This window comes from Camarhynchus parvulus, chromosome 3 (assembly GCF_901933205.1).
Source record: "Camarhynchus parvulus chromosome 3, STF_HiC, whole genome shotgun sequence".
Lineage (NCBI taxonomy): Eukaryota > Metazoa > Chordata > Aves > Passeriformes > Thraupidae > Camarhynchus > Camarhynchus parvulus.
The window spans coordinates 100,802,548-101,090,905 of record NC_044573.1 but is presented as its reverse complement, the minus strand read 5'-3'; the positions used below and the strand labels follow the sequence as shown (position 1 = coordinate 101,090,905).

General features: G+C 36.8%; 1 protein-coding gene across 5 annotated transcripts; it reads left to right on the top strand.

The window, feature by feature from the left end:
• Nucleotides 1–64,156: 64,156 nt before the first annotated feature.
• EPHA7 (EPH receptor A7) lies at nt 64,157–229,811 on the top strand. Of its 5 annotated transcripts, none has more exons than XM_030944409.1 (17): nt 64,157–64,475; nt 68,462–68,526; nt 72,743–73,412; nt 118,809–118,964; nt 119,825–120,160; nt 183,072–183,196; nt 186,774–186,942; nt 194,325–194,433; nt 195,130–195,185; nt 198,993–199,106; nt 203,217–203,402; nt 203,962–204,023; nt 205,036–205,245; nt 206,314–206,463; nt 211,045–211,238; nt 212,342–212,497; nt 226,045–229,811. In XM_030944409.1, the coding sequence occupies exons 1-17, from the start codon at nt 64,379–64,381 to the stop codon at nt 226,238–226,240; spliced, it is 3,051 nt and encodes a 1,016-aa protein (XP_030800269.1). In that variant the 5' UTR covers nt 64,157–64,378; the 3' UTR covers nt 226,241–229,811. The 5 variants fall into 5 exon arrangements, with proteins under 5 accessions (XP_030800269.1, XP_030800268.1, XP_030800271.1 ...); XM_030944408.1 differs by having other exon boundaries at nt 198,981–199,106; XM_030944411.1 differs by lacking the exon at nt 226,045–229,811 and adding an exon at nt 213,678–215,789.
• Nucleotides 229,812–288,358: the final 58,547 nt, after the last annotated feature.

Genomic DNA, 288,358 nt, shown 5'->3' with positions numbered 1-288,358 from the left:
GAGTTTCCAGAAGCTGCTAACTACCTAAGAATAGAAAGTAAAGAATGATCAACAAACCTTGCTCTCTCGGACTGTGTCCGAGAGAGCTCAGTTCTGGATTGGCCATTATTTCCAAACACTCAATCTGGGCCAATCCAGAACTGACCTGTTGCATTCCACAGAAGCAGATAACCTATTGTTTATGTGTGGTTGCCGAACTGCTCAGCTTCAGCAGGAAAATCCTAAGAGAGGATTTTTCATAAAAGAAATGTCTGTGACAGTGGACAAAGTAAGAAAAAGGAATAAAATTTGCAATTTTTTTTAGGTTTCCAGAAATATCTGTTCTGGGAAAAGGTGTATTTCATACATGTTTCTGAAGCACCTTATCTAACTTCACCACTGTGCAAATAATAAAGTAGAGAAAAAGTAATTTGAAAACCAAATAACTCCTCAAGTCAAAAGGAGGAGAGAGAGGCAGTGTGTGCGAGCCTGCACATTGTGCTTGTGCGAGTTGTGCTTAAAATATCGGCTTTTTGATTTTAGAAAATGAGTTTGGAAGAATACTTGATGATTACTGATTTTTGGTATGATTTTAAGATCGATGAAAGTATATTTGTCACATGCTTCTGATGCATGTATCGCAGAATAATTTTGCAGTCTTTGACATAACAGGCAATCAAATTTATATTCTAAGCCTGATAAACACTTCTGGCCTCTCTCTTCCAAATACCATCCTTTCTTTGTGACTTTATTTTCAATTTGACAACTTGAAATGGTTGGTGGAATGCATCAGTGACAGGAAAGAAGTGTCTTCCAAATTTATTTTTTATATTTTTGATCATTTTCAAAGATGATTTTCCAAATTAATAAATTTAAAAGTCCTAAAAAAGTAGGCCAATTTGTTTCACATTGACAATAAATGTGATATTTTGCAATAATAAAAATACTAAGAAAAGAACACACAGTTGCGTGTAAGTTTGGGTTCTGAATCATGCTAAAATGATGGAGCTTAGATGCTTAAATCAGTGTGATTCTTTTTTCCACTTTGAATCTATATTTCCATTAACTTCCTCAAAGAAGTAAAATGACTAACTTAGATTTTTAAAATTATCACAGATTTAAAAAGAGGCGCAACTCTGTCAAAAATTGTACCTTTAATAGGGGATGATTGAGAAAATTCTTATATTGCTACATTCTTTTAAGTACTGTCATTGTTAGTGTGTGAAACCTGGGAATATACTACAGAGAATCTGAAGAACTCTGAAATTGTGACACATGCCTGAGCCATGATTCTTAGGTTGACCTTTGCAATACTCACTCAATTCCTGATCTTCTATTCCCAGAATAATTTTTTTTCCTAAAGTTGGAAAGCACTTATTTAGATACTTTATGAAATTTCAGTCAGAGGCATGAAGGTGGGCACATTTTTACAGTGTCTATGTTGCACTAACACAACAAACTAGAAGGCAAAGTCACAACTTCACTGTTCTCTGTTGCTTTCACTGTTGAATGGATCATTTACTGAAAGCCAAACATGAGCTATTCATTTCACTTGGAGCAAATAGATGATATTAATGGCCTCTTAATATGCAGGTGAATATAAAATGTGCAAACTGGGAACCCCAAGGGACAATGAATATATCGAAGTAGTCCATGAAAAAATAACTAAGAAAAAAAAGTTTCTTTCCCAGAGGCTTACATTGATTATGCAAAAAGTGTGAAAAATCTGGAAGGTGAAACAGAAAGTTAAGGATATGTTTTATAACAGCAAATAAAATATACATGTAGTTATACATTGGAAGTGGAAAGAAAAATGTGTTCTAAAGTGAATTCAGACCAACACAAAAAACTAACACCAACTTTGATGGCCTTTATGCTGGATATATAATGGATGGATACAATGAGGATAGAAAGAGATCTAAAACCAAAACAATTTCATATTTCCCTCTGATAAGAATTATCTTTTCCAGAGTTGTAACTTTACCCTGTCTAGTTTATAAAGGAGTGTTTTGGTCCCTCAAGCCGTGATTTCTTTATTAAATTCTACTGTTTGTAGTTACAATTTTCTAATTTTTCAAAGCATAACCCAATAGGAACCAATATAATTTGAAGTAATTTCTAGGAAAGTGACACTCTTTTACTTATTGCCAATTTTCAATACCTATAAAAATGGAATTGAAAGAATTGTAAATTGAACCATTGCATATGGGGGAAATTGTATCAGTGCTTGAGTTTGTAAGCGAATACTTTCTGGGTGTTACAGTTATTCACAAGTTTAAAAGACTGAGAACCTTGAAACACTGTGTGTATGATACTAGTATCTTCTTCTAAATATTCTCTATCAATAATTTTTATATTCTTTTTGCTTTATTTACTTGGCATGAAAAAGAAAGCTGAAGCCTAAATGGTCAACCCTAGAAATTACTCAACTATATTTGATAACTGAAGTACTACCTATTAAACTGTTCTGAACTAGTGGCCAGGATAGATGAAACTTCTGATAAATGTCTGGACTTTCTGCTTTTTAAGGCTTTCCAGGATAAAATTTTCAAAATTCTTTTAACTGAGGTAATTAATATTTAAACCATCCAAACGGAGAAGGACACATTCAGAACATACTACGTCATTGTCATGGCTTCAGAGGAAGATAGGTCTGCGTTTACTCATTGCCAGATTTTCAAGCTCTCCAAGGAGGTTAGAGGATCTGTGCAAAATATGTAAGAAACAGTTCTTTACATTTGAGTTGTCTTGTTGCTCTGAAAGCTATAGGACAATCCATACCCTAAGGCAAACAATTAGAAACTCAAAATGTTTTGGTCTTGGCACAAGTTATTTGCCATTTGTTTTCTTGACTCCTATATTCTTAATCAGAACTCTGCCCTCAGAAACCTGTTACTGGATTTCACCAAGGGCTTAATTATAAGTGTAACTTTTCTCTCTTCTGTCTTCAGACTCTTTTCTTTCAGATTTAGGGCACTTCTTCACATAAAAACATGTAAACACCCCTGCAGGTGTATTATTAGTTTATTCCTAACAATTATGCATTTACACAAACTTTCCAAGAAACCCAAATTAATAAAATAACCTAGCAGCCATCCCAACTTCTAGTCCCTATGTATTATTTAAGCTATCAATAAAAGAAAATGCATGTATTTTTCCCTTACCTGGTGTGAATGGAAAGCTGCCAGTTTGTTTATTTTCAGACACTCACACTGAAAGCTATTAGAATGTAAGGAATCACAGTTTTAGATATAATTTACATAAATATGTGACTACATTTAGAGGTATTTGTTTTTAATAAAATTTAGGGTTTTTTCTTTATTTGCCATTGTTTTAATTTAAAGGAAAAAAATAATAAAATTGTTATTAAAAGAGCTTGGGGACAGAAAACATTTGAAGCCTTTAATCATGTTCTGACCAAATTAAATTCTGCTGCTGCCCTGAACAAAACTCTCAAGTCTGTTTGTAAGAAAGCAACTATTTAAATATTTCATTGCAAATTGACTTTACTGTAATTGTGCCTGCTGAGGCTCCCCCTTCTGGAATCAGGTGTCCATGCGGGAATTTCGGCTTCAATCAAAAACCACTCAGAGCTCTGTCTGAGAGCACGACCCAGGCTGACCTTACAGGCTTAAAAGCACCAGGTGAGGAGAATGGCCATTTGTTTTTGATCATCTTTACTTAAAAATCAGTCTCCCTGCTCCTGTTACATGACTGGTTTACAAGTTTTACACGCTTACTGGCTTTGGCAGTATCAAAATATGATTATTTGCAGGAGGTATAAATTCAGAGCTATATGCTGTCTGCAGTGCAGGGGCCACAACACCCACTGACGTCAGTAGAGAGCTGGTGTAGTGATACCAGACAGACTTTTATTTAATTGTCCTAATGTTTTCTTGTCACATTTACTACTCTCTGAAAAAAAAAAAAAAAGAATCTCCTCTGCCCACTGCTGTTTTAAATCTTTGCTTCTTTTTTGTCTCTAACCTTTTTTTATAATTTCCTTTGCCCTTTTCACACTTCAAGTCCTTCATTTCCAACCTAAAGAGGTTTAAATCCCATTTTTGGCCCTTATTCCCTGAACAGTGTCTAAATAGTAAATGCCAACAGCAACATGCCATCGCTGGGCTTCAAAGCTGATATTCCAGTCAGCTAAATAGAAACAGGGAAGTTCACATCTCATTAAATACTTCAGGGTGCATGAACAGTCAGGCAAATATTTCTGCATCCACTACTATTTAAAAATGCCACTCCAACCACATTAACTTGTTATCCAGTCTGTGAAAACACACGTTTTCAAGATCTTTTATCTTCTCCTAAACTGAAGGCTGAGGAATTAAGCATTTTCAGCCTTGCCACATACAATTCCCTGTTGTTCCATGACTTCACGTGATTCCTGCCACTGGCCCACCCATATCCCAGCAATGGTCAAGACACAACTCTCAGCGGGCTGAGGTGCTTAATGAGATACGGTCAACAATGAGCTGTCAGTAGGGTAACTAATGTGGGCAATTATGAGGAAGGATCATATCCTAGGATACAAAGAAGAGAGATTACAGTTTACTGTGAAAACTGTGATTACAGTTTACTGAGAAAAGTGAGATATCTGCATGTGTGTGAAACCACTGGCACAGGGCACTAGAAGAAATTGAAAAACTGCCAGGAACTCCTTTATAACAAGAGAGAAGCAGTGAACATTTATATTTGATACTCTCCATGTTACATTCTCATTAGCAAAATCGAGGCACATGCACTGTATGGAATGAAATTAAAATTTGTACCAAAATATCCAGGTTATCCTGCTTGAAGAGCAGCTATAAACTCACTTTTAAATCGAAGAATATATTGAGTGAGGCTGTGCAGGTTTTGTCCCTCAAAAATGTGACAGCCTAATGCCAATCAATGGTTTCCTTAATATTTGATCATATTTTCAGGTGATGTTAACAGGATAATGCTTTGGAGGGAAAGATTAGGTTTCAAAATGTTGATGACAAGTAGAGGAAAAAATAAGGAGCGTAAGGGAGGAGCTGTATGAACAGGTGCATAAGACAGCAAATAGGACACTGGTAATCAGCGCTGGAAATAAAGAGTAAAACAAAATTGTCAGTAACTGAACAGTTAATAATAGTTAATAGTAGAAATAGGATAGATAATAGGAAAGAATAGAAGGCTATATGGAATCCTGACTGGAACATGTGCCGAAAGTATCAGTTTGTGGCAAAAAATGCAGACATCATTTGAGAATGTGACGAGCTAGTAAAAGTACAAAACAGTCCTGTTTGGAGTTTGCAAACTCCAGATGGAATGCTGAGCAGAGTATTGGGTGTTTATGTCAAGCAAAATATTGGACAACACAGACAAACAAAAGCAATCATAAATTAAAAATCAGAACTATTTTGAAAGGAAATATTGAATGACCTGGCTTATCTTGAGCCAAGAGGAAGGCTTATGAGGTGAATGAAGAAGGGAGGAGGGAAGCATATATGCATATTTATATACACTTATAGTTATTTATTTATTTATGAGCATACTTGTGTACATATGTGCAGATACAGGACACTGCAAAGAGAAATGAAAAATACATCTTCTGTCTTCACAGCCCAAAGGACCAAAAGTCATGTAGCAGGAAAAAAATGAAGTAATAACTAGAGTAAAAAAATTCTCATGCTGTTAATATAAAAAATAGACTGTCTGGTGATATTATTAAGTCTCCATTAGTGGCCATTAAAAAAAAAGTAGGGCAAACATATGCCAGATTGACATAGGCTTAATCATTTAAGTCTTGGGGAGGAAATTAAATAGAGTTTCTTAAGGCTCCTACTTCTATTGAGCATAGAAACCTCCTTACGCCTGGAGTTAGATGTGCCCTCTATTTTTCTATTGCTACCAGATGTGTGGCTGTTCCTACGCAATTTTTTTTCTGAAGCAATATTAATCACTTCTTAGGATTAAATTTTCATTTCAGAAATGAAAAATTATTGGTTTGCTGTTATCTGAAAATTAAAAAACAAACCCAACAAAGTACGTATTGTTAGAGTGTCCTGTACATCTCTCCATCAAAAATATTTTAAAAATTATTTGGAATAGAAAAATTAACAAGTTCAGAAATAAAAGAAATTCTGTGTAAAAAATACAATTCAGTTTATCAAATCTAAAGTTAAGTTTTGAGCTTTAAAAAAGGCTTCAATAAAAATTATAAACGTAAGTAAGTTAACAAATTTTTAATACACTATACACACTACAAAAGAGGGAGTGAGAACAAGGTGCAAGGATATTACATTTCTACAAATATGATTATGTAGGTTTAAAGTTTAGATACTTCAAGTTGGAAAGTTGCAAAATTCTGGTTGTCATCTGATTCTTCAGCAGTCGATAAAATCAGGAATTTTTTTCCTTTTTCCTTAAAGCTTGAATTTTTCCATATTTTGCTTCATCCCCTACATATTTTTTCTCCTTTCTGCTTCTTACTTTTAGCTGTAAATTTAATGTTTCTGAGACTCTAGTCTCATCTCAAATTAAGTTGACATTTCAACTGATACTATGATTTCCAACTGACAGCTGGACTTTTCATTAAATGTTTCTGGAAAGAGACAAAAAGATATGCACAATGCAACAGGTTCCTGAAGTATCCTTCCAGTAAAAAGGCCAGCTAAAAACACATCTGGCCTCTCAAGATTTCAGTTGAAGAAATTTTTACGTTCTACGTATATTATTTTGTGACATAAAATAGTTAATAGTATGAAATTCAGACAGTCACAAAATTAGAATGCAATTACTTATATTTATTTAAAGGATGAGTATAGAATACATCAGCTTTTGCATATATCAAGTTTAATGAACCTTTTCAGTAAAAGATGTTTGTGCATACCACGTGGTTTTTCATGCAATCCTTTGCACTGACTAAGAAGTTATTCCTCTTCCCTCTGTACTCTGGTGTCTCAGCCATCCGATGAGGCTTAGCACAGGTTTACATTTTTTTCATGGATGGATTCATGTGAGTTAGTAGAGATTAGGCATTTTCTTTTAGATGTCTTCGCCAGAGGAGAGCAAAGGGAAGGCTGTTGGGTGTATTCATCTGACTTTTGTTTCTCTAATTAGGGACATTTTACATCACCTAAATGCTACATCTGTGATTCTTTTGAATTCCCATTGGCTGTGTAGATCTTAAGGAGATGATCTCACTCCAGAAGCAAAGCATTTTGCCATTTATTTGGGAGAAAGGTTCTTCTCCCAGATACCACTAGCAGATGAAGCTCTAAAATTTACAACGTATAAATTACAGTGCAGGCACTGTCACTAATTTTTTTCACTATTATGAAATGTTTTTCTTTAGTCATAGAAATGCTGAAAACTAAAGCTTCAAAAATACAGAAATGGATAATGGAAGCTGGAAGCTGATCTCCTGCCTTCACTGCTATTTATCAAATACTCCTCCTTCCCATTTCAAACCAAAATCCAGAGCTTTCATGTCTCATGCATTAAAATAAATAAAATAACATTGAAGAGGAGACAATTTTTCACAGCATTTTGAAATAAAATTTTAAAGTGAAAGCAAGAAGAGAACAAAAAATTCCTTTGGTGCTATAAAGCAAAAAGTTTCCTAATTTCATAGGTTATGTTAAAATGAGTCTACCTTTTACTTTTCTTTTCTCATGGTTGTAATCAGATTTTGATGTGCCAGTATTACTTATGAGCCTTAGGGAACCAAAAGGAGGGTTAAGCAAGTGAATTTTTCCATGCAAAGTCACATAAGAGCCAAAACTAAAATATCAAAGTTAGAAATTCAGCTGCAAATATATTAGTTAACAAAATGTCCAAGGTCTATTTCCTGTCTCTAAGCAGGAGCTCCAGGAACAGCATACATCTCCACAGCTAAGATGTCTTATCAGCCAGTCTCTATGACCTGTGGGGAAAGATCCACAGACCAGGCTATTTCCTGGACAGTGGTCAAACATTGCCAGTGTTTGTTGGTGTGTAGCAGAAAGTGATCCAAGGAGCATGCCATGTTTTTAAGCAGAACTGATGTTCCCAGGATAGCACTGAAGTGCCTGGGTCTGTTAATTTATTGACATAGTTGAAGCCCTTGCATCCTCTGCTGAAGCATTTGACATTAGGTTACCTCATCTCAAAAGTAAACCTATGAAGTAATATAAATACCTAGTTCATACATCATACTCTGCAAATAGAATTTACAGTTATATAAGTATTACCTGAATTTAGATATTTCTCCATCTCAAGAAAGTTTCTCTGAACCTGACTTTTATTTTGGACATAATGAAATAGATGGGAATCTTTTCACTGGATGTTTTTCACTGGATGTTTCTCACTGGATGTTTCTTATGTGACATATGCATTCTATTCCTACGAATCAAAAGTAGCAATGTGTTGGGATTTGCTTGGTTTTTTTATAGAAAGAATTTTTTTTATTACTTCTGATAAAAGAAATTAACAAATACACAACAGTGCAGGTTTATATGAGCTTTTATTCAATATGTAGTAAAACTGATTCACAATAATTACTATCTAATTTGATTTTTATTTGTGTTAGTTCAATTGCAGAAATCATGAAAAAATCCCCCAAATCAGATTGTGAAGCACATTTTCTAGCATCTTTTAAGACAACTTAATTCTTTGAGCAAATTTCTCAGGAAGAAGAATGTGTCACTTACTGAGCAGAGGGACTGTTCATCCTCAGATTTCCTCAGACTTTCGCTATTTACACTAAAGAAGTCTTACTGGAGTGTTTGTTTGGTGACCAACACCCTATGAGGATAGTTACAGAAGCAGCAACCTTTGAACTTAGGTTGGTTGATGAACTTGTAAAAACAGCTTGATCTCCTCCACAGCATTTGCTCCATTAATCTTTTTTTTTTTTTTGTGATTCTTCTGCCTTGTAATGTCCTTTTCTTGCGTGTGTTGTTGAGTTTGTATTTTTTTTCTTTGACTAATTTTATGCATGGTGTTTGGCAAGGGAGACAAGATAGAGACCACATAAAGCATGGGAGGATTGAGCAATAGCAATGCTCTGTTGGATTACTGCTTTGAGTTGGATCAACTTTTTTATCAGTCACAGTTTTCAGTACACTGGTCCACTAAATAAACACTTTCTATGACATTATTGAATTTTGGTTCAACAGAAGCAAAATCTGAAGAATAACATTGAAAACAGAACCACCATGGAAAACTATAGTTTTGCAGGAACCAATACGAGAGCTCTACATGGGAGATGATAGCCTGAACAAGAACTTTTGGACTGAGGGAACATGAAACAAAATATCAGACTTAGAAATATTAACACAAAATGCATGTCAGTATCAAATTTGCTAGTAAATACATAACAGTAATACTATTCTGACAAGGCTATCCAGACAACACAGACCAGAACTTTGGTTCACTTCATAGTCACTTTGGCTATTTTACCCATCTTATGAATATATGAACAGTACAGTTTTGTGAGGTCTGCCATTTTTTCCACATATTTTGTAATGATACAGCTGGCAAAACCCACAAGCATGGATTGTGGTTAAGAGAGAGACAAGAGACCAAACAGTCCTGCTGTTGTAGGTACCAGCTGCGGAGTGATAATGCTGATGTCAATGAGAACAGGAAACTGCTAAAGCAGAAGAACATAGATTTAGAAATTAAATCCATATTATTAATTCCATGCAATCTTGAACAGCAGATGAGACACAAGAAGCCAAAAATGTGAACTACATATATTTGGGGTAAAAATGGGAAGTCCTCTCTTAACATTACCATTACTTGAGATTACCCTGCCCCCCATCCCCAAAAAAACCAAAAAAACCTGGCAATGCGTAGGAGATTTGGAGAATGTAATGCATAATGAAGAAAGTAGTCTGCAGAAACAAATAATAAAGAAATGTTTATAGACATTCAGCTGAAAGACAAATGAGTTAAAAATATGGACAGGACATCCAGTGTAAGAAAAGACTAAGCAAGAATGTTGAAAACTAGGAGGGAGGACAAAGTGAAAAAAGGAGTATGAGTTGCAAGATGCCATTACAGGCACTTCAGACAGCAGCATCAGTGCATGAAAATGACAGGAACTTGTTTGGAAGTAGTCCAGATCAATTTGGCAAAAAATATTTTAAGACAACAGCTATAATCAGAATGTTGAGTGAGCTTACAACTAAAATGCAGGGCATTCCTAGGGCACCCTAAAAGGGGAAAGCTCAGGGGAAAACTGAATGCTAAAGGCCAAGAAACAGAAAGAAGATCCAAATGAACAGGATGTACTTTCAGACTGAACTCTGCAAGAGGAGAGAAATGAAGAGGTCATAGGAAAAATTAAATATACCTTTCTGACTTAGTGTAAGTATGGAAGATTATGAACTGATTTACATTAATAATTGCTCTGTAACGTGAATGATTCATGAAGTTAAAAAGTCCTTTTTTAACATATTGGAAGAAAAGAAGTTCTGGCATTACAGTGCAGTATGAGGGGTACCAAGCTCTTTCCAGGACAGAGACTAAAGTAGCTGTTGTGTGACTCTAAGTTGACCTCCTCTGAGACAGCACTAATTTAAAGTACCCAATGATTGCTTATTAATAAATGTATGTTCTTTTCTTTTCATCTGGGTAAGCTTATTTTTTTCTATTTGAATATCATCACTGTTTCTAGACAAAATATGCTATGTCTATTAATAAAAATAGCACACTGTCTTTAAGGGAGGAGAACCATTTTCACTGTGATTTGCCTACTTCTATTTGAATTTCTCTATGTTATTTCAATAGCTTTAATGAAATTAGTCAAAAGCTCTTTCTACTGCATTGCTTGGAGGGAAATGTAGGAACAGAGAAGGAAGCAGTGAGGCCCTGAGAACAGCAGGAATAGGAACAGAGCTTACATAGCAGGTTACAAGGCCCCAGGAGCGTCTCCTCATGAATGCAGCATGGCTGGTACTAAGCAGGTTGAGAGGCTGTCAGGATGAAGGAGGTGAGCCGAGGGAGAGTCACTCAAGTTAAATGCTGGAGAAGCCATTAGCAGCAAAACTCTTGAGTTTCTCCTGCCAGGAGTAAAGGGAGGATGGGAACTAATCCTTTCACAGATATCCCACAATCAGGACTTGATTTCCCATAGATCTTTCACATTTAGCAGGCACTGTTCCCTTGGTTTATCCAGAAATATCCTGTCCCTCCTTATTTCCCCCGCTCACTTGCATTCTTCTCTTGACCTTCACCCCAGCACAAAATGTCTGTTTTGGAGCCATTTGAGATCACACTCCCTGAGATTTAGAGGAGGAAAAATATATTTGTTGAAATGAACTGCATTTCCAACCCCAACCCCCAAAAAGAAAATACATGTGCTACATTTTGTTCAACAAATATCCTTGTGGTTGTCATTAAAAGAGGATTTGAAGGGAGAGGGGGTAAACAGATATCCGGCTGAGAAAATTTTTTCTGAGACACATTTTCTATTCAGTTAGCCAGTACAAAAAGAAAAAGGTATTCATCTGCATGCACATTACTGAAAAACACAGAGAACTGTTTTACTGTACTACACAGTGTTATGGGTCATCTTCCAACTTCAAATACACACCTCCACATTTCTTGAAAATTTCCAACACAACCACAGAGCCATATGTTTAGAGATTCACAGAAATACTCAGCTGGAATTACAATATGATCCTATGCCTCAAGTACGTCAAACAGACTTTTCATTGTGCTAAATGCCATCTGAAAATAATTCTGTACTGAGGTAAGATTGCACGAGGATTTCCATATATTGGCATATGATGAATCTCACACCAAGGGTATGCTTATAGCACAAGTTTACCCTGTGCCCCTGTCTTCTGATTGCAAAATAATGAGTTTTCACAAGCAATTCTCTGATGCAGTGAGAGTGAAAACTCTGTGATCATTCATGTGAGTAATGGCTCACATGCATGAGGGTGAGGTTTACAAATTGGCTTATCTTCTCTCCGTTAATTTCTGCTCTGTTAGCAAGAGCTATATGTGCAAAGTATCACCAGCTTAAAATACCTATATTGTCATCCTAAATACATTTGCAATAGTATAATTTCCTTCAGCAAATAGTCTGAAGGCTGCATAGCATTCTAGGTATGTGCAAAAATCTCATATTAACAGAAAATAAATAGGAATCAATAATTGCTAAGCTGGTCAAATGAGAAGGGTATATAACTCAGAAAGCTGTTTCAAGTAATGCCCAGTAATCAGTGATGTGGGAAAGAGCATGAGAATTAGGCAGGCTCAGAGTGGCTATTTCCTGATATAGCATTTTATCTTCTACCTAGACACAAAATAGTCTATTTTGTTTGTTCAATTACAAAACCAGAAGTCCTAATTAAAAATAATAATAGGGAAATATTTTTCTTTTTTAGAGTTAGGGGTTTCTTTTTTATTTGGTTTTGGTTTGTTGGTTTTGGGTTTTTTTTTTTTGTTTTTGTTTTTTTTAATAAACTATATTACCAAAATATAGAATTAACTAATTATAAAAGTTTTACATTTGCTCTCAATGGAAGTGGAAAAATTTTCATCTTTTGAAATTCTGTTTCATTTTTAAATCATTCTGACACAAACAGACATATTGACAATGAAATGGAAGAGTGTTATTCACTGTGCTCTGCTTACTGTCATTCAACTGGGAAAATGTATGCAACCCAGCAATGTTCTCCAACTCAATTTGAGAAAAATCTCAAATTGGGCTAGAACGGGGAAAGAGGAAGAGGTGATATTTCTAATGTAAATATAAAATCTTACCAGTCAGATGAAAACTTGAGAAAATTGCTAATAATTTTAATTGTGTTTCTGATAATTTAAGTATTTTAACTATTGTAATGAATTTGCTAATGAATAAAAGGGCATACATCTTAAATGTTCTAGTTTCCTTTCCAGCATATTATACAGAAGATGCCAATCACTCACAAAAAAACCAAAAATTGTTCCAAAGGACTTGGTCTTCTAAAATGGGCTCTGATAGCACATCTTCACCACTCTTTTCAGTCTCTGGTCTCAATGAGGCATAAGCAACAATAAGTATGCATTTGCAGGAATGAGGCTGCCACTATTTCCAAAAAAACTAATGCCAGAAATCTCAGAACACATGAGGAAGCACCATGAGTTCAGAGATATTATTGAATGGTTAGGAAAGGATTCCTTTACCCAGGAAAGAAGATGGTCTGAAGTGTTCTCCAAATCTCCCTTACTGACTCAGCCATTCTGTGTTTCTGCCAAAGGGACTGGGGGCAACAGTTAAGGACTTGGGGGTATTTTAGAAGTTTAACTTGTTTTCAGTGTGCCAAATGACTCAGAGTCAAATTTTGCTGCAGATACCTGGCTACACATTCTCAGCTTGCCTAGCTTGGGGAACTTCCCTCGTTCTGTCACACTTGAGTATGCTGTTACAAAAAGAGAACTGGACTTAACAGCTAATGCAGAAGTTCTAAAGAGGAATGTGAAGGCACCAGAGTCTCTAGATAATGACAATGTTTTGTGGCTTAGCACCTGCCAGCAATTGCATTCCGTGCAAACACTTGCTCACACTTTCCCCTTTCCCCACCTAGTGGGGGGAGAATCAGAAGAAAAGTTAAACTCATGGGTTTAGATAAGAACAGTTAAAATGCTGAAACAAAGTCAAATATAAACTACTAATTATAACATCATCATCATGATGACGATGATGATGATGATGATGACGATGATGATGAAGATGATGAAGTATTAACCCAAGTCAGGAAAATGATGATGACACAATTGTTCACCAACCACTGACCAATACCCTGTCCTTGCCTGAGCAGCAATTGATCCCTCCCAGCCACCTCTACACAGTTTATACACTGGGCATGACTTTCTGTGGTACAGGATATCCCTTTGGCCAATTTGGGTCAGATGTCCTGGTCATGTTCTCTTCAGCTTCTTGTGCAGCTCCTCACTGGCAAAGCATGAGATGCTGGAAAGTCCTTGATTTAGAGTAAGCAATACTTAGCAAAAAGTAAAATATCAGAGTATTATCATAACCTTATTTTCATATTAAATTCCAAACATGGCACTGCACCAGCTCTTAGGAAGAAGAAAAATTTTATTTCAGTCAAAACCTGGACAAAGTTCTTTTAGCACTCAATTGCCAAATCAGAAGACATGCTGGATCAGAAGGAAGATCATTACAGTTCATTAACAGAAAATACCTTCTCTTAACCCCCCTTCTGCTGGATTTAGCCTGCCATATTTCCACTGAGTGCATCGCAAGGTACACTAAGTGATTCTCCCAAGTAGAAAGCAAAACTCATTGGGTAAGAGTTGCTGTAGGACAGCCACGATGCTCAGTAACAGTTCTTATATGTGACAAGTCTTACGCAGCTTTCACAATTTTTAGACATCAGGAAAGAAATTATCAAGTTTAAATGTAAAGCTATATCAATATTTTTAGCATCTCCTAACAGATCTTTACTCAATTATAGTTCATCTTTTAGTGAAGGCACTATATTTCTACTTAATTATTTCAGGTTCTGGCAGACTTACAAGCAGAGGATACTTGTTCCAAGAAAACTGTATCAGCTCTTTTAGCAGTCAATATTTCAGGTGGTTCAGGTTTCACACAATTTTTCATCAACAGTTAATTATCAAAATGCTGCAAAGGACAATAAGTATTATTTAAATTTAATGATCTTTCAGTCTAGAAAGATCATCTAAACAAAGCATAATTCTGATTTCACGTAATGTAGGCTTCACCTCTGTATCCCTTTATATTTGTGAGTGAAGAATGAATTACCAGAATATATGTATTTTTAGTAAAAGTCCAATTTTCTAGAAGCAAAAAGTGATTATTTTCATACTGTCATTAATTCAGAAATAACATTCACAATAAATGTTGATATTTTGTATAAGCATAGTTTAATACTAAGTACAGAGAATTACCTTTTATGTAGCTTCAGATTGAAATTTTAGAAGTGGATACAAAATTACTAATTAAATAACAGGATATCTTTGGGAAGAGAAATATAATTTGTAAAATAAGGGCATAAGCATACAAATAGGAAGCTATGGAGAAATCCCAGATAATTTAAAGAAGCAGTTCCAGTTACATAATGAAGACTAAAGAGCTGAGAAAAATCTGCCTTAAAACAAGAAACTTTATTTCATTCCTCTGCAAGGGAATTCAGTTCAGAGACAAACTAATCTCCTTGCAGAATAGTCCTTCATTTGTGCATTGTTGCCTTGAGGCTTTATCTACAATCTTCTTCCTTGAGATTTCCTACTTTGAGTTACTTCACTGGGGTACACCTACCCTCAGTCACAGCTTACAGAAATAAAAATATGAGAAATACAGAAATATTATTTAAAAACAGACTAAATAGTGATTGATAGAGTGCAAGATTGGACACTGACAAGCTGTAAACTCAATTATTTCACAGATCCAACATTATGGAACCTTAGGAGAAGGCCAGTGATTCCCATTTCCCATTTTACATTGAGTTAATACCTCAGATAATTCCATGAGAAATAGCTAGAGAGTGTGGTAGCGACTGTCAACTATTTCATTCCTCACTTTTTTACCCTGAATTTTCTATAAATACTACAGTTCCAATTTTTCCAAGAGTTTAAAGCAGAGAAAAGAAAATTCACCAAGGTCTTCCTGATTTTTCTTTTTGAAGTATTTTATTTTCCTTTTTTTTTCCTTTGCAATGTAACACATAGGCAGAAAGCTGTCTGAGTCCAAGGTTTATGCTGCTGTACACACAGCTGAAAGCCATTTTTGACTTGTGGGATGGAGTGACAAAGGACTATTAAATACTTATGGTTTTTATCATACCACACTCAAAACCTCACAACATGACAGCTGGCTGTAGAAATGGGCACTGTAGGTTCTGCCATAACAAAAACCACAATGGTTTCAGAACCCTCGCTCTTTACAAGAAAGACACTATTTTTAAAAGACAGTGAATGATGTAAAAATATCTAAAATTATAAAGAATTTTTAATTACATATAGCACTTGACAGTTAAATTTTGTTTATCATCAAGTTCCCAGTTTCCTTTGACTTCTCAAGCAACTAGGTTGTCCATTACCTAAGTGAAATGATTCAGCTGAATCCCTAGTCATTCTCCAGTTTTTATATCTGGCTTACTAGTGCGGACACCTGGAAGTTAATTCTCTCACCTCAGCCAAACTGAGTGACTTTTTCCTGTAGAGCTTAGCTAATTTGCAGACAAGGCCCTGAAGTGGTTGTGATTTCAAGCATCCTTGTAATATATTTCTTTTTTGGGGGAGAAAGGGCAGCTGGGTTTTTTTTGTTGTTGTTGCTTTGTTGGTTTGGGTGTGGTTTTGGGTTTTTTAATTTTCTTTTCTTTCTCATTTTAAAACAATTAATTGGTTTTTTCTCCACTATTACCTGCCCATGTTCAGTAGAAAGTATTATATCCCAGTGCATCAAAACACTGAAATTCATGAGTTTTGTCAGTTTATGAAATAGTATGCATCAGGAGCCTTTTACAAACAAACTCCTATCTTGTTTGACAGATATCTCATTCACAGGTCTTGGCAGAATATTTGTGCACTTCAAGCCAGATGCAGGCATAATTTTTCCTGCCATGTGGTCCACTGTGATATGAATCCTACAGTGTCTGTTCCATTCTCAACATCTCTTGCTGCTGGAAAAGCCTAGATATGGCCTGAACAGTAGCATGACCAAAAGCCCTTAGTGTAGGCAATTTCCAAAAAAACACTTTCTGAACTGTCTCCATCTTCCAGCTCACCAGACCACCTCCCCTGCTGTTCTTTAGGCTTGTCAGCATTATCTGCCCACCTCTCCAGCAGCTCTCTACTCTCAGCACAGCTAATTGGCTGTCTTGTGCTTGTCCCAGCCAGAAGTAGGGTGAATTCACATGTAGGTGTGAAAACTGGTGACTTTTACCTATGAGGATGATCCATCCAGGAACTAGTTTTGGAGCCCAGACTTCATGGTTTTATACTACAACCAGAAGACTAATCTGCCAATTTTCACCTTCACAGTAAGTATTTATGCATTTCATAGCTGTCTATGTGACAGATGCTGTGATTTCCCTGACTCCATCTGTTTCTGCTGCTGAGTTAGACGCCCACTAGTGATAAGAGGTGTCAGCTTTCTCATCAGAGAAGTTGTCTTTACTGTAGTAGTATGCAGAAGTCAAATGGGAAGAAATCATCTGAAAACGTTATTACTCTGGTGTGCAGAGCAATTGTTCCAGATATGTAACTGCCTTTCCTGAAGGCAAAATTCAAAATTCATTCCTTCCTGCAGATCAGGCAAGCGGGTAGTTATGCATTTTTTTTCTCCTGTAGCCTTACTATAGAAAGGAACTGCATGTAATGTCATGTCAAGGTAATTGAGTTATTCATTGCAGATCAGATTATCTGATGAACTTCACAATTTTTTGCAAAATAAATTATTGAAGGATGCATTAGATGAACAGATCTAATTTCAGGTACAAGCGTTCTATACATTTTATTCTTTTCCTCTTTTTGAGGAGCTCACAGTCTAATAACTCTGTACTTCAAAGGTAAGAGTAGATCTATGACTCACATCTTAAACATCACGACTTAAAGTACATCTCTATACCTCCAAGTGAGGCAAAGGACTCCTGTAAAAAAAGAAGTACCTAAACCACTTAAACCTGTCTAAATCTTTGGACAGCTTAAGCCTTCTGCAGGCCTTCTGTGTGCAAGACAATATATTATTTTATAAATCATTAACATTCACATGGGATTAGATCCAGAAAAGCTCGGAGGCACAAAATCTTGCCTAATTGGCCCCTCTTCATAAGATGAAGAAAAAATGTGTTTAAATAGGCAAGGTGTTACAACTAGTTGTGACAGAAACCATCATTTAGCTTAATAATTGTAAAAAAATCCCCCATACAGAAATGAATGGAAATTTTTCTGAAGGAGGTAGAAGTACGAGGCAAAGATTACAAATGTGGAAATTATTTGCATTCTGAATTAACAGCCCATGTTAAGAGTGTGCTTGCAGTTTGTTCAAGGAGGTTTAATCAGAAAAGTAAACTGTAAGCAAACTAACAAGGAATTTATTGCCAAGTTCCCTCTAAGAATCAAATCCTTCTGTTTATTAAACAGATTTTTTAAAAGAAAAAGGGGGAATCTACTTTTCAATGAAAAGAGGGATATCTGAAAGGTTGCATCTTGAGGAACAAGTAATAACAGAGGTGTAAAAAGGACCTGAATTATTTTCAATTTACAAGGAAGGTAATTCAGTCATGTGGTCTCTCCCTAAAATTGAAGTTACATTAATTTATCACTTAGCTTGGGAATATCATACAAATTCAGATATTTAATATTTCACTTACAGTTTGATTCAAATCAGACACTCTTTGGCAGTAAAAATTAATAGATTGAATTTTTTTTATTTTACTGGGCCATAGTAAAACTGTGTTGTAAAATTTTCAGTATTTAAAACAATTAAGGTAATCAATATATTCTAAAATGTATAAACTTTAAAGACCATTCATTCATTCATTCATTAAAAACAAGTTGCAATATTTATTCAATTTTTAATCAAAGTGTTGTACATATGAAGTTTTACACGTTTAAAGTTTGACTCATTTTAAAGGAAGAATGATAACAGGAATTAGCATTTTTGCATATGCTCATTTTTTATTTCAGTCTAAAAAGCAGGTCTTCTTAATGGAATTTTTGGTTGAAACTTATTTAAGAAGAAGAAAATATAAACTTTATTATCAAGGGGTAAATAATGCCCATTACAAGACTCTTTTTTCGACAATAAGATAGACATTATTTCTTCATGTAAAAAATATATAACTAAACTTTCAATTTGAGGTATTAAAGTTTTCATACACACAAATAAAACTAAGAGAAAATAATAAAATTGGTAAGTGAAAATTTATTGGGTTCAATGACTTTAAATGGAAAGATGTAACTAAAGTATTGTAAAATAATTTTAATTTTACTGTGTGGAATAAGATTTCTGATCGATATTTATTATAAAGTCATACATTTCTGTCTACTATCTCTCCTTTGTTGCTTACCTGCAATGTGCCAGGAGCTAAAGATACTGTATTTCCTTCAAAAATACTATAATTGATGGAGAAAAAGATAGACTTAAATATTAAGTGAAAGTACATTTAAGCATCTAGGAGATGGTCAAAGTATGCAAACTGAAATACAGCAAATGCCACTTACAAAGCAAACAAAACATTTTCATTCTGCAGGCGACCAGACAAGAGAACAGGATATCCAGAGATGAGGTTTTGGACTTTCTATCCTTGTAGACACATGAGCTAAAATCCTCTTGCTACTTAAATAAGTTTTTCACCTTTCAATCCCTATGGGAAAGACAACCGGAGATTTGCTTAGACAATTTTATGCTTATTTGTCTGTTGCAAGATTTATAATCTATTCCTTACTCTATCATGTCTTTTCTAAGCTTCTGATCATTTTCACAGTTTTCTGCATCATGTCTAATTAAGACCATTTGGGACATGGAAAGGATTATTTTATTTTATATACCTGAGTTGCCCATTTCTGTAGAGAAGTAACAAAATTTCTAAATCCCAACATTTTTCTGTCAGAATAATACTGGGGTTTACAAATATGTGACACTATTGACAGATGATCAGTTAAAGAATTAAATTATCTCCCAGACTGTATTCTGTAGAACTATGTGGACAATCATTCCACATGTTTGCAGGTGCAGATTATTCTTACTAAATGTAGTACCTTATTCTCTTTCTTAATAAGTTTTTTCCTATTTTTCAAACATTTATGAAGCTTGTTTTGGTCATTTTTAATTATATCCCTGCTCTCCAAAGTACTTGTATTTTTTTCAGCTTGTTATCATTAAATAGATGTACTCCCAATTATTGTTAAAAAAGAAGTGGTATTAGACTCAGAACAGGTACTTACCCAAACTATTTTCTTGAATTATTTGATAGGAAACTGCACAAAACTATACTTTCTTTTCTAGTATTCTGTCCATCCAATGTAAATAATTTTATCTATACCATATTTAGGCTACTTTGATTATGGTTATGATGGCACCCAAAACTGTTTAACAATCAAGAAAAACTACATCTTTCACTTATGTTTTTCCCCAAGGAATAGCTGGAAATTGTATTGATTCAGCATGATTGTTCTTAACAAATCTGTGTTGGCTGTTACTTACTGCCTTATTATCTTCTAAATGCTTACAAATAGATTCTTTGATTTTTATTCTAAAGCCTGAAGTTCAGTATATACCTTTCATCTTACCACCTGAAATTAGTCACTACTAATCGTGTGGTCACTACTACACAATCCAGTTTCATGATGTTCATGATGATTCAGTCATTCTTCCTTTACTGAACATAACTATTAACTAGTCTGAAATTATTTCAGCTAATTCCGTAAAGGCAAAGTCAATTAAATCTCTAGTTTATCTAAGATATTAAAGATTTAAAATTCTTCCTAATATAAATTGAATTTTGACTTGATTGGTGCCAATTGTAAGTCATATCCAGCAGTTTAACGTAAAAGTAGAGAGTACAAATGACAATGACATTTCTGGTATTCTCAGTGGTGTCTTTCATAGTAGCTTTCTAACCTGATGGCTAACTGATCAATTCCTCTTATGCTAATGTACTGATTCAAAGAATTTTTATCTTCCTTTAAGTCTCTGTTTAGCTGTAACTGGCAATTTCCAAGTGAATTTAAATTTTTCATTTAAACTTTTTCTCCTTCTATATGAAATCCTTGGATTCTACAGTTCTGTGATGCTCCATTAAAATCACTCTCAAGATGTAAATTTAGACCATAGCATCATATTCTCTCGCCTAACACTAGCTATTGAGAAATTCAGGCTACTCTAAGATATTTTCATATATTATTCCTACAATAAATGATAAGAAGTAGGTTGAAATGAAGAGGTAATCTTATGACACATGCTGTCCTAAATTTGGTCTCTGAGATAGGGAGGATAAATTGTCCTTTGGAAATGCTCATCGCTGTTGCTAGTCACAAACTGTGCTCATCACACCCACCACATTGTTCTGAACTTCAGCAAATGTGATGGATCCAGATCCAGTGTTATTTCTGTGCTAGCTATGTAACTCTGCTGAAATTATCCTATACTGCCTTAGAAATATTAGTTATGTTAGGTCACAATGCCTCAGTGAAAGAAGGAAGTGAAGACTGAAGAACCCATCTGTTCTCTGTCATAAAACAATACTGCTCGGAAGTTTAGGACAAGAAATATTTTTCACCTATCTAAATATGTAAACAGAATACAGAATTAGGAGAAATGGTCAGAAAATGACCATAAATAAAATTATAAAGTACTGACAAAACAATAATTTTGATTTAAACCTGAACTACTTTGTTCTAAAGAATGTAATCTGTAATTTCTAATACAAAACAACTTCTGGGATTTTGTTTTCCTGTTGCTTCTTCAGTTAGAAGTTTCTAGCACTGCACAATCACTTGATGTGATTCTTTAAAAGAGTTTTTCTTTATAGTCTGAATTTTCTTAGTTACTTGCCCAATTTCACTAACAAAGTAGTTAGAAATTACTAGCTGTGGTGAACCTGTTTTCTCAGTACATACAAATTATACCACCAGTATAAATATTTGTCATGCTGGAATAATCTTCAGAGAACCTTTATGCTTCAAACATTGTTTTCCTTTTCAGAATAAAACAAAACAAAACAACAACAAAAACATAAAATTAAAAGACTATATGTCTTTTCCTACCATTTCTTAATGCTCACTAGTAAAGAAACATGGCACACGATTCCCTAAACAAGTAAATTAAAATATGTTTCAGAGTACAAAATCAATGGTGCCAAAGTATAGGACAACACACTTGCTACTGAGTATTATGATGAAACTCCTGATCTGAAGACCTAGCAGTTGTGGTCATCATTGTCCTAGAATCTAAGTTAATTATTCAAATATGCTACTTTTGTCTGTTTCAGGTAAATGCAACTGAAATTTGTATTGTCCTCAGGAAGATGGTGTGATCAAGGAATAGAAAAATGATCTTCATATAATTTGGATTTACCCCAGAGTTGGGAGAATGAGATAGAATTTTTTGTACTGACATCCTGGGGCACAATTAAGTGGGGTGGGTATCTTACATGATATGAAACACAGTCCCAGTACTTCAATTCTCCATTAGAGGTAATCTACTGGAGGTTCCTCTAGCTTCCCCCAGCCCTCACCCACGTGCACCCGTGTGTTTCTGCTGCTGCCATTTCCTGCAGGCATCAGGCAGAAGCAGAGGCATCAATCCCATGGTCAGCAGCACTCGTTGTTTGTATTCACTTCTGATTGTGTCCCAGGACAAATCACTGGTGAGCATCCCAAGCTACTGCATTTAAATGCTCAGCTCATGAGTCAACAACTGCCCATCTTCATATCTGTAAAATGAGATGGTAAATTGCAAATTTCTGATATGCTCTACAAGGCTTAATTGGCATTTGTAAAGTGCTTTGAGTTACTATAATTTATAAAAAGATTCATATGCATAACCTATGTATTATTATATCAGTGAAGTTTCTTTTATTTATGTATGGGAATATTTTCTTACAATTCTGGCACAAAATACATAGAAAACCACAAATAAAATATAATAATCTTTTAAAAATATAAATTATAGTGGGTATTCAGAACATCAAACGATGGCAGGATTTAGACTCTTCAGCTTGAAGCTGATAAACATATGTACATATTTTTAGAAGGAGGCTTCATATTTCAGAAAGAAATGCTGAGATCTCAAACCCAAACAAATGGAAAACATAGTTAACTGATCTGCATGATGTAATGGTGGATCTGAAATGGTGTGTGTCTGTCCACCCACTGTTGTACAGGCACTCAGATACTAGTCATGAAACTATTTTTATCATCATGAGCTTGGTCTTGTAACCACCCACATTTGTCTTTTAGGTTCTCATCTGTCAACAATGTCATTCACACCTTCACTTATAACCCTGACCTGAAGCCAAAAATAAGAAACTAACAATATTTTTAAAAATTTCATTACTTCTCCTAAGGTTTATTTTTCTCTCTATTTTTTGGAGAATATTTAGGTGAAATTATTCCTACAACAGCATTCTTAAAAAAACTCCACAAGATCTCTGAGAACAAAAAAGTGATAACATTTAAAATATTCCTTAGGAAGCAAACAGAGTTTGAGCTGCAGACTGAAAAAAACGAGAGAATTTTTATTCCTATTTACAGCATGGCTACTTTGCACTGATTCTGCATGGGAACTCTTCAAGAATGAAAGTAGCTCCTTCACCCTAAAGAATGTCCATCTAATTTTCCATACATTGTGACCATCAGGATCCTCCGTTCACTTGTCTAAATTAATTTGCTTTCCAGGTGATCCATTTTCAAAGTCTCTAGAGAGTCTTTTATTTTCTGTATGTTCAGACATCCTCTTCATAGCTGTCCATCTATCTTTCAAGTGGATCAAATCCATTAGCTCAGAGATAAGAAATTTTGTTAATATTTATACAGAGGTATCATTAATTAGGATCGAGTTTTCTTGGAAAGAAGGCTATTTGACAACTGGTCTCTGAATATGCTCTTGAACTTTATTTTAATCTTCCTGTCCTCAACACTGATATTCCCAGATTATGATATCATAAAGAATAATTGAGATTATCCAAACTGGCCTTAAGACAGGCATCTTCTATGAATTAATTTTAGAGCTAAAACAGCAGGTAGTAACTGTAGTCTAAAAAGTGCTAGCAGTCAGCAAGGCTTAATCAGGCTGTTTAAAGATGATTTTCAGGCCATATATAGTATTTGCAGAAACATAAATCTATACATAGCAACCTACAGAAAAATACAAGAAACCTGTTATTTGGCTATAAAAGCTCAGTAACTTCTGAATCATGGTTAAAAAAAAAAAAGCCTTGCTTTGAAAATTCAGTCATGAAGCATCTACTAGAAAATTGAGAAGTTCGTGCAGCACTCAGTAACTCCATTGATTTATTATTCTGCCACTGTCACTGTTTAAAAACTGTCTACTTTCTAGTGTAAATGCACATGGTGTGCATTTGCTTCCAAGCATTGGTTAAAAGCCCTAGTAATTCATAATTATGTTAAATGCATCAATCAGCTATGAACGAGTCCTTATAGCTCTAAGGAGTTAATTCAGGCGTTCCAAAAGAGTATCTGCCATCTTCTTTTCTGCTGAGTACATGGATAGTTTGTGTAGAACTCCTACACTTCCTAATTTTTCTTACTATGAAACATTGTTAAAGGACTGCAGATTCTTTTCAGCTCCTATGAAGATACAGTATTGTGACTGCTACAGACTCCTTCAGATAAGTATCTTGTGGAAGAAGTTGCCTCTTGGATTAATAGCGTGCACTGTGGGTTCGCAGCCTTCAGAGCAGGCTGAAGGCTCCTTTTCTCAGTTAAATACATGGATATCAAGCATTGTACATTTTTGGACTCCTATCCAAGGTGCACGAGTACTGTGGTGAATCCAAGACATTATGATCACTTTCCACATGGTGCAAGATGTCCTCTTGCTGCCCTTAGCTCGTGGTTGAGTGATATTTATGAGGAACAACTCTTAACTGTATTGTTTGGGGAGGAAAGAGCTCAGTTGCCATCCTGCCACTGTCAGGCACATCACAGCTTTAAGAGAGGACAGCAATATGTCAGGGAATTAATGCATTTCTGATAGTACCTGTGCAGCCATTGAGGGGCTACATTTACTAATAGCAGCACAAGCACTTTGTCAATCACTGCACACAGACTCATCCACAAATCTTGATGGTTCCATGTCAACAACGCTCCTTCAGGAAGGACACATAAAGATTTGCTGTCACCACAAAGACGCTTTTGCTTGAATTACAAGCTGTATGCTTACATAGCAGTCATTCACTGTTGTCAGGTGATTTGAGAAGTCTGTCCTTTAAGTCTGACATATGAAATATGGATACAGAAAGGAATAGCCCTAGAGAAAGTGTACAAAGAATAGGAATCACATGTGGTGGGAGTCCTCTGGATGAGGGCTTGTGGTGTTGGAGTCATGGATATATTAAAGATAATGTAGTACAGATGAAATTGATCTGTTTGGTTCAGTTCCTCAGTTGTCTGATATTTAGGGTATTTAAAAGTAAGAAGTAAGTTCAATATCCCATCAGAAAAATTAACATTTCCACCTTTTACAGTCACACAACTGTCCACTTCAAACACCGCAAAATGACAAGAGACTGAAATGATTTTACTTTTTAAAAAGCTATACCTCACCTAGCGCATTCATGTCTAAAAACAGTGCAAGTGATTTGCTGGTAAAACCTCATAAAAATATGCCCAAATAATATTTTAAATAGACTACTTAGTCTGTAAGAGAGTGCCCTAATAATGTACAATTATCTACACATATATAGCTACTTATTTTTATTTCTTCAAAGCCTGTTTATTATCTCTCAGATTTCGAACACCTCACAGCCTCCCATGAAACCTTGCAGTCTCTCTGCAGCACACTATAGCATGAATGCCTTTAGCCCTTTTTTCACATTCATTCTGCAGTTTCTAGGCTGCTGCTACTGAGATTTCAGCTGGAAAATGCTCTTCCTTCACAGTTGCCTCCATGAGGGATTCAGCCTAAGATTTAGCTCACTGAGCTTTGACTGAGGTAACATCTGTTCTAACTTAATCAATACAGAGATCCTTCTGAAGTGCATGGGTAATGTAATCATTCTAATTAAGATATTAAGTCAGTTTGAACCTACTGGCAATGCCTATGTCTTTCTATAGAGATGAGAGAGGCACTGGGTGAGGAGGTTAAGACTACATGCATATTATTAAAAAAAAGACAAGGACTTTTTCGTGGCCTGAGCCAAATCAGCAGGGCATGGTTTTGAGTCCTCTATTCAATAACATACAACAACTTGTCTGCCAAAGCAGGGGAGCTACACCTAAACTTTTATTGGAATGATACCTGCCTTAGGCTGTCCCCCAGCAGTGCATGGATATTGTCTGGGACCCCGGTACATAAGCCTGAGATCAGCTCAGTTGGTTGGAGCATGATGCTAACAACACCAAGGTTGTGAGTTTGATCCCTGGACATGCTCTTCATTTATGAGTTGGACTGGATGATCCTTGTGGCTTCCTTCCAACCCAAACCCTTCTGTGATCCTGCGAGTGCATGCCAGTGGTAAGACCCACCTTCCATCTTCTGTAGTTTCCCAGTAAAAGTGGTTTAGTACATGTATCTAGCTTCTGTACAGCTAAAAATAAATCAAATTAATATACATTCTAGTCTTGAATGTATTCCATACTAAAAGACCAAATTGTGGTAAAGGAAAAAATTTTTTAATGTGTAAAAAAAGGAATTATTGAAACATCACAACCAATTCACCCACTGTGCTAAAGACACCACTTACAGAACATTTATCCAAAAGCTACATATCTGAGTACTGTCTATACCAGAACAGCCTCTGCTGCTGTAATAGTGCCAGTTATCAAATCTGGCTGTGCAATCATGCCAGATACAAAGATTGTCAGTGGTGCCACAGTAACTTTTTAACATAGACCTAGTTTTACTAACAGGCAAGAACTGAAAATAATTTCTACATCCTGGAAGAAATTAAGAGAGTTCCTCTCATAGTTTATTAAACAGAAGTAGACTGTTTGAATCTGATTATGAATTCTTTTTTCAAAAATAAAAATAAATTCTAAGGTAGATTTGCATGTGAAGGACAAATGGCATACACCAGAGTTTATTTATAGACTGTAATATAATAAATGTTTTTATTATGTGATTGCAATTTTTCTCATACATACCTTCCATTTCAATATTCTTTCATTCCCTCTTGACATGGCTATAGATCCCTTTTCTGAATAACTATTATGAAAATTATATTGTCTGATTAACAGCTGTGTAGCTTCCCAATAACCTAAGAGCTCATTCTGTAATCACAGAAATGGTCTTTCTGAGTGCAATGGGGCTATTTGCATGAATAAAGACTTGCAGCCTCAGTCCCTAAATTTGTATTTATAGTATCTTTAAGTATAATAAAATTAAATTACAAATGAGTCTCTGATTAAATGTCCTTTCAAGCGCTATAAAATCTTACTTTGAGCCAGAACTCCCTACTGTTCCTGTGATAAATAAGTCTTCAGAAAGATAACACTGGAGGGTTTAGTAGGATGTGGATCATGTGACCATCTTTATCTGAGTTTTTGACAGAAAACAACTTTTCCTATTTACATATAATATGAAAAGGTATCCAAGAGCTTCAAGCCTCACTCTAGTTCCTTTTGCATTGTGACTACAGCTTCAGAAATGAGATCTGTAAAGCTTTGAGGCAATCAGTTCTTCTCTGGCACGAAATAGAGGACAGCTGGCCAAGCTACAAGTCCTTCAGAAGCAACTCTTATCAGAACACCTTAGTTACAAATAGTTACAAAGCAATCAGGTGAGAATAGATAACTCCAACGAGATTTGGACGCTGTTGTGAAAAGATCCCAACAGAAAAATAAGGTGGGCAGTGAAGACTATGAATCTCTGCTGGAAAGACTGATGTCAGTAGCCACCTTGTTAAAACTCAGGTACTCTTTTGTTGTCTCTCTCCTATCAACCTTATCCCTTCAAATATCTCTGTATTTCTGCTCTGGAAAGGGTTACCCATATATCCCATGTCTGAGACTGCATGTTTCTCATTTCTTTTGTCCCATTCTGAAAAGATTTTTCTTTTCCCTCTCACCTAGAAGAAGTACAGAGAGATGGTTTTCCCAGCTACACCCCAGCTGACACCCAGGTTTTTGCCCTGGCCCCCAGCTGAAGCAGACTTTGGAGAGGAAGCATGCTTCAAGACAAAAAGGAATGACATGTGTTTCATTCTTCTTACCCCCTCCCTTCTCCTGCTGGCTGAATATCTGTCCCACATGACCTGGACAGTTCCCAGCTGAGAAAACATTGGTCAGTTGTTTAAGTGTGGTGTTTTAATATGTGTGTGTGTGTGTGTGTGTGTGTGTGTGTGTGTGTGTGTGTGTGTGTGTGTGTGTGTGTGTTTAACCCAAATCTGAAGAGTTCTAGATTTTAAAACCTTAAGCTATGGATCTGGTTGGATCTTATGTTCATGATCTATCATGTTTTATGTATAGAAAGTATAGAAAGTGCATGTGTAGGAATCAAGTAGAAATCAAGCTAGAATCTTCCCCTCTGTTTGGACTCATACAGCTTTAAGAGTGTAATACTAACCTGAAATCTGACTGAGATCTTGAGCATCTCCTCCTCCTCCCTTTTCGCTGACCTTGGCGTCTGCAGAGCTGTTTCTCTCACATAGCCTCACTTCTCTCTTTGGCTGAGATTTGCTCTTCCACAGTAACTTTTTCCCCTTTTTAAATAGGTTATCCCAGTGGTGCTACCATCTCTGAGGGCTCAGCCTTACTTGACAGCTTGCCCATCTTGGAGCCAGATGCCATTGGCTCTGTCAGACATAAGGAAAGCTTCTGTCATCTTCTCAGAAAAGCCACTCCTGTAGACCCCTACTACCAAAACATTGCCAAGTAAACAACTAACACTGCTAGACAAATATATATAAACATCTTATCTCAGAAAGAATTGTGTAAATGAATATTCATTGCTTGCTGAAGAAGTCCCACTGCCTCAGAAATTACTTCTGTGATAGAAGAACTCTGAGATGTGAAGAGGTTTGTCCCTACAGCTAGCAGGACCTAGCACTTTGTAATATTTTAACTGGAAAAGTTAAGCAGGGGAGATTAAAAAAAGAATTTTTTGTGCTTAAGTGGCTTCCACTCTCAAAATTCAAGTGAAGTAAAATCTAGAGTGAAAGTTGTTCAACATTTCACCTTAAATTTTACCTTGACTCTCACCTCACTCCATCTTGGCACTGACATGTAAGCACAAGTAGATTGAACTTGTTTGGCTGAAGCAGCTATTTCCTGCCATTATTCACCTTGCTTCTTGCTGACGTGGCCACTTGCAGCTGGGAAGACTGGACCAACTTGAAGGCTATTTCTTGAACAGCTTACCACTGCCACAGTAAGGCAAAAGGCCAGCTCCAAAATGATGCCATCTACAAGCTGCCTCACACAGAGCCAGCTGTCCTATCCATGGGGAATGTACCCCAGGAAAAAGGGTAAGGCACAGAGCACCAGGACAGCACAGTAACCTTAATTTAATCATCCTGAGAGTCAATATCCTTGGTCACCCTGAATATTCTTTGGACCTTTTCCTCTTATTCCTTCATTTACATACTAAGCCATTTTCTATGTCCTGCTCTGAAACCCCTTGAACATGCAATTTCTCTAGTGTTTCCAGTTCCAAGCTTAGCAGAGACCACAAAATTTACTCTTTGTTAGCACCTCAAGCTAGACAGCAACTTGGCTGTAGAAAGGAACATTCAGTGTTTTATTCATCATTTAACACAGACATCTTTTAAACCATTCATAGTGCATTTTTATTAAACAAAAGGCACATTATTGGCTTGGAGCCATTTGACATAAATATTTCATGGTCAAGATCCAATAATGTATAACATCCTGAAAAACATTAAAAGAATCATATAACAAGATTTGTATGTCACATCACATAAAACTGAGAAATTTAAGGTTGAATAATTGGAAATTATTGAACTGTATGAACTGAATTTTGCTGAAATCTATAAAAATACAAGAAGAGTATATAAGCAGAAGTTCTGATATCTATTCCAGATGTATCATTTTAGTCTGGTTTCTTGTTGCAGGAAGGCTTGTGCTACTATGCTGTCTATCTTACAAATAACTTCTGAAGTCACTCCCCAGTTTCAAACAATTTAATAAAGAATTTAACTTTTTCAAAGTTCATATGATAATTGGAATCAGGATACAGAAAAGACCCCAAAATTATTGTCTCTCCTGAGAGAAAAGCAAATACAATTTATCCCTTTACCTCCTTTGAGAGGAATCAGACATCTGGTCATTCAGCAATTGTATATTGGCAAGAAATCATCACAAAAAAACCATAAAAGTACCTCGAGCAAGTATTAATAAAACATCTAAATTATGTTGAGGAGGGCAACAGTGTCTGTGGCAAGAAGAAAGGATAAAAGTTATGGACCAAAGCTCAAATGAAATAAAGCTTGACTGCTTCCATTATTTGTTGAATATCCTTTTCCTTCAAAACTCTTTTTTTTTGTTAAATCCCATCTTCATCTTTCATCTTTCCTTTTTTTTTTCTTTTTTTTTTGTAAGGAGAAGGACTCTGCTACTAAAGAACAACCATCAAATAAGATATGCAAGATAAGGAGCTTTTTTTTTTTTGTGTGTGTGTGTGTGTGTGTGTGTGTGTGTGTTTTGTGTGTGTGTGTGTGAATTTTGCTTCATTTTGTTTCATTTGCTTCATTGCATTTCCATAACTCATTGCTATGAGTTCTTAAAACATTAAATTGCACAGTATTAAAGATGCAAACTAGACTGAAGTTCAAGATGGCATGCATGGATGGAGACACTGAAATATGATTTTAACATGTTTGAATCTGTCATAGTTTATAGGATGAAAACACCAGGTTGACCAAGTTAAAATATGAAATACCATGAAAATTAAGAAGGAATCAGCCTTTTCCAATATTGTGAGGATAAACACTGATGTTACAGGTTTGGACACTCATGAAACACTAACAGCACTCTCTGCCTCTAGTGCAAGAGATGTGTAATTGCTTTGAAGATTCAGCAGAAAATATTGGTTATTTACTAGGTTTTTCTACACTTTTAACAGTGGCTGGCTGCCTTCACCTCCAGTCCTAGTAAAAGACCTCAACAGAAAAGGCAACAAAATGTATTGAAAAGCAGGGAGTCATTCACTACTGAATGATCTGATTTTCCTCAAGGAATAAGATTCAAGGTAAAACCAGTGCTGAAAGTCGTGCTGGGAAACAGTTCCAAGTAGTTACTACATGTATCTACACAGAGACAGAGAATATAAGAGAAATAATTAACAGCACAATGGGATATGAATTTAAAACAGATCAACCTGCCACACAAACCTTCAGTATAGACTTTTAAACTGTACCTCTCACATTAAATTTGGTCATGTCTGGGAATGTTTCCAGACGCTGGAACACAACTGTCTATGTGAATAAATACTTAAATGTTCCTTGGCACTAACCTGGCTCATGCCAACTAGCACGGTCCAGACCATGCCTGGAGATAGAGCTTGCACATACTAGCTCATTACCAATAAACATCTTACATGCTATACCCTGAAGTGGAGCTAGGAGAGTTGGCTACCAGAGAGGTGAGCAGCATCATGCCAGTTGGCATCAGCACCTAAAAAGTGCTCTAATGCACGTAAAATCCACTAGTACAAACAGTATTAGTGAGAACTTTGAAAAATGCTGTCTGTAGTAGCTACACCATTTTGAACAGGGAGTAGCTGGTCCCTGGCAGAGAAATCATTGTGTACATCCATAATAGGAATTAATGAAGAGCAAATATTATTTCCATGCTTGATTCTTGCTCTGTGACTCTTCTGTGTGTAGAGATCCTAAATGGTGATATCACTGTATGCAGTTTAAAGCATACATTGCCATGCAATTTCTTGTATTTCAAGAGAAAAGTGGTAATCACAGATTTGTATAGTAGGTTTTTAGTGAAAACTAGATTTTTCATTTCAATTAATTTTTACTGTTTGCTAGCGAGAAGAACATGAAAAAATAAGGCTCATCCAATAAATTAGTCAGGATGAATTATTCTTCCATTCTAATATTAATGACTCAACATCAGCTTGGCAGAAGATATTAAGTTGGGTCTCTCAGGGATCCATTCTGGCTTCAGTATTCATTCAATATTTTCAATAATGACTTGGAGACTAAAGTTGGGAATATGTTAATTGTATTTGTGGATGAATACAGGGCTGAAAGTATTTAAAATATCATGGTGGTACAAGACAGATGTAAAAGGCTGAGCCTATGTCTGCCTCATCTTTCTCTTTTTTTTTTTTTTTTTTTATTGTAGAGCTCGGGTAACCATGACCAGGGATTATAGATATGTTTGTCCTGCCAATAATAAAAAAATAACTTTAAAAATGATAAATAAGTTATAATTCCTGAAAAGGAATACAGAATACAATGAGATTGGGCAAACTGTTCCTGATAAGAAGCAATTAAATGCATACATATAAAATATAAGAATCAGTAACTTTGCAGATAGAGAAAAAGATCTAGGTACTTTAGGAGATGATGAATTAAATGAGTCAACAACATGACATATTTCAAATACCATAAATGCTATCTGGGTTGCATTATTAGGAATGTCGTGTTAAACAAGCTAGGCAATTATGCTGCACTGCTTAGCAGTACATCAGTGCAGTTTAGAGTACTATTTTCAGTTCCAGCGACTCCTCAAAAAAGTACAGAAAAAAAGGAGAATAATTGAAGCCCTTTTCCTAAGCAACAATTTAATCAAATTTGCAAGAAACTCTCAAGTGGATGAGTTTTCAAAACAGTAAAATATGCAGATTTAATAAACATTAAATAAATTAATTCTGTAAATACTACATGACTCAACTATCCTTGCATATTAACCAGAAATAAACATAATGTTATAGGATTAAATTTGAGGATTAAAATAGAAACCTGATCATGGATATTTTGTAAAGTTTTGACTTCAAGTTGGCAATGAAAATAGCTTCCAGTTGAATCAAGGAAACACCAATCAGTGTAACAAAATAGGCACATTATGTTGGGTTAATAGGAAGATTATTCTTTTTCTACATAGTTTGGAAATGTCCTGGGACCATAAGCCAGATGTCTTTTGTGAAGAAGCCACAGCCGTTCCTGGCAGAAAGGCTAGAAACAGAACTAACCATGAATCTCATTGCTACTGGAAGTATCTCTGGAGGAAGTGCATTAACTGGTGTTCTGTAAGTGCTTTTGAGCCACAAGGTATAAAGAAAGGCTTTACATCAACAGGGTAAAAGGTGTAACAGAGGCAGAGCAATCCAGAGCATTGCAAAATAATAATAATATTAATAAAAAACAAAGAAGAAGATGAAGAAGAAGAAGAAGAAGAAGAAGTTGTTGTTGTTGTTGTTGTTTTTTTCAGGAAATGTAATCCACAGTATTGAAGCAAATTAGTGCTTCGTGTAGGATCAGTAGAAAGGGTAGATGATAAATATGGATAAGGGACAGTTTGAGAGAAGTGCCTGAGTACACCAAGTCCTGGGAGAAGTCCAACAGACGTGAGTTTTGGGAAGGGGAACTATGGGCAAGGGAAGAGACAATGTCGCAGAGGAGGAGTGCCGACAATGCCTAATATGCAAAAATATTTTTCCATAAGAAAGCTGAGTCCAATGTTGTCAGCTGACAAAGATACTTTGAGTCAGGATGTGGGGAAGGATTCAAACAGTGTGCATGTGTCTTATCTTTCTACAGGGCTATGTGGCCCATTGCAAATTCACATCTCTTTATCTCACTATAGAGAACAAGCAGTTCCAGAACAAATGGTCATGTGGTCTATTGAAATACAAAATAATTTATGTAAGGTCACTTCTTTTATCTTACATCTGGTTTGAAGACTATTTGACCAAGACTGAAACTTTTCTCTTGTTTTCTTTTAGCTGTCTACCAATTAGTTATCTATAACTAATCAATTGCTTCGATCCCTCTATGGTCAGCAAAGGAAATTATATTCTGAGTGGTCATTCCTTCCCTTTCACAATCTCTTTTTTTCTCTCTCTTTTCCCCCTTCTTTTACTGCTTTTCTCTGTGTTTGTTTGTTTTCTTTCATTGTACCTTTCTGCATTTCTTATTCGGGATCATTTTCTGCAGACTTTGTGTACTAGATCTGGCTCTAGAAAAATCTGGTGAATTCCACAGCTGGGTGCAGTTGCTGAGTGAGAAGTGAAAAGAAATGGGTATTTATCTGTCAGTAGTGTGGAGCTGTCAAGGGTTCACTGATAGCTACCCAGCAGAAACTAATGACACTATGAATCAAAAGTCATTATTGTTGTCTTTAAATGCTTAGTGAATACTTCCCAAAACCATGACATACCCCACTATACTTTCTCCTCTTTAACTAGAAAAGCTCACTCACTTTTTTTCCTAATAGCTTCATTAGATTTTCTCTTATTTTGGGTTTTTTTCCATGCTGTCCTCTGCATACAACATTCTCCCTAGACTGGAAACTTGCTATCAGAGAGAATTCACCAGGTGGCACATGGGAAAATCCTGCACACATAATTATGTGTTTTAATTAGTACTAAAGGGAATTGCATGTATAAATACCACATACTTTTGGAAGTCTGTTTCATGCAAGGCAGGAAGGTAACTGAACTTCTATTAAAACAAATGAACTATTTCAAGAACAAAAGGAATGGATGTTTTCCTTCAATGTTAGCAAATTTTCTCTCTTGGTTATAGTCCCTAATCCAATGTGGTAATGTAGTGATTCTATGAGGAGGAAAGGGATTCCATTTCTTTCAAGACAGGTTTTATTTTTGAATTTCTTAGAAAATGAAGAATGATTTTTTTTTTAAGGTCCATTTTTAAAAGCCATGGAAAAGCTCAATTTACTAAGTGAATAAACATGTACATGAAAAATCCTTGTACTCCATTAGAATTTTTTATGACTCTTGTTTATTGTAATCAGAAACCATCAATAGCTTATAGTACTTAAAGGCCATGATATAGGAGAAGGAGACAAAAGGAAGTTGACAGAAATATTAGCATAGACTGAATACAATGGCAGTCTTGCATAACACAGACTAACATATAGGAGTAATTAGTTCTACCACACGATTTGAAATCTAGTTTGCCCTATGTAGAAAAGCAAAATAATAATGGAAAGAAAAATATAATTATAAGCAACATAAGAGATTAATTGTAAGGAGCAGTTTAGCTCTTCAGTGATACATGGTCATTTAGAAATTTACAAATCTTCTCCTAGAGATTTATGAAAGGAAAAAAGTCCTCTCATCACTGATTATAACTTGAGATCATTTAATGACCAGCAACTGAAAGCAATTGATTTTACAAACTATCCTTTTTTATTTTATGGATCCCTTAATCGACAAAAGGAAATGTTAGGATAAATCACAAAAAGATCCACTTTACCAAGCTGTAGATGAATTGTTAACCTTAGCTGTAGTACTCATATACACAAATATTTGCATGATCAACACTCAGTTAAGTATTCAAAATGACAAGAATTGAAGCCATATGATTTTCAAATGCTAATTACTTTTCTATTTAGAACTGTGCAATCCACAAGCTATGTTTTCTCAATTAATGTGGAAAGCTTATTTCACTGGAAAAAATATTTGAAATTACTTTTTCTTGTTAAAAAATATGAAGAATTCAGCCCTGGAATATCACTGAACTTAATAGATAAGTGACATGCGTAAATCACACCTGTCATTTTACAGATAAAAGGGTTTGACAGGACGTGAATTGCAACTATAAATCTTCTATATATGAATAGGATAGTAGACAGCCAGAGGTTCAGTTTTCTAAGTCATGGTTTGTTGACAGTAATGGCCCTGATAATTATCAGCAAGTTTTTTATAATATTTAAGGAGTAAACTTCAAGGGTCACTGATTTTAAATCAAACCTTGGAGCAATTTGAGTTACCTTGCATTGAGGAATCAGAAGGCTGTCACCTCATAAATCCCCTTGTATTTTTAACTGGTATTGACAGGGCTCTGTTGCAGCATTATATGACTTCTGATTTATTTTGTATGGGAAATGAAGCACTTGCTGTGGAAGCGTTTCAATACTGGAAATTCTCACAGGGTGGCTTTATTGTATTAATAGAGCAGTACAAATAAAGTTTAAATTGTTTATTGTTCCATATCCTCCAAAAAAATGAGCCTGAAAGGGTTCTAAATGTTTCTTTATACCAAATGCTGAAGAAAACTTTTTTTTATGGTTACAACTGACAGCTAGATCTGACATTATGAAAGCTATCCACCTTTATATCAGATCAGCACCAAGTCAGGCAACAAGAATTTTTTTCCCTCAATATTCAATATATATGAATTGCTTCCTGCTACACAATATTTTTCCAGACATCTAGGTTAATCACCCTAACATGAGAGAAAGCCTTTTCCAGAATTAAATAAATCGCTATTTGAAGGTGTCTCTCTTTACACTGGCTATAAAGGTAGTTGGACTTATTGTATAAAAAGATGAGAACTTCAAGCAAAAATAAGGATTGCCAGGCTTAGACTAAACCTTTGTCTAATCAACATTATAATTTCCAACAAAATATGCCAATAGGACCCCTAGGTTTTGTGTAGTTACCCTGCTGTCTGTTGCTATCAGAAAAGGAGAATCTTGCTGAGCCCTTCACTACAGGTATGTAGGTGATAGAGATCCTCTTGGTGTATGGAGGAGGGATGTCAGCAATTTCTTCATTTCTTTTTCTTTCTATCTGTGATGCTTGAGGATCCACCATGCCATAGCAACTCATTGCCTTCCTAATGGGCCTGGTCATTCCTGGAATGAGGAAAATGTGCACGGGAACAGGGGGCAACTGCAGACACTATAACTTGTCCTATCACATTTCCATGCATCACAGCAGCAGGCAGTGCCCACCTGTCCTTGGATGATACTTTCAAGAAATTATGAGTGCTTTTGGGGCACTCTGCTTGGTGTCTCCTGCTGTTTCCCTGCTCTTATGTTTGTGACCATTAAATGGTTACCCTCTTCCCTTTCCTGTTAATTATTTCTCCCACAATCCTTCTGCTTGCTCCAGAGTGGTTTTCTCTCCCTATTTGTCTTCCTCAGGTCAGGTTCCAGGGAAAGACATTTTAGCAAGGCATGAATTTGTTCACAAGAAAAAAAAAAACAAGAGGAGCACCAGAAGCTAATATATGTTAAGGGAAGAATGCAATAATAGGATTCCTCCTTTACCTGTTACCCGGATTCTAGAAGTCACTGAAGTTAGACATTTTCAGACTTAACCTCTGTGCTAACAGCATTGAAATTACCCGTTGTCTTCTTCTTCATTTTGACCAACCTTATGCTTCAGCTCTACAACTGCATGTATCAAAATTAATGGAATGTAAAAATATTTTGTGTGAAAAACAATTTATCTTCATTTACTTTGTTTTATACTTGCTAATTGTTAATTTCATTGTGTTGCTCCTAACTTGTGCATGGTGAGACTTGGTGTATAACAGTTCCTATTTTGTTTTTGCTATACAGTATGTGATTTTATAGTCCTCCTTTACATAATTTTCTTTATATGTCATCCTCAGTTCCCATTATTAGTCTTCCAAATGAGGAATTCAAAAATATTTACATTATTGCATCTGACACTGATAGCACAAATTATACCTTTTTTTTTTTCCAAATGAGATAATGTTAAAATTTTTTGAAGTTTTCATTTTGGAGTCTCATTATTAATTTTTTCAATACATGATATTTCCTGTGTATTTTCTTCCTTCCTCTGAACAACTACCCCCTTCTTATTCTAGGATTTTCTTGAATGATCTCAATCAATGTTAACTCCTTGATTAATGTGAAGAGAGATGACCTTTGCATATAATAGCTGCCCTATTGGTAGGTTATCTCTCCTATGCAATTATGATAAAATTATAAATTAAATAATTCTGTGTCACCATTATACAGTTATTTGTCTTTCAAGGCATTAGAAAACATATTTTTACCTTCTTATTGCTATTTCCCTTTCTCTGGTTCACTTCTCTGTTCTCTTGTTTTATATATTATTTGTCTCTATTTACTCATGGTAATATTTTGCTACATTTGTTCACAATGAATACTTAAGTAAAATTTTACTTCTTAATCCTACTGATTTACATCACTGGAGCACACATGTGAGCATTCAAATAATGATGTAATTTGGTTCCTATACTGTAAGCTCTTGGACTGAAACAAACCTTGTTTGAGTCTTGTTTTATTTTTGTTAAGTATCATATCAGTTTTCAGAACTGTAGGAAACAGTAGACAATATCATTTTTTAAAACTACAACATATTATAAATAGAAATTAAGACCTGTAGTATCATTAGTCCTTATCTTGATTGTTTAAGGAACACAGCCTAAACTAAAACCATGATTTCTTTCTCTCACAAGCCTAAAATTCATGAAGCAGTATTCTGCATCTCCTGCAAGAGTTTAGGAATGGTTGCTTTCCTCTGGGGTATTGCAACTTCATACCACTTTCTTCCTCCAAGCTGTGCCTAAGTGGAATAATTGAACCCATAATTTGCAGTTACACTAGTGGGAATACAATTATAAAGAGTCTCACTCCTAAAACACATCTTTTTTTCATTTGATTTAGGCACTTAGAAGTCTAATTCCTATTGACTTTCAAATGTGATTTAGCCTCTTGTGCCAGATTTGTAAAGGTATTTAGGTTCCTAATTCCTGTAATCAATGGAAGATAGTAGCCTTTAAAAATCTGGCCCTGAGGTGCATAATTTCTATTGACTTTCCTAAGTGTCTAAGCCACTTTCAAACTCCTGAGTCATGCAGGTGTTTTTGAAAAGTCACTAAATAGTGTCTACCAGAAAACCCTCTCCAGTCAGTGGGTGAGAGTAGTAGTTGTAGTTACAGTGTGAATACTCTCAGCCTTTTATGGAGAGAGCTGACACTGCCTGCAGTTGGAGAGATGCACAGAAGTCAGTGATTAATTGATTGGATGTAATTACTATATAAGGCACGACTCCCAGTCTTATCTTGCTCACATACCACAATCACTATTGTTACTATTGCAGATCATGGTATTCTTGTAAGGCTGCAGCTTTTACTCTATACAGGTAACAGAGGTAGATTTTTAAGGCATCAGTCATATTTTGATCTGATAAATTTAGCTCTTTATCTATGCAATTTATTCTATGCAAAACATTACTTATTAGTCTTGCTAAATGCTCAGCTAAAACACAACTTAATCTTTTTGAATAGATACAGACCAAAATAAAGAATATAAAAAATTATTTGATAATGATATATATTCCATTTTGCAGTGAAAGTACAACACACGAGCTTTATGTGTGTGTCTTTTAAGAAAGTTGTGAAACCAGAACATTTGTTTTCCACAAACTGTTGACCATATGCTAGTTTTAGATCATGTACTTCCACTGATGCCAACTGGATTTTCTGATTCATATCTGAAGATGTCTGTGGCTTTTTATATGCAAATAAGGATGGGCATTGTCCATTTTTTAATATAAATTATGCCCAGATTAAGTCAATATGCTTTGAAGCCATATGTGTCTTTAGGCATTGATGCACTGGTGCATCCTCCTTAGCAACATGTTGGTGAGTACCCATACACGGAGATGGTGTGGATGGAAGCTTAAGCACTAAGGCCCAATAGGCTTAAACTGATTCTGTGTTAAACATTTATTATAAATCTTGCCCTGAACACAGAAAAAAGATTTCTTTCAGACACATATTTCTCTTTTCTCAAATGAATAAACCCAACCAAACGAACAAAATCCCATGCACACATGCACAAGGAAACATCTGTGATTTTTATAATGAAATTTTGCAGGCAATTAGCCTGGAATGTAGAATAATCAGTTTAAGTAATTTAAATTGGGCAATATGTTGTAGTTTAAAAGCAACTATTGCACATCCTCAGTAGTTACTTGCCGTTGGGATATTTGCTTTGCACTGAGTACTGCGTGTTCATAATGTGCAATCTGTGCTATTGGTACAACCCAGTGTTTCCATGTTTAAAGCAGTCATTACCTTAATGCTGCAAAGTAACAAAAGTAGTGACTGTGTTTTACACATGTAAAGGTGTTGAAAAAGTGTTCAGTGAGTTTGCTTTGTGACTGCAGTAGGAGCTGCAGATCCCCTGTAGCTATTTTGAATTATTGTGGATACACATTCATACTACATGTGATAGTGATTCTTGGGAAGAACAGGAAAAATATAACCTCATGCTATAGAAAATACAGACATTGAATAAGACTGCAAACCCAATGGACTATAGAAGATGTGTCCTTTTGTTTTCCTAATTTTCATGATAAAAGAGATAAAAAATAAAGAATCACCCTAAAATCACATTGACGGGCATGTAACATTTTCAGCACAAGGCAGAGAACACAGAATACACAATTTATTTTATTTGACTGCTTTCTTAGTTAACAATTCTGATTGTACTAGGGCTGCCATATGTCCAGGTTTTTCCTGATATGTCCTCTTTTTCCTCCCAGAAATGGTGTCCAGGTGGAATTTGAGTATGTTTGAGATTTTTTTTTTTTGTTTTTTGAGAATTCCAGATGCCTGGCAGCTCAGTTGGAGGAGCAGCAGGGACATGAAGGCTACATATGGGCAGGTCAATCCATCTGATTTTATGTGTACACGCAGACCATCTGTACAGCTCAGGTGCAGCAAGCCCAGTGTTTTGTGGATGTATTTCTCCTGGGAAATCCTGCAGAAAAGGAAGGTAAACCCACAAATTACTCAGACCAAAAGAATACCTGCATTTTTTACTAAGTTAGAGAACTTTAGAATGAAGGACTCAGTACAGCAATGCTCTGTACTGTTGCCACACTACGGAACTCTGCACCAAGTGAAATTGAAATTGTCATCTCCTACTCTTTTGTCTCTGTTGTCTCAGCAGTCCTGTTGAGCTGCTTACAAAAAGATGAAGAGAGTAGTGCTGGGCCAAAAAAGCTGACCTTTGTAAAGCAATGGATGGCCTTTTAAAGCCATCACATCGTGAGGACACAGATCAGATAGCACCATATATCAGACACAGCTGAGAGCATACCCTTAACTGGTGATTCAGTGTTCAGCTGCTTCATGGTATTACAGCAAAGACTGATTACAATATATTACTATTCAAGACCATGTCAGTACTCAGTCACCACAGTGTAAAACAATTCTTTACAAAATAGATCATCTTCTGCCCCAAAGAAATCCAGGTCAGGTGGTATGTATGGTTAGGAATCTAGTCATCAGCGACATTCTGCCCCAAATCTAGGCATTAACACTAACATTTCTAACTGTATGGGGTTAACACCAGTTATACTCAACTTTTTAAACTCAGTGATTTAAGAATGCATGGGGTCTTCAGCTCCAAAATTAGTAAAAGATGGTGAGGCAGGATTCATTGCCAGTTCTGAGGAGCACTTTGCCTTACTTTCCTTACTCCAAAAGTGATTGAGAATGCAGCCCAGAAATATAGGTGTGCAGATTGCTTGTCATGGGGAATGCCTGGTTGGTAAAAATCCCTTGAACCATTGCTGTGCCTGACTGTTTTCTGTTATGTAAATCTAAACTTGGTGAAGTCATGGTTGAAAATTAAAGAGATGATTTTAAGAAATGTTGTGTACTCTAATATTTCTAACTACTTCTGTGTCACTACATTCTCAGTGCCATCATAGCATGCTGAGAAATGTTTAAGCCCTTTGTTATTCATAGATCTTTTTCTTAAGAAGTACATTATTATGTGTTATATATAATGAGTGAGAAGTAAAACCTGATTTGTTTAGGCTTTTTAACTTTTGTAGAATTTCTCAAAAATAATTCATGGCACCATACAAGAAAATTGTTACAATCCACTAGAGTATTTTAAGATAATCTGAGTTTGAAGAAAATGTATATATCATTTTGAACCAATATTAATACAAAATATCATTTGATAATAAACATGATTTTCTACCCTACCCTTCATTCTACTATCCTGTCTCAGAATAAACCCTTTTCTTCTTTCTCCTTTTGAATCTTATGTACCCTCTAATCCCATAAATCTATTGTTCATTTTTATTTCTTTATATTATCCACAAGCTCTCAATGCCTGCTTTTTTCCTCCCAATGACACAAACATTAACCTTACCCCTGAAAAAAACCTCACATCTTTCTACTTTAGAGCTAATTGATCATTGTTTATAAAATTTTCCTTATTTTTTTCTCTAACCTGAGCTATTTTCCAACATATCTTCGTATGTACAATGAAACTACTCTTAATACAGTTTCTAATTACTCTTTTTCGCCAGACACTATTTCATCTTCATCTATCAGCTGTGTTTGATATTACTGACCTCTTCTTACCTCTTGTCTCAGTTAGTTTCTGTGATACTTTCCTGGATCATCTCTTGCTTCTAACATCCGACCTTTCAGGGCATTCATCAAAAGAGAAACCTCAGAGTGCTGGAACTACAAACTGTGTTCTAGATTACTGTCTTCTTTTTCTTTCTCTACAGGTAATTTTATCTTCAGATGCAAACTGATTTTATTCTTCCCCTGGTATGACTAATCATACTTCTACTTTGTCCAAATCTGTTTTCTCCTGTACAAATCAAAATACTGTTTCATCTCTCATACATTCCTGAATATATCTAGTTGTTGGCTCAGATTCCGCGCAGCTAAAATAGAATCTTTTTCTTAAAGACTTCCTCCATTTTTTTCCTTTTTGCTGAAAAAAGCAAAGACCTATCTGTCAATCACATCTATCACCTAGCCATCACAGAAATCACTATGAACAATTAAAGCTAAACAGTCATTTAAACTTGCTTAATGGTTAATGAAGATTAATAGTTTTAGGCCTTTTTAGACTTTTCCCTAGATCTTTATTTCCAGAATGTGTCTAAATATTGTGAAATATCTCTTGGTTGAAACCTTTTCTATCCTTTCTGTCTGTTTCAGCTGGTTCCTGTCATTGGTCATTTCATAGCGTAGCATCCCTCTCACAGGACCTGAGACAGTTAATTTTTCTCTTTCAATACATTCAAAATGGTTCTGTAAAGATCTTTTTTATAGTTTGGCACTTTGACCAATTCAATCCATCCCTCTCTGTGTTTCTCCTGAATTTTCTTTCCCTCTTTCTGAACCCTGACTCCTGCTTTCACATTCAAGGAAGAGCCTTTCATGGCTTCTCTTAGCCAATTTATTCCGTTAAATGCAGTTCTTTAATTTTTATGTCAAGCCCTTATGTTCTTTTTCTTTTTGTGGTTTTTATTTTTTTACTCACATTTGGAAAGGTATCCTACTAAACATCTGCAATCCTAACTCATTGTCTTCCTTTCAACCTTTTTCCTGATGCCTTCAAAATACTTCCCAACTGTCTGGCTGCAGGTGCTGAGCCACCTGCCTGCAAGGCTGACCAATATGTCTTATTGTTTCATTATTTTCCTATTGGAAAACTCTGACCTTGAAAATTTTGCCTAATGCTGAATTCAGTTGTTCAAAGTAGTCAAAAATTCATAAACAATACACCCACTGTTTAAAGAAAGCAGTATGAAAATGGGAAAAAAAAATAACTCATTCACATTACAAGAATTGTAATAAAGCTCAACACCTATGTGAAGACTGGGCTAGACTGAAAAAAAAAATGAACCAAAATCAATATTACAGAAAAGGAGCTAAATTTTGAATGAAATAGTCTTGGATATTATATTCCATTTGTAGCTTCACTTCTCAAAGCTTTAAAAGAAATTTTCCTCTCGAATGGCCTCAGTAGTGAGTCTGAGGAAAAAAGGAAAAAAAAAAAAAACCAAAACAAAAAGGTGCTGTTACTGTTTATGCTATTGTTATCACCACTGTCATCAAAACACTTCCATTAAGCCCTCATGATTAGCAGGATGTACCCACAAAGGACACCTGATCATTACCTCACAGAGTTACAAACACAGAAAAAGAGATCTTTATCCTCTTTCATTCCTTCAGCACATTTCTGTGTTTTCCTCAGATTCTTGTTGTTGTCACTCCTTTTCTTGCTCTCTTCCTTTCTGTTTTTCAACCCTGAGAAGAATCAGAATGGCAGCAAAAGCAGAACAGCCCAGATGCTTCAGCCTAGCCTCAGCAAGAGCAGTGAAGGAGATGGACCTGGTCAGATCAGTCACACAACATCCCAGAGTATGTAGTGAGAACACAGAACAGAAACTGTGGTATTAGAACTGTCTGGTTCTCCTGAAAACCTGTAGAAGATCTATTTCACCCAACCTTCACCCTTTCATTTTTATTTTCACTTGTGTATTTTTAAAATGGGAAAATAAGACTAAGCACACTGATTATCTCAACATTCACCAGCAGAGGTAGCGCTGTGTTCTGCACCATGAGAGAATGAGGCTACAACGAACTTGCTGAAGATACCTCAGAGAGCAACTGGTGACCTGCAAGCCAAGTCATGCCAGGTGCCTCATGTCCACCAGCTCAAAGGTAGCTTCCTCTAGAGTGGACTGGTCTTGTTCACAGAACAGAACACTCAGCCTGAATTTCCTGCAGGTCCTATTCGTTATACCTTGGAGCTAAGCAGTGAAAAAGGCAATTATATTCTTCTTTTCTTTTGTGGGAGGTTGGGTTATTTTTCATTATATGAATGTTTTGGTTTCATTTTGTGTTATTTTCTGTCTCAGAGAGCAAGAAGATAAAATGGCCTTATTGAGCTGATATTCCTAAAATGTGAATCAAGATGGTTTTAGGTGTTTTCTAAACATTACCTGCTCACTAGTGACTGGATTATGTTAACATTCCTGATTTTCTGAGCCCATCTATTCCTTTAAAGTTATACCAGTGGATATTATTTGCCATTCCATGGTCCTAGTCTATAGATTACAGGTCTTTGAGGCACAGATTTTCACTTATGATCATAATTGCCTTACCATGGAGGCCCTGCACCACAGCACTGATGGCTGTTGCAAATAACAGTTAATGTATCTGGGTTTTTTTATTCTGCTGGCACTGGGAACAAGTTTCAATTACAACCAGGGCCTGTGTGTTTTGTTCTTCACAAACAGCCCCAAACCTCACCACAGAGAGCGAATGCCTTCTTCCCTGATGGAAAGGTCCCTCCATCCCTACCCAGCAGGCAAAGGTGTATATATACAAAGCCAAGACTACAAAGGAACCAGCTGAAGTAACTCTCTAGAGCTAGGAAGCCCCAGGTTAAGGAACAGGTGTTCCCAAAAATTAGGAATCTGGGAATGGAAGAAGAGGTGAGCTCATTTCCATGAAGACAGCTTGCCCCAGGCAGTCCTGTAACTCACTGTAGTAGGCTTTCTCAGGGACTAGCCATCTGTCTAAGGCTGACCTATACACTGAATAAGCCACAGAGCCATTTCTGTAGCTGTTGAGGGCTTGCTTTTAAAATCCCAAATATTTGCTGCATCTAACTGATCTGACTTCTTTTCTATAGGAGAAATTTTAGTTTCCAGATCACTTTGAGGCCAAATAATAGAAATGACCTCATTATTTTATGTTACCAAACAGAGATACGTCTCTTGAACACATTATTATCTTGGTATGTTTATTATATAACCTCATTTTATAGCATTGGGGATAATGATAGATCGCTTGTACAGATAATTCAATGAAAATAAAATCAAATTTCAGAGACAAATTAACACCTAGTTTCTTCTAGAAAAACAAATATTTCCTTCAGGGTATTTGGTAGTCTTTTCTTCTTAACATCTCCATTTTCCTAGTAAATTCTGTAAGTTCATTCTCCTATGTAAGTTCTTAATTTAGAGCTATGTTTTTCTATGGCTTTTTAAAAATTATTGCCAATTTTATAAATAAATAACTATTCACTAGGTCACAGAATAAAAATGAAAGTAAGTCTAGGAATTTCTAGAAGAGCAGATGCCCCATCAGGGATTCATATCAACCAACCTTGGCCCACTTCCATAAAGACACAAAGATTAAGTAATAATCTTAATTCCCTTTACCAAAAGCAGAGAAAGATTCAGAGCTCAAACTAATCCTTAGATAGGTCTTAAGACTCTTTTGCTGACCTGACATTAACTATAGATGGATTCTAAAAGATGGTTTAAACAAAATTACTATCATTTAGTGGTATAAATCTAAGCCAGATAAAACTGCCTCTAAAATTTTAGATTGTACCCCAATGATAATCTCAGCACTATACAAAAACCAGAAAAACTGTAATATGGGAGATTGCAGAAAGAGCAATTGGCTGCCAACATTCACAAAATTGTGTTTCTGTTTCAATTCAAAAAGAAAATAAGTAAAAAATTTGGTGTCCACAGTCCCAGAGAAGGCTTCAGCAGCAGAGTTTCCAGAAGAAAGTATCCTTACTTCTGCTGTAAGGGAACTTACTTGATTTTTTCAGTGATGCTCACATCAAAAGAAAAGATTGTTAGGGATGCTGAACCAGAATATTACAGTATTTCTTATTCTCTTTTTTCTTTTTTGATTTGTCTTGCTTTACCAAAAGATATTTAATAAACTTAATCCAAGATCAAATATTTTCCAGTTCCCTAAGGCTTTACATTTAGTTATAAAAATTGATCCACTAAAATACTTTCACACAGCCCTGAAAATGTGTGCCAAGTACAGCTGAAAGAGGACCAAGAATATGTTCTGTCTCAAAGCCTTTGCACTGTCCTAGTGAAAGTGTGGAGAGTCTATCTAAGATTGTATCTCTCTCTCCCTACCTTGAGGAAAAACTATTTCCTCTTGGTCTGATGTAAAACAGTTGAATTTTGGTGGTTTGTATTTTTTCTTACCTTTTGAACCAAAGAAGCTTTTAAACCATTTTATTCCCTTCTGTCTTGTCCATGAAAGAGCTTGAATTATTCTATATTATTACTTCTGAGGCCAGTCCCGCTGAGTAGGACTAGGGGGGTTGGTGGATGAGGGGATGGGCATGACCCAGCAATCTGCATTTTGCATCCCAGGAAGCCAAATGTGTCCTGGGCTGCATCAAAAGCAGCGTGGCCAGCAGGGTGAGGGAGGGGATCCTGCCCCTCTGCTCTGCTCTTGTGAGAATCCACCCACAGGGCTGCGATCAGCTCTGGGATCCACAATACAAGAAGGACCTGGACCTGCTGGGGTGAGTCCAGAGGAAGGCCACAAAGATGATCAGAGGGCTGAAGCACCTCTCTCTCCTGTGAAGACCAAGAGAAAGGGTTGGTTTGGAGTTATTTAGCATGGAGAAAAGACACTAGAGAGACCTTCCAGTAAGTAAAGGGGACCTTCAAGTAAGTAAAGGGGACCTTCAAGCAAGCTGGAGAGGCACTTTTTAATAACATCTTTTAAATAGTGATGGGACAAGTAGGGAATGGCTTTAAACTGAAAGAGGGTAGATTTAGATCAGATATCTGAAAGAAATTCTTCACTGTGAGGATGAATAAACAGTTGCACAGGTTTCTCAGGGAAGTTGTGGATGCCCCATCATTGGAAGTGTTCCAGGCCAGGTTTGAAGGGGCTATGAGCAAAATTATTCAATGGCAGGTTCCCCTGTTCTTGGGAAGAGGGTTGTAACTAGGTGATTTTTAAGGTCCCCTCCACCCCAAACCATGATTCAGTGACTCCTTAGGCTAAAGACTTACTGGTAGCATATCTGATGGATGCACTAAAACCCTGGACAGGACAGGAGAGGTAATCTGAATATGAGTTTAACAATCCTTGGAAGAAGCAGACCATGCTTTTAGCCCTGCTGAGAGACTATCAGCTCAGCAATCCCAAAGCTGAAATAGCTTCTAAACTGCAGGCCTCCATCCTAATATTCTCATGATCTTAGTATAATTCATCACAGCTAATTATATTAACTTTCTCAATTTCATGCCATATGCTTCATTATCTCTGCAAGAGAAGTCAAGATTTCCAAAGGACAGTCTCTTCTTTAAATTTGAATATATTTTTTTCAATTTATTTTATCATTGTATCCTACTTATCTTATGCATTTAGTGATGTAGTCACATTATCATCATCAGATAACAAGAAAATTGGCTTTTTCTTTGTCTTCCTTTTGTAAAACTCAGTTAAACAATGTTTCCCCTTTCACAGCTGAGAACCCTGCCCAATGACACAGTAGAAGTTAAAATTAGTTGAAAGGGAGAGAGAGCTTTTGTTGGGATCTGGCTGAAAATCACTGCTTAGTGGAAGGCAAAAGTGCTCCTACGTTTTCCACAAACACTTTACAAGGCAAGGAGGAACTTTAAAGAGGAATGACAGCAAAAACTATTGGAAGATTAATGAGGATCCCCACAGCCTGGTCTTTTATGGATCACCAGCTTTTCTTTCATCAGCTATATTTACTCAGCAAGTAAATCTACTGCTAAAAAATATGAAAAGCTCTTCCACAAGCCTGTTTAAAGGTAAGAGGCCCTAAACAAAAGAGTTAACGGCATTCTAACAACAAAGAAAGCCTTGAGGGCGGGGAGGAAGAAAAAAAACCCTTAGGAAAACCTTCATCTTGTCTGTCAATTAGTCATTTTGCTATTCACTGCATTACAGCTCCTGAACTATCTTTTCTCACAAATGGAAAGAATGCAACACAGAATGGTTAATCATATTACTGCATTGATCTTTTATTAAGCAATATGCTGAACCTCTTTGATTGTTATTAAAACTAAAATGTGTTTATGGCATACAGCATGTATATCTAGCCTTCTGGATCAAAGTGTGTTCTGGCACTGTCACATACTAATGAGGCGAGTTGAGCTCAGAAACTTCACATTCATCAGGAGAAACAAAATTTTGCATATTATGCATTTTTAACGACTTGTCTCAGTCCTGATTTTAACTTGTAATAAATTACATTTGTAACTTATTACAGCAAATGCAATTTGTAATCATACAAAATATACCATGGAAATAGCATTCTATTGACAGACTTTTCTCATGCATTTCCGCTATATTCTTGATGACATGGTAGTGATTCACATTGTATTAAAAATTATCATCTAGAATAGACCACTCTTAATTCAGGCCAAAAGCTTCTCCTTGTGCTCTGCTCATCTGTGGTGAGGCTCTCCCACATGAGAAAAGCTCTGTAGACCCAGAGGATCAAGTCCAGCTGGTAAACCAAATTGCTGCCAAAATTTTTGCAGAAAATTACTCTCTTTGTTACATTTTCACTAAGAAACTAATCAGGAGCAGGACACGGCTCTAAACAGGGACCTGTGACTATCTATGGCTTATCCCCCCACACTTGTAATTGCAAGCAGACACTCAGAGATGGAACTGCCTGGAGTGGCCAGCACTAGCTCAGGTGGGGGACAAGGCAGCAGGAGTGGCTACAGGAGCAGTACCTCCTTTAGGAGGGAGGAGATGCAAACAGGAGTAAAGAGGAGAACATGGTCTCTTATTTATTTATGTGCATATAGTTTTGCGTGCTTTCTGTCACATCTAAAAGCTTCGTTTATATTTCGTGATGTTGTTTCACTTTTTAAATCACCTTTATACGTATTTAGCAGATTTTTGCAGTATATACTTCATAATAATGCTCAATATATAATTACAGTTGTTTAGGGAGTTTTTTTTTTAAACAAACCATTTTTATTAAAATTAATGAATAAGCACATAAACATTTTCTACCTAAGGTATTTCTCTGAAAAGAAAAATCTGATTTAATTTTTCTAATTTCTCTTTGAAAGCAAACAAAATTCCACCACGACAAAAACCTTCAAATAGAAAAATATTTTCATTTTTCTTTTGGGATTTCCTAGAGGAAAACAAAAAATACAGATTTTTCAGCACAATCTACAGCTTCATTTTTATGCAAAAATATTAGTCAGGTTCCTTTGGACACAGAAAATCTTGCAGACTACCAGGTTCTCTACAAATATACCACCATACATATGCCAAATACATGTTTTTGCTTAGGTCTCATGATCTGTTACAGAGGAGAGGCTATAATTTTAGTAGAAAGGAACAGATTGTGTGAGACAACCAAACAGGCAGAATTTATACCATAACATTTCCAGGTGCATCACTTGGCTGGTGAAATTCACCTAAAAGCTGTGGTGATTTCAACATGCTTGTTAAAAATGTGCAACAGAAGACTCAACTGGAGAATATTCCATATTTTCCTGAAAGGCACACCAGAGCTTCTCTCTTCACTAAACTTCAGCCTGCCTGGTACAGCACTGTACCCACAGAAGGCACAAGTGTGCATATGGGAGAAGGGTGGCAAGTCACACACTGCCTGTTGGCTGTGCATCAAAATCAGCTGACACCACACAGTCTCATAAGCTGATATGCTTTCCAATCATCCCAAAGTATCCTATAGGGCTGTTTCTATTCCAGTTCTTCTCCTAAATTCAGTCCTATTCATAGCAAGAAATCCTTAAACATGCATACATGGAGGCTTTGAGTTTTAGGCAGTGAGCATGAGAAATAATACAGGTAAAGATTTAAAAAAACTCAGCGGCTACTCAAACAAGCAGGCTGGGGACAGCACAGTCCCTCAGTCTCCAGGGTTGTGTAATTTCTTCTGTATGTCCATAAGAAAGAAGGAATTTCTCCAGCAGTATTTTTTTTGTGCTCATGCTCCTGACCCCAAAGACTTCCTATTGCATACACCAAGCACTCTGGGCCAGCCCTGACCACTCACACACTACCACTGTGTAATACACACCTTCAGCCAAGCTAGGCTAATCAAAGGAGAATAATTCAAATGCAGCATATTCAAATGAACTCTGCAGTGAAAGAGAGAGCTAAAGGACCTTTTTGATAACATTTGCATGTGAGTCATTAAGCAGATGCAATGCTTAGAATGAACATTGCTCAGTAACTCCTCTTCATTTTTTGTTGATTAGGCTATTAGTTAACAATAGTCTGCAAATATTTAGATATGTTTTAAGTAATGAATCACTGACTGCTTTTGTTAAAGTTTGGATAGATCAATAATTTTTAGGCCAGAAGTGATGTGCTTCATCCTCACCCAGGCTATGAATGTCCAGCTGTGGCTATTGCCAGTAAGTGGCTGATTTTTTAAGTTCTGCAATGGAGATTCTAGTCCATAACAGACACAGATATAATAGAATAAAGGAAAATAATCCTCTTTTTAGAAATATGTGTTGCAAGATATGGAACTTTTTAAAATAGTAATTATCTTCACAAATAACCTTTACATTTTTTACATATCACATCTTTCAGTCTCAAAAATCATCAGCAATCACAAGTTAACATACACTTATTTATGAATGTCTATGAAAATTTACTGCTTGGCCACAGTAATTCTGGTTATACCACACTAAAATGCAGAAGAGACCCACTGCATACTGCAGAGAGGTCTGTACCACATTTTAACTTTTACAGATGTTCAGTAAGTTTAAAATATAATACCACTGTTTAAATACCTGGAAAAGAGAATATTTTTGAAAGAAAATTTCATTAAAAACTTATTTGTCTGTTCATTCAACTCACTTCCCTTTATTACCATTTACTTTGGTTTCACTCCTTTTAGAATTTGTTTTTATATTCTTAGAAGATAACATCATATTTTGTAAAGTTTTACTGTCCTCAGCACGGCCAACATTGTATAAAGACAAACAAGAAATGGGTAAAAAGTGACACAACATAACTACTCTCCACCTGAAATATTAGGTGACTTATTCTCAAATAAAGTAGAAAGATTTTTTTCTCCACAATACCTTAAGCATCAACTGTCTAAATTAATCAAGCTATCAGCCAAGATTTTAACTATCTTAAATACTGTTTTCTAAATAGAGTAAAACACAAGATCATGCATTTTGTTCTTCATAAATTGTCTTCCACGCAAACAACAGGTTTGTTATTTTCAGCACAATAACCATGTCATCAATAAACTTGCCATTGTACATTGAATATCTTCCTTCCATGAACTTTGTTCCCTTTTTTCAATCTACTTATTCAAATCTAGTGTCTTGGTAATTCAGCTTGAGTTTTGGCTCTAGGGTACTACCTCTCCTCAGTCAGTCAAATTTGCCATCTAAGATGAAATGAGAGATGTAGTTAATGGAGATTCTGTCTGGTTGTACACATGGATCACACATGCCAGCCTCTTGTTCAGTCACTTCAAGGCTCACTTGTGGTAATTGGTAGGTTCATTTGCAGCTTGATTTGCCAGGTAGCAGGCTGTGATCTTTAGTGCATGCCTATTCCAAGGCTACTATTAAGAAAATAACTTTTCAGCAATAGTGGATAAAAAGAGTATCTTATTTTTCTCTTCTTAAAGTGCACATCCAGGACAGCCAGCTAAATACTGTGTCTCTTCAGGAACACAGCCTATGCCCCCTTATAAACCAGGAGTTTTTTTAGATATGTGATGTGCAGGTATCAGTGTACATCTATACACTGGTCATCCAAGGCTACCAGCTCTAGAGGTAAAACAGTCTTTGTCAGCTTGAAGGTCTGGCCCTCTGAAGCTGGATTTCCCCATTTCGAACTGGCAAACTTCATCTTGATTACATATTTCAGTTGTGTCCAAACCAACCTCTAGCTGTCTTGTCAGTTTGAATAACCTCAAAATCTCTATCTGCACTAGTAAATAAAAGAACAGTGTGGAATGTTGCCAAACATCAACTATTTGTGCTGTTAGAGCAGAATGTGGCCAGATCAGCTAGTACTTTCCTAAATTATTCCTGAGCATGGGCAGATGAAATTCCCCATGGGGAGCCTGGAACTGGGTAACTGATTTGGTGGCTCAAACAGTTGAGGAGTGGGGTACTGAAACTCCTCTACCAGGCCACCAGTGTGAGACAACATGCACAGACATGGCTTACCAAGACAGATTTAGCCAAAGTAGGTAAAAAAACCCCATGGCCAGATGCCAGGAAACAGGATGTCCTTATCATCGTCTCAATATCATACAATTGTACAAGTTTGGGTTGGAAGGGACATTTAAAGGTCATCTAGCCCAACGCCATGCTATAAGCAGAAGCATTTTGTAACTAAACCAGGTTGCTCAGAGCCTTATCCAACAAGGAATTGAATGTTTCTAGGAATGGGGCACTTACCACCTCTCTGTACATATGTATGTGGGTAGTCCTGTCTTCCGAGTACGGAACAATACAAAAGGACAACTGCATCACCTCTAACATCCTTGAGTACAGAGAACGTACTTAGAAATCTCAAAACATGGTTCTGGTCCTCTTCAAAATGCCCTTAAGGAATTCTCCCCATCTCTGTCAGAGGCTTCAAAAGCCTGACAGGACATCTACCCTCCTGAGCCATAATACTGAAGAGCCACAGCACTACTGACCTTTACACTGGTTGGACTTTCTAGCAATACTTATTTTTGCACCCTAGAGAATCAGTTCTACAAAAATAGTAGTCTCTGTTTCAAAGTCCTATAAGATCCCCATGGTCAAACATGTTTTGGATTAGCACACATTTGGATGAGCTGGAAAACAGGTCTCAAATCCTTGATTAGTAATGAAATTGAAAGACATAACCTAAAAGGATTAGAAGACTGAGTAAAGAATTTCAGCAGTCCTATTGCAACCCTACTGCAAGCTGAACTCACACTAAAATAGGTCATCCTTTCAGGGACAGAAAGGAAAAAAAGGCAAGTTTGATCCTTTATGCCATAGAATCGCAGTTCTCCTGATCTATTAAACTGTTCCTTTTTAAAAATTATACATACAAAAAAGTAATCAACATAACTTCTCATTTCTGTTTCTTTTGAAGCCTACCAACTGAAAAAGGTAAAACAGATTTTCTTAAAGTTTTGTGAGGAAAGTATAATCCGATAGTGAAGAGTGTGAACAGCAAATTTCATCCCAGAGTTAATTTCTGTAGCCCATTTATAAATCTTTGAAATACAGGTTTGTAATGGAAATACTGACAGACCCTTAACAATAGTGCTGCTATAATGAGATTTGTCATTTATGATTAATTGAGGATAGTCTTAAAACATCTTTTCTAAAAGCATCTTCTTTCCATTGAATTTATTCCCCATAAAGCTATATCATAAAAATCAGTTCCCCAAGTTTGTCAAGTGCCAGAGACATTCTGCTTATTTACCCTTAATAATAATCCAAGTTTCTGACAACTAATAATTTCATCTGTGTCACTTCAATCAAACTGACTTTACTGAAGGCCTATAAAAGCAAGGTTTAGGAATCTGCAGGGGTTTTAATGATGTATTTCTAATTGCAATATTGTTTTAAAATCTGTGAAACAGAAATGGATTTAAAACAAATGTATGCCTAATGATATGAATAAATTAAGAATGAAAAAAAAGTATGGTTAGCTGAAGACTATCTAAAAAAAATGTTTCATTCTAAATGTTTCATTTAGTACATTAATACCACTTTGTGAATGCAGTTCGTTTACTCTAGTGTAATTGAATTTGCTTGTTAATCTGTTTCCAAAAGGTGTTCAAAAATACAGCTGTGCAAAGCAAATGGAATTTTACAAAAATGAATATTTATGAAGATCCAGATTTCCTTATTCCCAAAGGAATGCTCAAATTTTACTCTAAATCTTCAAAAAGATTTTTTATCTTGCCTCTTGCTTATATTAGTGATGTGGGCTGCTTATTAATCAATGTTTAACAATGTAATTACAGCTGGTTTTAGTCTTACCAGATAACACAGATTAATAAATGACCTGCAACTAGTGAAGTGTGTAGAAAGGGTAATGAATTCCTTCCATCACCACAATAATTTATTAGTAATAAACAAAGAGTATGATAAATTAGAAGAATTTGTAGAGTTTCTGAATATTGCACCAAAATTTCCAGATGAAAGCATTTAATCATGCAGTTTTCATTCATTATTTCTTTTGTAGCAAATCTGTGAGCTATACTGTGCTGGGATTTGCTTTTCTGAGCTAAGACATCCATTGAAAGCCAGGTTCCAGAGTTTTATATCAGCTCACACTGCTACACACCAATCTTACCTGTCACTGAAGTTAGTGTAACTTTGATGCGAACTAATTTCAAAACAAAATGTAGCCAAGGAAAGCTGTCTCCTCACTGGTCAGAAGTATGTGGAAATCCTTTGGACAACAATATGCAGCTGCAGGTGAAAAGAAGCAGCCTGATTAATGTGACCTAACCGTCAGCGAAGTGGGGTTATCACACATATCTCCATGCTAGGCAGATGTTGCTGCAAAAAACATAAGCAAATGTAGTTTTAAAACAATCTTATTATTTTTGCCTCCTTATCAACTCTTCTGGCTTTGCACCATTTGGATACAGACAAACACCTTTTGAAATCACAGCTACACATTTTTGAGGATCCTATAATTCCCTATGAACAGCAAAATTGAAGGTGAGAAAAAAAAGGTAAGGTATATATATAAAAAAGTAAGGTATATATAAAAAAGTAAGGTATATATATACAGCATACCCGATGGCATCATCAGTAATTGCACCAAACAGCAACAAAACTGTAAAGTGACTATGACACTACCCACAGTGATAACCCAGTACACCTCCTGCACAGCACAGCAGCCTCCCCTTTTTGTGTCTTTACTCCTAGAAACTACTCTGCTTCCCCGAGCTGCCCCTCTCCCTAGATCAGCAGGGCAGAGGAGGCAGGCTGTACACTCAATCTTCCCTCACTCCCCTCGTTCCTCCAACACAGTCTTGAAACAGAACCAAAACAGTGAGAGAGCAGTCATGTAGATCTGTTGTGCCCTCAGGAGAGAGAGGATGCTTCCCAGGACAGGCATAGCACAGTGAGGATGTGCAGAAGACAGTTCAAACATCTCCTACCTGACTGTAGGTTACTGTCTCAACTGTAAGTCAAACTTCCTCAGGAACAACTGCCAGCCCCCTAGAAAATTCAGGTGGAAAGCTAATGGGGGAAGAGGTGGAAAAAGACCTCTCCATCCTCACAAAAGAATGCAGAATTTTTGTTCCTTTAAAAAAACTAATATTATCCAGATACTTGATAATTGTTTTTTAATATCCAGATAAACAACTTTTGAAAGCTTTAAGTGGTGTAACTCATCATAAGTTTGATATCTTAGCAGGTGCATAAAAACACCAGCTCCAGGGGTTCACATCAGGTAAGGCTCAGGCTCACAGCACTTGGTAATTGGAAGCGTGTGTGAAGGACTGTTAAGAGACCTCAGGACCTACTGTGCTTTGACCAGTGTCCAGCCCTATTACATATGTGCATCTAAACACTGCACTGACTTCTATGAGAATTGTATAGGTGGAAGAATTGCAACAGCGACTCTCAAAGTGACACAGTAACAGAAGTATACCTGGGGGAACCTGAGGGCACATCAACAGGGAATTCAGAGCAGAAATCAGTGACAATATACAAGCTATGCCTAAAAATATGCATCGATTTCAGTAGGTTAGAATAGGCTGTAATGAATTATGTAACTCTCACGAATTCTTGCCAAAAAGCCCCAACTAGCATAATATTGTTGCAATTATGTCAATTCACAGGAGATAAGAGACTGGCCCTCTGTAAACAGTGTTTTGTGCATGAAGCTGTATTATCTCTACATTCCATTTATCTAAGACTACTGGATTTATGAGGAAATTATGTATGTAGACACATACATATGCATATTTGACAAATAAATATACTGAAAATTCTCAGTATGAACAGATATGGTACAGTACTTGTTTTGAAAGAAAAGTATCTTAAATAACCTCCTAGTGAATCCAAATTCAGATGAAGCTCTTGCCAGCTGCCAGCAGTTACTAACAGGTACAGTAGAGGCAGTGCAGACTTAAAGCTATGTTCTGATTTCAGCAGGAAGGAATGTGACAAACTGGGGTATTTTGCTGAGCCTGATTAAGCACCAAAAATCTAGCTTAATTATACTACAGCTGGCTATCTGCAAGGCACGTTATATGGCAGGACAAAGAGGCAGGAATACCAGTAAAGCCTCCCTGTTTCTCTCTGAGAGAGGAAAGTCTTTGCATAGGCATGCCACAAGAAAACCTTCAGAGCACTGACATGCAAATCACAGGGCAAAGCTAAGGCCAGGCTGGGGGAAGGAAGAGTGAATTGGGGCAGGGCTCCAGACAGCAAAGGCTGAAACTGGTCCTGCAGTGCACCAGCCAGCTTTAGAAGTGTGCTATAATTTTACAGGACCTCCAAGCATTTCAGAATACAATGAGGGCATTTTCAGCTTACTAAATGAGAAGGTGACTTAGTTTTCTTTCAGCCTGCCATGTCCTTTGACTGCAAATTTTAAGAGGCACACAATGGCAAACTTTTGTGTGGTTTTGTTTTGGTATTTCTGTTTGTTTGTTTGTTTGTTTGCTTGTTGTGTAGCAACATTCATTGACAAGCCTGTGACCATTTGGGGGAAAAACAAACTCCCACTACCCATATGGGATGATTATAAAGATATATGTTAACAATGAAGGGAAAAGATTTTCTCCTGGAATTCAGGAGGTAGATTTCTTCTAAAATATCCTTGGCAGATGCCCTGGGTCTGGTAGACTACCTTTTTTTTTTTTTTGTAACACTGGAATTTCACTTAGGTAGGTGGATTTCTTACTGTGAGGTTTACTACAGTAATGCAGCAGGTATAGAAATTTTTCTGGTAGTGCACAAATTAAATAAGTGAAAGAAATACAAAATCATACTACCTCACAGAGAGCATAAATCTGAATTCTTTGGTTTTAAGGTTCAATCTGCCAGATATATTTACTCATTTCCATTCCCGTAACATTATTTATATATTTGGTTATATTTGAAAATGTGTAAGATTAAGATGTAAAATGTAATAAAGAAAAAACTTTGCAAGTGAAGGGAAATAGAACATGTTAATTCATGTTTCACAACAGAAGATGTTGTTAATTCATGTATTACAGATGATACATTAATGTTTTGAATTGTACTATTAGAAGGGAAAAAATAAAGTTTCAAATAAATTGGTACCAGATAGTCTTTTTAGTCCACCCAAAGAAGACTGTTAAGACCAAAATAATTACAGAGTGCAAGGCAGACACCTGTCTAAAATTGCAATCTAGCTTTGAGATAGAAAACAAAGTGTATTAGAAAATAAATGGTTAATTTAATCATAAACCCAAGGAAATTATAGGATGCTCCAAGATATGTACTATAAGTAGAAAATATATTTGTTACCTATCAGATAAATTGTACACAACAATGTAGCAAAAGATTATTCACGGTAGCCAGAATTAAGAAAGGCTATGCACTGGATTAGAAATCCTAATTCTAAGCAACTGGGCAACACAATGACAGATGAGTTACTGTAGACAGCTGCCACATTATTCACGAGAAAGCATGAACACAAAAAAAATTGATGTGTAAGAAACCACACCCCACTGTACTACTTAGCTCTTTTTATCACTACAGCTCAAATGACCTTCTCATGAAAAACATGTGCAAAAGGACAAATAAAGTATTTCTTGAAAATAAGTGCTTTTCACCTGAAATAGCATAAAAGATACTCAGTGTTAAGAGTGTCACTCTCATTCAGTTGGAGTATCACCTAGCTCTCATCTAGATCCATGGAACCACTTACATGAGGAAAACATTATCTGAACTGAGGCCTTAGGTGGGAAACAACTAAGAGTTTGCTTGGCAAATGCATGTGAAATGATATTAATTAAAAGAAAAATAAACTATTCAGTGGTGTAGGGGGTGAGATTATCCATTTGTGGTGCATGTTTTCATGGGGATAGAGATAGCTAATCTGGTTGCATGAAGGAAAGAAGGGGACCAGAGGCAATACTGCAATACTGTGATTTATATTTGTCACATTTACTGAGCCAGGCAGGGGTTATCTTGCCCTTTAGGGTCTACTACAGCAAAGCCTCTTTTCTTCCTTATACAGTCATGTAGCCTAATTTTATAGGGGATTTGCATTATGCCTGCATTTGTATGAAAAGATGATTACTCTACACAAACCAGAATTGGCTGTAGAAAGACAGTTTGTTAGGTACTTCTATTAACCTTCGTCACACTACAGTAAATACTAAAGAAATCACATCCTGAAACTACAGTTGGCAAATTCAAGCCAAAAGGAAATGCATTCTAAATAAAGCATTATTTACACATGAAACACACTATCACGTGCACTTTCATATTTAAAGGGGATAAAATAAGCAAGGTCTTGTGATTAAATGTATCTGGCAAGCATCAAGTATCTGAGGACAAAACAAGCTTCAACAAATTAGTATGTGTATTACTTGCCAGAAATCTGGTTTACTTGCAGTGGATAATGAAAGAGCAGTTTTGGGGAGAGGTAAATCCACAGAACGGGGCAGAAGTGGCAGTACATCTGCATGGGAACCTGACAAGAGTATGAGAATATGTGAAAGATGACAAAGAGGGAAATCTGCAGAGAGTTGTACTCCTGAGAGATGCAATTCTTAAATTATTCCACTTCAAGGAACACCTTCTCCCATACACTTTGGCAGCTTTCCTGTCAGTAGTGATGCTCCACATCACTACACTTCCTGGATCTAGAGGTGAAAGCACTGGAACTCCTGCCATTGCAATCTGTAGTTTCTCTTTCAGAACTAAATAAGGGTTATTGCATCTGTTCTTTTATCCTTTCCCCTCCTACCTCCTAACACAGAAGGAAGATTGAGAGAAGAGATGCTTTCATGCTCTTTCACAGAAGGAAATTGAGAGATTGAGACTGACTGTAAGAGGAGGTAATATATGGAAACAGGAAATCTACAGGGTCTGATTTTTCACCTCAGCTGGGCTGAAAGAAGAATCTAGGATCGTCACAGATGGAAGTGATCAGATGTCACTTGTGCTGAATAAGAACAGGAAGATACTAACCTCACTGGAGCACATTGCTAGAGTTTATCCGTCACTTACAACTAATTAACTAAAATACAAATTAGCTGCCCTTATGGTCAGGCTCTTCTGTGCACAATTTTTAGTATGACAAACATCTCAGGAAAATTTGAAGCTTTAAATCTTACAAAGAATTGAAGTCAACAAGGAGCTTATATGTGCAGATACTCCTTGTTGCCTCCAAACACAAAGACACTCTTTTAATTCATAGGGGAGAAAGGCAAATTATCTCCTTTCAGAATATCTCCAGATGCTATCACAGGATGATGGCACTGGCTTGTCCTGCTCAAGCTTCCCAGGGGAAGGTCTGCAGCACAATGTGATATACTAAAAGACTCTGAAGAATGATCAACAAAGAGACAGTATGTTCTCCAAAGGCTCTTGTTGCTCAGTAAAGCAGTTTCCAAATTCAGGTTTAGCAGGGGAAGCAGTCTCACAGGATCCAAATGCAGCATGCTTTTGGACCCTCTACAACTCTGCTCTTGTTCCTCGGGAAAGGCAAAGGTTTTTTTTGTTCATGTTTAATGTGAATTTAATTTGTGCTGTTCTATAGAATGTATTTCATTTCCATTAAATGGCAAGATGACACACCATCCTACCTCTATTTCTGTACTGTTTCTCAAAGTGTATTGAAAATTCATAGATTTGGAAAACATGATCTATGTATCTATTTAGCACAGTACAACATTAAATCTCTCAAGAGAAAATTTGACAGTGAATTTTTATTATCATTCTGATATAAGTAAAGATTTTAAAGTGTGAAGCTTAACGGCACTATTTTTGATTAGCCTTAACTAAAATAGTTTTTAAAAACCCAAAACCAAACTGGCATTTTAACTAGAAAAAGAACTTTTTATATGAGCATGCTTTTCAAACAAGCCAGTCCCTATTCTCTACAATTTCTTTATGAACCAATAATATTTATTTAATACATTGTCTTCTTTACTATAATAGAGTGACTTATAAATCCATCAGATTATCTGAAATTGACAGTGTATGAAAAATCCATCTCTGGTCTAGATTTGGAATGTAAGTGCCATTACATCTGTAAAACTAAATGCATAGTCTGATATAATGATTTATTATACATAGACAACTTACAAGTGAAGTGTCACAAAGACACTGAATTTTATATTAAAAAGTATACAAAAAATTGACAAAAATGGCACAAAAAAGTGTACTATGTATTTAATAGAAAATCTTGTGCATGGATAAAAACAGCTCAGGAATTACTTAGATTAAGACCAAAAAATCAGAGTTTAGAAGATCTTCCTTTATTATTTAAAACTAATTTCTTCTTTTGCTACTGTAAAACAGAGTTCAAGGGTTTTCTTTTTTTTCAAAACCAGTCTTAAGGATCACTGTTCTGTGGACTGAACCAAGACTCAACCTGATTTACAGAAATGGTGTCTGAGGCTAACTTTCAACAGCTTTTTGAAACTATTGAAATTTCACTTCAGCGCTGCACAAAGTCGAAAAGAAAGAATGAATGAATCCTGCAAGAAGAAAATTAGTGAAAACAGAACTTTGTAACAACTTTCAAATTATGCTCATTTCCTTACATACGCTTGTGTAGCCCTTTCATCCCATATTTCTTGTGCCACAATTTCAGACCAATTTTTGGTGAAGATAGAGTTAAGGAGGGGGAAATTATTTAAGTATTTTTCCAAAATCTGGTTAGAGCTTTGCAATTCAGCATAGAGAAGCTCAGGTAGCATGAAGTTAGTACCAGCATAGGGGAGCTTGGTAATGTCAAGAAAATCATTCTAACTACAAGTCAAAATAAAAGACAGAATCTGGCCTACAGGAGAAAAAGGACAAAACAGAATAAAGAGACAATCTTGGATCACATTGCTCTTTTCCCATTAACCATTTATTTTGGTGGTACCTGAATAGTAACACATTGAATTGAATGAAATTCCCTGTTCCTTTTTTTCCCACCTTTTTCTTCCTTCTTCTCTTAGAGGTTTTGTTACCAAATCTGAGGATTGTAGTTCATTTAGCCTGAGTATTTTTGTTCAGTTGTATTATATCTCTTTTCTGTTTTTCTTTGCAGATCTAACACAGCTGGACGAGATGCAATACAGGATGTGCATCCTACAGAATACAATGAAGTATTAGACAACACTACAAATACACAGAGAAAATGGAATAATCAAATTCACTAAAAAAATGTTTGAATTCTTCATCAATTTCACAAAGATTTAATGTGTGAGAAGCACAAAACAACAACCCCAACACTAACAGACACTCTTGATGTATATGGAATGTTTTGGTGTAACAGTGAATACATCCATGACTGTTTTAACAAAGCAGTACATATAACAAGTCATCTTTATCTTCATTTACAGTTATCAGGAAGACAGGGAATTTAAAATGGGTTGATCAGGAAGAAGAATATACACTTCTTTTTTTTTATCTTTTATTTAATTTTGTTGTACGCTCACTCATGTACACACACATCCTTTGTGTGGTTAATACATTTACATAACTTTGAGAATCCTTGTATATGTGCATGATCTGATGCATATATCATACACATACAATATTAGATTGTATAAAATAGTACAGTATAATCTGTATAAATGCAGGTGACGTTAAAAATAATTGTCTGGCCTAATACTATATGTAGGACAGGAAGACACCTCGTTACCATTCAAGCCTTTCTCCTTTAAATATTTCCATTTAGCAAGTTTCTACATTTTTACAAACATAGTCATTCAAAACCTCAGTGCAATTTTTTTAGTATGTTCTTTGGGGTGAAAATTGTCTTTTTGGCTTAGTGACACAATAAATGCTAGCACTTCATATTAGGAAACTGTGGAAGACTAACTAGGTTAAAGACTTCCTACATCTTCGTTAATCACTGTTACAATATATGCAACGTGAAAACTAACTTCACCCGTGAAAATTTGCCAAGAAGTCACAAAATCCCTGCTTGTATTTAAAACAGCCTTTTAGAAAGAAGATAAGCCTACTCACTGTTCTGCACAGCTCCCCTTTCTAAGTACACATTCATGAGGATGGGTATGACAGACGGCAGAGGATGAGAAAACCAAGAGTCTGCACTATGCCTACACTTATCATGGTATCCGAAGTATCAACAGAGCATTCTGAATGAAACACAAAAACTGTCATATTCTAAGCCATATTAATCATTCAGCAAGTGAAAGAAATACTGTGTATTTTGGAACCTCTCTCTACACCCTTCTCGGAAGTCACAAGGAGCCCGCAGGGAGAGTGCTCAAAGCCCGGAGTATGGTGGCTGCTTATCCGTCAATGCTGAGCATTACAATATTGTTATTATTTGTAGTAGTAATTCTAATTTTGTCTTATCTACCTAAAGATTCCACAAACAAACCTCCGCCCCAATTTAAATTTCCATTTATGGCATAACATTTTCTATATGAGGCTCCGCATCTACGCAAGGCATGTTTCAGATTCTCGCACAATCTTGCCACCGAATTGCAGTTACACCCCTGGCTCTTCGCTGCCTTCGCTTGCTTCCGAGACGACAGTCACTTATTCTGTTTACATCGCAGTGTCTATCCTTCGAAAGGACACGACCATGCACCTTTAGCGGAGCAGTACAAATCCCGGTCCATGCCGCTGGGCACCGGCCCCGGGAAGGTTGCGCGGGACAGAGGTGGAGGAGGCAGGGGCCGAGCAGGGGATGCGGAGCGGGGAGCGCAGCCGGGGCCGCCGCCTTTCGCCTCTCGCCGCGGGGGCTGCGCGGCCCCGGCCCCGGCGCGGCCCGGGAGAGGCGCCGCGCCCCGCGCTCCGCTCCGCGGCCGCGTTCGGAGAGCGGTAAGTTTTTGTGTCTGTCCCGCAGTTGTTTCACTCCGAAGGAGCGAGGCGTGGGTTTGGAGAAAAGAAAGCGGAGGGGTGGGGGCGTGATGGATCCCAGGGAAAAGCTCTCCCGGTCCGCAAGATGAGCGCTGACAAGAGAGATTTGGCAAGTTCCTCTCCCCCTCGAGTTTCACTTTTTTTCCCTCCCCCTCCTATTTGTCTCATTGTTAGAGGATTACACGCGCTTCAGGTTACACCCGGAGAGGGCAGGGGGGAAGCAGCCTCTCCTTTCCCTCCCCACACAATATCTATATTGCCATTAACCTGTTCTTCATATTTGGGGCAAGCCGGAGACGCGGGGCGGAAAACACGAACGCAACAGAGGGAAGGGATCCCCAGTGATGTCAGCCCCGAGGAACTTGGCTGTTGTGGGAGGGCTGTCTCAGGGAACCATCCCGCAGCTTCTGCCCAAGTTTCCCTTTCTGTGGCAGCGACCCAAATGCGCGCTCAGCCCGGCCACGGGCGGGCACCGCGCGGGGGCAGCGCGGGGACCCGACGGCGGCTGCTCGGCTTCGGACAGAGGCCGGACTTGGCCGGGACCCCTCTCCCTCGCTAGCCCGGCGGCTGCGACGCGGGGAGAGCACAGGGAACGCTGGGGAGGGAAGCACGGACGTCCCCTCGCTCGCAGGACGATCCGGGCAGTCTCCCCCAGGCGTGCGGGACAGCGCCGGGAGCCGCCCGAGCTCGGCGCCCCGCTCGCGCCTCAGCCCCTCCGTCCCGGCGCTGCAGCCCGCGGCTCCCCGGCACCGGCAGACACCCGACACCGCCGCGCTCTCATTGGCCAGCGCCGCCGGCCCCGCCCCCCTGGCCGCGGCGACTCAGGGGGCGGCTCGGCCCGCCGGCCGCCGATAGCTGCTGCTGATTTGTCAAGACACGCTGCCAGTCACGTTGAGGGACGGGTCGCTCCACGGCTGAGGCCCCGCCCCCTCGCCCTCATTGATATTATCGGCGCGCGGCGCGGGCGGCCGGGCTGCAGTCGGGGCTGGCGGGCGGCCGGCCCGGTGCGGGAGTCGGGCAGCGGCGCGGAGGCGGAGGAGAAGGAGGCGAAAGAGAGAAAGGCAGCCTGGAGGGAGGGAGCGCCGAGCCACAGACTAGCACAGCAAATTCTCCACCGTCCTCTAGCACCCACCAAGCGGCGGCAGTGGCAGTGTCTAGGAATAGAGAGCTAGAAATATAAAATCACCCCGCTCCTGCACCATGGCTTTCCAAAGTAGGCTCCCTTCTTGGATTATTTTGTGCTCCGTCTGGCTGTTCCGCTTTGCACACACGGGGGAGGCACAGGCTGCAAAAGAAGGTAAGGTGATGCGGAAAACAAAAAGTTTGAGCTTATTTATTGTTTTTGACCACGAAGTCTGTTTGGTGGCTCAGTAGGGCACCTTCCTGCCCCTGCCAGCTGCTTATCAGCCCCCCCTCAGGAAAAAAAAAAAAGAAAAAAAAGAAAGACTTTTTAGTTGAGGTGGGAGGGAGGAAAAAGCACGGCATTCACTGGGGGCTGTGCGTGTGTATGTGTGAGGGACCGGGACAACTGCCTTTGCTCCCAGGAATCAGATTTGCGAGGCATTCGCACGTGATGGGGAGGAATGGGGCTGGGAGAGCCCCCGGCCCGGGCATCCGTGCCGGGGAGCGTCGCTCTCCCGTGCCAGCCCTGCTCCTCCCGAGGAGGTGCGGGGAGGGCGGCTTACCTCGCTGCTCCATGGGCAGGGGCTGAGGGCCGAGTTTCAGGGCTCGGGACGCTCGGTGGGAGGCAAGGCAGAGCGCGGGGCTGGGGCTGCGGGGCGCTCCCCGCCGGGGGCCTGCAGCTCTCCGGCTCAGCGGGGCCGGGCACAGACCGCGGGAAGGAGCATCGGGGTGTAGTTTGGCACGTCCCAGCCGTGCAGGCTGGACATGTATTTAGAGGATACATACGGCCCGGCTTAGTGTGCCTGCAATGTCTGTGCTCTCCCCCGGCATCGCTGGAGAGAGGTTTAGGGTTCTTACACCATCTGCGTAGCACAACGGAGCTTCCCCGTTCTCGTCAGTCCAATACTGGTATCTGTGTAAGGCGCACCCGGCACATTTGTTTCCCCCGCGCACGGAGGCAAATCAGTCAGTTTTGTATCAGAGGCTGATGGAGGTGTTTAAAATCAATTCACAAAGCTCATCTGGGAGTCTCTTTTTTCACGCTGAGAAAATCCGAAATGATTTAAAGGAGCACCCTGCTCGCGCTTGACAGCCGAAGGCGAAGGTCCGTCTCCATCTTCGGGGGCGGGGGGATGAAGACACACACGACATGACATGGGAAGGGGAAGGCAGGGCATTTTCGGTGCCTCTGCATATGTATGGGTTTGGGGTTCCCCTCCACCCCCCGCCTCAGCTGGATGCGTCAGTATTTTTCATTAAACCTCTGGCATGCAATAAAATATCATTTGGAGCTTTAAAAAATGCCTCAATTAAAATGTACTCTGCCCTTAAAAGACGAAGTCTGTGGCGAGATTAGAGAGGGAAAGAAGAAGGAGCCTTTCCGTAGCAGCCTTTCGAAAGTTGATTTGGAGGGGCTGTAAAGCACAGAAACCCTCCCGCGGGGAGCACTAACCAGGAGCCGTGGGGTGGGGAGAGGAGAAGGGCTGGGCAGTCGGACGGGGAGGGTGCGGGCTGCCTGCCCCGCTCTGCCCTTCGGCTTGCTCCGTGATCGGAGCTACGCCGGTGCTTCCCACCGGTAGCCTGTCCCGGTTTTTTTCTGTGTTATACGTGTGTGGGTGGTTATATATGCATCTATACCTAGGCGTGTGCGTGTATAATGTCTGTATATTCGGGGAAAATCACCTAGCCAAAGGAGGGTCAGGAGGGGGCGAGCGGCAGACAGGGATTGATAGCGGCTACCTGCTGCAAGCGCAGAAAACTCTTGCGGAAGAAAGAGCGAGTTAAAAAAGAAACAAACAACAAACCCAAAACAAAACAACAACAATAAAAAAGCAACTTTGCATCTTCACCGCCGGCCCTGCCGAAGGGCCGGTGGCGGCAGCAGCCCCGCGTGGTTTCCTACCCCTCCCCGCTGGGTACGGAAAAGGGATGGGAGGGGTGGTAAAAGGCTGAAAAGTTTTCCGAGTTTCCTTTCTGTAGCTCAGTACAAGCCACGGTGAGATGCTAGAGAGGAACGGGCCAGGGTCCATCTGTCTCTCTAAGCGAGAAAGTGACCGCGTTACCTGCGGAGCCCTCTGCCAGCGGCCAGCACCCTCGGGTCCAGCGCGGACACGGGGAGCGGGCTGTCTGTCCCTTCGCTCCGTGGCTGCGGGAGCTCGGGGCTCCGTTCTGGGGCCGCTGTCCCGGGCGCTTCCTCCAAAGCCGCGGCTGTCGGGGGTGTGGCGGGGGCGGCCGCGGGACCGGCTTGCGGCTCGGCCGCCAAGCCCCGCTCTTCGGCGCGGGGGCGCGGCCGCCTGCGCGCAGCTCCGCGCGGCGCCCGGAGCGCGGCTGCGGCTCCCCGCGGAGGCGAGAGGCCGCTGCTCCCCGCCTGCGCGGAGCCCCGCTGAGCCCATTGCCCGCGGCCGCGCTTCGCCCGCCGCCTCTCCGCCTCCTTTGGCGCTCCGCAGCTCCCCGCGGAGGGAGTGCGCAGGAGCCCCGGCGCGGGAGGCTGCGGACCCCGTGCGGGGGGCGCGGGGCGCGGCGCCGTCCCCCCGCATCACTTCCCCGCGCTGCTGAACGAGCCGTGACAGCCGCGGGTCTCCCCGCGCTGGGAGCAGGGCAGCAGCCGCTGGCTTGGAAAGCTCTTCCCCGGTAACTTTGGATGCCAGAAGGAACGCCACGATTTCTTTACAAGGGGTCTTTGCTGAGCAGGGGTTTCTGTGTTGGGGTTTCTTTTTGTTTGTTTCTTTGTGGGTTTTCTTTTTGTTTGTTTTGTTTGCTTGTTATCTTTTCTTTCTCTGACGTGCTCACCCGTTGCTACGTGATGGAGAATTACTGCCAAATAAAAAGTATAATGAATTGCAGCCGTAGCGTGCTGGTGCTGAAACGGTTAAATGTTTGGTGGTACCTTTTTTTTCCAGGACCATTATAAATGTTCTTGTTTAACAAGCTGCCGCATACACCACCTGCTTTTCTATAGAAAGTGTTACAAAGTAAAGCCCCTTGAATCCAACCTTAATGACATAAGCAGGTAATCTTTCTAGAGGGAGACTATCAAACTTCCTTAATGAGTAGTTCCACTTCATTACTGAAATACAGGCCTGGAAGCTACCTTTTTGTGTTCAGCTAACATTCCATGTATTGCTGAATGAATTTTTAGGCATCTTTTTAGTAATTCACGGTAATTTTGTGTTAAATTCTCCTTGGAGAAAAGGCCAAAGCTAGAATTAGAACTGTTTTTTTAGACCTGCAAAAGTTGCTTCAAGTTCCAGCCTTAAGTCGCACATCTAAATATCTTAGACAGCACAGAAATGCTGTGTATGAAGTTATAAATAGCTTTATAACTAAAGGTATATGGAATAGCTTCAAATTAGGAATGCTACTAAAGAGCTGGTTTATTAGGCTGTGATTAACCACTTTTGGAGGTAGGGTTACATTTAGCTGAAAATAGTTGTGGTGCTGCTAGAACTGATGTCTTTCTGTATATAAATGTCACCATGATGTGAAGATTTTAGGAAGCTATTACCATAAAGTGGATTAGTCTGATTTTGTGTATGCAAGGTGTGAGGTAATTGCAGAGTCTTTTATTTTCTGTATTCCTGTTGTCATTTATTTGCAGAATTATTGCTATTACTTGTGAAATAAAAATACTTGTGAAAGTACTTTTCATTTTGACACTCAAAAAAGATCATTGCTTTTTCAATGTGACTCTCGGCGAGGTATAGACCTGTCCTGTATAAATCAGTTTGGAAATGTGTTGAAACGTCTGTGTGCTTTAAGCTGATTGTAATGACCAGCATATGGAAAATGTCCTTATGAAAAGGGAGAGGGAGGGAGCATGCATCTTAATGACTGATTAATAGCCCTTCAGAGCACTAAAAATCCTTCACTTTGTTTTAAGCAATAAAATTGTAAAGATTTATGTATTTACTCTCATGTATAAGCAGATATGTGTATCTGCTTATATGTGAATGGTACAGAATCATTTGTCTGTTTACGAATAAATAGCTAGTTGGGGTTGCAGATAATTTTTTTTAACAATAGGAAGAAGAACTATTAATCTGTACAAAAATTATGTTAATTCCATCACCTTTTAAAATTTGTGTTTTGTTCCTTAGTTTTAAATCCCCCCTTTGTATGTTTAACAAGCTGTGGAATTTCATTTTTCTCCCTTTTTTTTAGTAATACTGCTGGACTCTAAAGCACAACAGACAGAGTTGGAATGGATTTCCTCTCCTCCCAATGGGGTAAGTACTGCAGGCAAAACTTAAGTTCCTTAAGATGAGTAGTCAGTTTATTGAAGCAGTTGAAAGACCTGCTTTAAACTAGTTCCCCCTCATAATTCTCTCAGTAATCATACCAAGTGTTTATGGCTTCTTCATTCTTAGAATGAAACTTCAGGTTACACTGTACAAATGTACAGTCCAATTACAAGCAAGTGGCTCTTTGGAAACTTTTGTTACTTTTATATTTTGTAGTGTATTTCTTTGTGCTGTACAAAAGATTACACTGTATATTTATAACGCAGTATTTTAAATCACTTTTTTTTCTTCCCTTAGTAACAACAGATCTGCTTCTGTGTGGAAACTTTCTAAAAATATGTTTTTCATTTTCTGTAGAATGGGTGATCATAAATTTGTTTACGATGTTTTCTTTGTAATTGAATAGCACAGATTGAAGTGCTCTAAAATAAAAACATTTATACTGCAGATGTGTTTGAAATGACATTCCAAACTTGAAACATCCCCAAGCCTTGAGGAGCCTGATATCTGGAACTAGGCATGAATTATGTGGTTAAGGCCTCCTCCAGCTTGCGTACAAATTAATCTTATGGCATTCTATGAAATGTACCATTGTAAATTACACCATTATAAAAATGAGATGTTTAGAAACATCAGTTTTACTGTCTTATTTATTATATATGTAAAGTTGGGAAATGCTGCTTTCAGTCTGAAATAAAAATGTTATAAAACCTCCTCTTCCTCGCCTTGAGGAAGAACATTTTCAAAAAAATATAATGGATATGTTGTCCTATCTTCCTTCAGTCCTACATGAATTTAGTCTGGCAAATCATAAATTACATGGACAGTTCTTGCTCATGGAAACAGTCTTGCTGAATCTATTGTGATGCCTTACACGAACAAGAACTTGGGGGATCAGTCCCTTAATCTTCAGTTCATTAAGAAATCTGGAGCCAGAAGAGCGTGAAGTGTGAGTAGGGATATAAAAGTGTAACAAATCCTTTAAATAAGAAGAATGAAAATGTGGAAGTGTCTTTATTTAAAAGCAAGATTGTAGTATCAATACAAGCATAAACTGGGAACTAATCTAAGGACTTCAGAGGGAATGTAATGCGGGCTCAGTGTGTATGATGGCCAATAACCTCAGCATTAGCGTTTTGCGCTGATTGAAGCCTTTGCCAGAGGTGTGTGGAAGATTACCTTGGTGGCACTTATATTAAGTTAACCTGTAGATAATGAAAGACGTGTCAGCACATGTTGCACATCATCATACTGAAAGATGAAAGTAGAGTCCAATTCAGCAAATAGTGAAAAGCAAGTTTCAGAGGTAGAAGTGAATTTCAATCACAAATTAAAAGTGAATCGAAACTAATGGCTAGATTTGCATGTGTGGAAGTGTTTAGAAAAAGTTGTCTGTAAATTAACATAAAAGTACCATTTTAATAATGTAATTTTGAAAATAAATGTTTTTCTAATTTTAATTACTGAATTATTTACTATGCAATAAAGACTTCGTGGGAATGAGCACAGAAAATTTTGAGAGAAACTACTGCATAATCACAGTAGAGAATATATCAGTCAGACACTCGTTAAATGCCTCATTCAACTGCAAATGCTACATTTAATGCTGTTAAGATAACTAAGAAGTTAAAATACCATAAATTGAAACCAATAGAACAGGGCATATTCAAACAGATTTGCATGTATAGCACCATATTTTGCAGCAAGACAAAGAAAAGTGGAGTTTTCTTTCTGTGAAATTGTTCACTATAAGAAAACTTCAATGAATGGTGACTTCACCTGCCATAGGTGAAAATATCTGGAAGTACTGATTTTTTTTTTCTGCAGACACTCTGATTACATAATTACATCATAAATCACATTTCCCTAATTTCTTTGCTTTGGCAAAATATGGAAAAATAGTTCCAGTGCTTAATGCTAGGGATCACAAAAAGTAGTGCTTCTTGTGTGAATTGTATTTTCCTTGATTGTAACATCTCTTTGATGCCAGCTAGTCTCATGTAGTAGGATTTTGACTCTGAGAAAACTCATTTGTGTTGTTTTATAAAGAGTAGGTTGATTTTGTAAAATGTATTTTGTTTGTTGCTTTTTTTTGTTTGTTTCAGTTTGTTGGCTTTTTTGAGGAGGAATGGTGATTTGTTTTGGTGGAGCAATCCACATCAAAACTCAAAGAGACAGATTCTGTTGTGTGGTGCATGAGAGTCACTTTCATGTCAAAGATGGAATGCACTGTCTTACTGAATATCTCCTTTTAGAATCTGGCTTGGTGTTTTAAGGGAAGAATGCTTGCACAATATAAAATATAAAACAAAAAAAAACCCCTGAAACCATCTCAAAGAAACCTCAAAGGACATAGCATTACCTGGCAAAATTTTAGGCTTTATGCCTTTTTGGTCATCTAAATGGGATTTTTTTTTTAATGGGGAGATGTTTTTTATTATCATAGTATAGCCAAAACCCTCTCAGTCCAGAGCGCCGTTTTTTCTAGCTCTTATAGAGGTGAAAAAAATTACTCATTCAGCTCTAATAAATCTGTTATGAAGATAGACATTCTTTTGTTCAGAGGTTAATGCTGTTCCATATGCAATCACTTCAGTTAACCCCATGAGCATTTAATAATCTAGTTCAATCATTTAATTCCATATGCATATAATACATAATGCTGTATATATCTCATCTATATTAACTGTAGGTCCTTGAAATGCGCTTTGATATTTACAACTTCTGTGCATTTCAGGATCTGCAGCTGTGATATATTTTGTGGTGATAACTTCCAGCATCAATTCAGCCACATCTGTTTTTTCCTGAAGCAGACAACAACACTAAAATGGTCTCATTTTCTGTCAAATAGGCTTGCAGAGTAATGTACACTGTGTGGCTCCTGATCTGGGAAGCCAAAGCCTTGCATGCTTGGTTGCTGGCATGAGGAATGTCAGTGGATGCTCTCTCCTGCAGAGGTGCCGACTATACGAGTCCCACAAAGCACTTAAGCATGTGCTTACTATTAAGCTCATAAGTACAGTCACTGATCTTAAGCGTGAGCTTAAGTGCATTATTGACACAGGGCCAGAGGGCTGAGTGCCATCCAGAGAAGTCATGGTTGCCTGTATCCTGGGGTGACGATAGCTCACCCCCCTCCGCTAATTAACTACAGCTGCAGCTTCTGCAGGCACTGAAATGTTACAAGAAATGTGAAAAAAGGTGAGAGACGAGGATTGTTTTGGTTACACCTGGGCAGATCTGCCTGGTTGATTTCAGTGTAAGGTTTGCCATTGCTGGAGGTGCAAATTCCCACGCTACCAAAGGCTGTTAAAGACTCTGGGATTGTTAAAGGCTTACCAGCTCGTTATACAGTTGGTAACCTAAAGAGAGAGAATCAACAAAACTCAGGCTTTGAACCAGAGAGCTTTCAGTCCTACAGGTTGTTTTTAATTCTGTATGTAGTCTCATGGTTCATTTAAACGCCCAGCTAAATGAAGTTTGCCCCTTCTAATAGGGGCGCAGCCACTGGACAAACAGTGAGGTGAGGAGGAGCTCCCACTTACCCTTTCAGTTTGTAGATGAAACAGAAGGTACACTGAAAGAAAGGGAGACAACTAAAGTGTTTTCTTTCAGATTCTTAATTCTGTCAATTTTCTCTTGCCCTCTCTCTATGCCATTTTGATCACATAGGGGTGGAAATCATCTGACTCATGAGTTTCAGGACCTGATCCCATGCTTTCTATACAACTGCAAGTTTCACTAGAAGCTGTATATGCATGGGTTTTATGTACTCTAATGCGAAGCAATTTCAATTTCTAAGACTTCACTGACATTAGGTTTCTTTGAAAAATAAGTTACCTCCCTCCTTTTGGTCTTTGTTCGCTCAAAAACCATTGTGACATTAAAGAAATGTGTGTGAGCTTAGGGTGAAATCAGAAGCTGGTATGCTAAACAGCCTTTTCTGAAGCTGCCCCATTTCAACTGTGCCCATGATATGACAATGATTTTTAGAAGTTGTATGTGGGAAAGACATGAAGGGAGAGAGAACCTACTCCTGCATTAAAATATATTTTCTTCATTTAGGTGCTTAACAGTATTTTTAACAACTTACTGTTAAAAAGAAGGGAAATGTGAGTTGTGCGAAACTTTTTAAAATACTCAGTAGTTACAACTGGTGACATACTTCTTGTTTACTACTAACTGTTTGTTATCATTTTAGTGGGAAGAAATTAGCGGACTGGATGAAAACTACACTCCTATACGAACATACCAGGTATGCCAGGTGATGGAATCAAACCAAAACAACTGGCTTCGGACTAACTGGATTGCAAAAAGCAATGCACAAAGGATTTTTGTAGAACTGAAATTCACTCTGAGGGATTGTAACAGTCTTCCTGGAGTTCTGGGGACTTGTAAAGAAACTTTTAACTTGTATTATTATGAAACAGACTACGACACTGGCAGGAGTATCCGAGAAAACCAGTATGTAAAAATAGACACTATTGCAGCAGATGAAAGTTTTACCCAGGGTGATCTTGGGGAGAGAAAGATGAAACTTAACACAGAGGTGAGAGAAATTGGACCTTTGTCCAAAAAAGGATTCTATCTTGCGTTTCAGGACGTAGGGGCCTGCATTGCTTTGGTCTCTGTCAAAGTCTACTACAAGAAGTGCTGGTCCATCATTGAGAACTTAGCTATTTTTCCTGACACAGTGACTGGCTCAGAGTTTTCCTCTTTAGTTGAAGTGCGAGGAACTTGTGTCAGCAGCGCGGAGGAGGAGGCAGAGAACTCGCCGAAGATGCACTGTAGCGCGGAGGGAGAATGGTTAGTGCCCATTGGAAAATGTATCTGCAAAGCAGGATACCAGCAGAAAGGAGACACATGTGAACGTAAGTAAACACACAACTTGCTGTAAATTGTAGGTCATATTCTACCAGATTTTTCTGTTTTTTTTTTTTTCTTGTTTTCGCTTTTTGAAAGAGAAATGCATCATCAGTCTGCTTTTAAAGTTTTCAGATAGCCAGTCTGTGAAGTTCACACTGGTTAATCTAAATCAGTCAGTCTGTCTGATTATGAAAATCAGTGGAATGCAGTTTTAAATTTAAAGAAAAAGATTGAAGTCGTAAGTATAAAGATAGGTTCAGGACTAAAATTATTAACTGATTAATGCGTTTCTTGTACCTTTTGGTAAGGCTGAGTAAGTCATACCTATCACAGAACATTGTAGCAATCACCTCAGGTAGAGTAGATAAAGCAGTTTGTTCTTTCACATGATCCCTGACATAATTATAAGGAAGCTAAAATAGATGTAGTAGACGGAATGGGTGTGGTTAGTAAGGGGAAGAATATACCCAAAATCAAAACCGAGCTAGAGGTTTGTGTCAAGTGTGTAAAATTTAAATGCAAGACAGATTTTTCAAATAGGATATCAAATTTTCTGAATAAAGTATGATATCCTTTCTATAATTTTTTTTCACAAAACTAACTCTAAATTTTTGGCTTTCAGTTGAATCATTGTGATTATTTTAAAATACTAGCAGATCAGAGACTATTGAGTTGTACTTCCTGATTCAAGACTAATTCAGTTAACCATGTTCCTAGAATTATACTTACCCTTAGCCTTGCTGTTACTGGGGCTACAGGCATAAGATATTTCTGCTTAGCATGAGAAAAAATATTTTATTGTCTTTGCTTCCAGTAAGAACAAGAGAATCTGCAGTTTGTTTTGAGATGGGTATTTTCATGTACATTTAATACAAGGTCTATCATTTTTATCACAAGATAATACAAGGAGTTCTATCACCATATGTTTATTGCAAGATAGGCAGATGTTTGTTGATGAGAAATATTGTAAGTGAAAAAGTGGAAGAGCCTCCACAAATCTATGAAGAGGAGAAATTTACATCATCTCAAAAACAAAGCTGACAGTGCTCACTGTGTCTGAGGTGCCTCAGTCTGATGAGGACTTAAAAAACTGTAGAGGATTTGGGACATCCTAAAAAAAAGTAAATGAGCCTCTTTATTAATAGTTTGTCCACATGAAAAAACGCAGTTCAGCATTTAATGAGTTTCTGTGAGGAAATTCGGGAGAAGGTGAAGTGAGTGGAGTTGATCTGAGGTCTTTGTAGCTCCACACAAATCTTTCATTGTTCTGTTGGGAAGGGATGAAGTCTTAAACACCGCAGAGGGTGATCTCATTAGGAGTAATTGTAATGTGAAAAACTGCCCCGGCAAAAGTGTTCAGTAGACTGTATTAGAGGTCTGTTAAAAATATTAAGTGCTGTGTCCTGTAGAAGTCTGTGTAGAGGTTTTAGATTTTTTTTCTGAGTGACTGATTTTTTTTCCTTTTTTTTTGTTAACTTGCTCTTGATTACAGACCTAGTTATCTTTGATGTAATTAATATACTAATTTTATTTGACTTCCAATAAGGGAGAGAAAATATCCCAAAAACCCCCAGTGCATGTTAGGAAGGGGGTGAGTGACATGAGCTGAGTGAGCATGGCAGGGATGGATAGAGAAGAAATTGATGTTTGGTGACTGGAATTCAAATAACCTGTTTTTTGAATAGGCTTCTTAATTTCTAACCGCGCTGATGTTGACAAAAGAATTAAATGATAACTTGTACTTGAGCCTGGTGGCGTGCTCATTTGCAAGAACATTTCCCATTTTTGGCTTGCTTCCAAAGCAATCGTTAGGAGAACACGCTACTCTGGAAGCAGTCCAGAGGATCATTTATGGTATTTTTCCTCTTTTCTTTCAGTGATCCTGTTAAGAGTTTCAAAACAAACTCTGGCCCCATATTGAGGCAAGCTAATGTGTTGGAGAGGGAAAAGGTGGTGGGCAGGCATTCGTCGAGTGCGTGCCGAGTCGGCAGCTCCAAGTCAGACCGATCTGGGTGACGGTGGCACACGCTTGTAATTGCTGTCTGCGTGTCCTGTCTGGGCTTGAGGATGTTATTAAGTATGATCAGCTATGTAGTGACCGATAATGCAGCTGGCACAGTGATAACTGCGTCTGCTTTTTGTAACAGATATTGAGAGAAACTTATCTGTACGTTGACACTAATGCAACTGGCTATCTGTTACTGTCAAGCTGTGTAACAGATCAAGTGGAAGCAAGTTGGTGTGTGCTTCCTTAACCCAGAGCTTTTGTAGCCCTGTCTGAGGGCTCACTTCTTGCAAATACTTTGTACCTGGCATGCTGTGTGACTTCTTTGCGACTACTCAGGGCAGAAAGTATTGTGCTCTGTCAGGATGGGCTGATGTCTGTGATTCTTCTCTCACACTTGCTAAAGCTCTGCTGAATTAGCGCAGTAGGATTGTCTTTTAAAGATACAGAATAATACCTTATCTGTTGTAGCAAAGGTAGAAGTAGATGACCACATTGTAGTTCCAAATATCTCTTCAGCCTGTAACTCAGCAGGGATTTTCATTTGTGTTACGCTAGCTTGATTGGCTGTCTGTGATTGAATTATGTGTTCCTTTTGCATACAGCTCCTCTCCTGTTTGTGAAATTTATTGAGTTCAGATACTAAAACAATTGAATTTTGATTTATACACAACTCTGCACTGGATGCATTTATTTTTTTTTTTTAATGAATGTAAGTAACTTGTAGTGCTGGGAAGGATAAGGAAGAAAACAATCATGAGTGGTGAAACACGTAACCTGGAAAATAAGGTTCCCTGTGTTCCCTCTTCATTGCTTGAACTTTCAAACTGAGTTTTTGTTGGTTTTTTTTTTCCTTTTGGATGTACACTGATTACTTCTCACTGTACAAGTGCCAAAGTATCCTTGTGACCTCAGTGGTCTAAAACATATGTAAGAGAGCCAAATTTCAGAGAGCTCACAAATGCAGTTTAAAACAAAATTATAAAGCTGTGTGAAACAAACATGAAGAAACCGGGTGAGCCTCTGAACTTTCAGCTGCAGATTGTTTTGCTTATGTACAAGGAGACTCTTTCCTGAATGTTGATCTTAGATCTGATGGTGTGTAGCACTAGACTTAGATCTGAAAATCGTACATTTTAAAGGATTATCTTGAAGGGTACCTAGCAGCAGTACCAGAAAGATACTTAGACATATCTAGTTCTTCTAACAGTATGTATTACATCTGTTATGGAAAAAAATCCCCATCCAATCAACCAAAAAGCTTTCATCCAACCAACCAAAAAATCCCCAACCACAAAAACCCAATGGACTTCTTGGTAACTGTGGTGGACTCCCAATAGGTCTAACTTGGACTTTTCTCGCAGTGGAGTTCATTTGATACGTTATGCATGTAAAGGAATACACTGTGATCAATCATTGATATTTGAAGGTGAAAATAATTCTATGAGAGCTTCTACTATAAGGTATTTTCCATCTGTTTCATGATAATTGGGGGTGGAGAGGGAGAGAATTAAATTTATTCAATCATAGCAGTAGAGCGATATTTCAGAAGGTATGAAGCTTCTCTTAAATATTACTGAACTGAGAAATTGCATAGATCACTGGGCACCAAGTCCAAAAAATCAAATTCCTAGGGAAAGCCAAATGGATGCATTTTACTGTTAAACCTATTATAATACCGTATGCATTAACAGTTGTTTTATTGGCCTCCAAATGAGGAGGGGATTATAGCTATTTGCACATTTTGTCTTGGTGAGGTAAAAGGGAGCTACAGGCTTTTCTTTCCAAACTTTGTCAAGTGCTATACCCTGTGCCAAAGAGCAAGCTGCATCTGTTCCTTCTCTTTTTTCTTCTTGGGACAAACGTTTTATCTCTTCACTTTGTGCGATATTGCTTGATAACAGATCCAGAAACTGAATTTGCCTTATGTGCAACATATTTGTGGTAAAGTATGTGTGGTTGTGGTTTTTTTTTCTTTGTTTTTTTTTTCTTTGTTTCTTGTGTGTTTTCTTTTTTAATGTTACTCCATTTCTCCATTTAGGAGCTTACGTGCCACACGTTTATTAATAGAGGACGATGAATTAAGATGGGAATGTGAATAAGTTGTAATTAAAACAAATATTACTATGCTTCCCAAAAGCCCAGGTTGCACATATTGTGAATTGGGTGTAGAGTTCAGCTCAGGGTGTGTGTCATAGAAGATGTGGGTGACCTGCAACTTAAGTAACCTATGCTGACATTCCTGCATTTTCAAGTTGAAAATTTTTTGCTTTGTGAAGATGGAGAAGATGGTAGAAAACTTTTCAATGGCATTTATATCATCAGGACTTTAAATGTTTCCCTCTTTTGAAGAAGAGTTACCTTTCTTCCATTTGCTTCCAAAATTACTCTAGGGAAGAGAATGTAATTAGTTTCAGCTAATTGAACCTGAGCAGAGAATGAGGGTATCTCTGTGTCACTGAGTCTTGTCATTTTCTCAGAAGCCCATGGAAGTTCAACAGCAGAGCATCTATCTCCTTCTCTTTTTATTCCCTAACATATTAAATAACTTTTCTGTTCCTTTTTAAAGAGAGACCAGTGGGATCTGATATCAGGCACCACATACAGATGAATATTAACTATTTGATAAAAAAAAAAGTTTAAAAGGTAGGTATCTTTGCAAAGGATCCTAGCAGGGTTCAGGAAAATAAACTAGATACTTTAAAGTGAAAGTAAGACCTTTTAGCTAGATGGTCAAGAATTACTGAAGGTGTTTCTAGCATGAAATAGAGAGCTTTAATTTCTGCTTCAAGCCCTCTTTTATAATCTGTAGAAAGGTGAATGTTTTGGCTATCATTCACCCTATAGTCTTTTGACTTCCCTTCTTGTCAGGGAAGTGTGGTACAAATATATATTTTCTTGCTATATCTTCTTTTCAAAACAGTCTAGTGTTCATAAAGAGGAGGAGTTTTACAAATTTATTTGGATTTCTTTGACCTACTTTGTTCATGCTCTTCAGCTGCTTTCTGGATGTGAAAGCACAGGGTATAGAAAGGGAAAGGAGCTATGTCCACTGTTAAACATGACCTCTTTGGAAGTATTTTCCAAATTAAGTAAAACAAAATGGCTGGTGTTCTCACTGGTCAGGGCTGGCCATTTTCTGAAACAAACTGGTGCCTTTATGCTTCAAAAAATCTGTTTCAGGTCTCTTCTGTGTTGTCTTTTGGCCCTAAGATACAATTGATTTTTTGTAGCATTGCTTTGCCTGAAGTATCTCAATTAGTTTGATAAGTCTGATTATAGGATGTCATAGTTTTGGTGATACAGCATTCTCTCCCAAATGTGACAAAGAGATGGGAGAAGTAAAATGATAAGAAGTGAAAGTGATAAGTAATGAAGGCAGTCAAAACCATCTAGTTTTCATTGATAATGCCATCTGAGTGATCCTTAAAATGAATTAACTGCAGAGCTACTGACAGGTTTAGTTCCCAATAAACTAGTAGTTTTGCTCCAGAAGAGCTGAAAGAGGTGAAATTGCACATGCAAATGGGCAATCAGGAGCCCACATCCTAGAAGTGGGGTTGGTAGATAATGCAATTGAATGTAGAGCTCTTTGTCCCTCCAGCCTCTTCTCCTCTGCCCTCTGGCCTGCCCCTCTTCCCAGCTTCAGCTGTCTTCAGGAATTAATTTTAGTTTTGCGTTTTACTTGAGGTTTGATGAATAAGAATTTCTTCAACTAATTTGCTGTGTGGTTGTTACTTGGTTGTTTTTTTGGTCAGATCAACTGCTGTGCACAGATTTTGAAATGAAAACAAAACCAGCAATGAAATCTAAGAGAATTTTAGTAATATCTCCTTTAGTTACAGGAGAAGCACTAAAACTGTCTGTTTTACGGGTCTGGGATGCCACTACTGAATTAGCTACGGTTGCTCAACAGCTGGGCCATTAACTCCTTAGCCATAAAGTGTATCTGCTGTTTGTTCTAAATGAAGCTTTAGTTGGTATTTAGAAGTGGAATCTCATCCTGTCAAGTCTGTTGCCCAAAACCTTACGTTTTGCTTCTGAAACAAACTTTCCTGACCAGAAATCTTTTGTGAAGGGTGCAATAGGCATCTAATGGCTTTCCTATCGTTTTCTAAGTTTGCTATGTTTCTAAGTATAAACAAATTTTGCTACATGAAAAAGAAGCTGCTTGCTTGGAAATTCTGAGAGTGTTTTTTATTTGTTTGTTTTGGTGTGGGTTTTTTGGTTTTGTCCAGAGTTTCTGTTAACCTCTCAGAATTAGCCACCAAAAATAAATCTAAGTATTTTTTAAATTTCTGAGTACAAATGGGAGAAGTCACATACAATCCTCATTAGGAGTATCATAAGTGTACATGCATTCCATTAAATATGACTATTAGCTTTTTAAGAAAAAGTGAAACACCATCCATCCAGAAAACAAGGTTTCAGGAACTGAGAAAAGAGAATTAGTAGGTTACAGAGAAACTGAAAGTAGGGATCAATTAATGGAGAACTGATCACAGAAAAGAGAAGAACATGTTAATAACTACTTACCTAATTGCTTCATGTATCTGTAAAACATCTATTATGTCTGTGGTGAAATGCTGTTGAAAGTTGTTCAAAAAAGCTGTAGTTCAAAGTATAAATTTTTCTTTGAAAATAAGGAAATTTAAGGGCTGAATTTGTGGTTTTTATTTAAGAAGTGAGACAACCATATGGCAAGATCTATGTTTGGTACTGAAGCTGAAAAAAAAAGGAGATTATGTGGGCAAAATGTTTGGTTAACTAGATTAGGTTTTGAATTTTGATGCATCCCAAACTTCCTCTGTTATTGTGAAAATATTTGCTCCTCAGCAACAGTTCCTATATATTAAGCAGTATTAAATCCTTAAGAATATCTTTCTGTTTTTACTTGAGAAACTGTGGAGATAGTTTTAGTGTAGGTTTTCAGTTAATATGCTTGTACTGTAGAGTAAAAGTTAATTCCTGCTTCTTGACTTCTCAGCTGGCTTGCCGTATACTGTGGGAGCTCTGTCTGTGATGCCAATTTAGTTACTAAAAACAATAAGTTGTACACAGTTTATCACAATAAACTGTATGTATTCACACTTTTTAGATTGAAAACAAAACATTCAAATTAATATCTTTAAAGTCAAAATGGTTTCTTTGAAGTTTTATAATAAGCTATATGTTACATACATATAACTTAATTGTGTTATTTTTTGCTTCTCCTAGAGGTAATGTAAGTATTACTTCTATAAAAAAACTTAAAACTGCAACCAAATTGAGAGTAAAACAGTTTGTAGGAGTTTCCTTTTTGAAGAATTAGAAAAGTATATTCAGGGAACTTACTAAAAGCCAAGCACTTGAAAGGAAAAAAATGTAGATGATTTCTACTGTAATCCTTCACAGAGTGTTGTGGCATCAAAGAGAATCAAAAGAAGGGCAGGTTCACTATTTAGATTGGCATTACCTGTCTTTAATTTCATAAAAAGAAACCCCTCTTTACAGAATGTTGTGTCTAATTTCTTCTATAGCACAGCATTATTGTGCAAACAGCAGCAGTAGCAAATGCATTTAAGACATTTTTATTTAAGACATTTCTTAGAGAAGCTTTTATCCCTGTGCACTTCCTAATCTTTGTGCTGCTACTGTCTGTCACAGTGCGTTCTCTTGTCCCTAATATTAATGAAAAATACACGTTATATGTGGAAGTGAATAGTATCCAGTTAATAGTTCACAGCAGAAACTGCGCTAATCTCGTGTTTCATTTCTTGCTCTCAGACACATCAGCAATGTGTGCCTGGTGGCTCTGGTGAAAGTATTTTTGTATACTTTTCCATTCATGACTGCTTCTGACTTCACAGTCTCCCTAAAAAACACAACACACCAACAAAAAGGAGATTGTTTGTTAAATATTTAACACTTTTTCCCTTCTATTTTTCTTCGTTAAGAAGAGATTTTCTATTTAGGAAAAATTATCTCCTTGACTGTATACGCTCTTTGGAAAATTTTGCTTAATATCAAGCTAATTTATAAGTCTAATTCAGAGTAGCAAAGGCAACCAAGTATAAAACTTGCATGCAGTAAGAATTGGGCTCAAATACTGTATTTCTAGAGTTTATATCCTATCCGGGCATGTATTTGTACATTTTTATTTAGCTGGGTGGCCCCGCTGCTTGTCTTAAAGAGGATAAAGTTGCCCAGATCTCTAACAAACATCAGGGTTTTTTACGCAGGGTAATTTGATACTTTAATCTCTTAATTTTCATGATTTGGGTTTGTTACATGTGTCTCTTGGTAAGACATGGCTCTCCTGCAATAATAGTACCAAGCATTTTTCCAGTAAAAGTCTAATTAACTACAATTGTTAATATCATCTGATACCAGTGCATACCTCAAATGTGTGTGATTGCTGGGAAAAAGAAGGAAGTACATGATTGAGAAACATAATAACTGTTAATATTTTGCAATGCATTTAGCATACATAAATGCAAAAGTTATTTCTTGTTGTAATTGTGAAGTACACTAAGGCTTTAGAGAGGCTGGACTAAGTCTATAGCAGGCTGGCTTCTGCTATTATTTTTTATAAAAAAAATTCTGATACTATGTATTACCATAAATAAATATACTGAGAAAGTGGAAAAATGAGGTTTCTACTTTTCACTAACCAAGTATTTTAAGGAGGTAATGCCAAATGCAGGAAACTATCTGTAGAATTGCAGGCTGAGGCACCATCCCCAGAATTTAATGGAAAGAATCCCATTAACTTAATGAGAGTAACATCATATGTTGATGTTTTCCAACTGAGGAAAGTGCTAAAGTTTTAGGTAAGTGTAAGCATATACTTAAGCTTGAAACTTCTGCATTGATGAAACATATTTAAATGAGGGCTTTATTAGAATTTTAAGAATTGCAATATTGTGCTGCTATAAATGTATACAGAGAAGTGAATATAAACAGGACCCTAAAATTCCACTGATGGTATATTTCCCACTGGTGAAATATATAATCTCTAGCATAACTAGTGGCTATAACTTGTTGTTATTCTTTCCTTGCATGTAGTGAGTATGATATATCATAGAGTGTGAGCACCAGATGACTGATGTTCATTTTGCAGTGGATGGAACACAGTGGATTAAACTCATGTGAGGGGATCAGGTGGTGTTTGGAAGTCTTCTGGCGGATGACTAAAGTGGTGTCCTCATGTGGCCTCATATGGCTATATGCATGCGACCTGCTGTACATTCCCTTTCTCTGTCTCACTGCATGTGTCCTCAGAATGGGACTGAACTGCAAGTGTCCCCTGAGAGTTGCTAGAGCTAATTTTTTCTCAAATGACCATGTATATGCTTTATTTCCAGTCTTATAACATATTGTACACAACATATTACGCACATATTGTACATATTTTCCTATGGAAGTCTAAACCCATTTGTAAGAGAGGGCAGGATGTCCTTTATCCACTTCTGATGGACCATCAAAACAAAACTCAGGAGTTGTATGGAGCTTGTATTAATGACCTGATCTGCTTGACCTGAAAAGTTAAAATGGCATGGGGCCTCCAATCCTCCAAATCCCTCAGTTTACCAGCTAATGTTAATTTGTGGGTAGTAAACATAGTATTTTTTTAACTTCCTGACTGTACCAGTTGTTTTTTTTTTCAATGAACTATATAAATTATTATATGGTTAGATTTTGAGAAAAAATGATACATTTAATGAAAATGTGTGTGGTGCCTATTTGAATCAATCAGTTTGTGTCCACAGAGGGATATAGTTGGTGTTGAGAAACTCATTAAATTTCTAATATAAAATATTGGAGCCCTTGCTTAGCTACCATGAAAACTCTTAGAGAATGTTGGCAACTGAGGCTTTGTAAGTGAAGTTTATTGTATTCCTAAAAGTTTGGCAGTTTGTGTGCCAAACGGCTCAGCTCTGTTAATGCTGGAACAAATTACATGTTCAAAAATTTGTCTGTGGGACATGGTCTGAGTGGGCAACATGTGGCTGTGGTCACTGGCCATATTTACATGATCTCACTCAACTCGTTATCCAGGCTTAGGTCAATTATTTTTCTTGCTGAGAGGAGTTTGAGCTTGCATCTCTTGCTTCAAATAGGGCATGTCTCTTAACCAACATGCAGTCACTGTTAGAAGGTTTTATTAGCTACTGCTGAAACTTGTTCTTCTCATAATGTGGCAGTTAGAACCATTCATATGGAGCGACAGATTCCAATGCCTTAGGTTATGAGCTTTCTTTTTCATATATTTATATATATATATATAAAACACACAGACATGCATATAAAATATAAACCATTTAATCTTTAATATTTCTGCTCTACTGTTTCCAATGTTGACATAAATTTGTTTGATTAATTATTTGCATTGTGTATATATGTATGTATTTATTAGGTGAATGGTAGAACTGGAGAAAAAGTTCTACTGATTTGTTTTTTTTTTGCTTATAAGAGTGATGTGTTTGTATGTCAAAGCAAATGGAGATGTATTGATTGTTTCCCTTGTTTCTGTTAGAATGTATAGCTTTGTTTGAAGTCTTAAAACATCAAGTAAGAAAATGTAACTAGAAAGAAAAAGATGATATGGAACAGGTTTTTTAAAAAGATAGTATTTGGTATTTTGTTTTTAATTTCTACATAGAGATAGTTTTGGGATGTGACTGGAATACTTTCAAAGAGAGGGTATTCTTACTTGATTTTATTTTCTTGAATCAGGCCAATGATACAGCCTCTTAGCTGATATCAAGCATTGAATCTTAGATATTTGATTTCTCATGTTTCAAAATGTCAACGTATTTTTTCTTGATCGATTTATTTGCACAGTAAAGACATTAAATAACTCTCCATTTTATTTTTTTGTTCAATTTATTGAAAAGGTTTTTTCCATATCAGTAGCTCTTCAGGAAAAAATAACATTCATTATATTATTGACTGAGCATATTATAATTGTGACATTGTTCTGTGCTGATTATGCAAGAGCACATTTGTCTGTTATACAGAGAAATTGACATCTTTCAAAGTGTGGTCAGTTTTATTGGCTCTAACTAGAAGAAAAGAGTAGTGATAAAGTCCTTCCAAATGATAACTACAGGAAATGGATATTTTTTTAACTGTTAGCAAATCCCAAAGCTTCACATTGTCACCTAATTATCTCACCTATGGACATCTCAGCTGGATTTCATCTGCAGTCTGATGCTGGGAAGTGTGAAAGTATCATGTGCTTAAGATCATAATCAGGGTTGAAAATCATGTCCCCTTGTGCAGATGGAATAGAATTCTCAATCTGTGATCTCTGACTGTCTCTTCTCTTTACTTAACACTTACAATTAGTTGCATACCACCAAATTTTCTGATTAAAAGGCATAATTTTTTTGTCTTTTTCATGTATATGCTTGTCTGTCTGCTTTTGTTTGTCAGTTAAAATAAGTCTCTACTTGTCCTATTATTGAAAAAGTCTTGTCAGTGGAATTGCTAGTGAATAATACTGGTAAACAAGGGAGAGAAATGACATCTTTTTAAAACAGTTTTGCTTTTCCCCGGGCAAATGCAACATAGGAGGAGACAATGACATGCCTACTTTTGATCTTTTATCTTAAAGATTTTCTGTCATATTTAGAGCTACAGTCATTGTGTATTGTGTATTATTGTTGTAAAAAATCATGTATCCAAGAAGATAAGATTCAAAATTCCATGACAAGTAGAGATGAATGATTTTTAGAAAATAAAGCACAGGCTGATAGCATAAATGATGTGCAGTATCTGAGTAAGGGATTTTATATCTCTCCTTAATACAAGGACTAAATGAAAATGCAATACCAGTTCTCACAAAACAAGCCCCACTTTTATAATTCTGCCATTTAAAGACATTTTGTGTGTTTAAGCAGTGACAAGGGTATTCATTATTAATTAACATTCAGGAGATAACTGACTGTCAGTTGCCAGTCAGAGTGGAGCTTGGAAGAATGTTGACATTGATTGATGGACATTATTCTGGGACTATGCACAAACAACCTGCTCAGGTCATCTGAATACATAGAAACATTACAGATCAGCTCCCCATACACAAAAGCTCGAGCTGTCCTTTCTGAAGGGAGGATATCCTTCCAGGTGTCCTAGACTCACTTGATTTTCAAGTTAAGCCTTCACTTTCCTGCACTGTGGTCCTGCACAGTTAAGAAAAGTTCAGTTTAGTGTGGTAAATATAGATAAAAAAGGTCACTGTTCTGTTTCTAGCTGTTTGTGGTTGAGGTACTTAAGCATTCAGCTTGAAGCAATATTTTTTATGTTGCTTTTTGGAGTGCTATATGTACTTACCTAATGGATATATACTAATGCAATTTTTTCTATGGGCAGAAGAAAATCCTCAACCCCTAATTTATATTATTTTGGAATACAGAGATGGAAGAGGCATTTCAATCTTGCTATCTCTATGATCTCTTCAGAAGTGAGTTTTAAATACCTGCAGTGATACCAGTTGTGTGCATCTCCTGGAATCAGTAGCGTATTTAGATTCAGTGAAGTGGAGACACCCTTATGGCACCCTCACACCTCCTTTTAAAGGAGGGTATAAGCAAGCTCTTAAGTGTGTCACATGCCAATTCCACGTACCCTAAGCTGAGTATCCTGTGTGTCTGAACTCCTCCTGCTTCTTGTGGTGGGCACTTGCTCGTACAATGGTGATAGTACTTAGCTAAAGAAACAGAGTATGGTGGTTTATGGCTGTAGAGACTTTCAGGGAGGTGACACTTTCCTGTGTAAGTGAACAGCCTGGTCATCAACATATGATAAGCACCTACTTCACAGATACTTACTTTTCATCATTTTTCTCAATTTTAATTTTTTGAATATGCTTCCAAATATATCGCAGTTATTAACTAAGAGGATGGCTCATGAATATGATTGAAAAGGAGAGCACATGAATGGAGCCCTTTTCCTGGGTAGAGAATCCTTTTCCTGTGATTATCCATGGGGGCAAAACTCCTGTGCTCTATTACATGACTCTGTAGGTTAAAAATTGGATCTCTCTTGTCTTCTTTAAAATCCCCATAACTTCCAGCTTTGGGAGACATCGCAGTTCCACCCACTCCAGATGGAAGAAGCGTGCTGCTGGGAATCCCTTGCCAATCTCTGTCCCTGATAGCAGTTTCTGAAGCATATTGGGGAAATCTGTTGAGAGCTGTTATAATTTCATACTTGTGTGCCAGTTTTCTTTCTCTGTTTCTTCCAAGTATCTGCTACTGGGGTTCCTTAATGCTTCTTTGGGGCTGGCAGGGTATTCCTGCAATGAGGCAGAGCTCCCTGCTTTTACCCAGTGGAAAAGGACATCACAAACGTTTCTGTTGCAAAACTGCTTATTTTCCCTTGGGTAAGATCTTGCTTGCTTTATTCATAAAAAAAAAATAAAATAATAATGAGTCCCTTGGGACTGCTTGTGAAAGTAAGAAAAACAGGAATTGGCCCCATGTCATAACCATCTGTTATTAACACAAAGAGCAAGGGCCCAGTCTTGCAGTCCTTGCTAAAAGCAGTTTGTTTAATAGGAATTACTACAAATATGAAAAATGTGTGTTTTCCTCATTACTGTGACAATATTCCCTTCCAGTAGTGAAAAAAAAGTCATCATGAATCTTGGTGTACAATCACACAATTACATTATTTTATATTGCAGTAGGCTGTATGCAATAAACATCTCATTCTAAGAAATATATGTATTGCAGTATTTTCAAAAATCACTTCAGCTACTTTGACGCATATTTTTTTCATAGTACATCTTTTTATTTTATGACTGAATTATGACTGGGCTTTCTTTTTTACTGTTTTTATGACTGAGGTAAACATTTTTTATATTTTTTTGTTTTTTATAGCAGCTAGTTTGAAAATGGTGCCATTTTCCCCTCTCCTCCAGAAGAGAATGTTTGATTTTTTTGCTTGATGGATTCCCACACACTCTCCAATCCCCTCCCTCAATTATAAAAACAAGTGTTACTGGAGAACTGAAATAATTTGATCCATCTTGCCATGCCACATCATGGCAGAGAGGTAGTTTTGGTGGCTGTTACTTCCATTCACCTGTAGGATGAACTGCTAGGTTGGATTGCATTTTTTTCCCCCAACTTTGTGACCTCCCCTGTATGTTGTATTTCTATCTTCATATTTAAGAGGATTATTCCATACTATTTAATATGAACCCCATATCTCTGTAAAGGATCAACTTGATGTCTTCCTGCCCATTTTTTTTCCATCAGTTCATCACTAGTCCTGAGAAATTATGCCCAGTCCCTGCAAGGTAACTTGAGCCATGAGTGTTAATAGGAGCATTTAATCCATGCTCCTTCACTTCTGGCTATAAATCTGTTAGGCAGAACACGGGTTGCTGTAATCCTGTTGATTGCACCTCAGTGGCAGGCCAGTCCCGTGGCAGTCTGTGGTGCCTTTAAGGGTGCCTTTGAACAATCAGTCTGGCAGAGAGCACATGCAGCACAGCTCAGAATCTGGGAAAATATATAAATTATGATAGGAGGCTGCATGTTTCTATGGTGTATGCAGAAAGATGGGAATTGCGGTATTGGATCAAACAAGTGGCTTGTCAAATCCATTACTCTTTTGCCAGCAAATGTCCAGTAGCAGATGTTTGGAAAAAAAAATATGAAGGAACATCAGTTTTGCTTTTCTTCAACCCAAAAGCATTCTCTACAGCTCTGTTATGTCTCCTTTATGTCCTTTCTCCATTTATTTTGTCATTCAAATGTTAGAATAATTGTTTTCATTTCATGTAATGGATATGTTCCATATAAGCTCCTAGTGTATTTTTGTGATATTTCTTAAGTTTGTGCCTTCAGATTGAAATAGACTGGAAATTCTACAGATGTTTGCATTATTAACTATTCAAGCCTTAAATTTATACTTTGAACTTGACTGAAAAGGCCCTTGAGGATCTGATGTAGAAGCATATACAGTAACAACACTAAATTGATTTCTGTGCATCTAGGGATGTAGACTTTTAACAGTTTGATTGGGAAAACTAAATTCATAATTTGTAAATGATGTGTAGGACAAATACAGTAGAATTTTATTTTTTTCTAGAACATTACAGAAACTTCTTTTTCTAGATTTATAATCACTTTGGGTCATTGAAGGGTTAACCCCCACCCCCATGGGCAAACAGGGTATCACTTTCCTTAAAATGCCATTGGGAAACTGAGATAAATGGTGAAGCATTTTCTGTGTTGACATGATGTTCGCCTGTCCGATTGCATCCTTCCCAACAGACAGCAGAGAAGCAATTACAAAAAAAGACATCTGTGCCAAGGTTTGGCTAGCCAGGGAGGGCAAGCTCTTGTGTTTAAGAGGTAGAGAATCCAATCGATGAAAATGTCTGGGCCTGTTAGCACCAATAAAGCTGAAGGCCACTGGGAAGCTCGGGAAGGGTCTTTTGTTGCGAAGATAGAAAAGAGGCCGAAGCTGTGACACTTGGGGAGGAATAGGGTCAGCCAGTACGATCATCCATCTTCCTCAATGGCAGCTTTCTGTCAGTTTTTAACCCTGCTCAGCAGAGGATCTAAACCCCTATTGTTGGCACCAGCCAATTCTCAGCCAAGTGTAAATGAAGTTAATATTCACTGACCTTATGCATAGCCAATGAAGGCCCTTGATGTCATCCTGGAAATAATGTTATCTGACACTTCAAAAAGCAGATGTTGGCAGGTTGTTTGTGGTTTTTTGCTGAGCCAGTAGGCAAAGACGCATTGTTTAGGCACCTCGCATTTAAACTGATTTCCATAATAACCACAAATAGGCCTTTTTGACCTTAAATTGACATAGTTATGGTTTTAGTTTGCATATCATTATATGCTGCTCACAAAGCCTGGCTAACTTGCACTAAGTGGTCAGGGGGAAGTAGCTTGGTTCACTTAGATAAGAAATATATGGGTCAGTGAGCAAAATTTATTTATGCTGATAAAACAGTGAGTTATTAAAATAGTTTAAATAATTCATAATTCAAAGCAGACATTTTTAGAGCAAAATGAAGAATAGCATTTTATTTTGCAACATACCTCCATGAAAGGGAAATATGTAACAGAAGTAAAAAGGAAAAAAAATAGCACTTTCAGAGGTACAGACGGCTTTTATTTTGAAAGGCCTGTTGTAAGCAATTGTTAATGCCTTCCTTTGTCTCCAGTAATATTTTTCATGGTGAAACATGATTATTTTAATGTTTTAATTGCAGAAAGTCAAATAATTTTTACAGGTTCCACTTTGCCAGAAATTTGTCTAAGACAGAAGCATACTGGTGATATCTGCGTATTTGTACAGTGCATTTCATCCAGACAGATCTTCAAACCTTCTGCAGACTTCTAGATACAGAACACATCCTCTTCTGTAAAAGCCAGTGTCAAACATATGTTGTAACTCTAGGGTGAAACATTATGGTTCTTTTTAAAGCACAGTGCTATTTCTCAGCAGCCTGTGGTTCTGATTCGAGGAAAGTTATAAACATGTACCACACATGGGAGGTGAAAAGTATTTGATTTGGTTTATTTTTCTTGTAAATTAGCTATAACTCTGGCTCGTGTGCTTATCTTATGTGAGATGAGCATAATAACATAGGGTAATAAAGTACAGATGCAGGATGAGTAGTCATTATTAATATAAATATTCAGCTGTATCAACCAATGAACTTGGCACAACCATGTTTTTCCCCTCTGTGTACAAAATGCAGCAGCAGGTAACAGAAACCTAGAAAATTCTCTATTATGCCATGGTATTGGTGTTAAAAATATGTTTGCATAATAGTACAGTTAGCACCTTTCAGGCTGTGATGCATTCCTGTCCTTTTGAAATAGAACTCAAAATATCATGACTTTTTTTTTTTTGGTCAAAGAATGGGTTAATAGTTGAACTGAGAAAACCTGATAATCACAGTTGCTTGGGAGGCAATTATCTGACAAGCTGGCAAAGATGAGAAATAACAGAACAGATCTGCATCTAATTGAAATCACTCAAATCTGATCTTAAGATAAACAGTCCTAGTATTTTTGGAAACTGTGTTATTGATTGTGTTCTTCCCATCAGTTATGTTTGTTTGTAACTGTTAGAGAAGTGAACATGTTTCCTGTACGAACAGATTTCCTTAGAAACTCATCAGCTAGAGATTTCTTGCTGTCTTTGCTCAATATTAACTCACATCAGATGGGATTTAGCAAAAAAAAAAAAAAAAAAGAAGAGAAATAAATTCACTAGGTTCCTGGATGAAATTTTAAGGAATTGGTGATTGATTTTGTTTGAAGTAAAACATTGTATTTCATTAGCTTCTGGTTATTTGTGTGATGTCTGTGACATATGACGGCTCAGTCATATAGCTCAGATGATTAAAAGGCTAATTTTAGTTTAGAACTGATTTTAATGGGGTATCTGATAGGACTAATTTGTCCAGATAGATTAAATCAGATTCCCCCTCCCTGCCTGCCCCAATCTTATATTTAGTTTATTCTACAATTATTCTGAAAATGCATGAAGTTAGCTGAAAATTTCTGAAATACAGAATTACAGCCAGCTACTGAACAGTGTGGAAAGAGCAATGAGCCAGAGAGCACTGAAAGCAATGAGGCACCTTAGTGAGCCTTTAACAAGCCCTAAGTCTGCTAAGCAAGCAAATTAATTTGTTTAAGACTTTACAAAGACCCATTTCTTCTGTAAGTTATATTGAGTAATAACCAGATTGAGTCCCATTTTCGTTTTACTACTCTCCTGTAAATCGGTTCATTTCTGGCTCAGTTTTGTTAGTTTGTCCCTTTGTCAGGCTTTATCCTATGAAAAGTGTAGAATGCCAAAAGAAACATCAAACTGACCCAATTCTGCCCTCTTCTCCAGCAGAAATGGATACTGAACTACAGAAGTGTATTTCCTATTTCTGGAAGGAGACTGTGAAAGACAAATTTGCCTTTGTGAATTAACCCATGGACAGATTGATTCATTTCATCCTGTTGGTATTGAATATTGTTCTTATTTTAGTTGAAAGTTTGCAAAATGCTAGCTTTCCATGGGCAGGCCACTGAGGAAGTGATCCAAAAATAATATAAATTGAAAGTGTTTGGTTTAATGTACTTTTCTGTTTGTTTGTGGTTTGGTTTTTTGTTTTTTATTTTTCCTTAAACAAAACAGAACAAAACAAGAAATGCTTTGGAGTAAATGTCAGCAGAAGATTCATTAGGGAATAGGGACACAGGTAGCTGGGGGTGTGGGGAGGTGCTTGGGGTCCCTCCTGCTGATTGAAGGCACTACCAGCTGTGGGTTTGCTGCTGACATTGGGGCTGTGTCTGGGACTCTGATGGAGGAAACCTGTCAGGGTGTGTGGATCTGAAGTTCTGGCTTGGAACTAGGTTGTTTTTGCTCCTGGTTAATTTCATCTGTAAGAGGGGAGGTCTTCAACAGCGGATTTTTTTGGCTGTTTCTCTTGTTTAGGATAATATATAATTTTCTGGACTCTGGGTCTCTGAAGAAACAGTCTGTATGGATCTGAGTTCATTTGTATTACATTGTTAGCATGACTGTGATTTTCTTTGACAGTTACATCAGCTGCGAAGAGAAGAATGGAATTAGATATGAAAAATTGTTTTGTTCTTCAGAGTTTCTAAAAAATGTCTTTGAAGCTGTGCTGTGAAATCTCTAGCATGTCTGCAGATGATTTGTACTAATAAAAAATAGTCAGCAAAACTCTGTTGGAGAAAATAATATTGGAAGAAAAAAACCCACAGGAAAATCAATTGCATGAGGAGATAGAATATTTAGTACTGACTCATCTTCCCTAATCAGTAGAAAAATGGATTTTATGACTAATAATCACCTCAAAGAGAACAGTTAAACCATGTACCATTTTGTTGAACAGATCAAAAATACTGTAAATAACCTACCAATAATGAAATACATGATTTTACAACAAAGAAAATATGCCATATGGGGAAAAAAAGATCAAATGAATAGCGTATAGCACCTGCTGTCAGATTGAAGCCTGGGAATACATCACTAGGGAGAGGAAAGGATAGGGTAACTCAGTTATGAGGAACTGTGGACAGTGAGGAGATGCAATCTAAAGATAAGATTTTGGTCAGGGGCTGAGCTTGAGGAGGATGGTGGTGTTTCTCAGCTGCTACCCTATACTTCAGCGTGTCAAGAGGTGGATGAGCACAAATGCAAAGCAGGAGCTGTCCTTGCCATGGAAGGCATTCCATCTGAGGGCTGGCATAGCATGGCAAAGCGGTGTCTGAATGCCGTGCACAGCATTCGTTACTTGCACATAACCAACGCCTCAGCCAGCGTGGGGTGCACCGGGAGCCGCTGTCACTGATGTCACAGCACCACACAGCCACCCTTGCTCTGCTCCACCAGTTCTTTACTTGGAGCTCTGCCTTGGTTTTGTAATGTCAATAATGCAAATGTACAAGAATAAAGGTGAGGTCTGACCTTGCTCCTTTGAAATGACTGGGAGATTGTCTTTACCTTTCGTAAGCACTAAAGTCTATTTGCTGCCTCTCTTGTTTTTTGGGTTTTTTTCTTTTTTTAATGGCAACAGTTTTCAAAGTGCCTTTCACACACAGAGAAAAAATAATTTTTAATAGATGAAATATCTGTTTTAATAGATGAAATATCAATGGTAAATACTATGGAAATAGCTTTCAGAAGTAATAAAAAAAGAAGGGCTCATTTGTAAGCACAGCCATGTTCTTACTTAGTGAAGGAGAATAAGGTACATTCTTCCCCTTCCCTGCTGCTCCTCTTTCTCCTCAAATGGCAGAGGGTGTGACAAAAGTTACCCATGCAAAAGACCTCACTGTGTTTTATCCACACGGCAAAAGAAAAAGGAAAAATCCAATTAAAAAAAAAAAAAGATGCAATTTGAATTTGTGATCTCAGCCTAAGGTGATTGGGCTCTGTGCTTTTCATTAAGCAAGCTGGAATGTCTCTTTTCTTTATGCACCATCCCCAAGTGCCTGCAAAATTGGAAATTAAAGATGAGCTGACTAAAAGAAGAATGGTTCTGAAGCTGAGAATTTATTGTTTGGTTTTTTTTTTTAACTTCTTTAGCTTTAGACAGACACACATAGCTCATGTAGCTGAAATTAATTGGGTCCCCACAATATCAGTAATGTCTGAAATAAAAATTATTCTTTAATCCCTCTGTATGCATCTGTTCAGTCTCTGAATGTAATTGGGTCATCTTTTCAAAATATTTTCTACAACTGGAAGCATAAGAAGCCATTTCTTTCTTCAAGCTAGAGTTTAGATGGTCATTCAGAAACAATACCAATAACAAAGCCATATGATTCTTGGCACTGGAATATAAAATAGATTACCAATTGCTTTAGAATTATGATTTAAAAAAAAAAAGTAGAAATTAGAAACTTCATATGCTCAAGCATACTTAGATTTTGAAGCCCATTTTAAAACCCTCATTTAAGATAACTGCAAAGTTTTTTTTTGTTTTTTTTTATATATTTGGTTGGTTTGAGATTCTTTTTCTGGGTTGTTTTTTTTTTTTTAATATTCTTTTATTTATGATGAACCAGTGTATCTTGAAGGACTAAACCTGGGATCTTAATTCATGTCATACACCAGTGACAGGACTGCTTAGGAAGTGACAGTCTAATCATAATAAATTTGAGCAGCTTTTACCTGTATAAAATCATCATGGGCAAAATGTCTCCAAGCGTGGGAGAACGTTTATTTGTTGCATAGGTGTAAAGGAGGATGTAATTTAACTTGTGGAAATACTCTTACCACTGATGAGGAATGGGGAGGAGAGAAACCCCTTGGGGGCTTTGAAAGATCCAAAGTAAAAACTGGTTTTGAATTGCTGATGAATAGCAAAACCATCCTTTTTTCTTGCAAAATAAGCATATTTTCTGCAGAATTCACCAAGCAGACCATAAGCACGAATGGTTGTCTCTCTCCCATATGACTGTGGGGGCCCTTGTGGAGTGAAATCTTTGCTACAGCCTGCGTGTGAAAAATACTCTCTATAGCCAGACTGCAGAGGACTTTGAGCACATGAGATCTGGCTCTGTCACACCTCTCCCATGCAGCCCATCAGGGAGCACGGGATTACATTCCAATGTCTGTGTAATTAGAGTCTCCCTATGGGTAAAATTTAGGTTAAAAGTGAGGAAATATCCTTCTACACTGAGCAGCAGAAGGTTTCTAGTCAGGGCACACCTGTTCCTTCGCGCTGAAGAGCGCAGGATAAAACAGGAATTGTTGGTGCAGAACAAGCGTGTCAAGGGGAATCCAGGTTTCAAAGTGGTTTAAACTGAGCAAGTCTTACTCTGTTTGCATGGTTATAATCAGGAACAACTGGCTGTGGAGACTTCAGTGAACCTCAGCTTGCAAATCAGATGTTTAGCCATGAGTTCCAGTGTCTAGTTTCTTTAACACTGAATGTTAAATGGGGATAAACTACTGGATATGCAATACCAGTCTGATTATTTCAGAACTGTATTCCTCTGCATTTTTCTACTTTGCATGTGTATTTTACTTCCACTGAAGTAATGCACAGTTCTCTTGGTATGCACCCCTAGAAGTTTACAGCCTTGCTGCTGCCCATTTATGTTATGACATCTGCATTCCTGAAAGGATCAACTCCTGCTCTGCTGAATTAACTGAAATACCCCATCATTCACTCAGTTTCTTTGCAGCACTGAGAGGTAACACTTAATCCTATGCTAAAAATAAAGTGCAGGAATTTGGTAAATTTATGCTGGACAATAAAATAAGTTTCAATTTGCCTCACTGCATGAAGTGCCTCTTGCCAGCTTTTGTAGTGTTGTCATGAGCTTTATGGCTATTTGCTGCTGTACAGTTTCAGCTCCTGCAGAAACATATTTCAGTTTCTGTTCCTTAATTTTTTAAGGGTCAGCTGTCAGGCATTTCTGATGTTTGACAAATGTTTTGTAGTTAAGGATATCAAAAGGAGATAATAAGTGATAAGGGGTAATCAAAAAAGAAAAATGGAAATGCTCATATTTTAAAGTCTCCAATGCAAATGAGTAGAGGTGACCCTCCTGCAGTTAGCACTTCTGTACGCATATCATTCATTAGCCAGGGAGTTTAAAGTTTTTTGTTGAGATGTGTTTTCCAGTTATGGGCTATTTAGGGCTGTGTGAAAATCCAAAATAATCTGTTTGCTTCAAAGGAAGAAAGTAATGCCTTCTAGGCAGTATTATTTTAGGACTAAGAGAAGTCTTTCTATTTTTGTCACAAAGCTCTCACCTATGGTGCACCTGAGGCCCGAAGGGGATCATCTCAAAGGAGTTAAAAATGGTTGTTCTTTTATTAATAAAAACCCATGTATTATGTTTATGCCTGTCTTGGCTGCTTTCACAGACGCATCTCATTTAAGGTCATTAAGAACGTATTGATACATTTATTTTCACCACAGTGTGCTAATAACATTCAAAGGCATTAGTGTCTAGCTACTGTGCATTTGCAGAAAGTTACAGTGCCAGGTCAGCACACATCCTTCTTTTCTATGAGAAATGAAGAATATTAACATATTAGGGTAGAAACAGAATTAAAGTATTTCTACTGTCAGCTTTCTGTCTTACATTTCACTTTTTTTTTCATGTTCCTACAGTACTGAGGTAGGTAATTAGTGTAACATATGGATAATTTTACATTATCGTTTTCAGTTTGAAACGATGATTAAAAATTGTTTGAGAAACTTGCAAAATGATGTAGTAAAAGATAATTGTCTAATATGACCAGGAGTCTCATTCTCTCCCTTGCTGCCTCAGTAAACACAAAGAGTTAATAGAATCTCACAGTACTCTGGTAGAAATTCAGAACAAAACAAAATTATATGTACATCATGGACACACAAAATAATTTTCTTCCTATTTGTAAAATGATCTCTTTTAATTTGGCCACTGGAGCAACTAATAAGTTCCTAAAATCATAAGCTTTGTGTGGAAAATATCACTTTCTACAAAATGCTCCAATTTATGCATGTTTTTCTGCCATGACATCTTATTTGCATGAGATAGGTTCATCCATGTTTTCATGAAAACAAACGGTAAACCTCCTGCTGAATTTATTCATCAAGCCTTACATAAAAACTGGATGCCATTCTCTGTTTAGCTATTTCCACTGGGTTTTCACTGGTGGAAGTTAGAAGGTGTAATTTTGTCCTTGGTGATGTGAATGGTGTGAGTCTTAGTTTAATTGGACCAGGAATTGACCCAAAGTATTCTGCTTGTTATCTTATATTAATTTTCATGACAGCTAGTTGTGATGTTATAAAGCAGAGACATCATGGCTAAAACAAACATCTAAAGGAGGTACATTTCTAGGCCTCACAGACAATGATTTATTTTAAATTACCTGTAGTAAGAGAAAGTAAATGGTGTAAAATCAGTGATGTTTAAAGATATTTCACACCTTGCTGTTAGAAGGAGTTAATGTTTTTATTGTGTAATGGTGAAAATGAAAAGGAAGGTTAAAACCTCTGATTTTTAACATAGTTGTAATAACTATCTACATGCACTGCTTCCTATACTAAATTTTGATCTGTACAGGACACTGAACAATACAGGATCAAGGTTTCTCTTTCTATTTTGATTCCAAAAGTGTTGTCCACTGTCCCAGGAGAAGCGAACTTCATCAGACGTGACTTGACTTTACATCTGCGCAGGAGGTTATCCCTTGTAAAAGAGTAGAGTTGTGAATGAAACCTTTGTCTTCAGCTTCCTTGTAATCCTGCAGTACAGTTGAGCATGTTAGCTCAGTTGGAATAATGTGCTGGTTTTCTAAAGATGGAAAAAAAAATATATAAATAAGCCCTTTCCTCATTTTACGTTCCCAGTTCTGTACTTTCTTAGATTTCACACTACCTGCTTTGGTTTTAGCAACTCTGATTTCAGTCTGTCACCTTCCCTGGCTAAATATAAAAAATGATATGCTTTTCTCCTTGAAGGAGAATATTCAAGAAATGTGATCCCGGTGAGAATGCTGTTTTGAAGCAGCAGGGATTCTTTTTTCCTGTCATTTTCTTAATTTGATCTCTGTTTCAAATCTTTATCAGCACCTGTCCTTTTAAGGAAACAGATTAAAATGTCTAGGGGTAAACAGAGGATTGATTTGGTGTGAATGTACAGCTTCTGTTCCTTTACCATACATGCAGTTATGAACAGGGATACCACATGCTTTAATGTCCTTATGGACTCTTAGCTGCTTTCCTTCCTTGCCTTTGTGCATGCTGATTTTAGTTCTTCTTTCACTATATTAGGCATAAATTAAATGTATATTTGAAAATAATTTCTTTTTTTAATAACAAGGAGCACGTTGTATAAAATGCTGGATAATGCAGTCAGGGCTGGAGAGGGGTTATCCGTTAAAGAACGGTGGAGATGAAGAAAATACTAAAGATACTTGGGTTAATAAAATGATAACAATATTCTGAAATATTACAGAATATATTGCAGTAGCTCAAATATATTGATGACTGTCTGACTGGGTTAGAGATAAAAGCAGTAGACATGCATTTGCTCTGCTTGCTCTCATTTAATTTCATCATAGTGAGTCACATAGGCATCAAGATTTATATGTGTCTGATAAGTAGTCAGGATAGAGAGTGCTAATGATGGTTGTAATGCTTTCTAGAATTCTATTTCTTCTGACTTTGGTTGACATTGTGACTCTAAATACTGAAGATTCTGTAAATTACGATGTGGGAGACAGAGGAGGGGACAACCCGCCTCAGAATTCATGCCATATTCATCAATATTTAGTCATCCATAGGTTGATTTTTCTTAATTCTACCCTTTCCCCCAATGTCTGGACAGCAGAATGCATGGTGCTCCTTAGGGAATATTTATGAGATTGGAGTGTGCATTTATTGGAAGAAATTCAGGGAAAGTAAGTCGTAAAACATGCTCAGGGATTTTTGGTTTGGTGGTTATTTGTGAGTTTCTTTTTTTTTTGTGTTTGTGGGTTTTTTTGTTTGGTTTTGTTTGGTTTTGGTGGTTTTTTTTTTTTTTTTTTTTTTTGTGTGTGTTTGTTTTTTGGTTTGTTTTTCTTTTGCAAGGAACTTATCCTTCAGTTCATAGAAAATCTTTTTCATCAGTGATCAGTATGGAATGGAGGGACTTGGCTGAATCTTGCTGGTTCACATGGGACAACTGTCTCTTGCACAATCTGTTTCTGCTGATGGCCCCAGCACCGACGTGACAGATGCTTGGAAAGCTGCTGTCCCTACTGCCACTGTTGTTGACACCATTGCAAATTCTTAAAGGAAAGTTGCAAAGAGTCTTACTCTAGTTGAAAAATAAGACCCATAGTTAAAAAAAAGGTAGCCTTTTACAGCCTGATCCTCTGGGGTCTCTCTTGCCATCGAGTGCTTTTGGATGGTCTTAACTGTAGGTGGTGCGTTGAGGGTCTTCACCTCTTTAAATGACTGTGGTATTAATAGAAGAATTTGGAATATTGTGAGGTGTTTGCACATCTCTTACTGTCTTCATTTATATGACTTAGGTGTTTGCTGCTGTTGTAGCAGTGGTCCTTAGAGGAACTACTTTTCCAGGACATGAACAAAGAGAGGAGTGACAGTATTGCAGCTAGAAAAAACATGGGAAAAGATAGCTATGGGCAATTTCCACAGCTCTTAATAAGTAGCAAGAGCAAGTATAGCAGAGAAAATCAATAAAAGCCCCTTGTCTACCTTCTTACCTCCACAGCCCTTTCCTGAAACCCAGAAGAAAAAAAGATGCAGGAATAAAGCATTTATCTTCAATGTGCCTGTCTGTTAGGTACATCCTATGGCTGACAGCAAGGCTCTTTTCCACTTTATCATTTCATGCTTGTTTTGGTGAAGAGAGTCAGTTATTCTATTTAATTCTATCAGCTGTTATAAAGTACTTTCTATTATAGTGATATTTTCCTTTGAGCAGTTTAAATTCTTCTGAAATGGCACAGATTTTACTGAAGGCTGTTGCTGTTTACTGTGTTAATGCCTATGTGTTTCAGCCAGACTCAAGAAGAGGAATCAGTTGATTCTGGGGTACTCATCTCCATGTACTTAATGGGAATATATTCCTTCTTTGCACCTATTTTTCATTATTTAACTGGAGAAGATAGAGAAGTTAAGTTGGGTCTGGTAACAAAATTCTAAAGTGCCAGTGTGGGGAATGGATCCCAAACACAAATTTTGACTTATTACTCTTGTTACTCAGCATCCTTCTACATAATTTTCTCCAATGAAGAAAACTGTTTAGCCTGAAAAACTGGACAAATACCTATTGTAGGTAATAGAGAAGTAGGATGAAATCTCAAAGTAAAACCAGGTGTGGGTTTGTTCCACTTCTACTTTATACTTCTGCTTAAAACAGAATAGAGGCCATAAACCCTAAATTTTCAGGTTGTACTATAGCTTATCATGGCTAATGAAATTTGAAACAGAGCAGGGTAACAATCTTTCTGAAGCTCTTAATATGAAATCTAGTTTAATGGCTATTATCACAAAGAGAAGGGTACAAAAATGTACATTAGGCTTAGAGGTACTTGAATAAAATAATTCTGAAGAAAAAACAGTATTTTGCATTTTGCTCTACTGAAACCAAGTGGAACAATGGCTAAAACAATGACTAAACTTCTCATTTTAAACATTTCTCATCATGTGACAAAAGGATATTGTGCATATATTGTTGACTTGGTCACTTCAGAATGAGGATCTATGAAGACAGACCCAGTGAAAAAGTAAATTGAGTTCCCTAATGAGGGAATAGGAATTCAAAATTGACAGACAGGTTTGGTGTACTCAGTGTCAGGAATTCAAGCTGAAGAAGACAAAGCAATAATACGTTAGCATGCCTGGAAGAATAGTATGCACATTCTCTGATAGAAAAATGGCAAACTAGAAGAGCTGAGTTGCCATGATGATGAGTTACTGGGCTCATCTTCTTCTAGGCACCGTATCTATTGCCCAGAGAAGGTGTGGATTCCCCATCCCTGGATGTGTTCAAGACCAGGATGGATGGGGCACTGAGCAACCTAGTCTAGGCGGAGGGTGGGGATGGGAGTTCGGAGCTGGATGATCTTTAAGGTCCCTTCCAACCCAAACCATTCTAGAATTCCATTATTCTTTCAAGAAATAGGTACTTCAAGGGAATATTTGCCCAAGTTCGTTGAAATGTAAAATCATTTTATTTAAAGAAATTGAGACTAGAGAAAATGACTGCAGTTTTAAAATGCTTTTGATGCAGAAAGAAAATTAAGGAGATAATGCAGATGTATGGATTGCCAAATGTTATGTTATTCTTTTATACAGAAAAATTGCCTTTTCCCGCTTCACTGACATACTTAAGCATAGCTACAGCCTTAATAAAGTGAACCTAAGCCCTACACAGTTAAGGTAACTCTACAGAAAATTAGGAACTAAAAGGAGCAGAAGTTTGCATTGCCTGTTTGACCTTCATGAGAACAGCAGTGCTATCAATCTTTTAAGTTTAACAGAAGTGGTATAAAATTTGAGGAGGAGACATAAATTTTGCTGTGTATGCAAAAAGCTGCATGTAAATGGGCTATATACCTGTCAAATTTTTAGCTGGACAATACAGGCTGAGATAATACCACAAGTCAATCTCTTCCTCAAATTTTGTATTATTCCATTTGATTTACTAGTAAAAGCACATAAACCCCACCTAATCTTCTTGAATTCTGGGTCTGTCTGAGGTTTTGCTTTGTCCCCTCTTCTCTTATGACATTCTTACCTGAAAGATCTGTTTTATGTGGAACCTACTCATCTACCAGTATGGCTTGGTATTTGTTCTCATCATTTGTAAGATTGTGATATTTTTTTCTGGATTTTTTTGGGCTTTGTTTATTTGGATTATTTTTAAGCAGATCAGTGCACAGAAATTCTTCTATTTCTGTGTAAAATCTTAAGTCTGCCAACAAATACAAATACTACAAAGAAAAAAGTAGTATTTTATTTTGATATGCCAGTGGACATAAATAAAAGTACTATGTGCTTATGCAGTGTCAGGAATAATTTATATTAATTTTTAGGACAATTACTATACGATTGATTAGACTGTGAGCCTTGCTGCCAAAGGATGTTGTAGAAACATAATCACAGAAAAGGTCAAGTATCTGTATTTCTAAACCATACAGCAGAAACCCTTAGTTCTGCAGACCAGTTACAGCTGATGGAAAATTTTATAGCAGCTTCACTGCAAACACAAAGCAGATGCTGTAAGTGAATGCAGTTAAAAAAAAAAAAGAAAGAAGAAAAGCAATCAGTACAGCAACCCTAGCAATACCTATTTTCACATTAAATTCAATTTCTTTTTCACAAACTCCTATTATCAGACTTTGATGAAACAGGTTTTTTTGACTTCTAATCCACAATACATGCTGTGTTCAGGACTGAAGGAGGATGAGTGAAAATCCAGCACAAAGTAGGGGCTGTTTGAAATCTCTGGTACTACTGGAAAAATATAAGTGGAGAGCACAGATTGGTGGATGTATTGGCTTGGGTCCATCCAGAGGTTCTTGTTGGGAATGTTACTACTTGAAAACCAGTATTCCTGCAGTGCTGATGTACATTTGGGCTCATTCTTGCAAATATGTCCAGTAAAGTCATTCTTACATCAAATGTGTTGGCATACACAGTTAAAACCTCTCACTGCATTTGAAACAGATTCCAGCAAGCTTTGCATTCCTTTTTGCATCTTATAACTCCTTATTCTGAATGACATTTTGTTTTCACAAAATTCCCAGTAATTATAGCATGTCTTAAAAGCTGTGGCTTAAATGCAGACTAGAGTTTCAAGCACTTACGGGCCTTATAGGACATGGAAACCAAAAGGGCACAAAAGTGCACAGAGGTGCTTTATTAATTCAACATGAGAATTAGTAGTTAGGCAAAGGGGTTGGCACACTTTGTAGTGCAGGAAGTAGCATGTTATCAAGGATTCCCAGATCCCTCAGAAAAGTCCATAATTAATAATTGTAGCTTTATGCATATATTGGCAAAAAGCCTAAAAAATGGCTTCTGCATCTGCTATTTCAGTGATGTCATAGGTTAGTTTGTTCCAAAGAAGGAGGAACAATGAGACATGTAAAGAAAAATAGAGGGTTTTTTTCATTTTTCTTCATAACAAATGTGTACTTGATAAAGTCTTTAACAGTGCAACCTTCTGAAGTCACCAATAACTGTACATTTACTTGTTCTTTGGTTCACCCCAACTATTTGCTACTCATGCCATTCATCTTTGGCCGAATGATAGGCCAGTAAAGAAGGTTGTATCACTGAAATATGAATGATCATGAAACATGCACATGTGTACACACATGCCCACAAATTAAGAGTCTTCAAATGTGTGTCCTATCTGTACTGCTGCTGTAGAGCAGGAAATTGCCAGCTAGCGTTTGTATTCATAGCAAATTAGTTTTCATCACCATCCAGGTAAATGTCATAATAACCCAATACAGTCATAAACAACTTGACTGCGCCAGTATTTTATTTTGAATTTAGAGTACTAGTTACAGTGCACCAGTTATTTTCTCAAAAGCTCAAATATGCCAACCTCAGCTTGATATCTCATTCCTTGTAGGCATACATTACTCATTTTGGCTCAGTCACCAAGATTTTTTGTGACAAGCTATAAAAAGCTCTGTGATGCTATGTGTATGGATCTAGGTGGATCCAGCTATTATTAAAGAATTTTGGACAATCCGCTGTTCTAATTTCTCATCAGTACCCAGCCTCATAGGAGGCTAGATGCATATGAAAACAGGAGATATTTTGTGAGGCTATGAAGCTGGGAGCCATTTGAGGGTTACTGGTAATTCCAATGACTGGATGCTTTATGTAGGCATGCCAGGACAGGTAAGCAAGAGAAGGATTTATTTGAAGCTGCTGCCTGGAGCGCAGTTCCACTGACCATTTGCAAGAGGCTTGGGTTGGGTTTGTAAACATTGTTTGTCTGGTCTTGTTTAAAGTGGGGTACAGTGTGTAGTATGTAGGTTGACAGATGTGATACAGGAGTCACAGAAGACCCATATTCTTTTGGACCATTAGCTTGAGGACCTGGCAGGACAGCCTTTGGCAACTGGGCACTGAGTCCTGGGTCTCCATAGACTGTAGTGAGGACTGAGCTGCACATAACATGTGTAAGCACTAACTGAAATTTATGTGTTGTAAAATCTTGGGAGAAATCACATCCCAAAGGTTTAATTTGTGGCCTGTTGTCAGCTGGGCAGTAGAGATCAAGGAACAACTTCTCTAAAAATATTCACACTCTATCACATTGCTGCAGTTTCTGTTGATTTTTCCCTCCCAACAGCCCTTTTTTTTCATGCAGAAGCCCTCAGGGCAGACTCAGGATACCCAGGTCCCAGTCTGACTTTGTATTTAAATCCAGTGTCAGAACTGGCCAACCTTTATCCTTTGTGTAGCTTTCCTGTCACTGTCTCAGAGGAGACCCATTTGAGATCAGTGGGTCTGCTGGACTGGTGTGCTTGCTGGTGATAAGGAGGTGGGTTGTGTAATGGAAATGTGTCTGGCTGTGTGATTAGAAAAAGTTGGGAAGGGGAGGAACTGAGCACCCCACATGAGGTCTGCATGCCTGTTTTGTTTCCCCTTGCTCAGCCCTATTCCTTGGTTTCTAGTGGACCTCTACAGCCACTCTATTCTCTGAATTTGTTCCATCTTTGTAATTCTTATTAAATTAACTTAAATTAAAGTTTATGTGTATCTTTTATCATCCAGAAAAAAACCCCACTATTTAGGTATTTAATGCAGAAAATTGCAGAACTGGGGAAGAAGGAGAGCAATACTAGGGAGCCAGTATGTTTTAGGGTAGTGTAGCAGAAATTAAGATGGAAATGCATTAGAGGCCAGGGAGATACCAGGGAATGCTTTTTATCAGTGACAGTATCTGCTGTCCCCTGGGCCATTGCCATGACTTTCACGCCTTTGTGGGATATGTTTTATTTCTTACTTGGCAGTCCATCCTTTTGAGAATGAATGAATGAATGATTTTTGAATAGAGCTGCCTAATTAAAAACCCTAAAATCCACCTTTAGTGGAAAACTGAGTTTTGCCATGGGCTGTGAGAGCACTTCTGTAACATGGACAGTTCCTACTGGCGAGGATGAACTGGGCCTCCTTGCCTCTTATTGAACTTTATAAAAATTTACTTTTTCTCCCCCCTCACTTACATAAATCAGCTTTTGTTTTCTTTTTCTGTTTTCTTTCTGTTCATGGCTATAACTTGCTTCCTTCATTATTTTTCTTTCAGTGTCTTGCTCTTTTTTTCAAGGAATTGTACAATTTCTTGAGCACTAAAGAACCAACTTTTAGACGTTTGTCTTTCTAACAAACGACACAGAGATATTTGAAGAATTACTTGCACAAAAAATCATTTGAGATACAAATTGTTCACAGTTAGGATGCTGAGTCACCTCTACATCTATTAGATATTTTAAGTAGTGATTTGTCAATCAAAGCCAACAGCTAAAGCTTATCTAAATAAAGAATTCATGTTTACCCCTCATGATGGTGTCACTAGCAAGGAGAATAGAGCAATAGGAGTGAACATAGAGCAAAACAGTTTGTCCTGAGGACTTGATGTTGACACTAAATAAATTTCAGAAAGGTGTTATTTGTAGTAGGTCTACTCTGATCCAACTGCAGTTGGAACACATAAGTTTCACTCTTGGAGCACATCTTCTGGTTAATTTTCTCTGAAAACAAACCTGTTCACTTGCTCTGAGATTATGTGGTGGGAACCAAAACACAGTAAACATGGATGACTGGGAAATCCCTTCAAAAGTTCACTCTGCATCCAGACAAAAATGTAAATGTGGATGCATTAGTGTTATATTGGCATTCTTTCTATTCCTTTTTTGTTTTCACAAGTGGAAACCCAAGACAGAAATGTAAAAAAATTATAAAAAATCCTAAAAATAGAAATTCTGTGTTTCCAAACCCTTAAAAGTTTAGCAAATGTTTTAGAATATTGGTATCCTTGAAAATATACCTGGCAGCTGGACAGATGCAATGGATATTGTTAATGTGTCTATACTGCAGTCTTTGCTATGAAATACCAGTGGTCTCAGTGGACCTATGATCTTCCTTGTTTGCCTTGTCTTTATTGCATGATTCAGGTCATCCATTGTCCAAGACACCTATTACTTTAGTGGGCTTGTTTCAAGCCCTCAGGGTATGTAATTACTCAGCTGACTAATGCCAGTAAGTTTTTGGAAATTTGCAGAAAACTATGATTGCACAATTCCAGAAAACCTGGGCCTTACATGTACACAGAGCTGTTCTGTTAGGGGTTTTAAAGGATTAAATGTAATAGTAGCATAGACTGAAACAGAAAGTGTGATAATCTTAGTTAGCTTGCTTACTGGGCAGGAACAGCTTGGAAGTGCGCAGCATTTTCAGTGAAAAAATCTTTTGTCTGGTTAGATAAATATCCTCTTGTTCTTTAACAAAAATAAAGTTCATGTTTTGAGATTGCATCGTGCTGGTTCCATAAAGCTTCCTTGAATATCTAACTCCTTTGTTTTGCAGTGGTGTTTAATCACTTGCAGTATCATACACTCTTCAGCCATGCACATTATCCCTTAATTATATACGACTAAGCCCCTCTTGACTGTAAGACGTGTTGTTTGTTCAAATGCACTTACAAATCCATTTTCTTATCAGTTCTTTGCCGAACATTTACACAACGGGGTACTGTTTAAATATGAAAATAAACCTTTTATTAAAAAAATTGTTTGACCCACCCACCTGGCCTCCATCTGTGATTGTTCTGTCTCTGCAATCTGTTGTCTGCTTTTCCTCAGCGTGTTCTTTATCTTTTTGGATGGCTGCTATCTTCGAGCGACTTTATTGCCCCTCCCTGTTTTCTCTGTGCTTAGCAGAAAGTGACATTTTCAAATCATAAGGATCAACCAGGCAGATTTGATAAGCTCTCTGCTATAAGACACACTTCTGTTCAGAGTATGCAATTAGTAAAGACAACTTCATTTCACAGTATCGCAACTCATGCTGTACTATTTGGAATTAAAGCATTGTGTGAATCCAAGGAGTTTTATCATAAAAACTAGTACAGATAAATCTGTCAGAATTAGCAATGCTTTTCTTACCACATGCTTACTGAAACGCAGAAGTTTCTTCATGTTTAGTTCCAGTTCAGTTTCATGTCAGTGAATTACTATAGTAATGCTTTTCCTTTATATTTTTTTCATTAAAGGGGAGTTGTGTGTTTGTAATCCCTTAATAAACTGACACTCTAATCTTTAGATAAAGAGGTTAAATCCATTTTTATTTTAAAGGATTATAGTTAAATTCTTACAAAGACAGTTAAATTTCCAGTCTATGCACTGATAATTTTCTTATTGTCTTCTGTGAACCTGGATGGGAATTCTTTCTTAAAGAAATCAGAGTGTATTTTTTGTTTCCTTTCTGGCAGCATTTCTGGTTTTTCCCATTCCAAACCAAATGTAACTGTGGAGAACAGTTTATTTTTTGCATTAAAGTTCCTTCAAAAGCACCACAATGGATTCAAGGGCATGAGCATACTTTTTCTGAGTAAGTAGGACAATCAGCATTAGATGTAGAAATATCTGAGACCAGGATATGCAAGTAAAGTTATTTTTAGATTCTATAGCACTGTTGTGCTGAAGTGGAGTAATTTCTCTCTTGTGGGTTCTTAGAAGCTGGTCTTTTGTTTGGTTGGATTTGACTGTTGTATAATGATGGCCTTGAGGAATGCGTTACAGAAACCTGTGAAAAAATTTTTCTGGATTGAGGCCTGGAATGGTAATAGTAGGTCATTGTCCAAAGGAAACAAAAATGTGTTATTAAGTTATTTTAGCTTCATTTCAATCGGAAAGCTTATAGAGATGCCTGCTTCTATTCTATTTCACAAGAAAGCCCTCCAGATTTATTTCTTGCCAGCCAATTATTAAGCACCATTACAGCTAAATTAAATTAAACATCCACAACAAGTTGACTGTCTCAAAGCTTCAGGAAGAAACAGAACAGATTCATTTGCAACACTTGCTTTACAGAGAACTTTATCCTTGAACCATGGGATCTGAGAGAGATCTGAGACTCCATGAAAAGACCTTCATTATTTCATTAATCCTAAAATGATTTCATGAAAAGATTTCAGGTTATCTGAAGCTTTCATAGGAAACTCTTAGATTTTATTTTTATCTGGAGAGCTGTAGGGCAGGATTTTTGGGGTTTTTGGAGGGAATCATCTGTGGGAAGAGGGAGTCTGGCATAAAGATAGAATGATTAAGCTTATTGCTGTTGTCTCCACAGAAGTACAAGAAGATACTCAGATTATATTTTTACTACCTTTACATTTTATTAATGCATTGATTAAACATTGTTGCTGTAAGGGGTGTTTCTACTCCTTTTCCACTTTCTGCTCCATTTTGCAACCCTTTGCCCCTGTGTTAGTGACTTCATAGACATTTAATGGCTGTAGAGTAAACTGGATTGAGGAACCAATAAAACAGCACAAAAGTTAGTTTTACAGTAGAATATCACAAGGCTTTATACATAAGGCTTTAGTGACATATTAACTATCTTGCCCATATAATAAATTCTTATGTTTTGCAGAAGTAGGTTGCTGTTGGGAAACTCCTTTGTCAGCATAGGTGTGTCTACATTGTATTTTGGACATCAGTGTTGAGCATTTGAGCAAAACAGACTGTCTGAGTGTTCAGGCTTTTAGAGGCAAGGTGAACTTCATGACATCCTGGTAAAGAAAACTTAGAAAACTTGGCCTAGTATCCTCCACCTGGCTTGAGCCAATCCTGTCCCACCCATACCTGTCCATGAATGGGGTCAGGCAGGCAAATCAAGGTATGGATTCTCCTGGAAGATTGCAAAGGGACAGATCCAGTCTGAGACAGCCTGAGAAATACCCACCTGAAGGCATCTGCAGTTCCTGGGACAGCATAAGCCATCTGTCCCCTGCAGCCACCACACTTGTTGATTGAGGAACATCCTCCGAAGGATGAAAAGCGAGTTGTAAACCTTGATACTGCACACTTAGATCTCCTTGGGTGGTAGATGTAGCTGACATATTTCAATGATAGACCAAAACTTACCCCTCTTTTTGTTATGCCTCTGGTGGTAATTTCGAAGTAACTGTCAGTAAAGCTTTCATCGAGTCTTCCCTTCACCAGTGCATGTTTCTTCTTCTAGAGGTTTCTCACTGCTGCTCACAGGAATGAAGAATAGGGGTAGCCAGCGAGTCAGAGGGCTTTTCAGATATTTGCAAACAATTTTTGTAAGATTTAGTGAAAAAAACATGGTGAGACTCTGATTAGAAGATTCTGACAGCTGTGCTGGCAAGACTATGGATGTTCATTTGGCAAGGGAAATGAGAGCCTTTGGGGGGCTCACGAGGCATTAGAGATGCTCATGTCAGGGGACGTGTTCACTGCTCTGTATAAAAGGTTGTCATATCGTAGTTGTGGTGGAGTGGTGCTGTGTAATAAGGTTGCTATTTAGAGTGTGACCGTCGCTCTTTGTTTGTTTGATTTGAGGTAATGAGGCTAAAAGATTCTAAAATAATGGAGTTTCTTAAAAAAATCAATAATAGAGTGAAAAAAACCCAGTTCTACCTAGTACTCAGTACTTTTGCATCCCACTGTACATTTTTACCTTTAATATCCAGGAATCACATCATTATTTAGGTTGGAAAAGACCCTTGAGATCATCATCTCTAACTGGTACCACAACACAGCCAAATCTACTGCTTAACCATGTTCATGAGTGCCACATCTACACATCTTTTAAATACCTCAGGGGACGATGACTCAACTCCTTCCCTGGGATGTCTATTCCAATGCTTGCTTTCAGAGAAGACATTTTTTCTTACAGCCAAATTAAACCTCCTCTAGCACACCTTGAGGACATTTCCTCTTGTCCTGTTGATTGTTATTTAGGAGAAGAGGCTGACCCACGCCTCCATATAACCTCCTTTCAGGCAGTTGTAGAGAGTGATAAGATCTTCCCTGAACCTCCTTTTCTCCAGGGTAAACAACTGCAGTTCCCTCAGCTGCTTCTTATAAGACTTGTGCTCCTGACCCTTCACCAACTCTGTTGCTTTTCTCTGGACTTGCTTCAGCACCTCAGTGTTCTTGTAGTGAGGGACCCAGGATTGAACACAGTAATAGAGGTTAAAGATTTTCTTGTTAAATCCAAAGGCCTTTGCTACATTGGAAAGTCAGGTAAGAAGACCCAGAATACCATGGAAATCTTGTTGGCTTGAAATTCAAAGACTTGTTTTAAAATTATTTAAAAATTATTTTCCAAATTATTTGTCAGTGATCAGATTTTACTGTATTTTTATTTAGGAAACAAGCAAACCCAAAATACTTGCCCCTCCTCTTCCCAAAATCAATTATTTTCATTACTGTTTTGATGTTTTTCGTTCTCTTTACAAAACAACAGGAAACCTTACCTAAGGCACACTGGCAATACCAAATCCCAAGTGTGCATTGGACACTTGGAAATGTTAATTTGTGTATGGGCAGACAAGGTATGGCTGTACAGAACCTGTGTGAAATCAGAGGAGTTTAGTCACAGAATCTCCCCTGTCAAAAGTCCCTGATGAACTCAGTGAGTTTTTCATTATTTAGGTGGCAATATTGTACGAGCTTCATTGTTTGAGCTATGCCCTAGAATAGGGAAGCAAATAAATTAAGGAAAAATCTCATGAAAACAATCTATTGTATTCATTTCATCATCACCACCAGGTTGGGGTGGGTGGTTTTTTTGTTTGTTTAGTTTTGGTTTTATTTTATTTTCTTTCAGCTGTTTGAATTGAATTTTATATGAGTAGAAAAAAAAACAAAACCAAAACAAAAACCCAACCAAAAAATCATTACAGGAATGTGACAAATTTAGCATCATTTTTTCATATATTTGTAGAGAAAAAAAAGCACCACTTATATCCAAGTTTGCACAGCCAGTTTCTTTTTTCTTTTTGTTACAGCAGTTCTCTGTTGCCTGCTGATGCATCCAGAGATGTGTTATTCTGCTCAGTTAGATAATCATACAAATTTCCTATCAGACCATCATAGCTTTCACAACATAAGTTGGTTTGTAGTTTTAGATTTGCTGAATTCTTAGTCACTATAGTTTTAACAGATTCTTTTTTTAGTAAAAATTTCAAAAATTTTTTAACAGAATATTACCATTTTAATAGAAGAGGAAGGAACAATAGCCAAAACCTAAAGATGCAGAAGCTATCTGCATATTTGTCATTAATTTTCTGACTGGTTGAGAACCTTCTGTGGAAGACGGATAAAATTTATACTGCTGACGATACTTCAAGCATGTATTCTTTTTTTTTGTGATGAACCTATACCACGTCCTGCAAAGTGTGGGGCATTTGCTGCCAAACTGGCTAATGAGTTGAGCTGTCACTCAATTCTGAGCAGAAGCTACTCAAGCACCTTGCAAACCTAATCTTGAGGGAAGGGCATGGTTGAACAAAAGGGGAGAAAAAGGAAAAGAATGAACGGGAAACCCAGAATATCTCTTCTCCTTTAATTTTCTAACCCACCTTTCAGTTTTGAACTCTGTAGCAGAGTAACAGAGTTACATATCTCTGCATTTTTAGTGTGTTTGTATCTCTCACATGTTCATTTCCCCCAATTTTCATGGCTTTATATTTGTCATTTCCAGGAAAGTTAATGACAGGCACATGCCTTATCCTTGTATAGTGAAAATTTAGAGAAACATTATGTCATAGCCTCAATGCACAACTTTTAACTCACCCAGTTAATTAATTCTCCTCAGAATATTATAGCATGTCTTTAATTGCCATTTAGATGTAGTCTTTTATGTGCTGATTCGGAATGATTAGATTCAAGGTAATTTTGCTGTTACAGTATAGTGACATTGGGTATTCTTTGATTTGTGGGATATGTTCTTCAATCTGATTACCTTGTCCTTGTCTATAAATTAGCCAGGAAAACAGCAGAGTACTGCTTGGTGCCTATGTTTCTTTGCAGCTAGATAAATTAAAAAGACACATATGCTGTCAGGCTTACTTTTGGGTCTCCGTTTTGTTTGGTTTTGGTTTTTTTTTTAGCAGATTTATAGAGAGGTGAAGCTTTCACTTCATTCAGTGTAAAAATCAGAGCAAGTTACTATTACCTAGCAAGCAGCTATTACCTAGCAAGCATTCTCTTTCTGGATCTCTGTTTTTGTGACCAGCAGTATGTGAACATCTCTCAAAAGACATTAGCAGGATTTTGGAAGACAAGAGCATTGTAGGCTTGGAAAATGAATATTAGGTCTGAGAAATTCCTGACAGGCAACAACAAACATTCAGTGAATGATGGTATGAAGCCTTGGGACAACCCTATTTAGATATGTCATTCACACTGTAGCTTAGGCACCATTAAAAGTCCTGAGTTTACTCTGAATAAAACATACCACATAGTTCCTTAGTTGAAACATGAATAATCTTCAGATGTTATTGCAGTTTAAAAATCAAGCTAAAATAAACTTCTTTTTCAGTTAGACATTTAGCATTGCATAGTAGTTAGACAAAATACTATAGTCTAAGCTCCTTATAAAACAATATATATTAGGTGCCAGAGAAGGCATAACAGATGCCATCTCTCACCATAAAAGTAATTTACAGTTTCAAACATAGCCGTGACTGGAACATACACAAATTATTGGAAAAGGGGATCAGAGGTTATGAAGTCTCTTTTTGTTACTAGATTTCTTGTGTCTAATATTTCACATTGAAATCTGCAGTTGGGAATTTTTTATAATGGTTTGCTTTCAGTTTATCTAAACTTTTTAGAGACTTCAGCTACAAAGTGCCTTTGGCCAATGTGATCTACCAGCCAAGTATCCCGTAAGAGAACAATGCCCCCCCAAATGTTTTAATTTTGTTTTTTTTTTCTTGACACTGTGAAAGGTTAAACCTTTTGCATTTCTGATGTCTCCTGTGCCAAATTGTCATGTGTTTGTAGCAGGTTAATACAGAAGGGGGTTGACAAATCTTTCTATAATCACTACCCCATGTTGCTTTTTATCCTTGTCTGCTGCTCATTTTGGTTGTGAAAAACCCTAATATATCAGTGACAGGAGGTCTGGATTTGTGGCTTACTGTTATAATTACTCCCACTGAGGCACTGTCAATAGGATTAAAATAAAGATTCTAGACCTGTCCATCGTAGATGAGGTCAGCAACACTAGCAGTGGGAGTACTGTTTCTGCAAGCTGTGCTTTTAGTCCTGAGTTATGGAACCATAGACATTATTATGAAGCAAATATTTGAAAGCTCCAGTGGAGAAAGACCAGCTTTTTTTTTTTTTTTTCCCTGCATTAGCTAAAATATCCATCTGTAATAAATAATCTAACAGCATCCATCTATGTCCTGGCCATACATATATGTATGTTAATTTTCAAATGTATCTGAGCCCCAGAGAGTTTCAATTACAGAACAATCCATTTTGCATTTTATAATTAATAAAGTCTTTGCAGCTGCATAACTTCATCCAGGAAACATCTGCATGCACTCTTTATGTATACATAATTTCTGTGAAAAGAGGGTTGGCTGAATTCTCTTTAATTTTCTCAGGCTTGGAGAAGGTAGAAAGGTAGGGAGTTGATTAAGATAATGGAAACAAATCATAAAAATGGCAAGTCATGCCCACACAGATATTAAACAAATTCTACTCACTGCTTGCAGGAAAAAATACAATGCATAGGATCACTTATAGTCAACTTATTCAAGTGAGAAGAGAAAGGGAAAGGAAAACCTGAGCCCTTCCAAGATGGGCAATTTCCCACAGTTCTCAGTGGGACCAGCCTGGTATCCCAAGTTAATAGGTAATACTGATGTTGTTGAAAATCTGTGATTACTCCTTTGTCATCCTTTGACACTGGCTCTGAAAAGTGTTATTTTTTAAACATTACTTTCATCTTAGCTTGCATAAAACTGTCACACCACCAAGGCTTACTAGTGATGGCAAACTCAGGGAATGATGCGCAAACCAGGGTAAATAGACAAGCTCTCTTGCTCTGCTAGCACAGTATGTCATCTTTATTCTTATCCTCTTACACCAGTCTACTTTTTTATAATGGGATTAAACAGTAATTAGTGCATTCACCTCTTTAATTATTTTCGTATAAACTCAAAAGTTAATTATCAAAAGCCATGTTCAATCAAGTGTCTGACATGCTGAAACAATTGTGGGGCCTTTAAGTCTTAAGCTGATGTGCCACCTGGAAGCCTTGCACTTTGAAAAATGGAGATTTTTAAAAAATTGTTCATTGTTGTAGCAAATAATTTTCTTGATTAATGTGTCAGTGCCCTGTAACTGTTTATTCTTTCTCGTTTGCTTATATAAGCATTAATTGTTACATATGTCACTCATAGCCCTCGCCATATTTCCATCATTGCTCGCAATTTAAGTTCCCTAGCTATCCTAGACACAAAATGAATCTCATAGTGTTTTATAGTAAAAAGGCTACATAAAAATGAGTAGTACTTAACACATCCTTGTTTTCCTTTCTTCCGTCGCACAAATGGGACTCCAGACTGCTGTTTGTTGCCATCTACATCTGCTTTCATTCCCTTTTCCAGAGGTCCTTGGACATTTTTTATAAATGTGAAAAGAAACATATACATTATTTGATCTCTAGCAGGCCACTAAAGCATGTGATGAGCTCACAGCAGAGAAGCTGCTATTTTTCTCCATTAGGTGCAGTCAGCAGCTTATGCCACAGATGTGGCATCATAGTTCTTGTTAGAGTGCATTAATTCCTCAGTATTTACTTTTGGCTTTGCAAAATTCCATTCTTTACAGTATTTGTGTAGGCTCTTAAGGGATCCCAAACATACTGGCTAAAAATTGTTTGCAAATGCCCTGACTTCAGCATATGCTAAGCATGTTTCCAAGTGGGCACTGTGCCCTGATGCCCCAGCCGTGCCAGCCCCCGCTGCCACCATACATCCTTGTTATGGCTGAGTGCTACTGGATGTGCCAGAAGAAAGCAACTTAGTCCAAGCCCAGAAGGACTGCTGGTATGATTTTCTGGAGGGTCTTTCATAGTATAGTGTACTGCTTTATCTAGGGCTTCCTCAGTCTCAAACCCCAACTCCAGGAAAGCTCTGTTGTCCGAGAGATTTTGTTCATATTGTCTTTGTAGTTCACATTGAAACTCTGCCAGCTTCCCAATGAGAAAAATCTCAGTTTCATGGAGGAGTTGAGAAGATTTGCTCGAAGGAGCAGCTATTGCAGATAAGTGAACAAGTCCATGGAGCTGGTCAGCCCTGGGAGGGTCAGTGATGGACAGTCCCTAAAAGTTTTGAGGCTAAGATACTAAGCAAAGAATTGTGCCTTGACTGGAACAACATTTTCTTCTGTATTTATTGTTGATTTTATAGTATATGGGGAAAGAATTAAAACCTAATTGTTGTGTTGTTTTAAGCTGATTGAGGTCAGGCAGGTAGGTGCTATTCTGTGTCTTTGTGCTGTCAGTAACTTGTAAGACTTTGGAGCAGCTGTTAGAACAAAATGGGAGCTTCATCTGGGAAGAGCTGTTCTAATAAATTAGCAGCCATAAATGACACAACAAAATGAATGGAAGAGAGTTGTATTTTGTGCTGCGTTTCTTGCCTTTCTCCCCACCCCTGTACTGCCATTTGTCATACCCCAGAAGCCCTTCAGTTGCAAAACTACTGCTGGATCTGAACTTGCTTGAGGAACCTCAAATGAGTGCACATTTTAATCAGATCAGCAATGATAAGGATTAGAACTACAACATCTGAGTGCCATCTGACCAGTAATATCCCCCTGCATATCTTCTGTCATTGCTTGAGTTCTGTGCCTTGACTTATAATTTAGGCTCCCTTTATGGCGAAGAAGTGCAGCTAATGAGTGCTTTTCTGTACTAATGAAATGAAATATTAAAATGGATGTGATCAAATGTCATTTGAGTTGCCTGAAGCTTTGCCACAAGATACTTTTGTGAAAGAGTAGCTGTATTTATCACCTTTAGATTTGCATGTGCGGAGCTCTGAGTGTTGTTTGGCTACTGTGTTTGTTTTTGGTTTTTTGCAATTAACATTTTTAGTGTTCCTTATGGAGGTAGCAGCAGTGGGGATTTTATGCCACCTGTCCCTGTAATCTTAAAAATATTACATGAAGAACTAAATTGAATCAAAATATGTAGAACTAAAATAGTGTAGAGCAAAACAATCTATCTAAATTACTCATAAAATAAAAAAAAAATCCACCATGGCAATTTGGCAAGGGAGGACAAAAAGGAATGGAAAAAAGAATCAAACCAGTATTTTTGAATTATTCTTTCCCATCTGTTATCTGTGTAGCTGACTGGCAAGTTCTCACACCTTCATAAGTGCTCTGTGCAACACCATGTTAGTAGAGTTTTCAGTTGTAATTTTCTTTGCAAGGACAATAGTATGTTTTAAGAACAGATAAGGACCCATAGGCCCCCAGTTTTTAAGCAATAGAAGTATTCTACTGTTAGCCTAAAAAAAAAAGTGAGAAATTTAATTTTATGAAGAAAGATAGGAGGATAATTTAGTTGTATTCCTCCAATGAGTACCTTTAATTATAGTGTACAGTCCTGCATATCCTCCTTTCTGAAGAACTACGAAGTTTTTAAAAATCCTATTTAAAAGTACTGTTTTCATACTGTTGAAAAATTCAGTTCTAGAATATTCTTCCCATTATATCTCTAAGATTTATAAGTTAAAGGGGTGGTTATTAAATGTGGTCACAAGCCTCTTAGTGGACAAAAAGCTAATGGAATGGTAGCATGATATGAATGCCTGAACCTGCCGCCTGCGTTATGCTGTGCGGGAGAATAATTGGCTTTCAGTCATGTAAACTAGTCACAGACACTCAGATCCTTTGAACTCTAATAAGAAATGAAATGCACACTTACTTTAAATAGTGAGTGACTAAACATATAAATGTCTTGATCAAGTCATCAGCAAAAAAAAAAAAAAACAACACAAAACCAAACCCAAAACTGAAAAGGGGTCTTCTGTTTACATTTTTTTATTTCTGTCTGAAATCTTTATTTTACTCTCTGCATCTTTGCCATGTGATGTTCCCTGCTGAGAAGGACAGACTGGAAACACAGTAGGGAACTTTGCCTTTTAAGTTGCTCTTTGCTTTGCAGAGGACTACATGTTGGAAGTTCCGGTTTATTTGTCCAGTGTTTTGTTTGGTATAAGAGGAGCATGACAATTTAAGAAAGGCAGGAAATCATTATTTGGTAATTTTAGCTACATTTCTATTGCAAGTACTAAAAAAGTGGACAGAAGTTTAAATGCATTTCTTAAGGTACGTGTATACAAATCCGTTCAGCTTTTGTGCGCTTCAGTCAGAAAATTCTGAAACAACCTTGGATGAAGGTATAAAAGGATAATTTTGAGTTGAATTTGCCACAACTATGAATTCACAGGTCATGTTTATCTAAAGTGCTTCTCTAAAATTCTTTTTGTTGTCTTTTCTAAAGAGCATATATAACAGCTCCTGTGGCAAAATCAAGCTATAGCACATTTTGCAAGCAGGACTAGTTTTTCTTCTAATGCAAACTTGTGCCCCTTTGTCAAAATCAAAGGCTACAAGCTTTGCATGCTAATTGGCTCTGCCAAATAATTTAGCTTCCATCCACTGGGGTATTTTTTACACAACAAGCTCTAAATGTTATGGCTATTTTAGGCATATTTTTCTTAAAAGTCTTAGTATATTGATAGAGTAATAGCCCGAATTTCCTACTGTTGTGATCCACTGTTGATCTACATAATTCATCAGCTTTTATCTATTGTTGTCTCAATTATTGCTGCATTTATTTTTTTTCTCTGTTGCATAAAATTAATCAGACTAATATGACTCATGTTGCTTTAGCAACACTATGGGTCCAGTCCAAAGGCTATTAAAGTCAAAGGTACTCCTCATTGACTTAGTGAGCTTTGGATAAAGTTCATTGTTTTCATGCTCTTTCCATCACTGCAGTACCAGACAACTGAAATAACTGTTCCAAATATCAGTGTCTTTTGATACTTTGCATTTCTGTTCTGAGAAAATATCCAAGCAAATATGAATGTAACCAAAGTAAATTCTCTCACTCTGAATACAGAATGACTATTTAACTAGATTTAATATTTTGATACCCAGTACAAAGTTTCACCCCTGTCCCTTTCCTTTGCATATAGGTGATGGCTTAAGAAGGTTATACTGTCTGTTATGGTTGGAAGAAAAAAAGAAAAGAGTTAAATAGTCTGGTTGAAAATACTTCTGCTTTATGAGAAGATTCTGGAGGACTTTTAGTTTTGTTTTGCATGTTGTAAGCTTGCCTGTAACCTTGGTGCTGAAACTGAGTCTTAATTTTTCAGTTTTAGTGTTGTCTGATCCCCACTTCCCTCTTCCTCATTCCCTACAGTTCTCGTAGTTTATACATTCTTAAACTGTCTAGGTTGCAGTGCACTGCTTGCAAGTCTAATGGCTGATGTGTTTCATGTGTGTTTCTGACTTGGGAGCTGTGTCAGTACCTGCTAGAAGTATTTCTAAACATCAGCATTGTAACACAACACATTTTTTAATTTCATGGGTTCACAGTGAGCAAACCAAAGCAAGTAGTTCTCTTATATTTCCTATTATCTAACTTTTGTCTTTTCCTATTGTCTACCTTTTGTCTTTTCCTTGAGAGTTTTAATAAGTTCATTTCAACGTACTTGTGTCTTTCTGTGAAACTGGGAAAACCAATTGAGAAGTTTGTGCTGTCTGCTCTCCTCCTCTTTCTTAATGTTCTTACCAGAGTCGTCTTTTAAGCAAGTGTTCATGCCTCATTCTTTCCTCAGGATCAGGTTTTTCTGGTGGGTTACAGATTCTTTGGATTTCTGAGATCAGGGAAGAATAAGGACGAAGAATTTTGCTCCAAAACAACTAGTTCAGATACTGTAAATACTTCAGTGGCCTTACAGCAGATCTCTAGAGTGTCTTCCTTTTGTTTAGGCCTATTGCAGGCACCCAGATATTTCACACCATTATTGTACTTTTCTTTGGTACAAAAAACAGATGCTTCTTGTATTTATGTGGCCCTGTGTTTTAAAATATTGTACTGCCAGCTGTTGTGGTACATATAGTATATACTTGAACTTATAAAATGCCACAAAATCATTAACAGCATCATCTAAAGAAAAAGAAATTGTGACCATATCTTGCTTGAGCCAACATAAGAGTGGTCAGTTTAGGTGTTTACAGAAATGTGTACCTCATGTGACAGAAACAAAAAAAGACAGGATAGAAGTCCCTGCAAATCTAAGTCTTAATTTGTTTTGTTCTGCTTTAGCTTGTGGCCGTGGGTTCTACAAATCCTCCTCACAAGATCTGCAGTGCTCCCGCTGCCCTACTCACAGCTTCTCTGACAAGGAAGGATCTTCCAGATGCGACTGTGAAGATAGCTATTATAGAGCACCTTCTGATCCACCATATGTCGCATGCACAAGTGAGTGAGTCATGAATTTAATAGTAAAGGACGTTGCTTAACCAACCAGGTGCAGCCACTTGCAGTGAGTAGTTTTGTCTGGCTTTTCCTGGGTTTGAAAAGTACATTTGCAATGGTAAAAGAATCTGAAAGGCAGAAAAAGAGTTGACAGTGAATCAGCATAAATATAATTTTCAAATTTGCTTGGTACAGCTTTGGAAAACATTGCATGTTGTGTAAGTGCATAACTCACTGTAATAGATGCAATACAGGCCCAGTTCTCCCTAAATTGTTGCAAACAATATGCGTTATGTGATATAATACCAAAATTAGTAATGTGAAAAATGAAAAGTAGCCTCTGTGGAGCTGCACTTTGATTGAACTGTAATTGGATCTGACTTAACCTTCTAACTGGAAATAGATTGGCCGACACAGATTGGTGGTTCAAATAGTGGAAGTCTCTTAAATCCAAAATATCACTAAATATCTCAGTAAATCACATCAGAGCTGATAACAAAAGACTAGGTGCAGCTTGTGCAGCATGTTTAGAAGAGATGAACAAATCCCCTATGTGGAAAACCTGTAAAAGAGGACTTATAGGTATTTTAACTATTCCTTTTAATTACACAGAAGAGAAACAACTAAAAATCAGTTGCAGTAAATATAAAGACAATTGTTATTCTGATGTCTTAATGGAAAATAAATAAAGCTCTTACCAAATGAGTTTGAGATAGCTTTTATGCAGCCTGTACTAAAAATAATGAAATGTTTATGTGAAGAAAAATGCTTCAAGTGTTTTCTATCTCAGTAATTAAAATGCTACCTGTGTGTCCCACTGTGGTTTTGTGTAATTACCCTGGACTTCTTTGTGTATTATGTAGGACCTCCATCTGCACCACAGAACCTAATTTTCAATATCAACCAGACTACCGTGAGTTTGGAGTGGAGTCCTCCCGCTGACAACGGGGGAAGAAGTGATGTGACCTACCGCATTTTGTGCAAGAGGTGCAGCTGGGAGCAGGGCGAGTGTGTTCCCTGTGGGAGTAACATTGGATATATGCCCCAGCAAACTGGATTAGTAGATAACTATGTCACTGTCATGGACCTGCTAGCTCACGCTAACTACACGTTTGAAGTTGAAGCTGTGAATGGGGTTTCTGACTTGAGCCGTTCCCAGAGGCTTTTTGCAGCTGTCAGTATTACCACCGGCCAAGCAGGTAAGTTTTCATCACTTATGAATCTCAGCACTGTGAGACTGAGAGAAATTTGGAACATGCAAACTATAGATGCAGTAAATCAGGAGCATGTTTAGTGTGCTCTGGCTCATTAATCTTTTCGTCTTGCCAGCTATTTAATTTGAGCTTACACTATTTCAGGATAACCTGTCCTGTTTCTTGGCCTCAGGATTGCTTTCAGAAAGCATTCAAAGGAAGAGTTAAAGAAGACGTGCAGCTTTGTTATTAAATAGAGTTTCTAAACTTAGGAACTTTTTATTTTGTTCTCACTTCATTATAGTTAATTCCCTAGTATTTGAAGATAAAAAAATATATGTGACAGTTCTACGCAGACTTCCTTTTTGAGTTTTTAAAACATGTATCGGACTCCTAGGTCACTGGAAGATGATTTGGATTTCTGATAGTGTTTTCAATGTTAATGTTTTCCCTCAGGACAATATTTCTGATTTATCTTATATTTCCAGATATTTGATTATGAGATGCAATGAGAATGTGATGATTATTCTTTGTTTCTTCTATTTATCATAATCTGACAGGTGAAATGTCAGGGGAAATAAAATCAAACCAGCATATCACCCCAGGGAAAAAAGGGGCTTTAGTTGTCTGCAGCTGAACAAAAAAAAAAAGTATTCTCAGATTTAGGTTTCTGAACTGGCCAGTTGCTTGTTGACAAAATTACAGACAGTAGTATGCTATGGTCTTAAAGAGAAGATGGTAAAGCTAACCTTTTGTAATTTTAACAATCTTAAACCAAATATGATTTGCAAGATCTGGCTTTCAAAGAAATATGAAATAGTATTTTTACAATTACTTTTAATATAAAAGAAAATATAAAGTGAATAACTAATGTGATTCTTCCTGTAAGAACAGCTGACTAATATTTTAAAGGATACTTCATACTTATGTCTTGGAGGAAATTTCAATGACTGTGAATTATGGGTTTGTTTTTTTTAGTGAGTAGAAATGATCCCCTAAAGTAATGTTTTGAACTAAGAACAAACTCACTGAACAGGGTAAACAAACAAACAAACAGGAAAAAAACTGTAGTTATTTTGTACTTCAAAGATAATAATCTCAAAACAATAAAATAAGGGACAAGAGATTTAGTTCAAAACCTTCCTTCCTTTCCCCCAAATTTAGGATAGTTGATATGGTTTTTAAAGTTAGGCTGGAGTGTTTAATCTCCCTATAGTGCTTTTATGGATTCCAAGAGCTCGTTTTTACATTATTTTGGAGCCATCTCTGTGGCTGAAAGGATTGGTCTCTGTGTTCATTCAGTTCTTGAAGTTTATGAGGAGATTTTCAGCACAGAAAACTTACTCTGAGACTATTTTTGTACCACAGATGATATTATTTTGGCACCATGATTTTTCATCTTCAAAATAATTCTCCAAACATGCACAGGTGGACAGTGTTCTGCTCTCTGTAGATGACTGTACAGAACTATCACATGAAGAAGAGGATTTGGACTTTTTCCTATTTAGCTGAATCAAATCGGCTTTACTTTATGTGCTTTGATGGTTCAGTGGCACACAGGGTAAAGGAAGAACCAGTGCAATTTAGTGGCTAGTACCACATCTCAAGAAGATGAAAAAGCCTTTATCAAAAGTTTGTTGTGTTTTCTCCAAGACAGCTCATTATTGTTCATCATTTTGTGTTGTCATAGTCAAGGATTTAGAGGGCTTTTATTAGGCCAGAAGATATAATATGGTTATCTTGTTCTATCTTATATGTAACACAAGCTATATGATTTTATGAAATGATCCTCACATCCAGCCCAGAGATGTTAGTGAAACTATAGCTTGCATATATATTAGAGGCAGCATCTAGACTTTACTAAAGATGTAATCAAAAATCTTCAACATCCTAGATAAGCTTTGTAAGACCATGAAGCAGGAGATCTGACTCTGTTCCTTCCCTGCTCTCTAGTTTCCTGTGGGATTACACACAGACCAGAATTTCCCAGAATTTGACACTGTTTAGAGAAAGGAGATGACTGAAGCTTTGCCTGTTTAGCACTTCTGAATATAAAGATTTAAAAGCTTCCAATTTGGCATCAAAAAGGAATATTCATGGGGGAAGGGTTTTGGAAGAAAAAAATGGCTTTAAGCTCTTTTTGTTGCAGTTTTCTATGTAAAATGAAGGTAACCTTCATTTTTCCTTACCAGGCTTTTCAAGATTTTCTGATTAGAAGTGCCACATAAATGCAGCTTTTTTTTTTCACAGAATCACAAAATTTGTGTTAAAGAAAATACAGACGTTCAGAACAAATGCATTTAGCAAAAGACCTCTTCTACATTATTTTTGCAACAGCATGTTTTGGATCCTAATACTGATTTCTTTGGCTTCTCAAGGAGGAAAATATTTTAGGTGGGACAGATTGATGACTGTAATTGAACAGAAAGAGACTGGTTGCTCAAAGGAAACTGTTATGCTTCTGTGTTTCTCTTTTATTTTACTATAGAGAGAAAGAAAATGTTGGATTTATTTATAGCCAAGTAAACTAGGATTCATGCAGCTCTCATTTGTTCCTGTGTGACTGTTCTATACTTCTGGAAAAACTGACTTTTTTCTGTGCCCATATTGCTTTTTATGTGTGTAAATGCGTCTAACTAAACCTTCTTCACATGTTATTATGCGAACACAATAGGTGGCTATATATAATTACTGGGTTCACCAGTTGCACAGAGGATTGCAATGAGATTTTCCCTTTGTAGTTTTGGTTTAATTGAATTGCTCCTTTGTGTCCATAGTCCCAAAATTCAAATAATTGTGTAATGATAGCAGGAAATTATTGATAAAAGAATGGGGTTATAGAATACATTCAGTGTTTCTTCGCCCACATATAACAAGCTTCTGATGAGACAAAGAGAGCATGCCACATAAAAGAACCAGGTGGTGGATAAAAACCTATTTATATTTGTGGAAATAACACAATAAAATGACTGCAAGTGGGTAGGTATCATTTCACATCACTTATATATATACACGTATGACACATTGCTGTTCATTCCTTGTTTTAAAAAGACTTTGTGACTAGGCTATCAATTGTCATGTGGCTTATTTTTGTGCTTCAGCCAGCCAAGAACCATGAGGCTTTTGGTTTTGCTTTGTTTTCTTTTTTTTTTGAAAAGATTAAGTACACAAAGTCCCCCAGGAGTAAACCATCTTGTTTCATATCTTGCCTATCCCATATCATAAAGAATACAGGATGTCATCCCAGTACTGCAAGCTGATCTATGAGAACCTCTGCATCCTTGTAGAATTCAGATTTGAATGTGGTTAAGCTCTAGTTACAACGAACAAAGAGCTGCACCTGGCAAACAGCTGACAAGCCCTACCTTTGCAAGAATGGGTTTTTACCAAAGATAAAATTGACCACTTCCCTGATAAGATACTCCCTTTTCAATTGCGCTGGTAGCTCCTTTGGATCCATCAAATTCCTTACCAAATTTTACATTTTTTCCATACAACACCAGAAGGTGAATGGAAATTGGTTGGGTTTCACTGCAGATGAATATTTGTTGTATTTTGGCACTCACACATTTTCATTTTACAAAATACGCTTCAATAATAATTTTATAATTTTTCTGTTGACATTTTTGCAAAAGATAGCGTGTTTTTAAAACTGTCTTCCTGCATCCTTTCTTCTAGGATCTTTCTGAATAACAATGGCCTCATCTCTGGTGAAGAGTTATATACACCCAACCTACCCTGGCCTTGATAAAATTTAGGTTATTTTGAATGAATACCAAAATTTATCAGGGTTTGAGAAAATTTAAGTATGTGTCCTGAGCCAGTTGAAATTGTCTTTATAGTCATCGAAAAGATCACATCCAAGGGGACCCTCATCATGCCTTATTACCGTAACTAACTGAGACAAACAGAAGTTAAAATGTAATGCCAGTAACTGTCCCTAAATGTACTCATTGCTCTTGGGCAGGGAGCACTTGCTAATGCTTGCTGCTTCTTCACAGCAAGAGAAAGGTGCCCCATAGCACTCTTAGGTCATACTGTGCCTTCAGATGCACTTAATGCTGACAACTTCAGGTGGTTAAAAAACCCTGATCCAGTTCCATAATCAAGGCTTACTCTTGAAAAACATTGTTTTTTAGTAACAATTTCCTTTGTATATGTTGATTTGCTGCAATTCCATTTTTACATCGTGGAGTTCAGTTTTAAGACCCTTTCCTACAAAAAAAGCGGATTCCAAATTTCACAGTTAAAGTTAAAAAAAAGGGAGCTGAATTTGTCAAATTGGCATTAACCCAGCAACTTGAACTGAAAAAAATACTGCATGCTATAAAATCATGACTATTATCAGCAGCACCGTTGATTTGCATGACAAGAAGAAATGGCTGAATGCATAAATGTAAATATATGGGATGGATTCTGCCTTTCTTAGGTAATTCAGAAGTCTCTCGATATAAGAGAGACACTTCACATTCTGTCATGTTACATTCTCCTTTCATGCTTGCTGCTTATAATTTCTCTTTTCTTTGTTTCTTTACTCCTTTTCCCAGCTCTCAATTATCCCTACTCATTTTTGAAAGTCTCTTCTTTCATAGCCTCTGCACTACTGACCATATATTTGTTTCCTGTTCCTGTCAGTCTCACTTAAGCCTGACTTTTCTTCAGCGATGAACTGTCCCCCAGCAGAGGCAGTGATCAAGAAGATTGATGCCTGCAGCTTTCCCAGTCACTATGACCTCAGTGTTCTAGTCCTTCCTTTCACCAGGCCATTTTGGTTTCTTCCCATAGTGCCACCAAGTTGTTTTAATCTACCTTCATCTACATCTTCCATCCAATGTTCACTTCTGGTGCTACATGACAGCTTATTACAAATAGCTTCAGTGTTCAACTTAACATTTCTTCAATGTTTTCCCATTTCAGTGGACTTCATTTAGCTAAAGGTTCCCTTGGCTATTTCCTGCTAATGACTTTACTTTTCGAGCTATGCTTCATCTCCTAACGTCCAACTGTAGATAAGTTTTCACACATTGATATGGCTACATCATCAGTATATATATTTTTAAAAGCAATTTCTCATGTAAAAAGAATTCAGATTATAAAAAATAATGGTTTTTTTTACCAAAAGTGTTTCACTTGTTGAGCTGTGGGAATTATTTTACAAAAAGTCACTTTTTGAATGTAATATTCACTAAATGCTTTCATTAAACTGAGGTTTTTAGAAACATATATGTGATGATGACTGCATTTGGGTTACCTTTTTGCTTATTTTTTTAATGGGAGCTATATGGATGTCTGTGCTTATTCTTAATAATATTTAAGATATATTTTAATATTTTAAAAAATTTTCCTACACCAGTAGGCAGAAAACATAGCAGTGTAAGTGTTCTGCATTTCATGGTCATCAACTAAAAAGGGAAAAAAAGAGTAGAAGTTAGTTGCATATGATAGTTATTATTCCTTTGCTTTTTTAGATGTCTTTTCAGTACATTAAAAGAATCGATGAGGTTATTTCTGTCGAGCTAAGACTGCCTATTGATCTGCAATCACATTACCCTGAACTAATATCACAGATTTTTTTACAGGAGGCGATAACTGAGTTTATACCTGAATTAAACTGATGGATAAAAACTTGATAAGAATCCAGTCTCTATATAGCAAATACCATCAGATCAAGGAAAGCAGTTTGTTCATTCACTGATTGTATCAGGTCATATTTAATATTGTGACATCCACAAGGTTATAGAGATACCACAGAATTGCAAGTTTGGGGCATTATTACTACATTATTAAAAGTTAGAATTTTTTTTCAGGAGTTTCACAAAGAAGGAAACATCTGTCTAGTATATAATGTGGTATGGCACATATATTTGGGAGTTTCGATAATACCTTATATACATACACAGAACATGTATATTCACAAAAAAATTACAATGACAAGCAGTGCATTTTATGAGAAAATTAATTGATATCATTTTTTTTTCCTACTATTTAGTTCTAATTTGTTCCAATATTTTTTACTGAAAGATAAGAGAGATAAAAAAGCAAGCAGATGCTAGCTGTGTTGCTTAGGGTCTGATCCTGCACCACTGAACTCAATGGAAGCTTTGTCATTGACTTCAATAGGAGCAGGATTTGAACCTTATGCTCTATCAGAACACACAGGAACAAAAGCAATGGGCTCTCTGTCATCCCGAAAGGAAACTTTAACTTCATATCACATTTTGAGTCTGACTACGTCAGGTTTTTCTACATCAGTTTGTGACTCAATGTAATTGGATTTTTTTGTATAGCATACTAAAAATATGTTGTTGGTGGGTTTTTTTGTTTTGTTTTTTTTTTTTTTCTTGTTTGTTTTTTTTTAATGGATATCAGGACTCTTGCCTGTCCAGCTCTATCATAAAAGTTTTTTTGGAAGAGATGTAATAATTTTTGCTAAGAAACTAATTTTTTTCTGTAAGGTTTACGTGAATTTTACAATAGTTAGAAGTGAAAAGAATGGGAAGCTACACTGTAGTGTAACTACACAAAGATAAAGTAAAGCTTCAGCTTCACAGAAACAGAGCTCCAAATTAGAAATGGTCTGATTAAGCTATGTATGTTGAATGTTTGGTGGCAACCTGCTCAGAGAAGCATGACAGCCGCAGGGCTATTGACTTTCCCGTGCACTGAGCTATTGAAACTAGCTGCACAATAAAAAACTATGCACTTGAGGAAGAAAATGAACAACATAAAGTACAATTTTGCTGTGGAAAGGAGGGATTACTTTACTGATGTCGCACAAAGGACTAAAAGCCCCTTTTTTCTTTTAAAAACATGGAACAGCTATCTCCTCAATATTTATGAGTTCAACCAATTGTGTTCATAAAAACAGTGATGAAAAATTAACCCTATTCTGAAAAAGCAAGTATTAATATCACACTGTCTATGACCAAAGGTCTTTGAAAGGTCTCTAAGATTAGAGAGCTCTACTTGTGACACCTGCTGGGTGAATTTTTAAACCCTCAAAAATCCCTTCTTCTTTCCCTTCATCTGTAGTTAGTTTTTTTTCTCATGTCAACAAGTTCTTTTCAATAGTGTAGAAACTCTTTGCACTTTTTTATACTTTTTGGGAACTTCAGTACATAGTTCTGTGACAACCCAGCTAGTGTCAAAGACTTCCAGGATAACTGCACTACAAAGACTAGAAATTGCTTGATATATTTATGCTTGGTGATACACATTCTAGAGCAGCTAATTAACTTATGTGTGAAGAATGTGCAACTTCACAGACCTTTGATTTTCACAACAGAACAACATCCCCCGATCTTCCTTTTAGTGCTTCTTGTGAGCAGTAGTATGGTAACTGGATTAGGATATAAATAAGTGCAGGGCATCATCAGTAGGAACTCAGTGTTGTTTATTTGTTTCAGACCTTTTGAAGAATTAAAGTGCCATTGTCATTAGAACGAACAAAACCTTTTAAGTGCTCAGACGCTTTTTCAATGAGAAATGAACATCACTGTTGAAAGGCACTGTTGCAAGTGTATAAGTGCTACCAAATGTGAAATCCTAATTAAGGTTGAATGTAGTGAATTAAAAAATTCTTAGACTATAACATCTCTATATAGTGAAGCATTTGATGACAGCATGGCATGGAGCCAACCTAATGTAATGACTCCTGTGCAAATCTTTAGAAGAGAGAAGGTAGCTTGTATAGGGAGAGCTAAAGAAGTTTCTGCATTAAGCTTAAATGATGCCATGGTGAATTTTCCAGAAATTTAAAACAGTATATTTCCAGTTTCCTTTTTTTTATATGTATTTCTTTTAGAAATATAGTCAGAGATTGTTCTGCTTCTCTTTTGGAGCACATCATATTTTATTCAGTTATATATTTTATATTTGTTGCATGTGCCAATAAACCTCTTTTTTTAGAAGGAAAACCAGATTTGGCTAAATGAGCCCTCAGTGGAAAAATACAAGTCTTCCTCTTCTGGCTCATGGCCTCCTGGCAGTTTAGGGAGTATTAATGGCCCAAAAATAAATGGTTCACCTCTGGCAGGAAAGGGTGAAGATAGATAGATTCTGTTAAGAGATGGGTATGATCTTTCTAATGGTAGTGGGGTAATAGGAAAGGGAGACATCTCCCTTAATACTCCATTGCTGACTTGCCCATTATGACAACCCATGGATGTCAGCAGATTTTTCAGGTGCTGGAATAGTCTCAATAATTAATAGCCTGGACAATTTTTGCCAACTTTGACACGTCGCTGTCCTATGTAGTTTCTTCTGCTTTGTATGTGATACAACCAGCCCTGACTCCATAGGGCACGTTCCTAAGTGAACAGTTTTATCTACTACTCTTGAGTGTATGTATTGTTTTGTACAGTTAAGCATTTCTGTAGCCTTTCCCTGTGACAGTCGAAATATCTAATTGGTTCTATTTCTAGAGAGAACTCTCAGGGCAATTTACTGAGGAAGCCATGGTTGAAGGCTGGAAATTGACAACAATAAAAGTGTTATCCCAAGTTCAGTAGTTAATGTTAAGATAGGAGATGCTGATTGTCTTTTTCTTTGCTTAGTTAGTGATGAATGGAAGCAAATTTGATGCAGACAGCAATCTGGTGGAATGATGCAGAGCTATCTATGAAAACATCTGTACTAATCCACCAATGCAGTAAATTATAGCTACAAGCAAACGACATTGATCCAAGAGGATCATTAACAGCTTTAACCAACTGATCCAAGTAATAGGGTAAATGAGAGAACATTATCAAGATCTGATTTTTACAGCTGTCAGCTACAATTGCTAAAACAGGATTGCCACTTCCTCTCAACTTCAACTATTTTATGACTTAAATTTAGTGTATCCTATTGTGGTCAGCCAACAAGGATCAATTCAGTGGTAAAATACGCAGGAAAAAATTGCCCAGTGATCATGCACTCCATTTACCAGGAGGGTCAGTCACAAAGGGAGAGATAATTGCTGCAAGCCAGCAAAATTAATCGGGGATGAGCCAGAAAGGATGATGTATGTTCTGTGACAAAGTACGTGACAGAGATGTACGTATAAACCTGTAGCTACTTGCCTTGTTGAGGACACAAGGACAAGAGAAGGAGACATGTGAAAAACAATTAGCATGGCTTCAGAGTGAGCAATTCTTAATTATCCATAACATGTCGACATCAGATAATTAGTGTCCCAATTTTTAACAATATTTGGTCATTAACTACAGTAGAATAAGAAAGATCAAGAACAGAGCCATTTGTCTGAGCTAAGTGTTACATAATGCTGTCTACATGTGAACATAATACAACTAAATCATGCTCATGGTAATGACACAGAAATCTTCTTACTGTGGGACCAGTATAAATGTCCTCAATTCGAGCTTATAACAAGCTGCTTTTTATGTTTCCATAAGGTAGTTTATTTGTGTTGGCAGCCTACAAAATAGTTAAGACTGTAGTGATAGCTGTAGTTCCAAACTCCCTGACTTGCTGCTTTTCATTTGTACATTTAAATTTTCACAACAAGTGTCAAAAGTGTGACTCAGGCCATTTTAATATTAATGCTAATTGAGATGAGGTAATTTTTAGCTCAGTTTTCTAAACATCCAAGGCTCTGTGAACATGCTAAATGCACATCTCTTTGGAAATTTTTCCTTCAGCTCCTTTATCCTCTGTCAGTGGTTTTTTGACCATTTTTAACTATGTTTGACAGAGAGGTAGACATCTTCAGATCTTACCTGTCATCAATGGGCCAATAAAGACCTCATTCCTTACTGAATGAGGTAAATGGTGTCAGACACAAGAGAATCCACCTGTGCGAAAACACAGAAAACCTTAAGAAAAAATATTCACAGAACTGCTCCAATTTTTGTAGTGTTAATGCAGGAAATCTTAGAAGTGCAGAATGGGATGTTTCATATCTTACTTCCATCTTGTTTCTGCTATATAAGAAAAGGAGAGTGAGAGACAGATACACACATGTGTACATGCACACACACACACACATGTAGCTCAATCTCCTTTTAATCACTCTTTCTTCTATCTTGTTAGTATATTTTTCAGAATTTTTCAGACAGATCTCGCTTCCTCTTAAGTAGGTTTAAGATTAGGGATGAGGTCCTGTCACTGTGGTTCTTAGCTTTGGCTTTGCATGACCCCTCCTAAACTCCTACCTGCGTTTCAACTGCTTGTACAAAATTATCCACTGAATCTGGTGTTTTCTCTCATATATGTGTATTTGCAGCAGCAGGCCCTTCACTTTCTGTATCTGCCATCTCATGTCTGCTGATGGATCTATTTGCCATCTCTCCTTTTGACCTTTTCTGTCTGTCTGCCACATAAACGTTTCTTTTTTTTGTAGAATCTCATTTCCTAATGCATCATGGAGAGCTCATAGTTTCCCATAATACCCAAACTCCTATCAGGCAGTAGTGGCTGAGTCAGCATAGCAGATTCAAAGCTAGCAAACCCTGATGCTTATGTGGAGAAATGCCATTTATTTCGCTAAAGAGTCTATTTAAGTTCATACAGCCTCTAATCATGGCTGTGAAATGAGGAATTGGATGCTAATATTTCAGAGCCAATACAGTAATGATGTGTCTCTGTGGACCTCCTGTGGAATTGTTCCAAATATTCCCTTGTGTAGCTGAGATCAAAATTTCACCCTTAGTTCTAATTTTTTGTATTGCAGCTTAACTGGTAATGAAGAGGGAAAAGTGTCATTGCACTTTATATTGTGTAGAGTTAATCACATGAAGTATTTTAGGGCTAAGCGTTCTGCTCTTTGATGTTGGCATTAAACATTAGCATTTAAATCTTTGGTGGATATTTACATTGTTGTAGTCAGTGGAGATTGATAGGTTTCTTTAGGGAGTGATTTGGAACAGGTGCCAAGTTTAGGAATTGTGCATCGACTCGTCCTTAATTACAGAGGAAGCGTTAGATTACCTTCCCTATTTAGCCACCTAAATTAACTGGCAAAAGTTGATGACTTCAATGCCCTCTTCCTCCCACACCCCACATACACAAATGTTAATTTCTGCCACAATGTTAGCATTAAATATTTACATGATTTTATTTATTTTCAAGAGAATACTAAGCAAGCAAGCTAATTTTAAAATAGTTTGTCTGTGGGATTTTAAAACTCTTAGAAAGTAATTTGCTTTTCTTATTAGTAATTCATGTTATTATGACTCTTTGAAGCTGTTTACCAAGGATTGAATTAACCAAGGTGTTTAGTGAGGATATTCATATACAGGTGTGTCCTGAAAATAGGGATATTTCACTTGATTGCAGTTTATAGCTTTAATGTTAAAATGTTTTGAAAATGTAAAATACTTGTTCTATGATTTATTTTTATTGTAATGCTAGTTAAGAGTCCCCATTAGGATGGCAGCAGGTGCCGTTCAGCTTATTTTGCCTACAATAATGCAGTGATGGCCACCCATCAGTGTTACAGCCTTCCATATAAAAATGAATTTGATCAACCATGCAGTGGCACAGAACAATTACAGTCAGATAACCTTCAATGAGCAGTAAGTAGAGAAAGTGAACTCCTTCACCAAACTCTTGGGAGCTGTTTCTCAATGTTTTCCTTAGTATGTACCCCAGGCTCTCAGAGTGTTGTCCCATTCACAAAGCTTTCGAGGGTAAATTCTGTACGCCAAAGAGACTGCCTTTCAGACCTATACTGAGAGGTTGGTGGTGATCTCTCAGGCAGACATGTCCCATCTCATTTAGCAATCTGTAGATCTAAATTGATAGCTCAAACTCCTCTGGAATACCAGCAGACAGGCAGTGGGACTCTTAAGGAAACTAATGGGTGTTCCCTGTTTACCAAAGCTAAGCCTGCTAGAAAGAGATCAGGATTCACTCTCTGTTCCTGGCATGTCAGGGCTCATACTTGCAAAGTTAACTTATTATGTCTCTCAAAACAGTGTTCCCATGTTGAGATTGCCAGAATTATGCCCAACTAGCTAAGCATGCTAACAAAGTAACAGTATGAACAAGCATGTGTTCATACTCCATTCTCACCTCTGGTGCCATTTACTTTACTAGATTAAGTTTACCAAGTCTCCTGAGGTAAATTTATAGATCAGGAGGTCTATAAAATTTGACTTTTTGCAAAATATTGTAATGAGCCAATCTCAAAGTGATAAACCTATTCATAAAATCAGCACAGCTCCTTTTCTGGAGGAAGTACCACAGCTGCCAGCTGCAGTGAAGTTGGTAAACTTGGTACCATGCCTGTCTTGGTCACACAGTCATATAAATTTCTGTGAATGTAGAACACTCCTGGGAACAATCATAACTTGTTTCATAAATTCTGTTTTGAAAAAGGGTTATGCTTTCTACTGGACCCACAGAAAGTACTTCAGTTTGTAGTTCCTATTTTTAAAGTTTGCATAAAGTTTCAATACTGACTTAAATCTTCCTTTCCTTTACTCACTATGAAGCCTAGGGAAGGTAAAAATATTCAGGGAATGTGTAAAACAATTTTGAAGCTATTGATAAAACACACAGAACTGTTGTTTGAAAATGTGGGAAAACCTCAGGTATATTTTTGATAAAAGAAATTTAGTAAAGAATTTCTAAAAAATGTTCTCTTACCTATTTATGCTTTGATTCAGAGTCAGTGGTAAGATTCTCTTTAACTCTTATAGGTATCTAAGCCATTTAAAATGAGTACTAAGGACAAATAGGGTGGCACAAAATTGCTTTCTATTGAACTACCTCTGAACAGCCAGTATTATTCAGTATCACAACCTAAAGAGATAGCACACCTTAAAAAAAACCAACCAACCAACCAAACAAACAAACAAAACCCCATAAAGAGAAGGTGGTCATTATTGAACTTTTTTCATGCATTGGTCCTTTTTCATATATTTTAATAAGCTCAGATATTACATCTAATATAAGGTTTTTAGAAATTTTCTGTAAAAATCTGGGATTTGGAAAATCCTTACCCCTGTAAACACTCAATTTTCTTCAAATATGGAATAAATACTCAGGAATTTGCATATACTAGCTGTAAAAAATACTCAGTGTGTCTAAACTGTAGGCAACGAAATGAAAGATTTGTTCCGTGCAATTATTTATTTTTAACCAGTGAGGCTTTTTTTTTTCTGTTTTCTAAATACCTTAGCTCTTCACCAGTTTTTTAATGAGACAGACATAAGAAAAAAGAACAGCGCCACCTATAAATTTATGGCCATGCTATTTAATCTTCTGTTTTAATAGTACATTTTTAAAGGTTTCTTTTACCCACAGAGCAATGAAACAGAAATCTGAACACAATTTGAAATCCTTCATCTGATATTGAGAGGGGGACTATCTAATTTATCCTGCAAATGCATCAGTTCTACAAAGTATCTCTTTGGCAGACAGAGCTCATACTGTGATAGTTGTACATTATTCAAGAGAAAAAAAAAGCTTATTTTTGGTACCTAGTTTCACAACCTGGTAACTATTTCTTAGAGAGTGATTGACTTTTATGATCTGTGTTTTTAATTATTTTTTTATCAGCCACCATTTTCTACCATTGCCCTTTCCTGCTTTACATTATGCAAATCTCAAGTATGTCAACAAAAGCAACTAGACCACAACATCTGTACAAACCCATTAAGCTAAGAGGAAAAAAAAAAAGACAAAAAAAAAAGAAAGGACCCAAAATTTGTTTCATGGCCTATTTGGTTTAAGTACAGACCCAATGCCCATTCAAGCACATATAATTCAGAAGGCCTGCCTGCCAGCAATAAAGACTGAAATTGGATACTTTGTGAGATTAATTACCTAGATAGGGCACGATAATGCTAGTCAAATGGGAAGGTAATTAAAGTGCACCTTCCATGAAAATTATTCATTGCTGATGGATCAGGTGACAGATAAATCAAAAGGCACTTAAAAAAGCTACAGGTTAACTTTGTGGAAGGCTGTTCCTCCCTGGAAGTCCCTGCAACCATGCTCCCATTGTAAGACAAAAGGAGGGTAAGGTGGCCTCCGAGAAAGAGGAGCCCAGGGAAAAGTTACCAGCATTGTGCCTGCACACAAAGGGGCAGCTAGAGTGGAACCAGCCGGCCGGCAGCCTTCAGATTCCTGGAATCTCTGCTTGTATGCTGTAAAGGGCTATTGCACCATGAAAGGCAGCAAGTGATGAATTAATAAGTTGACTGGTCCCCCGGGTGCAATCCTTACAGGCGGAGGACATGCCGTGGTAATCAAACGGGGCTATAAATTGTGTACATTGAATGGCACAAAACGCATCTCACTTCATCACCGCTAAGTCAAGACTTCCTGAATTTGTCATTAACTCTTTGGCTTCAATATATTTATTTAAACAGTAAAAGTAAGAGAAAGAGCTTACAATAACAAAAGGGCAACTGATACTACCCAGCGGGATATACAGTCTAATGGAGATCACTGACTTTTACTTTCTACAGCTACATGGGTCAAAATCCACTCCTTTTACACCAAAGCTCCCCCTGAGATGCACCAATTGAGTTCAAAACATTACACTACATGCACTTCTGAACACAGAAAAAAATCCCCAAAACCACAGTTTGGAAATTCCTGTCTAATTTTTATGAAAGTTGTTTTTTCCTTCTCTGTTTCCTCTCAGTTTCTTTCCTATTCCCTAATGAAAAAAAAAAGTTGTTTTTTTTTTAAGGTTTTGACAGAAAAAAATCTTCAGATGCAGCTGAGAATTCCTTGAGAATTTTCACAAGTCCATTTCCTGGAAATAAATTTATTCACTTTATCACTGAAGCTGAAAAAGTAGTATTAGTTAAGTTGCATGTTTTAAGTACAGAACAGAACTGGATGGATAGATTAGGAAAAAAAAAAGAATTAATAAAAATATGAGGATTTGTGAGGGAAATTATTAAATATTCAAATCATAGGATTTTTTTTTGTTTTTATAATTTTTAAGTTAGCTGAAGCAATCTGTATGATGCTTATAACTAAAAGCCCTTGAAAGGAGCAGACAGCTTTACAAAGGCACAATTGAACTTTTAATAGTTTTTTTTCATATCAGGACTTCTTAAATATCATAATTTTGTTATGTGGCAGATTATTTTCGTATTTAATGGAGGTTCTTTTTTTTTTAATCAAAAGTTCTTCATACACTAGAAAATTCAGTATAATTGTGGTTTATGCTTAGAATTATTTTAAGGGAAAAAAAATCTCAAAATATTGAAGTGGTTCTAAAGTGGAGACAACTGTGTTTAACCATGTAACTCTCACTTCTACCACTTTGAACTTCAGAAAATTGGAACAATAAACAGCATGGAGATTGATACTGGAATGCAGAATCTTTCACCTTTAGGTCACCAATTCAAATTCTGGAAACCAGTGACCAAAAATTGTTACCATATGAAAGTTGTTTGTGATCTGTGTGGAATTTAAATTATGATCTCAGTTCATTTTCTTCTTCATAAACTTCATCATAAGCAGAGGTTTTGGCAGTCACTCAAAAGCGACGGTAAGATTAAAGGAGCATGACCCAGTAAACTTTTCACTCCTGGTCATGATCCCTTCAGGTGAACATAGTGCCTGGAGAATTTTAGATTGCTGATGTGAATTGTAGTTGTTCTTCGGATAAAGTCAAAACTTTAGTATTTTTTTTCTTTAAATAGCATATTTTAATTAGTTTGTGTCTTCAGAGGCAGATACTGACCCAGTGTTTTCGACTACCAGTCTCATGGGTGCTCCTGTAGTTTGAATTACATTCAAACCGAAACCATTTGTTGAATATAAAGAGAAAACAATTGACTGCCTTTTCTTTTTAAGCAGCTTTACCAAATGATAAACAGAGCTCTTCAGTGCACTGGGAAAGAACATATTTTGGTAGTTACCCAATGGCTCCTGCCGTATATTCAGACATATATTGCGAGTATAAGTAGTTCTTTTCAGTCACAGGAATATAAAAAGCCTTGGAAAAAACCTTTAAAAGACTTGCATAAAGTATGGTCATTTGCAGAGCATGAAGGATCTTTTCAGCTGCCAAGCTGCTGAGCTTTAACTTTGCTGCTGACTTCCAAGAGATCTGTAATATTTGCTCTGAAAGTATATGTGTTCCCAAGTTTCACAGCTGGTGTTGAGACAAGATACAGGGTGCTTAATTAAGCTCTCTCAAAGTGTGTTGCTTTAACAGCTTTCTTCAGAATGGTGATAGAGCAAAAGCCATGCACAAAATAGCCTTTTTGAAAGGTCATTTAAGGTACTGTACAACAGCTCTTGTCTGTTAAGAAGAGAATGGTCTACTGGTTCAGGCGGTGGACTGCGGCTCTTGAGATCCGTGATAAATTACATAGTCATTCCCATAGGCATCTTGTGTTATTTTGGATAAATGACTTAATCTCTCCATGACACTGTTCTTCACGAGAAGAATAAGGATAATAGAACTTCTTTGCATCAAAGAAGCATTGTGAGGAAAAATCCATTAATGACTGTGAGGCGTTCAGATACTGTTTTGCTAGTAGCTTTATAAATACGAAGATAGGTTAAAGTTGTCTATCTTCCATGATTTGGTTTTTTTTGGGGGTTTTATGCTTTTCTTGTTAAAATGAAAAATAGAATTAAGCCCTTGTTTTCATGTTATCTAGAGGTGTTGGTGTTTTTTGTTCAGTAATGGCCAAATTCTTTTTGGCTGGAATTCTTCTAAACCTCCCTAAACAGACTCTTTCATGCCTCTATATCTAAATCCTTGTACATTTTAAAGAGAAATTTAAAACAGGACTAGTCCAGTGTGTCACCAGCTTTTTGAGAAAGCTTGCAACTCCTGCAGCTCTGTTGGATGGACTGGGTAGCTATGAGTTGTGCATAACAAAGAAACAAATCTCACAGGGAATCTTGAAGCTTTTAGACAGAGCAGGTAGCAGAGTAAACCCTTAAGGATATTTTAATAATACATTTACTTATTAAAAAAAAAAAGTCCTGAGATTGTGAGCTTTCTGAAAGAGTTTATTTCTGGAACTTTGCTTTTAATAACTAATAATTGTGACTTTTCTTGGCAACCTGACCCTTGTGAATCTTTCTGCAGTGTTCAAGGAAAGACTTCCATTGGATAAAACCAGGTCTTTAATACAGCAGTTTTTAATCTGTAGCACTGCTGCATTCCTTCATTCCCTAATTGCACCTGGGAAGATCTGGACCTTGTTGCATTTGATAGGCTGTTCACCCAGTACTCTAAAATAACAAGATTGGTCGCCTTAAACTGCATTTTCATGGCTGATGTTTTTTCTCACCCCGCTACTCCAAATAACAGGAATAATTTTATGGAGACAGCACCATTGCTCTTGTATCTTTCATGTGGAAAGATCTTCGGTTTGTTTTAAATTGGAAGTGTTATAAAGCTTAGGCGTCACCTTTCTGCCACATTGTAACACCCTTAAAGCTCAAGAATTTGTTCAGCTTATGGGTATGAGCTTCTATTCCAATGGCTGCAGGACAGGCAATTTTAAACCTGGTTGTCTCTATGATCACACAAAAGTAGGTGGAAAGAACAGCAGAGGATACTAAACTTTGGGGATCAATTTTGTTATTTTTGTGTTTTTTTTGAGATATAGATAAAGTCATGAATATTCAGCAAATCCAAACCACTAATATTAGGAGGTAATCACAGAGTAAATTTTAGGTACAAACACAGAGGACAATTTCCCACATCCCCAACTGAGGGGTGAGCAAAGGCAGAAGCATGAAGCTTCGGCCTCCTGGTTCCTCTTTCAGCACATTCTCAAAGCCACCATTCTTCCTCACACATTTGCTGTGTGAAGCTGTGATTGTTTTGCCACCTTCTTGCTCCAAATTGCATTTTGTTGACTCAGCTATAAGGGGAAGAAAGAAACACAAATACTCAGCTGAAGCTTTGGGATTTCTACCTTTTTGGGTCCTGTGATGGAAGCACTCCCACCCAGTGGTAAATTCCCCTCTTCTAGCCATGCACAAACACTTTGCTTTTCTTAATGATCAACTAAATTATGATTCTCACTAGGGATAACAGGGATCTTCTGAAAGTTGTTTCTTTCTTAATCTTGATTTTGAAAACTTTGGGTAAAAGACTGAAAGGGAGGTAAAGTCCATACTGCTGAAGGAAGAAAGTCAACTTATAAATTGTTTTTAAAGCATTCTCTAGATTCTTGTTGAGGTAACTTTTTGCATTTGAGTAGTGGGCTAATAACATTTATGATATAGCTGGATTTGTAGTGGTACAACCCAAAATACCTGAAGGATAGATAAATGTCTTTAATGCCTTGTCTACATTACAGGGTATTGTAGACAACTTAGCACTCTCCTGTAACGTGGGAATAAGGTGTCCTTGCACATATCTGCTTTAACCTGAAGTTTAACATGGTTTTCTAGTCCTCTTTTCTTTCCCTTCTTTCTTATGACAGTGACAGCATTGTTTAGTGAAATAACAGTGCATCGCCAGCGTTTCTGGAATTTCAGAACTAAGGAAGTCATGAATATATAGCTCAGAAGATGAAACATCACAGTCCATTTGCAGGGTGAATTCCAAAGGTTTTCAGAATTACTGTCACAGCAGTTGTAAATGGGGGTTTTAGCTGACATCTCTGTCAATTAATGGTTTGCGTTCTTGTAAAAAAATTAGTATTTATACAAAACAAAGGGTTATCCTCATGGTTTTTGAGACACAAGAGAGTAGAATTTAGCAGTCCACTAAATACCACATTTTCTAAAATTTTCACTACAGTAGTGAGAAAAGCCATTATTCTTGAAAAAGAAGACAGGAATTGTGGCCTCTTTATCTTTTCCTGTGCAGCACAAAAATGTATTCAGTTTAATGGAATGCCATAATGCACTCCTAAACTGTCAGATTTCTAAATATAAGCCATACATCATGACAGTGCAGAACAATGTATTTTGTACCAAAGCAGTTCTATTAGAGAAGGTGAAAATATGTTAATCCTACCTTGATCATCAGGGACCCATATGAATTTGCATTATCCTGTTAACCTTGAAATGAGTAGGTGATACAATTTTTTAATTTTTTAAAGAAAAGTCTCTTCAACTACAAGCAGTATTTTTCTTTGACAATATTATTAATGACTTCATAGACATCAGTAATTATTATTTGCACATACACGAAATATTAAAAATCTCAGAGAAGCTTGTGTTACACATTATTATTTCTCTTTTGCCCCAGGGAATTCTGTGAGGATTTTGGGTTTTTGTTGTTTTTAATTTTTTTGTTGTTGCTGTTGCTTGTTACTTGCATCCATTTTGAGTTAGAATACTAATTTTTTATTGTATTCTATAGCTCTCAGTTTCTGTTGCCTACAGATTTCACTGAAATGCAAGCCAGTGTTGGAAAATATGGCCACGGAACTGTTACACTGATTTATAGATTATTGCATTGAATTGTCCCAAGTGTAATTTCATACTAGGAACAGCTAAAAATGTAGTTCTAAAATACATTTTAACCTTTTGGGAAATTAACCTTTTAGGTGTTCAACACTAATTGTATTATTAATTCCATTTCGGGGGAGGGATATGAAGGGAAAAAAGAAAGTAGTATTGTAACAAGTGTTACAGTGGGTAAAATGATTAATTTTTTTTGTTGGAGTTTATAAATTAAAATATAACCAGGTAGATCTAATGCTGCTAAACCTAGGAATAGTTAGGTTTTGATAACTAGTTATGAATTAAAAGAAATCTCTTCACATATCCTCTTCACATGAGACATCTTGAGGGATTTGATTTGGGGTCTTTTTGGTTTGTTTTTGTCATGAACATACACGTAACAGAAGAACTGAAGATATATGTGGCTGTGGTACAGATTTAATATAGTGTAATATCTGTAGAGATTAACTGTGATGAAAAATGAAGCAGATGAGGCTTAGACTCCTATAAGAGTTGAAAGCAAATTCTTCACTTTTGTGACATTAGGTGCTGCATTGTTGTTATTGCTTTCTTGTCTTCAGCTGATCTTAAAAAAAATCACTTTGAAAGCAGAAGCTTGGTAATGTCTGTATGATTAATGACAATGAACTTCAGATCAGTTTTTAAAAATGAAACCATCTATAGTTTAGATTTAGTTAAAAATATATATTTTTTTTCTTTCTAACAAGTGTGAAGTCATTTATATTTTGGGGTTTGACAAATTTATTTCCTTCTGAAAAGTCCAGGAGTGACCACTTGTAAAACATAACTTATTCTTCAGTATGAATTCAACATGGACTTCATCAGACCTGACCCTCTTTTTATTGTATCTGCACTGTGATCATCTCTTTGACCATGGAGAAACAGGTAGTTCAACACTACATTAAAGAGTGATAATCAGCTTTGAAAAAGAAACAAAGTGCTCGAAGATGCCTGTGTGCTGAGTGCTGGGTCCTGAAGTAGTACTCATGACTCCAATGGGAAGGAGGCAAGAGAACAGTTTCCTCTTACTCTCAGGTCTTGTTCCAAAGATCTTATGTAAAGGAAATGATGGAGTAGCGTGGTTTTGAGCAGTGAGGAGAACCAGAATATTTTATCAGTAGCCCCTTATTAGGAGGGGATCAATGAAATGTCACCCTTCTGCTTCTAGAAAATCAGGTGATTCAGAAGGTTTGAGGAGAAACATGCTGGAAGAAAAGCTGTTGGACCTGCTTAGCTGAAAACATAGCTCCTTTCATCTGCCTTTAATTTGGCACTGGAGTGTATGTGGGTTTGAGAGCCAGAAAACCTGTCCTGAGGTGAGTGTGCCAGTGCTCAGGGTTTTTCTGATTTTTTTTTTTTGAGAAAAGAACAAGCTAAGCCTTCTGTTAAAATAGGGTGCTGTGACTCAGAAATGCTGTTCCAGCACTATACCATAAACTGTGAAGTAGGAGAGTCAAGTCCCTTCTTTAAATGTTGAATTTACTGTGCTCCTTCCATGTCTTTAGGAATATCCTTTTCCTTAGTCCACAGAGCTATGTTTATGTATACTGCCTAATTTTCTTCTTCTGTTGCCTTTATTTCACCTGGTAGAGATTCAACAGGAACTACAGAGAGAGTCTGCACTGCCTCATATTTCACTAGTGTTCAGAAATACACTGGGATTGAATGTTGGGTAATAATCAGGAGTGACATTCCAACTTAATGAAATGACTGATACAGATGTGAAAACAAATGGTTGGCTTTGTACCATGAGATATTTAGGCTGGAAATTTTAACTTTTCTATCCATCAGACCAGTGAGATTCTGAATCAGTCTTTTGATGGAAGTAGTGGGAGACATAATCTGATTTAAGATAGTGTGTGGATATTCTTTTGGAAGGAATGACATCACATGGTTGCCTTAGATGGCAGGTGACTGGACACAGTGATCCCAAAGTACCCTTCCACTCCTACCTTCTTAATTAGGAAAATATATTTTTTTATGTTCTCTGGTTTCTCAGAAACATTTCACCTGTAATTTGATGGTGGTATTTTTTTATTACTTGAGAGAGGCTGGACATAGAAAAGAAGAAAATTTGTTTGGATTGCACAAGTCTGGTAATTGATATGTGAGCTGGAGATGATGAAATCACTGTGTGTAGGGTAGAGAAACAAGGAGGACACTGTTCACATTGAAATGGCTGGAAGGTATGTATAAACAATTATGGCACTTTGTAATATCTGTTTTAATATCAATGTCAAGACTGATAAAGCATAGAGTAAGTGTTGTTTCATTGGACAGTGTAAATTTAGAAGGTGAGCAAAGACTTATCCCTGGTTTGTTTACTTTTAAATGAATGTTGCATTTGTTAACGTTTTAGAATCTGTAAGTTCTGCTTAACTGGTGCTAGAAACCCATTTGACTGTATTCTGACTTCACCATTTTTTCAACAAAACACTTCTTTGCAATTTGTGGGAGGACAAATCGTGTTGTAGTCAGTAAAATGAGAACTTGGAAAATGCTTTACATTGGTACTGCAGTTAAATGAGTTCAAAGTAGATTTTTTTTTTGATAGTATGCCATCAGTGGTTCAAACCCAGAAGACAAATTTATGATCCTCAATAGTAACTGGTCTTATAATGCATTTTACACAAGTTTTGCCTTTGTGTTGCACAAAAACTAGTTGCTCAAAGATTTTTCTGCTACAGATAATGGTAGTATAGCCTTACGTAGTGTTGAAGTTCAAGGAACTCTTTGGAAGATGATGTTTATCCTGGCTTAATTAGTGTTAAAACTTCTGCTCTCATATCCTGTGCTGCTAATGACTCAGCACGTTCCTGGAGGTGGAACAAGAAGATACCAGTCATAATCAAGGTGTGAAAATGAAGTTTGGAATTGTATTATAAGGAGGTGCTTTGCAATGGGTCATTAACTTGCTCTATGGAATGAAACCCCTGGAGGAGGGTCTTTAAGATTACAGATTGTAAGTAATGACATAATTGCCTGCTTATGTAGAAATGATCAGGGTTCTAAAATATGCTTTCTCTGAATGCTTCAGGCGGTGGATGCCCACTGATTGATGCCCATGGTCTGATTTTCAGCAGTGATTATTGTGAGGAGCTGTTTCCTTCAATAGGTCAGGAAAGAAGTTGTGGTGATAGGACACAAGTTCATGTTGCACCAAGTTGCTCAGTCAGGCTTCAGGGACGCAATGAAACAAACACCTACCAGACTTCTTGTCAAAATTATTTTATTGCATAACTGAAATGCCACTGGACTTGTAGGCAGTTGACATCTCTGAAAGTCATTCATGTGAAAATCAATTACAAAACCCAAGTAATTGAAAATTAGAGGCTACTTCTAAAAATTTGAGCATTGACATAAATTGCTTATATGCATTCTTTTTATTATTATTATTATATATCATTACTTGAAGCTTTGATAGAAAGGAAAAAGGATTTCTTCATTGCTGATCACAGTTAATTTATCAAAAAGGTAGAGCTCTGAAAGGAATTGCCTTTAAAACATTGTGGGTTTTGAATCCATTTTTCTTCCTTTAACAAATTGATGTGTCATTCTTGAAAGATCAGCAAAATCCCACAAAGACGTAGTAGTTTTTGTACAGCTTTGAACATCATGAAATTGATTCTTTTATATGTGTGAGTGCACACATGTATAGATGTGGTTTAATAACCTTGATTCACCTACTTCCTAGTACACCTACTCTTATTTAAATTGAAAGTAACGACCTAAAAATTTTCCAGTATACAAATTCTCCAGTGTTTAGATTGCTATGTGTTGTTACTTTGTTTGTTAGTTAGTTGGCAATGTTAAATTACACAAGTGTTTGACTCATGGTCACTGTAGCTACACTTCTTTATACTGTTTCTTTTCACCTATCATACTGAGTTATAATGGGGAGTATTATTACTGGAAATGGATACCTGCAGTGTGAATCCAAATGTTGAAAGAAGTGCTAAGGATGATTCAGAAGATAGCTCTTTCTCACTCTATTATGCCAAATCCTTTGTCCCTTGTGGGAAAAAAAGAATTTTGCAATTGAATTTGTTGCTTTTCAAATGAACTGAAGTCCTGTTAGCTGTAGCCTTGACACAATTTTTTAGAGGAGAGGCGTTAACCTTAGTGTCCTAAGCAAATTCCATTTTGAATAATTATGTCACATCCATGTCACTCCCCCTGTAGCTTCAGTTGGATTAGCTATTCATTTCCTGGCCCAAGTCTTTGTGTAGCATTTCCATGTGCTCTATAAGAGGTTCCACATTTCACCCTAGAGCAAACTGTAATCGTCTTTCTTTGTCTGTCCCCACATACAGATACAGAATAATTGTGAAACTCTGCAGGCTCATAGAGAAGCTAGCCAAAGGCCAACTGCATTAACTAAATTAAGATAAAATTCTAGATCCAGCACAATCTGAATTTAAAGCAGGACTTGAAATGGTTTTAGTGGCATATGTAATCTGCTCCTGTCAGTGGAGACAGTACAGACATCTATTCTCATCACTTTAGACATATCTGAATCATTTAACACAGTTGATCATGAGATAGTACTTTCTTGCTTGAGAGAGGTAGCAGGATCCAAAGTAATACACTAAAATGGTTGGCATTATTCCCAGACAAGCACATCCAACCAGCAGTCAGGGCAGACTGCCTTTCTGTTCTTCATTCCAGTGTCTCTCAAGAATCAGTTTTATTGCTAACTCTTTTTGGCATCTATATTCAGCTACTGTGTGAGCAGGTCGGATGGTATGCTTGAGAAATATGCAGATCACATACATTTCCTTTTGTCCTTTGAGGCCTGTAATCATTCCAGTTTCACTGTAGTGGCAACTGATTGCAAAAACCAGCACAGAAATAAAGAATAGTTGTTTTGAAACTGAACCTAAATGAGGCAGACAGAATAAAGCGACAAGGCCTTCTTGAAGTAGGAGCTTCTGGTGAAAGTTATATATTGTTTTTTCATCAATGCATTCCATAATTTAGGAGTACTTCTGTATTCTCTGTTGACAGTAAAGCTGCTACTGAGAGTCATCTGGTAAATAAAACTCCATCTCGGAATTTGACCTCATCCTGCTGGATGTGGCGCTGTATGTAGTTATTCTTGCATTTCTTCTTCTCCCTTGGATGACAGGAGCACAGTATACCTGAGCATAAAGCTCTTGCCAGCTAGGGAGAGTTATCTGGTACAAAAGGTTGCAGCAGCTCAGACCACCAGGAACGCATGAGACTGGCTTACATTGGCTTTTCAGAGAATTAGGCTTAACTGCAGTCTCCACTCTTATCTTCAAGACTCTCTGGCCTGGGCCCAGATATCTAAAAGGCTATCTGAAGTCTCAGTGCTTGATAGTTTCACTGCTGGAAGTTCTTCAGTAGATTTCTTTACAGAAAATATAAGGCTTATCTGTAGAAGAGAGCATACAGCAGTACAGTTTGCATCAAAGTCTCTGAGTTAATTCCCAAGGAATCTGATGACTATCGAAATATTGCTTTATTTCTCTGTGTCATGCAAATTTCTTGGACTTGCTTCTATCTTGATAGTTGCACAGAAACAGCCATAAGCAGAACAAAAAAAGCACTTTGAAGCTTAGGTGTTCAGTTACTCATTCCCCTCCTCCTTAAGAAAGGATGAGGGATGTATATTATAATTATATGCTTCTGTGTTTGTAAATATCCCTGACTTATAAACTAGTAGAGCTCAAAGAACTCCAGTGAATATAGGCCGAATTATAACAAATTACATGTACAGGGGAAACCATTATTATGAGAACATGCTATATCATAGGCTTTACTTCTAAAGAAGCTGCTAGATTAGTTTTTTTCCTAAGTCATGTAGATAATAGTGCAATATCTACATCATAGTCAAATACTAATATTATAAAACAAATGTTATTAATTTTTTTAAAGTATTATTCCTCACTTTTAGCCAGCAGGCAGAGATGCTGGCTACTAAACAACAGAAAACCCAATTTATTTGTGTACAGTGCTGGATATTGATCTTGGTTTTAAAATTCTTCATAATTGTTTTTGTTTGTTTTGTTTTATAAAGACATGTTTCTTCATTATTCTTCGACTGCTGGTGCTAGTGTTACTTCTTTCAGAAAAATTGAAATCACAGAAGGTAGCAAAGTGGTTTATGTATATGTGCCTCTGCACAGAACTTCATAATACTCAGTTTATTTCTGGCACTCATGTACCACTAATAAACAATTAGTTTTATTACTGAGATTTTTTGTAATGTTTCTTCAGTCAAAAATGTGAAAGGAAAGAAAGTTATTTTTCACAGTTTAATTGCAGTAACTTGTTAGATAAAGCAACAGTAAGTACTAGATTGCAGTGTGTAATCTCTAGTAAGAACTGTTAGGTGGTTATGTGAGTTGATTAATTTAGCTGATAGATATATTTTCCACTGATGTTTGTATTCTTGCAGATTGACAAGTCATTGCTAAGTGGAACAGAAAAATAAAATATACAAACCTACATCATTCTGTAGAAACTGGATACTTTTCTCATTATTGTTTTGATTTGTGTTTTTTAATTTCACCAGCTGAACAAACTTTCTGACTTTCCTATGTACTCGGCTTTAATAGTAAGAATCAACTCAGAACAAAATCATGAGAAAGCTGTATGAAAAAAGCTCACAAGTCTCTGATGTAGTGTTTAAGCTGTTAATTGCTTGCCACCTTTACTTAAAGCACATTCCTGGGTGACATTCTTTTTAATTAGTAGAAATTATTAGACGTAGCAGGTTTTTTTTTTTTTTTTTGGTTTCTGTAAGGAATATATGTAACAGAAAAGAAGAAGGTGTAATATCAAAAATAAAATTTAACTTTCTTGAGCAGAAAGATATTTAGTTGTCAAGGATTACTTTGCAACTAAATAGATCTGATGTCTCTTTAGTATGAAAATTTTTGCATTACCCCATTCACTTCAATAAAATTACTCTTGGGATTTCAACAAAAAATAAGAGAATCATCATACCTTTTCATCCTTCTTGAGTTTCCACTAGGATTTCTTGAATTTGAAACCACATTCTATTATTTGATTATTTTGCTGTTTTCTGACTTTTATTACTACAACTGTTTAAAAGCCTTAACTGGGGTGGGGAGTTTTTCTGGTCTTGCCTTTAAAATGACAGTGTACAAACCAGCTGATGGACTGAATTAGCTGGTCTTTCAAGTTAAATAGACTTGTAAACCATTATTTTGAAACTGTTGTTCCTGAAGGTGTAAGATTACCTCAGAACTTTGGCATGTGCAGTTGAGGACTCTCAGGAGGAGCAGCGTACAGGCCCTAGCAGGTATAGCAGGAAACACGTACTTGAACTTCTTGTGGCTAGGGTTTTTCTTCTCCTCTGGCTCAGCCATTGTGCTACCCATGTTTCACAACAGCCATTCAAGATTTCATGGTGACAGAACTGGACTGCCCCACACTTCTGTCCTGTTCCCAGTGGAGGAGGGGAAAGTGATAAGCACTGGCTTTATGCAGTTCAAACCTTGTTCCTATTTCAGACTTGGTACATTATATTGCTTATTGCACAGTGGCTGGTGCTGTTCCCAGTGCCTTCTCATTACCACGTGAACTTTCTAACATGATTTTGACAGTTCAAACAAGAGCCACATTCACAGTGTTGTCCTGCCATTTCTTGAGGGCTTTTATTTCTTTGCTTAAGAAGATCTGACTGTTCAAAGGCAAGAAGAGTTTAACAGATTGGGAGCTAGATCTCCCAATACAAAGGGATATACACAGCTAAAGTCAGTGCAGACTGGTGGCACATCCAAGATTCTAGTAGCATGTTGTCTGAACTGATCCTACAGGTATTCTTCCTCACCAGAAAAAAAAATAAAAAAAAAAAGGGAATAAAAGGGAATCTTTCGTTTTCATGAAGGGTTCTCAAAAACTACAGCTGTCATCCCAATGTACTGAAGTACTGAAGTGACAATTGCCACTTTGGGTTTGCAAAGCAGTGCTTTGGGAGCAGCCTGACAAAGACACCAGCCCTGCCTGCCTCCAGGCTGGGGCAGAGGGACCAGGAGCTATTTATAGGTGCTGCTGTGCATTGGTCAGGTCATGCAGTCACAGAGGCATTTGCAAGGGCTCTGCAAAAGGCAATGTGAAGGTTTATCAGCTCTGGATTTACATTTTATTTATCTATGCTTTTTGCACCAAGTTCATTCCATTGGATTTTGTGGGTTTGAGGCAGACTATAAATAGATAGTTGTGTTTCTTCTAAATATATTCGTCAGAGGAAATAGAAAAGTGAGGGGCCACCTGGAGTTAAGATTTTAATATTTCAGTTGTTACAAACCAACTCCAAAACCAATATTTTTTCCCCAGCAGATTTGGTGTGAAAATGTTTAGTTGAGCAGATGGAGCCGCAGCTGGTAGTGTACATGTTTATCGGGATAGTTGGCATTTAGCTGCATCCAAAACTGATGTCAGGCTTGAAGATGCAAAAAGTAGGAATGACTGGAAATTGAGAGGGTGCTTCATCAGATCATCTAGCAGCAAATTTCTTTAATTTTTATTACTTCGGCCTTGTAAGAATAAATTCAATCCAGCAGGAAGTTAAAGGTTTAAAAATAAATCTAAAAGTAAATATGTCAAAACAGGTAAACATTTGCTATTACTATGCTTTAATAAATAGCCTGAGGAGTGCAGAACATAGCCCAGAACGTATTGATGTTTAAGACCTAGTTAGCAAATAACACGCATCTGCTGATGTTTAATTACCATGTATGCTTTGCTGGCAGATTTCAGAATCTGTATAGTCCATATTTACCACTGTAGTCTCTTGTTTCACACATGAGAACATTCAGCTGGAGGCTTGAGAGAGGAGAGGGCACATGAGTAGTAGTGAGGAGCCAAGATGGAACAGATATGTGTAGACAGTAATGATTTTACAGTTGTGTCTAATGCACACAATGAGGTTTGATGTCCCTTTGTGCAAGGCACTGTGCAAACAGTGGGAGAGAATCCCACTGCCAGGGAGTCTTAAAGGAAGAATATGGATTCAGAGACCAAAATCTTCATTTCAAACAAGCATTTCAGATTAAATCTCCTTAGAACAAGCTTAATATGAACGAGGGACAGAAGTACACTGTTTCTATGGTCCTGGCCATGCAGCAGTCTGATGACAGTGGGGGATATTATTCTCTTTAGATTAACAGTATGCCATACATTTATACCAGGGATTAATTTGAGTTCAGTGTTATTTCTAGAACTAGATGTTTAAAGGATAAAGAGTTTCATAATTTTTTTTGGTATATTATTATTTTTCCCAGAACAATTGTTCTCCCTGTGCAAGTTTTTTCCAAATGTTGTAGAAGCACCTTGGGCTGTAAAGAAAAGTGGAACATGTCTTTTTTTTTTCTATAATACACAACATTTGATAACACTGGTGTGGCAGAGATCTGTTCCAGTGGCATTCCCATACAAATGGGGTAACATAGAGGCAAGTGAGATTTATTCATGCGCATTACCATCCTGTAGGCAGCCTCTTTTGTTTGTTGTCATTGAACAGGTAGCAGAGAAAAGTATCTCTCCAGGCATATAAACTGGCTGCATTATAAATGACAGTCTGAGGGGAACAGAACTCCTCTGCTAGATGACCAGTGACTCCTGTCGCCTCTTTGCCGGTGGGTTCTGAGTGTACAGTGTACCAAATTGTAATGGTGCCTTCAATAACAGAATAACAGCATGTGGCATTGTGCAAACTCTGAGCAATTCTGCTTACCTTAGGGCATCCTTGGAGTTTGCTATAATACAGACCCCCCCCCAGCTGTCATCTTCTGGGGACTGTTCCAATTTCCATCATAATCCAGCCTAGGAAACATGAAAAAGTGCCAGAAAGGCATCCTAATCCTGCATTTCACTGAACTAGGCTTCCTGAAAATACAAGCTTGTACAGAATTCTAGTGCCATGTTTCTTCCTTGTAGGAAAGTTGCATAAGAAAATTTTTATGTAGCAGCATTTAAAGATGTTTCAATCATAGGCTGTACCTGTAAATAAAAACTACGTGAACATTCAAATTGTTGATGTGCCTTTTTATATCATGGCCATGTCCATTTTTAAACCACATGTGCATTTATGCACTCCAGTGCACTCCCTCTCGGGGGGCATAATTATGCAAACTTAATGATGGTGAAACAATGGAGAAACATGAGAGATAAAGAGCCATGATGTTTTATAAGGCAGTGGGTTTGTTACACATATTTCCATCGTGCCAATTCCACTGGACGGAAGACACAGTTTCTGTAGTAGGTGTGAGGGACATGGGAACCTTTTACAAATGGGATTATCTCCTATTATCTGTGTCCAGATTCCTTTGGGGACCTGTGAGGCAGTAAGTTTATTCTCATTTTACCTTTTATATTTTAGGGCTGTCTCAGGTCTTTACTAATTGTGCTGGACCATACTGCCTCCAGAGCACTAAGTTTTGTTACCACTAATTTAGAACTTTTGGTCAAAAAATATTTTTACACTGGCATTTATGTAGTTTAGTATATTATAGATAAACCTGATAACCTGAAAGAATATGCCATATTTTTTTTCATTATTTTTCAATTTGACCTCTATGTTGATTTTTCAAGAAAATGTGGCCATTTTATCACCTAATTATGAAAATTATATTCCATGACATCTAATTAGAATGAAAATTTAGAGGATATGTTCTTACTTTGTGCAATGAACTTTGACAAAAATGCTTTGTACACTAATGGCTGCACTCCTTTTAAAAAAGCTAATATAACTTCTTCCTTGGGGTATTGCAAAGAAATATAAAGCTCATCTTTTAGAGCTCCTTTTTCAGTGGAGAAAATTATAACATACATACATTTGCTCTAAAATTAATATGTAATTTTACTAAAATTTCATGATATTAAAGTCACACTGTGTCTTAATTTCTAGTGAAACCCAGCATTTAATAAAGGAGTACTTTTTAAGAGCAGGTGTGAAAAGTAGAGAATTGTCTGATCTCAGCTGCATTTCTTTATTTTCATGGCATATGTAAAACTAAAATTTAGCGGGTGGACTTTGTGCTAAATCCAGGTACAGTTCTTACCAACAACTGGTGGTGAATATTAAAGTATAAATAGATAAGATAGTATATATATATATGGCTTCACACCATATCTTTCTTCACACAAGTTTTTCTATAAAGTGTGCCAGAAGGATTTAGGCTTTTCAGAAAGATATTGAAATCAGAAGTGTATTCCAAAATAGTTGATAACAGAGACAATAGGAATTATCTCAATTAGGAAAATGGTCATATTAAGCTGTGTTCTGTAAAGAGGCAGAAATATTGGATGGTGGTTCAGCTGCTATAAACAGAGAAAGAATAAAAGTCCTTGCATAATCTGTTTGTTACCATTAGGAGCTGAAAATTAAAATTTAATACAGCAATCCATAAGGAAATTAGTATGGATATGTTCTGAGCAAAAAAGTGCTTTACATAAAGAATACTATTGGGCAGGGTGTCGTAGCCCTAGCAAAGACACCAATTTATTTTAATTTTCCAAACATATCCTAATACATTTTACTTACCTTTGGTATGGGGACATTAATGCTACAACAGTGGGCTATACCTGGAAAAAAACAATCGAAGGCAGTGGATAAAGTAAACCAGCCTGCTGCATGAGAGTCTTAATGTATATTTGAACATGTTGTAACTGAGACAGAAATTGCACATTTTTCTCCTGTTGCTTGACCCTTGAGACGATTATCTCCTTATTGTTCGCTTTCTTGAAGGCAACAAGAGTTGGAATGTACTTCTTTTGAAAGCAGGAGATAGAGTGCTGATTTAGACTTGCTATGTACTGCTGGCTTCACATTTTGACTCACTTAAAAAGTCGAGGCTGTGTGTTTCCTTGTGTTTCAGGAAGCCAAACTCATGGATAGTTTTAGTTAATATACAGCTGATCTTTCATATTACTGCTCTGTAGAATAGAGGGCTTTTTTTCATTCCTCATCTTTCCCTCTGCTTGCCAAATCAAATCAACTTGTTTATCTCATTTTATGTATTTTGAAGAAGAAATAGGCATAAATAACTTAAAAATTGAAAGCCTTTGCTGTGTTTGTTTTTCTTGTATGTGTCAGCACACTCAGTTGTAAAGTATAACTATTTACATAAAAAAAAAACTTAATAGTTTGAGTAAGTTGTGACAAAATTGAAGGAAGTTTCATCTTCACCCTGATTAGCATAATTTGCTTTGTTTTGATAACCAAGTATTTTTATAGTACTAAACAGGCTTTTCACAACCTACCAATTGTGGCTTGAAGGATTCATTCATTTTCAGATTCTAGAACCCGCTGCTCCTATGTGCTGCTGCAATTAGCAAATCAGTCTGTAAAGATATAATGAACTTAATAAATCTCATGTTTTCAGTTTTGTTTTTATTCTCTACTAGTCATAGTAGAACCTATAGCTAATTCATTTTTTCAAAGACATAGGAATAATAGTAGTAGTAATAATAATAATAATAATAATAATAAAAACTTGAATAAGGAAGATGCTGTTGCTAAATACAAATAGTAGTAATGGTCTTGTCTTTCAGAAATGTTCTCATTAAATGCATACAGCGGGGTCAGTCAATGACCTTTTTGTTTAATGCAGTAATTACATTATGTTTTTACAAAGGTATGCCTTGTAGGGTTCATGTCCTAAGTGTAGGAAAATCCCTAGCAAAGTGTGATGTACTGATTATTTTCCAATCCCTATATCCATCACAAATAAGGGTAAGAATTTTTATCCAATGTTGCACTGGAAACTTCTGATGGAGAGATATCAAGTGTTGCTGAAGATATGAAAGGAAATCATTGTCAGAGTGTAGTAAAGAATCCAAGCATCTCGACTCCAAGTTTTGTTCTTTAATCATTTAAGCAGACTGATTACTTGATGTGAGCTTTTTTTGGTAATTTATAATGTAATTTTTTTTTCTTATAAAATGGTCTGGTTAAGAGACACATGTAGACTGTGTTCACCTGAGGAATTAGAATTTGAAGACAATCTGGGTGCTGTATGGTTCATATTTTGGATAGACAAGTGGAAATGCCATACATTATCTTGCAGCAAAATTCCCTCCATCTCAATTCCTGTTTTCTCTTTTAATTTTTTCCTCTCTCTTTTTATCACCTGATTAAATAGTCTATATATTTTATCCTTCAAAAAGTACATAAAAAATCATGTAGCAGCCAAGACCATGTCAAAACCAGAGGGAAAAAATTACATGCAAAGCCAAAGCAGCATTGTCCCCTCTCTTACTGCATTGATGTTGGCAGATGTTAGTTCTTCTCATAGGTCAAGTTCTCCAAGCGGAACTCTCAGGGCCTGAACAAACTTCAGGAGCATCCTGGCCCTTCTGCTCTGCAGCTGGCAGGCTGTGCAGAAAAAGGGAATCATAACTTGCCTGGATATATTCCACCTCTCTGCACCCTTTGAAAAGCCTGGGCTGCAATAATCCAAAGCAGTAAGAAGACAAAAGGAGTGAGACCTAATTCACTTCTTTGTGATGTACTACTCTAAACTTGTTTTCAGCAGAACTGTATCTATCAGTGGGCTGTCCAGAAAGCCCCTATGAGAACCCTTCTGTTTGGGTTTTATCACTTACCACAGGAGTTTGAGTCTAGTAAGGGAGAGAGAGAGAGATTGGAGTTTGTATTTTACTGCTTCCTTCCCTTCTTACTGTCACTTCTACCTCCTACCCCTTCACCACAGCTCTCTTGGCATCAGGCTTCCTAGGCAACAGTTGTGTCCCACTCAAATTTCTCTTCTACCTCAGAGATTGTTTAGTGACTCCTCCCAAGCACTTTAGCAGAGTTAGATGTATGCATTTTGCCTCCCCTAAGTGAGAGGACATTAAAGTGTACCTAGCTTGTTTAGCAAGAGAAAGGCAGATAGGAAATGGTCCTTAAGTTAAAAATGCATGCATCTTATTCTAGAAAAATCTTCCAGCCAAAAAAGTAGCAATCCCACAGTATTTTTAATCTTCATATGCTGACCACATAATGTCTGCAATGTTAACAGAGAATTAAATTTTCTGACACAGATATCTCTTTCCAGTCATAGAAGTATGATGATTTGTCAGGATTTATATACCGATTCCAAGAAATTTCAGAAATTAAACAATGTATTGCCAAATAGAGGAAGTATCTAAAAAGTGTGTCAGCCAAGCAGACATGTCTCCAGATTATTTTAGCCTGTTCCGTTAGAGATGGAGAACTTCCCAAATCGGAATATGTGAATCAAGCTGTCACTTAATAGAAGTGGCATTTCTTAAAATGTTTATTCATTCTGTTCAGAAATGTCAATATTCCCTTGATTTTAGAAGACTAAAACCAAACAAAATAAAAAAGAAGAGTAAAATAAATCTATTTTAAATCAGATTTTCAGCATTGCGAAGGAAATAGCTTATGATTTAAAAACTAAGCAAAGATTGATACTCATGTTATTAGTCAGGCTATGTGAACTTGATAGCAAGGAAGGCAAACTCATGCTTTCTGTCAAAAAGTTAAATACTCACTACATAGAAATTATATGGTTACAGGGGAAGTTTCTGAAGCTTCTTTTTGAACACTGATCTAAAAGATGGTTTCTCAAGAAGTGAAAGAGAGGGTAGAGAAGCTCAAAGCCCCTGGGTGTTAAAGTTTTGTAACAGCAGCAATCAGGAGACAATACACTTTTGGCTGTTTTGAAGCAGTATCTGGTTCATCATTTTTTTGAGCCAGCATCACAGAACCATTTAGGTTGGAAAAGACTTCCAGCTCCTCAAGTCCAACCTTTTTGACTGATCTCCACCTTGCCAAATGAACCCTAGCACTAACTGACATGTCCAGTTGTTTCTTGAATGCTTCCGCGGGTGGTCACTCTACCACCACCCTGGGCAGCCCATTACAATGCTTAACAAACCTTTCCATGAAGAAATTCTTCCTGATGTCCAGCCTGAACCTCCCTTGGGCACAGCTTGAGGATGTGTCCTCTCATCCTGTCACTGGCTCTCCACTGAGCCTGCATTCCTCCAGGCTAAACAACCCCAGCTCCCTCAGCCATTCCTTATATGACCCAGTCTCTAGACCCTTTACCAGCTTCATTGTCCTTCATGCCATGTGTTTCAAGGGGGTCACTTTCACACAGATTTAAGCTCTGAATGACACCATCAGTTTACATTTGGTATGACTTAATAGCAAATACAAGTTTAAGGAATAGCTCTGTGAAAGTATTCTATTTCATCTAATCCCAGACTAAAATAAGCTTAGTATATCTATGTTCTTACAAGGAGGATCCTAAATGTTCCTTGTTTTTAGTGTTTTTTTTTCCTTTTTCTGGCATCAGCATAGTATATTTAATAGTAATCTTTGTGCCTTCATTGTCTTCATTTGAAGTCAGTTTAATCCACAGATAATTTTTATTGGCCATCACAGCAAAATAACTTCATTCCAAATAACATCCTGAGAACATTATTCTCAGATATCAGAAGGTTCCAGTCACAGTAATGGCATTGTTTTTCTGATATGCAATCATCCATTCTTCCTATACAAATATAGCAATTTAAGGGATGGAGCAACATTATTGCTTCTTAAAATGTTTGCATTGTATGCAGCTTTTTGAGCTAATAGTGTAGAAATTTTTAACAGTTTTGGGTTTGGTATAGTGTCTGGGCCTGCATAATGAGAAGGGAGGCTGAGTGTAGAAAAGCTTGGTGGAGGAAGACAAGGAACATGCAGATTCAGCTGCAAAGGAGTTGTATGTTTCATGGAGTGCCACAGGAGCTGACATATGAGTGTCACTTTCCCTCTTCACTAATATGAATTTTTTAAATGTGTCTGTGTCTCTTCTTTGTCCCATTTACACTTCTTGCAGTGCAGAAGTTTTGTCTAGGATATCGCAGCTATGACCAGTCTCTTTTTCCTGAAACTAAAGAGGGATTGATAATCAAGAGAACTTTAGCAAATTTTTATTTCATTCTTCATAATATTCTGGGGACATTGAGGAGGAGGGATGAAGAACAGTTAATTCGAAGTTGATAACCAAATATGTGTAAGTGTTTAGCTGGTTAGTTTATGACTCATCTCTTCTGTGTGCAAACAACTGAAGACTCATCTTGTGAGAGGCAACCTGGTATTTTAATAGTTGAGCTTTTTCCTTTGAAAAGCACAGAAGAAAGGATTTTAACAATTGAATTCCTTCTTGAATATCTTTTATTCCCCTCAAGAAGAAGGATGAGAGAATTTAAAGATTGGTTTGAATCTTCCAATGAATTCAGTCAAGCAGTTCTCAGGGGCGGTAGCCCTGTTATCTCTAGGCAAGGTCTTATTGTATGGCACGTATAATGAACTAATCAAATGATAGCCTGCTGCTTCAGGAATGTTCCAGTGTCTATACCTACTCGCTTCTGAGTCTGAATGTCAGTTATGACTTTTGGTCAGGTTATTCAGAATAAAAAACCCATAAGATGATGACTCCTGAAGAGCAATTTCACATTATAAAAATTTGTATTTTTACGAATGTTGATTTAGTAAAATATTGACTTAATAAAACTGTCTGGGTGCAATATTCTAACTGTTGAATTATTCTTGAAATATTGCTGGCAGTAACAATCATGGGGGCCTTGTTAGGGTCTCGGGACTTTGTTTCATGTCTGGTTGGAGGCTTCCTGTCATGCTGCTAGAGTCTACTGGCTGTATGACAGGAGAGAAGTCAGCCTCTCCAGGTTTGATTAGAGCTTAAAAAAAGCTAAAACCCTCAAGCATTTCAGCCATATTGTACCAAAATGTGGAATATGTAAAATTTTCTCAAGAAAGATGTTCTTTAGTGTTTGACCGTTGTATACTTTCAAGCCTAATTAACAAGGAGGAAGATTTAATCTGTTGAATAGCAGCTAACAAGCTGTAAGTGATGTCCAGGTGCTAGAAAAACTAATTATTTGTTGGTAGAATTCCCTTGTTAAGGTTTAGGGCTTGATGTGTTCAATGATCTCAGACCTAGGGGGAGGTTAAAAAAGCTTGGGAAGAAGGATGCCCACTGATAGTGGACACAACGCAGAATTTACAGGCCACAAGGACATCTGGCAGAACTCCCAAGATAAGAAGGAAACTAACAAGGCCAGCTCAGCAACTGTGCTGGAATCAGCTCCAACTGGGGAAAAGGTAATTCTGGCAGGGGGAGATTATGACCACTGAGTCATGGATCACTGACCCAAGAAACCCACTGACTCAAAAGGAGAGAAAGACTGCACATATGGACTATAATTAGCATGAGAAATGAGAGAATCATTAACCAGTAGAATATAGAATACTAATTAATAAGAAAACTATGTAAATTGTAGCCAGTGAATACTAATTCTTTTGTTTGCTGAAGTTATGAGTAGTAAAAAGTTTTGATAGTGGATGTGCTCGATTTGGGGAATACCACTGAGGAGCCAGGCTTGTGCAACTCTGAAATAATTGATGTCTCTCTTGAGTGTCTAAGTTTTGGCTTGTTGCACACTGGGTAATGAATCCAGTTTTTGTGGACAACAATATCCTCTGTGAGTTTGTCATTAGAACTTAAACAATGTATTCCACATTTTCTTAAAGTATTCTGCCTGATGCAGTTTCACATCAGAAAAGTGTGCGTAGTAGAGGAAAAGGATAAAGAGATAAAGAAGAGCATTTGACCAGACATTTCTGGAGTGTAAACGTGGAAATGCCAAAAGTGTGCTTAAGTTACAGCACTAACTGTAAGATTTTCATGAGGTGGTTTCATTTTGCTGATAGGTATTTATCTGCCTTTATATCCCTTTGTGGCTATTACAAAAGGAACTTTCTTAGTCTAAATTCAACTGAATGGAAGTCAAACAGGTTTAATTTACATTGAAACAACTCTTTATAAGTGTTTTTAATATAGCACCAGTTTTAGGTTGTTTTTCTTTTCTAGTGGTGGTGATTTTTTGTCTTTAAATATTTTGAGACACCTTGAGAACATGTACAGATTAAGTTTTCCAAATAATTTAAAATCCAACTGAAAAAAAAGAACAGTCCACTAACTTGATAGATATAATTTGAAGCATCTGGGACCTCAGACAGATACTAGGACCTGAAATGGATTAATGTGTATCTTATCTGTGGATCCTTGATAACATATGTAAGTCTTGTAGAATAGATTGCTTTTGTCTACAGAATAGATCTTGCCAAAAGAAGAGTAGTATGCCCAGGCTATATAAAAAGTTACACATAGTATCTCATTTTTTAGGTAGGATTTATAAATGTGAAACTATTTAATGAAAAGTTAATAACCATGTTTGTAGGATTTCTGCTTTGGCCTAATCCTTTCTTCCTAAGAATTTGTATGTAAACATACAAAGGCTTATGCCTTCAAGGCTTCACTCTTTTTCTGTCCAAAGCCAGAGGTTTGAAAGGAAGAGCTAAGGAAGGACAAGCCGTAATAAAATTCACCTTGAAGTTAATGTGCAACAGATGTATTAATTTCTAGATGGATTCCCTCTATACTGTTCCCTCTGCAGCGTGTATGAGATTGATGAGACATGAAGCAAACTGCAAGAAGGGGACTCTGAAAGAAAGAATGAAGCAGAATGTAGAAATTCTTGGCAGAGATCTTTCCACCAAGTGCACTGGCATCCATGAGTAAACCTAGAGTAACTTAGCTTATTATTTCCCTGAGCAAAGTTTGCCTAAAATTTATTACAAATAGTTACATGGGGGTTTTAATCCATTGCCTGCAATGTTTCAAATATAGAGGGCAAAAATATCTACTTTGTGTGCCTCTTAAATATAGTTAGAGTATGGGAATGTATTGGTTAAAGGAGGCAGTTGGCTATAGATGGGTTAATTAATTTGAACTTGATCCCAAAAACCAATAATTTTTAATAAAATAAGTAACCAAAAGTCAGAACATTCTTAAATATCATTGACTTCATTTGACTGAAAGTTTAAGCACAGGTTTTCAGAATTTACAGAGCTGAATTTATTTACTCGTAATTAAAAATATGTTTACCTCTCAATTTTCTTGCATCAGATTAAACAATTTCAGAATCAGAAAATGAAATTACTTGTTTAGAATGGCAAATGGCATAAATTCTAAATATATGATTTATTTTCTATCAGTGCTATCTTTCAGGAAGAAAATGACAAGGAAAAAAATCAAAAGCAGAAAACTCTTTCTGTGGCTTTGTGACTCATTTCAGGTAAATGATTGATTCAGGGTAGCTGAGAATCTAATCTAATGTGACCCAGTTGTATCAGGGTGAATTTGGCTTTAAAGTATCACCCATTCCTGGAAGCATGAGTAAAAAAGCATTGATTCAACAAACAGTCTCTCTGATAGTTTGTATTAGAATCAGCCTTTCAGCAAAGTAACAGGGCTTAGAGAAAAAAGAAGTGTTTTGGTGTTTATTTATTTGTTTGGTTTGTTTTTTTTTTTTTTACCCACACTAATCTGTGAGAGACAGTGAGTGGAAATCATCTTTCTCTGTGTGTATTCAGTCTCAATTCATTTGTTGAAATACAGAGCTAAAGCTGCTTTTTAGAGAAGGCCATACTTTAGCATATTGAAGGCTTTCAGAAATTAAAGATTTTTAAAATGTAATCTCTTCCAGGGGACAGTGAGGGAAAGGATCTCGCCAGAAGCTCATCTTATTAAAAAATGACTGAATGATTTATAAAGTAGCATTCAGATTGATTTAATTGTTTAAGCTGGAGCAAATAATGTTCTGAATTTATTGCAGATTGGGCTAATCTGCAGACCAGGATTTCACAGCTATGAATTTGTTGATTCCACCTCTCTCTTCTTTCATCTCTTTCACATCTTCCGTTGCCCCTCTTCACTTCCTCTTTCCCCCCATATGTGCTTGGTTTTTTTTCCTCTTCAGCTTCAAAACAAATTAGATTAATTCTGATTTGGTTTGAAGGGGTAGTGGAAGTCACATTGTTCTTTCTAAAACTTTCTGCTAATGAAGGGCAGTGCTTGGATAGCTCTGTCTTTGGGTTTATTCAAAGCTCTCCCACTTGCCAGAGCAGAGTGTATGTGAGTTCAGTTCAGTGAGCCATTGAGAAATAGGTTGTAGTTTCCAGCAGTAATAAAGGTTTGGTGTGGGTAGATCCTGAGATGGAGCTTTGAGTTATCATATGGCACATCACTCGTTAATGATTAAGCCTCAAAGGCTTCAAAACAGTGACCATTTCATGGAAGATAAAGAATATATTGTATGCTTGCATCCCTTCCACTTTCAATTTGCTTCAATCCTGGTTTTTTGCCTCTTTTAAAAAATATCTTTAGAAAGCTTCTCTCACACTTTGTCTATTTATGCTGTCTGAAATGAGATCCTACTTCTCCCACAAATCCTCTTCAATTTTCATGAGGAAATATGCTGAAATTTAAGAGCTGCAAACAGGTTTTCAACATTTTCATATGAATACAAAGAATTTTTATCCTCTTAAAAAAAAAAAAGAATTTTTATCCATCCCATCTGTCAAAGTACATAAACCTGCTTTCCAGAAAGCATATCCCTGATTGTAGGCACCAGAAAACTAGTAAGAAACTATGCTTATCTCTTAATAGCAATAATTTTACAGTGTTTGGTAGAGCTGACTAACATGACATTTTATTTGCACTGAAAATCCAGACATGCCTAGAAAAATTTAATAAAGTTTAAACATCTAATGTTACTGCAGTTGTTTTAATTTTGATACCTTGGAACATACAGATTTCCTTCTTTTAGTGTCTTGCTTGCAATATTGAAAGCTCAGATAAATCCTGGTAATTCATCATACCTGAAGTGTTTGAGTGAAGTGAGGATGCAATACTGCATTTTTATTGTGAAAAGCTCTTCAGGTTTTTTCCTCCCCCCTCTTTTGTGCTTTACCCTAGATGTCATCCTGAGATAAGGAGTAGTGCTGTCATTTAATCTCCTCTGTGCTCCCATGCAAACAACTGTATATTGCTTTAAGGGTGCAGATCTTCAATAAGAGCTTTAGCAGATGATTGTGTGGCCCACTTGGCAGCCCAGGATCTGGGCTCCTGTTCTTGCCTCTCTGTCTACATGTGGATGCAATCAGATCATTGAGCTGCAGCATGCTCCAAAAGGCCCATTAAACATTCTGCTTCTACACTGTGCTCCTCTTTTTCACCCATCTATGCTACAGAATCAAGAAAAAATATTTATGCAGAAGTCTTGGAGGTATAAAATCAAAATCTTTCACCCCAGCCTTAAAGCCTGGAAGGAGAAAGTGAGCTGTTGATGCACAGAGACATATCTGAGCCACAGCACTCCTGAGGAGGGCTGCTGGGGAGCCTCCAGATTTCTCTTTGTTTAAAACTATGTCACCATTTGAAATCTAGCTAATGTGGAGAGAATTCATAAGCTGATTGCATGCAGCGCTTCCCTTGTTAAGGGTTAATTATTATGCGTCTTTCCTTACACCATATGGTGGACTTTTCTTTGCTCTGAAATGCCTCTCCTTTCAACAGCTCTGCAGATTAAAAAGTAAAGCTCATTAGCTAACAAACGCTATCCCTTTTACTTCAGATTTACATGGTTTTATCTAGTTTTACATACACTTGACTCGTTGTCAAGTATAGCTAGATACGGCTTATGAAAATTGCTGCCTATTTTTAATATTTAAATAAGTTATGGTAATGTTTTGTTTTATTTTTACTATCTTCTCTGTACTAAGAATAAAAGTTTTCTTTCTGTACCTCAATACTGTATTTACAATAAGTTATGACCACAGACGTGTATAGTCCTCAAATGGCAAAAGTTTAAACTACTCATTGCTGCAAGATCAATGCCAAACTTCTAAAACTGGTTGTATGAAGTCAAAGCTTCCTTAAATGAATTTACTTTTCTGATAATCCTAGCCTAAATGTGGTTACAGATAGAACCAAGCTCTTAATTTTTGGCTAAAATTTTTCAGACTGGTGGGTTTTGTGTTTTTCTGCTTAGTAGTTTGCGGAAAAAGAATACTGGGCTTTTGAAATAAAATACTCATCTTTTGTGTTTAGTGAGAAGGGGTGGAATGTGGGGGATTTTATGACTTATTCATTTGAGCCACACTTGCAGCAAAATAACTGAGTTGAAATTCTGGCAAGGAAATAGCAATTATTGATTATTACTTTGCCTTTTTAATATTTTTTTATGGAATTCATTTTTGATCTGACATAATTGCCCATCTTTGAACAGTACACATTTTGAATGCACCTTTTGTGGACTTATGCCTTATTCAGTGTTATGGAGATGCTCATAAACATTCATTTTGATGAATTCTGGCAAATATGGGATAATGGAAAGTTTTAAATTTTGCACATATGTTACCATTCTCTTTATATTTTTATATAATACTAAACACACTTTAGGAGCCACTGGAAACAATCATTACTGTAATATTAAAAGATTTATTCCTTCACTATTGCCATTACCATGCCCAACTGGTATTATTGCTGTCTGGATGTACCACTAGCATTATAGATTATTAATGGTGGAAGAAGAAAGAGAATTCTGCCAGTGCATTATAAATATTCAGAGACATGGAATATGCATTCTCATTGCATATTTGTGGTACACAGTTTGGGAAAACAGGTCTTTACTGAAACTAGCTTTAAATAATTCTTTGTCCCATTTGATGCTCCATTTTTATATTTTTCCAGATATTTTTAAGCTTTTTCTGCTGATGACCTATCTTTTTCTGATTTATTGTTCAAAGACTCTTTACTCCAAAATCTGATAAGAACTGATATAGGGAACATTATTTGTGATGTCACAAATCAACTTTATGGTTTTTCTGCAGGACTGAGCCCTGCTAACCAAGATAGAAATAGAGGTACCCTATCTTGTTTCTTGCAGGTATTTCTGATAAAGGAAGAGGATGGCAGTGAGTTATGTCTAAGGCAGGGGAAAATAGACATAATTCAGTTACTTTTCTGCTATGAATATGTCTTATTAATTCCATGAAATCACTGTACTTTTTTGCCTTTTTTTTTGAAGTGTACTTAATACTGTCTCTCATCTGCAGAGCCGTATAAACTCTGCAACCAAATTAGCTGAAAGACAGCATCATTATCAGGGTTGGTTTGTTGTTTTTTGTCTTTTTTTTTTTTTTCCTACTGTTTTTCGTTTCTTTTGGAATAGCATTAAAAAGCTCCCATCAGACTTCAGGCTGACTACATTAGTCATTAGATCCACATATAAAAATGCATTCTCTAACCATAAAAGCTTTTTACTCTAAGTAACAATGGCATGCTATGCCAAGGCCAAGGTGAAATGCTAATGTCCTGTTTACCTCCTTCCAACGGTCTGCATGGTGGAATAGACAAAAGTCCTTTACTCTGAAGGACAGCTTTATGATTCTAATTTCAGGAACTTCCTGAGTAATTAAGACATGCTCATTTATTATGCCAATTCACAATGGTTCTGTCTAGATAACAATGCAGATTCCTCAGATTTCTTTCCACCATTTTAGATGAAAATCTTTATCTGCTGGTTCAACAAACATTTCCCATGTCTTCTTTCCTAACTCTCTGACATGGACTTCTTTTTTTTTTATTAGACATGACAGAAAGAACATTGCATAGCTTTTGAACCTCAGAGTAGGAAATTAAGTCAAAAGTTAGTGGGAGTTTGCATTAAGTCAGAAGTTGGTGAGAGTCTGCAAATTCTGGGACTTGGAAAAGTTCGTGTTCCGGAGTATTAAAAATGTCACTTCTCTTTAAGACTAGTGAAATACACATTTAACCAGACTTCAGGTTAAAAAAACTCACAGTAAAGCCCAGAAAAAAATTATATTTGTGCTTTTTAAAATGAATAATTATGCTAGTCATTTTTGATTGTTGTAGGTTTTTTTAAAGAAAGTTCTAATATTAGAAATTCTTTTAAAAGAATATAAATAATTACCAGGGAAGATTCTTTTGACAGTGAGAACTTTGCTGAATTTAGATATTACAAAGTTTTGAATCTTATTGATGCTTTTGTTTGTATTTGTGTTTGGTATTATTTTGACAGAGGAGCTAAATCAAAATAAATGAGTAAATAAACCCTTATTTATCTAATTAGATCTAATAGATATTTTGTCAAAGTATTTGTAACTAGGTTATTCATTCCTCTATTCTAAAGATTTTTTATTGATTACATATATATGTATTATCTATTACAAGTTATATTACATTGAGAAAACACCATATATCAGAATAGATAATCATTGCTGTATAATCATTTTCTGTAGTGCTAATTTTTTAATCTTAGTATTATGAGCCATGTGACTTACATTAGTGCAGAATTTTCGTGTCAATGATTACCCTAATATTTCAATGTGTACATATGTAACAGATATGTGTCTTATGAACCAAACACTAAGTTACTTCTAGATGGGTATAAGCTATATTACTCTATTAATAACAGAAACACACACAAGGAAAAAAAAAAACAAAAACAAAATCCAAACCAACCAAATAAAAAGATGTTGTAATTGAGAAAAATCTTACGTGTAATATCAAAACTTAAATTTGGTCAGAATTGTTAGGTTGAATAACAGTGAGTTTAATTTTGTTCACTATGCACAAAACAAAACCAATTTACATATGTAATACATAAAGAAGTTAAATTATAAGCATTCTCTGGTGCTCTACTGATTTGTTTCAGCTAAAAACCTAACCTCATATCCCCATGGAAATGTCTCTATTTTAAAAATAAAAAAAATTTAGAAGAGCAGCACAAAAAGTATCCCTTAAGCCATCATTCTTAAAATAAAATTATGGCACCTGCTTTTTCTTCTGCCTTTGAAAGCCTCTTCTCAGGTGGCCAGATCTTAAGAGCAAAATTCATTTTTGGTGAATAAGAAGGATTGTAATAACTGTAGTTAAGGGAAAATATTTCATACACATCTGTGATACAGATGTATCAGGGCATCTCACCCATGCACTCACTCATTCCTGAGATACTCCAGCTCCTTACACTCCTTACACTCAGTTCTTTTCCAGAGTAGTTCTCACAGGCAATATGAGTAGTTACAAAAATATGTCCTAAATTTTCTTTGCAATGCAAGACTTGTAGTGACTTTTCTATAAATTGACTTTAACCTGTAAAAAGAAAGAGCAAGAATACATGGGTGTAATCAATAAGTAAAAGCTGAGTGTTTAATATTCAGCATTGGGTAATCTAAAGTGGTACAAGCAACAAATGTTTGAACGGCATTTCTGAGACAACTTCCTTTGAGTGGCAGGAAGTTTTCTCCTTGAGCTGTGGCCAAGTCCTAGATATACACAGGGAAACCCTGTTTGAAGAGAGATACAGTGAGCTCATGATTTTGTTTTCCTGCATTTTGTTAGCGCAGAACACTAGATTGATGTTTGCACTTGAACAGACGGCGCTTTTAAAGCAGGAATTTCACTGTGAACTGAGTGCCCTGAATTCTCCTCTTAGCTCACTTTAGAAAGTGATGCCACCTTTTCCACAAGTAGGAACAAAGGAGGAAGAAAATTTAAAAAAATAATGTGGTAGTAAACACTGTTAATTTCAGTTGTAACATCATTTTGTTAGGCTGTTTAGTGTTTTGTCATGCTCTGTGCTTTGCTGACCGTCTGGGCAAGCTTTGGCCAACTGAGATTGAATTTGCACAGTGGATCATATTTTGACAAAGAAACTGTTTTTCCAGACTCCCCTGGGACAATAGATCTGTGTAAGTTCAGTCACATACACTTTCAAGATGAGGACACAGGCCTAATTTTAATCCTTTTCAAGTTTAGCACCTACCCAGAAAACTGTATTTTAATGATAAAGTTGGAGGGTTTTTTTAAGACTCTCATGAATCCAGCAGCAAGACATAGGGATGTTAAATCAGAAGGTGACTTTTCTCTGAGTCTTGGAGATTTTATTTTTAGCTTTGATGTGCCGCTTAGTGCCTAAAGCTGCATGATGGTGAACCTGGGTTTTCTGGTCTGAAATCACCATTAGAGCATGAGCCATCCAGACACCTTCCAGTCACTGCGCCAGGTGCTGATGGTTGAAGTACTTCAGTTCCCCAACTTCATTTTAGATGAAAATTTCCAACACCCAAGGCAGCTGTACCTCTGTTAGTAATGAAATTCCTCATTTTCTGTACTTTAAATCAACATCCTTTAAAAGTGGTTTCCCCAGTGTTTATGTAAATGCTAATAAACAATACATGTTTCAGTTGAAATGAGAGAACTTCCTAAAAATAAATAAATACTTGCTATGGTAGTGCTTGGTTGCTATAAAATCTGTCTTGCAAAAATCAGGATTGCATTTGCATGAGCATACTACCTTTTTTTTTCTTCTTTTTTTTTTCTTCTTTTTTTTTTATCAGGGAAATGTGATTTATTTTATTATCATCACCACTTTGGTGGATTTGTTTTGGTTTATTTTATGATATTTATTGTTGGTTGGTTTGAGCATGATAATTATCCCAGCAAATTCGGTTAGCTGTTTTTCACAAATAAAATACCATTAAAATGAAAAATTACAGTGTTTTCCCAAGAACATCTCTGTGTAATCAGAGATCTGTATCTAGCACAAGAAAGAACAGTATTCTTTCAGGACAGAGAGAGTTGCCACATCAGTTGGCAAAAATCAATGTCCTGGTAATACAAAAGTCCAACAGCATTTATAAATATGTAGACAATACCACAATAAAGATGTAATAATTAGAAGTTGATCAGTTTAGCACTTTTTTTGTTTATTTTATGTCATTAATGCACAAGTCATTTGTAGTATTGATAGTTTCTGGTGAGCAGACTTAACTTGTGAGCAGTGAAAACTAAGCAGATGTATTAGCATCTATTCACAGCTGATGCTCCAACGGATCAGGTAGACCAGAAGATGCATAAACCATACAAACAAAAAAGGTGCCAGGGGATACATCTTGACTGAAAGATCATAGTGCAGCCTTCATTGTGCAGAGAGGAGTTAAAGAGCCGTATCCTGATATACACAGGTAACTTTGTTGTTTCTCTCAAAGCTGTAAAAAATGCAAGTAATAAAATAAACTTAGAAAGTTAGAAAGAAAGATGGAAGCACTAAGTTAGTACATAAAATTATATGTCTAAGAGAGAAGTAGTTTTATAAAGTGCATTAAATAAAGCATTTTTAAGACTGAAATTTCAAAATAGCTACTTGAAAAAATAAATCTTTTGAGAATTTGAAAAAGGACACATTAATTTTATTTAGTGGAAAACTGTGTTTGAGTACCATGACAAAAGAGTCAGGAAGAAAGAAGACAAAAATTAATTTCATTAAGATTGCTTCTTTATTCTGCTCACATAATTTTCTTTTTTTTTAAATTATATCTGTGATCTAACACAAGGCTGAATGATTCCAGTGATGCAAAGACATAATTTGTTTTTCCAGCCCTTAGCAGCATTTTACTCTTGGGGCCTCTTTCTCAAGTGGTACACACTGCATCATATCCCTTCCAGTCCCTTGGGGGATGCAGGCGAGTAGTATGGATGCTTTCTACTGTCTAGATTTAGATCATTGTTCCAAAACGAAGAGGAATGGAAAGGGGTGCCATATCCTGTTTATTATTTTGAAGAGAATTTGCCATTTCCAATTAAAAGGCTGGAAGGTAATTGTAGGATGTACAAAAGAGCCCAATTTTAACAATCTCTGTTCAAACATAATTGTCTCTTAAACAAACCACTCAACACTAGTACATCCCTGATTTACATGTATAACTTTTAATCCTCCTTTTCATGTGCCATGGGCAAACACCACAGCAAACATCATAGTCTGCTGTAGTGAGATTTCCTGTTTTAAGTAAAAGTTTAAGTTATATAAGTTTCAGTTCAATTACAGTTAAGGTTTTCTGTAATAATATTAGAGGAGACCTAGAAGTAGCCTGAAGCAACCCTGAGGTTGCTCTAAATTATGTGTAAATTTGGTCACCTCTCTTACCCATCCTTTTGATGACTGGGTGTAGCCTTCCTTACAATAACTATATTTTGCTCTTTTTAAGAAGTTTGTCTTTTCCTTTCTCTTTGGTTCTTCTACCATAGAGATGCTTAAAGTCTTCATTAGGCTTTACCATTTTGTTATTTAAACATCACAACTTCATTTGAAAACTCTTGAGTGCATTTAAATGCATGAAACAGCATAAATCATAGTTGAGTCAAGAACGAGAAGGACTTCAGTTTTACATTTTATTACAAACAAAATGAGAATGTGGAAGGAAGGTAGGAATTCTGTAGAGGAAAAAAGTTCAAATCAGTCTCATTATACATTTATAAGAAGGAAATAATAGGGTAACAGATATATAGAAAGAAAGTTGACCTTTCTTCTCTTGTCTGCTTTATTCTGGGAGGAGAAACAGTTTTGCCCATATCAGCATCTATTCAGAAGCGTGTGGCTCTGTTCAGGAAAAGCTGATACAGTCTAGAGGACATTTCTGGATTGTCTTCCTACATCCTGATTCCTGACAAAGAGACTTTGCTGTGGCAACAAAGGAAATAAGGGAGATTTGCTTTCAGTCCTAGAATGACTGGGGCAAAGGATGCTGTTTAAGCAAAACAACCATTCCAGCAAAACTTCCACTGTCTGGATAACCGGTGGCAATCTGGAAGTCTGTATCTTGAGGAAATGGCAACAGTGTCGATCCACCTTTCACTCTGCTGATTAATAGCCTAATTAAGAGCATAGTGTGTTCCATTTGTTATAACCTGAGTGTTACAGTGCCATGTTATAAAGTGCTAGTGGTTAGATTGTTCTTCATTTCACCATAAAATAATACCACTGGATTTTTACAAAACATGAGGTACTCCTGTCATCCTATTATATTTATTTGTATTTTATGCCTTTAAGCTTTATTCTTTTAGGTTTACCATTGAAAATTAGTCACCTGTTAATGTTCTGAAGGCTTTGGGTACCTAGATTATTCTTTGGAAAGAACTAAAGAACACCTGCAATGTCTTAAGGTAATAACTGTCAAACTGTCAGAGGCAAAAGTAACAAGCAAAAATATTTGCAACAAAAGAAAGGAGAAGACAACCGTTGGAAAGGGAAGCAAACTATATTTCAAAAGCTGGTTGTAAAAGCAGTTAATGCTAAACATGTGATGTTTATGCCAATAGAATGAGTCAGATGTGCTTCAAGTGAAATACTGTATTTTGAGCTGCCTAATGTCACCAGCGCCTGCAGGGACAGTTCGCTAACTTCGCCATGAATACACAGCCAGCTCTTCAAAGTAATCTTCATTGTGCAACAGTGGAGCTTTAAAGGCATCCTCCCTTATTGATCTTGTTTTTGCATGATTCAACTTGTTAAGAACAAGATAAAGCTCCTCTGATAAACATTGATATTCTATAGGTAAGGAGAATTTCTTTTGTCTAACGTTTTTATTGTCATTGTTTGTATCTATTCAGACAGCTTAACCATCTGTAAGCCTCTGGTAAGTCATTAAAATGGCTTTCTCCCACAACACTTAAGTTTCCTTTAAACTCTAGCCAGCTGCTTGCATTCCTGACCTTCTGAAACTTCCGAGCATTATTTGAGACCAGTCATGGCACCTCACCTACTGTTACACAGTCTGGAGTGGGCCAAATTTTTTTCCAGATTTTACTTTCTTCATGTTAAATTTAGTGAAAGAGATGCAGGCATCTGATTTTTCAGAAAGAATAAACTGATTGAAAAAGCCACCTTTCCCTTTCCCTTTCCCTTTCCCTTTCCCTTTCCCTTTCTCCCTTTCCCTTTCCCTTTCCCTTTCCCTTCTTGGGACCATATTCCTTTCTTGAACCATATGGCCTGATCTATGGACTAGTAAGAAAACAAAAGGAAAGAATCAAATGGGATAATTTCACAATAATCTAATCCATCTTCTTCAAAAGTATTGTAGATTTGGAATTTTTTTCCCATTTTGTTTTTTTTGGGGGGAGGCAGTGAGGGGGAGTGGGGTAGTTTGAGACCTACCTTGGTATGTAATATATATATTAACAAAATGAAAATATAAAAATACATTCTAAGTATTTTAAAAACCAAACTGATGATCTCTTTTATTCTTTTAAATTCTTTGGCAAGCAGTTAACCACAGAGTTGAAAAGGGGAGAAGCCATACATAACACTAGAGTATGTAATCCGGGTGGCCTGGCTGTACAGTAAATGTAGAGTTCAAACAGAATTTGGGGTGATCCTGTAACTTCAGGCCATGCTGAGTCACTTAACACAAACGCATATGGCTGTTGTGCTCTAGGACAGTTGGCCAGCTGTTCACCTGTTAAACCTCACAAATCTGCATTAGTCACAAACCTAACTTATCGTGTATTTTTTAACATGTGTTTCATAGAATACAATCTTGTGGAAATTGTTTGCAAAAACTCAAAAGTCTGTTTGTATCTAGAGGGTGAGAGTGGTTTCTAAGCACTCTGGAGAAAAGTTAATGACTGCAGCAGAAAGGTGGGTAGGTGGTAGACTCCGTCTGCCAAACTTGGTTGTGTGTTGCATATCGACACAAATTTTAAACTCTGAGTAAGCCAGACTCTTTGCAGGATATGCCTCATTTACCTCTTGAAGAGTGGCAGATGTTTCCACCATCCCTCAGAGGGGAGTCCAGCCTCCGTAGCTGGGTGCCTGAGCTGTACCAGAGAGGATGCTTCTCTGTAGGCCTTTTAGGGCAGCCCCTTTCCTTGATTAGATTTCTTATTCGGAAAGTTTTTAGGCATTTACTAAATAGACTCAGAGGTTTAAATTAGGAAGGCTAGTTCCTAGCTGTGGGTAATAAATTGAGACAAATACCAGAAATTAGCATCTCTGTATTTCTATCAGAGAAAACAAATATTAGATGAATGATTTAAATTTTAATAATGATAATGAAATTCTAAAAAAACCCCACAAACCTTATGAAAGATGTAGAATGAGAAAACAGTCCTACCAGTCAAGTGATGTAGGTTCCATCTTAGGACACACCTGAAATAATCTCGCTTAAAGGCAAACCTAAGCCTTGCTTACTTGGGATCTGAATGACCAGAAGGATCTCCTTCTCCACTAACTCAAAGGATCTTAAAGATGCTGGATTTGTATTTTAGTATGTCTGTGAAAAATTAGATGGGATCAGTCCAGGTGAGTATTGCACACTGGGGTGTGAAATTTTGAGTCCAGATAAGGAGAATTATATTTAATGGGGAATTGTACATTACCTTAAAGACTGTAATATATGCAGTAATATTTATTTTAATAAAGATAAACCAGTTGTGTGTTTCATTTTAAAATAAGTTTTCAGTCATGTCTTTTTGAAGATAGTTACTCTATTTAATCTGGACACATATAGCATGTATAAAGATCTGATTGGTTCCTGTGGATGCAGATGTTATTAAAAAAAGTTCCACGAGTCTCTGTATTATCTGATATGTGTATTTCATAAACCTTTCATTTGGATTAGAGAAATGACAAGGTTTAAAAAAAAAAAGCTTTCAAGTGAAGATTTAAAATAAAACTTGGGCATATCATTGCCATTTTATTTTTTTAATGACTAATTCAACCACTGTTGGCTAGACAGAAAAAGGAGGATTTTTTTTTTTTTTGCTGTTTTTATTATGCTTGGGCATGTGTGCAGTACAGCTTTGATTAGTTAAGTAATCTGTACGTTAAGTAATCTCTAGTATTTTCCCTTTACTAGCAGTGCTCACATGAAGATCTTCAAAACTCATAGCTAGGTAATGAGTAGATTGACTACTTTTATCATTGAATGTTTATAGAAGTGTTTCTAAGTGGTTTAGCACAGCTATTTTTTAAGTCGGGGCTTTTACTTGCACGTATAAGGGAGAGTAATGAACATTCAATATATTTATTATCATGGGAAATTCCAGTACCAATAATTTATTTTTTTCATTTCATACCGTAAGCAGTGCTGAGACCATATTCATTAAGAAAACCAGCTATTGATGTTTATGATTCTGATATATATCCATCTTAATATGTGTATTATAATGGATTCATGAGTATAAATAATTACACTGGAGCTTTTTCAAATGAATAAGATATTAGACTGTTTTTCAGAGGATGTAGTTCTGTTTCTGTTTACATGTTGTGCAACCTTGCACATTCTGTTATTTAATACATTGTTGGTCTAAGTTATGTTGTATTGTTTGACTGATCTAAATATGACCCATATTGTACATTGTGCTCACTCATGTCAGCTCAGTTGCTGTGCTAGTAATGGGCCTTGGAATCACTAAATTTGAGTCTCTTGCTGTTGGTGGCAAGTGCAGCTTTTGTGCTATACATACATGTAGGTAGCAATAATTTCTACTGTAGACCTGGAGGCTCTCAGAGGGAAATAGTAATTGAAAAATTATCTGCACAGTCTGTGTAGGAAAACAGTATTTTTTTGGTAAAACACAGGATTGTGCAGTTGTTAAGACTCAAGTTTAATTGCTTTTGTGGCATTCCAGTTTTATGGCCTTTTTGCTGTCTCCTTTACAATCTGGAAGGACTTGTTAGATGTGTAGACACCATTTTCCAGACTTCAATTTAGCAGAACAGCTTATGTTAGATGCAGTCTGAAAGACAGACCAACCCTACTCTCTCCCAATACCCTAACTGAGTGAGGGAATGGAGAATCAGATCTAAAATTTATTATTTGAGATAAATAGAACCATAATAAACTATTCAAGATATTTATTCAATTTTGCTTACTTTTCTAATATATTGAGTAAATAAGCAATAAAAAAGAGCCAGCTTTGTGTGGTTGGGTTTTTTTTTTTTAAGTATATCCTTTCTGACGTCTTTTGCATGGTTTTGGGTTGCTGCAAAGAGCTCTGTTTGCATCTCCATCATCCTGAATATTGATTGAAGTTCAACATTCAGGATGAAAGGAGTCAATGCAGTCACTACTTGTTCACACCATTAAAAATTGAAATAGCATCCAACCCAGAAGCTATTCTGGTCTTGTTTAGTGGATTTTTTTTCCTTATAAAATATTACTTCAGACTTCAATCCTACATAGGAGTATTTTCATCATTAAATTGATTCTCTGCACTTGTGAAGCTGGAGTTATATAAGTAGTCAAAGTATTAAATAGCAGTTTGCTAAAATACCTCTTGCTCACCAGGAATTAGACTTATACTATTGTATGTAGAAACCTGGATCCTACAAGATTTGCATGAGAGGTGAATCTGAGCAAACTCCTAGCTAATTACCTTCAAGAGCTTTCAGGATAATGGAATAACTCCTTAAATACAATGGAAAATTTAGGAGGAAGGAGAAAATTATAGATAGTGTGTGAGAAAGATGGGGTCTACCTCGCCTAAAAAGTACATAAATGTTATGTGTCAGTTTTAGTTGCTTTACTAGGTTACCTGCTGCTTCTGAAATCAATGCCTAAATTCACTGTGTAGCCAGTGGAAAAAGTTTTCCAAAGGTCTTTAAGTGATGTTTTAAAATTCATGGATCTCAGTTTAAACAGGCAGGCTCTCTTTTTAGATCTTGTCAGTGCACTTACCTTCCTGTTACAGGGAGCAAACCTTTTGGGTGAACTTAAGCACTTAATTTATGTGTGCTGTAGTTGCCTAAAGGGGAGATGCACCCAGGTGCCTGAGTTAGATTGCCTGTATCTCATATGGAATTACTTCTGAAATAAAGACCAATCTCTGTGAAATTGGCAAAGTAATTGTAATCTTTCTGTTAAAAAGTATAATAAAAATTGTAGCCAATTATTGATGTAGCTATGTTGCATAATCAGTTGTGGTAATTACATTTTTAATTACTGTACCCTTAGGACCTGATTCTGATCTTGTTTCCATTGGTATAAAGCAAGGATAACTTAGATAAAATCAATGCAGCTAAGCTAAAATATAATTGATGAGAGGTCAGAATTGAGCCCTAAATGGTATGCTAAAAGTGGAACTAATCAGAAAGCTAAATGGGTTTATAATTTGTGCAATTGACATTTTCGTATTCTAAATCTCCAAGAAGTTAACCTTTGGATACAGAACTTCACTTTCCTTTAGAGTCTCATAGTATTCAAGGAAGTGAAGGCACTAGAAAGCATGTAAAAAAAAAAGAAAAAAGAAAAGATGATTATGTGATTCTGTACAGCTTTTCAAACCATGTAGTAAATTCTTTCATTAAATGATTGATGTGTTTCCAGCTTAATACATTTCTGCAGACAAGTCTTTGAGCAAAGTTTTCTGGTGAGCAGAATCTGGAGAAGCATTAAACCATAGCATGTTCTCAAATAACAACAATGAAAAAAATTCTCCCAAATCCAAAGTTACTATAAGCAGTAGGGAATGTTAGGAACTAATGTCTTCTCAAATGGAAGAATATTCAAGATATTTTTGAAATTATGTACAGAGTTTACTCTTTCTGTATTAGATAGTAGTGATAAATTTTATAAAAATCATTTTTAATCAAATGTAGTTGCATAAGCCCTATAAATATATTAAAAGTTTTAATATTTTTGGTGTAAAAAATAAAATAAAAATATTAAATATATTTTCATACAAAATTTGCTCGCTTTATTTTTAAGTAAATATGCACATTATGTCTAAATTAGTTTTTGCTGTTGAATAGTGAGATGTTAATTTTTGTTGTACAGTCAAATCAATCAAATAGCTTTGCTTTGCAAAATACATTCCCTTGAAGATAAGGGGTTTTCCTTCTGCTTTTGCACAAGAGTATTTTTCAAACAGCTTGTGCAAATATCCCTAGTTACTTCATTTGGAGCAATCAATGTTGTATCAAATGGATTTTTTTCTCAGCTGACAGAATGTAGGTGAATTTTTGTACATCAGGAGAAATTTTGAATATTGTGTTAATGTCAGTGGCAGTTCTCCACGGCAGTGACCTCACTCTGGCCAGTGAAACTGCTTCCTCTACAAATCCTGACCTGGGGGTCAGGGGCTGTCTGCTGGGACTGGCCTTCTCCTCATGGACATGACTTTCCCTCCTGTGCATAGTCAGTAACTTCAGCCTTACTGCTTCTGGTATTTATCACTGTAGCAGAGATTCCCAGGCGGATGTTTATCCATCTTCTTAAATTCTAGAGATTTATTGCTCTTTGGGAAAAAACAGCTCATAACATGAGAGAAAATGAAAACTGTTCTTGCATGGAGTTCTTCCTGTATTCCCTGTGAATACTTCCCATGCTGCTTTCAGAAACATGCCCATTTTTAGCAGTGCCATTATGATGCATTTCACAGGAATTTGGAAGGCTGGAACAGAAGTTGTTACATATTTGAGGAATGTTAGTAGAGTAATATTTTTTTCCCCAAAGAACAATTACATCTTTGGAAGCATCAATTTGGTCAAACCTCTGGCATATAATTATTGTTTTGTGCTGGCATCTTTATAGAATATTTATATGATTTTTGTTAATATTTGATCAACTGTTTTTAATTTTTTTGGCATGGCACTTTGTTTCCAGATTTTGTTTGGCTGTGTCTGAAACAGAATGCTTTGTTATGGGGCTGGAATTCACTCAGTTGTGTCTTGGGCATCTTACACTAAATAAGCATAAACTACTCCATAGGCCTCCAAAGCCACTATTGTAAGTCACCTCACAGTCTTCTCTAAAAGTAAAAATTTCTTTTGCTGAAGTCAAACTGGAGTGGCAAACTTAGCTATGCAGTAGCAATAAGAATGTATTAAGGGGGTTTTGTTGGTTTTTTCCCCCCATGTGTAGCATCCTTGAAGCTGACATTTATTTGTGACTGAATAGATGACAGCATGAAATTCAATTACAGCAAACAGTCTCAGTCTTTACACCTGTCTGCTTCCAGAGAAAAGTATTTGTAAATTGGTTTTTATCCTTCTGTTCCCTAAAACCTATGTCTGTAATTGACACTTGCCAGCAGAGATGACTGGAGACAGAAGGAGAACATTATGTGTCTGAGTATCCCACCAGGGAAAAGAGTATCCTCATCTTTGGAGAGTTTTGTGGTGTTTTGTTTTCTTTAATGAAGAATGATATCTGTGTGCCAAGGATTTACTGCAAGGCTGGTGGCAGATGTTTCTCTAAAAAAAAATACATAGAAAAAGTTATGAAAGATGAATCACAAAAAAACACAGGACAAAAGAAAAAGCTAATTAACATAGAAATATTTCTTCTGCAAAGGAAAACAAATGCTTCAGGAGAACAAATGCCCCTCTCTGTTATTTGTAAGGCTGGTTTGTTACTCTAACACATTTGTAAGAATCAGGTTTGTGCCTGACATGTCAAAACTTATTCACAAAACAAGACTTGTGGATATCTTGGGAGACAGCGTTGTCACTTGTTACGCAACTCAGCATCCGTTCAGCACTGATTGATGCCCAAGTTGCCAGTTTTCAAAGAAATGAGATGCAGACATAACAGTAATATTTGTACCAAATGTCAGGCAGAAGAAACAGGGGAGTTCATAGAGTGGGTCTAGATGTAGACTGTGACCAGGAAAAAAATCAAAACATGATAGACAAGCTGTCAGCCCAATCTTTCCTAACTGTTTCATTTCTTTCTTGTAGATTCTTTTTCTTTCTTCCCTCCCCAGAATTTTGCCAGAACAGACAGCATACAGAACTGATCCGGCTGCTGAGTTTTGAGTTTGATGAAGGAATTACCAAACCATTATGTATTTCAAATGCATCAGATGTTTAAAAGGTTTGGACAATTAGCAAATCACTACATATTTGGTAATAATGTTATTGGAGCATAAGCATTCTTAGAAATTTGCTAGTGATATTAGGGGAAATCAGAATGTATTTATTGTTTTTTTCCTCATGGGTCCCTTCCCAATCAGCATATTTTATCATGCTATTTTTTAATTGATATTTGACAGTTTGGGCAACTACTGCTTCTGTTCCTCTCTGTAAATCAACAAGTATTTTGAGAGTTTCTCAGCCATAAAAGTAATGGCAAAACATGTGATGGAGTAATGCAGTCAAGTATTACTTGACTACCTTGCCTGTTCCCATGCACTCATGACATCCCCAGGTGGCTCAGGGCAACTGTGTGTGCCTCTGCTGGTGGCTTACCCAGCACTGTAAGCACACTGTGTTATATTTATGAGCTGGAAAGTAAAGTGTGTCAGCAAGGAAGTTAAAATGGTTTCTCTGTAGGATATTGTTAGTGTAAAATATCTGATTTATTTGGGTCTTTTTTTGAATGCTGCAGCTTGTAAACACAGTGGGGAATTTCTCTGCCATTGATCCAAAGCAATGGGTACTAATGGCATAATACAGTGGTACTCAATAACCTTTTATCATGGGTTGCTTTGTCATGTGGAGGCTTAACTGAGGGAGAGAGAAATACACCATAACAAAACAGAAAATCTTGTGAATGTCTATCAGTACATCTAATAATTTTCAGTATAGAGCTATCATGATTGTTTCTGTTATCTTTTTGCATTAATTATGATCTAGAATAACATGAAAATTGTTGTGCATATTCGTGTAAACATGAAGTAGAATGCATTTTTTTTCAAAGCATTGCAAGGACAAGCTGTGGCAGTTTTCTATCATGGCTTTAGTAGCACTCAAGTGAGTGCTATATTACAGTGCTTTGAAATGTTTAATAATTTTAATAATTAAATTTTTTTTTACTTATTGTAAAAAAGCTTTTGTATCTTTCTAAGAAACAGAATATGGAAGCAAGGGAAATAGCTACACAGTGAAGTGTTAAAATTTGTCCAGTACCAGAGATCTGGTCAAGGCTCTTTTCGCATCAGTTCCATAGAAGTGAGCAAAGGCATGTGTCTTGAAGCAAGGGCGGGCATGTATCCTGAGGTATCCTGTTTCAGACCAGCACAAAAAACAGTGTGGTGCCACATGCTGACCCCCAGATCCCTGACAGCAGCAGCTGCAATTCTTCAAGGTGTATAATCTGTTTGCCTTCCACTCTTATTTAGTAATTTTGGCAATTCTGATGCCTGTTTCCCTTGAGAGCAAACCAGAACATGGTTGGAGGCCAGGTTATGACTTCACTTTCAGGTTTTCTCCCGGGAGCAAATCAGTGCAGAAAGGTGCCCTTTGGGTAATCTGGGTACAGGACTATATTGGAGTATGGGGATTTTTGTATTCTCTTCCTGAGCAACCATTTAAGAGCTAACAACAGTATAATTTTCTGCTACTATTTTCATATGCATATATATGTGTATATATGTGTGTATATATATATACACACATATATATATATAGAGAGAGCATATATATCGGCAATCAGCATATATATATATACACACACATGTTCATTTTTCATTTGTTATTGATAAAATGCCAGATTACAGTCTCACTTAAAATAGATGTGGAGGAAAACAACTTTGTTATCCAAAGATTTCTGCTAAAAAAGGACACAGCAAAGACATGTTAAAAAAGAAATAACAGAGTAGGTTATAACCATTGGGATGTCAATATCCCTGTTTTTCTATGTTTTGCATCTGTTAGCAATGTCCCCTTCAGGCTCAATACTCAAAACACCCTACCACTGCTATAGAACACTGTTGGAGAAAAATGGTTTATGTCATGTAAAACTTTTATTGGGCCCTAAGATACAGTTTACAGGGATGTAAAATTGATCTCATTGCTGCTGTAGGAAAAGCCAATGGTTTTGAATGATTGTTGCATATCTTCATGGTATGAAAATAAAAGATGCCAAAATCCAAGTTGTCCTTTACGAAGTGCAGTAAGGGTGCTATCAAAGTGCCAGTGTTATTGTTTGACTTCAGCAAGTACAAGAGGAAGCAGAGATTGACTTCAGCACATTATTGCTGTTGTAAGATAGGAAATAATAATAAAAAAAAAATCTGATAGCCCATTCATTCTTTAGAATTTGTATGACAAGTCGTGGAACTGGAGTTGCAAACATAGGTTTGGTAGAATTTGCTAATACAGGGTTTAGTCCTGGAGCATGTACTCCTGTTCATTTATGAAATTTTCTGTATGAAATGTGACTGCAGGATTGTAAATCCTTATTTCTAAGAATTTTCAGTATTTCCTTACACAAGATGCTGCTTCTAGAGACATTATTTAAAAAGTATCAAATTAAAAGTCTCCATGACTGATGCTGTTGATGGAATTGAGACACTCAGTATTCAGGACTTCAGGAAATCACTGATATATTGATAGGTATGTTCCTTTTGCTGACTTATCTTTCTTCAGTAAAAAGATGTTTACAGCAGATTCTGTGCTAGCAATTGTTACATTATGCCTAATTCCTCTTATATGTTAAGGTCCAGCTTCATATATTTTAATATTTCAGTTTCTGTTGGGTTTTTTTTTTTTTTTTTTGTTATTTGCTAAGCATTTTTGTTTGATTGGTTTTGGGGTTTTTTTTGTTTGGGAGTTTTTTGCTTTGCTTTGTTTTTTTGGTGGTGATGTGTTTGGATACACCTCTCTTTGCCTTCTGGAAAGCACACTATGGATCAAGGAAAATGAGAACTGGAGAATAGCTAAAGATAGGGATTAAAGGCATGAGCAGTATTATAATTTAAAAATTTCAAATGACTCTGGACTAAAAGTAGGGATTTCCAAAACAATTGCTACAGTTTTCTATGCCTTAATATCTGCGCATATTAATAATGTACCATATGATTGGTTTAGGAGTACGGATGGAACACATCAGTCTACCAGATGCAATATTCTCTCTGAAAGAGAATATATCCTTGGAATATCCTGCTCTTTTTGTCACCTCAGTTTTAACTTTTTCCATAACTTGATCTGAAAATGATGACCAGCTTGAAATCTATATAACTTAAAGGCTTTATCTGTAAAACCCAGCACAGTTATATTTCTCAGTGGCTGTGATGTTGAAACCTGGGGAAAATCAATTTTTTCTTTTGCTGAATGGTATAGTTGAAGCATTTAAAAAAGGTGGATGAGTGTGCTGAGGGCCTGTCATTCTCAAAGTACTTTCTTATGCTGCGTGTGTAGGTACATCTGCCTGTTAGCTCTGAGAGGCTGTGTGTGTTTGATGCATTGGATGTTGTGTCAGCAGGAAGGAGAAAAAGAAGAGATGAGGTATATCAGAAAGAAAGTTGATAGCAAATGGTGCTTTTTACAATGTGTATCCCCCTGTGTAATATATTACGGAAATAATGATTCTGTCAAGTGCTGCTTCTTTGTAACCTGGAGTGATACAGTAGGGATTATGCATGCTCAAGTCATTCAGGTCTGGGTAGATAGTTGTCTAGAAATGCTGTAAGAAGTGTCTTTGCCATGAAAGACTTCGTTAGAGATGCAGTGGCAAGAAGTAGATTACTAGAAGAAAAACACCCTGAAGTAGTTTTTATTATCATTGTTATTATCATTATTGGGTTAGCTAGAAATGGGAACAAATATGTTATTTTTAATCCTGTTGTTATGGAGTTATCTTTTTTTTTTCAATTTAATTCCCTAATTTATCTTGTATTTAATGATCAGTTGTATTCTTTAACTCATTCTCAAGCTTGCTCAAATATAGTTGTTGCAAAACCATAAAAAGTTGTTAATTAATTAGCATAGATAGGCAATGAGAAGTTGGCTGAAGGTTTAAAAGGAGATGTCAGGAAGCTATAACAAATAAAACATGAATGTAAAACCATCTGTAAGAAAGCCACCGAGAGAAGCCAGAGGAAGTTATTATAGTAGAATAAAGAACAAAATGCTTCTGACCTGTATACTCTCATTAAGTAGAGATGAAGAAATGCAGCCCAAAAGGCAGGATAAAGTTAGCCTACCCTCTCAATGAATTGGCTTATGTGGCTGCTCTAGTTTGAAAGATTTCTGTGAAATCAGTGAAAACAAACTGGTGCTCATTGCCAGAGGAGGATACTCTGGCTTCAGTCAATTTGATGATTCCCTTCTACCCCTGAAAAACATGGGGACTCAAATAAGGTTAAATAGCATGCTGTGTTTTAGGAATCTCATGTGGTATGGGTATGCAACATAATTGTCTTCAGAGCTGCCAGCATATGCAAGGTTGGACTGTAGGTTTGGACTTTCTCTTTTTCCTCATGTGATTCTTCTAGCAATGAAAGGCAGCACAACTTTTTTAGTTTTGGGTGCAAAAACCCCCCCAAAAATAACAAATTACCAAAAAGCTCTACACACAAACCCCAAACCAAACCAAACCAAACCAAACCAATTTGAATGCTGTCTTTCAATGTTGATAAATCTCTGGGATTTTAGTTTGAATGGAAATTCTTTAAGAATGGAATATGCCTGGTTTTTACGTACTTTGTACAGGTGTTAAGCAGGAATATCGCACAGTGTATTTCATTTCCTCGATTAAAATCTTTCACCTCTCTTGGTTCCTCCTCCTTCACATTCCTGTTTCTTTCCCACATACACAGAGTTAACTAATATCAAGTTTATTTTGCTTCACTGCTTTAAGAAAAATGAATGCTGTGGCCAACAGAATGAAAAAATTTGATAAGCAAAAACAAAAAGCAGAAAACATGGAAAACAAATTCCAGTGACCTAGGTAATATAAAATTGTTCAATGATAAGTACCAACATTAACAATTTCGGACATCTAAAAATGTAAGATTAGCAATTTGAGAAACATTTATCTGTATGAGATAGAAAGTTATACATGAAACATAATGACCTCTCTGAAATTCATTCGGGATGCAGAGGTACTTGCTTAGGCAAAGAAGACAACTAGTTAATCATGTCAAAGAAAAGTAGACAGTAAATTAGTTTCCTGCATTCTGGAGTCCTAGCTATGAAAAAGAATATATTTCACTAATTAAAGGGTGAAAATACTCTCAGCTTTTAGAAAGAGCATGCAAGGATAGTGAGACTGATCCTGGCTTTGTGCAGCAGCCCAGGTTGTTGGTCTGATACAATTTTATGATTTTATCATTTAGGCAGCCTAGAGTAAGAGATCTTCAACTTTGATTATGTTGATTATATACAGTGTAATAGTTCACAATGAAGGTTATAATTCATGGCTTCAAAACCTAATTTTCATGTATTTTTGGAGCCTCCAATGAAATTTAGCCTACGTGAACATACATGTTGTAATTTAAAAAAAATCCTAGAAACTTCAAAATTGCAGTAAGAAGTTAATGATCCAATTTAATTTTTCAGATTATTATTTTCTTGATTGTGCTGCAGGTATTTTAATTTTATCATTATGTTCTTATACTTAATGATACAGGAGTGTGCATTCTAGATGTTTTATGTTACTTTAAAAAACTGGAGAAAGTGAAGATCACCTTGTTGCATGGGATAAGAATTGCATTTTATCTGAAGATAAATTATATACATAATTTTACATAATGAAAGCTTTATACACAGTTCTGAAATAAGGTGGTGGTTTTTTACCTAAAAGATTTAAAATTATCAGGTTTTTTAAAGAAGAATTTCAATAAAGAATCGGTATTAGATTCTGTGTTATAAAAATATATAATTTTATCTCTAATATCTTTAGTATTATCTCTAGTATGTTATTTCTAATAAATTTATCTCAGGCATCTTTCTTGTGTCTGAGTCTGCCCCAAGACCAAGTCCTTACCCATGTAAATGGCATTTAGCTTTTAACTGTAGGGGGCTGAGGGTCAGGTCCTCTCTTTCTTTATCTTTTGCATGAGCAAAATTGATTTCCATTAAACTGAATGCGAACAAGATCAAGTTCTGCATGGTTCCAATACCGTAGTTGTTTTTCGAAGTACTATAGTTTTACAGGACTTCTGTTCTAAATTCATTGTGTATATTTGAGGAAGACTGTGATGTTTGGCCTCCTTTGATGCTGCACATCAGAAAAATGTCTGCTGTCTTTCTCATTAAAAATAAGTTGAGAAAGCGAGGTTTTTTTAGTCTCTCACAGTTTATTACATTCTCTCTTAAACATTTTTATATGAGAGTCAATGTCTCTATAATGCTTTTATATTGGGTTTGGAGTTTTTTAATTTCAAAAGATCCTTGTTTGTGGGTGATATTTATTAGGAAACTCAGTGTGTGTACATGTGTGTGCACAAAGTGTGCATTTATTTATATCTCAGTAGAGTTAGGCGGAGGAAGACAGAGTCGCCTTTTTTCCATAAGATCTACTCCTTAAATTGTCTTGCACTTTCAGAAATGCTAAGACCAAATATGGAAACTCAGCTCTAAAGAGAAAATGTCCTGGAAAGGTTGGAACTAATGAAAAAGAGTAGGCTTAGTCTCTTAACAAAGTAATTTTCATCACCATCATGTCGTAATCAGATAACGTGAAAGATTATTTCTAAACAGAACTGGAATTAGTCATATCAAATCAGCCTAAAATGTGATTTTGTTTCTAAAAGATTATTTCTCTTTTTATGTGCATTTCAGAAACATATGCAATAAATATTTAGACTCTTTAATTTGCTACACATCAGTCTAAAAATTTGATTTGCTCTTATCATCAGAATTAATTTGCTTAATTGTTTTTCCTGTCCCATCAATCTCAGTTTTGTACTAACTCAAACAATGACAACTTTTGCTGTTTGCACTTCAATTCGATTTCTGTTCTAAGTTTATGAACAGTAATAGGCATCTGCTAGAATATTCATTAGCTTTGAATTGTGAGCTATGAAAAGGTGCTTTCTTTTACTTTAATGAAACTTGCTCAGCGTGGGGTGGATCAGTAATGACATTTGATTTTAGCCATCCAGCGAATTTGCTTTTTATTTATTGACACATCTTGTCCAAACAGCTCCCTCACAAGTTAGCGGCGTAATGAAAGAAAGAGTGCTGCAGAGGAGCGTGGAGCTTTCCTGGCAGGAACCAGAACATCCCAATGGAGTCATTACTGAATATGAAATCAAGTATTATGAGAAAGTAAGTGCTAAGATTATCTGTAATGTGCAACAATGTGGTGTTTGCTTTATGTTGGCTTACTGCATTGTGGAACAGTGTTAAAATCATCAGCTATCAACTACCTCATCTCTCTAAAGTCAATGATTTTGCTTGTTTTTAACAACTACCTAAATCCTGCCATTATTATTGCTATCATATGTCTCAAATATTATATTGTGGCATACTAAAAATGAACTATACACTTGAAATCTGCCTTTCTTTCCTTTTTTTTTTAATTGTTAAGTTGTACTGGGATATTTTTTACCATTAAATTCCTGTTTTTACATCTATTCTACAGTTTGTTTGAAGCTTGTTTCATTTCCTTCTGCACCAATGTAATTCTAGTCTTGAAATGATGTATCAAGGAAAACTCCTGACTGCATTTTGTACTTCCTTATGAGCTGGGCAGCTTCTACTTGATGTCTGAAAATTTTCAAAACACTTCCTAGACTTTTAGGAAATAAATATTTCTTATTTGTCCTTTTAAAAAGGACCAGGACTGTGAAATTTATCTTTCACTTGTTCTCTCAACACAATAATGAATGGAAGGCTGCTTTTCAGTAGTAGATGAAGTGATCTCTGTTTCTGGTAGAGTGAAATTGCAATCTTACTGATGTCAGTCGGAGTTTTGCCATTCATTTCATCATGTCTAGGGCTTCATTCATGATAACTTTGAAGTACTGCCGAATAAAAAAAATCTGACAACCGTAAACTGGATGAAAGCAGAGTGAAGGCAGGTTGTGCAGCTCTATGTTTGTTATGGGACCCAGACTAAGTTTGGCTCCTCCAGATTCCCTGGGAAATTGTCTGCATAATGTAACATACTCCTAATTTTTATAAAACATTCGGGGGAAAAAAAAGAAATTGAATTACGATGAAAAAAAAATTAATAAAGGGGTTCCTTTGTGGTCACTCATGAAGACATTTCTGCAGGCAAGGTAACAGTACCCCTATATCAAAAAGAGCATGTCAGCTTGCTGGGTAGCACAGAATTAGGTAAATTCAGCCCAGATTGGATGTAATATCAAGTGTCATATTTCATTTTCAGCGCTGACTTACACAAATATATTTATCAAAAGATCTTTATATGATTTGGGAAAGGAATAAAATTTTTATTTGTTGAGGCTAACTTCCAGTTTAAGTTGTTCACTTTAATGATTCTTATAATAAAATCTAACAGATAGGTACAGATAGCTAAATAATTCTTTGGAAGAAATTTTACTAATTTTAGCAGATGATTTTTGTCCCTTGAGCATGTGTGTGTACATACACATGCAAATGAATCCAAGTATTTTTAAAATGTTACATATTTAACAAAGGCAAAACTGTCCTCTGAACCAAAAAAAAAAAAAAATTGAGAACCAAAAACCTTGCATTTCTTTAATGTGCAAAGCAGTTTCTAATCTGTTCAAGTAAAATAAATGATTTAAACGGGTAATGTAAAATGAAATCAAAATTATATAATGATAGCTTTTAGAATCCAGCTTTTATTATTTTCCTTATATACTCATTTTAAATAACCAGCAGAATTTCATTGCCAATTTTCTCTGTGTTTGCAAAAAGAAAAATTGATGTTAAAGTTTTTTTTGTTGGTTTTTTTTTTTTTAGTGGAAGAACATTGTCCAGTACTATACTTAGTACAGTGAAATTAATAAAAGAGAATAAAAAGCTCATTCTAACAGTCACAGATAAACTGGACTATATAACTTTAACTGAGGCAATTTTTGTACAAATACTGAAATGGTTGTTTTCCTTCCAAAAAATGCATTTCAGCTTAAAAACTAATTCACAATCTTCTTGCTCTGAATGACAGAGGCCATTTAAGTTTTGTTCCACTAGTTTAGAAGAAAAGAAAAATAAAAGGATTTGAACTTCCAGCTCCTTTTGCAGCCAAATTAAATCAAACATTTTTTGTCATTCTGAAATACTCTGATAAGTGTTTTTTTCACCTCTCTCTTCTGGCTAAGGCTGGAATGGAAACAGCCTGAAATCTCCAAAGTAAGCCTGTCCTGTGAGATTTCTAGTGCAGGTTTTTGGTTTTTTGTTTTGTTTTGTTTGTTTGGGGTTTTTTTTGTTGTTATTTATTTATTTTTGAATACAAGGACTGTTGGCAATTCAAATAAGCCTCATTTATGCATCAAAACTCAAACTGGAATTCCACTGTGGCTTACAGTCCTGAACCTGGCTGTTTATGGTTTCCTTACCCTTGTGTCTCATCTCGAAAGCATTCCTGTTCTTTCTCACATACCAACATACATTCTGCCACAGTCCTCACTTACAGATGATCTAAACTCTCTAGGAGAAGATATGGAAAATTGTTGCTAGCCAAAACTGTGGGCTTGCCCAAGTAACAGACTGGGCAAGAACCAGGAGAAGCTCTTACTGAATCTGAGAAAAGACATCATGTATGTTCTGTATAACCCTGTATTTCAGCAAAAGCCTTTGTTGCTATACTGACTGTGACAGGGAAGGCTCTCCATCACTTTTAGCTGGTGAAATATTATTGAAATGAGTTACAGATTTATTCCTTCCCTCTGTATCCGTCTCATTAGCACTGCTGCGTTCAGCTCATGCTTCTCTGGTCATGTGGTGCATTCAGATGGTTCGTTAATTCATCTCTTCTGCCCTTCAAATCAGGGTTGCATCTGCCACCAAAAATCAACAGGGCTTCACATATCTATGCTGAAACATAATCTGTGTCAGTAAATGTGATGAATAAGTATAGCTTTTTGAATACTCTAATGATCTGTGATACAGCTTTTGTACTATTTGAAAGTGAGTTATTACTCACAGGGTTTGTAATCTTGCAGCTTCAAATTTGTGGAGAGTCATACTGAGCTTCTTTCCCTGGGTTCCTCTTTATGCCTTGGAGCCTAAAACTGAGAAAAGACTAAAAACCAGAGATAAAAATCCGAATGAAAACTTAGTTAAGGACCTCAGAAATTATGCAAAAATCCAGCCAATTATAGATTAGTGCTATTGTATTTTTTAGAGGTGATAGAAGGGTACAATGTCAAAGTAATGATATCAGAGTTTTTCCATTCATTTCACAATGTCTATGACTTCATTCATTATAACTTTGAAGTACTCTAGAAATAAAAAAAATCTGACAGCTGTAAACTGAATTAATGCAGAATGAAGGCAGGTTGTGCAGCCCTATGTTTGTCATGTTCTGACAATGAAAGAACGATTTCCCTGTCCTTGAACTGTTTAGACCTCACAGATTCCCCTGGAACGCTGCGGTTGAGTTTTTTCTCATCAAAATTTCACAAAATTTAATCAGAGCCAAAAAAGCAATCTTTTTTTTTTTTGGATGTTTTCTGTTTTCTAAATAGCAACATGAGCATCCCATTTGAATTTTATGTTACACTTAGAGCTCATCATTGCATTGACAATGTTTTGTAATACTCCACAGAGTATGCTTTATTTTTGTTGTTGGGGGAAAAGAGCATTCAGCAATTGAAATAAACTACCCAGGCTGGCTGTCAGTTGCTGTCGTGCAATCAAGATAAAATCTGATCTGTAAATGTCATTTAATCTTTTGTCTTACTGTTTCCAGGACCAAAGGGAGAGGACCTATTCAACAGTGAAAACCAAGTCCACTTCAGCTTCTATTAATAACTTGAAGCCAGGAACAGTGTATGTTTTCCAGATCCGTGCTTTTACTGCTGCTGGTTATGGAAATTACAGCCCCAGACTGGATGTTGCCACATTGGAAGAAGCCACAGGTAAGGCATAAGGTTTACAGGAAATTAACCCTTTCTGTAGAGGTAGTAAGAAAAAAAGCCAGAAAAGAAAGTGTCATAAGCAATATAATTACAATTAGAAAGAATTTGGTTCTACATGAAGGTGAATTTTTGTCATTGGCTTTTGAAGGATGAGCTTCCATAATTTATTTTACCATAGAAGTGAAAATTAGTCCTATAATTGGCTGGAGGAGATTTGTTATGTATTAGTTTCTTCTCCTTTCCTGTCCTTCTAATACACAAAGATTTATTTTTTTTTTTAATTCAAATGCACTCTTATTTTTCCCCACAAAAGGAGTGAGTAGTGGTGAGCTGAATAACTCAACTAGATTCTTCTGTAACTGGGGAGAGAAGGAAGGAGGAGATTTCAAGCCACAAAGACTTCTCCAGGCTATTTTTTTCCATTTGATTTTCAGAAAAAAAAAAAAACAATAACTTGGTAGTTTAGTTTATGTGTGTGTCTTCAGCTGTTATTCCATCTTTAGTGTATTTTGAATTCATTGGTAATTTAGTTTAGTAAAGAAATGGGACTGTCAAAGATACTAAGTTATTTTCAGGCTCATATAATGACTTCTAAGCTGTGTAACCAAAAAACTTCTTCCATCAGTGAGACCTGGTAGCTCTGAGCCCCTTCACAGGAACTGTGTCCCTGGCAGCTCCACCACCCAGTTGCAGACCCAAATTTGTTTACCCTGGTTTAGAGCATTTGCTTCACATTGACCTGACATCAGGTCAGCCACATTGAGAGCTGGAAATATAGGGATGCATAGGCTGTGAATTCAAAGGATATGGATGCCATACCCTCTTTACACCCCATGCAGCAGTCTATCTAGAGAGTGTATGCAGACACACATTATTGCATCCCATTAATTGCAGCCAGGTGTCGCCTGAACAACTTGTGGTTATTCTTAATATACAGCGGTTAATATACAGTGATTCCACCTTAGTTCCACACAGAATATAAAAACTATAAATAATGAATAATACCACATATCTAATAGACATAATTGAAACAGTAATTATCATAATAGCAGCAGTAAGCTGTTATTACTAATATTATTAGCTTTGTGTCTAATAGCATACTTCCCATCTGTAGAAAGAGTCAGTAGCAGAATCCCCATTTTGCAGAAAGGGAACCTGGGGTACAGCCAGAAGTAATTTCTTATTTTGAATAGTTTTCTGGAAAACAAATTAGAAGTCTGTCATAATAAGTTCCTGCTAATTAGACAATTTATTGTCCATAGTGGTTTAAAATTATTACATCAAAATATTTCCCCAACATTTCTTTAATTATCTGAGTATTTTTTACATACTGAATGTAAGCAGACTGGTAGCTGATAAGATTAGCAAAGATGATTTCAAAGATAAACAGTTTTGACTGGGGTTTGGTCAACATATGGGAGATTAGAAAATCCTATAATAAATGCATCACTGACCACTCTCCTGTACTCCTTTTCTGACTCAGATGATGAAAAAAATTCATATAAACCACAGAGATTCTTGGCCAGGATGCACAGCAGGTTTCTTTTGTCACAAGCCAGCTATATGCTTTGAGATGTATGAAAAATGTCCTGTGTTTTTATTAAAGAAGATTCTAAAAGTAGCATATTTTCCATTATCTTGAGACAACATTATAAAATATAATTCCCAGCAAGGAAAAGCATCCAAGATTTCCCATATAGGGTTTTCGGAAATAATTAAAATGTTGGTAAAATATAGTAAATTCCATTAAGCTCTTCTAAAATTGTTTTACATTAAAGTATTAGTTTCTTATATTTTATTTATAATTTTATCAGAACTTACAGACTCATCAAATTTGTCTATTGTTAACATTTGAAAGGAAGACCTTTATTGGACTGTTTTTGGGAAATATGCCTCAAGGGACATATCATGCAGGTGAACACTAAACCGTGTTATGCTACAGTTTAGAGGCTTTGGCTTCTTATTATTACATGGATTTCTGAATTCAGCTTTTAAAAAGTCAAAGTATTTTAAGAAAAAATACACATGTGTATACATTTGTGCAAGAATATATACAATGACCACCACATTCAGTCATGTTGCCTATGTGGATTTGTCCTGGTGCTTCCTCTGGTTGGCACTGTCTGGTTGGTGTTGTTAATTAAGTAGATTTTTGAATAGTGTGCTGTTTTCTGAATCGTGATAGAAACTGTATAGCCATTTTTCAATGTTTGAGGAACTATTATATCCATTATATTAATACTATCTGATATGTGAAATATACATATATTATACCTGTATTGGATCTTATCATACATGTTAAGTATTGCATAGATATTTAAGGAAATATTTCAAAATTATGAAGTAAAAATACTTTATAAAGGCAGACCATTTCTATTCGACACTGTGTTTGCCACCGATCAGTCAATGGCTTCTAGTCATATATTTTGTTGGCTGGTTATTAGAAACAGAAGTCCCTCTGGAAAAACACACAAATATATAAAATATCACTGAAGTGCCAATTCTGTCTCTTGGTTCACTGACATATTTAGAAGTCAAGTGGTTAGCCAGTGGACCTAAAGGCAATCCTCTGCTTTTTGTAATGGAAGCTGATCTTTCGACTTACAGAATCACACAATCAATCAGGTTGGAAAAGACCTCCAAGGTCATCAAGTCCAATCTTTGACTTCTTTACAGCTCTTACTGTTAAAGTAGAAGCACTTGACAAAACCTGGCATGAAGACTTTGCTTTTTCCTTTTTCCATGAATCAGAGTAAATCAAACAAGATTGAAGCATTATGCATACGTAAAATTGATCTCCAAAGTCTGAAATACTACAAATTTTTATAGAAGGCATAAAGCACATACTTAAGAAATACTTAAGAAAGTAGTATTTGGCATACATGGATCCAGTTATCACTGAAGCTTTCATGGTAAACTTCGCCAAGAATTCTTTGCCAGAAATTGTGTATTTGAACTTGCTTGCATGAGAAAAGGTTGTTGGAGCAGCAGCACAGCATCTCAACTGATATCCTGTTTTAAATCCTCCAGGGTGTTTAGATATGCATTCCCATCCCTACAACCCTGTATTTAAAAGGTGGTTTAAATTTAACTCCTTTAAATTAAGCATTGTGCATTGGATAGCTTAGATCAGGTGTCAGCTCTAGCTGAATGCCCAAGTACCAGCTCCCTGTGTTGCCCTCTGAGCCTGAGCACAGCTCAAACAGAGGTAAGAACTTCCCTGTCCTGGTGCTGATTCCCTGTCATTGCTGTTGTGGCATCACCAGTGACAGGTAGCCATGCATGAGCCCTCTGAAAAGACCTTCTGCATCCCAAAATCATTCCTCTAAGAACACTCTAGCATGTTTGTTTCTGCCAAGCCACAGGGATCATTCCAGAAGCTGTGCTCTGACTCACCCTTACACCAGCAGACTGAGTTCATCACACAGGAGAAGCAGCAGAGTACCTGAACAGAGGCAGATGTCTTAGACTGCTGTCACTGAATTTATACCAGACCATGCCAACAATCAGCCCTCTCCCCTCTTTTTTTTAAAGATATAAAAATAAATCATACATTGCATCCCACCTGGCCTATCACTTGGCCAGTGTACCATATCCCCAGCATTTTCCAGAGCCCAAAAAACATTGTCTGTTTGCTTCCAGAATGTGCCAGTACCCAAAATCTGTGAGGCACTTACATAGAGCAACCCACTCACATATGTCAGCCTCTATGCACTTGTCTTGGCTACTGGACTAGGTGACAGGCAGGGCTGGGGATTTTTCCAAACTTTTTTGGATGGATGAATCTTCACACCCTGGCCAGGATGCTGCCTCTTCTTCACTTCCAAGTGAACTTTGCAGTGAAGTTCAAAGAGAGATGGGAATAATTTAGGGAAATGCTGTATTTTACAGAAATTTGACATTCCTTGGGATTGTCTGTTTTGATGACCTAGATAAGTTGCAGGAACTGAGTTGTATGACTATGCTCTTGCACAAGACAGTCACCACTGATTTCTTAAAAGCTGCATGAGTGGAATATAGGCAAGTCTACAGTAGCATCCTACTGACCTGTGTATCTCAGAAAGTTTAGTTACTTAAAGATAAGCATTCTTTTTTAGTTGAAGAGTTATAGGAATAGTGTGATCTTCCTTATGTGCATTAGAGAGAATACAGAAAAATTACAAGTTTCTTCAGGAAATAAAATTAGAGGAATGTGTGTATGATGTGTGTGTAATTTCCTTCCAGTGCAGAGTATTCTAAATCTGTGTAGTGCAACAAGGGGTTTGTTATTTTGGGGGGAAACAGTTGGTACAGGTCAGTGTCAGTGAAAAAATAAATCATGTTGATTGGCTTACTTCTCCCAAAAAAGTTCTGGGTTATTTGTTTCTATGGGAACCTCTGAAGTCTGTAACAGGAGCCCAGTTCTGTGGAGTTCATAAAACCTGGTGTAGACATTCCAGTTCAATTACAGTACCAGCAGTATATCATTTTAGCGTACTATTAATTTAGTTAATCAGATATCAGTTTGGTTTCCTTTTTTCCTTCTCTTTCATCTGTTGGCTGCATTTCAGTCATGGGACAGTTTACACGTACCCAGGCCTGCTGGGGACAGATGGGGTTCGCCTGTCTTAAAAGGGGAAAAGCATTCTAACCCGTGAGTTTGCAGGGCTGATTGACAGGACTTTAGGTTTGAAAGGGGAAGGGGGTAAGACCAGGCTTGCTAGAGGTGAGTCTAGGGGTGGCATGCCAGTGTTGGGGGTGAAATCAACCCAACTGAAGTGCATCTACACCAGTGCACACTGTATGGGTAACAAACTGTGAAGGGATGGAAGGAAATCTTCTAGGCACAGAAACAGCCTGCCCCTGTGTGCTGAAAGGTGAGCCAGTGGGGAAGAAAAATTGCATGGCTGAATAGGGAGCTTTCACTGGAACTCAGGGAAAAAACGTTTATGATCTTTGGAAGAAAGGGGCAGGCAACTCAGGAAGCATATAAGGATGTTATTAGGTCATGTAGAGAGAAAACTGGGAAGGTGAGAGTTCAGCTAGAACTCAATCTGGCCACTGTTGTGAAATATAGTAAGTGTTTTTATAAATAAATTAACCGCAAAAAGGGGTCAAGGAAAATATCCATCCTTTTTTTGATGTGGAGGAGTGTAGCCAAGGATGAGGAAAAGGCTGAGGTCACAGATGACTGCAGATTGGCCAATGTGAAACTCACCTACAAGAAGGGGTGAAAGGAGGGTCTGGAGAACTACAGGCTAAGGTCAGCCTGACCTTGGTGCCAGGCTAGGTCGTGGATCAATTAATTTTGAGTGTGATCACGTGGCACATACAGGACAACAAATGGATCAGGTACAGCTAGCTTGGGCTTTGGAAGGGCAGGTCTTGCTAGATGAACCTCATCTCCTTTTATTACCAAGTTACCTACTTAGGGGATGTAGTCCACCTGGACTTCAGTAAAGCCTTCAATACTGACTCCCACAGCATTCTTCTGGAGAGACTGGCAGCCCATGGCTTAGAGAGGTGCACTCTTTGCTGGTTAAAAAATGGCTGGATGGCCAGGCCCAGAGGGTGGTAGTGAATGGTGAGTGGTCACTAGTGGGGTTCCCCTAAACTCAATAATGGGGCTAGTCCTGTTCAATATTACAACTGATGATTTGGACTCCCTCAGTAAGCTCTCAGGTGACACTAAATCAGACCAGAGTGTTGATCTGCTGGAGGATAGAAAAGTTCTGTAGAGGGATCTGGACAGTCTGAATGGATGGGCCAAAGAATACTGTATGAGGTTTGTAAGGTAAAGTGCTGAGTCCTGCACTTGGGTCACAACAACCTCATGCAACACTACAGGTCAGAGGAAGAGTAGCTGGAAAGTGACCCAGTGGAAAAGGACCTGGAGATGCTAATCAACGGCTGGCTGAACATGAACCAGTGTGTGCCCAGGTGGCAAAGTCCAATGGCATCCTGGCTTTCGGGAATACTATGACCAGCGGGATTAGGATAGTGATCATCACTCTGTATTTGGCACTGGTGAGGCCACACCATGAGTCCTGTATCCTTCTGGGCTCACTTTGGAAAAGACATTGAGTTGCTGCAGCATGTCCAGAGAAGGGAACAGAATTTTCAGCAGCACAAGTCTGATGAGGAGAAACTGAGGGAGCTGGGGTTGTTTAGCCTGGAGAAATGGAGGCTCAGGGAGGAGCCACTCTCCAGAAGTACCTGAATGGAGCTTGTTGTAAGGTGAGTGTCGGTCTTCTCAAGGAAAAGACAGAGCCTCAAGATGCACCAGGAGATATCAGGAAGAATTATGTCACTAAACAGAATGGGCCACTTAGGGAGGTGTTCCAAGTACCACTGTAAGCAGCATTTACTGCTGTGGTTTAGTTGATATGGTGGCATTTGGTCAAAGTTTGGACTTGATGATCTTGGAGGTCTTAAATGATTCTATGATTCTGTGATTCCAGCTGACTCTCACTTACACAGTCCCTCATGTCTCATCCTCTATTCATCTTCTGGTTCAGATCCTCACTGTTACAAACCAGTGCATCTCCAGAGCTCAGGAGAGCTGTGCTTACTTAATGTATCTGTGTACATGACCACCCTTATTGGATGTCAGGCCAGCAATGTTTTTAACAAGCTTCAAGGTTTCTCAGGCTAAGTATTACATTCTCAGTTTACATTAATGTGACATGTATACATTTACATATATTAATAGAATTGGCATATCTGAATAAAAAGAGCAATAATGTGGGGATATTGTAGCATGTAAATTCTCTGAAGCATGGAGAATTCTATTTTGTATTAATGTGGAAGCACCTTTTTGTTGCTAACAGAAACAAATGGTAAGTAATAATAGCCATTTACAATGATTAATAGCAGTAAGAGATTGAAATATGCTACCTAGGAAATCTGTGTTAATAGTGTTTCAGCACAAACATTTTTCTTAAAGACAGTATTTTCTAGGAAGCCCTCAAAGTCATATCAATGTGTTTTAGAGGGGAGGCTAGGAGCAGAGTTAGGGGATTACTCTCCTACTGCCCCTCCTTACAGGGATATTCAGGATGCCCCTTTTAGGAGGGAGTCAAAACAAATGCAGCAAAGCAGTAGTAGGAAGTGGAAGTGTCTGATGTAGTGGTGCTGGCTTTCAGGTAATGGCTGTACCACTTTGGCCAAGATAATTCCAGCTTGGCTTCTTTTTATTCAATGTAGACAATCATTAACTCATACAGCATTTAGCTGAATTTCCAATAGAGGCCCTTCTTTAGACTAACTTCATCAATGTAAATGTTTCAGACAAAGGCAGTCTACAACAGTAGACAGTCTACAATTCATGATGATTGACTTAAATTTTTGAAGTCCTTCAGTAGGGATTAATTTTTAATCTCAACTCTGTGCTCTGCTTGCAGCCACAGCTGTTTCCAGTGAACAGAATCCTGTTATTATCATAGCTGTGGTTGCTGTGGCAGGAACAATCATCCTGGTCTTCATGGTGTTTGGATTCATCATCGGACGAAGGTATTGCATCTTTGATAGACGTAAGCACTTCTGACACCACTCTTGTGAACTCTTGAGACATAGTCAAACCTGGGATAGTAATTTGCAAAACTGAAACAGAAAAATTCTTAGTAAGGACAGTTTTCATTTAAATCCCATTATCAATTATACAGTTTGTCCTCTTACTTTGGCAAGATACTTGTATCAAGATGTTCTTTTTGTCCTACGTAAATGTGCTGTAAAAGGAATCCCTAGCATGTTCTTTACCTCTACTCCTCAAAGTCTCTCTTTCTGTTCAGTTTTTTCACATGGAGAAGTCTGACACTTTATCTGATCAGCCTTTAAATGACTTTACATTCAAAAAAAAAGAGACACAGCAGTAAGTTTAAGAATAACCTCATGTAAAACAGTGTTCTACTTTCAAGTTCTTTAATCCTCTGTTTTATCTGTAGAAGCCTTTCACCAGAACTAGAATTTTTTTCTCCAAGACCTGTCCCGGCTGGTATTTGATACAAAAGCCTTTTGATGGCAACTGTTCGTGATTTATTTAAAACTCTGCTGTCAATAGAATTATAGGTGAAAGTTTCAAAGGGCCTACAGCAGTTAGGTGCTCAGTGCCTGAAAATCCCAGCCTGCAGAACTGATTTTGTCAGGACTTTAGATGACATAAGTAAATCATTATTTACTAGTAAAACTGGTGTTTTCCTTTCTTTTCAGGCATTGTGGCTATAGCAAAGCAGATCAAGAAGGGGATGAAGAACTTTACTTTCATTGTAAGTGTTTTGCTTTTTTTCCCGCCTTTCAAAAATTCCAAATTGCAGTAGTGTAGACAGTACTAAACCAAGACTCCATGAAAGATAATGTCATAGGAAATTCAAAAACGCTGTGTAAATAGCAGGTGGGAAGTTAAACATTGTAAAAATGTGAGCTACAAAAAACGCAGATTAAAATCAACATTGCTCACACAGATGGTTTTATTTCTATATATGTCTATGATATACTGTTGTTTTCATTCTGCATATTTTGTTTTCTTTTGGTTGCTTTGAATACATGTTTCACGTTGTCCTAATGATCCCTCTGAGGTGTAGTATTCAAGAAACGTTTGCCTAAGTGACTTTTTGATCTTTACCTCAGGCAAACTTCAGATTATGAAACTCTGAGTCACTGCATCACCCTAAAATGAAGCTGTTCCACTCAAAAGCTGTGTTCTGCTACTGCGAATACAGTAGCGCCATCAATATTTACAAAACACAATGTCCTTAAAAATAGAATATTTAATATGAAAAGAAAGGTCAGCCCTTCATTACTGTTGTATGATGTACAATCACTTGCTTAGCTAAGAATAGTACCTAAAGCCTCTCTTGTTAAAATCACATCTACCATCTCAACTTAAACTAGAACCCTGGGAAAACTCAATAAAACACATCCTTCTTGGATTCATGACAGTTGAAAATGTAAGGGGAGAGGAATGTTTTAATCTGTTTTAGAATTAGTCATTAACTAAGGAAGTGTGTTAAACTAAGTTGCAAAATTATTTTGAGCAACCATAATTGCAAAAAATCACAGAATTAAACTGAACATAAGTTCTGATGCAGAACAATGCCAGTCTTTCCAGTCTTCTCCCATACCTGGTCGCTCTCATATTAGTACATGTTATTTAGTCACGCTATGCTGTATTTAGCCTTTGTTGTCTACCTACAATTGCAGTTGTGTCTTAAATCCATCAGATTATTATTATTTTTTTATGAAAGCTATAGGGATTGTTTTAAGTATGTTAAAATCATGAGCTATTATCTAAAAGTAATGTCACATGGAAAATGAAGTAGCCACTAGTCATAAATTCTAAGCATTTTCTCAATGCATTCCTCTTTAAATGAATAGTTCTAGCCAAAACTCCACTCAAAATCAGTCAAGATTCTGTTTTACCTTTCTTCCCTTAAAAAAACAGCTGGAAATTGATCACAGTCCCTAAGTTTGGGTGTGTGGCTATCTAAATTGTTTAAATGCAGAGTGTCTAAGTAGTGACATCATTGCAGCTTTAGTCAATCAGTTCGTAAACTGCGCCAGAAAGGTGGAAAATAGTAATGAGATAAGAATTATGTATCATGCACTTTGCAGTGCAACTGATTTTAAAGAATTTGTCGAAAATCTCATTTTACTTAAATGCTGCTCTTCTGGGAGTGATGGATTTGGAATTTGCTTCTCATAATGCATTATAAGCTTTTCACATCTCCAGAAGAGCTACTACTTTTACTTTTAAAATCCCCGTTATGTCCTTGAAGGAAAAGATTAGCTATGTATTCTTGTTTTTCAGTTTATAAACAAAAGGGATACACTAACTAAGTAATTTCTTATCTCCATTGTTGGTGACATTTTTTCTTCTTTATTTCAGTAAAAAAAGTGTAAATTAATTAATTTGAAAGCTGCTACTTAATAATTGATAGTTGATCCAGAAATGGTGAAATTTTAGAAGTGTTCTTTTCCTTCATTTTACTTTCAAGAAATCTGGTTATCTAGCAAATTAGCCTGATTATTGAGCATACATAAATCATGGCACCAGATAAAAGCCATTTCTTGCCAAACTAGTTTTTCTTCATCTGTTGATTGTAGGTGAAGCATTCAAATCCATTTGATAGTCATGTACAGAGTGAGATGGAACCCAATGCTGTGGTCACCAGCTTGGTCACAGAGCTGTGAACACCAGTTTGGTGGCCTTTTGCTCTGCAATAGCTAGACAACATTCTTCTGCGCTGAGGTACCAGACTGGACTTTCAGAAATGTAACTTGCAACAAGCACTTACTTAGAACAACAACTTACAAGCAAACATTTTTTAAAGCAGATTTTAAAGCAGTGCATTTTAAAGGGCCATCATATATTTCATTTCAGTTCCTTCATCTCTCTTTGACCTCAAGTGCTACACTTGAAGATACAAGCACAATGGAGGAGTTTAGTCAAGCAATTCAGATTTATATTTGGTTTCCTCCTCCCTTTTTCATCTAACAATGTCGGCACATGCAGGCCAGCATTATTTCACGTTGCTATGCCAGGATAGCCTTGGCCTGTCAAAATGTTTTATGACAGCTTGAACAAAGACCCATCAGAGGCCCACTTGAGATTCACAAGGTTACTTCCAGTTCAGGCCCTTTATCAAAAACACAAGAGGATGTCTCCTTCTCCATCTCCTTTCCTTAAAGCACTACTACCAGAGGTCAACCTACTGCTTAATTCTCATTTTGTCTAGTCTCTTTTGGTTTTAAGAAATAAATATTTATAATCATAAAAAAATATCAGCATTCAAATTTCCAATACAGCTAAAAGAACATCCATTTAAATACATTATGTGACAGATAACAACATCTGGGCAACATTTCAGATAATCTCCCTGGATGTAAATTCCTTATATTACTGAAACAATTTCTCTAGGTTTGTTTTTATTTTTCTTATGGCTTGTGGATTTAGGTCATTAATACCAACTAAAACATAAATACACATGATTACTAAGCTGTTTTTCAATATAATTTAAAATTTAATATATTTTATGTTAAATTCGAAGAATACAAAGCCACTGAAAATTATTTATGTTTTGTATTGACTTTTGATCCTGTTCTTGTTTATATCAATTAACAGACGAGCATTTTTGCATTTTCATATTGAGTTTTAATTCACTGATTTAATTAAAGCTCAAGACTATAATCCTTGTGAGCAAATTTATATCATAAAAATTGACTGATTAATAGATTTCCAGGAGCTTGTACTTTGACCTGAATAGCGAAAGATAATTTACCTGAATCATGATCAAACTAAGGGAAAAAACTGCATGCTGGCCAGAGCACTATGCTGCCTGAGCTGTACTAAGCGTGGAGAAAAAATGAGAAAAAACAAGTTGTTGCATATTATTCACTTAGGTACTTGAGAAGGGAGATAATTGTGCCACAGAGGCCACTTTGCCTTCCTGTGCCTTTACAAGTTGGCTGCAGGTGTTTCTCATGTTTGTATTATAGTGCAAGAAATACACCTAAGGTTGTAATTTCTGAGTGCTGTGAATAGTTTGACTATTGCCACAGTCTACAAACAATATTATATTCAGTAGATTAAGCAAATTCAAGAGAGTGGAGGACCCTTTCAAATCCCACTAGAGGAGAGAAGTAACATAAAGAAATGCTGTTTATACATCCTGGGTGAAGAGGATAAGATGTCCTTACACGGAAAAGAAACTTTCACCTCCTCTGCTGGCGTTATACCCTTTCCCCGCTTTGTTTTTACTCCCACTCAACCCTTGCATTTTATTCCATTAAGCACTATTTAATATTTATTATTTCTTTCAGTTCAAGAGGAGATGCAGATGCTAATGTTAGTCATTTTTTAGAGATGGGATTGTTTATACTTGTGTCAGCATGCTTGCAGATGATGCTTAAAACTAAGGTTGCCTCTCAGAGTGGCTCTGGCTCAGGCGGCATGGAAACAGGTTCACTCTTCCAAGGAGCACTCTGCATAATGAAATTCCTGGGCTGACTGCACAATAAGTGCTTTTGCTTCATCACAGTCATGCTTTCTTACATCATTACAGTTAAATTTCCAGGCACCAAAACCTACATTGACCCTGAAACCTACGAGGACCCAAATAGAGCTGTCCATCAATTCGCCAAGGAGCTAGATGCCTCTTGTATTAAAATTGAGCGTGTGATTGGCGCAGGTAAGGCTGCCGTGGCTTCCTGATTCAACTGTTCCATTTAGCCGGGATCGAAACTCATTCATCATAATGACAGGCAAATAATTATACCTCAGGTATAGAAGAACTTTTTGAATTTGTCAGAGTGGTTAAGAGCAATGAAGCTGCACTTGCTTCTAAAATGTAAAACAAACAGGGGAAAAGCCCAACTACAACTAAAAAAACCCAAATAAATGAGTAAATTAAAAGTCATGCTTGACATTGAAAGCTTATGGGTTTTTAATCAAGTATCTGCTGTTAAAATTGGAACTGGGGGGAGTGGGCCGGTTGTGCTGCCTATTATTTACTGTCAGAGTAAAGGCGTTAAGCATTTGTGCAAATTCTGCTTGCTTGCCTTTTGCAAGGGGGCTTTTTGACCTCTGCAGCTTTGTTCATGTGAGTAAAGAAAACTGGCTGCAGCACAAAATCTTAAATAGAGAGTGGGAAGGTCTTGTTTCTTTATAACAAAATCTTCCCTAAGGCTGTTTTCTCTTCTACCATTTTTCTTTTTGATATTTTATGAATACAAAAAGTTATTGTTTAACTTCTTATGACTGATTGTAATTGCACCAGCACTACATTGCTTTTTTTTCTCTTGAACTGTCTACCACCTACTTAAGCCATGGTGTTCATGCTCTAAAAAGGCAGTTTCATTTGTTTGCATTAATAAGATACGTGACATTTTTATTGCACTACTCCATGTAGTGAAATTAAGTTTCCATGAGTAAGAAAAATATCAAATACTTGGGATTCCTGGAGGAAATGTTCTTTTGCTTTCTTGTTGTTTTATATAAGTATTAGTAGAATTCTTTTAAAATCACCTGCAGTTTAGTATTGTAAATTACATGTTGCAGTATTATTTAAAAACAGAAGAAGAAAAATCTTGAGAATAAGTTGTTTTACCTGTAAAAAAATCTTTACACTTAGAATTCACAACGCCTTTTAAAAGTAACCTCAGTCATGTTGAATCATGTCTTAATCAAGGAGTAGTACCATTGAAATTAACCAGACTGCTGAGCAAATTATTCCTTCTATGAGTAAGAGCATAAGAATCCAGCCCTTGCTAACTAACAATTTTTGTGATGCCAGAATGGCAGCATCTCTTCTAATAGATACACAATATGCAAGATTAGCATGGGAAATTTGCTGAGCTTTATCTTTTGCTTTGAGTTGAAAAGCTACCAGCCTAGCAGCAGTTCAGAACACAAAGATATATTCAGTTGGATTTTGCTAATGCCTTCTGAGAAAAATGCTGAAAACACTTGAGCTGCAGAGTATACAGTTTAAAATGCATTTTCACTGTTATGACAAATTCCAGAGTGTTAATTTTCTTGACTGCAGATGAATTTATTTTTGATTTTAATGAGTATAATTGATAGCAAAAACAACTAACGTGTGTCAGTAGTCAATCTGAAGAAAGTTAATTAGGAGTGCAGTGGTGAAAGCATATTGTGTACCATGTTTAGCTATGGCTTTAAACTGTTGATATAAATAGCAAACAGGAGTGAAATGAAATGCAGTCCAGGAACAACAGAAGCAAGCAGACCCAAAGCAACAGTTGAAATTCATACATCAAAGAAGAATATGGAATTTCTGCTAGTGACAGCACCAGAAAAGCCACTTAGCAATCTCAATATGCATCAGCAATACTGGCCACATCAGCTATTGAGTAGTGCCACATCTCTCAGACACAAACAGGGTGCAAGTATGCTTTTACTCAATTTGCATGAGGGATATGTGCTTTCCTCGCCAACATTTTCATTACCATCCCGCTGTGGCCACCTGTCAGATACAGAATATGGTGTCCACTATGTTGAGTTGTTCCTACCACGCATCCTTTGTTTTAGCCTCTGCTTTGTTGACATGCTGAGCTAGTGGCTGTGCGGCTGTGCAGTATTCCCTCTCTTGTTGTCATATTTTCCAGTTTATTTTTGGGCATCATTTCAGCTGAACGTACTACTTTCTTGGGAATAAAAGTAGTTCACTGGCTAGCATCCTGGCCTGAAATGCATAACATACAAGTTGAAATTTCTCGTTTGCCCAAGTGTATGTGATCTGCCTTTGGAAATCAATCAAAATCAGATCACAGAGAGCTGGAAAGGAGTTAAGCCTTAGTGTCTCCTGTGCCAAGTATCCTAATTACCTGGCTCTGAAATACCACAGACACACAGACACACTCCTATACTCACGTCTTTTTTTCAGCATAGAATGAATTTTGGAAAGTACTGCTAGAGAAAATTGTTATCCTTTAGGAAGTTCTTGCGGCTAGGAGCTGTGAGTGGGGTGAGTGGTGAATTCATTAATAGTCATCCACGTTGCTAATGAAGTGCAGGAGGGAGGTTAAGGCACCAAGCTTGGGGCATGAGCAGCTCGTTTTGTGTATGTAACAGCTGTACCTTGTAGCATTCTTAGCTCAGTGTCCAAGGATGGTTGAGGATAATATGCAGGCAGGAACACTTGTGTGGTCAATTAGCTTAGGTACAGCACAAGGTGTATGGAATTAATTTGAGCTAGCCTTGGTACAGCTAGCACAGAATGTAAGGGACAGGAATTTGATTCTATATGCAGTAATCTCCTATCAGGGTCATGAAAGAGCCATACTGAGTGGAGGTTTGCTCAAACAAGTCAGTTAAAAATGGTCAAAGCCATGATCAAAGTTCATCTTGTGGATGAACTGTGAAGCCAAGACCCAGGTACTGCTTTTTTATTTGGGGCTAATAGGAGAACAGAAGTGTTCAAATACTGATGGTGTCATAAACAAGATTTTTTGCTGCCCGTCCATTAAAACACCCCTACATTTATCTCTTCAGGCATTCAGCCCAACTTTGAGCATACTTCTCTCCACTGACAGCGAGACACCTTGCCAGTGTGCATGTCCACTTAAGTCCTGATCCCACAAGGTTTCTCACAAAAGGGTTCTCCAATCAAACTCTCTGTGTAGGTCTTGTCTAGTTCAGTCATTTTTTTCAGCATTCATCCTAAAACATATCTTAGATGTAGGTGTGTCTGCATACTTGTGTATACGTACCAGCTCAATGTTAAGGCACTCCACAGGTATGCAGGAGAGAAATTTCTGACTTGATTTTATTTGGGGGAGGGACTTGGAACCATATCTCTCAAGCTCCAGATAAGTTTGTGAAGTACCAGATTATTAAATATCTTTGTGGTTAATCTTTTATTCAGTAACATCTTTTACTACCTTCTTCTTCTATGTATACAAGGAGATTTTTCTTCCTGTCTGCAGAATTGGAGATCTCACTTTTGCTCTCTGCTGACACAGCTGTGAGACAAGGGACAATTCTTAAATCTTTGATAATCTCGTTAATAGTGAGGTAGATATATTGCCATTCAGCTCCACATCTCACATGTTTCCATCCTCTTTTCTGTCTGATGGAATCCAATTACTTCTCTTGAGATTTGGTTGTCGGGGCTTTTTTTTGTGTTCTTGCTGGCTGTTTGGTCTTTTTTATCACAGGCTTCTTCAAGTTCCAACTGTCTGTTAGTTTAGAACCTTTTACAAACTTGCAGTATTTACTTGTGTTTGTTTAATGTAACAAAATTGTTATAAGTCACACCTTTCATTTCATAATCTGTAAAATAAATCATACTGCTTGAAGGTAATAATGTAGTGCTTCATTTAACACCATAAGGATGCTAAATTAAAAGCAGCTCTGCAAGACCTGCCTTCTGAAAGAAAAAAGCCCATTGAAACCAAAGATAGCAAGGAAACCATGTAGAGCAGAATGACATTTTTACTTAGGAATGGTATTGCTATTTTAATAATAGTGTTTTCTTATGAAAGCCACTTCATTCTTTATTTTCTGTTTTTGAAAAAATGCAAGAAATGCATTTTGAAAAAATGCAAGAAAAAAACAAGTCTCTTAAAATATTCAAATAATACTCCTGTCAGTTGGCTTAACTGAAGTGTTTATTCCATAGGGGTCAGCAATTCATTTAAGGTGCATGCCGAAGTAATCCACTTCAAATATGAACACATTAAATTTAAACACATGCTTAGGTGGCTATTTGAATCAAAGCCTAAAAAAAAAAATACTAGTATTCAGAGTAATTCAGCATTGATCTGCTTCATTTTAGGAGAGTTTGGTGAAGTGTGCAGTGGGCGTCTAAAGCTTCCTGGCAAGAGAGATGTTGCAGTAGCCATAAAAACTCTGAAAGTTGGCTACACTGAAAAGCAGAGAAGAGATTTTCTCTGTGAAGCAAGCATCATGGGACAGTTTGACCATCCCAATGTGGTTCACCTGGAAGGAGTTGTTACCAGAGGTAAGCGGCAGCTCGGTCTGTCAGTCAAATAACAACACGATGGCAGAAATTACTCTGCCTTATTCATGGTCAAAGATTAAAATTATAAACAGACTGCACACTCCTAATGGATTTTCTCCTGATGCGTAACTAACTAAAACAATACTTTCTTTATGCTACAACCTGAGGAAAAAAATTTAGATGCACACATGATTAAAAGATGAAGTACTTTGAAACATATTATTTTTCTAGTTTCATTTAGCCTCAAAGACCATGCAGAGAGATAAGGTTTCTCATGTCCTTTCATATAATCTGAAGTGTCATTATTCCAGAGTCCTGTTCACACAGCAGGAGTTAGGAGAACATACTGACTTTTTGATTTGTATGGTTCAATTTTATGAATCATGACCACTTTCCATGCAGATATTTAAGAAATTAGAGCTCTGTAACAGTGCTGGAGGGCTCAGAAATGTTCAGTGTCTGAATGATTCTGTCCTTCAAAGGAATAGCATGTGTTTTATCAAAAAAAGGCACTCCATTTGTTTTACTGTTCTCAAATATCTGTCTTCTTTTCTTTCAGGGAAACCAGTCATGATTGTAATAGAATACATGGAGAATGGGGCCTTAGACGCATTTCTTAGGGTGAGTACCAAAATGAAAACTTAAATAAACATATTTAAAGTCACATATATTGTATATTGACACTTCAAAAAATATTTCTTATACCTATGCATATATATATATATACATGTATATATAATTAAATATAATTAAAATATTAATTATATTTATAGTATATTTATTATATTTAATTAAGTATAATGAAAATGGTTTTCAGGTTGAAATGGAATTTTGACCAATACTAGCAGGTTCTCTACGTTGTTTCAGCAAAACCAGATCAGAAATTAGAAGATCAGACAGGATCATTCTGGAATTTATGTGATTTAGTCTGGCATAGACATGGTGCATTTTATTACAGCCACCAGTTGAAGTTAAAACCACTGATACCTGAAGTCAAATCTTCGCCTATTTGGGAGCAGAATTTTACTCTGTCTGCATGGTGGAAATCATCATAAAAGAATCCCTACATGAATTGCAATTCTATTTAAGAGATGAACAAGGAAAAATAAATGCTAATTCAAAACAATTTAGTGTTGTTTAAGTGTGTTCTGAACTCACCAGTTCTGACTCCTTACCAGGTATGCATGTCAGGGTGAAATGATATGTAAACAGTCTATAGAGAACAGACTTTTTTTTTTAAATAAACTCCAAGCTGTGAATGAAAATTATCAGTAACTAGGGATACAAAAAAGACATAGTTCTTATTTTCTTGATACAAATAATTATTCTGAGAGATGAAGAGCAAGCTATTAGAACATTAGGAAATCTTCATTAGACAATCTCTCCTGGAAATGACTTGCCATGAGTTAGTGAGAAATATACAGTGGCTAGCAAGTTTTGTTACTACCAGTACATTAATTACGCACACATTTCTTAACTGGATGCACTGCTTTATCTCTGAAGAAAGTGTGTTTGAGGTGAATTTCTTTGCCACAGAAGGAGTAAGTAAGTGGAAAGCTGAAGTCATAAAACTAATCCTTATTTATCTTCTCAGCTATACTAACAAGAATTGCTGCTCCTTTCTTCCCTCCAGAAACATGATGGGCAATTTACTGTCATTCAGCTAGTGGGAATGTTGCGAGGAATTGCTGCTGGAATGAGATATTTGGCCGATATGGGATATGTACACAGGGATCTTGCAGCACGCAATATTCTTGTCAACAGCAACCTTGTTTGTAAAGTATCAGACTTTGGCCTTTCCAGAGTTATAGAAGATGATCCAGAGGCTGTCTACACTACAACCGTAAGATAAATCAATGGATCTTAATAGTTTTGAGATACAGTTATTTAGAAGAAGTGTATCTTCTGGGGAGTATAGATAACACAAATACATTAATTGATGGGGGGTTTTAACCAGTCAAAAGGAAGAGTCTCTGCAGACATTTCTAATCAGGAGATAATATTTTCATAAGAACATAATTTTTTATTTGACAAAGTTCTAAACATTTTCTACGGTATCTTCTTTATTCCATTTCTCATGATTATCTGATTGAACAAATAAGGAAGTTTTACCCACAAAAATTTTAAACATCTAATTTACTCTGAGTCAATTAAGATATTTGTAGGCTGTTACTATTTTTCAGGCTAGATTTTATCTCACCAAAAGGAGAGACTAGCTGGAGGCTAGTCTGTGACAAAGCTCAACTCCTGTATTTTCCCTTGCTTTTGGGTGGGACACTTTTTTTAAATATGCATTCATCAGGCACACTATGCTCTTTATTCTTTTGTTGAGCCAGCTCCACTTTCCCACCCATGGGGCCTCCCTGTAGCTATTTTCCCATGCTGAGGGAAGGAGGGGCCCCTGGAATCTGCTCCGACAGGCACAAGGATCCAGGAAACCACACCGGTGCTCACGGCTGTCACTCCTGCTGTTGGGCTCTGAGTGGGATCCTGGTTTAAAAATGTCAGACCAAGATTTTGGAGGAGCCATATGACAAGTCAATGGCATTTATATACACAGGTTGGGATTCCCCTCACCTAGCTTCAGCAAGCCAGGAGTTATATGGCTAGTGTAAATCAGACATCTAAGCAGCCCTTTAAAATCAGCGGAGGGATAAGCACTTCCAGAGAAACTCATTCAAGGTAGCTTATACAAGTTTCTAAGTGTCTATGTTCTGAGTGTTTTAAGATACTAAGTTTCCTTAGGCACGTTTGAAAATTCTGCAATTGGTCTGCCATAGCAGATCACGTAGGTGCTGCTCTTGATGTTGATGGAAATAATGGTAAATGCATTCTGTGGAAGATGACCTGAAAATTCTGTGGGTGACAAAGAGAAATTTCTCTTTTTTTTTTCTTTTCTTTTTTTTCATAGGGTGGAAAAATTCCAGTGAGATGGACAGCTCCAGAGGCCATTCAGTACCGCAAATTTACATCAGCCAGTGATGTGTGGAGTTATGGAATAGTTATGTGGGAAGTAATGTCTTATGGAGAACGGCCTTACTGGGACATGTCAAACCAAGATGTAGGTTTGTCTGTTCATGAGTGTGCATGTGTGTTAGTAAAACCAAAATTACATCTTGCAAACACATACATATGTATTTCACTATAAATGCATAAAACATTGGTTTAGAAATAGGACTTATCAAAGTGCTGTGTGGTTGTCACAAAATGAAAAAGTTACAGAGCTTTCACTTTTTACCAAAATCAAAATCTTTTTTTTTTTTGCCACATGGATATTGTAGGTTTCTGTCCTAAATATCAATTAAAACTGGAACATCAAAATAGTAATATGGGGTCTTTACTATGCTTAAGCGTGGAAAGAATTAATTTTTTTTCCAATAAAAAATAATTCTGATGTTTTTGACCTTAGAGCAATGATTAATCATTTGAAAAAAGTTGTTAAAAGTCTGAGTGGCAGTTAATGACCTACTTTGGCTTTTTCAAGTTAATTATGCTGATTTAAAAGTACCCTTGTTTGCATAAAATATGATCCAGAGCAACAGGTCAGCAGTAATAGAACAGATGGGTGTTAATCTTGGCTTCTGACAGGAGTATCTATTAATATAGAAATTACACAGGAAAAAGCCATACAGGTGTGATAGATGTCAGAAAGAGTCTCATTTAAAGTTCTTCAGGTTGGAGCTTGAGTGGTTTTTTTTAATTGTTATTTTAATTTTTGATTGAATGATCAACATCAAAGTTGGAAAAAAAAGATAAAAGTGTAGATGATGAGTCAGTTTGGCACAGTGCAAAGTTGTTAATATTTGACAGGTCTCAGTGTCAAAGATTTCATGGACTGTCAAAATATGGGCAAACAAGTCCTTGGGGCAGAGAAAGAGAAATATTTACATTCCCCAGACACCCAGTAGAGTTTCATTTCTTTTGACACCTTCCTTCTGTACTAGATTCAAACATAAAAGAAGTCTGACAGGAATATAAGATGCCTCAAAGGCAAACCTTACCTATCTTTCAGGGAACAATAAGGAAAAACTTTTAAATAGAGGAGAAAATTTGATATCTTCATGCTTCTTATTAGATTTTGAAAAGTATTCCTCTGTTGAAAACTGCATGTAAAACACATGAAAAAACCAGCTTTCAAAAAACAGCTAATTGCCACTCCTTATAGTTTTATCCCTTTTTAGCATCTTTCATGATACTCTTCAATAGCGCATAGTTAAAAGATGCATCAATTGCTTGGTAAAATAATTCAAAATATTCTTGTATGTTGTGATCTTCAGGCATGTTCTTCCATACCATATACACATCCTACCAATCCCTAGATAATCTGTGATGCATATATTTAGAATCATCTAATGATTTGTTATTTATTCTCCTTCAAAGTCACCAGTTGGAGTATTTAACGGTAATGAAAAATTCTAAATGTGTTCTTCTAATTTTGCACTCAGTTTTTATATTTTTAAGTGTATCATTTTGCCTAAAAGTGGATTTGGGTGTAGTCATAGAGCAGACCAGATCTCCTAAATAATAGACCTCCCTGACTTTGGATCTTTAGATAGCATTTCTTTAATCCTCCCCTTCCTCCTTTAAGTCATTGATTTAAGCTGATGGGAGCTACAGATTTGCATTGTGAACTCTTTTCAAGCAAAACCCTCCTTTTTGCAATGACCTGGGGCTAGGGTGCACCAAAAGAACACTCATCCTTCAAACTCCTTGCAGAGGCACCGTAGGCTGAGCACAGATGATAGACAGAGGTCTCAACTTCCCTGAGCAGTGGGTTCACCTCAGTTTAATCCTTGCTACTAACAGTAGCCCTCAAACCCCCATTCCCCTATTAGACTGCTGATGTTCTTGCTCCCATTTTGTTTCTAACCTCAGTGCAGATTAGTTCTTCAGAGAAGGGCAAGGCTATACTTCTGGATTTCTTACCATTATTATAATAATTAATTTGTATTATTATTGTATGACCATAATCAGAGTTGCAACATCACATTGTCCAGTTACCCTTATTTAATACTTCCTTGTTGGCATTATATATATATATATATATAATATATATATATATTATATATATATATATATATATATATATATATATATATATATATATTATATATATATATATATATTATATATACATATATATATATATATATATATCATATAAAGTAACCAGACCCAGTCCTCTTCTATCCTGTTTTGCATCCTCAGCCTGCTTATGGTAAAAGCATAGTCTTAACAGTATCCCCTTTTACTCTTTTTGCAGCAAAAGCAGAATTTCAAAAACAAATTGTGGGAAGTGTAGATAATATAAATCAATTCTATTAGTGAGAACTCCAGCTGTTTTCTCTTTGTAGGTTTGCTTATTTTTAAAAAAATCCTGCATCTATTTAATTTTCTTTGAGTACTGATGTTATGAACCACGTCCTCCTTTCTTAGCAGAGTAGACAATTGTTGTACTTTACTTATCAATATTTTACAATATTTTTTCAGTGTTTTGGATATTCACAGCAATTCCATCCATCTCTAGCTGACTCATTATTTCATATTTCCCAGTTTCACCCTTCTTGCTCAGAATACACATCAGAGAAGCTGATTGTGAAGTAACACCTTTTGAAAACACCATCGTCATCATCTTGTTTCCCAGTTCTCTTCAGGTTTATCTGCAGTTCATAGTGAATGGGGAAAACTTGTGTTCTGATCACTTCATTCATGTTTTCACTCTTCCTTACATTCTTGGATAGAGTCTTATGCAGATAGTTTGCCAGTTTTAAGGGTATTAGATATTTTAGTGGTTGCGCTGTTGTTGCTGGCACCTACCTTTTAATTTCTCATTGGTGATTTCTGTCTTCTGACCTCTTAAGCAACTACTTCATTTGTAGTAAATCATACATAGCATGCTCAAAATGTTTAGTGCCTTTTGCCATTTAGAGGGTCAGAAATTCCTGCATTACTTTTCACAGCACAGCAATTGTCCTGTACACACTGTAGATTATTTTTCACTTTCATTCCACTACTGCTTCTAAGCATAAGGAGCTGTTCTTTTCTTTTTCCTCTTAATATAGCTCTAAAGGATCTTGCATTTTACTTTTAATGTTTTCTTCACTATATAGCTCTGTTCTTCTAATTTCCCTGTTCTTCTGCAGAAAACCTCCCTCCACACCCTCCCTGACAGACAACTTCAGCGTTTGTAAAAGGTCACTGCACTCAGTCTTCAAGGTGTGAATGTTTCTGCAGGAATTGAATATTTCTCAGTCATTTTTGAGCTGTAGGACAGTACTGTCATTCTAAATGTTCAGAGAGAAAGCTGAGGCCTAGGGAGATGAGGCAACTTCCCTGAGGTCAAAAGGACATTCTGTGACACAAAACTGCAGTCAGTGCCTTACCACTGGGCTATACCTTCTCTTTTCACAAAATTTCTTTTATGCAAAAGGTTTTGATACAAAACCTGGCTGGATTTCAGCCAGCTTTTTGAAGGTCATTCTGTATTGTCTGCAGTTCTGTCTACTTTGCAGTCCACTACTTCTGCATTTTCTCACACAACCTACAGAATATTTTCTTTCTGAGATTATTATTTTTACTAAAACCTGGATATTCACCAACTTTGTTTATCATACCAGATCTACATCCCAGAACTACATCTAGAACAGCTTCTGGTCTTGTTTTCTATACAAAATGAGGGAGAAGACAGTCCTAGGCACTCCCCTTCAGGAATAAGCACCCTTCCTTAGCAATTCTAATGCTGCTGTGTCAGTCAATGTCAGTATACTTGAAATCCCCCATGAACAGTGTTTTAGCCCTTTTTCACTAGCTTTTCTTATCTGCCTTGCTTCCTGATGTGCTTTTTTTATTCTGCCCTCAAGGTTTACAGCAGTTTGCTGTGATTTTACTTTATCCATTTTTATTTTTACTTAAATCCAAATGGACTTGGCTAAGGAAGTCAACGGGTGGGTGTAATTCTTGCTTCAGACATTTATGCTGTCCTTTGATCATATCATCATCTAGCAGCATCTCGTATTAAATCTAACTTTCTGTGATATATTAAAATAGCATTTACACAGGTCTTTCTCTCTCACACAGTTCTGCTGCTTTATCATTCATGTAACATGGCTAGACATAGAATACAACTTTTTTCCTTAGCAATTTCTATCTGCTAAACATTTTTCTTGGATCCTTTTATAATACCTTCAGGCTTCTTGTATTTTATATGTGCATGCACAGATATCCATCCATTTAAAAGTCAGTTGCTTCTACCACACACTCTTTCATAAAAACCTTGGGGCTAGTAATAATGCTTTCTGAAATAACTCAATTTATCAATCTATCTGCGGCTCCCTCAGTGAATTTAATTGTTGTTCCCTGCTACTCACTTGTCTAGGTAATATAGCTATGTTCTGCACATATAGAACAATATGCTAAATAAGTGCAAAGATAAAGCTGGGGAAATTATTTGAAAATCTGAAGGCTAGTGTCAAAACAACAGACTCACATTTTTGGAACACCAATGGCAAATTTTAGTTTATTGATTATTTTATTTTATTTTATTCTATTTTATTTTATTTTTTCTTATATATTTGAACTGGGTAGCAATACATATTCTTTAAATTACTGTTGATGAAAAATGATTAACTATTTTGGCTACTAGGTTATAAAAGCAATCGAAGAAGGCTATCGTTTGCCAGCACCCATGGATTGCCCAGCAGGACTGCACCAGCTGATGCTGGATTGTTGGCAGAAGGAACGTGGTGAAAGGCCAAAGTTTGAGCAGATAGTTGGCATTCTGGACAAAATGATTAGAAATCCAAACAGCTTGAAAACCCCCCTGGGAACCTGTAGCAGGTAAGAAAAGCTTTAGTGTGTGTTCTTATGACGGTGCACATGGCTGGGCTCTGGATGTTCTGCTTGGTGGCTGGTTTCAGTTCACACTTATTTATTTCATCTGTCTTTCAGTTCTTCCTTCTTTCTGTTTCCTGTTCTTCTCTTCCCTCATTTGCCCTTCTTTTTTATCATGCTAAACAAAGCCAAATAGGACTTTCTTATTAAAAAAAGAAACAAACCAAAATAAATATCGCAGAACTAACACATTTCTCAGTAAACTACTGCCTGCTCCTCTTTCCACACTCTCACCACTAGTCTGTGTTTTCCTTGTTTCTTAAAATTATAAAGTCTGGAGGGCAAGGATCATTGCCTACTGTATGTTTATATGATGCACCCCTTGCCCTAGGAACTGCTACATAGAAATAGTAATTAAGAATACTCATGCTTGGCCAGTGTACCTTGACATGCTGCACTCTAGATTTTTATCTTTCATTTTCTGGCTTTAACTCCTTTCAGTGATTGCATCGCATTGTATTTCATGATGTAGTTTTTAATGTCTTCTGCATAAATTTCAGGTGAATTATTTAATCATGGTAATCTTTTGATCTGCTAGCTAGACCACTGTACTAGGGAATCAGCTGGCCTGTGTTCTGCTCCTGATTTTTCTACTGACTGATTTGCTGTGTGACCTTAAGACTTTGTGTCTCTGCTCTTCCCTTGTCTTTGTTTTGTCCCATCCAATTGAAAAATGGGAGTAGCTGCTACTATGTTTTCTAAGATGTGTAAAAGAATAGCATCTTTATTTTACTCAGCAACATAGAGACAGCTGCTATCGTGCTAGGTAATAAGGTTGATTTTCTGTTGGTAACAGTAGTCCATTAGGCTGATTTTGCTCACTTTGACCTTTCATCTTTTATGTGAATAAGCTTAGGAAGTACATATTGTGAGCTACAGAGCAGTCAAGAGCTATTCACAGAATAATCTAAACTGTGTATAAAAGCCTATTACTTTCTACTCTCGACATTTTTAATACCCAAAACTTATTTGACTCTCACCTTGCTAAATACTCCCTGATGTTTTACTCTCTTTGGAAACAACTTACTTTCCTTTTTCCTTCTCCATAGACCAATTAGCCCTCTTCTGGACCAGAACACTCCCGATTTTACCACTTTCTGCTCCGTAGGCGAATGGTTACAAGCTATTAAGATGGAAAGATATAAGGATAATTTCACAGCAGCAGGCTACAACTCTCTTGAATCAGTTGCCAGGATGACTATTGAGTAAGTTAGTACTGGGCATGTTTAACTTGCATTTAGGGAATTTCTAGGTACAACAATACACAATGTTCAGCTCCAAAACTTTACCTTGAGTACAAACATTGTACTTGGGGGTCAAATCAGTCATTTTAGCAGCTGATGATGTTGTATTAGAGCATCTCATGAAAGGGCAAATACCCTGCTACCTCTGTGTGGCATCACGTTTTTCCCTGCCTTTCAGACCAATTGAAATAACACGAAGGGACTAGAACTTGAGGGACAATGTGGCCCCTTCCAAAATATGTATGTATAGGAAAATAATCACTTTGCCTCCACCACCTAATTGGTACCTTTTTCCCAGTGTGCTCTGGGACGATGTGGAATTTTCTTCTAATTGGCTGGGGGCTGTATGTGTCCTGCAAGACAGGACTTTGCATCAGGATAAGTCTGTAGAAGCAAAACAATTTTCTGAAGGCAAACATGGCCTGTATCAGTACTGTCATCTTAAAACAGGTCTTCTTGGCACCCTGCAAAAAACTTTCTTGTCCTGGTGGTTGCCAAACACATGTAATTCCTCTTAGAGAGCAGTGGGTTTCTAAAAAAGTTTCTAACCCAATATTCTCAAGAGTTCAACCCTATTCTTATCTGCCTGGTGTCACCAGGGGTCTCAGCCTATAGCTTGGGAACTGTTGTCAGAGTCCACAAGCTTCTAGCATAGTAGGGGAGGAGTTCAAACTGCTGCTCATTCATTTGCATGATGTGTATGTGTCAATATGCAAAGGCATCTAGGCATCTCTTTAGGAAACAGACTATGATCCCCAAAATCTTGTATTTATACGTAACTTTGTCCTGAAAACCACCCAAAGTATTTTACAAGAGAAGTGTCTTTGTCTTTGGGTGTCCTTAAAAGACACAACATAAGATGATCAGATAAGATAATGTAAAACATACTGACCTCCTTCTCAGATGTGGAGACCCACACAGTGCAATTGCATGACACCTGTCATGTAATTGCACTCGTGGCTGAGAAGGTTGAACAGTGCCTGTATGGACTTCCCAGTACTAAACTGAGGTTACAGCACAGCTTCCATGTAGTTCAGAACCTCTTACTCCAAACCACTGCGTAGCTTTGACTCACAGTTGAATACCATACAGTAGCAGTCTAAGTTGAAAAATTAACAATGTACGCATTTATCTTCCCCAGGGATGTGATGAGTTTAGGGATCACGTTGGTTGGTCATCAAAAGAAAATCATGAGCAGCATTCAGACTATGAGAGCACAAATGCTACATTTACACGGCACTGGCATCCAAGTGTGATAGACATTTCTCCCTTATGAGGGAGGTGACAGACTGAGAGAACAGCACTGGCCTTCAGTATATATGAAGTGCTGCTAGAAGACACTTGATTTCCTGGGTCCTTCCTGCAGTGAATAGAAGAGCTACAAGAAGCACCTACAGACTTGAACTCCTAAGTGCCACCAGAATTTATGAAAAGGGAATTAGGATCCACCAGTGGTGGCAAGGAAAACAGCAGTGACAATAAACAAAGTACTACCTGAATAAACATACAAACACCTTGAGCTCTCTAACCTCCTTTTTATCTAATAGACTTTTTAAATGTACATAAAAATTTAAAAAAGAATATATTTGTCAGATAAAATCATGATATTATTGTTGAATTCAACAAAATATTTTCCTTAAATCTGTGATTTCTGAATCTTTTTTTAATCATTTGTGTTTATTCTTCATAAAGACTTTCTTTTAGTATGATGTTTATATCTTTGGACCTTTTTAGTGCTACTTCAGTGACACATTACTACACTGGGTACCTCTGAATTTGAGTTCCTAGAGATTTAAGAAGCATGACCAAGCAATGTATATCTATCTGAACTTTGGTATCCCTTTGTGCCATTTCCTTTTGTTAAGTCAACACCATATTGACATGGCTAGCTAATTGGCAGGGAGTCAGGAAAATGCAAGTTGCCAAGAGCTCTGATATTTTTTAAAGAATTTTTTAAGGTTATACATATGCTATCTTTTAAAAGAAAATAAAAGAGAAAAAAAAAAGTAAGAAAAAGAAAAGCAATAATGACCCCTAAGTAGTTCTAGGCACTTTTAGCAAATTGTTTGCAAGATGATTTTAATGGACTAGAGTTAAACTGAGATATATTCTAAGATGTAGATCTACAACTGTAAACCTGCTGAGACACAGCATTGAATGGACAAGTGATTGTAGGAGTGTCTCAGAGTATGGGTGCAGTTCTCCAGTGTTACCTAAACCATTTAATCTGAGCACATCACATTTTTTTCAGTACTCTGCATTAGCAAATCTAAGAGAAATAGCTGGTGTATATTTTCTGAGTTTAAGCCGTATGCAGTCCAGCTGTCAGAATAAGGACATAGCTTTTATATGAGAACTGTAGAGCATGAGACAAGGGGCAGTTCAGAATTTTCAATTTTTTTACAAGCTTTTGCTGCTCTGAACGAACATGCGTGTGCGTGGTCACACAGTCACAACAGTCATTCATCAGGAACAGAGATGCAAAGGTAGTTGCTCAATGGAATATCTTTTTACATCATTTATTTATATATAAATTTTCTTTGATTAAAATATTTAATTACCATAAGCAATAATGAACAGAGTCTTTACAGATATTGCAAGAATGTACATGAACCAGAGAGAAATGCTTTAAAAAAAAAATCTGAAAATTGTGAACTACCCCAGCAATGAAATGCTGTACTTCCAAAGAGAATTGGGCTGCTTCTATTGATTTTGATAGAGAAAGATCCCAGGGATCAGTCATAAATTGGTCTGGTTTGATAATGTGGGCATCCACACAAAAAAAATTAAAAACAAAAGAAAAACCTTGTAAATGTTCCTTTGTAAAACTTGTAAATTTTATTTATACTGTCTTGTTTTGTACACACGTTTATGTGTAGTGAGCTCTGAATACATTGAAAATGCACTATATTTTTCTATTTTACTTGCAGAGCATCACAAACAAACGTATATTCAGTGCTACATAATGTGTTTTCCCACATTTAGGACCAAAGATAGTTATCAAAAACGTAAATGCATCCTTTCCCCCCCCTCCTTTTTTCTCCCCCTTTTTAGATCACTGTACAGTGTTATATTTGTCATTTTATTTATTTGTTTCACTAGAAAAATCAGTTTGGTTATACTAATTTTTTGTCCCCACCCACCTTTGTTGAAGAAAATCTGTAAAAAGCTTTTAACTAGCATAATCCCGATACATAGACACTTCCATTTGTAATCTTTGTAATAGACTGTAAATATATTTTTGGAACTATAATGCAATGTGCATAAGGGTTATTTTTCAGTGTCCATATATGATTGTTTATACAATTCACAGCACTTTACAGTCATGCTGAGAAGCCTAATTTATTGCCTGGATTGGGCAGAGTAAGAAAAAATGGTGACTATTCTTATTTCGTATTAGATTGTCATTCAGTTGTAACGGAGTTATTTTCACGTATGCAGCTCAAGCTGTTTTTTTAACTATTAAAATAATTTTCTAAAAAATCTGTAGGAGTAAGACGCAGAGTAGACTGCATGCCCAATATTGGAATTAGTGCACCCAAGCACTCGGCCAAGGCACTTCAAGTAGCCATTAGAACACAATTAAAAAATACACAATTAATAAACATCCATTTTGTGTTATAACAAATGCTAAGTGCCTCACTACTGTGGTGAGCATCTGTGGGCAGCTGGGCAGGGTGCTTGACAGTCTTGTTGCTGCTTTAGGCACCCAGCTAGGAATTCAGGAGTCCTTAAGTTCAGACACCTGCTTCCTTATAAATCTCGGCTACTGTTTCTAAGGGCTTGGTCATCAAAGGTGCAATGCAGCAATGCTGGTATTGCTGAGAATCTACAAACCCTAAATGCAAAAGAATTGAGGCCAGGCTTCACCTTTAGGACTTGTTCAATATTCTGAAGCACAGAGGCCTCAAAGCATGTGTGGTGATTTGGGCTCACGCAAGTACAAGCGAGGGCCCTAATGGTATTTCTTCCTTAATTTTCCTGGTTTGATTTAAGCCATCTTCTTTGAATAGTAAATATATTTTAGCATTCATCTATATACCTTGACTGCCTTAATGTTGCCACAGATTTTTACACATTTGAAAGTGGTAGAGTAGACTCAGAAAGCACAATCGCGATCAACCGCAATCAATCAGATAACTTATCTACATGTTCAGATCATTACTGCAATTTAGAGCACATGCATGTAAAAATGGATTTGTAACTGGTAGAGCAGCAAAATATTGACATCAGTTGCAGTTCCCCAGGTTTCAGAAAACACAGTCCAGGGTAAGAAAAAAAAATGCCAGAGAAAGTTGATGCTCATGGAAGGAACTGAAGAATAAGTTGGGTTGAGGAGAGAATGAAAGGCTAAATGATGAAAGAAAGGAAAAATTCAGTTCTGGTTTTATTTCAAAGAATTTGGACATTGTGCATTGCTAGTGACAGATTATGAGGCTGTCAGTGAGACTCATATTTCTTGACTTTATTCATCTGCAAGCATCTAGAAGAGAGATGCGTAAAAAAAAGCAGGATGAATCTCCCTCTGGGAATGCTTATCTCCATTAGAGGGAAGGTAGAGGGAAGCCAGATGATTAGCTAAAATTAGGCGTCTAATATCTATATAGCTAAAGTTAGGTAAAGTGATTCCTACCCTATCTGTCCTTGGCTGCTACAGTTTTCCTTGTAAGCCGAGTGTCATAGAAAGGCAGCTCCTCCACCACTGGTATATCCCAGAATGTATTTAAACTGGGCTTTATTACAGAGAGAGGTGATTTTTTATTATTATCATTATTATTATTATTATTATTCAGAGACTTGTAACAGACCATCTAAATGCTTTTTGTATGTGGATATCAATTCTTGAAAATTTTTGTGATTGTTCTGAGGAAGACCCGCCTAGTAAATTACAGTTATTTAATATTTTAAATAATCAGAAATATTTGCTGACATACTGCTTTAGTCCAGAGGTTATGTGATCAGATATGATAGTTGCTGTTTGCAAAACCATGTTTATCTAAAGCTTTGTCATGTAAAATCTCCAGGAGGCAAAGATGCTTAAATGTATCTCAAATTGAATGTTGCCCTTAATATCTCAATAATTGAGCTCTGTCTGTATTATTTTCAATTTAAAATGAGGTTTTTTATATTTGTTTAACCTTGAATTATCTGGCAGCCACTGAGGGAGTTTGAAAAAGTGATTTTAAATTAAATTTGCTTTTTTCCACTAATAGTAATATACGATGAATAGTTTCCACTGTTTTGAATGTTACAAATCTATTGCTTTAATGTGGGGGATGAACGGGGTTTATTTTTGTTTTGTTGTTGGTATTTTTTTACATTTATTGGTTAGTAGTTGAAATAAAAAAAATAATAATTTGTCCTTAACTTTCTAAGTAATTCATATATAGCAATTTTGAGAGTAATTTAAAATCCATGACTTTTGGGTTACTGCTGGGAGGGTGATCATGTCACTACAGCCATAATGCCAGGTGATACAGAAACACCCTGCCACAAGGGCAGCTTCAGCCAACATTCTGTTGCCCAGTAATGACATGAAGCAGTTCACTGGCTGTGTGAAAGGATTGAAGGGCAACTCAACCAAAAAATGGTCATTTCACCTTTTAAAGCTATGTTTGTGACATTTTAGAGCTAAAACATCCTTAATTCATTGCTTCCCTGCATGTGGTTTAAAACTGATGTGCTCATGATATGCATTTGATCTTTGGTGGATTTTGTTTGTTGGTTGGGCTGTTTCTCATATTTGTTTTATTTTAAACAAGTGACATTTGAGGTTCCCATGGAAGAGAACAAATCCCGTACAGAATGACAAGTGCTGTTTTAGAAAAGTGTAATACAAATTCTTGCCCAAGAGCCATTCTGGCAGCAGATGCTGCAGAGGTATTCAGAGAGTTGGTGCTATGATTTGCTGAGCACCTATCACAACAGGTTTTCTCCATCTTCAGAACTTGTTAGGATTGTACTTCTGTTCAATTAACTGATATATGGAAACAGGTGAATTTTTTCCCCCCTAACTTGTGGTGGACCTACATTTGGTAGATTTGAGATTTCTGAGATGACTCAAAAGCCTTAGCCAAAAACAAATTTCCAGTAAAACAAGAAATCCTGGGCTGCAGCCTATGTTTTTTCTTGTAATCCCTTAAGGGTTTCAAATGTAGCCAACAATTACTTTTAAACAGGTATCTTTACTGTTTGAATAGTGCAGCCGTCTGTTTACTAGGAAATAGGCAGTTCTGCAATTAAAGTTCCTGCAAAAATGGATTGGGGAGGGAATACAATGGTTTAGGGGAAAAAAGAAGGAAAAACCTCATTGAACAAATGGACTCTGAAACCCAAAATATAACAGGGCTCCCCATTTTTGTAACACATTCCATACAGGGATTTGAAAAATATAAAGGATTAAACCACAGGCATAAAAACTACAATATCCTGATGAAAGAGTTGTGGCAGGATGCAAGCTAATTTTGTGAGAGTTTTTCCTCTGGATTTGTTTTTTTTTGAGACTTTTAAGTTACAATAATCGACACATACATTTAGAGCCAAATCTGTTGGGACAAAACAAAATGGATAAAATTTGCATGTCTATAATATCCATGAAATTCTCAGAGCACTTTCAGGGTGGGCAAGGGTTAGGCAGTTTGAAAGTGAAAGGAGTGATGTGTACACCCTGTAGGTTACATCCAACAAGATTATGAAAGGTTAGAAATTATGGATGAAAACCCTCGCTTTGGTACATGGTGAGAAGTCAGAAGATGGGAGGGAGTGGAGAGAGAGCTGTGAAGTCATTCACAGTGTCTAAGTTGTAGGGTTCTACAAGACATTCCTGGCAGGGTAGTTGAGTGTGAAGATTTTTTAAGTAAAGAGACACTGTTAATATAATATACCTAATAATGTAGTGTAGAGTGGTTTCAGTACTCTGATTTTTCCTCAGGCCAGATTGGAATTTGTCAAAGAGACTAAATTGAGACAGATGGGAAAGCAACTGGTAATACACAACTCATTCAAGCAGACTTGAAATCGAGACATGAAAGGAGATTTTTACAATAAAAGCCCGAAAATAGGACATGAACTGTAATGGTATTTACTCTCAGATGATTTTAGAGTAGCTCTCTTTTAAGTCTTGTATAATGATAGCAGATTTTAGCACTTATACCATACAAATTGGGTGAAATTAATGTCTAATTAAAGTGACCAAAAAAGAACCACAAGTTAAAAAATAACTGATGTCTTGATAGACTATGAAAAAAGATGTGATACAACCAGGCAAAACTTGTGTAGCCAGCCAAATGAATCTTGGACAAAACAAGACATAATGCCTGGTGCCAGAAGAACTAAATCAGGAATAGAAAATCTATTCATCCATAGACCAAGGCTTTTGCATTTAATTGAACCAAATAACCAATTGTAGAGCTGTGCTGCTAATAATAATTAATAATAAAAAACTACAACTTAGAGGTCCTCTGATGAATCATAACATGGCTCACACTGAAAAACACACACAGTGCTATGAGCCATAGCTGTGCCCAAAGACTTATGTGTGCTACTAGTATTAGAGTTCCATGACTCTGAGTTTGTCATTTATAAACTAGAGGCATTATAGCCCCAAGCCCATAACTAAAGCCTTCCTCTTTTGTGCCAAAACAAAGAAGGAATAATGAGAGTCTGTAGGACCAAGCAAGTGCAATAGAAATTATCTTGTATTATATTGCCCAGAGACGTAGCATCTCTCTCTCACTGCACATATTCAAGAACCATCTGGATGCAATCCTGTTCTGTGTGCTCTAGGACAACCCTGCTTGAGCAGTGAGGTTGGACCAGATGACCCAGTGTGGTCCCTTCCAACCTGACCCATTCTGTGATTCTATGATTACTTCCTTAGAATTATGAAGAAATCCATGAATTTACATTAAGGAACAAACTTCCTGATCCAAAGATACTGTCTCACTGAGAAGAAAAATAATCCATTATTTTTACTGAAACATTCAAACCTGGCTTGCAAGAGTGTAGACTTAATGATAGATAGATAGATAGATAGATAGATAGATAGATAGATAGATAGATAGATAGATAGATAGATAGATAGATAGATAGAATGTATCCGCATTGATCCCTCTCATTTCATGTCTGTAGAAACATTACTCAGGCAATTTCTTGACTGTTGTTCAACCTGTGCTACTATGCCAACTTCCACTGGCTTCCTGAAGGTCTGCGTGTCCATTTTGACATGTCTGCTGTAAAATGTTTTCATTTCCTTTTCTCAGGGACAAACAGCCTGTGCCAAGAACACACGTGTAGCTTAACAGAAAGAAGGTGCAGGAATCTCAGATTTGTTCTCTCCAGCATGTTCTTTTCAGTCATAGTCATAAATTGTGTTATTCCCCTGATGTTTCGCATAGTACATTGCATGAGAAATCTGATTTGCCTGGAAGAAACTTAGTAAAATCACCCAGATACCTCCTGAAGACCACTCAGAAATGGTATTTTTTAAGAGATTGAGTGATTAGGAGTTTTGTTCAGAAAGTGAAAGAGTTGCAGAGCTCTTGCCCTCAGGCCATTTCATTTCAGGTCTCTCTCCTGATTTGTTTACTGGAGGAGCCATAAATCATCCCTTATATTAATCTATACAAAATAGCAGCATCTCCTTCACTACTAGACAATATTTGTACCCTCATAGGCTGCTGGAGAAAAAGACAGGGTTAGATTAAAATCCAAGCCAATATGCCTATCTGAAGAAATTGGACCAGCAAGGCACTGAGAGGTATTCCTAATGAGGATTCTCCTTTAATATTACTGGGCCTCAACCACTTAGTGCTGTGGAGAAATGATTCATTGCTGTTGTGGAGGGAAAAGCTGCTCTTTACTACAGAGGTTCCCTACACTTCAGTTCATCCACTGCCAATAGCAGGAATGGAGGCAGGGAAGGAGAATAAAAAATAGCTTTCAGGCATTTCTTTGTAGTGCTCTTTTCAAGAGAAATAATTGTCTCAATGCCTACATTACCTAAATTTGTGCAAGAGGCAAATCCTCTTTTATACCTTTTACTTGCTGGCAAAAGCATCCCAATTAGGCTGTGTGCTCTTTGTTGAAAGTCTCAGCCACAAGCTGCCTCCTATTCCATGAATCTGCTTTCCTAACAGCAGGATGACTCCCAGGCAGTACCTTTCTTGCAGTAGCTACTTGAGTGTCCCAACACCAAATTCCCTCTGCTTGTCCATGTTTGTTACCTCGTGCAGAGCTGCCTTTGAGGGATATTTTCTCAGCCATGAGGTAGGAAGCTATTTGTAGCACTATGCTCTACTTCAATTTCTCCCCAGCTGGCATCAGTTATTAACACTTACCTAGCAGCACCCATGCTTCCCTGCAGGGTAAGCAGAAGATGATCATGAGCAAGGAATATTTACTACCCAGCACCAACAAAAGCAATGTCTGTCTACAACCAACAATGAGTCAGAGAGACCACTCCTAAGTGGTCAGAAGTCATTAGTGTTGGTAAAAACAAATCAAAACAAACAGGAAAAAGAAGTGTGTTTACAGTGGGGGGAATTGTTGTATATGGAAGAGCAGAATGTCAGGCTTACATGGAATGCCCAGTTAACACCAGTGTTACAAGCTAATGGAGTTTATTTAAAATAATGTCAAAATCTTTCTGTTGGCAGTGCAATCTAAGGGGGAGCTGAATGGCAGAAAAAAAAAAAAACACCTGATGAAGGGATTATGTCAGGGAAGCAGGAGAAAAGAGCTACCTTTTGTGATTTTACACTTCTCACAATGAATGGGGGGGAAAGTCTCTTCATATTCTTTCATACTGTTATAAACATTTCTTATGGATTTTATGACATTAATATAGGTAGATTGTTGAAAATCATATGAAAACTAATGCTTGACCTGTGTCATCTGCGTCTGAATTATTTGCTGAAAAAGCAAAAAGATATACCTTAGGAATATTACCTGCTTTCAGTATAGAAAAGTATCTTAATAATTATTGAAAAGGGAAGAAAAATCTGTATAAAGTAAACCTTTAAAGTAGCTAATACCATTTTTACACTTGTATATTTTGAATAGGATTGTTCAAAGCTGAATTTATCTTTTTTTAAAATATCAGATGCTGTCAAGTTATTTGAATTCAAGATTACATATATATATTAAATATATATTAAGAATGCATATATATATAATATATACATACACATACAGAATATATATATGTATACACACACATATATATATATACATAGAAGCCAGATATCTTAGCAAAGACTTATGTATGTGCAAATGTGTCATTGAACCATTGCAGCATACTTTTGCAAAACAATAAATTATATTTGGCAGTGCTTAGACCTAAGTTCTATTGTGTTGTTGCTATTGTTTTTAATTTAAAACACCTTTTGGTGACAGAAGTCCTTGTTAGCTAAAGCCAGTGAGCATTAGTAAGCAGATGAATATGATGTAAATTGGTAGAAGCTGTTTGCTGCAAGCAGGAAGATATCTCACAGAGATGACATCCAGCTGTTACTGGGCTCACTCTCTCTCCTTTTTTAGCATAAATGCCAGAACAAGACAACAGATTGACTCCCCTCATGCTTGTTGATAGCTGAATCATGGCTATCCATGGTTCAGGATGTTGATGGACAGACATGTAATACCTGTCTGGCATCTTTATGTATATGACTCTCCTTATTTTCCTGTGATTTGATGAATGGCCTGCTTTTCTGGAACTTGTGGAAATGTTACGTATCTCTTGGGAGAGAAAGATGTAGAAAGACTAAGACTGACTCTACACTACTGTGCTGTGGGAAGGTATTACAAGAAGGCCAACATGATATTTTCAACCTCTAAAAAGGGTTGGTGTGGGAAAGGAGAGACTCGTGCATTGGTATTCATATGTTACCAGACACTTTGAGCTGCAGCTGCTTGCCTGGGAAAGGGTTGGTTAGAATAAGCCTAGTCAAAAATTGCCTCTGAAGTTATTTCCTGTACTGTACCATCCATTCCCTTCCTGATGCGCCTTTCCTTTTCAGAAATCCCCTCCTTCTTCCTCAGAAAATCTTGTTTGTGACACTTCTGTGGGAATGAGTGGACTGTTTTTCTGAGTAAAATGGAGATTTTTCTTGGAAGACATTGAGTGGCCTTCTTTTCCCAGAAGAGCTAGTATCTTAGTCTGCAGGCACCACACGTTGCCATATCATTCTGACACTGCTCAACTATTAGATAACGTGCATGTGATCTCTTTGATCCTTCTTTACATGTATCTCCTGTTGAAAGGATGAATTTAGAGATCTAGTTTCAGAGAAGGTTAGGGGCTGTGAATCCCTGACACTTCCTGATTTAGTGTTGGGATACATGATAGCTTACCCAGGGCACTCAGAGAGCTAGCTCTCATGGGGTTTCCTGTATGTGGAAGTCACAGTGTGGGTAGTGACTTTTTTTCTCTCATTTTTGATTTTGGATATGGCCTTGGTGTTTACCAGAGACTGGATAAGTAAGTGCTAAATCCAGCCATACAGATGGAGCAACCAAGAACTGAAGCCCTATCCTCGCTTCAGAGGCTTTATCTACCGTCTTTGACCGGCCTTCAGTTTCTCCAAACTGTTTTGGGTTTCCATCTCTTTCCAGGGAGATAGACTGTCTAATTCAAATGTGGAATGATATGGGACAGCATGGCAGCTAGAAACGAACCATTATGATATTGAGTAGCTGGTGATGCAAGGAAATTATCTCATTCATTTGCCATGTGTTGCACAGGGATCCTCATCTCCCATTTGTTATGCTTCATTCTTGTTTCATTCATGCTGTTATTGCACCTGGGCTCTTCTCTGGTGAAACTGGTACTTGGGCAGTGAGAGCTACTGGCAGCCCAGAGTAAAGCTGTGCCACAGTCCAGGGTGGCCCTGTACCCTATTTCATCTCTTGATCTAGAGAGCTTTGTTTTGGTGCTACCCAAAAAATATCAGGAGAGAGAGAGCCAATAAAAATATAACTTGAGGTTTTAAATACCTATGCATCAAAGTGACATTTTTGACTACCATTTATGTTTAGCTTTGAATAAATTCACACGTCAATCATTTTTACTAATTCAAAGGCTTACTTGTCTTCAAAATACTAAAAGGACCTATCAGAGTAAAAAATTTCTTCCGTTTTGAAAAGATTTCTCTCCTCAGAGTGCCTTTTTGATGAATTCTTTTCTCATGCATTCCATGCATTACTAGGGCTTCAAGGGGCAGGTGCAAAAAAATCTAATAGAAATGAGATTTAGCTTAGTTAATACCTTCCCTTCATGTAAAATTAGTCCCTAGGACACTTTACTAGAGACAGAAGAAAACTTTCTGTCCCTCCATTAGATTGCTTTCTCTAGCTCTTCTTTTTGTTTGTTAAGCCTCAGATATTATGGCTATTAATAATATCAGATCCTCTTCTCAGTTTATCATAAAACATCTTGTTCCCATTTTTTTCCACTTTGGTCACAGAGATGTATGTCGTGCAATGATGTGTTAATATCACTCTTCTCTTGAATGAGGAATGAGTCTCTTCCCTTTGATTCACGCTGTTAAATAATATAATCCATGTGCTGCAATGACAGATGCTACTTTGGAAGCAGCTATAAGTATATTGGTTGGTATAGCAGGGGGACATTCCTCTGCTAGTTTATTTTTCTTTAGTATTAGTGTTACATTGGCTTGTCTCAATGTCTATAACAAATTGCTTTTCTCCCAGGAATTTCAAATAATTTAGTTAAGAGATTTCTAGCCATATGTAAAATAATTTACATTCAGTCCTGGCCTACATCCATTAGTGCTAAAGCTATATTGTTTAGAGATTTCATATGACTAGTCTGTCACTAAATGTTCAGTAAAATCCGCATCTTATTCTTTCCTTTTTTTTTCAGTTCTGGGTTTGTTTTTTTGGGGCTTTTTAAGCAGGACAAGTAACATAAACATTGTCTTCAGGTGCCAAGTATCATATAATGACTGAGATGAGTCAGTTAAAATGTTTTCTAAGATTCTTCAGCCATACCAAGAGCTTCTGATAACACTGGGCTAAGGGAGAGTCTACTTTTATTAGCTTACATGCTAGAATCTGTCTGCCTTGTGTATGCTTTTTTAATTAAGCAGAGTTATATTTAACACACCCATTTCACCCTTGTCCTGCTTCTTTGTTTCAAACAGTTATTTACATCTTCTCCCAGTACTTGATTTTATACCCTAGTCCCCATCTGAAAAATTGCACCTCATTCATTTATTTCCTTTGTTTCCAATGCTGAAATTGTCAAGTATAACCCTGTGGCTCATTGAGATCCAACGTGAAACACAACTACATTTCCTTCATGTTAGAGGTGTTTGAGAATTTTTGAGTTTATTGATGTTTACCTACCCAGTCAATGAGAATTTTTGTCAAATAGTGGTGTATACATGGCAATGAAAATGATAGTGTAATTTGCCTCTATTACTTCCTGATATCAGGATTCTGCTGCACTGCAAATTTCATATCTGTTGTTATTATTTGTTTGACAGAATCAAAAACATGCCAGGTGCTTTGCAAAACAGACAACAAGAAAAATCCCTTTCCAGAAGAGATGACAGCCTGAATAGAAATGGCATAATGGCAGGAGACAAAGGAAGCAGAAAGGGGAAGCAAAACAAGAGTTATAACCATAAGATCATGAGATTGGTTTGGAGGCACAGTGAACGCTATGAGGCATTTTTTTAAAGCCCATAAGGACTGTAGTTGGGATTAGAAAATGGAAATGTAGAAAAGAAGCATGGAAAGGAATGGAGAAGAAGGGAGGAACAGACTGGCAACAGGAGGAAGAGTAAACAGAGGTGTATGGGAGAGGCCAGAACACACATCTGACAAACTGAGGATTATGGCTAATGACAAGGATGAAAGACCACATCTGAAGAGCATGATGATTTCAGGAGGATGGTGAAGCAGGACATGGCGATGCTGCTAGGGAGAGAAGAGCCAGCAAAGCTGCCCTGGAAGCCTGCCCTGGAAGCTCCTCACGCTAACATAACCCTGCTTCCCCATCTTCTTTCTAGCTCCCCTCTTATACATAAAATATGTATATAGAAGAGCAAAGGAGAAGGAGAAGCAGATAAATAAACTTTTCCAAAGATCCTGCTGGGGAAGAAGTTTAAGCTGTGATGATACAGATTTACTCCTACTGATACTCCTCGTGGTAGCAAGAGGCAGAGAGCATTCTGTTAGTCATACTCCTGCAGATGAATATATGTGAGTCTTTGCCTCTGCTTACAAATAGGCCTTGTTGAGAAATATTCAGCAAAATTATAATACACCAGCCAGTCTGGGACATTTTAAAATGTCCTTTCATTCTAGAACAGAAAGAAATTATACCACTCACGGTGGAATGGAAACAGGAAAGAAGAGTATTTTAACAGGTTTTTTTAATGCTGAAAATAACAATTTCAGTATTACAGAAAAATAAGAAGGGATTTTGCTCATTGTGGAGAAAAAAATACATATTATAACTTTTCATGAAATTTCTGATAAAATTGGAAATTATTTGGATTATGTAGGACTGGTTTTTCTGTTGTGGTTTTTTTTTTTTAGAAAATTGGTATTTTTAGAAGGAAACAGGAAAATTGCCATGTTCGGCCTGTCAGACATTTTAAAATACCCTGATTTCCAAGGTAAGAATTCTTCAGGAGTAAGAAAGCTGAAAAGTGGCCAGTCTAATCTCTTCCTCACTTCCTTCTCCTCTGCTTCTGTGATCAGACATGTCTAATGATTAGTCTGCAAAGAGCAAAGCCAGTTTCTATGTCTCCCCAAGAAAAGGCATTTTGCCAACTACATTAAGAATTTTTAACTGGATCTACTTACAGGAAGCTACTTTTTTGCTGCAGACTATGTGTCCACAAATCCTCCTCAAAGCTCTTCCATTTTGCCTGGAAAGGTTTATCAGAAAGCATGCTGGAAAGGCTCAGATCTTTCCGTCTCCAGTGAAACTGTTTCTGAACATAGTTATAGTTTAGCAGATGTACTGGTATGACAGTTGAGAGACTACTGCTGTTAATGAAGTATTCTATTACCTTGGCATATATAGACACTTTTCACTTGGTACTTCTGACTGCAAAGTATTGATGTTTAGGCTATTATAAGTACTTGTGCATTGTATTTTTTTGGTAAGTTTAAGAGGACAGAACTGGGTAGATTTTTCTTCTCCTTCAGGGTAACACAGCTTTTCACGAGTCATTCATCTTGAATGTATACAAGAGTGATATCAAGTTGGTTGTTGTGACACCTTATCATTATGACGCCCATTTTTAGTTTCTTCTAGCAGTGGAATGATTTGTCTCATGGAGACAATGGCCTTGTTTGAGAATGGTGACTCTGGATAAGATTAAAATAATTTGTTTGAGTGAGGAGGCAGCAACTGAAAGTCATAGCTGAAATATTACCAAAAATCCTTAACTGGTTGGATTTGTCCATCATTTGCTTGAAGATTTTGGTAAATGGTGCTTTTTTGGGTTTCCAAATGCCAGCAATGGCCAAGCACTTTCTTTTAATTTTCTTCAATTTGGACTTTGCTTAAGTTAATTAAGCTTTTGTCATCTCAGGGTACCATTTTAGCAATGAGATCTACAAGACCTTCTCTGTCAGTGTAAAAAATTTGGCTACTTAAGAACATATGAGGTATAGAGAGTAACTCAATGCTCAGCAGTGCTTGAAGAGTGATTCCCACCTCAGTAATTTCTCTCCACTGTCATCGAAATAATACTGGATTTAAATCCTATAGACATGGTGTCAATTTACCAAAATCTTTTCTGCCTAAATAATTCTTCAATTAAATGTAGCTCAAAGTTTTATAACAATCCACCTATCATTAAAAAAATGGGATTGCAAAGTAGTGTCATAATATCACCCCATAATACAGATTTTTTGCATATAATTTTTACATATTTGAAGGAACTCCACTAACTCAGTTGCATACAACTTTTTGCAATAAGAGACACAACATAAAGCAATATCAAAACACAGGTAATATTTCTACTAATTTTATTTAGCCAAGCTCCAGAGTTTGCATAATTTTGCCACTGCTTCTGGCATGATAGCAGATATGGAGGTTATCTATACCTGCCTAACTTTTGGTGCTGAGAGAAGATTCAGCTGTGTGGCACCTTACCACCCTCTGATACCAAAAAAAAGAAAAAGGAATTCCACTGGGAAATGTGGCATAACATCTGGGGAATGCAGTTTGACCTACCTTCTGGGTTCAGACACTGAACTGGATGCATGATTTGGGAAGGGATTTAATACCAGCTACCTCAGTAGCCACAAGGTGTTACAGGAAAAAGATTGAAAAAAAACCAAACTACCGTAATGTATCCTGAGACTGAAGGACAGCATGGTTATTTTGCCTATATATTAATTTCTAACCTTGCCTATACTTCTCCTCACAATCTTTCCCTGATACTGTCTGTCAGCTCTTTCAAGAAGACACTTGGTTGTGCATAAAGTAGGAATAGCTGCACTGACTCAAGCCACGAGCCCACACAGCCCTGTGTACCTGGCTGTGTGCCTTGGTGGGGGCACAGTCTTGCTTTAAGGCCTCCACTGATCCCTGCAGATCAGGGAAACCTTCAGCTGTTCACTTCCAGACATCTTCAGGGCTCTATATCCAATATGTACAGTTCAAATACTTCCCAAATCAGGGCAGTGCACTATGATGAGTAGTCTGAATTTGTCCTATATTCTGTGAATTTACTTCTTTCTTCTGTCAATCTTCTCTCTCTGTCGTGCCCTTCTTTCTCCTGAAGTAGAATGACCAGGGCTGCATGAATTATTCAAAATAAGAGTGTATGATGTATTTATACAGTGATATAGCGATACAGTGTATTTATACTGTGATATATATATATATATGTTTTCTATTTTGTTTACAGTTTCTTTCTTAATCATCCAAATATCCTGTTTCACATTTTTACTTGATACTGGGTGCTTGACTTGATGTTTTCAGAGACATGTCTGATGTTAATTCCTTATTTTTTTCTTCTCAAGCAATAGTTAATTCGTAGTCCCTTCCTGTGTGTGTAGAGTTAGACTTATTTACCCCTTGTTCAGTTCTTTCTGTTTTATCAGATTTCATCACTCCTTCATGGCCAAGGGCATTGAAAATTGTGAAATCATTTTGCAGTTCTTTCCAGGCAGTTCCTTACTGATTTAAATTACAAAAAGCATTTTGTATCAAACTTTCTCATCTGACAGTTCTTAGATATCACATTTCCCTTTACTACTAATAAAAGTACTTTTGCTTAAATCCTTTGTTTTATTTCATGCTTCAGTCCAGGAATCTTTGCAAACACTAAGTACCCAATTGCTATAATTCACTTCTATGTTTTTTAAGGTTGGGGGAGGGAGGACTTCAAACTACTGTCATTTGTGTTTTATTAACTGGAAACCTTAAAAGAAGATTTTAGACCTTCTTATTGCCTCCTGGTTCTGACAGAGTGGTTATGCAACTTTCAGAGTGAAAAATTGCTAAGGGCTAGATCCATAAACTGCATCAAGGAATGCCTTTAGCCTCTTAGATCTCCTTTCTCCTTGCAAAAGGTGTAAGCCCAGATTAGTTACATCCCTCTACACTAAAAAGAGAAAGCCTGGGTGTTAAGCAACAACCTCCACCAACTCTTTCATACTGAGCAGGCAACAGTCTGAGTGAACAGACGAAACATTCAGATGGGCTAAATTAAACCAGAGAGTGGTGTACTGATATTGGTATATTTTTCAACACTGCCTTGCTCATGGGACTCTAAGGTGCTGTGAGGTAAGACTTTCAGAATCTCTCCCACAGCAGCTGTTGTTGATCCCACTATTTCCTGCAGTGAGCTCTAGAACCAAACTACAATGCTGAGGTCACAATCCTTCTTTTTCTCTAGCACAGTTGAATTTTCAGGGTTCGGCAACAACTGAATAGACTTTGGGGAACTACCCTGTCAGCATGAGCACTCAAAGCTGTGTTTAGCCACTTCTGTTCAAGTGCAAGTTTAAGCTGAGGTCTAAGTTACGACACCAGTGAAAGCAGTGATAAGAATTTGAATCCCAGCATTGCAGACCTGTTAAACTTTCTTGTGAGAAAGGACTCACTTTATGTAACCCTTATATAACCTTCGCTCAAATGGCACTCTTGCAATCCTCCAAAACCTATGCTTGGTCTACACAAGTGTTGTGCCATGACCCATGTTACCATGTGAATACTGACAGTATGTAAATGTAGACAGGTGAGTAGACCCTATGAGTTATAAGTATTCATAACATATGAAAAATCTTAGATAGTGGGGAAAGGAGTGAGCAACATAAGTGAACCATGACTGACATTTAGTGTTTCCCAAGCTGAGTTGTATACTAAATATTTGAGAGAAAGAACTGAGAGCATATTTATTTATTTATTTATTTATTTAATATTTTAGAAACACTTCCACTTGCCAATATTTAAAAAAACTACAAAAAAACCAAACCAAACAACAACGAAAAAAAAAATCAAACAAAAAAACCCCACACCACAGTTATGTACTGTGCTTATTTTTCTGTAGTTATAAAAGTAATTCTATCAAAACATATAGCTATACTAATCTGGCCAGTGACAAAAGTGAACCAGCTACCAGTGGAGGTTTGGGATGATGAATTTCTACCTGTTCTATTACATTTTAGGTACCTGTAAATCCTTGTCTGAAACAGTAGAACTTTAAGAACTAATAAGCAAAAAATGAAGACTCTGCAAACTATCTAATCAATCTGCCCTGTGATTTTTAAAAAGAACAAGCTCTGAATGACTACTATCCTTATCTCTGTCATCTATATCTATTCATCTACATTAATACAAGCTTCTGTTGTCTATATCGATGTATCAATATTAATACAGGCTAGTTCACACATTTGTAATTATTTTCTTTCTCAGTTTGTTAGATTTATCTGTTGGCACGGTCTCTCCAGTGCTTCAGCTTTTTTTGTTTTGCTGATATTAACATTAATGGGTTCTACTTTTTAATTGATAGGTATTAATTGAGTAAGGATGTCAGGTAGCAATAAAATAAAAGACAATGAACAGAAACTTGAGATTAAGGAAAAATTCATAACAAATCCCAGGTCAGCCTGTCCTTCCTGGTGTGTACTGGGCAGGCACAACGCTTTTTGTATATAATGCCAAAATGGCACAGAAGTGTGTTTTTATGCACTGACACACAATAACAGTAAAGCTCTTTTGAGGCCTCATATACTTAGAGACATGAAGGAACCCGTAGAAGCCTGTGTTTTTAAACTTGTCAAAAAACATCTAAGTGATAATTTTGTGCCAGTTCTGATATTTTATGTTCACACCAGATCCTAGAAAAATTCCCCTTCCTTGTTCACAGCCCATGTCACCAGCCCTTTCTAGCTCTTTTCTTTCTATGTAGTAATGATTGAAGACTTCATTGGCTGTTGGTTGCAGGTTTACTCATGAAAAATATCTTTTTAGTTGTGTTTTGACTGTAAACTACACTTACATTATTGAAAGACCTGTTTCAATCTTTTTTCTAGTACAAAACCCAGATTTAGGAAGTGATAAATGATGGATTGATTCTTCAGAAAAAGAAAAAAAAAACCTCTTCTAATTCTCTCAAGGGAAAACATTTCCTATAACATACCTTTTATCTAAGGTTTTCAAACATTTGGGATCTCAATTTGAAGCCATTTATGGGACTCCAACTTTTTTGAAAGTACTGATTTCCAAACCTCTGAAATAACATAATTCTCAATTTATTACAAACTAAAGAAATAGACAAAGGCATCTTTAAAAGTAAAAGGAAAAGCCTTAGTTAGTGAATTTTCTTTGACATTTTAGGACCTTGATTTATATTATGCTCAAGTTCTCTCTTTCTTATAAATGCATACACATATGTTTGCACTTTCACATAAAAGAATCATAGAATGAGAACAATTCAGTTTGGAAAAGGGTTAGATTGAGTCTAACCCTTAACCTAGTACCGCCGAGTCCACCACTAGATTATGTCCTTAAGCACCACATCAACACAACTTTTAATGCCTCCAGGGACAATGATTCCACCGCTTCCTTTTTCAAATGCTTGAGAGCCTTTTCCATGAAGAAATTTTTCCCAGTACCCAAAATAAACCTCCTCTGGCACAACTAGAAGGTATTTCATCCTGTCCTACCAGTTGCTACTCAGGAGTAGAGACCAGCCTCCTGTCACTTCAGGTAGTTGTAGAGAACAATAAGGTCCCCCTGAGCCTCCTTTTCCTCAGGCTAAACAACCCCAGCTCCCTCAGCTGCTCCTCATTAGAATTGTTCTCTCAACTCTTGACCAGCTTTGTTGCCTTATTCTGAGTCTACTTCAGCTCCTCAATGTACTTGTGGTCAGGCACCCAGAACTGGGCACAGTACTCAATGTGTCACCTCACAAAGGACAGGGGCAGGGAGACAATCACTGCTGGCCGCACTACTTTGGATAAAAGTCAGGATGCCATTGGCCTTCTTGGTCACCTGGGCGCACGTCTGGCTCATGATCAGCTGGCTGTTGACCAACACCCTCCTGTCCTTTTCTGCTGGGTGCATTGCCTGACACTGTCCCAGCCTGTAGTGCTGCGTGGGTTTGTAGCGACTGAAATGCAGGACCCAGAACTTTGCCTTGTTGAACCTCATACAGCTGGCCTTGCCCAATTGATCCACTCTGTCCAGATCCCTCAGTAGAGCCTTCCTACCCTCCATCAGATCAACAATCCTGCCCAACTTTGTGTGATTTTCAAAGTGACTGATGATGCACTCAATTTCCTCATTGAGATCATTGATAAAGATTAAACAGAACTGGCCCCAACGCTGGGCCCCAGGAAATGTCACTAGTAACTATCTGCCAATGGAATTTGACTCCATTCACCACCACTTTCTGGGCCAGCCATCCAGGCAAGTTTCACACTGCAAGCACCTTCCACACCAGGAGCAGCCAGGTGCCCCAAGAGAATCCTGTGGGAAATTGTGTCAAAGGCCTTGCTAAAATCCCAGTAGACACCATCCACAGCCTTTTCCTCACCCACTAAACTGGTCACCCTGTCATAGAAGGGAATCAGCTGGTCAAGGCAGACCTGCCTTTCCTAAACCCCTGCTGGCTGGGCCTGATCCACTGGTTGTCTTGCACATGCCGTGTGATCTCACTCAAGTTTATCTGCTCCAAGACCTTCCCCAGCACTGAGGTCAGCCCTTCTTGTAGATGGGTGTCCCATTTGTTAATCTGCAGTCATTTGGGACTGGCCTGCCGAGCTAGGAGTGTTGAAAAATTATGGAAAATGGTTTAGTGAACTCTTCTAGTATCTCCCCTGTACCCTCAAGTGAATCCCATGCAGGCCTTGTAACCCTTGTGCTCACCAAGTGGCGTGGCAGGACACTGAAAATTTCCACATGTATTATGGGGGCTTCATTCTGCTCCCCATCCCTTTCTTTTAGCTCAGAGGACTAGTTACCCCCCAGTGCCCTAAAAATTACTCTTATTATTAAAGACTGAGGCACTACCTCTGACTTCTCCTCATCTTTTGTTACTGTATTCCTCCTTGCATCCATTAAAGGATGGAAATTCTCCACAGCCTCCTTTTTGTTGCTGATGTGTTTATAAAAATACTTGATAATATTTTTTATGGCAGTAGCCAGATTAAGTTCTAGTTGGGCTTCAGCCCTCCATGTTTTCCTCCTGCATAATCTCATTACATCCTTGTAGTCTCCCTGAATGGCCTGCCCCTTCATCTAAAGGTTTTAAACTCTCTTTCTTCCCTGACTTCCACTCAAAGCTCTCAGTTAAGCCAGGGTGGTCTTCTTCCTCACCTCCAAAACTTATGGTAGGTGGCCTGCTCCTGTACTTTTAAGATTTCCCTCATAAAGCACATCCAGCCTTCCTGGATTTCTTTATCCTTCAGGACTGCCTCCAAAGGACTTTGTCAGCCAGGCTCCCAAGCTCTGCTGATCCCACTCCTTACTTCTCCAAGAATTGCAAACTCTATTATTTCATGATGGCTGTGCCCAAGAAGCCCTCTGACCATCACAGCACCCTAAAGTCCTTCTCTGTTCACAAACAACAGGTCCAACAGGACTCTTTTTGGGTCCTTCAGATATTGTGACAGGAAAATATCTTCCACACACTACAGTAAACTCCTAGGCCATTTTCTGTCTCGTGTTGTATTTCCAGCAGATATCTGGTAAATTGAAGTTCCTCATGAGAACAAAAGCCATGTGAGACTTCTCTTAGAGCTTGTAGATTATTTCATCCACCTCTCCATCCTTGCTGGGTGGTTTCTAAGAGATTCCCATGACATATTCCTTTTTGGCCTTTCTTCCAATCCTCGCTTATAAAGACTCAACCCCAATATCACTATCATTAAATTCTAGGCAATCAAAACGTTCCCATCCTTGTCTACCCCTTCTGAAGAGATTTTTATGCCACCCATTGCAGCACTCCAGCTGTGTGGAGTTTCTGTGATAGCAATTATGTCACAGTTTTCCTGCTGCACCATGGCTTCCAGCTCCTGTTTGTTGATCATGCTGCATGCATTGGTCTAGATGAATAGCCAGGGAAGTCTCTCAATGTTAATATTACAAATGAACTTTTAACCAGTGGACAGCCATTCTAATCAAAGCTGAAGTATCAAGGAAAACAAATTGAGATGGTCAGTTTGGAGGCAGGTTTTTCTAATACATACAAGGAATTGGTTATATGCATCATTAAATATTTCAGCTAAGGGAAACTTAGAAAATGCATTGTTGTCAACCATAATTAATACCAATTTGGACAGGAATATTTCAAACATTACTGTAGTAGGTCATGGTTGCTAGAGCCAGCAGAAATTTCTTTGGGCAGTTCAAGATATACAGTTTTCTTATTATAAATTTGTTATTATTTATATTGTCAAGAATTTGCCAATTAATTAGTCAAAATACATGGAGCACATTCTTTCTGAAAGCTTCATATTTAATGTTGCCTAATGTATGTTGAAAACGCAACTTATAGCTTTGGCTTCTAACTTATAGAAAAAGTAGGAAGGGTTCACTGAATAAGATAAGTGCAGGATTTTGTAGATGATTCAAATTAAGTTTAAAGCTAGTTGAACATATTAATATTATTCATCTCAGCCAAATAAAAATGTAGAAATTGTTGCATTAGTCCATTCAGAATTATATTTTATCTGTACAGGTATGAAAACTGTACATTCATTTTGATGGTGAATAAAAATGAAAGATTTCAATATTTGTGTAATCACCATTTAATTATCGCCAGAGCTGTCCATAATTTCGTCTGTACAACTAGGCAAAATTCTTGGGTGAAAGTTTAAAAGCTCTGTCTCTAAGTTTACCAGAATTATTATCTATCTACCCATGAGTGCACACAGATATTCAAGCACACATTCACAAATAGATGTAGAGAAGCCTGTCAAAAGGTCTTATCTTTGTTTCTTTTCTCAGAAACTAGAGATATGTTAAGAATAAAATAATTTAAGCAAATCTTTGCCTTTGTGCAATATCTGAATCAAAATTTCACAGAAACCTTCCTGTGTATAAAGATGTAATTTTATGGAATCCAACAAAAAACAAACACTGAGAGATGTAATCTGCATTCTTACTTGCCTTTTTGTGTCCATTCTTTGCTTTTATTTTTGGTGATGGCGCTATTTTCCACCTCTTCTCTTCCATGCTTTTGAGGAAGGTTAACAGAACTAATGACTAACTGCATTCCACAAGGGACCTAAGAAATAACCTCAAAATTATACAATGCGTGCTTTAAAGTAATGAAATTGTCCCTCTGTCACCCTCAAAAATAGCAGGGACTAGTTTCACCACTTCCTTCCCTCCAGACTGTTCTCATATGCATTTTATAGTGAAGTATTCTCTTGGAAATAAACAATGCACAAGTTCTGAAACTTTTTTTTAATAATTACCAGATGGAATGGAGTTGGTGATGTGAATGTAACCAGGATTTAAAAATATCAAGTGCCATTAGGTGACGTTGAATGTAATGAGATCTCAAGGTCAGCTTAATTTCCTGCATCTCCTTATCTCTTTGACACATAGTACTGTATCTCAGTAGCTGCCACCAACAGCTACCATCAGTGTGCTTGGCTAATTGGTAATCAGTCATGTCACTTGGTGTGATCTCATCCAGTGTGACTACTGAACCTGAGTGCAACAACAAAAAAGGAAATTGAAAACTCTTAGCAGCTATGTGTTTAGCCCAAGTATTTTCAGCAGCATTATGTGCCTGCAGTTCAAGCTTTCATTATACTATGTTAATAGGCATGTTTGGATTTGATGGTTTTGGGAGTTATTAATACAGGAACAGTCTGTAGGACTAAAACCCGTGGCATTTAGCTACCAACCAAATAACCCCATCAAATGCTGAAAGATAAGATTTCTTAGCAGTTCAACAGCATAAAGATAGGGAAAAAACCATTTAAATAAAATTCCTACTCACATATCCTTTCTCATCATTAACCATTTCAGCTTGGAGTGTAGCCATCATAGCTGAATGAAACCAGAGAGACTCTCACTGCTGGGATGTGATCCAGCAAAGTGCTTAAATACAGCTAGAATATAAGGACAATAATATCCCATCAAAATTACTCTATGATGACCCACATGATTAACATTGCACAGAATTGTAGGTAGGTTCTTTTATGGATTAGGGTTTAAGGAATGAGGTATTTAAGATCATCCTTTCATGGGCTAAAAAACATTTACAAATCTTTTTAAGAGACGACATATAAAGAAAAATTACTATCTCACCTTTGACTGCTATACTCAGGACAACTTCATATGTGAAAATCCTGCACATCAAGTGATCACTTTATTCCCAAACTAAGCAGTTGTCTGAAATGGCAAGCCGCAAGTGCTAATCTCTGCTACTAATAAACAAAAGTAAATCACGGCAGAAAACTCGTTTATGTTCACTAATCTCCAGAGGATTAGCATTTCAAGGGATCAGATTTCCTAAACTCCTCTTTCCTGATAACAGCCTCTGCTGTGAGGTGACACACCAACAGACATAAATTATCTAGAGCTGCAGATAAGCAGAGGCCATTTGGGGGTTCGAAGTGCAGTATAAATAGATGCAAAACAGTAGGGGAACTGGTGCTCATCACAAACTTCAGAAGGATTAGCAGTTCAAGCTCTGATTTCCTTGCTGTTTTTAGCTGTGATTTATCATCAGACAGTGCCTGAGCGTCTGTTTTATCTGTGATAATTTAATGGTTTAATGGCAGTCCCTTTATCTGGGGGTCATAATTAAGCTTGTTTGATCAGTTTCCTAACAAGCACCTCCTCTGTATTTTTAGCTATGCCTATTTTTTCTCTGTGTGTAGCAGCATTTTTGCTAATTAGTATTAACAATATTATTGTTAACAATTACTGGTAATGATAACATCTATTAAAAGGTTAGCATTTATCTGGAGGAGAAATGCAAGCCAAAAAGGATGCAAGACTTTTTGAACCTAAATACATTTATAGGAGATTATAACTGTTGTGTCCCATCACCTCTTTGGTTTGTCAGATTCAAATCTAACTCAAATACATAACTGAATAAAATAATTTTAAATTGAAATTCATATTTCTCTGGTGCAAAATTAACATCAATTTGAAAATAAAGATGACTCCAATGTTACAGTGCATTTACTGTCCCTCTCTATCTTCCTAATAATAAGCTGTTTCTTCCATTCTCATGAGAATTTTTTCAACAAAAGGTGAATTTTAAAACCTTATTATGGCTGTTTTAAAACACAGGTGCCATCAAAATGACATTTTAGCTATTAAAATCACTATTAAAAGAAGAAACTAATTATTTTTAAATGTACTGAATAATGGATATTTGAAAGGAAATCTTTCTAAGATTTTATTTTTTAAGACAATGCAGTGACAGGCAAACAAATATCTTAAATGTGGTGATTTGGGTTGTTTTGAGGTTTTTTTTTAAGGGAGATCAAATAAAAAAGAAATAGATTCAGACTGGCCACACTATTTCTTAATTATTGATGTAATTTCCTTAATTAAATACCTTAGAGACCACAGGGAGATGTGATTAGGTTATGTAGTGATATTTAAGGAAACAGAATGACTGCCTTTAGAAAGACATCTAAGGAACCTGATCACATGTGTATAGAGGCAAGGGTTATGGTAGTAATATGTGCATAAATCTATGCATATGTGAATTTATGTGAATTTGCACATCTATGTATGCAGTTTTGTATTATGTATTTCATGTTATGTATGTTTTAGTCATATGCATAAATTTATGTATTCAAAGATTGATTAAAATTTGTCTTTAAAATACATCTTATTTAACTTTTGAAGAAAAAATTAGTAGTGGGATAGAGAATATATAGATGTCTAACCTAAATTAATTATTTAGATACTATAATTAATGCAGAGAGACAATGTTCATTAGAAAGTGAGTCATTCCTTTTACCTGATTTGCTTGTTTTAGAATCAGATTCATTGCTTTTCTTTCTCCTGGCTACAGATAAACTCCAGGTGAAATGTCTAAGCTTGCATCTGGTTTAGGGTAACATGAGACTATGCCCACATGAGCAAAAAGAGTAAATTTCAGAATGAGAATTTCCAATACTTTCTTATGATGTTACCTCCCTGTTCTTTGCAAATGGAAGAACTGCCACAGAAGAATTGTATATGTGTTTATATAAATGTTTTTTCCTGCCTCGTGTTGAAAAACGCTCACCCGAGAATCCTGAATAAACCAATCTTTTCCTCTGGATATCATCAAATAACCCATAGTAATATTGATTAAATAGGAAAGGACTTGCAGCCAACCCCAAAGAAAAACAAAATGAAAAAACAACACATCTGTTAGTTCTCCTCTACTAATAATGCAATTTTACTGACTTTTGCTGAGTTTTGCAGGTGGATCAGAAATGGCCTGTGTTCAGCTGTTTGGGTTTGGCAAGCAGGAATTTGATTTTAAGCTTGTTATCTGGCCAAGAGTATGGCAGAGGAATTTACTTGGAGTATTACAGACTACAGTCTCGAGGGAGCTTTTTCCACACAGAACTCTTAGTCCAGTTCTTGATGAAATCAGTGAGAAACTTTTCACTGCCTGCAGTGGGATCAGAGAGAAGGTGCCAGCCACATTGCAGCTGCATCTGGCAGTTGCCTGGGAAGCTGGAATTTTACTGAGCTATGAAACAAGCAAAATGTGTGAAAGATAGAAATGACAAGGTGCAAAGGAGATTGCAATATAACATACCAAAATCCTTAACTGGTATCTGCAGCTAAGGCCAGTGACACTTGGGTGCTGAGGTGGCTCTGCGAGGCCTCGATGAGATAAACTCACACAGTGACCGAGACGTGTGCTTTACACATCCAGCTTCACAGATAACTTTCCAAAACTAACAAGACAGAAACATTCCTGGATGAATACTGCTTTTGTTGTTGCCAGTATGTGACAAGTTCAGTTTTTTCCACCACTAGAACAAATTGTTAAGGATATATGAAATAGGAATCTGTGCCCAGCTCACAGTGAGAGCAGAGACAGCATCGTGCAGTCACCACTGTGTTATGTTGTTAGTTGCTCACCAGCTAGTGCCAGACATAATATAGTGAAATAAATCTCCAAGAACAAAAACATCATGAACCATTTGAAGTGCTGAAACCTTTGTTTTAAGTTCACCAAAGGTTTCAGTTGATCTTACTGTTGTCAGTATAGAAAACAATAAATATCCTAAATATATCTCATTGCCTTAACTTTGGCCATTACTTGCCATTACTTGCAGAAATTATGCTCATTATAAAAAAGAAATCATTGATATTACAAGACAACTGCTCATGTGTCTGGAAAGTGAAATAAGTTTTCAGTTTATAATGTAACATTAGTTTCTGACTCTGTGTTCATGGTTAAGATTAGAAATGGATTAAATTTGTTGGTTTTATTTTGTGTAGTTTTGCATGAAAATTATCATGGTCTGGTAACATATTCAGTCCCACCATTCCTCCTGCATTTGCAGCTTTAATAATGTGATTTTATTGGCTATATGTATATATAAAAATAAACATATTGGTATACATATACATAGATACTGGTATATAAAAACATAAATTCTCACTCATTTTTTGATGTACAAACAATTTTCAAGAATCTATTTTCACCCACAAACAGGCATGTTATTACTGGAAAACAGTCCCAAATGTGATTTGAATACTTCCATCACAAACCAAATTTTGTTTCCACTGGAATATAAATGTAGTTTTCACTAGATTCGATCCAATTATATCTCTATAATAAACAATCTCCATGATATTTAAGACATTTTTTATTGCATTATGAAAATTCTGCATAATATGGTCTTCACATCCAAGCCTCAAATTCTGTTTTTAGGTCTTCCACTGATTTACTATTTTATAATAGAGAAGCCCTTTAATCTCTCTGAACTTCAGTTTACTCATTTGAAGTAGATGAGGAGACAAGTGTGATCTAATTGATGTTTATGAAGCTCTTTGAGACCTTGTAATGAAAAATAAGACAGAAGTGATAAATATTCTTAAAGGCTTTCTTTTCTCCAGTTTTTGCCAAAAAAATCTATGTGTTATTGCTAAATTTAGTATCCTCTATTTTATTCATACTCTTTTCATAGTCAGAATTCTTAAAAATGTTATATCATTATGTATTTTCTTACTCAAATCACCATTTTTCTCCCAAAACTATAAAATATTGTGGGCATGATGCAGTTCTGAACAGACTGATTTTTCATTTAATATTTCCTTTAATTTCATTATCCTCTTATTAAATCCCAAAATCTGCAATTCCTTGCTCAATGGCAGACTGCTGTATACATATGGAAACCCAGCAGTATATGGCTTAAAGTGTTCAGCAGAGAAATGTGTTCAAAATTTGGATGTTAGGGGACAATGCAGTAAGAATGAGCCTGATAATAACATAAACCAGCATCTTGTGATCTGTATTAACAGGAAAAAATATTTATATTTTTAAAACTAATATATGTAACAACCTCTCTATGGAAAACAAAGTTTTTCTTTTCCTTGAAACAAAAGTAATAATCAGGTTTCAATATGCAAATATATTTATTTGCAAAGAATAATTATTCAATGTAACAAATTGTTTGGTAGTGAATTAGAAATATCAATTTGAGCTTCCTTTGGATTTTTTTGTCTTCAGAAAAGCAGGACAGGTGTTGACATATTTTCAGTTGTGGTTTTTTCATTCTGAAGTGACAGGAAGTATTGGGTCTATTCCAGGCCTCTTTTGAATTCTGGAATACAGTTTCTCCTGTGATAGCCTAATTGCATGGTTGCAGAATACCACAGCCATTGGACCTGGTGCCAATACTGCAACTTAAGGACTCACAGATCAATGAGATCAAGACCTGGTCTCTTCTTCTTATCTATGGTCTGTAAAAGCTGGTTCCTTAGGGAAAAATATGTAAAGTTCTGCAATCATTCTTCAGATCCAGTGGGAGTCCTAACAAGGCGAGGGCGTGGACATATTAACTCATTTTATGAGCAGAGCTGTTTCTTGGACTTCAAGCAGTAGCTTGCTGTTAAGGAACATGGCACAAAAAGTAGTGGCATCCACATTTCTATTGCTATTTCCTTGCATTTTCTATTGTGCCAATGGGGGAAGCAGTATCACTCTCAGGGGTTGAGGGAGATGACAATTTGGAGAGGGTTATTAATTACCAGTTACTATTCATGGGGTTTCTGTTTAAATGTGCAGGAATATGAGATTTGGATGTGAAATCAAGCTCACATCTCCCAGGCAGCTGCACTGCACTAGAAATACATAATTTAGAGCACTTCTAACTTCAAGCTCTTGCGTGTCATTTTAATGGCTCATTGATAAAATGACGTGGGGGGAAGCACAAAAAATTAACTTCTCTCAGATAAGAATCAGAAAGAGAGATCATTCTTCTATTGATGACATTGTTCAGGGATGCTGTTTTGGTAAAAAAAAAAAAAAAGAAGATGGAAATTACAAGTCGTAGGTATTAAGTAAAAAAACAAGACGCTATAGTTGCCTTGGTAGGTGTCAGCTGTATCGTGTAGCACATAAACCCATGCTGACCTTTAGTTCTACGGCAGACTGGAAAAAGTCAGCAGCAATTGCTCACCTGCTTACAAATCTGAATCTACCACTGGCAAAGAGAATCTCTCTGTACGATTTCTGTGACAACTGAAATAATTTTTATGTCTTCCCCACTGCAATTTCAATAGGTAGGAAATAGTTTTCATATTGCAAATCTTCACATTTTGCTTAGAAAAGGTCCTGCCAGGGACACCATGTGAAGCATTACAGTTTACATTTTTGAAAAGAAGCCAGATCCTCAGGGAGAAGTGATGAAACTTCACTCTCATCAAGATTTTTCCCCAAACACGGGAGAACTGATATGCTGCTTTGAAGAACCATGGTTAAAAGTTAAAAGCAGGCCACCACAAAGGGTCAAAAAACCAATGTGCAGAGGCCAAATGCTTGCTGTTACTAAAAGTAGTTATGGCTTTATCAAGGCACAAGGTATCAGTAGAGTTGGCATAAAAACAAAAGGTTTCTTGTGTTGTGAAAAGATTATAAAGATTACACTTTACTGTGAAGCCTCCTGCGTAGTACTGTAAAATAAACCAAATAACTCCCCTATAATTCAGCTTTAGTTATCTCATTGACCCTTTTCCTTTTGGTTGTTTGTCTGGTGTTTTCTAATTTGACAAATATCTCAAGCTCAATACTATTATTTAATTAGTGATAACAACTTCAGAATCCCCAGGTAGACCTGTTCTTTACCTCCTTTGAATAACTACTGTTTTTTGCAAACAGATAAGTCAGCTAGTGACATAGCACATTCATTTAAGCCTAAATTTACCCTTTTCCATGTCCAAAATAAATCACAAGGAACATCAGAATTCATATCTGTATGCAGTTTATCTTGCATTCACTGACTGAAAAACATAATTACCTCTGTGCAAAAGGAGGTTGTGATAATATTTTTTCCCAAAAACTGAAGGTCTCAGAAACTAAATGCCTATTGGTTGCCCATATTGGTTCATTGCTTTCTCTACATGTATGTAAGATTGGAGAGTTGTTTTCAGATTCCTTATAGAATGGAAAAAAGTGAAGTCTGGTGATAATAACTGGTGATGATTTGTACATTGGTGTGAAGAATAAATCCTGAAATCTACAAGCTTCTTTATTTTCTTTTCCAAATGAAACGAGTATTTAATTCCTATAGAATTAGGACAAAACTTCATTTTATTGACAGAACTTTCCTCTCCTCTGTGACAATTTTATCCACATAGAGACCACAGTAACAAATCTAGGAGAACAAACCCTCTGGTCAGTTTTTAAAGTTAGTATTGGTGCATATGCTGCTGTTAGAATGTAGAAACACTTTTACTCTCTTTCTCCCCTTTCTGTGTTTGTATTACTAGTATTTGATAGCACAACAAAAAATAGAATAAACTTGGTCTGTACTAAAAAGTTCTACAATTTGAACAGCTTCTGAAGAGGTTAAAGGAGAATGTGTTTTTGGTCTACTGAGTATTGGTTGGTGAAAATGCTCCTCCATGTTCTATTGCAATTAATTAGGGATTTTTAATTTAATTTGACTAGGGTCATTCTTCCTCCTGTTGGAAGGGAAGGGAAGGGAAGGGAAGGGAAGGGAAGGGAAGGGAAGGGAAGGGAAGGGAAGGGAAGGGAAGGGAAGGGAAGGGAAGGGAAGGGAAGGGAAGGGAAGGGAAGGGAAGGGAAGGGAAATACTTTGATCATTTAAAATGTCATAGCAGAATCAAATACCATCAAAATAAAGAGATACAGATGACTTGTAGAATGGCCTAATTTTCGTAATTACATGATTAGATTCATTCAGTGCCACTGATCTCTTCAGATACATGTGTAGGTCTATTGATCACAAATCTGCCTCACTGTTATACTAACAGATGCACAGTTATTAATCTTGGAAAGAATCCACATCCCCTTTTCAAAAGATCAGAGAAGCTAATTAAGGATGGCATGGCATCTTGTGTGGAGGAACTGCACTGCCTTTCCTATAAATGGCACAAATTGTGCCAGAATGCCAGAACCTATGAAACAAATACCAGGACAAATAATTGTGCTATACATTCTTTGTTTTTCATTCTTCTCTGCCATTTCAAGCCAATATCTTTGCCAGATTACACATTCATTGTAACAAGTGCAGCTCTGCGAGCAAATGCATGACACCTGCTAACTTCTCGAACTTCTCATTTACCAACCTTTGTTAAGCGCCCCAGTGGGCTGACACAGCAAAATTCATGCCAAAAACCTCTCCCTACAAGAGCACTAATAGCTCAACAGTGTGAGCCAGGGTTATTAAACCACATCCTGAGCAGTGTCTGGGCTATTTGGAAATATTAATAAATAATGAGGAAAATACAGGAAATCTGTGCTCAGAAGAGATTGGTATTCAGATTGTTGGAGTTCAATTACTGCCAGGAGTATATGATGCACAAAACATAGTATTTGTATATTCATTTTGCAAGATAAAATCTTAGATCTGTTAGCAGACTTGCCTTGGTGAACAATAATGAACCAAATCAAAGATCGTATCACTTCTTGTCTGCTTTTGAGATTTGGCCTAGCCTGTTCATGCAGGGTTTTTTTAATCAAACTAAAACCTGTTGAAATTTTTTCATATATGATTCATTTGCTTCTTTGGAGATTAACCCTCCAGACATTTAAATATCATGACAAGACTTTATCATCAAAATAAATATATTTTTACGGAATATTTTTTTACTGAACCAAACCCCCTAGAGAAGAAGTGTAGGGGCAGCTTGTGCAATTATTTTGGTCATTCAAATGTTAATAATATTCACATTCATTATATTTCTATTTTTCTCTGATAACTAATACTAACTATAAAATGAAGGTAAGTGATTTCTTGGACTTTCAAAAAACAGGGATATTCATTCCATGAACATCCACTTTCTCTGTAGGATATCTGAAGGATCTTGTTCAGCCTTCTTGACAGGATAAGGATTTCAAATGATCATGCATGTATTAAAAGGGTAAAGAGTCATTATATAAATTATTCTTGTGTCACAACTGCTATAGTCAAATTTTTAGAATGACAAGAGTGTGTCACATTGTTTTTTCAATGACTAAGCTTATGAAGTTTCTGGGACATCCATGATATTTGTATGGTAGAGGCTTTAAGACATCTGAATGTGGGGTTAAGTACATAAGTAGATGGAGTTTAACACCTACAGTGTTGGCGTCATCAACTGGGGAGGTAAAATGTATAGTAGGGTGGAAAAAGATATAAATCACAATATTGGAGATCAGGATTGTAAAACAAGTTCTCAGCAAGAATAGAGGAATTGTAGACCTTGAAGGATAAATTAGGGCTTTGCTTCTGAATTTAACTGAAGATCTTCATTTGCTTAATGAAGGCTGATTATGTTAAACTTAAGTCACAATAATCAAAAATAATGGGAAGGAGCAAGGGACTGTGTCTACATTGGAATATCAGCTTGGATGCACTCAACCCTGAAGGGTATGGTAAGTGGTTTTTCCCATAGAATCCATGTTCCTAATTCATCTGTTTTACTTAGCCCAAAAGATTATAAATTCTCAGAACAGTTTGTTTTGTTTTGCTGGGAAGTAGAAGGAAAATAGGAAGAAGTAAAGGCGGGGAAGCATGTAAGGCAAGATTGATTTTGGAGTCTGTAATGGCAGGTTTATTGATTCTGACTCATGAAGTATGAAGTTATAGATTTGTGTGATGTTACAAAGCCAGCTAAAACAGCTACATAATGTCACACACTACCCAAGAATTGGTCAATTAAATTCTTGCTTTATATCTTTTGGCTTTTTAATGTACTTTGCAGACATGATTTAATAGCAGTATCAACAATTCAACCTCTTTTTATGTTGCCAATTTTTTAGTAGCAAACACTATTGTGTACTCTAAAAAATTAGGGCATAGGAGCTATATGATTCCCCTAAAAATAAGATCTTACATCAAAAATAAAAAGAGAGATGTTGGCAGCATTTACATATTTTTAAACATGTCTAGTTAAATGCAAATTATTCTGTACTAAATAAAATTTTTGCTTTATTAAAAATAAAAAAATAATGCACTGTTTTTTCTTGTGCATATTGGTGCTTTGTTTGTGAGGATAAGTTCAAACAAAACTCAGAAAGACCTTATGCGGGAAGAAAAAAGTGTCATAAGAGGCATTTAGTCTTCCAGACGTACTCCAGGTAAGCATCATGATGAGAGATTTCCAGGAAAAAAATCTTTCAGCTTGGCTTGCCTACTGACTTTGTAGTCAATGGAAAGAACAAGTGTTGTATTTAATTTAGAGTCCCAACATAAGCTGTTTGCCGTTTGTGAAATTTAGGTTTTGAGTGTTTTTCTTTCCACTGACAGTAGAGCTTGCCAGGTATGCAAATATTTGCCAAGATGATCCAAAATTCTCATTCTCGGTTTGACCTGGGGTGCAAAAATATCTGTAATGTTTATATCTGACACCTCTAGAAGGTGGTATGAATACAGGAATTTACTATTTTTTAAGTGTGATGGCTGTATGGAAAAATGCTTTAGAAAACAAACAAGACAATAAAGAGTCTTCAAAATATTTTTTTCTACTGTTTTTGTCTAAAGCAAAGATGAGCACCATTAGAAGAGTACATGGTTCCACAGACACTTAAAGATGAATCTTTACAAGACCTTTTAGAAATCTGTATGCATGATTGAGCACCACTGCACTAGTCTCTGCCCTGTTCAGCTTGTTAACATGGATCTAGTTAATGTAGCCAGAGTAGCAACAACCCGTACATAAGCACTTTTTACAAATGGATAAAAATTATTTGTTTATTTTCTAGTAAAATTTGTCTCTATTTTTGTTTCTAAAAATGTATACTGCAGCACTTTTTTCTCCATCCCTGTAGAGAACACATGTACACCCACAAACACATACACATTCTTCTGTATACAAAAACCTTATATTAACAGTTTAAATACAGAGAAAACATGAAACTGAGAGAAAGCTTTTACTGTTATCTCTATTTCCGAATTGGGCTTAGAGAAATGAGGGTGTTACTGTTACTTAAGTGATGCTCCATAGCAAATCTGAACAATTAGAACTAACTATTCTATGCCCATCTGGTGGAATTGAGATTTTCATTGATCTCCACATTACAGAAACAATCATGAAAACTTTCCTGATGGATCAGACTGTTTGTATCTGAGGACCTGCTTAGAACATACCAAGGTGTTGTATATCCAGGTTTCTTTCCCACAAAAGACAGATTGCAGAAAGTGGGTGTGGACTTGGCCAGAACCTGCACCATGAGCTCAGACAAACTTGTGGATCTCCCAGTCCAGACACAGTCCAGAAGTGATCAGTTATGGGTTCTACATCTGTCCTGTTCATGCTCTACCACAATAAAAATTATATTTGAGGGAAATGAGGTAGCGATCTTAAAACCACTACTTGACATACAGGTCATAAAAAGTAGGTTTGTTTACAAATGCATTCCAGAGGCATTTCATTTAGCTCTGTAAACTCCATGGCACTCAATGTACTCTCTACATGCAAATTGTTCTCTATTCCAACAGATATATGTGAAAGCTCATACCCATATGTATTGATTTCTTTGTCTGGTGAAGTTCCCTTTCCAGCAAAGTTTTACCACTATAATAAATTGAAGAAATGCTAAGATTTTGTGGAGCAATCATGTGGAGATGTTGGCTAATTTGAAACAGATTTTCTGTTTGTCTTAATTTCAATACGACAGAGTAAGTGGAACACAAAAAGCCCTAGAATCTTCAAAGATATATTTTTCAAATGAGGTCTGGACAGATACCTATTTAATCTTCTACAATTTGTCTCAAGAAAACATGGATTAGGATTTATTAATTCCTATCTCTGCATCCTATATATATTTCATTTGGCTTTGGCTCCAGAGCAAGAAGAACCTGCTTCTGTAAGTATTCCTTTTAATTGGATCCAAAAAACAGTCAGTAGTTTTTGAGTAAATTCAGTTCTTCAGTTACTGAATTTGAAGTCACCCCTGCATTTCACTGCCATTTGATGAACAAATATACAAGCTTCTCACCGCAATTTAATAAAGATGTTATTGTCATGTAACCTTTATGAAGAAGCAAAGCAAAAACAATACTTACATGATGTTTCACATAATAAAATTTGCTCACACCAACTTTTGGGCTTGTGTCGAACTATTAGCTACTGCATCGTAGACTAATGTAGAAAAAGCCATTCCTTTTCATTGCAGGAAAAAAAAGAAAAAGTAATGGATGAGTGGATGACAAATATTTTATTAAAAGTGATTTTTTATATTTACAATATCACAGAGATGAGGTAGTTAAGTGAGGCAAAAATACATCTATCCAATGATTAATGCATTCATTTTCCAGAAAGCAAAGTGTGATTTTCCACTATCTCTGTAACCCACCTAATATTTCCCTGATTTTTCCATTCAATTATGATAATTAAATGCACATTATCTATGAAAGCAAAACTGGAAATAGAATCAAGATTCTAGGAACATGAGAGGAACTTACTATGTTTTGCCATTTCCCTCCAAAATATTTATGAAAATGATCCTTCAATTTCAGTAGAATCTCAAAACAAGAAAATCCACAAAACCCAAAGAAAAGTCAGGACCAAATTATCTTTTTCCAACTGATTTCTATGTAGCGTTTCTGGTTCTGGGTTTCAATTGAGATTTCATGATGAGAGCATGTTGGAGTTGAGGAGGTTAGTATGCCTCATCCATTTACTGCTGCTGCTGCATCTCCAAGGCATATAGACTGCTTTGGAATTGTTATTGTTAGGAATAATGATATATTGTTATCAGTAATTGCTCTTCTCCTGCTGAATCTGGTGAGGTCTTGTGTGGGGCCAGGTTGCTTTATGTGAAATGGAAGAACAATCACAGCAGTGATTCACTTCTCCTTTTCCCTAGCCAAAACAACTGAGCCATCTCACAGTGGGAGCATAGGTATGCAGTGTTGAGCCTCACCAGTAATAAGTTGTAACTCCTTGGATGTAAAGGGAAACAGAGAAGGAACTGAGTCTGTGAACATGTGTTGTCTCCAATGTTTGTGGTGGGAGCAGGCACACACTTCACCCACAGTCATGCCTAAATTCAGACTCTGTTCCTTTGTAATCTTGCATGGATCTCATCAGTTTAGTGTTGCTTACCATGAAGCACAGCTATGTCTTACACTTAAGGGCAAAAAGAAAAGAGTATATAGAAAGAAATATTTTTTTCTGGTTTTTGTTGGTTTTTTGTTTGTTTGGGTTTTTTAACATTCTTTAATAAATTAAACAAATGTCGTAGATTGGACCCACAGCTTGTGTAAATCAGCTCCACTCCATTGATTCCAGTTCAGCTGAGAATCTGGCCCAGTAATTTTTAAGTTAAACAACATAATCTGATTTGCATGAAATGTTACATGCAAGAATGAACTGGGAAACATGATGTGGGATCCCTTTATTCAGCTTTTTAATTACTTTTACATAGTTCTACTAGGCAGAGATTATTACATTCAGAGGACAATGTTTGATCCCCTTTGGTTAATTTAAATCTCATTTAAATATTCTTGTGGGAGGGTTTTGAATCAGAATGTCTGACACCACAACCAATGGTGTATACCAATGGCATAAAACTAAATTAACAAATCCTGTTTAAAAATCAAAATATTATTCAAAAGCAAGCTACACACATATATTTGCTTATTTTCCTTATACAACTCCTATGAGGTGAATAAATGCTTTTCTCCAAATTACATATGGGAAAACTCTGAGTGGCAAAGTGAATTGCTCACTTGTATGACAAAGTTATTTTCTGGTTTGAAGTTTGGGGTATTTTGGCTATTAGATGCTATATTCCTCTTCCAGTTAATTAGAGGTGTTTGGGGCTTTTTTTACTTAGCAAAAGAAGAAAAAAATTTCCTCTGCTCTTTCACTTTCCCAGCATTTCTAAATTCTTCTTCTACACATAATTCTTTAGCTGTATTTCTGTTTCTGGTAAATTCATCTTCCTCACCTGTATGTCTTCTATTGCACACAAAAGATAATTTCTAATTATCTAAATTCAAAAATAAAGGAGATTTTTTTTCCTTCTTATTTACAGATAGGCAGCAAAAATATAAGAAGACTTTATATTTGTGCAAAGAAAAGTAGGATGGGTAGGATTATTGTTTAAAATGTTTAAGTTTTCTTAAACTTAAGATGGTTTCTTTTATGGCACACAGGTTTTTTTGGGTTTTTTGTTTTTTTTTTTTTTTTTTTTTTTTGAATACTTTATATACTGGAGTAGGGGCATGGGCTCCTCAGAATGAATTGGTTTATTCTAAGATATGTGAAGATATATTCCTAACTACTCAGCTTCTTTCAAACCTCCAGACTCTCCCATCTCACACTTTATATCTCACTCTAGCCTAGATTTTTTTACAAGTTCCTTTGCTTCCAAATTTTTATGTCCACATTACATTTTATTTTTACATTGAGGATGGCCAGAAAAGTCCCTTATAATATATGACATGAGTGAATAATATAGGGCTTCAACATTCTGTCAGCTGCAGTCTCCCAGGCAGTTTATATTAGATATAGAGTTTTAGAATTAGCCAGATTGCCATCATGCTCTGGCATGTCTTGAGAATAATTAGAAGCCAGATTTCTTTAAAATATTATCTGAATAGTGGAAGCAAAAAGGTAGCTTGAAAGCAGTCCCAATACACAAGGTAAAGGTCAGAAGAGATTATGAAATAACAGGAGGAAAATTGAGCCTATGGAAATACTTTTAATACTTGTAAAAATTCTATAAGAATATGAACAGTATTGTGGAGAGCAATTTGACTTTTACTAAAGGTTGCCACAGCTGATAATTTTTCACACAGTATTTAAAAAAATCATAATAATATGTTGAGCCATTAAGCTAGCATGGCTGGTACCCAGGAACCCATTGTGAGATACTTTGAGTTCATGCATGTCCTGGTGTTCAACCAAGAAAAGAATCACACAGGGCAGCCAAGAACTCTATTACCCAGCAAATTTGGAGATTGCACAGAAACCTTAGGTGGTCAGCTAAACAGAAAATGCTGTACGGGACAGCTCTGCCAGCAGTCAGCAGGGAAAGCTCTATTAATAACACCTTTTATCACAATTCAGCAATGAGGATGAGACAAATCATCTGTATCTGTGTGAGTATTGTGTGCTGGGTATGCAATGCCACCATTTAGTCAAGGAAAAACCTCCTTGGGTGAGATTTAGTTTGAGACCAAGTCATCTAAGTCTGGGTGTCTGTCTTAAGGTCTCTCTATCATTAGTAGGATATTCATTGCACATCTTGTCCGTACACTAGGTGGAAATGGATGGTTCTGCTAAGTTTAGATGAAATTTATAGGTGTTGTTCAAACATAGGTGTCCAGAGGCACTTTAGGAGCATTGGAATACCTCATATCCATCCTGGTAGATGGTTATCCGTAGGTCTCATGTCACAATTGTCAGCACATGCAAATGCATTAAATATGTAGTACACTCTTACTCTCTGAAAAGTGAGACATTTGCACGAGCTGACAGGTCTGACACAGGCTCTATGGAATATGTGCCTTCCTGCAGCAATGAATGGAAGCCAGGTAGAAGTGAAAATATGGATTTTCTAATGGTTCTGGATGCTTATCTGCAGGAAAATATCCTGGACTCTTGTTGCATTTTCCAATTTTGCAGCTGTCACCATGTGTAATGATGTTCCCACAAAGAGGGGCAGCAGTGCAGGCTGGTGGAGGCAATGCGATGCGGAACAGCTCTGTGATTTTGTCTTTTTCCGCTACAACACCCATCCCTGGTTACACATTTTCTTTTAGAGGTAGGTTGCTCTTCCCAGTCCATATAAAATACATCAGAAGATGTCCTCTAGGGCTACCTTCCAGTCTCTCTGCTAGAATAGATAGCTGACTCATTAATAAATCCTCTGCACTTTTTTAAAAACAGTAATTCATCTATATGACTAGGAATAATTAGATAACTTACAATTGCATTGAGCTTCACAATTATCTTCTAACCAATCTCCCTGACACCCCTGTGGAGATATAATTGAAAAGTTTACAATCTAGGTAAAAGGGTATTACTTATTCTAAATATAAGCAACACCTTCTAGTTACTGCAAGTTAATTTTTTGTTATTTTTATTTTTTATATAATTATTCCTATTTTTAAAGGTGAAAGACAACAAAGTTTTATAAACTTGTTTCTTTGTTACTGAGAAGCTCAGCATGTTGAAAAATAACTTAGATTTCATGAGAGGCATTGAAAAATTGAAGAAGCAAAATTGGAAGACTGTTGTTAATGTGTTTCTTTTTCTCTTTTTTCCCCAAAGTACAAATCCACCTAACTGAAAATATATTAAAAAAATTATTGAGCTCCAGTTAAAAAGCAGATGGACATATAGTAAAAAAAAAAAAAAGAGATAGAAAAAAAGCTTTTTAATTTAGGATCATATAAGGTAACTCAAGTCTTAATGTGAGATTTTTTTCTCACTTCTTCTCTTATTCAAATATGAGTAAAAGATAATTAAGGTGAAAATTAGGCGCTAAATACTTAGTGAAGTATGAAAAAAATACAATAAAACTACCTACTTAGGCTTAAATGGAGCACAGTTCTACCTTTTCATTTAGCAAAGGATATGAAAAATACATAAGTGAAAGAAAAGCATATTAAGAATGAAAACAATTTTTCTACCTTAAATTAGCAGCTGGAGAGTTAGAACTTGGCTTAGTATTAGCAAATGGTTTATTGGTTGTAACACTAGTGATAGTCCCAGAGCAACAACTGTAATCAGAGATCTGTTTGCAAAGCTAATTCATTCAATTTATTCATTTCTTCCCCTTCTCATAAAAAAATAAAAGCTTTCTCTATCACTGCTCCTAAGTCTTAGCTCCCATAAAAATGTGATTGTGGGAAAAAAAAATCCCAACTAATAACATAGACTTTTAGAATGGGTAAATTTCATTAAAAAACTTACAGCTGACAAATATTTGCAAGTCTGAAGTGACTTCAGAATATTATTCCATTATAAGTTCAATAGAGAATTATTGGGGCAAAAAATGTAAAAAAGCAATTTCATAACACAAAACCAATCAGGTGGCATTGTAAGCATCAGTATTTCCATGTTCTGTATCCACTCTCTGCCCTTATCACAGTTTTTACTGCTTGTATGGGCAGGGATTCATAAGCTCAGCCTTTGAATGAACTGCAAGAGCCAGTGTGGTATGTTATCAGAAGACATTATCTGAAAATATCTGTCCAACAGGCAGGAAGGGAAAAGAAAGTCAGCAGCAGGGAACTGGATTAAGGCCAATGGCACAAATAATGAACAAAGGGTATCCCACCTACAGGCATCAAGCAGCTTTTAACTTGTCAAGAGAGTTGTGAAGGCATCCTTACAAATGCGTGTGACACACTTATCATCTAAAGTCCAAAATGCATAGCTGTAACATGTCTTGCAGTGAAATAAGAAACCATAGCACTTTTCTCCACAGCCTTACCCACATCTGACTGCTTCCAAGCTGGAAAGCAGAAGCTGTAGATCTCCAGTTTCCCTAATCCCCAGACTCTAGTAAACAAAGCCAAGGGCAGAATGATGGCATGTGAGCTGATGAGGGAGGCACTGTGAGCTGACTGATTTTCTTGAAATATTGGCTTCAAATCTTCTCACCTGATTGACAGCAGAGACCAAGTTTTATCTGCACTGAAAATGCCAGTGTGCTTTCAGAACATGTTTTTGATAAATCCTTTTCTCTCTGTATTTGCACAAACAAGATCTTTAAGCAAGCCTGTAGCACTATTGGAGCTCACCAAAATCTATTCTAGCTCAGCAGCTCAGGTAAGGCAGGCAGAAGGGCAGTTCAGTGTGATATCTGACCAAGGTTCCATATATATAATTATGTACACTATACACGTTCATAAACACATAATATATAGGTACATATTTAACTTTCAAAGTTAGGATGCAGCTTTTTGTTATTTTGCAGATCAATTTCTGCATTCTATGGTCAAGACAAGTCTGTCAGATGAAAGGAGGAATAATTCATAGCCTTTTAGCTGGTCTTACAAGGGATTTCTTACTCCCATTTGAATGTCTAGTGATTGGTGAACAAGCCTGTGCAGCTCAGCAGAGAATCCTCAAGTGGCTTCTGCTGTTATTTTGATGGTATTAAGAGAGTGGTGCCTAGCATATGTTGGGCTTTTTCTCTGAATTTTTTTTTTCCTTCTGAAGGTATGCTCATGCTTTCTAAATTGGAATGTCTTTTAACTTCTAATAGAATGTGCCAAAAGGAAACCCTTTAATTTTTCCAGCTTTGAAACTAAGTGCATTAAATGGAATTGTACTACTTTTCAGTGATTGAAGGATTGGGATTATGCATTTTTCTTTCAGAAAGTAAAATGCTTTTCATCAAAGACATTTTCACAGTAGGGAAATTAAACACAATATGATATTAAATACAAAATTGGACTATTGATTTGAAGTAATTCAACTATTTGGAGATTTTACTACATAACAATGTAAAAATCATTAGCAAAATAGTTTACAATAGTAAAATCAATAACAAAACCAGAGATAGTCAGCAATATATTTTTGTAAATAAATATGCAAGATCGCATGCTATTTAGCTAGGATAAAAAAATTATATTATTTGAAATAAAAAAGGTAAATATGTTAAATTAATTTTAAAAAATGGTTTAAAATACAAAATAAAAAATCACTTTAATCAACATTTAGTCAACATAATACAATGATATAAATGTAAAGGAAGTTACATATTCTTTCCTTACAACTGTGGGCAACATTTTCACAAGGTGAGATATACAAAGGGATATAAAGTGGAAATGGTGTGTCTAGTTTCAAATTTATGATCCTGAAAATACATTTTTAACTGACACCTGATTGTAGGAGTACCAAAGCATACAAACTTGTTGGCACTTGAACATTCCTTGGGTGCCTCTGCATTCCCAGTACAGGTTCTATTTTTATGTGCCAGCACAAGTTTCAATCTCCCAATCAAAATCTAGAAAGCCATTTTTACTCCAATTTAGTCACCTGTACACCTATATTAGGCAACCATCACTACAGAGAGCACAGAAGTGGCTTTAATTTCCTTTTAAATCACAACCATAGGAGGAGAAAACCAAGGAGGTTACCCTTTTACAATAACTTTATCTGCACTGTAGTCAAGGTATAAATCTGAACATGACTGTGAAAACATTAAAGAGACCACATTAGTGGGATAAGGAAGGAAAGTCAGGACTTAAAATTAAAGGAATTTAAGGAATTAATTATTTAAAGAATCATTATTTTCTTGCATTATGGCTCATTCTTCAAAATAAATAAATGTTCTTTAGAAATGGATTGTAGTCCAGGTATCCCTTAATTGCCTTAAGGTTTATATACAGTTCAGCCACACTTTTTCTTGCTCTCTGAATCACCAATTCAACCCAGAGGAGCTCAAATTGATACTGTCCAGCTTGTTATTTGGTGCTTAAATTCCCTTCCTGGTGGCAGGATGCTTAGCTCTGACACCTCTTACAGGGCTGAAGCTCTAGTATCTGCACCATATCCCTCAGTGTAAGCATTTGATTTATCAGAATTAACTGCAGTAAGATACTTCATCTGGCTGTAGATTTTAATTAAAATTCTAGACTGTCTGAGTGTATTGTCTTGCTAAGATCATATTTTACATATTGGGAATTCCAAATGTGTTGTTGCTTCCCAGCCCATCTGTGAATCATAAAATGGTTTAGGTGGGAACCAGGTGCTACTTTCAAACATATGTTACAGCTTAGATTTAAGCATATTACAAACTGTATCTTCCACACCAAAGGTGTCCAGATTTTCATGCCACTGTCTCGGGTGAAAAGGATCAGTCTGAGACATAAATGATTTAAATTCTATCTGAGTATCAAGTTAGAGAGAATTAGGCAGTCTGAGTGTCAACCTGCATGATAAAGGACATTTTTTACAGCTTAAAATTTCATCACATAAGAGAAATATCTTCCTTTTGAATCACTTTCAGGATTCTCTGTTCAAAACTTTGTCTCTGGCAACAGAAAAATTAAAAATAAATAAATTCTTACTGATGCATTTCTAAATCAGTTGCACATTTCTCTAATCAGCTGCACATTTAATGAAAGAGGTGATGGTAGTAAAAGTTGATGGTAGCAAAGGGTTTCGATGGTAGTAAAAAATCTGCAATTCTCCTCACCTGTGAATTTAAAAATTGTGCACAACTCTTTTCCCCATGTGAGTAAAAAAGGAAAAAAATACTTAAGAAAACAGTAAATATTAATTTTTAACCACATATATCCCACTTGTGAGTAGGTGTTGGCTAAGTCTAGAAGGAGCACCGACTTAGCCTGATCCATCCCCATGCTTGGGAGACTACTTTCAGGTATATTACTTTGCTTATTGCGATTAAAATTGATTTCATGGAGGGCTGAGTGCATTCCTTCTTCTAAAAAAAATGAATCTTCCTCATTAGAAGTAATGCAATCCATAATTATTGGCAATACTTTAACTGTAGCATTATGATATTTATGTGACAACATTTCATACAAAGGCATACTACAATCTATATAAATGGCCAGACAATGTTTCTTTTCTATAGTAAACTGCAGCTCACTCTCATGACAGAGCAAATGAATATACCAATGAAGGGTTTGTTTCCCAGCAACTGTACAATAAATACTTCCCTGGGAATGTTAAGTGTCAACAGACACACATTTTCTATAAAATTATTGTTTCATTTTCACAGAAGACAAATTCTCCTCTAAGTTTTTCTAAAATTGTCACCATGCGTCTGCTTGCTTCCTTTTTTTGATGCTGTTTTATCTGGTATACAAACTACATTTGTGAAAGATGCAAATGATATTAATAAAAGATTATGAGACTTCACTGTAACTGTGTAAGCTTGCAGCATATTCTTCCTCTCTCTCTTCCTCTCCATACACATACCACACACATACATGTATATACAAAGATAAATATCTTATAAACATGAGATAAAAGCAAGATACAAGCATGTATAAACAGGGTACTGGTAACAATTCCTAGAAGCACTGCTTGTATCCAAATAGATATGCCGTAAAACTGTGAGCCTGCTTTCAGGTTTCAAGTGCATTAAATTTATGTCCACACTATGTATCTTACTGTCAAAAGGGTAGATGTTTTTCTATTGATCACAACAACTTTGTATCAGGTTGAATGCACCATGATACACCTCCCTGATTAAGTCAACTTTGTCTTCACCATGAAGTGACAAAACAAAATATTTCCAAGTCTATGAAATTGCTTTCGCCTTCAAAAAGAAAGCAAAATAATTTTTAAGTATGGTCCCATAAGGTTCAACATTTTCTTTCTTTTGTTGTTGTTACGCTAAATATTTTTTTATTATGTTCTTGGATATTATTTGTAATATCTCAATAAGAGAGAGTATGCTGTCTTTCTAGGAGACTCTTGGAAAGTTTATGAGTACAGGAGGCTCCAGTTTTGCCTGGCCATTGTCAGCAGGCATACTTGCCAATGAAGCAAGAATGAGTAATGAGTTGCCATTAAATATCGTAGGTTTGGATTTGTGTCCAAAGAGAGGTTTTAGAAAAGGGATAGCTTTTGCATTGTAAAGACTGAGCAAAGATGATAGGGACTAATGGCAAAATAATTTGTTTATTAAAATTTGGCTTCTAAAAGTTATGTGCAAACAAATAATTGAGTGGGAGAAGATTCAGGTCTGGTCTGACTCTTGGCACCTTTTTACCTACATATGGTATGATTAGTGAAAAAGGACCGTCTGCCAGCATTCCTGGAGAGTTTGAAGTGAGTTTGAGGCTTTTGTGTTTGGACACAGATCATATATAGGTTTTTAGAGGGGGTTAAGTTTTCTCCAGGCAAAATGCTGAAATGAATAGAGACAACCAGGAATTCATTAGAGGAATACACTAGTAATAGTAATAGGAAATATTTTGCAAACCAGATTCTCTCCCTTCTGCCCATTCCCCCTAATCATCATTAGAATCACAGAATCCCAGAATAGTTTGAGCAGGAGAGGACCTTTAAGATCATTTAGTTTTAATCTCTCTTCAATGCTCTGGTTATTCCTGCCAGGCCTTGAACACTTCAAGGATGAGACTTCCACAAATTCTCTGGACAACCTGTTCCAATGCCTCACTGCCCTCCCAGTAAAAAATTTCTTCCTAATATCTAATCTAAGTCTAACTTCTTCCAGTTTAAAGCCATTCCACCATGTTGTATCACTACATGCCTCCTCTGGCTTGCTTTTAGCCCCCCTTTCAGCACTGAAATGTTGCTATATGGTCTCCCTGGAGTCTTCTTTTCTCCTAGCTGAGCAATCCCAACTCTTTTAGCCTATCTTCACAAGAGAGTTGCTCCAACCCTGCTATCAATTTTGGGAATTCATTCATTCATTGATTCATTCATTCATTTTCTATTCTCCAAATCTACAGAAGATGATGTGCAACCTACCCCCATTATTTTATTCAACTTTGAATTATCTTGGGCCTCATCTTGTTCTTAAAAGGCCAGTTACATTAACCAAAAACCAAACAATAAAAACACATTCTCCAATAGCCTGAAAGCTTTGATGCCATATTTGAAAGGTCATGTATAATAGGAGAAATGCCTAGGATTGGGAGAAGACTGTCATTCCAGTCTTCAAAAAGGGCAAGAAGTAGGGTCCAAGAAATTACAGAGCAGTCAGCTCCAACTTCATCCCTGGTAAGATCATTCTGGAGGTCATCACCGAGCATGTAAAGGGTTACCAGGAGTAGTCAACACTGATTTAAGCAAGGGGAAATCATACTTCACCAGTACAATAGCCTTCTGCAATGAAATAACTGGTGAGTAGATGACACAAGAGCAGTGGATGTTGTCTACCTTGAAATCTGTGATGCTTTTGACACTGTCTCCCATAACATCCTCATAGGTAAGGTCAGGAATTGTGGGTTAGATGAGGAAACAGTGAGGTGGATTGTGAGCCGTGGTACAGAGTCTAGTTGGTGACTTTTGGATAGTAGTATTCCCTATGGGTCAGGTCTGGGTCAAGTCTTGTTCAATCAATGACCTAGGTGAAGAGACAGAATGTATCCTCAGCAGGTTTGCTGAGGATAAAAAATAGGGAGGAGTGGCTGCCATGAAGGCTGTGCTGGCATTTATCGAGACCTGAATAGGCTGGAGAGTTGAACATTATGTAGTTCAGCAAAGAAAAATGTAGTGTTCTGCACCTGGAGAAGCATAATCCCAAGTACCAGAACAGCTAGGGGCTGACCTGCTGGAAAGCATCACTGCAGAGTAGGACCTGGAAGTCCTGGTGGACAACAAGTTGTCCATGAGCCAGCAGTGTCTCTGTGTGGCTAAGAAGGCCAATGGTGCCCAAAGATGCATCAGGAAGAGCACTGCCAGCAGATCAAGGGAAATGATCCTACCTCTCCACTCAGCCCTGGTGAGGCCATGTATGGAGTGCTGTGTCCAGTTCTGGCCTCCCCAGTACAGAAGAGACATGGATCTCCAAGAGTGAGTCCAGCAAAGGGCCGCAAAGTTGATTAAGGTACTAGAGCATCTCTCATAGAAAAAGTTGAGGGAGCTGGGCCTGCTCAGTCTCGAGAAGAAACTACTGAGTGGGGACTTTATCACTGTCTACAAATATCTGAAAGAAGGGTGCCAAGAGGATGGAGCCAGGCTCTTTTTTGTAGTGCCAAGCAACAGGACAAGAGGCAGTAGGCAGAAGTGAGAACAGAGCAAGTTCAGGCTGATTATGAGAAAGAACTTTCTTAGTGTAAGGGTAATTGAGCCCTGGAAAAGGCTACCCTCCTCAGGAGATATTCAAAATACTCCTGGACACAATCTGGTGCAGCATACTCTGGGTGAACCTGATTGAGCATGGGCATAGGACTAGATTATCTCCAGAGGTCCCTTCCAACCCCAAACATTCTGTGATTTTATGATTTCATCTTGTCTGACAAACAGGTACACTTATGGAATAGAAGTGACTACTTGTTCTAGGTTGATAACACAGAAGAATGAAGTATTAAGTATGATTTAACTAAATTTTCTGATGAGTGGATTTACCTTTATCTCCAAACTTTTTGTTTTGTTTAAGGTGTTTTTTAATATGCAATATTCATTTTCTAATGAGATTCAAAACCAGAAAATACATCTATGATTTTGGAACATGAAGAATCATTCCAAAACCTACTGACCTTAGTAAGTTTTAGGCCAGAGATGTCAATGAAACAATCATAGAAGACCAGTGAATAAAGTGCATTCAGAATTAGGTGAGGAAATTCTAACAGTGAAAGATATTTTTCATGCCAAGATCTCTCACTTTTTTTCCACATATATATTTGCAAGCAGAAGCAGAATAAAAGATGTTTATACGCATTCCAAGTATTGTCCATCTATCAAACACCATTGAAGTGCAGGAATTCTAACAATGCTTTTAGAGATAAGAGCCTAGGAATGGTGTATTACAACATGAAAATGTTAATCTGAAGTTGTTTTCAATATAGCAACCTATGGGTTTGATATAGAATCTAGCCCACAGGGGAAATAAAGAAGACTTGAAAAATAGATTACAAGTATTACTACCATTCTACAGGAAAAGATAAACAAAGTAATATTTTATAACTGTCTTCATGCCCTGTTTTGAAGAACCACAGTACACATATCCCCAGCATGTGGCTATGTTGTTACATCATTTTGCGGTGCTTAACTTGTAGGAATAGCAAGCTGGGATGTCAGAAACTAGAATTTTTAATGCAGTCACATCAGCAGCACAGTTACTCTTTCTGATTAGAAAAATGTGTACAGAGGAGTAGGTAATTTAACAAATCAAAGACCTGTGTAGGAAATGTTTGCACATACAGAACTATTTGAACAAAAAAAAAATTGTGTGACAATTTTCTGAGATCAAGACCTAGTAAGTCCTAATTTTATGAGCAATTTGGAGGAAAAGAAACTTTTAAAAGGTCGACCTCATGGTTGTTTAAAATCTCTTTTATAAAAGAGGTACCGTAAACTGGTGCCATATTTTTTTCCAGTGGAAAATTTTATTGTGTGAATTGTTTGTGGCTTTCATTATCGAAATAAAGATCTATAAACAACATTAAAAAAAAAAAAAAAGGTTGTGAATTTTTAACTTATTTGGGTTGCTATCAGCACATTGTATTTCTTCCTAACTTGATATGTCAGTGGCTTATGTAGTGTACTGGGTTTCCATGGACAGGTTTTGGTAGCGTGGGCAGCTACAGGGGTGGCTTCTGTGAGAAGTTGCCAGAAGCTTCCCCAAGTCCAGCAGAGCCAATGACAACCGGCTCCAGGAGGGATTCACTGCTGGCCAAAGCCGGGCCATTTTGAAATTGTGGTAATGCTTCTCTGATATCATATTTCAGAAGAAGTTAAAAAAAGAAATTGTTATGCAGATCTAACTGCAACCAGAGAAGACTGAGAACATGTGAGAGAAACAATCGTGCAGACACCAAGGTCAGTGGAGGAGGGGGAGGAGGTGTGACAGGTTCTGAAGCTGCGATTCCCCTGCAGGCCGTGATGAAGACCATGGTGAGGCAGCTGTGCCCCTGCAGGCCATGCAGATCCACAGGCATGCAGAGGTTCACCTGCAGCCTGCGGAAGAGACTCATGCTGGAGCGGGTGGATGCCTGAGAGGAGGTTGTAAACCCGTGGTGGGAAGTATGGGTTATAAAACCAAGCAGGTTATCACAAACATTTATCATCCCGTGAAACCTAATGCTGTGAAGAAGTCTTTGTTGCCTTCCTTGCTTAAAAGTATGAGTTATTATTTACACTGGTAAATTACTGTGTTTTTAAATAAAATTACCATGAAGCCAATGTATTACAAGTTATAAATCTTGTAAAAATATAAATCTGAAAATTAAATGCTTCTACCCAAGAAGTGGAATGATTAATATTAAATGATTTCAATGTTCCATGATGGAATACCATTTCAATCATATTTCTGTAAGTCTAACACAATAAAAAAGCAGAACTAATTTCTTCTGTCCTCATATATGTTTGGTAAAACCTGAATTTGTCAAAGATACCACTAATTTTAATGAGATTTCTGAAGGAGAGTATTATTAGAAAGAGTGCTTTTTTCCTGCACATACTTTGAAAAAACAGACAATAGTGAGTGCCTATTTAAATTCCTTTATCGTTCATTTGGTATCTTATTGTTCCACAGATTTTATGTATGAGGTTAATTTGTTAAGAACACTGGAGAGCCTTGTGCAGATTCAGTTGGAGTTGTCCATTTTCACAGAAGTGCCTGTGTTTGCTGGACTGCCAACATTTTGTATCAGATATGTGAGAACATTGCTTATTCATTTTCAACAAAGATATCAAGACAAAGTTTCCTTATTCAACAACATTAAAATTGAATGTCGTGATATACTCATGATATTACTGGACATCAAGCATTCTGGTAAACAGCTGGCATAATCCTGGATTGCACATCTGGTAGGTGTGGATGGAATTCATTAGAATAAGTCTTCCATAAATAATGTGCCAAAGCTTTGATATAACAAGTGCTTATGCCTGATGGCAGCCATTTACTGTTTGCCAGTTCAAATGTGCTTCCAGTGCTGGAATTCATCCACAGCGGTACTTTAAATATTGAGAATGAGCTCACTACATTTTGGACATGAACGTTGAAGAAAAGGAGCTATATACTCATCTCTGGTGAGCTCTAGCAGCTCTGGGGTAGTGAGCAGAAACACTTTACTTAGCAGTTGAAATTTTTGCCTTCATATTTTCACTTTGCCACCTCAGCAGTATTTAAGGGCAATTAATTATGGGGCATATCATTCTAGAGAAGTGGCCTTGAATGGAGACATTCCCTCAGAGAAAAGCCTGAAACAAAAAGAGAGCATGGACCTATGTGTTATCATAGAACAATAGAATATGGATCTGGAAAGAACCTTGAGGAGTCACCTACACTATCTTTCTGCTCCAAATGTATTTACCCCATTCTCAATGGGTGCTCACCTAATCTGTTCATTAATCATTTATCATTAATCCCAGCTCAACATCATGAACAGAAAGTAGCATACTCCCTTGTGTCCCTTACCCCAGATGCAGGGAAATGCTTGATTTTTTTTCTCTTGATAGGGCATGTAAGCAAATGATTATTATCCTTTCTGTTTGCAGATGCAAGAGAAGTGTTGAGCTGAAGCACTGACAAGAGATTGAAATATTTAAATTTTCCAATGGTTCCAGTGAAAAAGGAACACAGAATAACAATTCAGATATTTTTTTTTGTGATTCAGAGCTTAGCCTCATCTAAACACTGCTCAAAAGGAAGCCTCTTTCCCTACAGATATTTTATTCTAGTATATTCTTATTATTTTAATTTTATTTTAAATATGCATTTTCTGAAAAAAAATGTTCTCTTATACTGCCACAGATATATAAAAATTGATTTTCAAGTACTATTAGATGTCTCTTATGTTTGTCCTGACAATTACAGAAGGCTTATAGAATTCCGTACTTGGCTGTCAACATGGACATAGTAGAGAAAAAGAAGCTGAATTTAAATGCATAACAAATATAGAAAAGGCTCTGGATATCCCTGGATAATATTCAGAGATCTGGAGATCGTTTAGAACCATCACAAAGAGATTTAGGTTCATAGCAGATTTGGGCACTTCCAAATATTTAATTTCACAGAAAATCTTGAGAGAAAAATTTTGGCCTTCAAATGAAATACTTAAATTAGATTTTAGCTGAATCAAGATCAATGATCAAGACCTTACGCAACAAGTTTCTCTTCCTAAATAGATTGCACATTATCTTTTTCTCTGCAGACTAATTTCTTTTTATACTTCTATGTCCTATTGAACCACAGTTGACCAGAATACCTTCACTTAGGTAAGTGAACTGTAAAACATTAAAATTTCACCCCTCGTTACACTTTAAAAGCAGATATGAGTAGCTCAATTTTTTTTTTTTTTGCTTCTTGTTGTTGCATATTTGTCGTTGTTGCATATTTGTCATTGTTGATTCAGATTTTGTATATATTTTCTTCTTAAATTTCTCACTTTTTTTATCATTGTTCTTATCAGTATTTCCTGGGATCAGAACTGGCATAAAAGGCAAAGTCCCATTTAGCAAGATGAGGGCCGTAAAAAGCATGTTCACCAACACAGAACAAACTTTACTCATTGCTAATAATTGCTTCTTGTTAAATTTGGCAAGACTGATGAATCAACTGAATTTTACTGGGATATAATACAATTAATAGAGGAGCACAGGAAAAAAAATCTGACCTAGAAAGGAGGTGAAAGTCAGAGCTGTGTGATATGGTAAGCTTCTAATAAGAGTTATCTATAACCAAGTTGAGAGGAATGAGGCAATGTCCATCTCTTGACTCGCATCATCAGTTATTAACTGTCTTTAAAAGCATTCGGAGTTCTTGTCATGGTGAACAGTTTCCATGTTATTATCTCCCCTGTTCACTTTATATTAGAACAACAGAGAGAAAAGAAAAAAGTAAGGAGTTTTTAAATTAATGATGTTAATTTCTCAGTCTTCCTCCACTTAAAACTCAGCTGAAAAGGAAACATCTTTCTACACTCTTCTGAAATAAGGTTTTGGTGAGGAGTTAAAGGTTTACATATGTGCTTGCCAACATATCAATAGTCTCTAGTTCCTTCCAATAAATGTTCTCATTTACAATTACTCATGATTTCGCTCTAATACATTGTTGTCATTTACAGTTCAAAAATATGAATGATACTGCAGAGCTGTAGTTTAAGATTATTGCAAGCATTCGACCTCAGCCTGAAGACTGCCTGTGAAATAAAGAGCAAAACTTTAACTGATTTCCAACAAACCACAGTTAGGTTAGGCCAATGCCAAAATGTGCTTCTGAAAAACCGGGCCATCATACCTTGTCTTCATCTTTTTGAATTCACTGCATGATTGTGCATATGTAATGACGTGTCAAGTGTCGTGATTTCAGGAGGAAGATTACCACCAGTATGGGTGCAGCCAAACCACGTATTTCACACCCATCTATATTATTCCTGATGATCTGTTAATGGTGGGTCACGTGTAACAGCTGTGAGCTCAGTGTAGTGTTCTTCTGGTCTTCACCTGGCAACTACACCCAGACTAAGGGGGGTGATTTCTGTCAATGGGCTGTCAAGGACTCCCCAGTATATCCTATGACTCAAAGGATTACATAATTTCATTGTGAAACTCCCTGTCCTGGGGGACTGAACATTCTTACCTGGACTTTGGGAGTATGTAACCTGAGGGTGTGGGGACTTGGACAACCACCACCACTGACCACCCAGAGGGGAAGCCAGTTTTTCTCAGCACCACAACTTTCCACAAGGCCAGAACCACCACTTCAACAACCACGGCAACCACTGCTTAATTGGACTGCGACCACCATCCCTGACCAACAGGGGCCAGGTTGTACTCTGACTTTTTCAGTTTAAGACAATGTTTCTATATTATTGCCTTCATTGCAATTTTCCTATTGATTTGTAATTTCCCCCTGTTGATTTACCTTCAAACCAGTACAGGAAAGTCAGCTGTAGCTCAAAGTGTAATCTGATATTGAATGCGCATCAGCGCTGGAAGACTAGTACAATAATAAGGAGAGCAAACACCTAGCATTTCACAAAATATAGAAATCCCTCCCAACCTTGCTTGTATTTTTTTGCCTTTATTGTTACAGACAATAATTGTCCATTAATTTCAGATAAAAGATACTATATGTCAGCTAAAAGCTGCAGGATTTTCTGATTTTGGTTTTGGTTTGAAGAAATAAAAACTGAGTTTTATTCTGTTGCATCTACTGAAATAAAGCGCACATGCATATTTTCAAAAAGACTCAAGAAAAATATGTTCATCCAGTTCAAGATGATACTCACAATAAAGAAAAAATTGAATGATTTCTATATGAAGATTTCAGTCTTTTTATTTTCTTTCTGTTGAACACATATTTAAATGAATGAGAGGTTAATAAAAAGTAGGCCAGAGGGAACACTGGATTACCTAGCCTTACTCATTTATAGGACATAATATTTCACTGAGTACTAAAGCCAACAGTCCTTGTTTGACTAAAACTGGCCATGTATTTAGGAAAAGCAGAGCTTTCAGAAAAGCGTCCTATCTTGATTTGAAGATGTTGAGAGAGAGAGAATTCATTTCTTTGCTGGGCTTTTCTATTAATCAGGCCCAGTAGTTTTAAAAAAAGTGCTCTATTGCTAATCTGAAATCTGGCTTCTTCTTGCAGCCATAAATCTTGTTATGGCTTTCTTTACTAGATTTTAAAATCCTCAATACCCTTTATCTTCCATCTACGATGACAATGATAAGTTTAAAGCCATTTACAGAAAAAAAAGATGTCAACACATGAAAAGCTTTAAGTCTCTCACTTTAAAAAATTTTTCTAGCCTGCAAATATTTTCTATGGATTTAGCTACTTCATCTCCAACTCTTAACCTCCATTCAAGGTTGTGAATACTAAAACTTTACACATTTTTCTAATATCAGTCTTACCAAGGTTGTATTTGACTATTGATCCTTAGGAAGCTGCATTTTCTATTTAAATTTTTTTATATCAGTAAAAAAATCCACAAAAAAATCATTAGTCCGTTCAGCAGTTCAGTGTATCAGCATTATATAGCACAAAACTCAAACTCCTATGAAATTTTCCTAAGCAAATAAGTAGAAAACATCAAAATAGTCATGAAAGTCCACGTTATTATTTGCCAGAAATCTGTTTAGAAGCACGGTTTAGTTCTTGCAGATTTTGTGAGGAAGAGCAAGTCCTTTTAGGAGAGACTAGGCTCATGACTCCATGGCTGCCATGGCTGCCTGGTTCAGATATGCCTGCTCTGAGTTTCCATCAGCTGCTGGAAGAACAAAAAGAAAGAAATCTTAGGTTCTCTACTTTTCTCAAAAATGTAGCTTCCTAGTCAGAGAGGTGAGTACAAAGATTAAAAAAAAAACAAAAGGGAACTTGGCTTTGATGGGAATTGGGTATATATATATATATATATTTAATAATTTAAGCAACACAATAATATTGTAGATGCTTTTCAGTGTACCTAAAATGTGAGAATAGAATGGATAACCCAACAGATTTCATGACTGAGGGTCTTAGAACATAACATTGACATTTATTTTGAGGTCAGAGGAAACATTTCCCTTTGAAGCTCTGACAGAGATGCTGAAACCTGCCTGAAGGGACAATTTCAAGAAATTAACATTAGGATCTATTTTTAAAAATTATTAAACTCCGGTATTTCTACTATCAAGGTATATAGATGTGACACCTCTGTCACCAATAGTTTGGGCTTCACACAGCCTTGACCAAATTTTATCAGGTGACAAAAATAGAAGCTCTTTGTCATGTTTTAAAATTCTATAAGGACAGAATCCATTTAATTAAATTGAAGGAAAAAAGCAACTCTTCAAGCTCTTCTCTCCCTCTCAAGTCCTGTTACAAATCTATGGTGAGGCACTAATGACATAATTCAGAGCTGTGAGCCTACTGCAATAAACCAGACACATCATTTCAAGTGTGGCAATGTATAGCATCTCTCTTCTTAGTAACATCAGCTCTTTTTCTTGTTTCATCACAGGAAAGAAATCTCCCCTGCTAAAGAACTGCTGTAAGACTTGAAAATAACTGACTTCAAACTGAGAGAAGCTTAGCACAGCTATTAGTGGCAGGCTCCCTTTTGACTCACTTGGTAAACCTGCTCTTTATACATCCCCAGGGTTCTGGTTCAAGGACTGGCTGAGTGCACACACAGCAAGTTCACTTACCAGATTTAATCTGTCAGATGCAAACAGCTGTCATATCCATCTGTGGGACATGCTGAAAGAGTGGAGAGATCAAAACCTGAGATTCCCTCTGAGTTTCTGGGATTAACAGTCCCTGAAGCACCAGAGATCTAAATGAACAAATCTAAGTGAGCACAGGGTGAATCCAGGTAATTTGGCAGGTCTGAGATAGGCGTATGACAGGAAATGTTGCAGTGCAAGAGGAACATTTATGCTTTTCTCTCCATTTATGCTTTTCTCTCAAAAGTGAGTGTCAAATATGTTCATTTCCGATTGTGCTTTCCATTCACCTTTAGCAGCTGGCCAGGCAGTGGTCTGGGTGTCACTGCTGTTGCGCTGTGCCGTCCGTCCGTAGGAATGCGCCTTGGCAGCCCTCCTTTGACCATCTCTGACATTTTTGTCATAAAGCATATCCAGTACCTCCCTGCTGTTGCTAAGCAAATTAATGCAGGACAGTTAAGACTAAGACTTATCCTTTGCCTCCTTTCCCTGGTATCTGACTCTTAAGCTTTCAACCCCTCTTGTCAATATCTCAGCTTGACTGAGTCGCTATCTTAGAATTTTTACTGTGCAGAAGAAGGTGTACATTGACATTCATTAAGAATTTGCATTCAGATGGAAAAATGTTTGTTTAATATTCCTGTCTTCAGATATGGTTGATTTATTTCAGAAAGCTTTAAAAAGTGAGTCATAGAACACTTTTTTTTAAGTTGTTGATCATCTCAAATCTGCAAAGAAGTAATAGTACTACAGAGAGAGAGCTTCCAATAACTAAAGATACAATGCTAGTTAAATTTGAATTTGGAGAGAAAGATCAACACAGTTTGTTTGTATAGCTGAGTTGAAGTTTCTCTGCAACTACTGAAGACATTTCAATTACAGTCATTGCAAAAGGGGAAAAATACATGTAGCCTGTCTTATTTGAGATAGTTGTCTCATGTGCTAATGCAAAGGAAAAATAAATCAGAAGAATTTACTTCATATTTGAAAACAAAATATTTTAAAGAGGTAACACTTCTTTAATATATCTAAGATATTAGACATCCCATTATGAATACAACCCCAACAATATCATTCTTTGTAAAGGCAAGAAGCATACTTGGACTTAATGCAGGCCAATAAGTTAAAAAAAAATGAGAAAAAAAGACTCTAAGCAAGGTCAAATGCTTCAACTGAGTAACTTCTAATAAATCAAAGCCATAATGTTTTAATCTCCAAGTATGCACTGTTAGTTATTTGCAATCTTAATCAGTCTTTCTTTTAAAGAACTTTTGAAAGTTTTGAACAATGACACAAAATTAGAGCTGTGATGAGCAGTTCCCCAGAGTTTTGAGTTTTGTTCAGAAAGTCCTTCAAAACTTGCAAACTAATTAGAGTTCCTAAGCAAGCAGCATTCTTTTGTGGATAGTAATTGGAATGTCAGTCACAAAAAGCAAGGGTATTATGTTATAAGCATAATCAAGTTAGCTTTAAACAGGATAGGGCAGGCATCTCTAACAGTTTAACCATGGCATTAAAGAAGCTATCATGAGCTAAGAGTCATGGTTTGTGGGCAGTTTTGAAGCTCATTCTTACCTAAATGCTTTAACCAGTTTTAAATTAGTAAGTGAATATGGACTTGATCTTACTGTGGCTAGCACTTCAGACATTGTCTTGAATTACTCTCTTTGGTCTACCACTGGGATTTGGGAAATAATTGCTTTTCTCCACGAATCTCCATGCTTTTTTAGTCTAGATCCAATAGTAGTCATTGTAAAATTGCTTTAAATGTTATGGGTGTAAGATTTTGTAGCACAAGGAACAAACAAAACTGTGTCTGGACTTTGTTCCATGCATCAATTTCAATCAGTCACTGGTTAGTACCCTATCTGATCTGCCTTCTTGCTTTAATTAAGCCTTGTTTAGAATAACATATAGTGCTCTCTAATTATTTGAGGCATTTTAGACAGTTTCATTTCTCCAGTGTATAGAATGTGTCCGATGTATAGAGCAATCCCATGTCAGCCAGAAGATATTAACAAAGATTATGAAAATCCTATATGACTACGAGTTCTGAATCAGTCCGGTAAAAACATGTTAACAAAACATGACGTCATATGTAGCCTGTGCTTTCTCTACATACGTGTTGCAGCTTTGAAAAGCAGTCACAAAAAGCAAATAAAGCAAATACAGCACTTGTCAAGAAAGATTCTTACCCATTTTCATTGGCTTGATATCCAAGATTTCCTTCTCTTCTCTCATCTGCTCTCAACCAATATAAACAAAAGGACAGACTAATATTTACGTTCCTCAGATGATCAAACAGACCAAACAAAACCTCCCAACCACCCTTCTGCAGTCATTTTATAGATCACAACAGATGTCCAAAACAGCTGACAAGACAAGAAAATGTTAACACTAAGACTGTAACAAGTCCAGTAGAATTTTGTTGGCCACAGGCTGCTCAGCAAGCGAGTTCAGGGAGTTAACAGCAAAACTGCTGCATATATTTAAACCTTGAGCTGTAGGTCATGTAAACATTCCTTTCATGGAAACTGTGCTGGGAATGTAGAAACTCTCTAACCCTGCTGTGTCTTCCCTATAAGGTTTATCATAATGCTGTGACATAACTACATACTGTATCTGTCAAAAAGATGGCATCTTGCTGTTTAAGAAAACCAAGTTGTGTTTATCAGCGGAATCTGGAGAAAAGCAATAACACAGTCTTGTGCCATTGGAAACATTTCCATTGATCTTGACATTTTTTAAAACAAAATGTCATTCGAAAGTGAATGTAAACAGTAAGATAGTAACTGTTATTTTCTAGCAGCAATAAAAGCAGTATGGAATTGAACAGGCATGTGTGGCCTTGAGGAGTTTAAATCTCAAACTTCTCAGATGAAGTACGAGTGCTTCCACAGATATTTAGGAAAAGAAATGGTAGCGTTCAATTGTATGTATAATTTCTTTACCTTTCTCATATTATTCAGAGGCAGGGAATTTGGAGATTATACTACAGCATTCTAGTAATTTCATGGCAGTTCTAAAGCAATATGTCTTTGTCAGACACTTTATCTGTCACTTGCACTCTTGCCTGTAGACAGCAGTAGCCTTCTGGGAGATTTCATGGTGACTTTTTTTTTTCCAGGCTGCAGCAGGTGTGAAGTCACCACAACTCTATTAGCTCCACTGTGGCAATGAAAGAACATTATTATAATAGAACTGGATGTCTACCCATTACTAGGGAAGCAACTTGCTCCAGGACTTGCCCTTTTTCTATGTAAGGCCACACTTTCCTGCCAGCTCTTTTTCAGAAGAGGCCTCAAAAATGAAGACATCAAACACTCAGCTGGAATCCAACTGCATTCCACCCGCCATCCTCACAGACTGGACCTGAAAAGCCTGTCTTCTCTTATTTCAGTCTTGACAAAAGCAGGACAATGGGTGGCTATTGGTAAAGTCCTTTTCTTGCAGTTAAGAGCCAAAAGCATTATCCCAGGAATCCCCATTCACATGAAGATAATGCACAGTCACTCTCTCCTTGTTTAGATTACAGCTCAGCCTATCTCAGACCACCTCGTATTTTCTTTCTTGTTTTTTAATCCTTGGCTTTACATACTGAGCTATCCAACAACTGAACAAACTAAATGGGAAAATAATTGTGGTAAGTCTAAGAGCATCGAAGCCTTAGAAAAAGATGCCTTGCCTTTTCCCTCTCAACCCCTAAGTTATATTGGTGGGAAGGAACTTCCAAACAGACATAAGACCACTGAATGAGCTTCTGGAGCCTAGAAGGGGTCAATGTATTCTGTGGAGGATCATCTATCCTTCAAGAGTAAATGGAGTTGATCACAAATCTTCTAAGCACTCAGCCTCTAAATGGGCTTTCTTGCACACAAGTCTGCATTTACACGAGGTTATTACTATTACAAAATCCTTCTGTTGTGTTTAAGAATTCCAGCTCATAATGGATTTTTTTGTTTGTTTGTGGTTGGGGTTTTTTTTTTTTTGCATTTTCTTATTTGTTTTAATAAGAAAAAATAAAATCTTAGGAGCTTCAGAAGAAAACTTTCATTTTGCTGATGTTCTCTCTAAAAGGGTAAAAAATAAGGCATGGTTATGACTAAGAAAGATTACTTGAAGAAAATCTTTCTTCTTTGGGAAAAATATGAACTATGTGGAGTGTGGATGAAAGAGAATTCTTATTTATATATATCTTCATATCTTTAAATCAAATATTTCAGTTAGTAATGTTTTCCTTTACTGATCCTCTTCTCCTTCCAGTCCCTATCCTGTCACCAATAACAGCAATTAACAAGTACTAAAAGGCATGAAGTTTCACTTTGTATAACAGCTTGGATCTTCCTCCAATAAACAAATCCTGGAGAGATTTATTTCCTTCCTCTGCTCCATTCACTGTGTTTCCATGCCTTATACATTGCTTTGACAATTCTCTTTGAGTGCCACATGGACTGGACTAAGTCCTGTCCTCTTATTCACACCTGAAATGATCTAAGACCAACAAATTTCTCAAAAGTGTCCTCAGGATTCAATAGTTGCTGAAACAATCAACTTTCTGAAAGATTACTCAGTATCCTCTGTGATCCTAACTCCACCAATCTGCCAGACCCATCTAGAGAGTTATTCTTATACATCCCTCGGCTATGTACAAATATATTTGCCAGATAGGCTTAATTCAGATCACTGCTCAGTGCAGACAAACAGTTGCAACCTACCTAGGCAGCATTGCAGACTTAGCTCAAAAACTGAGAAACTTCTCTAACAGCACTGTTACAAATTATTTCTCCATTTGCCTTTCAAAACCCAAATATGTAGGAAAACATTTCCTATTTAGTAAGTATATTATCAGTCTGCTTATTTATGTTAAGATTGAGAAGATTGAAGAAGCAGCTTTTCTTTCCCACGGGAAGTTGTTCTAGTAAACTCTTTTTGAAGAATAATTACAGTGATTAACATGGCCAGCTTTTCTAAAGTCATGTCTCTGTAGGAGAGGAAAGTTTTCTCTTTGGAGATTTTTGTCAGGACATGAGGATTACAGTTGTCAGGAGTGATGTGCCTCTTGAAGAATAGCTGTCCTGGATACAGACCATTTAATGTTTTAAAGGTATGAATGGAAGGCAAGATCCAAAACAAGATTTAGATCTCTAAGTCTGTTAAACCAACACTTATCCTGTTCAGGAAGTGTATTTTTGCCTCACAAATTGCTCAGGCACTTAAGATTCTGCTACAAATCAGACCCTGAAGCATTTGTCTCTTATCTGATGTGAGTACCTAGGTGTTCACCAGCTGCTTTAAGCTGCCTAAGATTTACAAGTTCTTCGGCCTTGTGCCCAGCACGGGCTCTGGGCTAGCAGGACTAACACACTCCAGCAATACAAAATGCAGCTGCAATGGTCAATTTCACCAAAAGGAAAAGTCCAGAGGAGCAAACTTGTTGTCAGGAACTCTGTGTACCTGTCTAGCAGTTGACATGATCCTCTGGGATGCAAGAATAACTCACACCCTTCCTTGGTACATGGGGCTACAAATTCTCAACTTTCACCCTGAAAACAGTGCAAAAATGACATTAAAAAGAGTTACCAATATCCAATTTTATAGACATTCCAAGCCCAGCTTGTGTTTGACAGCTGTTCCACTTTAAGTGAAGCCCAAATGTGCTCTCTATCAGAGCCTGTAGAGCCTGGGGGCTCCCCAGGGGACACCAACCAGGACCTGCCCCACCACTCCAGCCAGGAGCAAGGAAGCTGATGGCACCAGAAGAGCCACAGCCATGGTCACCAGCCATGCACCTGAGGTCAGGATGGGCTGAGAATGGCCTGGGCTAAGGGCCTGAAGATGGAACTGGCTCAGCAGGGCCTGTGGGTGGGCAGGGAAAGGCTATGGGGAGCTGGAGACCAGTCCTGCTGTGGCATTTCAGGGACAGGGGCTGACAGTCCAGGCTGGATGAAGTGGGCTCCTGGGTGATGAGTAGGGTAGGACAGCCCTTGAGACGGGATGGGAAGGGACAGTCCCATTAGAGCCTTTGCCTTGCCATACCTGCAGCACAGCACATGCAGATAAGACACGGCTTTTTCAGCTCAGGCTTTATTGGTGGAGGAATATTTCTGGCAAATCTCATTTTTTCAATCTCTAGTGTAAAAGTCCTGGTTATGGGATGTAGAGCTACATTCTCCCTGCTCTCTCCTGTGACCCTTCTTTCCTTTACTGGAGAGTTTTAGTTGGCAGTGTGCAGGGTATGGCACACCAGGTAGCATATGCTAAATTATCTTTCTGCAGGTGGTTTCATATCCTCAGGCCAAGCAGTGTGGAATATTGCAACTCCCTGCTTTCACTGAGAGTTTTCTCTATATTAACCTATCAGGCAGTAGTTGTCACTCCTTCTTTTCTCATACTGTTTTTCCATAAGAAGTACGTGTTGGCCGATTCTGCTCAGGGGCATGATTTAAATGTCTGAGCTGAGACGAGAGCTGCATTTTCAGCAGGGATTTTCAGTTTCCCATGGGTGTCTTATTGAAAGCTACAGCTACAGAAGAGTCCAGAAAAGGCAGAGTTATAAATGTGGCTTTTTTTGTCTCACTTGTTCATTTCTCTGCTTGGTGTTTCATCAGCTGCATGTTTCACTCTTAGGTACCCAGCAACAATCCTACAACATGTAGGCAGCTTGAAACCCTAACTCAGGGTTATAACTTCAAGCTTTTAACTGTTACATGTTCAAGCACTTTTGGACTGTCAATATCCACATCTGACAACAGATGGGTTATATTTTGCTGTTTGTGTAACTGTTCTTCCATCTTTATTGTAGTAATATGTTTACTGTTGACATACAAGAGCAAAAGAAAACTCATGTTGCTACTTGCTTATGGGCAAATTGGATTCATATTTCAAAATATTCTAGAATAAGCAAAATATTATCAAATTTAAAAAATAGAAAGGAAAATCATAATGAAATACCACAGACTGTGACTATGTAATTAGAAAAAATGCAAAAACAGAAAAGGAAAACAGAGTTGAATAAACAGGACTCAAAACTGGGTTTCTAGATTCCATTCTAGGTTTCCATTAAATGGTTTACTGTCTTAGGGTCCTGATTCTACAATATATGTGGCTTATTGCACTAAAACATATGTTCAACATTAAACTAGCATTTTTCAGCAGTTTTAGTTCTATCTTTGGAAATCAATTCCCTGTAGCCCTGGCTGAATATTGAAAGACATTTTTCCTTGATGCATGAATGTATGCAATTGCTCCCTTTCATTTGGTACTATTTCTTCTTTTAATTACTATGTTAGCCCTAGTAATTAACAGACACATTAGGTGATCTGTTTTATCAGATTTATATCAGTCAGAGACATGACATATAAGCAAGATGGACAGAAAAACAGTAAATAAAAATAATTTACAAATATTTCTAAATGAGATAATTTATACAGGTTAAAGCTGGTGAATTAAAAAATGTTAGTAATTTGTAAAATGAATTTAAAAATGTGAAAGAAATGTGAGAAAATCTGGACAATTTTCTCATGTTCTATCTTTTTTCAGATACACAAAAGAAAATTCTACAAGAGATTTTAAAGTAAAAGTTTGAATTAATTGCAACTGATATCAGCCTTTTATGAATAAATGAAATATTTTGATTAATTTATTAAATGTAGCACAAGAAATATCTGACAGGCAAAGCTATGAAGGATATATAACTGAATAACCCCAGAAATTACGTGCGTATCCTAAAGGCCACTGGTGATTCTGCTCTGTCTCTCAGCAGAGTCCCAAATAAATGAACTTGAGGTCTTCATCCATAAAGATATGCCAGCAACCTTGTGAACAAAGGCGCTGTTCCTTTCCACTTCAGTTCCTTGTACTGGAACTCTTTGGGATTTACTTTACCTGTGGCATGAACTAGACAGGCAGAGAAGGGTGAAAAACTCAAAACTTCCTCTAACAGCCCTGAACAGTAGAAAGAAGTGTTGCTTCAAGTAGAAATACTCCTTCTCCTCCTTCAACACAATCTGGGAGTGGTGGAATTATTTATGTCATGAGAGGCCCTTCACAGAGAAGGCAACCACCTGTTTCAGCAATGCAATTCAAATCCTAGCAGCAGCTGCAATTAAAAACCTGCAAATAACAATAGTCTGCTATAAATTAGTTGTATAAAATAGATATTCAGGAATATTTCCAATGTGAATTTTTTTCCTTGCTATTGTGCATTTATCTACCTTTTTCTCCTGTTTATAGTTCTTCATTATCTATTACTGTCCCTTTAAAAAATTATTTTATTAGTGCTTAGATTATTCTCTCTGACTTTAGGGTGGAAGAGAAACTTGCATAAAAATATTTGCTATTATAAAGTACATAAATATGGAAAGAAAGTGAAATGTAAAAGGAAAGAAGTAGTAGAAGTTCTTTAATTTTTCAAATAAAAGCCAAGCTGCTGTTTTCTAATATAGACCATTACTCTGGATATACTAAATCAAAGAAATAAGGCAATTTTAATTTTAGTGAAATTGCATGAACATTACAAAATTTTGGTGTTAACATCTTCTTAACTTTTAATATTTTTTATGATTTTTTTAACATTACCTGAATTATGACTGACATCTGCATCTAAAGCCAACTAATATAATAATCTAGTAAATTTATCAGACATGAAATTGAAAGCTTCTCTAAAGAAACTGATTAATTAACCTACTCACCCATTAAAGTGCTCTGGACATTTTCAAAGACTCCAATGGATACAGTTCTGTCATAGGCAAAGTACCATTCAGAACATTAAGGTAGATCTGGGCTACCTTTTGCAATTTTCATCTTGCCCTCCTTCAGATTATTGCCTGCTAAGGTAAGCAAATTATCTATTTAAATCAATGAAATCAAATAACAGTGACAGGATGACTGAATTACTGTCAAGGGTATGTGTAAAAAAGTTACTATTTATACTTACTTTTAGAAGAAAAATTCTTAATACATATATGCTTTTAGTATGTGTTCACATGTCCTCATCATGTCAATCTGGGAAGACTTCAGTATAAAGTGATATATTTTTGAGTCCCATTGTTTGAAGAAAATAATTTCTTTGTAGTTACGGCATTTAAGACCACAGATATACCTAAATCTACACCTAAAATGAAAAAGATTGTGTGAAAAAAAGAATTTTGTTGAATAAAGTAGCTTAGGAAAAAGTAAAATATTTTCAGAAATAAATTACATTATTAATAGAATATTAATAACAATCTATTTGGAAAGTTTGCTTTTAATGTGTTTGCAATGGATTAAAAATCCATTTCCTTATATTATTTTTTTAAATAAAAACCCTGAATTAATTTCAGAAACTGAATGAATTTTAACAGCATTAAGACTCAGAGTCCTAAAGTACCCATGAGAAATATATACTTGTTTAAGCAGTCAGAACTAAAATTGCATGAAAAATTAAAAGTAGGCTTTTTTCTATTCATTGCAATCCCTCTTGGAAATGCAAATGCAATACTGTCATCATCTGAAGATCTGTTTCAAATTCACATTACTGTATATTCTTCATGTTTGTATAGGTATTTTAAAAAGATAGAAGTAACCCTTCAAATTATTCCTTGAATGTCACACTGGGAAGAATGAGGTTTACTTGGGCATGGGACATCTTTTGCAAACAATTTCTGCAGTGCACTTTAGTTTTTCACTGTTTAATTATTTACAAAAATATGTGCTGCAGTTTGCAGAACTTTGTCATTTTCATAACATTTCGTGAAGATCAGCCATCCTGTGATAAAAAAGCTGTCATGAGGCCAGGGGTGGCTGCAGCTCAATGTTCCCCACAGTTATTTGTGTAACACGCAGAAAACAAGTGAGTGTGCAGAATTATCTGCTTCACATATTTTATATTTAAATATACATTTACATTTAAATTTATATTTTCACCTTTAGACATCTTTCTTTGCAACAAAGAGAATTAGATACAACCATATTTTTTCCTCTAGTATTTGCTATCTAAATATTGGCGGAAATTCAGGTCATAAATGCTGGAAGAAACTTTAAAAATTTTTCTTTTTCAAAGGAAAAATATTAACCACATACTTCCCAGGGATCTTACAGTGTCTTCTAAAGTAATTCTGCTATTATGAGTAGAATTTTCTGTTTGAAATTCTGATCTAACATTGAACAAAATGGCCTCAGATGTTTAGCAATAAAGCCTTTCAGATTGTGCTTCCTCACGCAGTACATTTCCTATCCAAAACACATTTTTCTCTGGTACTTATTGTCTCTACTTTGATTTGGAAAGAAAACCTTAAAAGATGAATCTTCCTCACCTAAAATCCCTTCCTCATCTTATAATTCCTATTAACATGGAAACGATAGTTTTGTTAAAGTTCAGCAAACCAGCTGCTGACTGAAAGTACTCTCCACCCTTTCTTTAGTTAATACATCAGGCATGTATAATACTTCTTCCCAATGTCACCTGAGGGCATCAACTCTCACAGGCAGAGCCTGCATTTCTTGTTGTTATAAACTGACAATATCAGACGTTCTGAATTAGTTAATATCACGTAAATGGTATTTGTGTAAATTTGACATGCGTGTGCACACACATAGATAGTGGCTAGGCAGCCGGTTTGCTGGTATGCATCACTGCTTATCATGCTGATTATAATCATCTCATTGCTACCTTATTCTTCCTCCATCTGTTTGTTGCATCCATCTGGTGTCTATCGTCTTATAATGAGATTGCAAGTTCTTTGTACTGGGGAGAATTTCCTTGTTATTTGTTTGTATGCAGTTAGGAAGAATGGTTTGATGCTATTCAAAGTGTTATTGTGGTTTAGATGATGGTAATAAGAATGATCTAAATAACTTTTTTCCCCCACTTAGAACAGTTTGTAGGAAAGATTCAGACAGTCAGATTGGTGTGGTAACATGACTAAGGATGAATTTATTTTAGGAAATATTTATTTGAAAAACATCTCTTTTAAAATATTTTTTCTCATCTTTTTCAAGTTCATGGACTTTCTAGAAAAAAGGAAAATTTAGTATGCAAACAAAACATTTAAAATTCTTTGACTTCAGAGTCTGTGCAACAGATGTCTGCTCAGATGATACAATGAAATTATTATTTTTTTCTTTTCTGCTAAATGTGTCTCTCAGGGATCTGTGTTGGGACCAGTGTTATCTCCTATCTCCATTAATGATGTAGGCGAAGGGTTGAGTGCGCTCTCAGCAAGTTTGCAGATGGCACCAAGTTTAATGGTGCAATTGACACACCTGAAGGACAGGATGCCATTCTGAGGGATCTGGTCAAGCTCAAGAAGTGGATCCTTGGGAATCTTGTTTGATTTAAGAAGACCAAGTGTAAGGTGCTGCACCTGGGTCGGGGCAACACAGGCTGGGGGATGAACAGATCAGAGCAGCCCTGCTGAGAAGGACTTGGGGGTACTGGTGGGTGAGACTGCACATGACCTGGTAATGTGCACTCACAGCCCAGAAAGCCAAAGATGTCCTGGGCTGCATCCAAAGCATTGTGGTCAGTTGGATGAGGGAGGGGATTCTGTCCCTCTGCTCTGCTCTGAGACCCCATCCAGAGGTCTATGACCAGCTCCAGGGTCCACAATACAGGAAGGACATTGATTTATTGGAGTGAGTCCAGAGGAGGCTATTGAGCTGGTTAGAAGGAGGGATCACCACTGCTATGAGGAAAGGCTAAGAGAATTGGGATTGTTCAGCCCAGAGAAGGCTTCATGGTGACCTAATTTCAGCCTCCCAATATACCTGAAGGGAACCGGTAAGAAAGATGGTGAGAGGATTTTTACAAGGGCATTTAGTGACAGAATGAAGGGAATAGCTTTAAACTGAAGGAGGGCAGGGTTAGATTAGGCATAAGGAAGAAATTCTTCACTGTGAGGGTGGTGAGCTTCTGGAGCAGGTTGACCGGAGAAATTGTGGAGGCCCCATCCCTGAGAGTGCTCAAGGCCAGGCTGGATGGAGCTTTGAGCAATCTGGTCCAATGGAATATGTCCCTGCCTATGGCAAGGAGATTGGAGCCAGGTGATCTCTAGCATGGCTGTTAGATTGGAAGACAGCTTCTGATTTGAGCCATTCTATGAATCTACAAGTTAAAGAGAAGCTCAAAATGTTGGTTAAAACAAATTTGCCAGTTAGGATGATGTTTTATAGTATGATGATTTTATTCTCTTAGCATGGTCTGTAATGAAAAAGTGAGTTTGGACTTAAGGACACCTTGAAGAAAACATATTTTGATTTTCTGGAAAATTTCTAGTTAATTTATTTTCTTTAAAGCTGTATGTTTTTAACTGCAATTGTGGAAGTCACTGCAAGGAAGGAAAACTTGGAAGAATTGAACTGTTTCTTTCATCTGCTTCCAAAATTCTCTGCCCTTACCCTTCCTCAAGCACAAAATGTAGTGAATAAGAATCAAGTCAAGCAGAATTAAATATTGCCCTGAAAATACCCCTGAAGCATGGGTAGAACAGGTGGAAAAGTTACAGTTTTCATGTAACTTGCTTTAGTCCAGTCATAGTTCCCTCTTGTTTTGCTGTATCAAACTAACATGTAGATTATTTCCCCTTTAAAATTTGTTTTCCACTCCAAGTGGCACATGAGGATTAAAAGACAACAGTATGTAAATTCCAGAAAGACTGCATTTTAAAACTACACAGCCAACTTAAACCTTCTAGGTTATCAAGTGACAGACTTTTAAACTTTTAAACAGCATTATGAATAAGCTGTTTGAGAGTTCGCAAACTTTTCATTTTATTTTGGGATTAATTGTTCACTGGCAAAAGGACATTTTTCTCATGTTAGAGTAGCTGCTTACTTCTGATGCTGATGAATTTTTAATGAAATCTCAAACTCCTGTATAATCACTTGATAAGAACCTATAAACTGCCATTCACATCATATTCATTAGCTCATGAAATAAAATCTTACTTTTTATTTCTTATCTTTAATGATTTATTTAAGAGATCATGAGTTTGGCTTAAAAAATATCAAATGAAAAATATAAAATGAATCTCTGAAAGTAAAAATTTCAGCTATCACGCCTGATCTTTTCTTCTTAAAAACTGAAATTTGTGATGGAGAGGTGGATGAATAGATAGATGGAATGGGTAGATATAGATTTTCCATACAACTTTGCTGTTACATAGATCTGAACTTTTAATGTGTTGATATCTAAAAATCCTCATGATTTTATATGATTTTATATATCTTACTACAGAAATGAGGAGTAGCTGGAAAATGTGTTCAGTGTGGCAAAATGTCCATGGATACAGTGTCTACCCCGAGGACCAAATTCTTACATGAGAATAGGCTTTGGCATTGGCTTTTCACATGGCTGTTACATTGATCCAGCCTGGTGCTGAACCAATAAGTTCCAAGTGTGGTTGGGAAAACTGGAGTCCACATGAGGAGTGTAAGAGAGAGACACACACTGTGCGTGTACGCGTGTGTGTGTGTGCACAGCTTGCACACAGATAGTACAGTTCCTGAGAGGGAGGAAAACAGGGACTGATGGGACGAGGCAGCCAATCTTTGCTGTCTCATTAGGAATAATTCATTATTTTGCTGACCCAAACTACCTGTTCCAGTGTAGCCCTGATGTCAGCAATAAGCCTGTGATCTGCAGATCATGAATGGCACATTGTGCTGGGTACGAGTAGGTGCAGTTCAGTCAAGCTGTCCTCATCTGCTTGAGTGACACTTGTGACACTTCTTATGGGCCTGCTCTATGTCAAAGGGAGATTGTCATACTTGAAAGAGTGACCAAACTGCCCTTCACCTTTAATGGAACTTCTAATTTTGGCTAAGTTTCCTTTTCCTTCTGTACTGGTTCTTGTAATACAAAACTACAATACAGCAGCAAGACCTCTAAAGTATTGAGGGTGGTCAACTGTGTCAGAGGAGGCTGGGGGTAGGTGGGAGCAGGAGGAAATCAGAAGAGGTGTAATCTATATGAACCTTTAGTCAGGTTTACAAGGAGAGTTGAAGAGATACTGGTGCCTTGAGCAGAGGGGGACTGAATTTTCAGGGGGCTGCAGTAGACTGAGGTGTAAACTGTGGTTGTGCTTTTCCCTCTTCTCAGATCTCTAATCAATTTCTTGGATTTTGGGCCCTTTTTATGATTTTTTAGAAGAGCGTTTTTATACAGAGTTGTTTCTAAAAAAAATAAAAAAAAGACTAAAAGTTTGATTGTATATAACTGAACTTTGTTTGCTTGGGTTTTTTCGAAGTGAAGTTTGAGTGCATGGTACATTTTAACCTGTATACTTACAGCTTGTCTTTGATCTTCCAGAAAGGTTGCAAGAGAGAACAAAAATGAGTCAACAGGATTAAAACATGCATCCCTAGGTGTGAACTGGTTTGCTGTTCTGGCATTGATCTTTTGTCTACAGTTTCTGCCTCTTTCACAGAGGAATAATAGCTAAGAAAGCAAAATTTAAATATATATAAATGCATTCTGTACACAGATGAATAAGAAAATGCAATCAATTTTTGGTTTTCCTAGTAATGTTGATTACTCCCAGAAGAAAATCACACTGTATTTCTGAGAGGAATTGCACCATAATTTCTGCCTTTTTGAGTATGTTCAAAAAAACATTCACCTTACACTAATGTTTGCTGCTAAACCTAAGCTGGTAAATGTCCTATGGTTCATAATTTTGTTATTACAATTCACAAAATTGGACTTAATAGTTTCCATGAAGTTTGACCATCTGCTAATTCATACAGCCATGGTCACATTAAAGAACCAGTTTATTTTTATTTTGAAATCTAAAATATCCCTTGATCACAGTGAGATTTAAAGTGTGAGATTTAACAGGATATTCAGGCAAGAGAACTGACATTTGAAACAAAAATTTTTTCAGACACCTGAATTCAGGCAGGTCTTTGCAGAAACATGTTAGAACTTCACCAGTAAGATCCCTTAATTATATACATAATTTCCTTTATTTTTATCACTGTTGTTAAGGAATGATTAGGAATAAATGGAGAAAACTGTTCTTCAATTTATCACTATGACCAAGGTAGCTGATACACAAGAATTTAATTTACAGTGAAAGGAAACGTTTTTAATTTGCAAAATAATAATCACTATCTGTTTGCTACTTATGAATATTGTGTTTAATCATACATTTTTCTTAATGATGTCTATTTTTCATGGGAAGTTGAGAACTGTATTGAAAAAAGTTGTATAAATTTATATCACTGTAAAATCTCAAGCACTTTTTGTGTGTGTTTTTAATCACTAAGAACAAAAGTCTCACTGAAAAAAAAAATATGGCAATAAATAGAAAACCTTGACTTTCACCAGCATTTTGATACGCATTTTCGCATGACCTCTTCATACAGAGCTACAAACTAAGGAGTTTTACAAACAAGGCAAACTAAAGAGAGATGTGCAGGAGTAAAGCAGAAGTATAAACAGGAGTGCAAATGAGAAGAAGACATTTGAATCTGAATGGTCATTTAATGATTCAATTAGTTTTTCACTATGTTAAACTACGATAATCCTTCTCTACTAGGTCTCCATACTGAAGCCTCTTGAAAGAAAGAATGTAAAGTATTTTCAGAACATTCTAAAAAAAGAGTATATCTTTTTGTAAACCACAGTTGCTTTCCAACAAAATGCTCCTTATGAACAATAATGTGGATGCCAGACAGATATTTCACTGAGTCTAAGATTTTTAGCAAGCTTGGTCTGAATAAAAGCTATCAATCTGAAGTGATTCCCTCAGTTACACAGGCTGATTGAAGTGCAAGTCTGGCTTCAGGATTGGTGATAACCTAGGAAATCATACATACTCTGACTTATCTCTTTATCCTTTCTTATTCTGATCACGTTATGTTTCCACCATACAGTTTGACTTCTTTTTTTCCATTTTCCACCCTTTCTCCCCTCCCAAACTAGGAAGTTTCCTTAATACCTTCTCCATTTCTCCAAATCGCAGAGATATGGAAATAGAGCTTTCAAAATTGCACGCATATGTACAGATACAGGTATATGAGTATTTTACCATATGGAGGCTCTGTGAAGATGGCATTCTGATTTGTGATCTCTGAAAGGCAGAGGTTCAGATAGGTGACTGAGAGTGTTTATTATGACTGGTACTAGTGTGTACAAAGAACTGATTAAAATATGCAATGATTGACATTTGGCAATGTGACAGCACAAAACTCCCGTCTCTTTTTGTTGTGCTGAAATTAAGCAATTGTTACATGGAGTCAAATAACTGTTAGTAATGACTTACATTAATGGATTATTTTAAAATCCTGAGAAGTTATCTGATTACTTCACAGGCCAACAAATAAAGCTGTTTACTCAACTACTTTTCTTGGCAGTCCTGTCATTCCCAACCACAGCATGAATGATTATTAATGAATGATATTATGGTAGCCATGGCGTCCAGTATGGCCTCAGTCTCACTACATAATTTGAATGCCTCATGCAAACAGTTAGACACTTGTGATCTATTGCTTCTACAAGGAAAGTAATCATGAGCAGACAATTGATTATCATTTTAGGGTCCCATAATTTGTCTTAACCATTTCAGTAAGAAACCAGGTGATGTCTACACATAATCTTTTCCAGCAAAGATAAATGCTTGTTCTGGTATAGTGTAAGACTTCTGTAGATTTCATGAGCTCCTCAAATTAACCTGAATGAGAATTTATTCTGATAAGAATTGGACTAAAACAATAATATCTACCTCATTCATATTACCTAGTCAATGTATTTTAAACTGGCTTATGTTAATTGCCTGCAAGGTTGCTTTATAAACCAGGGATGGAAAAGAAAAAGAGGGTGCAAATTCCTCTTCTAGGGCATGGACTGAGCAGGCAGAGATATGGGAGTTTCAGTCTCTCTCACCTCCTCTGTGGATGAACTGGCTTTCCTCCTGTTCAACCTTTCACACTTGCACAGGTTTCCAACCACGTGACATGGCCATGTTGTTTGCCTCATAGTCCCATCCTCCTTCCCTCCTGCCAGTTTTGCTTTGGGCTATTGCAACAAGATCTGACTCTGCTTTAGATGGGAGGGTCACATAAGCCACACAAAATGCCTGTTAATGTTTCTAGATTATAATGGAAATACCTTTCACCTATTAATCACATATGCCCCTATATATATATGCAGGGATGGAAAGGAAACTAGAACAAGAACATATAAATAAATTAGGATGAAGCTAACACTGGAACAAGGCACGTCACAACCCTCTTTTTAGCACTAAAAATGCGTAATAAAAGATGTGTGTGAGTGTTCCACATCAGCTTGGATTTCATATTTTAAAAATTCCAAATGTTGGTTAAAGCTATAATTATGTTTCAAAATACTTTTTTTTTAAACATGATGCTTTGTGTTTTAATACCATGTATCAAATATCCTCAATTAAATAACAAATGTGTTATGCAATTGCTATTATTGTGAAAGCTGCTGGGTACATTCCAGTATGCTCTGTAGGAAGAAACAGTTTTCTTTAAAACAATAAACACAACTTGTCAGTTCCTTCAACTTTACAAGTTAATAAGATGCATTTTTTCTTCAGAAATTAAACTTCCTTTTAAACCACTGAAGGGGCATATTTAATTAACCAATGTAATAAATGCAACTCATTGCATTATTGCAAAATTGGTAATGCTTAAATATAAGATTAATTCTGGTTTTTGCTTAGTCTTGTTATCTGACTCATGGTTGTTTTTTTTTAATTTTGAGTTAACAAATTTTTCAAGTAAGAGGGAACTTTTCTGACTAGGGATGACTGCAAGCTCTTAAGTCAATTCTGAGATTATGAATACAGTCTTTAAATTTCCCAGTGACAAGAAAAACCTCAGTTCCCCTCTTTCCAGTTTTGGTTTGTGTATGTGTGAAAGGAACATTGCTACAGATGAGTAAAGATGTATATGCAGTTATATATGCATGCTTACATTTGAAAAGTTTATAAACCTGCTTAAAAGAAACATATATCTAATTACAGATTGAAGAAGTTATATAGAAATAAATATACGTGTGCCAAAGACTTAAAAAAAAAGCCAAAACAATAAACCAAACCACAAAAGCAAGGAAATTCTAGACAGTAGAAGAAAGTCAGAATATACAACTATAGCAAATCTTACCTAGTTCCAGGACCTCTGACTTTTGGAAGACACCAGAAATCTACAACACAAATAACCTATTTCATACCTAAATTACTCAGCAAAATTTCTTCTAGTGCCTTGGTAGTTCAAATATTAATGTCAATATTTCAGGCCCACAGTTCCACTATCTCAAAGAGTGAAAAAAAAAAATTCATTTGTGACAACATTTAAAAATTAAAACCTCAGTTTTATACTGATAATTATTTCAGTCTACCATGCTTTTGCTATATTATGCAATAAAACAACAACTACAACAGCAAATAAAAGGAGTATATGAAAATACCAACTAGCTATTTCAGAAGGTCATCTGTGACATTGTTTCAGCCTAATTTAAAAATACCAAATGCAATCACAAGAAACCAAGTATTCCTTTCCATCCTGCTCTTTCTTAATTATTCATTCGTCTGATATAATTCACAGCAATTGTTTACATGCAAATTGCAGACTTAAAGTGCTACAAAATAAAACTCAAGCCTTTTCCTTTCTCAGTGCCTTTTGGTGCATTATAGCATAGATAATTTAGACTCTAGCTGTTCTAAGTGCATGCAATTATATTTGATTTAGGTCAGTCACCCTACTACAGGCCAACTCATATTTTCATTTTAAATCAAAGTGGAATTTTTCCAGTACTAAAGCTTTAAGAATGTGTAGAATATAATCCTTATGGATAGGTTTCATAGATATCTTGGCTGTGCATATTCTCCTAGAACTTGTCAAATCAGTATTTACTTCTGAAATACTTCTATGATTAAGATTTTCTTTCTTTCTTTCTTTCTTTCTTTCTTTCTTTCTTTCTTTCTTTCTTTCTTTCTTTCTTTCTTTCTTTCTTTCTTTCTTTCTTTTTCTTTCTTTCTTTCTTTTTTCTTTCTTTCTTTTTCTTTCTTTCTTTCTTTCTTTCTTTCTTTCTTTCTTTCTTTCTTTTCTTTCTTTCTTTCTTTCTTTCTTTTTCTTTCCTTCTTCTTCTTCCTTCCTTCCTTCTTCTTCTTCTTCTTCCTTCCTTCCTTCCTTCCTTCCTTCTTCTTCTTCCTTCTTCTTCCTTCTTTCTTTTCCTTCCTTCCTTCCTCCTTCCCCTCCCTCCCTCCCCCTCCCTCCCCCCTTCCTCCCTTCCTCCCTCCCTCTCTCCCTCCCTCCCTTCCCTTCTCTACCATCTTTCATGTAAATCCTCAGGATCCTCGTCACTACTAACTGGCCTAAGATCTTGTTTCCAGATGAGATAAAAAACTAAAAAGCTTGTGAATGCAAAGGTAATCAAGAAGATATTTTCTTTTCAGATGAAGAAATGATGAAGCTTAAGCATGCAGAAAAGTGGGACAAGCAAAATTTGATAACAGTTGCAGACTTGTATTAGTGTGTATAAATTACAAAAAGAGCTCAGGATTCCTTTACATATAAGCAATAAATCTTTAAAGTACTATCTTGTGCCCTTTATGTAGAACTACTGTATTTTTCTATCTATTCATTTTCCACAGGAAAGTATTAATGAGATTTCATTGAATTGGTAGTTCAGTTTATTTATTGTCAATAGCAGAGGCCAGAGAAAGACTAGAAAGACTTTGCTTTAGTGGCAAAACACTCTTTGGTCTAAGCCAAAAACCAACTGAAACTTACAGTCCAAGCATTGTAAGAGTAAAGCCAAGAGAGCTGATTGTTTTTAGGCCCCCAAAGAGGCTGCTTGGTCCACTAATGTTGTTGAAAAGTTAATTTTTTTCCGCTTCTGTAACAAGAAAAATGTTTTTCATCTCTACTCCAAAATACTTGAAAATTAAGTATGTACAGACACCATATTTATTATACCA

Bases quoted from the DNA above. Each gene is read 5' to 3' on its own strand.
- EPHA7 (XM_030944408.1), top strand. From the start codon at position 64,379: ATGGCTTTCCAAAGTAGGCTCCCTTCTTGGATTATTTTGTGCTCCGTC. The intron at 120,161-183,071 runs GTAAGTTTTCAT...TTGTCCAAACAG, and splicing joins TATTACCACCGGCCAAGCAG to CTCCCTCACAAGTTAGCGGC. The intron at 203,403-203,961 runs GTAAGCGGCAGC...CTTTTCTTTCAG, and splicing joins GGAAGGAGTTGTTACCAGAG to GGAAACCAGTCATGATTGTA.